This window comes from Aedes aegypti, chromosome 3 (assembly GCF_002204515.2).
Source record: "Aedes aegypti strain LVP_AGWG chromosome 3, AaegL5.0 Primary Assembly, whole genome shotgun sequence".
NCBI classification, from domain to species: Eukaryota; Metazoa; Arthropoda; class Insecta; order Diptera; family Culicidae; genus Aedes; species Aedes aegypti.
The window spans coordinates 230660036-230879443 of NC_035109.1; the positions used below are offsets into that span (position 1 = coordinate 230660036).

Sequence of the window (219408 nt, forward strand, 5' to 3'; positions counted from 1 at the left end):
TAGGTCAAATTGCGAAGCCCGCAGTATCAGTTCTTGATACCTGCGGTGCAGCTGGGCGCGGGCTTAGTGGTCGACCCTGCCCGCCTTCAGCGGACAACGGGAGGTGAGGACCACCCGGGAAGCTGGCAATGCGCCAGCATGCTACCTTGGTGGACCCCCATAAGCGTGTCATCGATGTTCGTTGCTGCATGGGTACGCAGCTAACCTGGAGGATGCGATGTGCAATAGCCCCTCTCCGAAGCAATGCCTTCTTGGTGGTCCCGGAGAGACGAAGGGTTTGGCGGCAATGGAAATGGTTTAGTGGGTCGGGGGTGTAGTCCTGTTTACTGCTTGTACGTAGTAAATGGTCCCCAACCCCACACTCCCGGACCTCGGTCCGGAGTCTGTTGAGCAGATTATCCCCCCATTGCTTAGAAGGAAAAAAAAAAAAAAGACAACCACTCACGTCGAAACCCGGATGGACTGCTTCTCAGCGAGTGATCAACCGACTAAGCCTACAGTCTGAGTGGCTGTTCGACTCTCCAGATCTGTGCTACCACAGAACTGAAGCCCGGCCTCGGTACATCTTGACCTTAATGTCCCCATTGTCAAACACGAACAATGAATGTAACGCAGAGCCCAACCACATCCACTTTTACGTTACGCTTGTTACATGACGGTACTAATGAGTATTTTCTAAGGAATGGTTTTACAGCATAGCTGAGCCTTTCGGTTATCGATGTATAGAAATAATATCGATGTATAGAAATAATATCGATGTATAGAAATAATTTGTTTCGAAATTGTCCGCGTGGTCTTGTTATACATCCATTAGATAAGAATCAACTATTACCATACATACCAAACGCTCGTTATGACCCTATGCCTAACATTTGTATATGTATGGACTTAGCTGATGTGGCTTATTTAATAAGTAGTTCTTTCACTCATTGATTTTCTTCAAAACCTTGTCAAATATAGAAAACTGATGGTATCAGATTTATTCCTGCAGTGAAGGTGCTTTGTATTCATTAAGAATGATTATTTTATTCTATTTATTAGGTGAAAAAGTAATATCAAGGCCAGAATTCTCAGAGAGATAAATACTATATAGTAGAAGATTACAAACCGTCAATGGCATTTTCCGTACACTAACCCACATTGCACAATCGAGGGTCTGATTGTGCTCCCAACCCACCCTCAGGTTGTAATTTTCTCACCAGCTTGAAATTATATTTTCCTGGAATGTAAATGATTTTAATTCATGGTAAACGTACTATGCAGTAGTTTGAATAGGATCACTAAATCAGAATACCCAAAAAATCTGAATGTAATGAAAACTTTGCCATTGTTTAAGTTTATGCAACCTCTAATCAACACTACAAAATACAGCGATCATATATTTAAAATTATCGCTCCTGGAAAATATTATTACAAGCCCAGGGATTATATTGTGCAGATTAGTAATAAATGCTTGCATATTTTTATGCTGAATTGCCATAATAGGTCATAATAAGAGAATGGTTTTATGGGGAATGTTATAGATTGTTTTCAATGTTTGAAGTATTTTACCTGTGCACATAGTCTTCATAGTGATTGGGACAATCGTAGTTCACGACCAGAATCAGCTGCTTGACATCCAAGCCTCGCGCAGCAACGGAAGTGGCGATTAGAAGCTTAACGCGGCCTTGCTTGAAGTCAATTATAGTTGAATCTCGATCGAATTGATCGATGCCTCCGTGCAAACTCAAGCAAGGATAAGAAGCCTTCATTAGATCTTTCAATAAAATGTCAGCATTTTCTTGCTTGTCTACGAAGACAATAATGCTGCCCAGTTCCTGATAGAGTCCAAGTAATTCCAGAAGTTTGAAAAATTTGGCGTCTTCTTCCAAAACTACGACATGTTGTTCCACGTCCTTGCAAACAACCGAACGACCACCGATTTGAATTTCTATCGGCTTTTTCAATATTCGTCTAGCTAGAGCTTCCATTTGTCGGGGGAAAGTGGCGCTAAACATCACCGTTTGACGGTCCGGTCGAATATTATCAATTATTCTCATAACCTGGGGTTCAAAACCCAAATCGAACATCCGATCAGCTTCATCCAACACCACATAAGTGACACGACGTAGATTTGTAACGCGGCCTGAATTTGCGGCCAACATGTCAATCATTCGGCCCGGAGTACACACGATGATTTCGGCTCCACGTTTTAGTTCGGCAATCTGTTCCGAAATACCTGTTCCTCCGTACACACAAACTGCTCGCAAATTCAACGACTTGGCAAACTTTTTAATGTCCTTTCCAATTTGCATACAAAGTTCCCGAGTAGGAGTCATTATAATGGAAATGGGACCATCTCCATCCTCAAGTGGGGGTTGATCTAGAATGTGTCGGAACATGGGAAGAATGAAGGCCAACGTTTTGCCACTGCCTGTTTTGGCAATGCCAATCAGATCCCGTCCTGACATAATGGCTGGAATTGCCTGGCACTGAATTGGCGTAGGCTTTTCGAATCCAAGTTTTCGAAGGACATCAAATTCCTTCTTGGATACGCCACAATGGGCCCACGTTTTGATGGGTTTAGGGCAACCTTTCCCCTTCACAGTAATCCCTTCAAGTTCGGTTTTATAAACGCCGACTTCTGCGTGCGTCATTTTAGCGATTTCCGGAACTTCCACATAGAAAGCTTTTCTGAAGGGCATGTAGTTGATACCGCTATGATCTATCTTGGCCAGTTCCTTCTTTTGTTTGTTCGCTAGATTTGCGGCTGTGTCTTTTATATCTTCCTGTTCCTCCTCAGAAGAATACTCCAATCCGTCCTGATTTTGTTCAATCAGTTCGCCCTTCTTGGTCGTTTCGGTGTTCTTTTTTGCAACGCCTGTGATAATTGTCACACCTGAGTTAGACGCTGCCTTTCCATCCTGCTTTGGAGCGGAGCTGGGTAATTTGTTCACTTTCCGAACTTCTTCGTTGACTTCCTTCATGAAAGCGTCGAGAGGATCAACGTCGTCCTCTTCATCATTGTTATTTGCTTTATCTTTGATATCATCTTCATCGTCTTCTTCGTCATCTTCCAAGCTCCATTTTTTCGGGATGTTAACTCCTGTTAAAACGGTTGGTTTCTTTATTTCAATTTCCTTCCGTTTCCTCTCAGCCCGCCATCGTTCAATCCGCTCCCTTCGTTTTACCATTTCCTGTTCCAGCCTTCGCTGTTCTTCCTCTTTATCCATAGGAACAGAGAGATCAAAGGTCTCCTCCTTCTCTTTTGGCTCTTCCTTAATGGGTTTCTTGATTTCCTTTTCGACATATCCGGGAGGTTTTTGATCGAACTTCGATTGACGGAAACCTGTGCTGGAAGTTCCACTGCTGCTACTCACACTTTGAGCGCTATAACGGGAAAATGTTAGCTACGTTATACTGAATTTAGGACACAAGGCTGGTAGCGACTAAATATCTAGAAAATAAGAACTTTAAGAGACCAGAAATGAGATTTTTGAGACCTTCCATGAAAAATAGTTTTTAGACACTACTTGCATTTAAATGGTCATCAAGTCTCTCGCAAAAGAGGCCTGCTACCAGCCTTAAGAACGTCCAGATCGCTACTTACTATTTAGTAGCTTGTTCCCTCAGCTTTTCACGTTCCCTCTCGCGTTCGCGTTTCCGTTCCGCTTCCTTAAAGCGCTCTTTCTCCAGTTCCTTCTCCCTTTCGCGGTCGCGTTGTTCCCGGTCCCGGTCCCTGTCTCGATCGCGCCTTCCGAAATCCTTGAAGCGGAATGAAGTTTTCGTACGCTCCCGATCGCGTTCACGACTCCGGGACCGTCGTTTTTTCCTGTCCGGTGGCGAGTGCGATCTGCTCCGCCGTCGATCCTTGCTGTAAAAATCCATGAAAATAAACAAAATACTTCAATCGTAAACATAACCTACAGTCGAGAGATATTCGATTTCCATTGAATTACAGCTTTAACTTACCCATTTTCACCTGGTCTCGTCATGGTCGTGAAAGCGGGCACTATTAATAAATGAATAACAATGAAATTTTAATAAATTTCACCTGCTTTTTGGTCCAGAATTTACAGGAAATCAAAGAAAACGATGTTTACACGGCCAAATCATTAAAACTTTTCCAAATCGAACCGAAAATTTTTGACAGTTGTATTTTAGTACAAGGCGCAATCCACACTGAAAACAATCGATCGCCTTTTCATGTGACAGATCCGTCTATGCATTTGTTTACATCGGTGGAGGACAGGTGCTAACACGGGCCTGTCATTTTCATAGAAGAAATGTCAAAGTGCTTCCCGATCAGCTGATTTGAGACGTCATTTGAATAGGCCTATTCTCAGGCTATCGACATGCATGGAGACACCATCTTCTATAGTGGTTATCACGCCCAATGGTGGGTGCCCTAGTGTAGATGTACACGCAGCGAACTGGACTATCGAATTTCATACATTTTGCCTTATGAAAGGTGGAACGATTATTGCAATACAAACGCTTTATGTATCGTTTTAGCATATCTCCACATCAAGGTGTCGATTGGCGCGTGGTGCACGCTCGGGCCTATCGATCGCAAGGCTCTTGGTACGATTCCAGATTGCCGCGGTAAACGTTTTTTGTTTTCAAATTCTGGCTTTATAAGGCAAATTTATGAATTTCAACCCGATTTCTTGTGGCGAATTTTCATAAGGGGTTCCTATGTTTATCAATAGTCCATTTGCCTGAGTGTAGTTGTGAACCTTAAGGCTTGAACGCAATGGGGCCGGCAACGGTGCGGCTGCGGTAGCTGTCATTTTTGAATGTATGTAAACGTATGCGGTGGCACGCAATGAATGCGGAACGGCAAGTGCGGCTTGTACTAAAACCGCATTTGTTTTGAAAATTTTCAAAATTTGCGGTGCGGCAAGGTGTTTATGTTTGATCTTTGAATGTTTTAAAGTTAAAAAAATGGAAGGTGAATCAACGGATCAAAACGGCAGTCAAAATAATTATAATTTTGAGTTAATAAACGCCGTCAAAAAACATCCGGCGATTTATGCGAAGAAAAGTAAACTCTTCCGAAACGCACAAATAAAAGATGCGGCTTGGGTGGCGGTGGCGAAGGAATTGAACTTGAAAGGTAGGTGTGGTTTATTTAACATTCCAAGGATTTTAATGCCTGTTTGGGTCATAATGGCCCAAAAATCGTTGGATAGTTAAAAACGTAAAACATTGAATTAATTCAGTGATGTTTTTAGAAACTGTGGTCAAAACCAAATGGCGAAATCTACGCGACAGATTCGTCAAAGAAATGCGGAAAGTGGATGGAACCTCTGCATCTGGGGCCGGAGTGGACCAAGTGTACGAGTCCAAATGGGTGCTCTTCGAAGAGATGGCTTTTCTGGTTGCGCATTGCGAGAATCGGCCGTAAGTAATTTTTTTTTCGGTAAAAACTTCCAATTTCCCAAAAATTTTGAAATTTTTTGATTCAATCTGTCAAAAATGGTAAGAAATTTTCAAGAATCCTTTTTCAAAATTCAATTTTTTAAAATGGTAAGAAATCTTCAAGAATGTATCGAAAATTAGTTTTGGAGTGAATATTTAGCCACAGAGAAGCACTTGGAACGAATTTCGGTGAAAACATCGTCTTGAACACATGTTCGCCCAATGCGAAAACCACTGTAGTTGGTCAACAGACCCCTAGGTGGCGGTAGTGTGTAAACGTCAAACACGAACAAAAACAACGTGAGCGCTACAGGTGGCGGTGCAATTGACCAACTACCAAATACTTGAATCAACCGTTAAAAAGGTTGTTGATCGACGGTGACGAGAGTGTGTCGTCTGTTTCTCTGTGATATAGCCTTTTGGCACAGCTTGGTGTACGAGAAAGGCAAAAACAGTTTAAAAAATCATAACTTTGTCATTTATAAACCGATTTTTGAAATCTTGGTCTCAAACGAACCACACACTATTCTGGTTTGTTGTATCCTGGATAGACTTGGATTGACCACCTGATTCCGAAGTTATTTCGGATTCAAATGGGGTATGTTTTTTGCGGATGTGATGAATCATGAAGATTTTGCAAAACACTGCACTGCGCAAATGAGTCAAATTGAAGAAATGTTATCTGGAGGTCGACACACATTGCGTAATGGTTCCTGTGCAGGATTTGGGATACATATAGATACCCTGGCACAGGTTCCGATAGGACCTAAAGTGGACACTTACAGAACTTCCCAAATTGATACCGTGCGACGGTTCAATATTCATGATTTTTTATCCACAAGCAAATGCACATCATTCTATGGACCACTAAGGTGATCTGGCCACAACCGACTACCTTGGTACCGGTTTCGATAGGGCCTAAATTGAACACTTATAGATTTTCACCGACTCGTACTGTGCGATGGCTCAATATTCATTATTTTTCTATACAAAAGCAAATGTATGTACATCATGCCATGGACCTGTTGTCTGCTTGGTACCGGTTCCGATAGGGCCTAAAATGGACACATCTAGAACTTTACCGACGGCTAGAAATTCGTGATTTTTAATATAAAAGAAAAAGGACGACATGCCATGGACCAGAAAGGGAATATGGCCACATTCGTGTACCTTGGAACCGGTTCAGATAGGGCCTAAAATGGATACTTCTAGAATTTCACCGATTGGTACCGTGCAACGGCTCAAAATTGATGATTTTTTGTCCAAAAGCAAATGTACATCATGCCTGGTCCAAGATGATATAGCCACATCCTGGGCAGGGGGTCGAGCGTCATATGGACACTTAAAATTTCTAGGGATTTTATGATGTTCCGATGAAATTTTTGGGAATTTAAGGGAATTGTTAGGATTCCAGCGAAAATCCTGAAATACCAAGAATATTATAGTGAATCCAATAGAATTCCTGGGATTCCTAGACAGAGCGTCTTTTTTTATCTTTTACCGTTTTACACATCTTGATCCATCTCCAAAATCTGATGCATCCTTTTGCATCAGACTGACAATACATCTTGTATATGTGAAAAAAATCTTTTCTCATCCAGAAATCTTTTATGCATCTTACAAGAGCAAAAATGCATCTTTTTTGGTTATTTGGATGTGTCGCCCCCCTCGGGTAGTTCATCCACACCAAGTGTTTGAAGATCCCTTAAAAAAAGTGTGACACATGAGGGAGGGGAGGTTTTACAGAGACCAATTTTTCCGTTATGTAATTTTTGGACGTTCTCCACGTTTGCCACTTTCAAATGTAGTCACCAAAGATTTCACACTGCTTATGGGTGACTGATTCTTGGGACTCCAAGGGAACACGAGGGAATTCCTGGGATTCCAAGGAAATACCGGAGATTCAAAAAAATCCTGGAATTCAAAGAGAATTGGGTTGTTTAGTGAAGAAAATGTAGCAGTTTTTTAAAGTTTGTTTGAAAGAGCATATTTTTCTGAGTATAGCACAATTTTATTGCACTCCAGTATCTTTGTTTTCATGTTGAAATTATTATATAAAAGAGTTTTTATTTTTCTGAATATAATGACAGTTTTTTTTTTTTTTCATTAAATGACAGCTCGCACGGAACAAAAAATTTCCCCATGCAAATTCAAAATGCATTTTCAAAATAGTTCCAGGCTTCCAAAAATTATGAAAATTTGGATTTCAGCTAAGTTTAGAACGTAGATTCATAGTATGAAAAAATCTGGATACCCTTAAACAAGCCAATTCCGGGGGTTCCGAGGAAAATACTGGTGTTTCGAGGAAATTCCTGGGTTTCCTAGGAAATTCCAGGGATTCCGTGGAAATTCCTGTGATTTTTCAGGGATTTTCTGGGATTCTCTAGAACTCCAAGAGATAGATAGATCTACTAGGAAATTCCTGTGATTCCGAGGAAATTCCTGGGATTCCAAGAGAAATCCGAAGGAATTTTGGGATTCCGAGAAAACTCTTGGGATTTCAATGAAATTCCTGGGTTTTCGAGGAAATCCCTGCGATTTCAAGGGAATTCCTGGGATTCCTAGGGAATTTCTAGGACTTTGGGAAAATTGCTGGGATTCTTAAGTTTCAGAGGGAATTCTGGAGGAATTCTTGTGATACCGAGCCCAAGCAGCACATATATTACAGATGAGTCACGACAGCGCAGGTTTTTGGTTGCACACGAGTCACTGTCACTAAGCTTCTAATACGATGTTAGGAGCCAATTGACAGTGACTGGTGTGCAACCAGAACCTGCGCTGCCATGACCTTTCTGTGACATGTGTGCTGCTTGGGAGGGAATTCCTGGGAAACCAAACGAAGTTCTGGGATTCCAAGGGAATTCCTTTGATTCCGAGACAATTTCTGAGATTCCGAGGAAATTCCTGGGATTCCAAGAGAATTCTGGGATTTAGAGGCAATTCTTGGGATCCAAGGAAATTCCTGGGATTCCGAGGAAATTCCTTTGATTCCGAAGAAATTCCTGGGATATTGGCGTGGTGTTGTAGACTCAGTCTTATTGTAAATAACAATGTTGAACTAAATAAATGAATGAAACAACAAAGCTCCTCTCCCCCATGTGTAACACTTTTTGTAAGGGACCTTCAAACATTTGGTATAGATCATCACACTTGGATGAACTACCCCTCCCCTTTATGGGCATGACGTAATTTATGGACGCTCATGTGCTTTAAATGAACCCGTTACACTATTTCAATGAATTTAATCTTTGTTGGTGATGAAAACTGCTTTAGGAACTTGGCTTGTCGCACCAAACTCAGGGGAGAGGGGTCAAGAAGGATGGGACACGTCTCAAAATATAGACACAGACTAACAGAAATAATTCTGTGAACAAAATGCTTCAAAATCTTCGTTCACCTAATTTTGTAGCCAAGTGCGTAGCCAAGATTTCCGTCCAGGGGGGGGGGGGATGGGTATGCAGCGACTATTAAGTTATTATTCACTATTTTTATGCAAAACGACCGATTTAGACGCATTTTAGGTGTTTTTTTTAAACTTATTGCTATGTTACAATGACCAGTGCTTTAACTATGATTGCCAGTTAGAAGTAAATTGTCGACCTGAAATAATATCTACAGGAATTCTAAATTCTTAAATTTCAGAGATTCTTCCAGGTATTTGTACCAGAATGTTTCAATAGTTTCTTCAGATATTCATGCAATGAAATCCTCATTTTTTTGTATAGAGGTTCGTTCCAAAGCTATTAGAAGAGCTCCTGAAGGATCCTCGGAGGGGTCCGAGGAAGAAATTTGAAAGCATTTCGGGTTCCTCTAAAATAGATTTATCAGAAAGATTTTTAGCAGTGCCTTTCAGGATTCTTTTAGAAATACCTTCAAGTATTCCTTCGATTATCTCTTCAGGAGATTTCTGAAAAAATAAAATGGCCTTTCTTCCAGAATTCTTTTGGGAAATCTGCACCAAATACTCTAGCAATCCAACTTTGATTCTTCAAGCAATTTTAGCAGGAATTCCTCCAAGATTATTCTAGCAATTTCTCATGTAAATCTTGCATGGATTCTTCCGGGATCTTTATCCAAGGAATGATCTATCTAGAGATTTCTCATGGAAATACTGATTCTATCAAAAATACATCCCGCATTCACCAAGTTCGCCCAGAAAAATCTTAGGGATCCGCTTATGAATTTATTCTCACAATTTCTCCATGGATTTTTCCAAGAGATATTCTTGTCGAATTCGTCCAGAGATTCTTACAGGAATATTCTAATGGCGTCATCTAGGGATTACTCCTGCAGTTCCTACCACACATTTCTTGAGTAATTCATAAAGTATTTTTTAGGAAGCTCATCAACAACTTTTTTAGGGGTTAATTTTGGGACTCCTCTTAAAAAAGCTACAAGTATTCTTCTAGCGATTTTTTTAAATTATTTCTTAAATTATTCCTGCTATGATTCCGCCAAACATTTTTTAATTTTAGAATTCCTACAGGAATAACTACTGGATGTTTTTTAGGGATATTGTTAATAAAAAGTCGTCAAGCTCTTTTCAAGAGTCCATGAGTTGCTCCAGAAATCCTTGTCAGGGAGCCTGAACAAACTCCTTATGTATTTCTTCATAGATTACCTCAAGAACTCCGAAAACTTCCTTCGAAAATTTTTACAGCTTCTGGAAAGTTTTTAGAAATGAATTCATTATGAGAATTGTCATGTCTACCTATCTCAAGTGATATTAATTATTCTACCTTATGATTTGGTACCTTTTATCTGTTCGTACCTATGGTATTTCTGAGCTATAAGTACTGGATGCAGTTGGCACAGAGGAGAGACTTCCTGGACTGTGGACAGATTAACATATTATTTTATTCTTTATTTACAGGATATAAAAGTGGCGACGAGGATCATGGAAACGTGTGTTGAATCGATTTTCTTTGGGGTGGCGAATTGCCAATTGTATCTGTTTTTGAAAGTGTGGTGAAATTGCCGATTTGAGTTGAACCAAATTGTTCTTCAGAGCTGACGAAATTGTCATTTATTGTGAACATAGTTGTTCTTTTGTGAAGCGATTGCTGTATTGAGATGAACGGAATTGTTCTTTAGTGTGGACGAATTTGTCAAATATAATGTTGAGCAGTAAAATCCAATGATTTGAGTGTTTTGTTGTAGTCATGGAATTAGCAAATTTGCGTATTTAATATATTTTCGATTGTTCGTTGTATGAGTTGTTGCAACTTGTAGGTGCCTTTTAAACAGTTTAGAAAGTTTCTAAAGGGGAAAGGACTGTCATGTCTACCTATCTCAAGTGATATTAATTATTCTACCTTATGATTTGGTACCTTTTATCTGTTCGTACCTATGGTATTTCTGAGCTATAAGTACTGGATGCAGTTGGCACAGAGGAGAGACTTCCTGGACTGTGGACAGATTAACATATTATTTTATTCTTTATTTACAGGATATAAAAAGAATAATTTATGGAAATCTGTGAATTCATAGTTGAATAAACTTCATAGTTGAATAAACTTTGGTAAAGTGCCTAAAATAATTTCCGGTGTATTTCTTGGATAAAATTACCAAAAATACTTTCAGGAACTAGGGTAAATTGCCAATTATTGCACAGCTAAAAATCGATCCAATTATTGCACACTCATAAGAATAACCAGGGTGTGCAATAATTGGGTCGATTTTTAGATGTGCAATAATTGGCGATTTACCCTACTAAAAAACTTATTTGGGGAAACTCCCGAAAAATTTTTATAACTGCTTTAGAGAAATTTTAGTTTTAACACTCTGAAGTATCCTTTGAAAATCGAGGAGTACTTTCAGGAATGAACTTGAGAACAGAAGCAAAGTAAATACTAAAATTTAAATCTTCGAAACATTTTCTTGAACAACCGGAGAGGCTTCTGAAGAATTATTTTTGGAAATTTTCTTGGTTGAATTGCTGAAAAATCTTATTACAAACATCCGAGGGAGAAATTGTTTCTCGTGGAATTATATTAGTAATCTCTAACAACTCGTAAAAAAAAAATCGCGAAGGTATTTTTGGAGATCTTCGGAATTAAGATAATTGCTGAAACGAAGTAGTGTTCATAACGACTGCAGACTTCTGCAGACATGACTGGAGAAACTGCTCAAGACTAATGAACATTCTAAGAGAATTTCAGAAGATATTTCTGAAATAATTTAAACAGGAATCTTTACAACAAGTCTTTGGAGAGTTCTCTATGAAATACTTCAAAAATTGTTCAGAGGAATTTCTGATGGTTTAATTTCATGAAAAATTCGTCGAAGAATCGCTCAGGAAACTTTTTAAAGTAGTTAAGAAAAATATTAATTAAAAGTGTCAAATGATCACAAAAAAACTACAGCAGACCTTCAATGGAGAAAAAAGTCGGATAAATTTTAGGGAGAAATCATCAGAAAAGTTCTTGAAGCGATTTATGAAGATCTTTGTAAGCCATCCTGTAACACTCAAAAGGCTTTCAATACCGTAGGAGATTGATTAAAAAATATTTAGTTAAATTTCTTAAAGTACCATTAGAGATATTTTTTGACAAATATCTTGGGCGAAATTTTTGAAGGGTACTCTGCAAATAATTCTTTGTGTACTTGTTGTAATTTCTTCAGGAACTCTGAAAATTTTTGAAGGAGTCTCGAGTGAAATTTAACCACTTCTTCTTCAGTTATGTAACCCATTGAACTTATTTAAAATTAATTTTATGAGCAAGGCTTCAGTGCAGGATTTTATTATTATGGATCCGGTTGTAATCAAGACAAACACTTTTCATAAAAAATGTGTTTCTCGATCCCCGTGCGTCGCGAGTAACATTTGAATAGTGTGCTGTGTTCTTGAGGGTTGCCCGAAGACAGCGCAATGCAAAAAACACGATTCAAAAACGTCGCGTGTCTCACACGCGCAGTCCGGTTTGGTGGCGGTGCGACCATATATGCATGCACATTTTGACGGTCCAAATTTACGCATGAATGTACAAATTCAACATCAAAAAGGGTTATCATAATAAGGCGTATATAACAGTCAAAAATAATGAAAAAAATCCTGTTCATGTATTCTTAAACTATGGAATTGTTGAAATTAAGCCAGGATTTAGCCTGGCTACAAATTCTCTTCGATAATAACTTGACAATGCCAATTGCAATCAATTATTGTTCCTAAACAGTCTTGAACAGCAAGCAACGTTTAGAATTTTTATACAAAATAATATCAGTAATTTCTGCAAAGCTTCATTGAAATAATTACTGTAAGAGATTTTAAAATAGGAACTTTCTGAAACAATGCCTGGAGAAATTCTTCATCAAACTATGGACGAATTCCACTCCCTTAGGACAAAATTTGAAATTTCTTTATTAGTATCATTCCAAACATTACATTCATTATTTCTTATATCTAGGTGTTCTGTGTTATTAGACAACACTATCATCCTAATTTGGTAAAACAAACCTAAGATTTTATTAACATTTTGTTAACAACATATTACATTTCATTTGCCGTAGCAGTTCAGATTTTTTACAGGTGAGTTGATTTCACCTGCTTATAAGAGAAAAAAAAAAGTTTTTAATATACTTAACCTAACTTAACCTAAACATATAACGCATTAATCGTGGCAATAGTAGATTGTAACGATTTTTGCCTGAAATTATTGATTATTTTATTTGACATTTGTTCCAATGTTTCAACATTGGATATCCTATGTAACTCATTGGTACTATACCAGGGAGCACGGTGTACTATATTTAAGAAGGTGATATATTCCGAAAACTGACAGCTACTTGACGACGTCATTCCTATCCACCTCGAACAAATTTTCAAAAAAATTGATCTAGTGGTCCGGATGGTATATGGTACGATAGGAGTGACGTCACATGTTTTCAACCAAACTTGATGTTTACAACAGTGAAGAGCCTGCCTTGTTAATTTTTTATGCCGTGCCAGGGAGGAAGCCTCAGAATCATTTTCAAAATTTTATTTTGAATTCTCTGCAGAGCTTTCTTCCTGGTATTACAACAGCTAGTCCATATTGGTACAGCATACAACATGGCTGGCCTGAAAATTTGTTTGAATATCAAAAGCTTGTTCTTAAGACAAAGTTTTGATTTTCTATTAATAAGGGGATAGAGACATTTTACATATTTGTTACATTTGGCTTGAATGCCCTCAATGTGATTTTTGAAAGTTAAATTCTTATCTAGCATGAGTCCTAGATACTTAACTTCATCTGACCAATTTATTGGAACCCCTCTCATCGTGACAACATGTCTACTTGAAGGTTTCAAATAAAGAGCTTTTGGTTTATGTGGGAATATTATTAGTTGAGTTTTGGAAGCATTAGGAGAAATCTTCCATTTTTGCAAGTATGAAGAAAAAATATCCAAACTTTTTTGCAATCGACTACAGATGACACGCAGGCTTCGTCCTTTGGCGGAGAGGCCTGTGTCATCCGCAAACAAAGATTTTTGACATCCCTGAGGTAACTCAGGTAAGTCAGATGTGAAAATATTGTATAATATTGGTCCCAAAATGCTGCCTTGGGGAACACCAGCTCTTACAGGAAGTCTTTCAGATCTGGAGTTCTGATAATTAACCTGAAGTGTACGATTTGACAGATAACTTTGAATTATTCTAACAATGTATGTTGGAAAATTAAAATTTTTCAATTTTACAATCAAACCTTCATGCCAAACACTGTCGAATGCTTTTTCTATGTCTAGAAGAGCAAGACCAGTAGAGTAGCCTTCAGATTTGTTGGAACGGATCAAATTTGTTACACGTAAAAGTTGATGAGTGGTCGAATGTCCATGGCGGAATCCGAACTGTTCATTGGCAAAAATTGAATTCTCGTTGATGTGGGCCATCATTCTGTTCAAAATAACCTTTTCAAAAAGTTTACTGATGGAGGAAAGCAAACTGATTGGACGATAGCTAGAAGCTTCTGCAGGATTTTTGTCTGGTTTTAAAATTGGAACAACCTTAGCATTTTTCCATTTGTCAGGAAAATATGCTAATTGAAAACATTTGTTAAATATATCAACTAAAAATGATAAGCTACTTTCTGGAAGTTTCTTGATGAGTATGTAGAAAATTCCATCATCGCCAGGAGCTTTCATATTTTTGAATTTTTTAATAATAGTTCTCACTTCTTCCAAATCAGTCTCCCACGCATTTTCGAAAACGTTCTCTTGATTGAGAATATTTTCGAACTCCTGAGTAACTTCATTTTCAATTGGACTAGTAAGTCCTAAATTAAAATTGTGCGCACTTTCAAACTGCATAGCAAGTTTCTGAGCTTTTTCGCAATTAGTTAGTAATAATTTGTTTTCCTCTTTCAATGCCGGTATAGGCTTCTGAGGTTTTTTCAAGATTTTAGATAATTTCCAAAAGGGCTTAGAGCCGGGGTCCAATTGAGAAATTTTATTTTCAAAATTTTTGTTTCTTAAATCTGCAAAACGTTTCTTGATTTCTTTCTGCAAATCCTGCCATATAATTTTCATAGCAGGATCACGAGTGCGTTGAAATTGCCTTCTCCTCACGTTTTTAAGACGGATCAAGAGTTTAAGATCATCGTCTATAATCACGGATTCAAATTTTACTTCACATTTTGGAATTGCAATGTTTCTGGCTTCAACAATGGAATTTGTTAAAGTTTCAAGAGCATTGTCAATATCAGTTTTAGTTTCTAAAGAAATGTTAACATCAAGATTAAAGTCAACATACGTTTCATATATACTCCAGTCGGCTCGTAAATAATTGAAAGTGGAGCTGATAGGATTGAGAATCGCTTCTTGCGATATTTGAAATGTAACAGGGACATGATCAGAATCAAAATCAGCATGAGTAACTAATTGGCTACAAAGATGACTAGAGTCGGTTAAGACCAAGTCAATCGTAGATGGATTTCTAGAAGAGGAAAAACATGTAGGGCTATCAGGGTATTGAATTGAGAAATATCCTGAAGAGCACTCATCAAATAAAATTTTGCCGTTGGAATTACTTTGAGAATTATTCCATGACCGATGTTTGGCATTAAAGTCACCAATGACAAAAAATTTTGACTTATTGCGAGTTAATTTTCGCAAGTCAGTTTGAAGCCAATTAACTTGCTGTCCAGAGCATTGAAAAGGCAAATAGGCAGCTATGAAAGTATATTTACCAAACTGTGTTTCAACAGAAACACCTAAAGTTTCAAAAACTTTAGTTTCAAATGACGAAAACAGTTGATGTTTTATACGCCTATGAATGATGATTGCAACTCCCCCACATGCCCCATCAAGTCGATCATTACGATAAACAAAAAAGTTAGGATCTTTTTTAAATTTGGATCCAGGTTTTAAATAAGTTTCGGTAATAACTGCTATATGCACGTTATTAGCTGTAAGAAAATTAAACAGCTCGTCCTCTTTACCATTCAGAGAACGAGCATTCCAATTTAAAATATTTAAATTATTATTTGGATCCATTAGAAAAACGTAATCCAATAACAATTTGATTTGTAAATTTTACACCTACTTGGACTGCTTCAGTCATAGTGGTGGCTTTGAACATTGCATCAATCATTAGATTCAATTGTTCAGTTAGAAAATTAAAATCAGAGGCAGACATATCATCTGATGATTTCCCATTGGAATTTTCGGTAGACGAAGAAGCGGGGTAGGAGTTACCTGTGGCGGTAGGGTTTTTTCCATTTGATTTGAAACAAGTAGAATGGGTACTCATGGAACGAACAGGGGAAGAGTTCAAATTACCTGCTACGATATCGGCAAAGGATTTACCGTGGGTAGATACATTCGAAATTGAAAGATTCGAACGGCTACCCGACGGATTAAAATTTGTTTGTGAATGAGCATGATTATGATCTTCCTGGTGGGTATGATTCCTAATCAAGCGATCGTTAACTGAAAAATGAGCATTGTTCAATACTCTACCAGGCAAATTCCGGAAACGACCGTTATCGTAACGGATATTATCCTTCATCTGCTTGGCACGAGCCTCAACGACTCTTTTGCGTGAAATGCATTCCCAAAAGTTAGCTTTGTGAGGGCCCTTGCAATTGGCGCATTGAAATTTTCTGGTATCTTCTTTCACAGGACAGTCGTCCTTAGCGTGAGAAGAACCTCCGCAAATCATGCATTTAGCATCCATGCGACAATTTTTTGTACCATGACCCCACTTTTGGCACCGACGGCACTGAGTGGGGTTCTGGTAATTTCCTCCAGGTTTCTGGAAATGTTCCCACGTCACACGGACATCGAACATAAGTTTAGCTTTTTCTAAAGCTTTAATATTATTTAGTTCTTTTTTGTTAAAGTGAACTAAATAATATTCTTGAGAAAGCCCTTTCCGAACAATGCCAGATTGGGTTCTCCTTTTAATAATGATTACTTGGACTGGGGAAAATCCAAGTAAATCATTTATTCCATTTTTGATCTCTTCAGGTGACTTATAGTCACTTGAGAGACCTTTCAAGACGACTTTGAACAAACGTTCAGTTTTGTCGTCATAAGTAAAAAATTTGTGCTTCTTCTCTTCAAGATATCTGAGAAGAAGTTCGCGATCTTTAAGAGTTTCCGGCAAAACGCGACAGTCTCCTTTCTTTGCGATTTGGAAGGAAACCTTGATTCCCCTAATGGAGTTCAAGATCTCCTGCCTAAATCCCCCAAATTCGGAACAACTGACCACGATAGGCGGCACTCTTTGCTTCCTCACTTGAATCAAAGAGCCTGGGCTAGAGGCTGCTTCGATTTGGTGTTCGGAAAATTTGTCTAGAGCATCGAACTGATTGCTCATTTCAATACAATTATTCATTTCACCCTTGGAAGAAACTTCGCATTCCGGGGAAGCGTCCTTTCTTCCATTCTTGCCACGTGTAGTGACAGTTTTAAAACCCACTTTTTTGGAAGGAAGTAGTGAATTCAGAGATTCACCCTTCCTTTTGTTAGTTGTTGATACCATGTTTAGTTAATAAACGAGAGAGACGTGACCTTCGAGAGGTTTTTTCCCTAGACGGTGTCCAAGAAGGATTACCACCGCTAGCTTTCGCCAACGGGTCCAACGAAAAATCGAAGGCACGGGTCCAAACAAGGATCGTAAAGGGATCAATAGTAGAAAAAATAGTACTGAAAAGTACTGTTTAAGTAGCACTGAAAAGTACCGTTTTTAATTTTAGCACTGAAAAGTACTGTTTGTGTAGCACTGAAAAGTACTGTTTTATTGCTTTAGGTAGTTTTTAAGAAAACTTCCAAGAGCAGAGAGAATTCGTGTACGCACAGCACGAAGGTACGATGCGCACTGAAATTTGAAAAGTTATTCAACCGCAATCTGCGGCGTTGTTCTAGAGGAAATTCAAGCTGAATTATTTACCCGATTATATTTTATGAAGATTCTTAGAAGAATATTCTCAGAAATTCTTCTGAATAGTATTAAAGATCCTATAAAACGATCGAAAAAGTTCCAGAGCAATGTCTTGGAATTGCAATGTGTCTTTTGAGAAAATTAATATCAAGATAAGGCCCTGTAGAAGAATTATTAAAAAATGCTTTGAAAAGTTTTACATGACCTTAAAAAAGTATTAAAATATATTATGGGGAAACTCATGGAAAAATCTTAAAATATCTTAGTAGAAAATACCAGATAATTCACAAAGAAAACTCTGGTGAATGTGTCGGTAGAATCTGTGGAAGAACCCGAATGAAAAGATAAAAAAAAAAATAAAAAAAAATCCTTCAAAGAACTACCCTAAAAATCATAGAAGAGTTCCTCATAATAATATCGAGAGAATCGCTGGTATTTATTACTGGAATTACTAAATGAATAAGAGAAACCCTCATAGACAAGTTTCTATTGAAAAATGTCTTTAATTTCCTGAACATTTTTTGTAGCAATAGAGGGGTTCTCTCATGAGGAATTTAAGAAAAGTTGATGTATGATTATTTATTTACTTTTGAAATATATAAATTTATGAATTTATGAAAATTGAAATATATAAATATTAAATATTCAAATTAATTCATTATCAACTGCTGGGAAACCACTAGCATATAAGAACACGCTACCATCCTATAGAAATTTCTGAAAATAATTGGGATGGATTTCGTGTGAGAATTAATGCAGAAATTGCCTTGCAAATTCCTGGGTGAATTCCCAGATAAAAATAAGAAGGATTTTACATATAAAATTTTCCAGAAATACTACCCAAAACTTAAAATAAAGTTTGTTATATTTTTGACGGTTCATACATAGGAGCTTCGTCTTCTTCATCGCATTATTTTATGGAGAGTGAAGCATAATCATAAAATGGGGCATTTTTCAACGGTAAATGAAATTACCGGATAATTGCCGATTTTTTCAACCGGTGATTTGAAATTTACAGCTTTACACGATTTTCCAGTTCACTGTTCACCCTGGTATATATTATGAATCAATGGATTACATGCAGTGCTGATTCTCCTATTCCTATTCGAAAAAATGGCGCTGGCTTCTATGCACAAAAAGCATCTAACAGTAAACTGGTTTAAAAAATGTATGGGAAAAAAGCCTTTTGATTTTTTTCTCCCGTTTGAAAACGAAACTGGGAAAACTATTTGGTACCGGCCATGCACAATGATAACAGCTATAACGTCTACCAAATTTTTTTTTTAATAAAAAGTTTACCGAAATAAAAATGTCAATGCAGGTAATCAATTGAACAAAAAAAATCAAAACCCCCAAACGCATTTTCTGGATACGCCACTGTCCTGAGTATTTATGAAATATTACGCTTTCAAACATTTCTGAAGGAATCTCTAAAGCCTACGATAAATATTTAAGGATTCTTGAAAAAACTTTTGTTAAAATTTCTGGAAGAACTGTTGGAAAAACTTCAGGAAAAAGAACCGAAGAAACCTCAAGAGGAATTCCTGTAGCAGTTTCAGAAGAAATTCTTTGAAGTTTTCCTGGATAAAATTTTGTCCGAAACTTTCGATGAATGTTTGGGTGAGTTTATAATTTAACAGGACTACAATTCACTCAAAATATAAGCTTCAAGATGTTACATTTTTTTGCCATGACATTTTGAGTCTTTGAAGAACTTCTTGACAAATTAGTAATGGTTTTTTGTTTAAAAAACTCTCATAAATGAATATTTGGTGGAATTTATGAAGAGGTTTCTGAGAAATTTTCAGAGGAACCACTAATGTTTTGCGAGATTGACACGTCGTAATATTACCGCAATACTTCTCTTAACAACTTCAACAAGAATTCTTGATACTTTGTGGAACTCCTGAACGGATTTCAATATACATAGAGAAATCTCCTTGGTAGATTTCTACGTTAGTCTGTGATATAGGTATACTAATCCTCTTTCGAATCCTTTTTACCAAAGTCAATTTGGTTGCCTACTTTTTGAGAATAAAGTACTTTCCTGATGTAACCCGCGCCCTGCCCTTTGCAGGGTTAATAATAAGATTTTCTCTATCAATTATTTCATACACTTCCAGAACCACTGGTAATTACCAACCTAACTCGGATTCTTCAAATCGACCTACATCTGAAGCAAAGAAAAATCATGATCAGGAACAGGAAGAACTGGAGCAAGTGCTTGAGGAAGAAATTCTTGAGGAAGAAGTGTTGGTGGATCTGGACAGCAGTGCGAAAACTCCAAGAAAGCGCAAATCGACGAATCCAATTAACCAAGACATTGATGAAAGAATTCAAAGTATTCTGGCCAAAGCAGAGTCAAGTATCAGTCAGCCAAAACCGGCACGTCATGCGACATTCTGTTCGTACTTAACAGAACGAATGGAGATGTTACCATTGGCAGTGGCACGCGAACTTGAGGTGGAATTTACATGCCGTGTGAATTCCCTCATAAGTTTGCATGACGAAGAATTTAATCATGACCAAAGCATGTAAACTACATTGAATAAAATAAAGAGCTTGTAGATTGACAACACAAAAGACCGAATTAACTTCTTTTTTTAACTTTTCTCTGCTCCCTGGGCATAAAGTATCATTGTACCTAAACCACAAGATACACATTCATGCATTGGCGGGCAAAGCTCTCAGTTAACAACTGTGAAAGTGCTCAAAGAACACTAAGCTGAGATGCAGGCCCTATCCCAGTGAGGATGTAATGCCAGAAAGAAGAAGAAGAAGCATCCATGAAACTTTCGTCTGAAAATTCAACGTTTTCTCATAGTTTTCCATTCACTGTAAAACAACTCAGTATACGCTTGCTTTATTCCGATTGCAAATAGTTTTTTTATTATTTATTTTTAATTAACTTTATAATAAAATATTATTTGCGAAAAGGTATTGTGCCAAGGAATCCCGTACTTCATAAGCACTGCGAGGTGCATTATTCCCACGTTGCACAAAATTGTTTTCTACGCTGTTGAGAGGTTCCGCTGTTAACCGCCAGTCTCCAGGCACAATGATTTCACCATGGCTTCCAATTTGGTCAGTGTAACCCGGAGGAGCATACTGGGTTTCATTTGTAGCCTTCACGAAATTGTGAAGAACCAGTGTGGCCTTAACCAAATTATCGGCTGCTTCAGGGTGCAGGTATAATGGCGATAGTAGAATGCGCCACCGAGAAACCAAAATGCCGAAGGCATTTTCAATCACCCTTCTGGCACGTGACAGCCTGTAATTAAAATGTTCTTGCACGGCAGGTAGGTTACGTCCTGGATACGGCCTCATTAGATTGGTTTTGAGGGGAAATGCGGCGTCCCCGACTATGAAGTAGGGCATAAGCTGTCCATTTGGAAGAGCCGTGGCTTGAGGTAGCCCCAAGCGGCCTTGCAACAAACGGCGACCGAATTCACTCGAGCTGAAGACACTGCTGTCGGCGTTTCCTCCGTATGCTCCAACATCCACCGCTACAAAGTTGTAGTTTGCGTCGCACATTCCCATAAGTACGATAGAATGCTGTTTTTTATAGTTGAAGTACAGCGATCCGGAATTTGGAGGGCAACGTATCGGAATATGTTTTCCATCCACCGCGGCGCAGCAGTGAGGAAGGTTCCACTTGGTTTCGAATTCATCGCTACACTGCTTCCACTTATCCTCAGTGACTTCGGGCATGAACGTCTCGTGTAGCTCATCCCATAAAACTTTCGTTACCTCTTGCGTCACTTCTCTGACCGTTGTTACCCCCATCCTGAACAATCGGGAAATTTCAAAAACACTCGATCCGTGAGCCAAGTACCTATAGTAGAAACAAAAATGTTAATTAGGCTAATAACTTTATTTGCATCGATCTTGATGAAGCTTTTTATGATAGTACCGGATGGTCACCATCTACCGTACATTTCACAGGATTTAAGGTGAAAGGAGACTGCGTTTACCTAGCAAATACAAAGTTTTGCCGACTCTTGGATTTAGGAGAAAAATCTGTTTTCGCGCGTCAAATTTTCCGATTTTAAATTTTTGAGGGTAATATTTAAGAAAGTTAAGTTGCGATATAACGCCATAAATAGACCTATTTTAAATTTATATCCGGCTTTAGGTCCGTCCTGCGAAATACCAAGGCATAAAGAACTTCCAATCATCGGTATACTTACATTAGTGTCAGGAACAGCCGACATGCCGGTTTTATGGGTTCGCGAATCGAATACTTCCGCAGTCGGTGCTTAATGCGATCCAACAGGATGTCAAACACGTGAGGGGACATTCGTGTGCATTTGAAGAAATATTCCGGGTCCTCCCTTCTCATCAACGGGTACGCTGTTTCAAAAAATCCTTCCGAGGAACGGGTCTGGTTCGAAGGTCGTACCCACCATCTTCGTTCGGATGCAGGATTCAAATCCTCACGAAGCTGCTGCAGCTCTCGCACAGCTTGCACCATTTTAACAACTTGGACCGCTCTTAATATATTCGCCATCAAATTTTTGCGGATATTTGTTTAAAATTCGCCAAAATATGAATTTCACTACGCGAAAACCAGATCCGAAAGATGAGAACACCACAAAATGTAAACAATCCGCACGAGCGAACAACCGTCAAATCCGCAATCATTGCGTTTTGAAATGCGGCAGTGTTGCGGATTTTCTTTTAGTACAAACCGCAACGGTGCCGCATTCCGTTGCCGGCCCCATTGCGTTTCCCGCTTTAGAGGAAAACAATATGCACTCAGTCTCGAAAAACACCCAGAAACCGGGTGTAAATTTTTCAAATTAGGTAATATTTCCATATGCATTTTGATGAGTCTGGAAAGCGTGTGCAAGTTTCTTTGAGGAAAACAAAAACAAACTGTGTATGACGAGCGTATGCTAGTCTACGTGTGTTCAAATGTCACTAAGCTCTATGGACCATGGACCAATGCACGAGTTCACTATTTGACGTTTTAGCGGTGCCGTGTTATTTATGTGACCATGGAAACCAGTGAATTCGGCACCGCTCAAACGTCAAATTAGTGAACTCGTGCATTGATCCATTGCATGGGTTCACTATTTCTCGAAAACTTATTCAAACAGACTCAAGTCAAAAAAGTATACAAACTTACTTTATCGATTCTACGTGTTTCGCAGACGAAATTCTACACATTTTTCTCTAAACCAACTCGATTTTTCACTTTTAGAACGTTTACTTTCCGGAATTACAAAACGACGAAAGTAAGATTTTCAACTTTCGCTACCTAACCACTACTTTCGCCGCTCCGCTGTATGGAGAGACAAAGTGACTTAACCACGAATCAAAACAAAACACTACTTGAGCCGATTTTACACTGGTACAAAAACGTCGAAAGTAACTGAATAAATCGGCTTATCATTTTGTAATAATTTTTTTGTGGGAAATAACAGGAACTCCTTAGTTTTTGAATGCGAGCTTATTGTATGCTAAATTTAAGCAATGTACACGGCGAAAAAATGTGAAATAGGTAATTCCTTTTAAAACAGTTTTAGAAGACAGGTTGGGATTCTTCTGAATTAATTTTCTCAAAACTGTATGGAAGTTACTTACGTCGATTTGAAAAAGTAATCGAGATTTAACGTTTTAGCGGTGCCGTGTTATTTACGTGACTATGGCAACGAGTGAATTCGGCACCGCTCAAACGTCAAATTAGTGAACTCGTGCATCGGTCCATGGTGACAGAGGGCTCGATTGGCTTGTCAGATAGATCGGGCCCGGGACATCCTGTCTACTGCGAATCGCTGCAGTTGATATAGGGCATGTCCATTGCCTGATCATTCTGGACCAGAGAATTTGTTTATATGGACTTATCCACGGTCTTCTATTATCATCAACTTTCTTTTTCTTTTCTGCTCTAAATGCGGACAATGTTTATTGTTCGTTTAGTTAAGGAATAGATTCTCGTGCACATTTTCAACATGGAAAAATAAATACTCACACGTCAGTTTATATGGCACTTTCATAGAAGCACGCATCTTGCACTCAATGTACAATCCAACATAATGCGTTACATGTGCGTTACTTGTTGGTGTTGTTAGCTACGACACCATCCAATATATGGCAAACATGGTGGGAGTATATTTTGGTGTGACAAAATTATTTAGGTGTGAGTCTATTAGAGGGCAAAATCCTCAATGGACCAATGCATGAGTTCACTATCTGACGTTTGTAAATTACAGTCGCCTCTCCACATCTCGATATCGAAGGGACCATCGAGATAGGGAAAGATCGAGACAAAGAACAAATTTTGGATGAATGCTAGATTGAAAAACACTCCGTTGCCAAGAAAGTAATACACAAACAGACGTCATTTTGCGCTCCTAAATTGTTTTGAATCCCAAAACTTTGGTCTAGTGACCTTCGATATTAGTCATATCGACATACGGAGAGAAAATTGAGAACAAAAAATCAACAGAAACACATCGAGATATGGCAAAGTACGGACCTGAAACGTAAATCACTCAAGTAAAATTTCTCCTTTTTACCAAAGTAATTTTGACAGCTGATTCAGTTTGAGCGAAATGTCACTTTTACTTGCGGAATAATTGAGCGCCACATTTTTCCGTTCGGAAAAGTGACAGCTCCCTTTGATTTGTATGGCAGGCGTTACCGACGTTATGAAATCAGCTCTACTTCTCAGCTGCGTACAGCTAAAGTAATTTCGGTAGCGGAATCATTCCTTGACCGTTTCTTGTCCTATCCTTTTGCACAGTACTTATGATCAGCGTACCGGCCATATGGAGGTATCGAGATAAGGAGGATATCGAGATATGGAGAGTGAAAATGTATGCAGACTGAAAGGACTTATGAAATCATCGACATAGGGAGAGATATCGAGATGTAGAACATCGAGATGTGGAGAGTCGACTGTAGTTCATACACGCTAACATAAAAGTACCCATTAAATGGGTATCTTGTACCCATTTTTATTGTCAGTATGGAGTTGTCAGAAAAAGAGTATTTTTCAATGACATAATACAGGGTATTTTAGCCCCATTATGGAGTATCCCAACTGGTAGCAATAATGGGTAAATAATACACATAACTCTTTGCAAAACAACATCGCCATTTTTCATATTTTAGTTTGTTGCCGCTCACTATTTACAATAACAAATTGGATAAAAAAGATCGTATGATGTTTTTAAACACGTAACGCAAGTCAGCATTATTTACAAAAAGGTATGTCACAGAGCACTTTCTGGTATTGATATGAAAATCACTTATATCGTGGTAGATTGGATGACCATAACGAGTCCATAGTTCTTTGCCCGCTGCAGCGGTTCCCTTCCCGAAAGGCTTTTGTTGCCTCTAAAGTGCTAAGCTACATTCAGAGACTTTGGGCCGTATGAATAAAATGTAGTAAAGTTGAGTTTACTACATTCTCGGTAGTAAACGCTATATGTGGAACACGAGTGGAATATGTTTGTGTCATTTTCCTTTCTACACCTTTCGAACATACTACAAACAACGCATTGCTATGAATAAAGGTAGCATTTACTACAAAGCTACTGGTAGTTAGCTTCAGAGGTTGCTACACATGCTTTGAGTTTGCGGAATTGAATGGAATAATTTACTTTTGAGTAAAAATCATGGGAAAACGATATGAGTTTTGATATATCGGAAGGTATTTTGAGTTTTGCAAAGGAATTCTGAGGTTACGAAAACTTTCGCTCCGCCAATTCTGAGATTCCGGTAAGATTACCGGCAGTAGCAATTTGTAATATCCGTGTGAATTCTGGCATTATTTTCTAGGAATTTTAGGATGTCGGTAGGAATTCAGATATTGATAAAGTAATTCTGAATTTTACGTGTAAATTCTGACATCTCAGATTTCCTTTTGAATTCCGGAATTCCTGTAGTAACTTTGAGATTCCGATAGGGATGTCGGATTTTTTATGATAATTCTGAAAATTTAAATACCATTCTAGGAATATTGCGGAAATATTAGGAATCTGGTAAAAACTCTAGAATTGGGGTGGGAATGGGATTCCGAATATTAATCTCTTGGAATTCTGTGGGTATCTTTGAGACGATATTTCTGTAAGAATCTATGAGATTGCGGTGGGATTCCTGCGAATTATTGTGTGAATATTTGTAATTCCGAAAATCAATCTTTGCAATTATTGTAAAAACCTTCAAGATTCCGTTGATCTCCAGTTCCGTTGGAATTTCAAAGTAAAGCTTTAATATAAACGTTTTGAATGTCGGTAAATATTTTATAGATTTCAATGGGATTTTTTGTGAAATCGTTAAGAATTTTAATAATTTCAAAGGGAACCCTGGTGTTTTAGGGAGATCCTCATTGAATTCTAACGACTACCAATGGAATCACTACAATTCTCATAAAAATCTCTACATTCTAAGTTCTAGACATTCCAAGGATACTATCAGAAATCCCACCACAATAACGAGAATATCACAGAAACACTTAGAACATCGGAATTCAACATGCTGTTAAGAAAACACACGGGGAGCATGAAAATTATACCGCAATTTCACCAGAATCTCAGTACTGGTGCTAGAAAATATGTGGTTCCTAATTTGATAGCTGTAATCTCAAGATCTCTTCATAAATGTTAAGCTAGATTTAAAAAATCATCGGCGTTGGCGAAGGCCGAAAACCACCCAGAAAATTCTTTGATGTACCATCATCATAAAATCATAGACATAGAGAAAATACCAGACTAATCGCAAAATTACACTACAAATCTTGTCAAATAACAGCACCTTCATGATTTGTGCAAATTGTCGCGTAATCGATTAGATTCCATGCATTTTCTTCATATGCATGATTGTATTAATTTTAAGCGTCACTCTGAATAGATTATTCTTTACGTGCAGAATCACTCTGCACTCTGAATGGAAATTTCTTAACGTGCAGTTTCAGTCACTGCTCATGTTCGAAAGTAGTAAGTACTACATTTTCGAAAAGTTCTTTATTCATTCCAAAAGTGTAGTAAACTTTGTGGATTTTGTTTTTGAGTAGATGCTACATGTAGTAAAGTTCAAAGTTTTTTATTCATATCACCCACAAGTATGCATGGAATCATTTTCTAATGCTTTATGCACGACATTCATCTTATTCGGTTTATCTCGAAATCGTCAATAATCAGTTGTGTTTTGGAGTTATTGTTGTTTGTTTGGAAAAAAATAGTTTAATTTTACAGTTTGCCACCAATTTAGCGTTTAGTCACAAACTTTGAATTCTGTCAGGATTCTTTCTGAATTTTCTGAAATTCTTTCACGATTGTCGCAATTTAAAATTTTCCCTCGAATTATACCACAGATTTGATAAGAAATGCTTCAAGTAATTGCAATTTTCAAGAAATTGCATTCCTACTTCAAAATCTTCAATAGACTTTTGCCAGTAAGTTTCTCATGAACATGAGTTTGTAGTTTGAAATCAGAAATTTAGAGTAATAACCTATGTCTAGCTAATGTTCGTCTCGTAAAAATAATCTCCAATGCGCCATCGTTTTGTCTCATCCCGAACAGATATTGCAATTTTAGGGAAAACTTTCCGTTTTACGGTTCAATAAAAAGCTACCGCAGCTGTCACATCACTGATTTCCACTGGTAAATCATCAGTAGGCTTCAATGATACCTTGGATACCATCTTGATGATTGTTGTTTGTTGCTATTTTCCATAACATTTTCTCTTTCAAGCATACTATGATTGAATTGTTTGCTTCAATGATAGAATGATTTCGAAGCCTGCGGTAGAACTTTGACAGCTGCGGTAGAACTCTGCGGCTACCACAAACCGGAAATTTTTCTTAATAACCGTAATAATTGTTAATGATTTGAAATTACTGCGGTTCACTACATTCTAAATTTACTCAATATGTAGACTCTCGATAACTGCATGTGTGTAACATTCGATGAAAGTAGGCATTGAGTAAATGGAATACCAAGTGTGTTTTTTTATGGCAGTATGAAAAAAAAACTAAAACTTCTAAATTTCCAGAGACTCAAAAGTGCTTATTGGAGGACATTGCACACAATTTCGTGCAGCTCATACCCAATATTAGGTGAATAGTCACAAAAAAAAATGCATTTCTACTACATTGCGAGGCTCATGTATAATCTTATTGTGACTGTTATGCAGTTACTTGTAGCAATGTAACAAAACTTGTTTTTTTTTCTAGAACAATCTCACAGATATCAGTAAGTTGACCGAAATCAACTTTATCATTTGATGACTCTCCACGGTATCAACTCGAAATTGGTTTGTTTAGGGGTATCCAGTTTCTTACATATTCTTAATCTACGTTAAAAATTGATCAAGTATCCAAAGTTTCACAATTTTTCGTGGCCTGGAACCAGGTCCGTCACACTCGGGCTCAGATTGCGTACCACTTTTGTCTTTGCTGGAACTATTTAAAAAAAAATACGTTTGAAATTTGCATGGAATTCACTTTTGAATCACCCTTGTTGTTCGGTTTTCGCGTTTTGCTGGGCAGTGCGGTTCAGAAGCGCAACCATGCGGTTTTGTTTTTATTTTCGGTGCAGAATTCTGTGAGCTTGTTCCAATATGAACCAATGCCAAAATATTATTCATAGGTGCCAGAACGTCTGCCAAACGTATCCAATGGTCGTTCACATCCCATTAACATTCCACAATATCTCATAACACCTATGAGAGATCATAGAGTTCTCTGCATCTTTCTTAAGTAGGTGTTCAATTAATCATTACTTCCCATTCCTCAATAAATAAATATATTTTACTCAGCATCTTTCTTAAGTAGGTGTTCAATTAATCATTACTTCCCATTCCTCAATAAATAAATATATTTTACTCAGCATTCGCAAGGACGTGGCCAGGACAGCTCTCAACTGTTGGAGGATGCGTAAATCTTGTCTAAGAGTTAAGTGTTAGTCCCAAATCTTTGACTTTGGTAACGGACGGGAAGGAGGCATCCCTCATACAATGGATTAGGACTGTACCACCTACGAATTTGTGCGAATTGCAGAATGTTAATGCTAAAATTCACTTTTGAATCGCTCCTCGGCATATTTTACTTCGGGGCGAGCTGTCATGTAAATTGAAATGCCATTGAGTCGATGGATTGAAATCTTTTTTAATCATTTGTGATATCAACATTATGATATTGACGTGCAATTAAATCGTGTCATACTTAGAAAAATGTGCTCTTTCGATCAAGCTACAAAAAACAGAATTTTTCTTCTTATTTTGGAGAATATTTTATTATTACAATATTGTACAATACTAGTCGAACGATGTACAGAAAACTGATTTAAATTTAATTGATGAATTAAAAAGATACAGCATGCACAAAAAGTCTATTTTGTAAAAAGAACAGTCCTTAACACACTCACAAAACTTAGACGGTAGGCGTATCTCGTTGCGTATACCCCCCCTGGTATATGTGGCAGCCCTGAGAGCGAGGAGACAGCTCACTGGCAGTTGGCTTGTTTTTTGCTTTATTTGACTTCTTTTTTAACTTTTTGGTTGAGCACAAGGTGCACAACGGTCAGATGGATTTATTTTGGTAAAAATCATCCACTTCCTGATGTTCACTATGAAAATGGATTAGAATATAATAAAATCAATAGCAGTTTGCTAACTCACAACTATGTTTAGGTATTCAACTTTTTTAAAATTTGAGATCATCGAAAAACATCTAGAAATTTTAATTACGTACCGTCGTTGGGGGTGAGAATGGTTCAAAAAAGGATATGTAAGAATAATTTATTGCATAACTATAGCAATTCAACTCAAATAAACTTTTAATTTGGAGTTTATGAACTTTGATGGTACATTAACAACTGTCGAAAATATTAAAGAATAATATTTATGCACAATGAACTTACAAGTGAATGAAAAATGATCCAATCTCACCCAATAGAGGGGGTGACATTGGGTCACTGTAATTGAAATAACTTGTTTTTGAGAATATAATTGCAAAACCATTCACAGCAGGAAAATATTAATAAAATAAAATGCAAAAAAGACCAAAAGACATCTAACATGTTTCACAAGTATGACAAACCCACTCAAAAGTACGATTATACCAAAAGTTGGGCAGTAATGAGAAAAAATATGTAAAGCCAGCATTTATTCTCAAGTTTACATAAATTCTCTTGTTTTTTTTCATTTAACCTTCCGTCAGTCGCTCAAAAAAAGTTACACCAGCGGTCGCATCGTGTACTGAGTACACGCGGAGCAATTTTGATTGTATATCCAAAGCTAGGCAAGATAGAATATGGATGTCTTCGGCAAATTTCTTCAGTACAACGGTACCAATTGGTCAGTGGACAAAAAACAACTTGGAAACATCCTCATCTTCCTGTGGCCATCGGATTGTGCCCCGGGGGAACCGACATAGTGGACATTTCGCAATGCAACATCTCGAACACAAATATCTCAGGATCTAGATTTTTTAGCAAGATGATATCTTCGGCAAAGTTGTTCAGTAGGTCAAGGGCTAACATGTGATAGGCTGCTTGTTTCGAAATTCTGCCACCAGATGGTGCTAGTGAGCACTTAATTTTTCAAACACCGATATCTCAAGATCCTGATTACCTAGAAAGATGATGTCTTCGACAAAGTTGTTTAGTAGGTCAAGGACTAACATATGATAAGCTACCTAACAAGAAAAACTGCCACAAGATGGCGCTAGTGAGCATATATTTTAATCACGAATATCTCAGGATCCCGATTTTTTAGAAAGATGGTGTTTACGGCAAAGTTGTTCAGTAGTTCGAGGGCTACCATGTGATAATCTTCTTGATTCGAAATTCTTTCAATAGATGGCGCTAGTGAGCATGCTATTTTTCGAACACAGATATCGTAGGATCCAGGTTACCTATAAAGTTGACGTCTTCGACAAAAGTGTTTAAAAGGTCAAGGTCTAGTATGTAATATGCCACCTAACTTGAAATTCTACCACCATATGATACAAGTGATCATGCTGTATTTTGATCGCGAATATCTTAAGATAATGATATTTTAGCAAGATGTTGTTTTCAGCAAAGATGTTTAGTAGATCAAGGACTAAACATGTGATATGCAGTTTGATTCGGAATTCTTCCACAAAACGAAATTTTCGAATGCGAGTATTTCAGGATCCTGGTTAGGAAAATAAAATTAGATTACAAAGATGATGTCTTTGATGAAGTTGTTCTGCATATCAAGGACCAACGTGTTAAGTGTAAAATAAACCGACTCAAAATTCTTCCACATTCAATTCAATGGGCTGCTAGATTTCAAATACTTCCATCAGGCTAGGTAAAGAGCTCCTGGTTTATTTTTTTTCAAATACAGAATCTCAAGTTCCCAATTATTCTAAAACTTGACGTCTTCATCAAATTTATTAGGTAAGGAAAGTGCTCACATGTTATTGGCAATTATATTTTGAATTATGTAACCCTGCGCCAGTGAGCATTTAATTTTCTGAACATCTTATGATACTGATCATTTGGGCTCATCAATACACGTTTTGTCAAATGTTAAAACATTTCGCTTCCAGTAAGCACAAAATAAAATATATAGGGCTCATTCTACTTCAAATTCTAGATTCAAATTGAACAATATTATTTTTATATTTAGTAGAAAAGTAGGACGCAAACTTCTCGTTGCTGCTGATAATCTAAACTCGTTGCTGCACATCTTGTGAGAGCACACTCTTGCAGTACTGGTCGGGTTTGATATTATGGTACGTCTTTTTCCTCCAGAAAATCAGCTTGAACGATAGGCTCATGATTATCGCCGTGACCGATAATTTCACTCCCTGATTGTTTACAAATAAATTCAAAGCGCTCTTTGTGCTAGTATAATCATAATATGGTTATACTAGCAGAAAGAGCACTTTGAATTGATTTGTAAACAACACAGGCAATCACTATCACATTCGAGGTGATTCGAACAATGTTGTAGTGTGCGTGCCATCCCGTGAGTCGCCATGAGAGACCGAGTTTCTCATGAGCCTCTGTACGTGCCATAAATTCCTTTGTTCTTCTGACTTTTACTGTGCGCCGTGTGTTGGTGCTGTCTCGCTCTTTCTCATGGGCCACTTGAAAACAGAGCGCACAGTAAAAGTGAAACGTTTTATAGCATGAATAGGCTCATATCACTCGGCACTAACATACATCCATTTTCATTTTTGTGTAACAGCCATTGGCGTAAATAGGGAGGGGCCAGGGGGGGCCTGGCCCCCCCCGAATGATGGGCTTGGCCCCCCCGAAAAAAATGAGAAGAAAATGACAATATAGTTAAAACTAGTTTTTAGTATCAAACATGAACTTAAACTAAACGCGTTAAATGCATTTTGAATATAAATTTCTGGATGATCATTGTTTGACAGGCAATAGCAATATGTAATTTTAAAACGGCACATACTGGCATTTTGTTTCCTTTTTGCCCTTTCCCGAGTATGAAATTCATTGAAGCATGTTTTAGAATAAGCAGAACTGACTTGATCCATTTGTAGTGGTATTGTTAATTAGAAAACCAAAGTCTCTTAAAATTTTAAAACAAGCTGCGACATTCTGTGGTCAATTATCTAGAATGAATCGTTGTTACTGGGAAATGTTTGTGTATGAGAGTAATGGTAAAGTTTAAAAAAAAATCTCATAAATTCATTCATACATTTATCGCAAACTTTTAAATGTTTCATATTGAAATTTATGAGTCATTCAATGTATTTGTCAACGAAACGTCGGAAACAGATATGAACTGCTAGTAAGTAGACGACAGTGAAGCAGTTTTTTGTAAGTCACACTAACATTAAAATTTTGTGCATGTAAAATCACAAAGCATTCTTAAATTTCTCTTGGCTCAGATTGCTTATTTTACCAAGTCCAATGAAACAGCCGTTTGTTAGGTGACCTTTACTAACATCTATGTCAATCTACTGTATGAAAACCGATTGTTTTTCAAGCATGAGCTTATGAATTTTTCAGTAAATATGTATTTCTCAGTCTTACATTTATATTTTAAGACCGGCCGGATTTATTTTTCGATTTTTAGTAACCCAAAACTGAACATTACTAGAGAGAGTATTTTTATGTAAGATAAGATGCTTTGAGGTGTATTAGTTCCTACATAATTGCCTGGAATCAATTTTTGGCCCATAGTGTGGCAAAAGTTCGAATCTGCGGGGCAAAAGTTCAACCCATATAAGCTCGCAGAGAAATTTACAAATTACCCCAAATTCACGGGCCGTATGAATAAAATGTAGTAAAGTTGAGTTTACTACATTCTCGGTAGTAAACGCTATATGTGGAACACGAGTGGAACATGTTTGTGTCATTTTCCTTTCTACACCTTTCGAACATACTACAAACAACGCATTGCTATGAATAAAGGTAGCATTTACTACAAAGCTACTGGTAGTTAGCTTCAGAGGTTGCTACACATGCTTTGAGATTGCGGAATTGAATGGAATAATTTACTTTTGAATAAAAATTATGGGAAAACGATATGAGTTTTGATATTTCGGATTTTGAGTTTTGCTTAGGAATTCTGAGGTTACGAAAACATTCGCCCCGCCAATGCTGAGATTCCGGTAAGATTACCGGCAGTAGCAATTTGTAATATCCGTGTGAATTCTGGCATTACGATAATTATGTTATTTTCTAGGAATTTTAGGATGTCGGTAGGAATTCAGATATTTATAATGTAATTTGGAATTTTACTTGTAAACTCTGACATCTCAGATTTCCTTTTGAATTCCGGAATTCCTGTAGGAACTTTGGGATTCCGATAGGGATGTCGGATTTTTTATGATTATTCTGGAAGTTTAAATACCATTCTAGGAATATTGCGGAAATATTAGGAATCTGGTAAAAACTCTAGAATTGGGGTGGGAATGGGATTCCGAATATTAATCTCTTGGAATTCTGTGGGTATCTTTGAGACGGTATTTCCGTAAGAATCTATGAGATTGCGGTGGGATTCCTGCATATTATTGTGTGAATATTTCAGTGCGCATCGTACCTTCGTGCTGTGCGTACATGAATTCTCTCTGCTCTTGGAAGTTTTCTTAAAAACTACCTAAAGCAATAAAACAGTACTTTTCAGTGCTACAAAAACAGTACTTTTCAGTGCTAAAATTAAAAACGGTACTTTTCAGTGCTACTAAAACAGTACTTTTCAGTACTATTTTTCTACTATTGATCCCTTTACGATCCTTGTTTGGACCCGTGCCTTCGATTTTTCGTTGGACCCGTTGGCGAAAGCTAGCGGTGGTAATCCTTCTTGGACACCGTCTTGGGAAAAAACCTTTCGAAGGTCACGTCTTCTTTCGTTTATTAATTAAACATGGTATCAACAACAAACAAAAGGAAGGGTGAATCTCTGAATTCACTACTTCCTTCCAAAAAAGTGGGTTTTAAAACTGTCACTACACGTGGCAAGAATGGAAGAAAGGACGTTTCTCCGGAATGCGAACTTTCTTCCAAGGGTGAAATGAATAATTGTATCGAAATGAGCAATCAGTTCGATGCTCTAGACAAATTTTCCGAACACCAAATCGAAGCAGCCTCTAGCCCAGGCTCTATGATTCAAGTGAGGAAGCAAAGAGTGCCGCCTATCGTGGTCAGTTGTTCCGAATTTGGGGGATTTAGGCAGGAGATCTTGAACTCCATTAGGGGAATCAAGGTTTCCTTCCAAATCGCAAAGAAAGGAGACTGTCGCGTTTTGCCGGAAACTCTTAAAGATCGTGAGCTTCTTCTCAAACATCTTGAAGAGAAGAAGCACACATTTTTTACTTATGACGACAAAACTGAACGTTTGTTCAAAGTTGTCTTGAAAGGTCTCTCAAGTGACTATAAATCACCTGAAGAGATCAAAAATGGAATAAATGATTTACTTGGATTTTCCCCAGTCCAAGTAATCATTATGAAAAAGAGAACCCAATCTGGCATTGTTCGGAAAGGGCTTTCTCAAGAATTTTATTTAGTTCACTTTAACAAAAAAGAACTAAATAATATTAAAGCTTTAGAAAAAGCAAAACTTTTGTTTGATGTCCGTGTGACATGGGAACATTTCCAGAAACCTGGAGGAAATTACCAGAACCCCACTCAGTGCCGTCGGTGCCAAAAGTGGGGTCATGGTACAAAAAATTGTCGCATGGATGCTAAATGCATGATTTGCGGAGGTTCTTCTCACGCCAAAGACGTCTGTCCAGTGAAGGAAGATACCACCAAATTCATATGTTGTAATTGTGGGGCTAACCATAAGTCCAATTTTTGGAATTGTCCTTCACGCAAAAAGGTCATTGAGGCTCGTGCCAGGCAGATGAAAGATAATATGCGTTACGATAACGGTCGTTTCCGGAATTTGCCTGGTAGAGTATCGAACAATGCTCATTTTTCAGTTAACGATCGCTTGAACATGAATCATACCCATCAGGAAGATCATAATCATGCTCATTCACAAACTAATTTTAATCCGTCGGGTAGCCGTTCGAATCTTTCTATTTCGAATGTATCTACCCACGGTAAATCCTTTGCCGATATCGTAGCAGGAAATTCGAACTCCTCCCCTGTTCGATCCATGGGTACCCATTCTACTTGTTTCAAATCAAATGGAAAAAGCCCTACCGCCACAGGTAACTCCGCTTCTTCGTCTACCGGAAATTCCAATGGGAAATCACATGACATGTCTGCCTCTGATTTTAATTTTCTAACTGAACAATTGAATCTAATGATTGATGCAATGTTCAAAGCCACCACTATGACTGAAGCAGTCCAAGTAGGTGTAAAATTTACAAATCAAATTGTTATTGGATTACGTTTTTCTAATGGATCCAAATAATAATTTTAATATTTTAAATTGGAATGCTCGTTCTCTGAATGGTAAAGAGGTCGAGCTGTTTAATTTTCTTACGGTTAATAACGTGCATATAGCAGTTATTACCGAAACGTATTTAAAACCTGGATCTAAACTCAAAAGAGATCCTAACTTTTTTGTTTATCGTAATGATCGACTTGATGGGGCATGTGGGGGAGTTGCAATCATCATTCATAGGCGTATAAAACATCAACTGTTTTCATCATTCGAAACTAAAGTTTTTGAAACTTTAGGTGTTTCTGTTGAAACACAGTTTGGTAAATATACTTTCATAGCTGCCTATTTGCCTTTTCAATGCTCTGGGCAGCAAGTTAATTTGCTCCAATCTGACTTGCGTAAATTGACTCGCAATAAGTCAAAATTTTTTGTCATTGGTGACTTTAATGCCAAACATCGGTCATGGAATAATTCTCAAAGTAATTCCAACGGCAGAATTTTATTTGATGAGTGCTCTTCAGGATATTTCTCAATTCAATACCCTGATAACCCCACATGTTTTTCCTCTTCTAGAAATCCATCTACGATTGATTTCTCGAAAACTTATTCATACAGACTCAAGTGAAAAAAGTATACAAACTTACTTTATCGATCCTACGTGTTAAGCAGGCGGAATTCTACACGTACCGCTCTGTACCAACTCAACTTCACGGAGAACAAAATATAGTGTTCGTAATCATTTTTCCGGTCAATTTAACTATATTTTAAGGTTAATTTGGAGATAACTAAAAATATAGTTGAATTGACAGTATATTGTTAAACATAACCATACCATATAGTTGTTGATAACTATATTTTTGATTGAATTTACAAACGTCAAACGTCAAAATTTAACTATATTTTAGTTGACTCAAAGTGAATTTTATTGAGTTTACAATATTTTGCAATGTTTACTCAGCATTTTGTTCTGCTTTATCAACATATCTGAAAAGATTCGGTGCTGCTTTATCGATCTAAAAAACATTGCAAAAATGAAAACAAAGGGCGAGTCGACAAACTTGATATGTGGTCTCCTGCGTGAGAGGTGGTCATCTTAGCACCTACACTATTCCTTGCAAGTTAGAAGTAAGTAGATTTGTGAGCATGACTTGAAGTCTAGGGAGGTGAATGTTTCCGAATAGTGATAATTATCAAAATTATAATTGTTATAAGTACAAGTGGATAGCTCAATCAAAGAAGTGTGTGTATTTGATTTGACGTTAATTTAGTGTTGGCGTAAGTTAATTTTATTTCGAAACAACTATTTGTGTGAAAGTAAAAGTAATTGACAGGATTGTAATCTTATCATACAGAAATTCTTCTGCGTGTTTTCACTTTTAGAACGTTTTATTTCCGGATTTACAAAACGACGAAAGTAACATTTTCAACTTTCGCAACCTAACCACTACTTTCGCCGCCCCGCTGTATGGAGAGACAAAGTGACTTAACCACGAATCAAAACAAAACACTACTTGAGCAGATTTTACACTGGTAGAAAAACGTCGAAAGTAACTGAATGAAACGGCTTATCATTTTCTTATAATTATTTTTGTGGGAAATAATAGAAACTACCTAGTTTTTGAACGTGAGCTGAGTGTATGCGAAATTTGAGCGAAGTACACGGCAAAAAAATGTTAAAAAGGTGATTCATTTTAAAACAGTTTTAGAAGATAGATTGTGATTTTTCCTAATTAATTTTCTCAAAACCGTATAAAAGTTACTTACGTCGATTTGAAAAAGTAATCGAGATTTGGTCTTAACCGACTCTAGTCATCTTTGTAGCCAACTGATTACTCATGCTGATTTTGATTCTGATCATGTCCCTGTTACATTTCAAATATCCCAAGAAGCGATTCTCAATCCTATCAGCTCCACTTTCAATTATTTACGAGCCGACTGGAATATATATAAAACGTATGTTGACTCCAATCTTGATGTTAACATTTCTTTAGAAACTAAACTTGATATTGACAATGCTCTTGAAACTTTAACAAATTCCATTGTTGAAGCCCGGAGCATTGCAATTCCAAAATGTGAAGTAAAATTTGAATCCATGATTATAGACGATGATCTTAAACTCTTGATCCGTCTTAAAAACGTGAGGAGAAGGCAATTTCAACGCACTCGCGATCCTGGTATGAAAATTATATGGCAGGATTTGCAGAAAGAAATCAAGAAACGTTTTGCTCAATTAAGAAACAAAAATTTTGAAAATAAAATTTCTCAATTGGACCCTGGCTCTAAGCCCTTTTGGAAATTATCTAAAATCTTGAAAAAACCTCAGAAGCCAATACCGGCATTGAAAGAGGAAAACAAATTATTACTAACTAATTGCGAAAAAGCTCAAAAACTTGCTATGCAGTTTGAAAGTGCGCACAATTTTAATTTAGGACTTACTAGTCCAATTGAAAATGAAGTTACTCAGGAGTTCGAAAATATTCTCAATCAAGAGAACGTTTTCGAAAATGCCTGGGAGACTGATTTGGAAGAAGTGAGAACTATTATTAAAAAATTCAAAAACATGAAAGCTCCTGGCGATGATGGAATTTTCTACATCCTCATCAAGAAACTTCCAGAAAGTAGCTTATCATTTTTAGTTGATATATTTAACAAATGTTTTCAATTAGCATATTTTCCTGACAAATGGAAAAATGCTAAGGTTGTTCCAATTTTAAAACCAGACAAAAATCCTGCAGAAGCTTCTAGCTATCGTCCAATCAGTTTGCTTTCCTCCATCAGTAAACTTTTTGAAAAGGTTATTTTGAACAGAATGATGGCCCACATCAACGAAAATTCAATTTTTGCCAATGAACAGTTCGGATTCCGCCATGGACATTCGACCACTCATCAACTTTTACGTGTAACAAATTTAATCCGTTCCAACAAATCTGAAGGCTATTCTACTGGTCTTGCTCTTCTAGACATAGAAAAAGCATTCGACAATGTTTGGCATGAAGGTTTGATTGTAAAATTAAAAAACTTTAATTTTCCAACATACATTGTTAGAATAATTCAAAGTTATCTGTCAAATCGTACACTTCAGGTTAATTATCAGAACTCCAGATCTGAAAGACTTCCTGTAAGAGCTGGTGTTCCTCAAGGCAGCATTTTGGGACCAATATTATACAATATTTTCACATCTGACTTACCTGAGCTACCTCAGGGATGTCAAAAATCTTTGTTTGCGGATGACACAGGCCTCTCCGCCAAAGGACGAAGCCTGCGTGTCATCTGTAGTCGATTGCAAAAAAGTTTGGATATTTTTTCTTCATACTTGCAAAAATGGAAGATTTCTCCTAATGCTTCCAAAACTCAACTAATAATATTCCCACATAAACCAAAAGCTCTTTATTTGAAACCTTCAAGTAGACATGTTGTCACGATGAGAGGGGTTCCAATAAATTGGTCAGATGAAGTTAAGTATCTAGCGCTCATGCTAGATAAGAATTTAACTTTCAAAAATCACATTGAGGGCATTCAAGCCAAATGTAATAAATATGTAAAATGTCTCTATCCCCTTATTAATAGAAAATCAAAACTTTGTCTTAAGAACAAGCTGTTGATATTCAAACAAATTTTCAGGCCAGCCATGTTGTATGCTGTACCAATATGGACTAGCTGTTGTAATACCAGGAAGAAAGCTCTGCAGAGAATTCAAAATAAAATTTTGAAAATGATTCTGAGGCCAGTACCAATGAGTTACATAGAATATCCAATGTTGAAACATTGGAACAAATGTCAAATACAATCATTAATAATTTCAGGCAAAAATCGTTACAATCTTCTATTGCCACGATTAATGCGTTATATGTTTAGGTTAAGTTAGGTTAAGTATATTAAAAACATTTTTTTTTCTCTTATAAGCAGGTGAAATCAACTCACCTGTAAAAAAAACTGAACTGCTACGGCAAATGAAATGTAATATGTTGTTAACAAAATGTTAATTAAATCTTAAATTTGTTTTACCAAATTAGGATGATAGTGTTGTCAAATAACACAGAACACCTAGATATAAGAAATGAATGTAATGTTTGGAATGATACTAATAAAAAAAAAAAAAAAAAATTGTGTGAATATTTGTAATTCTGAAAATCAATCTTCGTAATTATTGTAAAAACCTTTAAGATTCCGTTGATCTCCAGTTCCGTTGGAATGTCAAAGCAAAGCTTTAATATAAACGATTTGAATGTCGGTAAATATTTTATAGATTTCAATGGATTTTTTTGTGAAATCGACAAGAATTTTGATAATTTCAAAGGGAACCCTGGTGTTTTAGGGGAGATCCTCATTGAATTCTAACGACTACCAATCACTACCACTACCACTGGAATCACTACAATTCCCATAAAAATCTCGACATTCTAAGTTCTAGACATTCCAAGGATACTATCAGAAACCCCACCAAAATAACGAGAATATTGCAGAAACACTTAGAACTTCCGGAATTCAACATGCTGTTAAGAAAACACACGGGGAGCATCAAAATTCTACCGCAATTTCACCAGAATCTCAGTACTGGTGCTAGAAAATATGTGGTTCCAAATTTGATAGCTGTATTCTCAAGATATCTTCATAGATGTTAAGCTAGTATTTTAAAAATCATCAATCACTGGCGTTGGCGAAGGCCGAAAACCACCCAGAAAATTCTTTGATGTACCATCATCATAAAATCATAGACATAAAGAGAATACCGGAATTTTGTCAAATAACAGCACCTTCATGATTTGTGCAAATTGTCGCGTAATCGATTAGATTCCATGCATTTTCTTCATATGCATGATTGTATTAATTTTAGGCGTCACTCTGAATAGATTGTTCTTTACGTGCAGAATCACTCTGCACTCTGAATGGAAATTTCTTAACGTGCAGCTTCAGTCACTGCTCATGTTCGAAAGTAGTAAGTACTACATGTTCGAAAAGTTTTTTATTCATACCAAAAGTGTAGTAAACTTTGTGGATTTTGTTTTTGAGTAGATGCTACATGTAGTAAAATTCAAAGTTTTTTATTCATATCACCCTTTATGGTTTATTTGTTAAGAAACTTACGCGGAAAATTTCTTCTATTAGATAAATGAATGGGAAAATATATGTTATACATTGTAAAATTGTTTAACTTCTGATTTTTGTTTTCACTTTTTCATCCCTAACCTCAATCTACGGCATCGGTAGCAAAATAATGGGGTTTTGTTACCCATGTTCGTACTCGAGACCAAGAGTGAAAAATACCCATTATTTGAAGTTCAAAGCGAATACCCTTTAATGAGTAAATCGACTTTACTCTTTTAATGAGTTAAGCCACTTTAGTTGAAAATGGGTATTTTTTTACTCATTAATGGGTACTTCCATGTTAGCGTGTAGAGAAGCACGAATTCTGAAACCAAAGGTTCCAATTCTCGCGCAACATATGATTAGGGCATAAAAGCCAAAAATTGTGTTTTTGTTTTTTAACACGATTCAGTTGCCTAATACTCAAACTATAAGCTAATGTAAATGTCAGTTACAAGCTATGCATTTTAACCATATTTTTAATAATCCGTAGTATATGACTTAAAAACAATATACATCGAATGGCTTTCACGCCCTTCTCTTCAGTAAACGCCCTCACTATCAAAGCATTTATATTGGCTTTTACGACCTTTACTTTTCATTCGTGATTTTTACACTATTCGTTATTTTTTAGATGTTTGACAATGTGTTTGTTTGATTGCGTACTTTTACCGGTTGAAAAGCGAAATAAATACGTCTTCAATGTAACGGTGCAAAGATAAATGTAAACTTGAGTGACGTACAGTGAACCGCAAGGCGATTGTCCATCCCGTTACTATTCAAGTGGGCAAAGTTGACAAAATATCGTTTGTTTCACTGATTTTAAGATGAGCTCATCAACAGGAATCGACTTGCTACTTCGTAAATATTACTTCTGATTGTCGATGGGAACAAATAGTAATAGATGTTTTGCTTTTAGTGGCCACTGAAGCGGCTGGCACAGTTACAGACATTCCAACGGTAGCCAATTTCGAAGAGGTAGAATTTGTAAACAACGATGCTACACTGAGAACAGCGTTGCGGTTGAAAATACTATATCAGAGGGTTAAATTAAATACACAACGCCACTTGATTTGTGCAGACTAAATTCGCATTTATTTAGAATATTTTGTGCATTCAATTTTACCATGGCACCATTTCGAAAGTAAAAATTACTATATCATGGGTAAAACTTGCAGCAGACCAGAATCGAGCCGAGGATCTGGCGATTGCCAAGCGCGAACGCTAGCCGCTCGGCTATCGACGCGGTTGGATTGAGAGGGAACAAAATGCAAATAAAAAGCGTTCATGATAGCTCAATCGTGGTTGGAATAGTAAATTTAAAAATACGTTCATGGTTCTCATTACTGCAACGCTTGTTTCAGTGTAACAACACATTTCTGCACGATGCATCGGCAATGGTGTCATCAACGCCGATTAGAAATGTTTGTAGCACTTCAATTTCCGATCCATGACATTTTCCGGCACTCGATCTATCCATGAGTATGATCGCCAATGAAGATCCCTTGGATTTAACAGTGGACACTGAAGACGATGTTCGAAACGATGCACCATTCAATCTGGTGATGCCTAAGTTAAGCAATCCGATAAAATCATCAACTGCGACAGCTGTTAATCTGTGCTTGGTCAAAACTAAATATGATCAAACTTCAAGTGCATCACATATGCAGTCAGCACACCACGGACAAACATCGCATTTCGCGAAGAAACTGGCTGAAATTTCGGTTGCTGTAGTCCCAGCATCGCCACCACAGCAAGTCAGACTCAACAATTCTGGAGAGAATATAACTGCATCTCACAGTAAACCAGGAAGTCCAATGGAACCCTCAAAAGCGATCGAGTGCCAGGAGGTCAACCTGACTAAGATATCCTTCATTTCGTCTAATTTCCAACGCTTATCCGACACTTGGAGCACCAAGAACAAGGCACACAATCACGATTGCACACACCACTTACTGGGCAACTCGAGGTTAACGATTCGCAACCGCTTAAGGTCATCGAAAAGCCATACGGTAATGCATTTAAGGTCCTTGAAACGCAATCCAATGAAACTTCAACGAATATTGCTCTGCAAGCCACAGAATATGAGCAAATTGCTGCTGATGATTCTATTCCATCCAAAGGAAATCAACGTCAACATTCATCAAATTCCAATCCGTATTCCGACGACAGTGATAGTGAATCAGAAATAAATGAGAACGCTACGGTTGAAGGATTAACTTCACATGCTGTTTCGGAATATTTTGAGGCCTACGCTAATCAGACCCTAATTAGCACTGACGACAGTGAAGAAGAAAACGAATGTGAGAATAACAGCGACGCCGAGCAAAATAGTAAGATTTGGTTCTGTTAACGTTGTTAAAATTTTAACAAATTATTTGTTATTTTAGAGCCGACTGACTCGTCAGCGCCAATGAACGATACTTTTCCACAGGATCATCCAGAAAATTCTAAAAAACGCGCTTCGTGGGTCGTCCGTAAGAACAAAAGAGAACGCGGTATTTAACAAAGAACTAACGGTACGTTCGCGCCCGCACGATGTATTAAAACCGCTTACCAGTCAAGGGGTGGGTCACTCCTGATGCATTTGATATTTCTAGAAAATTGAATGCATTCAAATGCATTTAAATGCCCACCTCCAGCAAATTTGTAAATCATGGCTTGCTCATATGTTTGGTTGTTGTCTTTGCCAATCGTGTCACAATTTCGAGAAGAGCTGCTATCTCATCCAAAACTTATTCAACCCAAGGTTTTGTAGCACTTGAAGAATATCAGTATTTGAATATTGATTTTAAATACATGGACAACGATGTTCCTATTTTTTCCGTGGACAGTTGGAAGGCTACGAAAGTTTAGAGGGGAAGAGAGGCTCATCACAACATATCTACCGATTAAATTGGTTCACTTGGTCACAGAATGTTCGTCACCGCATATATTTAAAAAGTAACACCATTTCGAGGCAGTGACAGTGGAAGTGATCCTCATCTTTGCCTCTATTTTTCCTTTCCAGTTACTCTGAAGATCCAGTATTGTTAACTTTCTTCATTCTGTTGGTTGGTCATACACTTTTTCCAGTCAAGGATGTTTTCCGCTGACCGAAAGAATATTTGAGGCAAGTTCGACACAAAGGTCCGTACGGAGAGGTTTCAATGAGCCCTGGAGTAAAAGGAATAATTGTGGACAATGTTCACTGAAATCAAATCTCCATTGTATTTTATGTGCGTAAAACAGATAAAACTGTTTCTGGACTTCATCGTCCGAATCTATGTGCACCATTTGAAATTTATTTTGTTTCCATTAAATTATATTGTAGTGCATTTGGTTTTTATGTGCACTGCAATACAATTGAAATGATAAATATTTGAAACTTATCAAAGTGGAATATAAATTTTAAATGTACCAACCCATAGTAAAGAATTATCAACTTCCGCACATAATTTTCAAGAGGTTACAAACATAGTAAAATATTAAAATGGCGGAGTAAACAAACAGAATTGTTTCGATTTGTATTCCCAATCTTGTAATCTTGAACGGCATCGAAAAGATATCGACAACGCTGAAGATCAATCCTTGCTGGTTATGCAAGAAAAAAAACTGTAAGTAACATTCTCGGAGCTAATCTAATCATAATCAAATTTGTGCAACCAACTCATTGCTTTTGTTTAGGGAAATGTGGTTCTCCCGCGTTTGAACTAAATTCGAGATTCCACGGCAGATGACGACCTGGCTCATTTCATTCAACATCTGCATGCATGGGAGTAACCGAGGGAGTAACATAATCTTTCCAGGAAAAAGTCTTGTTCCACATGATCTGCATCATCCACAGGTGGAGATTAGGTAAATTTGCTCTAGGTCCGGATCGAACTATAAAAACTTAAAATGGCGACAAACCTGAAACCTTAAGTGAATTCATTCATCAAGTTTTCTTTCCAAATGATCATAATTTTAAATTCTTTTAAATAAACTTTTTGTAAACATGCAACGTCTTTAATTATTTATGCTCGCAAGTACAATGCATTAATAAGTCTAATAAAATACAGTTCGTAGGCATTTATTTTGTACGTGCGCTGCACATAAATTTCAAGAGGAACAACGTTCCCAAATTTATGTGCAAGACTAGTGAATTACAAGTGCGAAGCTTGATTGCAAAAATATATGTGCAATGCACATATATTCGACTATGAGATTAATCTCAGTGTTCACAGGGCATAAAGAAATTAATCTACACATACACACATATACATTCCGTAGAAAAAATGTACAGTTCGACTAAAGAACCATGCAGAAGAAAACGATAAAAAGAAATCTCAACTTGAGTGTCCGTCATATTCCCAACTCCTTAAATGAAGCAACTAAAATGAGCCATTTGGTCAAAGTTTAACAATTTGTTGTATTTTTCATTTCGATCAATCGGATTTCTACAAGTCGATACAGATTTGTACAATCAAATGAAGCTCCGGTCCACCTTCAGTAGGGTGGAGTCGCTTTACAGATTACGGGCTTCCCGAGAACGGATTTCCAACTACTCCTGCTTGCTAGTAATTCCATTTCTGTAAGGAATCAGGAAAAGACTTAAGAGAAATGTATTCCTTCACACAATGTCTCGAAGATCCTACTGAAATATTTGCTCGATCGCCTGACACAAATAAAAATTAGCAAATGGATTGCATAGGAAAGAAACAAAAAACAATTTTGAACATTCACAACAAACAAATGTCTACGCGTTGCTATGGAACAATTCGTTGATAACATAATGTTGTAAATGCCAAAGCTAAGTTGATGCGAATGTCGAAAATATACATTTGATGCAAATCGATGTACATTCGATGCACATTGAAAAAGTGATCCACCCCTTGTTACCAGTGCTCGCGACTTAAATGCCATTTGAAATACAATGAAGCACTGCGGAGTGATATCAGGTCCGTCACACTCGGGCTCAGATTGGGTACCACTTCTAGTACTGCATTTCGTCCCTCGGTAGTGCAAAAGGTACCCAAGTTTGACAGATCGCAGTACACTTTTCACGGCATTCTAGATTACCTCATGAGCCATAAAATTTTGGGCAACTACAAGGGACATGGAGGTCTTTAATTAGTCTTTGGTGATATCTTGCGAAACTTATTAAAGCTGACAACATCTGGCCAGAAACAGTTCATAGACAATCACGTAATTGTCAAACCGATTACCAGAAGTCGCGTAAGTTTTCCTATCTAAAATTTAGAATCAATTTATCGAAATCGTCCCATATATTCCAGATAATCTTCCCACGAAGGACCTTGACGAAGGTATATTACCTCCCCGCACTGAACGGCCAAAATCGGGTCTGCAGAAAAATGTTTCTCAGCACTCTTGATATTGGCGAGAAAAAAGTGCGATGGTTGACCATGAAACGGGCGGTAAACGGCGGCATATAAATTCAAAATCCTTGACTAACACGGGCCTGTCATTTTCGTAGAAGAACTGTCAAAGAGCTTCCTGATCAGCTGATTTGAAACGTCATGTGAAAAAGCCTATAGAGTATTGACTGACGTAGGTAGGAATAGGATTATTCTGTAATAAATCATCAAACAGATAAGACGCTTTATTATTCTGCGTACCACACCAGACTACACTGAGAACAGCGTTGCGGTTGAAAATACTATATCAGAGGGTTAAATTAAATACACAACGCCACTTGATTTGTGCAGACTAAATTCGCATTTATTTAGAATATTTTGTGCATTCAATTTTACCATGGCACCATTTCGAAAGTAAAAATTACTATATCATGGGTAAAACTTGCAGCAGACCAGAATCGAGCCGAGGATCTGGCGATTGCCAAGCGCGAACGCTAGCCGCTCGGCTATCGACGCGGTTGGATTGAGAGGGAACAAAATGCAAATAAAAAGCGTTCATGATAGCTCAATCGTGGTTGGAATAGTAAATTTAAAAATACGTTCATGGTTCTCATTACTGCAACGCTTGTTTCAGTGTAGACAGCAAACGCTGATGCTTTTCAACACTCAACCAGCGGAATGTCTAGCTGCGTTGTGGGCCACACCAACACACTTACAACCCATGAACGGTAGGCGTACCTCGTTGCGTATTCCCCCTGACTTTGGGTCAATATGCCAGATTTGGATAAATGCAACTTTTCTTAAGTTTGGGTTGAGGCTGTGAAACGTTTCACCAATGGGGTCCTAAAGCACTGTCCCAATTTTAGTGCCAAACGCTTAAGTTTAGGCCAAAAACACATGTTTACTCAATTTTCTAATGTTTTCCGTTGGTTTAAGCTCATAAAACATTTATTTTAGATTTTGTCACATCCTTTGGTATAAACTCAAATATTAGGTGTATTTTGTTTTCCGTGTTCCTTACGAAATGTCAGATAGGAACAACCCCAGTGGTCGAACTAAAACCCCTGTGGTGTTTTTGTCGACTAAGCGAACGTCAAACATGATCAAAAGTGTCAAGGTTCATTAATGGACCAAATTTTTAAATTAAAGTTTAAACATGATATAGCAATTATTTGAGCGGGAAAAATTGCTTAAGTAGTTACAGTAACATGCTCTTTCGTGTTATAAAATAAAAACAAGATTTCATTAAAAAAAATAGGACCACATTCGTTTAACCACAGACAAACAGACGTCACACTTTCATCAATGTCCATCGACCACCTTTTTAACGGTCGATTCAAAAATATGGTAGGTGGCCAATCCGCCACCCGCAGCGCTCCAATCGTTTTTGTTCGTGTTTGACGTTTACACACTACTGCCATCTATTGGCCCGTCGGCCAAACACACCGATTTTAGCATTGGGCGTATATGTCCTCATGACTATGATTTTGATCGAGATTTGTTCTAAGTGTTACGTCTGTTTGTCTATGGTTTAACTATTAGTTAAAATTTTAAATTTTGAATGTTTTTTCCCCTCAAATGATTTCATTGAACTTTGCGGTCGACCCATTTGAGCTTTGACAGTCGAGTAGTTATTGCAGCAATGTGATATATCACATTGTTATTGCAGAACAAAGTTGACAGATAATTAGTTTTTCTCAAATTCACGGGAGCAGAAAAAAACTTTTGAACTGTCAAGTTTAACCATGCTTCAGTGCAGGGTTATTTCTAACCGGAGGGAAAAGGGTTTATTCACAAATTTCATAACGCCAAAATGGTCATTTTTGGTGGACACTAGGAGAACGTTAGGGGTCATGCACAAATTACGTCACGCTCCGAGGGGGGGGAGGGGGTCAAGCCAAGCGTGACAAGCCTTACAAAAATTTCGGAGAACTCATACAAAAAACGTGACAAAGGGGGGGAGGGGGTCAAAAAAATTGAAATTTAGCGTGACATAATTTGTGTACCATCCCTTACGTATTAGTATGCTTTTGACTCACCAGAGCCGCGCTTTTCATGTCGTCTTAATAAGACGGGAGTCGATTAACCTTATTTTTTACAATCTTGGTGAAACACGGAGAACCGAAACAACTCAAAATTAAGTCTTTTTCACTCATCTTGACAGCTAAGTGGAATGATTCAAAATTGAGTTATTTCCGAAGTATTCAAATTTGAGTCATTCCACGAATACATCGAATTGAGTGATTTTGAACTGTATGGCAATTAGTATATTTTGGATTAAAACTACCCAATACCAAGTGTTTAAAAAAAGCTGATTTCGTTAAAAAAAATGGAATGTTTTATATTGTTCATTGATGTTATTTGACTTCATTGAACAAACTAATAGTGTTTTATTAAATGCAATATAGGATAAACAACAAGTTCACTAATTTTTAAATTAATGGATGTTCTGGACTCTGTTGCCCGAATCTGCTCCTCGTTCTTCCGTGTTCGAACCATGCTCTTGTGAACCTGTGTATACAGGCAGGGTATTTCGCCTCCAGGTCCATCATCGGAACTCGGGATTCTGTAACATTGGGAAATCCTGGGATTAAATACCTCATAACGTAGACTAAATCAATTTCAGAACTAACTGATTTGTTCTCGAAAATTTCGCAAAATTTGTACATCGTCGTTCATTTTAGGATGATCCGTACGCGCCAGTTTTGCGGATAATCTTGTGAATAATCTGGAATATAAATGATGTATATATATAAAGTGCAAAATGAATAAAAATTTGAATCAAATAACTTACCTGAAGTACATTTTCATTCAATCGACGACAAAATTAAGTATGGCGCACAGCTAAAATTTTCATCCAAAATCAAGTACTGGATCAGTACTTGATTTTGGATACTTCCTGAGATTGCAAAGCAAATCAAAACAGCAAATTAGCAACAACAAAGACAACAACTATCAAATAAATCAAAAATAAGTAGTTGCGGAAGTACCTCAAAATTAAGTTAAAATTATTTGAAATTCAGTATCAAATTGTATCCAAATCGGTAGTGATAGTGAAGTACTACATTTTGAGTACTTTTTATCTGGATTTTGAGTTGTCTCGTTTCTCCGTGAACGGTTCACAGCCTGAAAGATATAAAATTGAGTTGAATCTCGTCTCCGTGTAAGCTTTGTTCTAAAAATTAGAGCTGTGCCTTTTGTTTTGATGAGGAGACAGTAAAAAAAACATCAGTGAACCCCTCGGTGCTGTGCCATCGACGACGTCAAATTTTATTTTCAGAAGCCCAAAACAAAACCAAACAAACGGAACGAATTTCGGTCAGATCAGTTTAGTCGGATTATAGTTTTGTTTTGCTACGTTGTGCTCCGAAATAAAAGTGTTAAATTGCATGTGCTTGATTGCTAAGTTTGGTAAAAGTAAGTGCGCAAAAATGGTGTAATGGTTTGCAAGCGAAATTATACGGTGAAAAGATGAATATCGGACGGTTGAAGCTAAAGCCCAAGGGGAGCTCTACTAGCAAAAGTGGGAGCCCCCTTCCGCCAGTTCAGGTACGTGGTTTTACTTCAATTATTACTAAGTAATTGAAATTTTGTTAGAATTTCTGCTTGCTTTGCATATTAGTTACAAACTATAATTTCACTTATTAGTTTGTTAATCAATGCCTACAAAAGTATACTTAGTATTCAAGGGACTATTTGAACATTACAGTTGTGATAGCGCACTATTGAAAATTGATACATTACGAAAGGGGCAAGGGGAGTGTGGCTATATAGAAAGTAGAACTTGTAATCTATTTTAAGACCTACATCATTTGCTTTTGCTTTCGTTGCTTCGTTAGGAAAATATGCTGTGCGGTTTCCGATGCGAGCTTCTAGTTCATTTGCATAAAAAAAATTCCAATTGGTTTTCAATGAGTTATTAATTTATTACATTAATTTATAGAAGGTACCGTGGGGCAAGTGGGTAAAGAAAAACGAATCAGTTGAGGTTCTTTGAATCATAAAGACATTTAATTAAAATAGAACAGATCGTATATTTTTTTGACTCACAACAATTCGGTATAAATGGTATTTTAAAACTGATTTTTATGTAAAACTTTTTTGTAAAAATCGTCTCCCCCATTTTCACTGGGTGAAATATTGTCATTATAAATATTAAATAATTTAAAAACTGACAGTTATATTTACGACTTATCTTAACTACATAAAATTAAATATTTACGATAACTACACTATATAGAACTTTCTTATGAAATAATAGTTAAAAATCTCATAAATTTTGTATCTCCTGTTATATTTTGAATAGCCTTCAAGGTTTACACATGAGTTTGGAGCGTTAATTTATATATTATTCGTTAAATAAATATGTTTGTTTTTCACTAGCGCCACTTATCCATTTGCCCCGCGGTACCTTAACTGTGTAGCGTTGCATACCTAGTGCTGGTGGTCACGCTTCGATAGGCGCTTCAATGCTGCAATTCAATTGCATTCGATAAGAGAGTTTACTTACAAAAAAACTGTCTATGCTGATACGGAGCGAATCATTAAACAGCACTATGCGAAGTGAATAGGATTAAAGAGCCAATAATGAGCAAATATCTCAAAGCGCATGAATATTTTTGCTAAACGTGCTTAATTTTTGTTGTAACGTAAAGTGCCGTAATTCAGCGCAGTTAAGGAATATAACGATTTAAAATTTAAATGAATAATTTAAACTAGAGATGTACCGAATAGCACTATTCGGCCTTTGGCCGAATACCGAATAGTTGTAATATTATTATTCGGCCAAACGAATATTCGGCCGAACATTTGGCCGAATAATGACTTAATATTCGGTCAAATAAAACCTAAATATTCGGCCGAATAACACCCGTATGTGCAGTTTTTTAAGTAGGGAAAGCTAAACAATTAAACGAAGTATAAATGGAAATGAATGATCGTCTTCTTGAGGTTTTGAAATCGTTTGCAGAAATCATAAGTTCTGAAGATTTCTGTATTTCTGAAGCTAGGAAGCTGTATCCTATTGTTGATTTTAGTTTAAGAAATTTGGTTTACTATTCAACCGACTTTTGGAAGTGTTTCATAAAAATTGAGGCAAATTGACGGCAGACCCCTGACTCTCATAATAATAGAAGAACGTAATCAGTAGGTTTTGCAAAGAATATAGAACGTAGATAAAGTCCTGATAATTGACGGACTTTAAGGTGAGGATGCATCGAAGCCAAACCTGCATCGAAGAGCATAAATCTAGAGAATCTGACAGCCGTTCGCGCTGAATATTGGAATGATTGGTCAACACCAGCGATTGACCAGAAAGTTAAATTTTCAGCACAAACGGTTGTCTGGTTCTCTAGATTTGTGCTCTTGAAAATGATGGGTTTAGCTTCGATGCATCTATACCTTGAAAACAATTTTTCAAACGCTTCTAACTAGCCAAGCGGTACGTTACAGCTCCTGCAAGATGAGATACAATTTGATTTGCAGAAAATGGTAACGCCATAGAACAGAGAAATTCTCACTTTTTCAGTATTTGACATCGAAGTCTATTCAAGGTATCCATAAAAAGAAAAATACGGTCATCATTTGAATAAATTATTGATTTTTTAAATTTTCCTTACATAAACATAATATTTTTTTTACAGTTTAGTTTATTTTGTTATTATTCGGTCACTATTCGGCCTATTCGGCCGAATAACGGATTTTATTATTCGGCAGAACGAATATCCGGCAAAATTAAAAAAATCGAGATATTCGGAACGAATATTCGGCCGGCCGAATATTCGGTACATCTCTAATTTAAACTTAGTTATTGCATCTACACAACAAACTTTATGAGAGGGTCGGTAGAAAATCTGCTCTAGATTATGGGAAAAATATAAACTAGACATGAATACTCACAACTGAATCTATTGAAAATAGTTCAGTCATTTCAATAGCCTAGTGCGATGAGTGAAACGATCAAAATAAACATTTGTTTTTGATTTTAAAGTAAATTACGTCACCGCACAAAAATTGTATTATTGCTACATCAGTGTTACGAAAAAAAATTATATAAAATTGTTTAGGGGTGTTCGGGGCAATATGAAATACCTAAAAAAACGCCATAAAAACGAGCAAAAACTGTTTTCAAAAACTGTTTGGCTTTCTTGACGCACTGCCCGGCAGAAAAGAACGCGTCACCCGAGAGGGAAAAATAATGACGATTTCCCGGGCTTTCTCGACGCGATGCCCGGCAGAAAAGAACGCGTCTCCAGAGAGGGGAAAAAGACTGACGACTTCTCGGGCGTTCTCGACGCATTGCCATTTATGCATTAATCCGGTGCATTTTATTTATTTGATTTACATCAATCAACTTGATAAAACTTCGCCAACAATATATCGCCAATTCACTCGGCTCATGGTCGCCTCTCTCCAACCTCGACTTCGACCCTCGCTCTCCAGGTTCTGATGAACCTGATCAATCCACCTAGCTCGCTGCACCCAACGCCTTCTTGTCATTGGCGTAGCTAGGATTTTTCCCTGGAGGGGGCCTAGGGGGGCCTAGAAAATTCTTGATTTACCGAAGTAATAATCATGATTTTCGCAAATTTCGTAGTTGGCGAAAATTTGCGTTGATTTTATCTGTTTGTGTTTTTGTCTCATATCAGCTATTATTTTTGAATATCAGTAATGCTTGTAAATTACAATTTTCATTACGGAAAATTCGACACGAATGCCACACGTATGGTAAAGTGTCCTAAATATATATTAATAATAATAATAATAATAATAATAATAATAATAATAATAATAATAATAATAATAATAATAATAATAATAATAATAATAATAATAATAATAATAATAATAATAATAATAATAATAATAATAATTACGGAAAATATCAATTCTTTGTTTAATCCAGTAAAAAAATCCTTCAAGAACTTTTCCAAAGAACTCACGAAGAATATCCCTTTTAAGTTCTTGCACAAGTATCGGGGATCTCTTCATGAACTATTTTCGTACTTTTGCAGTGCAAGAACGCCTTTACCAGTTTTCACTCAGTTTTTGCTAAGACTCCCACGGAAAAGTAGTTATTATTAAACAGATTTTTCCCGGAGTTTCTTTAGGCTTTATAATCTGGAATTTTTCGAAGAAACTGTATCAAATTGCTCAAAAGAAGACATCAGAATTTTAAACATTTCTCCATGAAGCTAAACTACGTACTTATCACACAAATTTTAATTGTTGAAAATATCATTAAGTTGTTCATTAATAATGTATTAAGGATTCTCTGGAAATACTTAGGATTTCTCCAAGAAATATTACAATAAATACTACCAAAATTGTGTTCAAAAATCTCTCTGAAATTCTTAAAGTCAGGGTGTCTACTACCTGGAAAAACCTGGAAAGTCAGGGAATATCAGGTAATCCAATTTTTGACCTGGAAAGTCAGGGAATTTCACTACAGATCAGGGAAAACTATCTATCAATACTCTGTTACAACATCAAACGAGTTGATTATCTGCAAATTATTGAATAGTGGTTATCACGCCCAATGGTATAGGTGCCCTAGTGTAGATGTAGTTGTGAACCTTAGAGGAAAACAATATGCTCTCAGTCACGAAAAACACCCAGAAACCGGGTGTAAATTTTTCAAATTGGGTAATATTTCCATATGCATTTTGATGAGTCTGGAAAGCGTGTGCAAGTTTCTTTGAGGAAAACAAAAACAAACTGTGTATGACGAGCGTATGCTAGTCTTTTTTTTTTGTTTTTTACAAGGGGGAAATCTGCAAACAGATCCCCTGAGAAGATAACTCAGGGAATGCGGGGATGACGCACCAACGACGACCCGCTAAAACCAGCCTATGCACTGTGCATGAGCAATTCATTTAGAATTGCTCAAGTGGTGAACAGTGCATCGACATGACCCTTGGACTCAGACCCTCATCTCCCCGGAACCACCTTACGGTATTTCTTCGGGAAGGGACCAGTGCATATAGCACAACACGTGTAGCAGAAGTAGCCTAGGCAAACTGCTTCTCCTAGCCGACTTAAACAATGTTACAAGGGACCAGCCTCGGCAGGGCTAATCCTCTGCAGCCAACTCGTGGTCGGCGCGCCATAGACGCTGCAATTCTAACATAATGTGAGTGACAGCCGTAGTTACTGCATTCCAGCACTCGGCATCCGCACACATTCTCTCTATAATATTGTCGGGGGACGTGTCCCCTCCGCATGTAGTGAGCATGCGACCTCTCACAACAATGAAACGGGGGCAATCGAACACGACATGCTCCGCTGTTTCCTCTACACCAGCACAATTGGGGCACGCAGGAGATTCTGAGTGCCCGAACCTATGCAGGTACTGTCTATAGCAACCATGTCCTGACAGAAACTGCGTCAGGTGGAAGTTCACTTCCCCATGGCTTCTACCATACCAATCTGACACATTTGGTATTAGTCGATGGGTCCATCTACCCTTAGTGGAGTTATCCCATTCCTGCTGCCAGCTTCTGAGCGTTTCCTCTTTACACGTGTCGCGGACTCCTCTGGTACCCCTTTGGTTGAAGCATTGAACATCTTCCTTGATGATGAGCCCGATGGGCGTCATCCCGGCTATGATGCACACGGCCTCTTTAGATACCGTCCGGTATGCACTTGCTACTCTTAAGCACATTATCCTGTACGTGCTTTCCAACCGCTTTAGGTTTCTGTTCGTTCTAAGCGCTTTTGACCAGATTGGTCCTCCATACCTTAGTATGGATAGCGCCACGCTTGCCAGCAGCTTGCGTTTGCTGGCAATTACAGCAGAGCTGTTAGACATCATCCTCGAAAGCGCCGCTATAGCCGTAGATGCCCTTTTACAGGCATATTCAACGTGGCTAGCGAAGCTCAGCTTGTCATCGATCATTACCCCAAGATGCCTAAGGGATCGCTTGGACTCTATGGTGCAATCACCTACCGAGATAAGCGCCCGTTGCACGGACTTGCGGTTGTTGACCACCACCACCTCAGTCTTGTGACGGGCCAGTCCTAGTTTCCTAGACTTCATCCATTCCTCAACCAGGGAAATAGAGTGCGCTGCTGTCAACTCTACTTCCTCCATCGATTCACCATAGACCACTAGGGTGATATCGTCGGCGAAGCCAACAATCTTAACACCCGTCGGAAGGGGCAGCCTCAGTACGTCATCATACATCGCATTCCATAACAGCGGGCCCAGGATTGAACCTTGAGGTACTCCCGCGGTAATTCGAACGCTTTTCTGCCCCTCCTCTGTGTCATACAGTAGAATCCTACCATCAAAATAGCTTTCTAGAAGCTTACACAACTGCACCGCTACCTTGAGGCGGTGAAGCGCGTGTGCTATTGCTTCCCAGCTTGCGCTGTTGAACGCATTCTTCACATCCAGAGTGACAACCGCGCAGTAACGGATGCCGCTCCTTTTATGCTCGATTGCCACCTCAGCTGTTTGAACGACCGACTGGATGGCGTCCAGAGTAGATTTACCTTTTCTGAATCCAAACTGGTTGTTGGACAGGCCGTCCGCACTCTCCGTGTACGGTACTAGTCTGTTGAGAATCAACCTCTCCAATAACTTGCCCGTCGTATCTAGTAGACAGATAGGTCTATACGCCGACGGGTCACCTGGTGGTTTCCCCGCCTTTGGTAGTAGCACCAATTTCTGTCGCTTCCATACATCTGGGAAGATTCCTTGATCAATGCAGCGTTGCATCGTGGTTCTGAACATGTCCGGATCCGTGTTCACTGCCGCTTTTAAGGCAACATTCGGGATACCATCGGGTCCCGGTGCCTTGTTTGACGCGAATGATTTCACGACTTCTGCCAGCTCTTCGTTCGTCACTCTCGCCACTTCTTCTCCTTCATCTGCCGCATACGGCGCTGGGGGCCATGGGCTTATGGGATGGTGCGGGAAGAGTACATCGATTATCGATCGCAGCAACTCGGGCGATTTCTCTTGGGGCGCTATGGCTCCTTTGGTCTTAGCCATTACCACTCTGTAGGCGTCACCCCATGGACTAGAATTGGCACTCTCGCATAGACTTTCAAAGCATGCCCGTTTTCGACTCTTGATTTCCTTTTTGAGAGCCAACTTTGCCTCTCTGAATGCTGCACCGCGTTCCTCTCTTTGTGCTTCTGTGCGTGCGCGTTGCATTCTTCGTCTAGCCCGAAGGCAGATTGCTCGAAGATTTGCAATTGATTCGCACCACCAATACACTGGCGGCCTGTTCTCTCTAGGAGGGGCTTTTCTCGGCATGGAAGCATCACACGCTCGTGATATCATAGCAACTAGCTCTTCACCGTTTAGGTCCAGAGTGTTTCGTTCGCGCCTCAGGGCTTCAGTGAATACTTCGACGTCGAAGCGCGCTGTTTTCCATCCTCGGGCTTGGGTCGAGTTACATCGCGCTGCCTTCTGCCCGCCTGGTATTATACTATAGCGAATCGATTGATGATCGCTATGAGTATAACCGTCATCAACGCGCCAGTTCATGGTACCTAAAAGGTTAGGACTACAAAACGTCACGTCGATTATCGATTCTGCACCATTTCTGCGGAAGGTACTCACTGTACCCACATTTGCCAACTCTACATTTAATGCGGCCAGGGATTCCAACAATAGCTGGCCTCTTTGATTGGTGCAGCGGCTACCCCACTCCACTGCCCATGCATTAAAGTCGCCAGCTATCACTACTGGCTGCCGATTAGCTAGTTCGGCCATCATCCTGTCAACCATGTGGGAAAATTCCTCAATCGACCACCTTGGGGGCGCGTAACAACTGCAATAGAACACGCCGTTGATTTTTGCTATCGCAAAACCGTCATTTGAGCTAGAGACTACTTCTTGGATTGGGTATCGTCCTGTCGTCCCTATAGCTGCCAGCTGTTGAGACCTATCCGCCACCCAGTTCCCGTTGTTGGCTGGTATGCGGTATGGGTCCGATAATAACACCACGTCAGTCTTGGTTTCCGAGACTGACTGCCAAAGCAGCTGCTGGGCTGCATCACAGTGGTTTAAATTTAACTGTGTTACTTCCGTTTTGGCTGCTTTGATACTCCGCTTGTGCCCGGACATTTGGGTCCGCCCGTTAAGTGTCCGTTGTCTGCTCTGTCGACACATATTAGGCACTTAGCGATTTGCTTACAATCGCTTGCCCTATGGCCTTCCGCGCCGCATTTTCTGCACATCTTACTTCTGTCGGGACCATTGCAATTCCACGACTTATGGCCCTTCCCGAAACACTTGAAGCAAACTTCAGGAGGCTGTTGTATGCTCAGCCGGCAAACAGACCAGCCTACCTTGAGTATGCCCAAGTTCTTCGCTTTGTTGGCCTCTGCGACCGGCAGCCTGATCGCCGCCACCTGGGTGCCCTGCGGGCCCTTTCTAAGGTGGATGGCCTTACTGGCTACGTCGATGTCACACTGCTCTTTGAGGGCAGCCGAGACCTCCGCTGCATCGGTGACCTCATCCAGATTTTTACACTGGAGAGTCGCTTCAGCAGTAAGGGATCTTACATCAACCTCGTCACCAAGTACTTCTTGTGCCAGTTGCTTATAGACTGCACCCTTTTCCTTGGCGTCCTTCTTTAAGACTAGGATCATTTCACCAATCCTAGTTCGCCTTATGCTTCGCACGTCTGCGCCCAATGGCGATAGCTTCTCTGTGCTTCGCATCGCCTTCAGAACCTCGGCGTATTTTGCTTCCTCCGTTTTGATAACGAGGGCTTCGCCTAAATTCCTACGTTTCGCTGTTTTCGGTTTAGCGCTCTCCTTGGGCTCCGTTTTCGGTTTCCTCTGTTTTTTCTTATTTCCAACTCGTATCCACGGGTTGCTGTTGCCTTGCGCCCGTGGTTCCTGTGGATGCACTGCCTGGTTCCGGTTAACCCGTGGCTCCTTTTTCTTGGCTTTCTTGGCCTTAGGATTGGTGTTGGCCTCTCCTTTGTTGCCATGTCCTCTTGATCGCGGGACTTGGCTCGTGCCAGCTTTTCCGCTTTGGAGGACGGCCGCGTAGGTTACTTTTCCCTTAGCAACCATACGTCTTTTTGCCACGTATTCATCCCCGGAAGCTTCCCTCTTCCGCATCGCGTATCGAATAATATCATCAGATATATTCGCGTTGCCTGTGAAGGAAAACACTTCGGTCTGACACGACCTAGTGTCTTTTTGGCCTTCTACCTTGCCCAGTTGTTCCTTGGCTTTCTCGTAGTCCTGCTTTGCAGCTAGGACTGATTGTCGCAATTTCAGTAGACTTGTTTTCAAGTCTTTGCTGATATTTGTTTTGCTTTTAACATATTCGATGATGACATCAAGTTGCTCAGCAGCTACCTGCATTTTTGGGAGGTACTCCCTATTGCGATCCATGGCCTCGATTAGTCCCGGGCCATCGGTCACCACACATGTTGCACTGGAGCGGCCAGTGCCTGCCGTCGTCACAGTATCTAGGCTTTTGCTCACACTGTTTTTAATAAAGTTGGTCGCCTCCTTCCTTGGCGGGAACCTTAGCCGGTTACTGATAGGTCCAGAAGCCTCTCCTTCACATTCCGCTAGTTGTTTGTTTTGGTTGATCATCTCTTATGGGTCCCCCTAAGAGCCGCTATCCATCTCCGCTGGAATAGTCGCCTTTATAATCCCATGGTTATCTATGCAAGCAGGGAGGCCATGCTAGGGTTGACATAGTCCTTTATGGGGTACTATGTTCAGAGCCGGATCGGCGCAGGTCAGGTAATGGCATCTGAGCCTACTCCCGCCCAGTTGGAACAACCAGGCGACGGATTTGGAACGTACTCTAAGGCCTGCCACGGTTTTACGGGACGGGGGCAGCCTGCGCCATTAACCCACTCGCCGTTTCGGGCCAGTGTCACCCGACCCTACTAAGGGAGTAGAATGTCGCCGCTGTCAGCCTCAAAGCATATTATCCAGTACATATACCGTTACTTGTCCTTTGTCGTGCGCTGCCAGTATACATAATTGGGGCCGTACTTGCGTTGGTCCCAATGTGCTCGAAGCACTCCTACTCGTAATTCCATGCCTTGTCCGTTTGTATCGCGACCAGTATGCCATAATCAGGATCTCACTGGTATCAATCCTGATGTGCCGGTTGGCACTCCTGTTAGTTTGGGCTAGGGTACTTTAAGCGGCACCGGTCGCTGTGACAGAGTTGCATTCGGATTTTTGTGGTTTTTATGAAGGTTCATCAGAGCCCACTGGGAACTTCACCACATCCTGGGCAACTCCCCAACTCGCAGAGGTCCTGGGGGGGGGGTCCGTTAAGCCCCTGGACTGTCGTCCCTGCTGCCCCAACAAAAAAAAAACGCATAATGCGAAGCCATAAGGGTGAAAAATTTAAACTAATTTACAACATCCTTATAATCCCACCCTTATTTAGCCTCAGGTTTGAGACTGAAGAAGGGAAGCCGATTGTCTCGGAGAAACACAAGGTCACCTGCACCATTGCTCCGGGTAGCACAGGAAGGGCACAATACTGTAGAGGGCGCCCTGGTACTCCACAGGCTCCGTTTGCGGTTAGGTTTTTTTTAGACCCCCCTAACCATTCATTCTTAGGCACGGTAAGCTTAAAGCGGCATGAATTAGGGGTCACCTGTGAGATGGACTTATACCACCGGAACAGGCAGTCCGTAGTGTTAATTCTTAGCCAATTGAAACAACCGCTACCGACACTACACGGCTATCTAGGCTGTTCGGGAAAAGGAAGTTAACATTGATGATTAACTCCTGACGTGCCCAAACAGCCCATGCTAGTCTACGTGTGTTCAAATGTCACTAAGCTCTATACGATAAATTTGTTGGACGAAATGGGTAATCAATCTTAGCTATTAACCATTAATGAAGCGCTGTTATGTATGGTAAAGTAAACTATATTTTACTATCTATAAAAAAAATCCTCGGAATTTCGAATTTGTGATGAATAAGGTTCCAAGCGCTACTTTAGGATTTTCATTAGGAACTTTTCTATACTGATGTTTAGAATCGCAGAATGAACACAAAAAATTCCCCAGATATTCTGGAGATTCTTCTGAAATTCTCCTTAAGTGTTCAATCTGCGATTCTTTGCAATTTGTTATATCTGGATCATCCCCGCTATCATAAATTTAATTTTATTGACAATTTCATCGGCCTTTTCTGGTGAAATTAAAATTATAACATTTACCGAACGTTTACCGAATTCTTGTGAGTCAAAATTTTAGTGCTTTTCCCCTGCTCCAAGATTTTTAAGAATCCAGAAATTCTCTGAATAGAATTTCTGCTATGATAGATTGAAATTTTGTGAGATTTCTTGAAGATACTCTTAAAAGAATCGATTATTGAATTCTTGGAGCAGTTCCTCACAGCATTGCTGGAGGCACGACAAGTTTTTATAAGAACAATAATAAATCCCTGAATGATTTTTTAAAGCATCTTTAGATGAATTCTTTGGGGAAGAAAACCAAGGCATAATTCATATGGAAAGTCCAAAATTTCTATTAAAATAAATAAATTGTAACAAATCTTCGCGAAGAATTATTTGAAGTACCTATTCGAAAAAAATGAATTAATTTTGAGTGAAAAAAAATTGAGACTCTTGAAAAAATCTTCCTAAGTATTCTTGAAGAAATATTCGCATTAGTTTATGGAGGAATCATGTAAGATTTTCTGTAAGGTACCGCGGGGCAAGTGAAAACAATTGATATATTTTACTGAATATGTGAATTAATGTTTCAAACTCATGCGTAAACCTTCGAGGCAATTGAGAACATTACAATAGGTAAGAAATTTCTGAAATTTTTCAGCCATTATTGTATAATAGAGCGAAAAATTGTTAACCTGTCAACTGTTACTCCGTAACAAGTTGGCGGCGTACAATCTTATTTTAATATTTTCAGTGGAAAAAAGTTGCGGAAAATAATTTCCTGTACCACTTCTTAGTTGTCCTCTGTGACAGTTTCAAACTGCAATAAAAAAAGTTTTAGAATTAATTCGACATAGACTTAAAAATAACCAACTTGAAACACCGTCAATTTTCTAATCAGGTGGGGCAAGTGAAAAGTTTATCATTAGAGATTGAATTTGTGTTTTCTATTTAAGTAGCCATAAGTAAACATGGTTCGCAATTATCATAGAAAAACATAACGTGCTGATAATTCAAGAAACACTGGAGTATAGTGTTAAAAGCTGTTAGAAATCATGGAACTTCTCTAAAATATGTTGCCAAACATTACAATATTAATATGTCTACTTCGGGCAGCCAATTGAAAGGAAGACCAATTGAATTGATTGAAAAGTTGCAATATTATTGAAAAGTTGCAATATTATAGAACACACGGAAATCTCGTGGAATGTCTATGTAAAGCTAGTTCAAAACATAACATAACAGGTCTATCCACATAAAAAATATTCTAAATACGTTATTGAAGGATTCCATTTGATTTCTCCCGAAGAGTTATCCGACGTCATATCCGACTTTCTCAAAAACAAATAACGAGCGGTGGAAATTCTACAGAGCAGAAATGCAATTGCTGTCCTATAATGTAAGAACTAACATTGGAAATGTTGCAGTCATAATGTTGTCGAATCATTTCAACTAACATAACTGAACAGAAGAAAATTCAAGTGTAAAGAATAACATTTTCTTAGTTTACATGTTACTTATGTTATTGTTCATTGGGAAGCCTTAACAAATGTTAAAGCTAATAGAAATCGTGAATATAACTGTTTTTTTTTGAATTTATTGTTCAAAACGGTAAACTTTTCACTTGCCCCACTTTTGGGGCAAGTGAAAAGTAAGGAGACATTTTTCAAAAACTTTTTCTATATTTTTTTCTTCAATTTTTCATAAAAATCAATTTAAGCATGCTGCTTATATTTGGTGGGAGTCAAGCTAAAAAATGTATACCACCTCATTTGTTTCAATCTAAAGTCTCTAGAATTTGAAGAATCTCAACTATGCGAATTCCATTACCCACTTGCCCCACGGTACCTTAATAGTTTATGAAATAGCATCTTCTTATATTAAACAAATACATGTAGAGTAAAACATTGAGAATTTGAAATCTTGAAGATTTTAACTGAGTATGATTAGTAAGTAGATGACTTAGGATTTTCTGGGTATCTACTCAGGTTTCACTATTTTTTGTTTCATACGAATCTTTAAGCTTTGAAATAATACACTCAAGTGATCAGTTCAATCATACTAGCTTTAAAACACGCTCTAGAAAATTATCTAACAGTTGTATTCGAGTAAAGTGAAAGCCTTTGCTAAACTGAGCGAAAACTTTTTCTTCATACGACCGCGGTCCTAATAAAGACCTTAATTTTCCTTGTAGTTGCTCAAAATTTGACGGCACTTGAAGTAATACATCAAAATCTAGAATGTCATAGAAAGTGTACTGCGATATGCCAAACTTGGTAAACAAAATGTAGCGCAGAGCCTGACAACTATATTTTTATTTCGTCTTTAAACCAAATTCAGTACTTTGAAATGTTTCTGAAAAATTACTGGAAGGTCGGAGATTGCTTGTAAAATTCGCAGCAAAAATTAGTGATTCTCTCTAGATTTCTCCTAATATTCCACAAGGTTTTCCTAAATAATGAAATAAGATTTAACTGGGAAAATGTTCTTAGTGATTTCTCAGAGAAGTTTTCAACAAATCTATCTGCATTTTTTCAAAGAAAATTGTCTATGTGTTTCTTTAGATTTATCTAGAAATCAATTTGATATTAATACCCGAATTCCTTACCCATATTTTTTCAATTTAATTATTTCAAAGTTTTTAATGGAGTGAGTTCAGCTATTCTTTCATAAACTCTTCCGTGCAAATATTTAAAAAAAATTCGAGAAATTTGTTCAGAGATTTCTCTTTTTTTATTATTAAAGTTCAAATTAAAGTTGGAAAAATATTGAACTCTTATCGGGAAACTTAAGAATTAATCGTGGAATTTTTGGAACTTTCTGACGTCCTGACGATGTTACTCATAGAAAAAGCTTTGGCGTTTTTTGTAGGATTAACTAAAAAAAATCTTGTTAATTTTTATCGTCTCTATAAGAGAAAATGGCTTATGTTGAAACAGATGGAATTTTTATGAAGGTGTTTGTATCCTACATTTTAGAAAACGTTTCGCATAAACTCCGAAGCTTTAATATGGCAGATTAATCTAAAAACTAGAACTGTAAAAGTTGAAGGTGAAAATATTGGCGGTTTTTATCAAGAACTCTGCTAAAAATGTTTTATAACAAATTCATAATTTAAAACTTGAAGTAAATTTTTGCATAACTTTGAAAATTCGTTGAGGAATTCCTGATGGATTTTCAGAAATTAGGAACCATACGTATAAAAACTCTGAAAAATTTTAAAACTCCTGGAATTCATTTTTCTCCTTTAGATTCTTTAAAATGTTGCTTTTTGGAGTACGAATTTTTGTACGAAGGTGCCTAAGAATACGTCATGTGAAGGAAGGAGAAACAACAAAATGTTAAATCAGATCGAAACAACCAAAGATAAATGATTATCTATATTTTTTCTCTAGAGGTGAATCAATGGGCTGGATAAATAAACAATAAACTACAGGATAATTGAAATCGCTCAAATCATATTTAAAAAAAAAATTCTCAAGGAGCTCCATCAGAATCTTCATAATTAAGCCAAAAAGCCTCTAGGAATTCCGCCTTGAAAATGTACAAGAATTCAATTCCAGAATATATATTTTTTGCAGAATTTATAAAACAATTTCTGAATCATTGTTTTAAGGAAGATCTTCACAATTTTTTTCTTGAATTTCCTAATTAATCCCTGCCCAGTTATTTTGCTAAATTGTTTATTTCGGAAGTAAAAATATGCCTGGAATTTTTCAATAAATTTCTTCTGGAGGTTCGAAGCCAAAAGACATTCCAAAAATACTTTTCGTATATAATTCTTGTAGAATCTGGGGATTTGAAGTAGAATTTACAAAAAAAAAAAAAAACAAAGGAAAATTTGTAATGCAATTTACAATGCATTTTAAAAATATTTCTGAAGATCTTATAATGAATGGCAAATGAGTTTTAATTAACTTTTTTGGGAAAGCTAGGGTCATTTACGGCTTCGGCACCATTGGACTATCATCGGCAACCAAATTTCAAATGCCAGATACACAGAATTTATTCTTCAATGAAAACATTCAGATGTTTCTTTGTTTTGTCAGCTTCCCGTTGACGAGATTGGACGAACAATTTCACCATAGATGCCATCAATTCAAATGAACACGCCTCAAAGTGCAACTGATTTGGAGATTTGCCTACAGTTCTTATGGAAAATCTGCCGAAGAGAATATTTAAGGCTGCCGACATTAGTCACACGGATATTGGTTGTTTGAAGCGTTATAAATAAGTTTCCAAGAAGGTTTTAACAAGTCTATCGGTGTGAATTGATAGAGGATTGAGCAGCGCATGCATGTAAACAGGCAAAAACGTAATTTGTCTGCTGATGTTTGAGAAAATTGCAAAAGAAGCGCGACATCGGTTTAGACTGCCAAGAATACGTAAATTCCCCTATATGAAGGAATTTGACAGAATCAACGATTATTTAGAAAAAATGTTAGGGCAAAGTTTGCACTTTTTCAAGGTTTAGCAATTTTTAGCAAATCTCTATATAATTTGACTACTTTCTAAAAGATTTGAAGCAAAAGGTATAACCACTCTTCGATATACATTAACGAATTTGATCACTAAAATTCTTGAGACTGTAAAAAACTTACTTGGTAAAACGTAGTTTAGAGATAAACAAAAAAGTTCATTCATACGAAATTATTAAAAAAAAATGAAGCAAAAACAGAGGAAGAACATATTGCTGGAATAAAAAATTATGGCCGATTTTTTTACTTTTTTTTGAAGCCTTAGGTTAGTTTGAAATTCTTTGAAGAGATATGTTTTGAATTAAGCCTTATTTTTCGCCAATAGTTGCAGCAATTTTACGTCTTAGAAGTTCCTTTAGTAATTTTGCCTATTTATTTCTTTGCTGAGACCTTTTTTATCAATGAATTTCTTTAAAGAAATCTTATGGGGACAATCATCATCACCGGACACCTCAATCAGGGCACCCTCCAAGAACACAGGAAATCGTTATTCAGTTAATAGGCTACACTATGCTAGAACATTTGAAATAGTATTGTTTGCCCTACTCAGAAAATACGAATTTAAGGAACCGATTTTCTAGGATACTGACGCTTTTTAGTATCACAGTATTTTGAAACGGAGATGTTGAGCGACAGCAGGACGATTAATTTTTCGATGGTCGCACAATTCAACGAATTCAGAACCGCCACACTAATGCTGTGAACGACAAGCTAGGTTTTCCCACTATTATTGAACAAAATAAAAGAACGTAACTACTGAAGAATGTTTATCAATAGAATTAGAAGAATTTACTTCACTTTAGAATTATGTAAACATTTTTTGTCATATATATTTTCATTCAAAATTCTGGAGGGGGCCTGGAAGACTCTGGGGGGGCCTGGCCCCCCTGGCCCCCAATGTTCCTACGCCAATGCTTCTTGTTCCGACCGGATTCGAAGCGAGCACCATCTTCACAGGGCTGTTGTCCGGCATTCTTGCGACATACCCTGCCCAGCATTCTTGCACCATGCGCTGCCCAGCGTATCCTTCCAGCTTTAGCCACCTTCTGGATACTGGGTTCGTCGTAGAGCTGGGCGAACTCGTGGTTTATCCTTCGCCGCGACACACCGCTCTCCTGCACACCACCGAAAATCGCCCTAAGCATCCGGCGTTCGAAAACACCAAGAGCTTGTAGGTCCTCCTCAAGCAGAGTCCACGTTCCATTCCCGTAGAGGACTACCGGTCTAATAAGCGTTTTGTACATCGTGCATTTGGTGCGGGGTGAATTTCTCTTGATCGCAGTTTCTTCTGGAGCCCATAGTAGGCTTCCACAGATGATGACCTTCATATTCCACTACTAACGTTGTTGTCGGTCGTCAGCAATGATCCGAGGTAGACGAACTCGTCAACCACCTCGAAATAATCCCCGTCTATCGTGACACTGCTTGCTAGGCGGGCCCTGTTACGCTCAGTTCCACCTACCAGCATGTACTTTGTTTTCGGCGCATGCATCATCAGTTCGACTATTGTTGCTTCGAATTTCAGGCGGGTGCACAAATCTACCACCGTTTCAAATTTTCTTCCAATAATATCCATATCGTTCGCGAAGCAAACAAATTGTCCGGATCTTGTGAAAATCGTACCTCGACTGTTAATTCCTGCTTTCCGCATGACACGTTCGAGCGCAATATTGAATAGCAGGCACGAAAGTCCATCACCCTGTCGTAGTCCCCGGCGAAATTCAAACGAACTGGAGTGTTCGCCCGAGATTTTCACGCAGTTTTGAACACCTTCCATCGTTGATCTAATAAATCTTGTAAGCTTACCGGGAAAGCTGTTCTCGTTCTTGATCTGTCATAGCTCTACACGATCAATACTGTCGTATGCCGCTTTGAAATCGATGAACAGGTAGTGCATAGGGACCTGGTATTCATGGCATATCTGGAGGATTTGCCGCACGGAAAAGATCTAGTCCGTTTTTGGGCGGCCGTCGATGAAACCTGCTTGATAACTTCTCACGAACTCGTTCGCTATAGGTGATGAGCGAAGGAAGATAACCTGGGATAGCACATTGTAGGCGATGTTTAAAGGATAGTGATTGCACGATAGTTTTCACACTCTAGTTTTTCGCCTTTTTTGTAGATGGGGCATATAACGCCTTACTTCCACTCCTCCGGTAGCTGTTTCGTCTCCCAGATTCTGACTATCCGCCAATGCAGACAAGCGAGCAACCTCTCCGGGCCCATCGTGATGAGTTCAGCTCAGATACCATCCTTTCCAGCGGCCTTATTGTTCTTGAGTTTTTGAATGGCATCCTTAACTTCCCCCATAGTGGGAGCTGGTTGGTTGCCGATGTGCGCAGTGCCTACGTAGCCTTCGCTGTCTTGACCTTCTATGCCTGTGTCCTTTGCACCATTCAGGTGTTCATCGAAGTGCTGCTTCCACCTTTCGATCACCTCGCATCAGTCCGTCAAGATGCTCCCTCCCTTGTGCCTGCTCATTCCAGGTCGCGGCACGAAGCCTTTGCGGGATGTTTTGAGCTTCTGATAGCACTTCCGCGTTTCTTGAGAACGGTACCGCAACTCCATCTCTTGGCATTCCACCTCTTCCCGGAATAGGCAAGTTTGCTTTTCCCGCTTCAGCCTGTATCGTTTTACGTTTCGCTGTGTACCATGTTGCACCATTGCAGCCCGCGTTGCATTCTACTCCTCCACAGCATCCTGGCACTCCCCGTCTAACCAATCGTTTCTTGATCTCCGTTCCACGTATCCGATAATGCTTTCGGCAGCGTCGTTAATGGCTGCTTTGACTGTCCTCCAGCAGTCCTCAAGAGAGGCTCTATCGAGCACTTTATCATCCGGCAACGCTGCCTGATGACGGATAGTTTCACTATCACCAGGTAGTGGTCAATGTTAGCGCCACGATAGGTTCTGACGTCGGTTATGTCGGAGACGTGACGTCCATCGATCACAACGTGGTCGATTTGCGATTTTATCTGTTGAGTTGATCACCAAGTGTACGGTTTAGGGACAAAATGTCAAAAGACAAAATGTTTAAACCCAAAACGTCGAAAGGGACGAAACGTCGAAAGGGACAAAACGTCGAAGAGACAAACCGTCGAAAGCAGTCATTTTTCTAGTGTTGGTTTCCGATAACTAGCGTTACTAAGGAAAAAATGGTTGCGATGCGGACGACGTTGGAAACAGAAAAAAAATTCAGTTTTCATTACAGTAAGCATAGAACAAATTTTCAGAAAAATGGCACTCTTACAACCATTTCTGACGAGGAAAGAAGCCATTTATGGAGCAATTTGAAATTGAAGCATTTGATATGCAGAAGTGAATAAACCAGTTGATCATGATGTTGGAGGATATAGGTTCGTGGATTAAGTAGCGCATTCCGCAGATCCCTGCGTTGAAAAATCGTGTTTAAGGACTGTTCATTTTATAAAGTGAACAATTTGTTTATGCTATATCTTTTTTATTTATTGATAAAATCGTAATCGGTTTTCTGTGTATCGTTGACCTATTATTCTAAAATGCTATGAAAATATAAAATCTTTGAAAATGCTTTTGGTTGAAGAGCTAAATAGTTTTTCCAAAAACTCTTAAAAAAAGCTGTCCGTCAAAGTTTAACATTATTTTTCGCAAAACAAAAATCCTTATTTTTATGAACAAATTGTATGTTTGTATCCTTTACTATTCAACTAAAGGTAAAGCTTTAAAAATATCAATTATATTCCACCATTCTATGACATTAGGTAACTTTAGTGATTTACCAATTTATGGCCAAATTTGCTGATACACCATCCTTTCACTCCCAGCAAAAGAGAAAAGTAAAAAGCGTGTTCAAAACTAGTTTGGATTACTAAAGAAACTATATTAGTATAAACGAAAGCTAAATCGTGAGATTAAACTACAGTCTTAAGTATAAATTTTACTGTTTATGGTAGTTTTACTAAAAAGTCTCATACTTTTAAAATCATGTACGCATATTTATCGATCTACAACAAATTGTAAACAGTTTTCTCCGATTTTTTCAATTGGTAATCTCAGAATAACATATTATGAAAATAATATGTGGAAAATAAAATCGATTTTATTACAGCAGTGTTGCCAATTTTGATGATTGTCAATGTACTCTGATAGGTCTTCTAAGAATAAAACAATTGTGTTTCTGTTGTGCTTTGAATGTGACGTGGGGACTTACTAAGTAACTCTATGAAGACGTAAGTTATTTTTCATATTAATGCTATATTAGGACTTCCGTCAGGACGTACTTTTACACAAAAAATTCTACTCATATCAATTCCCATCAAATTTAAAAAAAAAATCTTTAAAAATATACGGGAAAATTGATTTTATTATATCTGTAAAATTGTTGCTCCAAAAATAACTTGATTTTTTCCATCAGACTTCTGATTGATGATGCTTTCGAAGAACAAGCCTTTTTTGAAAACAGAAAATATAAATTATCGAATTTTCCAGCCAATTTCTTACAATCATTGATTTTGATAACCTTAAAAAATCGACCGATCTAATCGTTGTTCCATATTCGTGTGAAATTTAATTATTTTGGATAATTTTTATTATCACAACATTGTACAATACTAGTCGAACGATGTGCAAAAAACCGATTGAAATTTCATTGATTAATAAGAAAGATACAGCATGCACAAGGTGTCCACTTTATAAAATGAACAGTCCTTATCTTCATTCCCAATAACTCCAAACTATTTTCAACTCTTTCTTTACAAACACTCCTTATCCAGACAAAAACTTCCTGCAACCCTAGTCCGCGCTCACCGGTCACATTCAATTTAGCCATTTTATTGTGTATTTCTTTCACAACTGGACTGCGAAGTGCGGTCTCATAAGTGTGAAAGTGTAAATAAAAATGCGGGATTGCATTGAATCCTGTTGGTGTCTTCAGAGCACTTATTCTTTGATTTATTTGTTTATTATTGTAACTCATCGGACTTATTAGTCCAAATGGTAATAAAATGAGCAATGAATACAACTAACAATACATTATCATTTGCGAAGAATAAGTCTTCCGAAGAAACCTACCCGATTTGATGCAATTGCGCACTTTTATTAGCATTGCCGCACTTGTAAAAACTGCTGCGATAGTCCAGTGGTGAAAGTAATGCGCAATATTTTAATGAACAACGTGACGTCTTTATTGCATGCTATCGATTGGATATAATAATTTAAATTACTTAAATTAATTTGCTTATTTAACTTATTCAATGTGATGTTAACTAATTACTAAAGACTAACACACAACATTTGACAATTAGTGAATTCATTATTCTTCAAAAACTTACTCATTATTTTAACGGTTGATTGAAACAGATATTCAACATTTTAAATATATATATATATATATATATATATATATATATATATATATATATATATATATATATATATATATATATATATATATATATATATATATATATATATAGCACTCAAAACCTCCAGCAAGTTTTAAAAAAAGTACTATCAAATTGAGTTCTAAACATTGATATATTTTTTTGTGTACAGATTTCATCTAGTTTCATCATTTATACATTAGTAGCAAATAGTAAGAACAATACAAGTATCAATTTATAGGTAAGTGAAAACCGAATTAAGTACGATTCCATTTATTCCAACGAGAGTTAATAGATATAGTCAACTCTCCTAACTCGATATTGAAGGGACCATCGAATAAGAGAGGTATCGAGATACAGAACACATATTTTTTTATATTGACATTTTCTTAAATTTAAAAAAATACATTCGACTAATTATTTCAACGTGTAAAATTAATGAATTTGAACACATTCACCTACTTTAAACCTTTTGAACACTCAACAGTTTTATCGCCTTAAAACAAGTTAAAATCCTTAATTTTACTTTAAGCATAATCATAACATTCAAATTTATGGAATTTATTACCATTTGGAGAATATTTGAAACTTTCAATGAAAATCCTCATTTAAATGTTTGACTAAAATAAGCACTTTTTTGAGATACTTCAGTAATTATGTTGTTACCTGAGATGATAATAGATACCTTAAACAATTTCAACAAGTTTTGGCAATTTCCAATTTAATTTTTTCACTATTCCTTTCAAAACCAACTCAAAATTACGGTACCGTAATTTCGGGTGAAATTGATCATTTTTAACGGTTTTTCTAGTCTGTTTTCTATAATGTTAACAATGCCAAACAACTAAATGCAGGAAAACAAGTACGAAGGTGAACCTCATCGACCCATATACCAAAATTTTCTAACAAATGTCATTTTAGTGTTAACAAATATCTCTAAAATAAAAAATCAGGGGATCTCATTTCGGGGTGAAATTGATCACTTGTCAATGCCATTATTGTTAGTTTGCAAAACAACTCTACATGATAAATGTGAGCTCCCTGAATCCGAATATGCTTGTCAAATTCTTAACAATGCAATATTTATATAAATAACGAATAGTTAAATTTCAAGAATTACGCGGAAAACGCCTAAATGTATGCAATTTCCTAAGGAATTCAATTATATCTAACAAAAATTCAATTATTTCAACGATATGAGCTAATTGGTACGAGTTTTGGTGATGAAATCTGGTTTGGGGATATATCTCAAGCATCCTTACAACATTTCAGGTTTATACCATATTCAAATCCTTGCTTATAAATAGAAGTTCATAGCTGTTTGTCGATACTGCACCGTGCATGATTTTGAAAATTTACGTTATTTTCATAGTAATAAATATTCTTTAACGCAAAAAACTTCACAACACACAATGCGACAATAGTTATGACACACAACGTTCATTTACTGCAGCTTACATTGATATTTGTGCTCCATTAAGCATAAATGAAATCGTGTGATACGATGATCAATTTCACCCTTCTGATCAATTACACCCGATTTTACGGTATCACGATTATAACATTCCAAAAAAAAATTGTTGTTCACTACCTTTATTGTTCAAAACATTGTTTATGGGGATTTTTTTTATTATCGTACAAATTGGGCCGAAGGGTCTCAGATTTTCATGAAACTTCTTCCACAGGCAGGGCTCATGGATATATGAATAAAAGAATTGAGAAAAACTCAGGGTCGCCTATTTTTCCGGAAAACTCAGGTGGAAATTTTTTGTTTTCCCTTGACACTACTTACTTTGAAAAATCATAACTCAAGAACGAAGCATCGTAGAAACAAAGTTTTTATATGAAAATTTAAGCAATTTTTCTCAGAAATCCAAAAAAAAATATGAACTGGAAAAAGTTTTGCACAAAATTTTCCACCGTTGGGGAAATTCGTAAAGAAAAGCCGGAAAAACTATGCTCGAACTCGTGGCAAATTTTCAAAAAATATTTTTGAGAAGGAAACTTTATAAACTTCAATTCTAGTAACTTTTAGGATGTACTTTTTTTGTTCCTGAGTTATGGTCAATTTTGTGAAAAATGACCATATAAGCCTTTTCTTTGAAAACCCATATTTCAATCGAAGCATCAGAAAAACAAGGTTTTTTTTATCAAAGCAATTGCAAATTTTCTAAAAGATCTGAAAGAAACGATATGGGATTGGTTTTAATGAAGTATAAGTCGGATTGGATTATATTTTTTATGAAACATTACACCGTTAAGCAAAGCTGAAAAAACTGTTTCTTTTCCATTCCAAGGGATTCTTTCTTTTCTATGGAACAAATAAGATTCTTTTTATATTTTTCTTTAATTTTATTTATTTAATTATTCAGTACATAACTTACATTTTATCTTAAAACTATCTATTTTTTCAACCGGGGAGATTGCCTTTGGTTGCTACCACCAGAAAATTTTCGTTTCTTTGTAGTATTAAGAACAAAGCATGCTGTATTTTCTTGGTTTTCATGTGCATCTGAGAATTCACTCGCAAAAATGCTTCGTTCGTCTTCTGGAATAAATGAATGATATTTTTTTGTTCCAGGAATTGGAACAAGGTTAGAAAATCTCTCCTGAAGTAATTTTTTAGCCTCTGAATAGTCATTTTCAGTTGCATAGATGAATTCCCAATCTTTTTTAAATTGGTCTTTCACCTTTTGCGACACAACCCAGTCAAAAAATTGTTTGGCGTTATTAATTTCCGCTGACTTTCTAATACTAGCATCTCTAGCCATTCGCTTAATATTGCCACCGATACTATCACATGGACCTTTTCCATGTGAGGTTGGGAAAAAGTGCCATTCTGCTCTAATTTTAAAATAATTTTTATGGTTGCATACATTTTTGAAATTTGATTTATTTTTGTACTGCTCTCCGCAACCATCAGAAAGATAAATGATTTTTTCAAGCTCAGGAAATTTATTTTTCAATCTTGAAATTAGTTTTGTTTGAAAAGCATAAACTGATGTCGTGTTATGCTTTTTTATTTCAGCAATTACAACAAAATTTAAGACTTTGATCGAAGATTTGTCTTTGTAATAAATTACAAATGGATGTATTGTTACTTGAGGTCGTACAAAGTAATGGCTTTGAATGGAATCTTGTATCACGCACGAATAATTTTCCGCGAAATCCATCTGGCACATTATTTCTTTGTTTTCAACTAGTGATTCCTTTTTAGCTCTTATAAATTTATTTTGTTTATCTACTTTGAATTGATGCACAAGAAACTTCCCTGTGAGATTTTTCAAGTTTTCTATAAAATCATTTACATTTTCCTCTTTGTTGATAATTTCACAACGAGGAGAAATAATCCAAAAACAATACTTAACTTCTTCAACTTTGTTTTCATCTAAGCGATTGGCAACAAAATCTAATTTCTTTAATTTACAATCCTCACAGGACCTCAAGTAACAATCATCTGTACTATCTGGACATATCATTTGACTAGTCAAAGGTCAAAGCAATTAGTTTTTTTCAATGCATCAATCATGAATTTCATATTCTCATGTATCATGCAAACACAAACATTCATGGCCGATGAATCCTTTGTATAAACACTTTGTTTTGGTTTAAGTTTCCAGAACGATGTGAATGAGACAGATTCCTGTTCACTCTTACAGGTTTCCAAATATTGTTTATATAAAGTATCCAAAGGGTCAAGCAAAAGGCGTTTTTGAACATTTTGGCGCACTCCATTGGGTAACTTAATAGATATGGTATCTTTCAAGCCAGGAAATGGCCGACTGATATCATCCCTTAGGTAAAAATTTGAAACTATGTCTTGGACATCTGATCCATGCGAGGGTCGTCCTACTTTTGAAAGTGGTTGAATCCCTAAATTGTATTTTTTTGATTCAGTTATAACGTGTTGAGACACATCAAAATGAGCTTTAACTTTGGCATATGACCAATTCCTAGGAAGTAATTTTAGAAGTTCAATTTGATTGTCAGGTTCGGCTTTTGTAACAGCTGAGTTCAAATTTAATAAAACGGAATTGAAACCTTCTGTAACATCGACAATATTAGGCGGAAACCAAGTCTTTATTTTACTCAAAATTTGTTTGAACATTTCGTCCATAGAAGCATTGCGATAGTTACTACTAGAAGCATCCAAACGTGAAGATTTTACTTGAAAAGAAATTTCCAAGAATTTAGCAAGCTCTTGTATTTTTTGTGCATTATTTATAGAACCAACAGACTCACCCGAGGAAGGAGTTTCCTTTGGCGACGCCAACGAAGATAGTGGTGAAACTTGTTCCTCAAACGCCATTGCTTCTGGAAGATCCGTTACGAGAGCCTTCTGGTCACCGCTAATGGAGCACTTCACGCAAATTTTCATCTTTTCCGTAATCCACCGAACTCCATTCGAATGAAGCTTACTGATGAGGCCTTGGCTGATCGATCGTAGATTTGTCCTTACTGAATTGTGGCCGTCCAGTCCGAAAGGGTTACAGCATAAAGAATTGTATTCGTAATATTGAACTTTGTCCATTTCAACAGCTTCGGGAAAACTTTTTTCACTTTCCAAAAATTAATAACGAGGAATATACAGCTGATAGACAACACTTGCACTTTCTCACTGCTCTTTGTTAGTTTTTGGTAAACTTATGATTTTCAAGCCATTTCAACGCTTTAAACTTGAATTGGTAAATACCATGCCCACACAGTTACGGATCACCCACAGTGACGGATCACCCACAGTGACGGATCACTTTGGCATTCAACAGCGGATAACTCGCTCAAAACATAAACGTTGACGTAAAACATATTTTTCCCATGTTTTACTATTTGTCTTCTACCATTTGTAATGTTAAACACAACATTCAACCGCTAAATAACGGTGTTTTTGACAAATGTTTAGTTGGTACCACACAGCTATCATTATATGGCCGTTTTCTGTAAGAAGTGCCGTCAGCATTCATAAGCTCCCTCAGGTGGTTAAATTCAAATGTTATAGCATAAAACATGCTCGTTCGCTTCGATTTAGTATGAATTCATCTTTGGAAAACATTTTACTTGAATTTTTATTTTAAATACCGAATATTAGCACTTCTAATTAGTGATCCATAATATGGACCAGGAAATGATTGTTTACCACGGTTATGGATCTCTTCCAAAGAATGTAGATTTCTGCAATTTTAAGCATTGGATTCGACATTTTCAGACAAAAGCACATAAAGGTTTGTAAATTACCTTTTTTAGCAAACAAAAATGGGTGGAGAACTTGGTGTTGAGCGAAAACAGTTCATGTCTCAGTTACTACAATGCAGTATCACAATAAAAAAGGCATTTTACCCTTGTTTCCAGCTCTAACACTGCTATTTTTTGCAGTAATATGTGACACATTGTTAACTTTCGTCAAATCATGCAACACAGATGCATTGAGTTGAAAATCTCTTGATTTTGCGCACTGATCCGTAATATGTAACAATTTGATCCATAATATGGTTTTCAGAAACCGATACAATTTTTAATTTTTATGCAATCCTTTGTAAATATTTAACTCAAAACAGTTTACTAACCGAAGTTCCAATCTGAAACGATTCTATTGGTGCTTTTAAATTACAATTTTATGTTTTTCATGTCGTTTTATTGAATTTTACAGGCTGGACTCCACACTATTTGATCCATAACTGTGGGGTCATGGTACCTATTTGTCATATTGTCTACCCATTTATTTAACTGTCAATTTTGTAGTTACCTAACAGGAAAAAATTGCCTACATTCTGATTGAAGAAAACTTTGTTTCTATGTAGTTTCGTTCTTAAGAAATTTTGTTTATGAACTTATAAATTTGTAAATATATGGTTCAAACAGCTCATTCTAGCAATATTTGATCATGTTTTAGGAACGAAAAATGAGCGTATTGAAAAATATTGTAGGATTGGATCTTATTGATCGCTCTTTTCAAATATACTTTGTTTGAAAGCTGGAATAGCTAATCGGGTTTTCATTATTTGTTTTCATAAACAGTGAAAAATGTCCTGGGAAACTGATTCCATTTCAAAAATTTCATATTTTTGAGATAATTTGAATCCGGTTCGACAAGTCATGATGAGTCTTGAGTCATGATTTTTAAACGAAAAGGCATGTATGGCAAATCTTTGCATTTTTTACAAAATTGACCATAGATCAGGAACTAAAGAAAAGTACATCCTAAAAGTTACCAGAATTGAAGTTTATAAAGTTTCTTTCTTAAAAATATTTTATTAAAAAATTTCCGCGAGTTCGGGCATAGATTTTACAGCTTTTCTATATGAATTTCCCCAACGGTGGAAAATTTTGTGGAAAACTTTTTCCAGTTCATATTTTTTTTTGATTTCTGAGAAAATTTGCTTAAAATTTATATAAAAACTTTGTTTCTACAATGTTTCGTTCTTGAGTTCTGATTTTTCAAAGAAAAGTCTTATATGGCACATCTGGACATTTTTCACAAAATTGGCCATAACTCAAAAACAAAAAAAAAGTGCATTCCAAAAATTTCAGTGATTGAAGCTTATAAAATTACCTTCTCGAAAATATTTTTTTGAAAATTTTCCACGAGTTCGGGCATAGTTTTTCCGGCTTTTCTTTACGAAATTTCCCAACGGTGGAAAATTTTGTGGAAAACTTTTTCCAGTTCATATTTTTTTTGGATTTCTGAGAAAATTTGCCTCAATTTTCATATAAAAACTTTGTTTCTACGATGCTTCGTTCTTGAGTTATGATTTTTCAAAGTAAGTAGTGTCAAGGGAAAACAAAAAATTTCCACCTGAGTTTTCCTGAAAAATAGGCGACCCTGAATTTTTCTCAATTTTTTTATTCATATATCCATGAGCCCTGCCTGTGGAAAAAGTTTCATGAAAATCTGAGACCCTTCGGCCCAAACCCGTACGGTAATAAAAAAAAAATTCCCTTATGTTACATGTTTACCGATTTTCTTCATATTTCTTCTATTAAAAAGAATAGATAGACATTGAACTTTCGTATAAATTTTCTTTTCGACGTTTTGTCCCTTCGACGTGTTATCCTTTGGCATTCGACGTTTTGTCCTTTCGACGTTTTCTTTTTTCGACGTTTTGGTATTCGGCATTTTGTCCTTCAACGTTTTGTCACCCAAACATCAATGACATTTTGAGCGAGATCATAAACTAGGCGAGACATTTTTATTAGAGGAGTCTGAAATGCTGGTATAGAAACAAAGCATAGAGGTTAACAGCACGAATGGAATCCACTTTTTTCTATCTTTATTAACGCGATTTTTAGCTTGGGCTAATTCATCTCGGGACTAACGGCTTTACTTCCTTTCCGAAGGAAATCGTCATAAGTGACCATCTCGGAGATGGGATTCAATCCCAAGTCCTCGGCGTGAGAGGTGTGTATTATAACCACTACACCAGGTCCGTCCCCTACGAATGGAATAACCCATCGCCTAATAACGAATGTATCAGCTTGTTATAAAAAATGGAGCAGTGTCATTTTCAGATCAGTGGAAAATGTACAAATTTCTTATATATTAATTTGCATAAGCAAATTTTTCAGCAACTAATGATTTACAGTTCGGTACTGGACACAAAATCTATCATTGACATCTCATTAAATAAACAAGCATATAATGAATGCATCGACGCAAAACGAGCATACACGGCAGCCTACATTCCAATATTCCTCCCCATAAGCATTGCATTTCTGAGTTGAATATATCAAACGAAGCTGCTACACTACTTCACAGAGCAGCTTAAAACCAAAAAAAAAACTCTTTTTCGATTTCCTCACACGCATTCTGTCTGTAACGTTTCCTTCTCGAGTGTAATTGATGTATGCGCTTGGTGTTTGAGTTCTAATTTATAGTCTCTTACGCACCATGATGCCATCATACTTCACATGGAGTGTTCCTAGATAAATGTCAGTGTTTCTCCAACGATGGGCCGCGACTATACACACATCTTTTAATTAAAATTAATTAACTAAAATAATCATAATTGGCTATTTTTTTTTGTCATGCCTGCCACACGGAAAACAAATGCATTAATGGTGTTTTAACAAAGAAAGCTCTCTTTTGATAGAACACTGGCAGTGAAGAAGATCTGTCCAAGTTGTCTTCACTCCAGATGTTCCTGGATGACATGATCTTTACATCTTTTCGATTTAAGTCATGCTCACAAATCTACTTACAATAAATCAGCACATAATCTACTCTGATTTAGTCCATAAAATTGCAAAATATTGTATGTATTCTTCATAAAAAATGTTTTAGGTAAATTGAAATATTGTTCATTTTTTGACGTTTGTCATTTGTAAATTCAATTAACAATATAGTTGTTGACAACTGTAAGGTAAAGTTTTATTAAACAATATAAAATAAAGTCGAAGCTACTGTATTCATAGATATCTCCAGAACATCCTATAATAAAGTGACCAAATGTGTCTCGGACAATCCGCAATTTACATTGAAATTAAATCTAGGACATGTATTAAATACCAAATCAATAAGACGATAATCAAAACTGAAAATGCAATAGATGGCTTTTTTCAGGGTAGTAAATACGAAATCCTGAAGCAAAGAAAACACCACGGAAGATGAACTAAAGACAAAAAGTTATATATTCACATTATACTTGATTTGCAGTAATTTATATTTTTAAATATTTGTCATACGTTTTGACAGTTCTCGACTACCATTCTTTCATGCGCTTGTGTTGGAAGTTCGAGAAATTTGGGAACCGAGCGTAGCGCAATCAGTGAGTGGCATACAAACATCAGTGTCGCCGTTCGACGGACAGTGAGAGAAACTGAATGTTAGAAAGATTGTTGTTGCCTACACCCTATGTTGCATTTGAACGCGTTCAGTTTGCGTTCCAGTTCAAATTTTTGAACGAGAGATCAAGTAGGCTTGAACATTGATCAGTCAAAAAATTTGAAATCAAAAGAGCTGAAAAATAAACGCGAAAGGAAAATTGTTTTGACAGATTTAAAACAAATTTAACAGCAGAAAGATTTACTAAGGATGCCATGGGACATTTAAGGTTCCATACATTGTACGTAATATGACTTCAATGCAGTTTTAAGTAGTGTATTTAAGTTTTGTGCTTCACTGTGCATTTTAAAGTGAACAGGCCGTTTGTGAGCAGCGTCAGAATCTTGCACGAGAGATCAATGGTTACTGCGATCACGTGCAAAATTAGAACGCGTTCAGTTCACTTTTGGCTCGCGTTCAGTTTAAAATGCATCACTGCCCTATGCTAAAAAGTGACCTGTTTACATGCACTCTATATCAGTTAAATTTGTTAATAAATTGTAATTAAATTGTTAATTTGAACTCGAAACCATCCAGTTAATTATTAGTTAATCTAATTAGTCTAACGGAAAGTGAGATTATTGAACTCTTATGAATATTAGATGAAAATCATCGTTGCTTAATTTTAGGTTAGTTTAGCGGAAAGATTCGTATGACCATTGAGTGTATGAACTATTGCAATAACACCTAAAACGGTACATATGTCATAAATGTTAAACTTAAATGCCAGTTACCTAAATTTAAACATTATTATACAAGAATCTGCAACAACACTGAATTCTGCATTGATCCAAATCTATCCATAGAGAATCACACACAGCTAAAAATATGTTGTTAATTTCAGTTTATTTTCATGCACACATATGGAGCATCAAAATAAATTAAAATGTCAACGCCAAATCGCTTATTTTTAAATCGAATAGTTATGCAAATAATTGTTTTTGAAAGGTGTATAATGTACGTATGAACGAGCCTCGTGTTTTGCAAAAACCTTAGTTATAAGAATCTTAGCAATATAAGGTTAATGAGCTTCATTCATGCAGTGAGAAGGCTTCAACAAAAAATGATTACCTGATTACTTGGAGGATTATGCTGATTTAAGCAACCGGGAACTGTAAAACCGGGAAAAACCCGGGAATTATAAATTACCGGGGAAAATACGGGAAATACCCGGGAATTTGGAGAACACCCCGGGAAAATATGTATTTCAAACATTGGACTACCGGTTTATTTAAGAGCCAGTTCGCGAGAGCCGCAACCCCTTCTTGTATCGATATTCTTCGATCAGGCTGAAATTTTCAGGGATTGTTTTTCTATATAAAAGAATATGTTTTGAAAAATTTTAGATTTTTTTATTAGGAGGAAGTGGGACAAAACGACTCCCAATGATTTTATGTCACTAAACATGCAAAATCGCAAAAACTGATATAACTATGGTAAAAGTGCACATGATTGCTCATTTTACACGCATTTTTAATTCAGTTACTATTAATTAACAATAAAAAATGAAAAAGTTACTCTAGGCGTGGTGTATTTTCCGTGGTGAACTTGTATTAGTGATAATGCCAACGAATACACCCACATCGTTTATACAACTATATTGAATGAAAAATATGCTTTTTATGTAGTGATTGAGGCATAATAATATACAAAGTTATAGTTTAAAAGTTTAGTGACACCACATTGCCAAAATATGATGTAAATGCAGTTCAAAATAGTTAAAAGAGGCTGTCCGGAATTAGAGCCAAATGTTTTTTTTTTTTTTTTAATCTGAACATTGTATTGGGATCGTATGTGTAGGTGCCGTGAGTACACAATTTTCAAATAAAACTGAAATAATACTTTGAGCATTATCAACACATAAGCTATATGTAATAAGAACAATACTATGCGTCGTTCAATGCTGATTCATTGAACCAATCAGTGATGATTGCAGTTTAAACCACAAATATGTCTGTCCAAACATTGCTTACTTTTGTATTTTTAACGAATACAGAACACATACATTCTACTAGTTATTAAAGGCGTTACAATAGTTACAATAAGCACAATTTAAAGCTTGTCAACTATCTCATAATAATCTATAGTTTCTCAATATGTTTTCATTACTATTCAAACGGGAACCCATTTGGCAGAACTACACTTTTTATAAGGGAAAAGTGAATCAAAACGACTCCTTATATTTTTGTGTTGGAAAATAAGCAAAATCATAAGAATTACTGTAACGTATAAACGGATTTTACCGAAAAATATGTTTTTTTTTTGTAAAAAAACATAATTTTTGTGAGAAAATGTAATTTTCAACCATCTTTCTCTCTCTTTCACTGAAATTTGCAAACATCAAGACCAGTTAAAGTCAAAATTCTATTCAAGATATAAACAGTACAATGTCTCATAACAGCCATATGTGCAGTCAGTCTAAACTAAGCAATTACAATCAAGGTTTACACACATATGTGGCTCTCCCAATCGAACCCATCAAAACATTACCCAAATTAAAAAAAAATGCGGTGGTTGATTCCCAAGCAAACAGCGTGAGAAGAAACAACGCTTACTGCTGAACCGAGGCTGCTAACGAAAACATTGGTGCAATGCCTTATTGTTATCCACATCATCACTTTTGCAAGGAAGCAACATTTCTTTCAGATATGGCAGTGGCAACACGGTATGAAATAATAGGTATTACAACTACCGACATACTCTGCTCATACCGTCCGTTTTTTTTTTTCATATTTAGTTTTTTGGCCTAGTTTGGTTGACAAACAAAAAGTGTCGTTTTAATAATAAAAACTAATTTTAACAAAAAAAACAGGGTTTTCTCGATTTGAAACATTTTATTTAAATCCAATAATACCATGTTCATTTTGATGTTTATATAACGTAAAGTAAACATGCCAAATTTCATACAAATCCATGCATTTTTACTATAGCTATAACAGTTTACCTGATTTTGTATTTTTTTTTCTCATATTAAATCATTAGTGGTTATTTTGTACCACTTTCCCCTAATATAAAAATCTGAAATTTTGCGAAATATCTTCTTTTATATAGGAAAACAACTCCTGTAAATTTCAGCTCGATTGGAGAACATCAATACAACCTCTCTATGCAAGGGGGTTGCGGTACTCGCAAAATGGCTCAAGTTCAAACACCATCCCGAAAAAAAAATTTCGAAGATTTTTGAAACGGCATATCTGGATTACATATCAAATGAAAGCCCATGAGTTGCCCTACAAAACGTCATATTGAGATTTTTGACCTAGTTCGGTTGGCAAGAAAAAAATTGATTTGAAAATCACCAATTTTTTTATGAAAAGCTCATTATTTTCTATTTGAAGTACTTTTAAAATCTATATACCATGCCAATCTTGAAGTTTATATATAGCGTAGAGTAATCATGCCATATTTTAACATAATCCGTGCACTTTTACTATAGTTTTATTAGTTTTTGTGATTTTGCATGTTTAGTGACATGAAATCATTTGGGGTCATTTTGTCCCACTTCCCCCTAATATAAAAATCTAAAATTTTGCAAAACATCTTCTTTTATATAGAAAACAATCCCTGAAAATTTCAGCCTGATCGGAGAACATCAATTCAATTTTCCTTTGAAAGGGGGTTGCGGCTCTCGCGAACTGGCTCTTAAATATCAAGTACTATGGGGTAAAACTTTTTTTTTTCCAGGAGGTGCACCACCGTCTGTTATTCGTACTTCGCATTATGATTATTTTTGGTGATGTGATAGAGAAATGATCAACGATTAGAATCTTTGAAACATTTCTACTCAAGTACTTAAGGATTTATGGCGAGATTTGGCGAGATGCTTGCTAGATTTCCTTTTGAATTCATGACAAATTTTATATGAGATCTTTGCTGGAATCCTTAAGGAAATCGAATCGATAATTGACCAGTATTTAAAAATTCATTCTGAGAGATCACTGACATGGTTATTAGTAGATTGCTAATAAGATTGTCAATGGATTCTAGAAAAGGTCCTTGGTTGATTTTGCTTGGAGTTCTTAGTAGACTCGTAGAGGTTGACAAGAAGCTAATAAAAAAACATGTCTTGGGAGATAGATTCATTAAGAGTTCCATTGGGCGGATTCCTGAGATTATTAATGATACTGTTTCTTCATGGCTTCATCTTGTCTGGATTACTAGTTTGACTGGTCCTTGATCTACGACAAAGTTCTTATGAGGCATCTGTTGAGATTTTGTATAGATTTCTGCAGATTGACAACGAATTCTTCCAATAACCCAAAACAAATTTCATGGGCGCCATATATAAAAGTGTAGATTCCAAAATGGATTCCTGTATCCAAATACATTGCTGAATGTATTAAAAATCAACATTTTTAACGGTTACGCCTTTAAAAGGGCGTAACTCAAAAAATCGTCCAGGAATATTTTAAAAAAATCTGCCGAGATGTGTAGAATAGCTACACAATACATCTGCTTTTTTATTTGATAATAACGGTAAACTAAGCACCGTGTATTAATTTATCATACTTCTCCAAAGTGGGTCGGAACATGTAACAATTTGGGAACTCCTTTAATAGATCGTAGAACAGAGAATTCTTCGAGTGGGTTTATGCATTCTTCTGTTGCATTTAATGCAATCGGTAAGAGGACTGACCCTCTATTTTTGTCATGGGAAGCTATAGACAGTGAACACGGGATGACTGATGAACGCGTGCTCTTTATAAAAAAAAAGTTTAATTAGTCATTTTCAAACACAATGTGTTTGAAGTGAGTTAATGAACGTACCAACATGAATACTATAGATTTGCTATAAAAATAATTGAATACTTTTTATTAATACCTAGTTTTATGCAACTTAATTATTAATTTGAATTCGAACTGTTTGTCTACAACTAATGCTTAATTGATTAATTGTTTTAGGTGAGTAGGTGTAAACCTTGTTAATAATATTTGAAAAATAGTAAAAATATAGAACTAACTATATTTGGATGACTACATAAACACGCACATTAAAAATTTGATCCGCAACTTCAGACCAACAGTTGCAACATCCAAAACAGCTATTTAGCTACAGGTGCTCGCTTCCGAAACAAACTCGGAAATCGTCACACAACTTCTATATTTTGACTGCCGTTTCCTTTCACATTTTGCTTCGTTTAGCTTTACACGACCAACTGATCGGGACTAAGATTCAGTGTTTCGGCAATTTTTGAACAGTGAACATCGTGCATTCGCGTGAATTCTCTAGCGCCACCAGACCAGCAGTAGTTTCGTGCGTTGTGCGTGGAATTTTGGTTTCTTCTGAGCAGTGCGTTTTATTAGGTTGGTTGCAAATCGTTGAGCAATTACATCTGTTTCTTAGTTTCTGATACAGATCGTTTCGTTGTTCGCTGTTGAATGTCACTGTTCGGTGCTGCGTTGAAACTGCGACATTGCTATTATGCAATTAATTCAAAACAGATATTTATACTAGGCATCGTGTTCTTTAAAAAAAGAAGACATGTTATGAATCCCAAAGTATAATTTCGCAAATTTTGTGAATTCAAAATAGAAACTGAAATCAATACTTGGCGAAAAAACTGTGTCAGTGCGCTAAACTTTCGCTTCTTTTGCACAGATATAAACTATATGAATGAAAGTCAAATCAGTAGTGTGCTTTCAACATTACAAGTTGTATCGATCTAACAAGCTCTACGGAATGCGATCGAAAGAATGTACACGTTGTTTGCTCAACGGCTAATCTGTTATGTGCTTGCCAGGCAAAAGTTAACATTCATCAGTAAAGTCGCTATTTCGTGACAATGCCAATTCCGTTGTTGGAAAACAAACTTATTTATTGAATCCCTAGTATTCCGTTTTTATTACAGCGTAAACGTCCTTGTTCCAACGCAAAAAAAAAAAAACTAATGGTTGCGATGCTTTACCGCAACGAAAGAGCGCCATATCCGACAATGTCCTTATATTTAGTTCTTCAGAAGTTTTAAGATTTTGTAATTGCTGTTCGATTTATCGAATGCAGTAATCTAAATAGGCTTTTTTTTAAGTTTTGTTGGTTGTTTCTAATAAAACACTGTTTTTATTTTGACTGAAATGGATTTTACTCAAAGGTTCATCCATAGAATCCTACCAACACGTTGCGTTACTCACAGAAATTGAAGCCATCAAAAAATTTCAAACATGAACATTTTTTTTCGAATTTCTGTACTAAAGGCTCAAAATTTCATCGATTTTTCCTTGTGATTCGATTAATTGAACTATGCATAAGCATATTCAACCATCAGTGCCTTAGACTTTGTCTCCAATCGAATGTAAATGTCGAGTGTTTAAAATATACACGCTAAAATAACAGCAGGTTTGATCGAATGACTAAATTCAAAACAACGATCACCACATGGTAAAAAATAAACACCATAATATCAATACTTTTACTCTTCGATTTGCACTACTGTTTAATCTTGGCAATATCAAAGGAACAGCTCTTGAATTCTACGTTGCATGCTTTGAATTGAAATTGAAAAAAAAAATCAAAACAAATAAATAAATTAAATTCGAATTTGGTACTATCCGATTTAATTCCACTAGAGTTTGTATCCTTTGACAGATACGCGTATTTCGACCTCAACTGTAAGGCCGTCTTCAGTGTCGTGTACTAGATTCTACTTAGAACTCTTCAAACCATGATGATTGGTGTTTTGAATTGAGTCAAGAGATAAATTCATTCGATAGAACGTATTTTTTTGCATTGTGCATGATTTGTAGACTTGTTACTTTGTTTAAGCTCTACAGTTTCTAGCACTAGACTCTGAAGTGACAAGTCGTTGATTTTGAACATCACATCTCTTGTAAGAAAGCAATCATTGTCTGCTAGTTGGAGAAAGTGATTGAAATCAATCCAACCCCTTCTAACAGATGCAAGTTGGTCTCGAGATAAGATAAAAAAATACACTCCGAAGCTTGAAAGCTCAAATCTGGGTCGGGTGAAAAGCATTTTAAATATTTTTTTTATTTCCAATCAAAACATGGAACGTTGAATTCAATAGCTGTTGTTTTATACTGTCAAGATTAAACAATAGTGCAAATCCAAGAGCAAAACTAGGGATTTATTAATGAAAGATTAACGGAAATAAAATGGAATGATTTGACAACGAACCGGCATTGCTGATTTTGCCTAGTGTCGAAAATAATGTTGTAACACGGATATGACTTCCTCATTGATAAAAAATGTATTTTGTTTCGTTCCTTTGATCACACTTCAAAACTAATGAACAGCAGAAAACATCAGCAACTTAGTATCGCCATAATAAAAACTTAAAGATGCATAAATTACATATTTTTTCTCTGCGCAAAAAAAAAACATTTACCGAAATAATTTCAATTAGGGTAACTCGTCAATTGTTTAACCCGTATAGGCCTGAGTGAAAGCAAAAATTCTAAAACCCTCACCGCTCAGCGAATTCTTAATGGATTCAAATGATTTTTTGTCAGTTCACTGGTACACATATCTAGTTTCTAGAAGTGGCCAGAGGAACGCGGAAATATTCCTGTGGTCGGAGTTATTCCGGTGGGAGTTATTCCATTGGGTCAGGTCGGGTGAAAAGGGTGCTATGCGTTTGTGCCCCTGGAGGTAGGCAAATTTCAAATCACAGATAAATTCCGGAATCGGGTATAATGTGGCCACTATATGACGGAATATTAGGAAAATTTCATCAGTGTAAACCTTTTGAGAAACATTTGAATTGGATAACTATGAGTTTTGCATTTGATAAATCCTACAAATGACCATTTTCGGGTCCTGGGACGCCTCAAACTTACGATGAAGTGGCCAATTTGTATCTGAATATCTGTGCCAAGCTTATGGGAATGCATTTTGGGTTAAAATTATATTCGATTTCTACTTTTCGAGAATTGAAACGGTTTAGTGTCCAACGAATCTATAGCCGGTTCTTCCGGGCATTACGTCCGAATGGCCACTTCCGGTATAGCTCAAACAGTGTAAAACTCTTCATTCATAATGTTAAATATCATATCTTAATGATTTATGCAAATTAAAAAGAATGTCATTGCAAATAAATAAAGGTAACTAAGCATGTCCCAAAAAATAGCCAATTTTTACCCGACTTGACCCAGTGACCCACCAGAATAACTCCGGCCACAGGAATATTTCCGAGTTCCTGTGGCCACTTCTAGGAACTAGATATATGGGCCAGTGAACTGACAAAAACTCATTTGAATCCGTCAAGAATTCTCTGAGCGGTGAGGGTTTCAGTATTTTTGCTTTCACTCAGGCCTATACGGGTTAACGTTTAAAATGCTCGCTAATGACCGAACACGCCATAAGCAATATACGAACAGTTTCTCAATTTGAAATTCTATCGCATTGGTCACCACCAGCAAACAAGCAATTTGATTGATTTTCAACGCGAATTGTTGTCAGATTCTCCAGTTTTGTGCACTTGAAAACTCAAAGTATGGCTTCGTTTTATAATCACCTTGATGTGATTATGTGTATTTTTGTGTAATATATGGCCAAAATTATGGGAAAGCGACGAAGCCGCGAAATTTTGAATTTATCGCTTTGGTCGCACGCAATTTCAAGAATTTTTCCGCGAATTTCCATTGTCTCTAGATATATGATATGGGCATTTGACACGATTCAGCAGTACAATTTTAGAACTAGAGTAATTAAAGTATTTCCGACAGACCGTTACGCGTTTATATGTTGACCATTCTCGGAAAAATCAAATGGAAATAGCTGAATTCTATAGATACGTCTGTCCAAAATACATACACTCAAAACAATCCAAACGTCATTTCTAGGTGAAAAATTACGTAGATCATTCCAAATTAATTTTGCGTCCACTTCACCTGACTAAGATGAAGATCACTAAGCCATTCATAACCACCAAATAGTGAATCGGTAATTGTTACTGAGGCTACCTATCGCACTTACGTGAAATTCACGTAGGTGCCTAAGTTCATTTTGACATCTGCATATTATACGTACATTCGGTGTTAAGCTCAAATCCTAGGATGGCGCCCGCTTGAGTTTTTGAAGAACTTCAGAAGCTGCTGAACTTTTTGAACCCTATGTAAGATTGATTTCAAGGTAAATATGCGTTGAATACCGAAGAATCCCTGCATTACTTCATATCTTATACCTGATTTATAAACTCTATCAATTATAGCACGCGAAAGCCACAACAAGACAGACCAAACTCACAAAATTTGAGAAATATGATTCAAAATGCTCAGATTGAATATTAAAACATCACAATTTCGTTTACATTTTCCAATTGGGAATTAGTTTTCTTCCAAAGCCTATTCGAAATAAGGTTGGTCTTTATTAAACTGTAAATGTAATTTAATGCAAAACCATTTATGTCCTATTGAAATGCTACCGTAAAGGCTATTGCAAGTCGTTCCATGCCCGTAGAGGACTATCGGTCTTATGAGCGTTTTGTACATGGTACATTTGGTGCAGTTGTGAATCCTTTTTGACCGCAGCTTCTTAAGGAGTCAAGACTTCCACTGATGATGCGCCCCGTATTTCACGACTAACGTTGTTATCAATCCTTAGCAAGGATCCAATGTAGATGAACTCGTCAATCACGTCGAACGTATCCCCGTCGCGTATTCCCGTCCCCTGTCGCGCTCGGCTCCACCTACTAGCATGTACTTTGTCTTGGACGGCGTCTTGCTACCTCCTCAAATGTTCGGCCGATAATGTCCATGTCATCGGCGAAGCAAACATATTAACTGAATATCGTGGAAATCGTACTCCGATTGTTAGGCCCGGCTCTCCGCATAACACCTTTTAGCGCAATGTTGAACAACAGGCATGAAAGTCCATACCCTTGTCGTAGTCCACGGCGGGATTCAGACGAACTGGAATGTTTGCCGTGAATTACAATTTAATTCGTTGTACGATGTAAATTATTCGAATGTTACGTCTGTTTGTCTGTGGTGTAGTGTTTAGTTCTTTGATTGTATTGTTTGGTCCTGCAAAGGCGACCGATGGAAAAGGAAACGCTCTTGTTGTTATCATGGATCGTATTACTAACCTGTCTGATTCTCGATTCTTAAATACCTCATCTTTCTGTCTAACCCTTTCCATGTCAACTGTAAAGCTTCAGAGGTAGAGGTACGTAATTTACATATTTTTGATCATTGCCCCGATGACCATGGCCGGCACTTTAATAGAATTTTGAAGTCTCAATGTGTGCACATTGAGAATTGTTACCAATAACTAATGGCTATGGTCCCTAGTTGATCAAATCTCGATGCAACATTATCTACTTGTTGTGGTCAATCACGAAGTAGGTAGTTAGCAGCTATGAATACGACCATCTATGCTCATGCTTGCATGCTCAATTGTGAAGCATGTTATATAGAAAAGCAAATCAACGATTTAGGTACAATTTATGTTTGTCAAAAATTTGTTTTTTCGCTAATGTGGCATGAATAGACTCAAGAAGGTCATTTGCAAAAATAGTCATCTAAATATAAACTATAAATACTAATAAACTTCGTTATGTTTTGCCCTTTTCAGGTGCCACCAAACCTGTCGCAGTTTTCCAGCCCATCAAACCTTGGCCCCAACAAGTCACCCGTTGTAAGTCGCTCAGAGCCTTCAGTTCGGTTCAAGCTAGAGGAGGACATTATCGGCAGTCTCAGTGTGAGTAGTGCCAGTGCCAGTGGTAGCAACAATGAAGACAGCCTAGAAATTATGGAGGAAATAGATATTCCAGACGATGAAAGTACACAGGATAACGACGCTAGCGGTAGCATTTCGGAAAACCTTGTTCTTAGTGCAGCTCCCGCTGAAAACGTGCCTCAACGGTCTGTAGACAACAGTAAAATAGCGACCGACAGAAAAAAGCAGTTGTTTGATATTGACAATGAACTGCCCGGTGAATCGGGTGTTCGGAAATTCGACATTGATGATTTGCAACTGTCCGGTGATGAAATAGCTCAACATTTTCAATCATTTAGTGAAAGTACTGATCTAAAGGATGAAGATAATAAAGTGAATCTTGCCGTTAAAAAGAAGCTGTTGAAACAAAACCACGATGTAGGCTCACTGGGTACGTTGTTAGATAATATCGAATCTTCATCGGATGTTCTAGGAAGTGATCCAAAGAAAGAAGAATCAGATTTGAAGCAAAAAGTGGGTGAATCGAAAAAAGAATTATCTCCACTAAATGAAGATGTAGTGTTGATAAACAATAGCAAAGTGAGTTTAAAATCGTTGAAGAAGCTCCAGAAACAATCGAATGTACTCGATAATAGTGGCGATAACAGTTACAGCACAACTAATGACATCTCGGAATTAGCTCGAGATACGGAGAGCGATCGCATAATGAGTGATAATAACGATAACAGCTCTAGAAGCGATGTTGCTTCCAAACCGATGGATAGTGATAAGGAAGCATCCCTTCAAAAATTATCATCATTAATGTTAAGAAGTAGAAGTGCAGAAATAGAGGAGAAGAACGTACAAAGTGAAGATAAGCCTGAATTTGCTAGTCTTGGCGTAGTGAAGCTATGCAATGAGCAATCATCAGAGGTACATGACTCAAGTGTGGAAGAAGATAACTCTATAGAAGAAATGTTGATGTCTAATGCCTCAGTTGACATATTGGCAGTGAATGAAATGGTTCTGTCAGAAAACCAGCAGTTGAAAGAAGATTCAAGTGATAGTAATCTATCTGGTGATTTAAAGGAAAAAATATTGACTTCAAGCAAATCTTTTGAAGAAATTAAATCACAGCATGAGCTAGATGTACCTGCCGACAATCTTGAGGGAAATAAACCTGTAGTTGTTAAACAGATGGAAAAAGTTGTTGACATCAAGGAAGCGTTAGAGGACATCTCCGAAGAGTCAGAACAAACACTGACCAACTCCAACCACTCGGAAAGTCGCCCGAATACCGATGACGAACAATCAAAACCTCTAGCTGTGGTAGAGAAAGGTAAAGAGATACGCAAAATACTGGAGGAAAAATTACTACACAAGCAACTTAACATTGAAAGTACTATTTATGAAGACAACAAGGAAAACATTCCGGATTCTTTGAGTGTAAATAAAAGTTTTGATTTGGACAGTGTTGTGAGCCTGAACATGTTCCAGGCAATGAATAACGAAATAAAGCAATTGCATGAAATAATTGCTACCAAAGACATGATGTTAGAAGCCTATTCTACCAGAGATTCTTTGAAAGAAACTCGACTAGAATCTCTAAGAGACCCACAGAGAAGTAGCGACTCAAGTAGCTTAGCTACCAATTCCACTGAGTACAGACCTTTGAACGATGAGACTGTATCCAAGAAAGAACTCCTCCAAAAAGTCGCCGACCAAAATCAGTGGATTGTTACACTCGCAGAAAAGCTTCAAGAAATCAATCAAGCACGAGAGATGGAGCGATCAGAAAGTATCAAATTAGTAGCGGAAGTCAATCGTCTCACAAAGCAACTGGCTGAAAATGCTGATACAATCAAACAGAGACCGCATTGGATGCGTGATCAGGAAAGTACGGGACAAAGAATATCGGAGATTTCTATAGATTTAGTCAGCGAAACCGATGATGCCTTATCGGATTTTCCAGATTTATATGAGGAGCGCTCAAACAGAAATTCACGGGAACGTCAACTGGATTTAAATTTGGACATTGATTATTCGGAACAAAATCCTCTTCATATTCCTACTGCAATCAGCAAGCAATTGGAACAATTCAGAAAGTATTTATCAGCAGATGAATTGAGGCTATTCAACATGGTGCAAGGTAAATTCGACGATTATTTGCAGCAGGAACTAGACAAAATGAAAACAACTAGTGAAGAAGAACTCAAAATCATTCAAGAACGGTTGGTCTCAGAGAAAAACGAACATGACGCAGAAGTGAGCCGACTACGGCAACTATTATCAAACGTGAAAAGTGGATCCGTAGAGATCGAAGATTTGAAAAGTGAGCTTGAGGCTCGCCATACTCAAGAGATGGATGATCTACGAACATATTTCCAGGAAAAGGTTGCCGAATTCGAAAAGCAATATTCTGAAAAGGTGCTTTCGCAACATAGCAGACAAATGTCTAACGACACTGCGTCTGACATATCAGACCAAGAAGAATTTCCAGAAGAGAACGGCGGTTATCATTCTAAGCACACCAGTCCAAAACGCAAGGCTAAAGAAGATATCTATCTCAGCCCAACGCATAGGAAAATTACTCCAACTACTATTGACACCACTGAAAGTAGTGCGGACGAAGTAATGGAATTTCCCATGGAGGAAGAAGATGTGAGTACATTTTTTTATTGAAATCTTTATAGATAGCACAGCGTAACAAAAACGATAATTTTGCCTGTCTCAAGGATCAAATTATGTGTCTCTAGTAGATTTTTGGTCGCTGAATGTGATGCCGTACTCAGAAATATTCCTGCACGTCACAATTATTAGTTACAGGTCGCCAAAGTTGTATAAAACACTGGTTTAAATGAGATTTAAAGTATGATTTATCAAACTTTTTTTTTTTTTTTTGTATGGTATTTAGTTGGAGCTGCCTGACAGCTTAACTTGTCAAGGCTGAACCCTCGGTCTGACTTTTGCCAAGTTTCCCCTCTACCAGGACCAATACTCAGACGGACTAGGCAATGGCGCCCACATGAACACTGTTTTTTTATTAGTATTGTGACGTGGTAGTTTTTGAAAAGTGCCCATATTCCCTTGCTTCTGAGAAAAGGAAGCATTGTGAAAATCAGCAGCTCCATCAGAATTTGTTTGAAATAGTTGTGTAGTAGTGTCATTACTAATACTGTCTAGTCGAAATGGTTTTGAATAATTTGTCATTCAAGTGCTATTCTGATTACTCCTGTCTTTTACGTACACTGAGGAAACTGAAGTTATGTTCTTCATAACACCTTTCGTATGAAACAGTATTTTGAAAGATGAAAAACATTTCATGATTTGTATGATGCCCATAACTCGCTTATGAAGAGCATACGATTTAAATTTAAGATTCATACGAGGCTCTATAACATTTCATACGATGTGCTTATGAAATCCAAAGCGAGCCTTGTTTGAAAAATATCATACGTTTTTCTTATGAACCGAGCATGGTCTATGTACAAATCGATTCAAAATGGCGTTTGCACAAAAGTAGCTCGCGAATTTCAAAATTTTGGCAAAGGTCTTGGCTGTGTTTAGAGGTAAAAAGTAATTATCTATAATCCTACGTAGAGTGCGGTGTAAATGGGGCGACCAAAAGATGAAATTTGCAAAGCTTTATCTCGTGCACAATGGAAACAAAATATGAGGTTATCGAAGAGGCTAGAACACGTGAGAACGTGAGTTTAGTAAGTTCTTAGATTTTATCATGTATTTCAAATAATTAATCGACAATCTTCTTCAGAAGCCGTTTTTCCGGAAGCGGTGCCAGACTGCCAGGGGATTTCAGTTCTGCCAACGGCAATATTCGATTGAATGGCAATTTCAACGGGGAGACAAACTATTGATTTAAAAACAATGATGAAAATGTATATTTTTAAGTAAATACTGTTTTCTTATTTTTTTACATAAATATAGCATAGTTTTATAAAGTTGAAGTGAAAAAGTGATATTCTATAAGACATATTGGAAAAACTAGAAGAAACGTCTTGTTACAATTGAAGTACTGCAAAAGGCATAATAATATAAAATAAATTTCATAAATGTTCGTACCAAGGTCATACTTAAATATGCTGTGATTCATACAAGTGCAATTTGATATTCATAACAAATAATCATAGATTTCATACGACACATTATGAATTCTATACTACTGTACTGCAAAACACATACTATACCACAAGCTAATTCGTTCATACCGCCGTCGTATGAAATTTATAATATTTTCTTCTAGTAAAATTTCATAACCGTTTCGTATGGTAATCGATATATTTTTTTCCTCAGTGTAAGATTAGAGTCTTAAATGTCAATTGTCGTCAAGTTTTAACAAAATTAGGCTGTTTAATAGTAGTTCTAGTTAATTTTATTTTTTGTTGTTAAAAGTGTTTATTGGTCATTACGTTCATATATCCTTAAAGAAAAAAAGTCGCTTTCCTTGTCTGTTCAACAATTTTTCGAAACTAGCAAGTGTACCCTAATGATCGATCTCAGCGTCTTACTTTCCATAGTCATTTTATAGTGAATATTGAAGATTAAAGTTACCTTAGGCTTCTATTACAGTCTCCTACATGATTCACTTTCGGTGGCAAATGCAATGCTTCACAACGCCTACTTTCTACTTGTAAATTTTGCGAAAATGAAGCTGGAATTAGATTATTTATACCGCTGTTACAAAAGAGGTATTTCTTATTACACTGTTCGACAAAAAATTTTTTTGGATGGATCAGGGACGCGTTAATATGGGTCTTGAAGTGCAAGAAAAGTATAGAAAGAAGCCGTTTTCAAATGATTTGCAGCACCCCTGGATTATTTTTTGATAAAGCTTGAAAATTTGGCATTTTTAATCACAAAAAGTGTGTAATATAAGCAATATATCAATATCTTTTTAAATTCAATTATACAACCATTGAATTTGTCAAACCAATATTTTTTAGCACTGGATGACTTCAGGGAAACGCGCACCATTTCAGAAGAATATTGGCATCTATTTTGTATATGAATTTGGAATGCTAACGATCATCAAGCAAGTACGTGAGGATGTGCTCCATATAAATACTATTTTTTTCTATTTCACACATTTGGTTCATTATATAATAATTATTATAGGTTCAAGAAGAAGCTTGATTAGGATTTTATTCTTTGCTCCATTAGACAAAGCAATGAGCAATGCAATCCAGTAACATTTGATTTAAACAAGGATACGACGACTACGGAAAATTTATGTGTCTGTTATATTTATATGGGCTGGTTAGTCTAATAAACTCTTAGCAGTAATACAAAATTCGGTTAGACACTGACATGTAAGTGGTCTTACATGAGCTAGTCGGTTTATCAGGAACCGATGGCGAAGTCTATGAAAAATGTGACAATATTGTTATTTGCGATTTCCATAGATTTTGATACGTACTCATTAGAAATAGATTACCTATCGTGAGGTCCATTTGTTATCAGAATATCCCTAGAAATTACAGACTAACGTAAAATAACAACCAACAATTCAGTAATCAACAATTTCACCTTTGTTGTGACAGCACTCGACAGCCACTCAAGCAGGCATGAGCTCTTTTTAATTCAGTTTGTGCACAATACTAATCATTTGTGAAAACTGGTTAAGTGGTTACATATGCCTGCTTCTTACTTGTAAGATGAAAAAAATTCTGGTTAAACCATTTCCAAATCTTTTTTTTTTTTTATTCAATATTTAACATTTTTTGCGCAATTTTAATCAAACTTTCAAATGGAGCGTTAGTTTCTTGTTTAATGGGATGTTTTCTTCAAATGGGTTTAGTTGTAAGCATATTGGAAGCATAAAGAAGTCGACCATTAAAATTAATTTTAAACTCGTTTCCCTTATGAGGTCAAACGTGTCCATTTATGAACCCCCATTCCCATATCCTCTAAATGAGTAAAAATGCTTTTGGATTAAGTGAAGAAACAATTTATAAATACATTTATGATAAACAATTTTGCGAATCTTAATGTCTGTTTTTCTTTCTTTAAACAGGAAGACATATAAAAAAAGTGTTTTTTATTCATTTAGATTATATCACATTTTTTTATGAAATTTATTCTAAATCTGAAAACTGAAAGTTTGATTAAAATTACCGAAAAATATGTGAAATGTAGAATCAAACAATTAAAAAAATCGGAAATGGTTTAACCAGAAATTGTTTCATCTTACAAGTAAGAAGCAGGCATGTTACCACTAAATCAGTTGTCACAAATGATCAGCATTGTGCACAAACTGAATCATAAAGAACTCATGCCTGCCTGAGCGGCTTTCGCAAAAAAATATGACAATGTTGATTACTAAATTATTTATTGCTATTTTCTGTTATTCTGTAATTTTTGTAGGGATATACTGATGAAAATTAATCTCACGATAAGTAATTTATTTTTAATGAGAACCTATCGAAATATTTAGATATCACAAATAACAGTGTTATCACATTTTTTTACAGACATCGTCTCCTGATAAACCAGCTAGCGCTTGTAAGACCACTTACATGCCAGTGTCCAACCTATATCAATTTTGTATTTCTGCTGAGAGTTTATTAGACCAACCAGCCCATATAAATATATATAACAGACACATAAATTTTCCGTAGTCGTCGTATCCTTGTTGAAATCAAATGTTACTGGATTCCATTGCTCATTGCTTTATCTAATGGAGCAAAGAATCAAATCTCAATCAAGCTTCTTCTTGAACCTATAATAATTATTATATAATGAACCAGATGTGTGAAATAGAAAAAAAGTAGTATTTATATGGTGCACATCCTCACGTACTTGCTTGATGATCGTTTACATTCCAAAATCATATACAAAATAGATGCCAATATTCTTCTGAAATGGTGCACGTTTCCCTGAAGTCATCCAGTGCTAAAAAATATTGATTTGACAAATTCAATGGTTGTATAATTGAATTTAAAAAGATATTGATGTATTGCTTATTACACTTTTTGTGATTAAAAATGCCAAATTTTCAAGCTTTATCAAAAAATAATCCAGGGGTGCTGCAAATCATTTGAAAACGGCCTCTTTCTATACTTTTCTTGCACTTCAAGACCCATATAAACGCGTCCCTGATCCATCCAAAAAAATTTTTTGTCGAACAGTGTTATGGCAATGTAAAAACCATATTAAAATAAGATTGTCGCCACTTATTTCTACTCAGTGAATCTACTAGTCATTTTCCTAAGAGTTCCTATGTATTCCCTACGTCGTATATGATAACGATGTATCTAACTAGCTAATAGTAAGAGTGGCTACGGATCATTCTGGTTAGCAAAAGGCAAACTGAACGTCACCAATAGTATTAATGTCCACTTCGAATAGATTAATTATTTGAAATGGGCATCAATTCTACCAATGACGCAGAATGTCCGTTGGATCACATCCGAGATATTATTGCGTCTATGCCATATGAATTATGACGCGGCTTTAAGCAAAAAGTGCCAAAATATGATACCACCACTACAGGTTACGCCTTTGGTTTCCAACATATGGGCTAATGGATTATGCCCTCCCATCGCGGCAAGGTCGCATAACCAAGGGGAGGGAAGTATGATTTATCAAACTTTTTGGTGTTAAAATCCAACAAGCATGCAAAATAGGACTTCAATTTTCAATTCAGATATAATTCAGTTGAAATTGCACGATACAATTTCGAGTTCAAATCGATTTTTTCAACATGCTTGCAGTCTCCATACTAAAATTTTCGTTTCTCTTATATGGCAAAATACAATACTTTTCTTTTCAATTGAGTAATTAGCAGTATTTTGGTGCTTGAGACAAAAACGTGTTCCGTAGTGTAGTCAATCTTTGATTTGTTCTTAACCCTCTAATACCCACATTTTTATTTTCGATCTAAGTAGGGAAACTGGGGGTAAAATGAACACCCTAAGCAATTTTCATGTTTTCTTGTTTATGAAGCTGCCAGATTCTTTTTCAATAGCTCACAATTGAAGAAGGATGTTTAGGCAATGTAACAAGTTGAAGTATTGTGATGGAAATAGAATTTTATCAACATTATTATAATTTTGAAAATTTATCCGGTAGTATTCGCCCTACCAAAGTGTTCATATTACTCCCATCTCGAGTGGTTCATTTTACCCCCAAAGAATCAACATAATCAAATCATTTATTCTAAAAATTTGGAAGATAAAAGTACTTTCAATTTCCGTCGTCTTATCATAAATACCTTAAAGATATGATGTGCTGCGCAGTTCAATAGATTATTGATGATTTTAGTCATAAAAACTTTAAATTCCACGAGTGAAATTTTACATCGTTTAAGAAAACGGAGAGGCGTACTTTGTTTTTGTTTACTTTTCTAGCTTTTGACAGTTCTAGATCACGCTAGAGTTGTCGAAATAGTTTCTTAGTCATAGGATTAAGGATGGTGCTATGCAAAGATTTATAGCATAATTACCGTAAAACACAAACCTGTTCATTTTACCCCCCCCCTATTCATTTTAACCACAGTTCCCCTATAATTTTTTGCTATCTAAAATCGATCTAAACACGTTTTGGACAATGATTTTCTTCTACTCGTAAATTGATGAATTTTGGTTTTTGATTTTAATAAGTCTTATTTTTGAGCATCACTATCTTTTTTCATTTATAATACAAATTTGAGTTTTCGCAGTATTTTTTTAAAATATAAAATTTCTTATTTTTTTCTGGAACATATTTTATTTTCTGTGTAACTATAGCTTGAAAAAAAAAAACGATTTTAAATTATTTGAATTCCATCATGTTTTTCAGTGGTAGGTTGAATGTAGAAACAATCTTTAATTTTTGTTTACCGGCATTTCGGTCTATTTTGCTCGAAGTAAGAGGGAGCATGGAGAAGAAAGCAATGAATACTAGATGGATAGGTACCGTAAGCAGGGCTGGTAGCATGTCACTTTTCAGTGACTTGGTCACTTTTTTCGACTTAGTCACTAAAAAGTCACTACTTCTAACAAAAAATCATTGAAGTCACTTTTTTAGGAAAACGGTTACTGAAGTCACTATTTTCGCATGGATTAGCTTTTGAAACAAGCAGCGAGAAATAGTTATTTGTTATTAGAAAGATAGTGTGATTTGGAAATTAAAGTGTCAAGAAAGAAAGGGACTATTGGCTAACTTTCTGGAAAAGTTCAGGTAAAAATGCAGTAAACATTTCCCACGGAAAATATTAAAATTTGTCTGGGAAATGTTTTGGAGAAGATTCTGGCAAAACTGAGAATGCGACTTTGGGAATAATTTTCTGGCCGAAATATTTTAATAAACTTTGACGAACATCAGGACCAATATCCAACAATCCTCTTGAATAAATTACTAGTTAATTTTCTACAGTAAACTGCTGCTATAAAAAGGATCTTAAACCTGTCTTCTGAAAGAACCTCATCAAAACTTTTTCCGGAAGATATGCCAGAAACGGATAGGAATACCAACCATAAGAATTCAAAGAGTTTGTCAGGAACTCGTCCAGGACTTAAGCAAGTATTAATTTTGCTAGAAATTATGTTAGAAATTTCAACAAATAAGCTATATTTTTTTCCACTGATTTATCCATGGTACTGCTGTTACACGACTTTGGTAAAATATTTTTATAAAAAAATGCGTTCCTATAATAAAATACTTGAACATTGTTAGACAATCATAATTAATCAACACTGATATCAGTGGATATACAGTGCCGGATTTGGGCTCCGGGGGGCCCGGGTCAGATCTCGTAAAGGGAGCCCCTCTATAAAAAAACAGCACGTTTTGGGATTCCACAAACTAACGTATAGAACGAGATGATCGGTCTAAACATGAATGGCCTGAATTGTAGTGTAACTGACTTTAGTGATTGACGGTAGTGAGCTATACATATTGAAAAATTCGACTGTTTTAAGCTTTCCAATAGTGTTTTGAGGTGATTTTTCCGTCCAAAGGGAAAAATATAAAAAATCTTAAAACGAGCCAATGTTTTTTGGCCTAATAAGTTGTATAAAGCGAAGAATTGCTGAAAATCTTCAATTCTCCAAAGCTTCTTTTGATTCTATTTAGTATTAGTTTCCAGTTTGTCTCTGGTTGCCGCAAAAAAAAAAATACAAAGTGTTTACAGTACTGGCAAGAATACAGTACACAAGGCCGATTGACCTGAAAATTTTAACGCACGGAAAAAACTTCAAATTACCTTTGTAAATGAATCATCAAATTTTATGCAGAAGTATCCACCCATTTTGAAAAAAATGTCTTAATTTTTATACTATATAAAATGGCAGATTTAGCAAAGAAAGCTCTCGGTTAATAACTGTGGTCAGGTCATTTGGTATGTTAGAAGCTGTTATACAGTCCCCTAAACTTGACCAATTTTGTAAGAAAATCGGATTTCATGTACTTTATTCTTGACAGTAATGTATATTCTATTAATTATGTTCAAAGTTTGCTCTAAGCTTATACTAAATTAGAAAAAAAAACTTCATCAACTACGGAATACAAAAAAAAGAAAAGTAAATAAAAATAATCACAAAATAATTTCCCTCACCCTTAATGTTTTTGATAGAAGTGCAAAATGTTTAAATTTTAAAGTTCTGATAGGTTCCGATAGTTCCAGATAAACTCTTTGAATTGAGCAGTGCTTAAGAGGTTTAGCCACATTTTTTAAAATCCTGCAAAAACGTTAAGCCCATTTTCAATTCAAATATTTTTTGAAAACTAACTAGAGAAGAATTTCGAAAATTTTGGCTCAATATTCGTGATTTTTTTTGTAGTATATTGAAGGATAACAATTGACCAAACCATACTGTAAGATTAGGTTATGAAAAAGAAAATAACTAAAATATTGGAAAGTTGACTTTGACGTTAGAATTATATATCCAAGTGTCTAAAAAGAAATTATTGTAAGGTTTTTCAAAATGTTTTTTTGTTTTTAATTATGATTCCTCGGGGGTCCCTTTCACCGGGGGGGCCGGGGCATTCGCCCCCTTGGCATCCCCCAAAACCGGACCTGCCTAACGTCTGATCCACCTATTCATGAAATTAAGCAATTTAAAACAAATAAAAAATGCGATTCCAATTGTTTACTGTTGGCTTTAAAATCTGCACAAAATTCATCTAATTTGGTTTGTCTCCGGTTCGTCAATAATCAAGTGTGTTCTGGAGTAATTGTTTTTTTGAAAGAAAGGGTTTAATTTTACAAAAATGTTGTCACATGTTTAGCCTGAATTTCTATTTTTTGCTTGTTTTTGAATGATGGATTCTTTCAGGATTTTTTCAGAATGTTCTAAAACTAATTCACCATTTTCGCCACAATGTTGTTAACAATCAAAAACCACGATTTATTCTAAAGATTTGTTAAGAAATGCTTCTAGTAATTCGTTATGTACCTCTATTAAAAATCTTCAATGCATTTTTACCATTAAGTTCCGCATAAATACAGTATCAGACATATCAAATGCACCAAAGCCGTTTTCCCATACAAAATGGTCAACTTCAGAGCGCTATATCTCCGCCGTTTCTCAACCGTTTTTTCTCATTTTTTCTGTGATGAACTACAAATTATCTCAATTTTTGAGAACTAATGTGAAAATTGTGTGGAGACTATTGATTCAAAAGTTACAGATAGGTTGAATTTTGACATAAAAAATGCACCAAGGCACAAAGTGATGTATTAGAAAAACTATGCTTCGTAGCATGTTCGTGTCTTCAGCGCATTTGTTCATTGCATGATAAGGGCCATATGTGCTGAAGACACCGAAAGGATACGACGGATAGTTTGTCTGATACATAACTGTTCGTCTTGGTGCATTTTTTATGTCAAAATTCAGCCTATCTGTAACTTTTAAACAGTCTTCAAATTTGCCTTTGCTTTGCGTTGATTTGATTCATAAAGCAACGAGAAAGAGAATGCACGATCCTTATTTTTCAATCCAACAAGGCTTTGATTTGATCCTATCATTTCGGTGAAAATACTGCAAGAGTTTGTTTTCCGGTGTTCATTCGATAAACTACGATTTTTTCGATTGAATTCTTAAATCTATAAAAATAAAAATAGAGAGGTATTTGTATGTCACGAAATGGCTTGAGAACGGTTGAACGGATTGACAGGTTTTCACAGTTGCACTCGACAAGGGATGCGACGTGATAGTGCGATGAAAAAGTATGGGAAAGTCTCCGGAATAGTCGAGAAAACCGGGAGAAGACTAGGTAACATGTCATTTTGTATGGGGGATGACGTTTTACACCAGTCTTCCCAATCGAACACCGAACACGTTGGTTCAGGCGGTTTCATACTCTCCTTGCACTCTGTTCTCGTGTGCAAATCGAAACGCTCGAACCTGATCCTAAACCCAAACATGTGTAAAGTGAACTTCGGTTCAAACGTCGGTTCGAAAACCGGTTCATTTGTACCTCGGTTGCAACCGCGGTTCAAACTTTGGTGCAAATCTTCGATTGCATCGCATCCGAGGCTCAAAACGATGACTCAAACTGAAAGGGTTCATTCACATATTTCATAACGCCGAAAATGATCATTTTTGACACCCACCCACCCCCTCGTAACGCTTTTTGTATGGATATTCTAAAAATTTCGTATGAGTCGTAACACCGTGAGGACACCCACCCACCCCCTTCAGCGTTATGAAATTTGTGAACAAGCCCAAAGACAGAAAATAGTTGATATCCACGCTTAGCAATTTCTACTTATCGTGCCTTGTAGTGTGATATAGTAAAATCCTTGGTTTTTTCATAAAGTTACCGCTAAGTGTTATTTAAAGTATTGATCTTAGTTGATCTGCTTAAATAAATCCACGCGGATAAATTTCTACGATCATATACTTATGGAACTTCTTGGTTCAAATCGCAAGACCCTTGAGGCTTGAATAAATATTCAAGCCTCAAGGGTCTTGCGATTTGAACCAAGAAGTTCCATATATAATCATAGAAATTTATCCGCGTGGATTTCAACCGTTCTCTGTCTGTCTGCGTTGTGCACACTTAAATCAGAATGCCGATCTCAGCTGTGCAAATCTCGGTTAAAGTTCGATTGCTGACATCTCAGCAAAAGTGTTGATGTCAGCGGCACCCACAGGTGCTGCTATAAACAAATTTGATTTTTTGCTGACATATCAACTAAACCCAGTGCTGTAAAACGGTGAACAGAGTCTGTTCATGCACACCAGAAAAATGCCACCGCATCGGTGGTTCATTTTGTGCGATTGCGTTCTTGCTTTCTTTGCTCACGATCGCCCGAACACATATACTGTAAAGGGCATCGCATCATTTTATTTTGACATGCAATCACGCGTCCGATTCCCTGTGATATTTCTACAATAACACCACATATCGATCAATTTTCTCAATACTGTCGTACATTAGTTTGTAATGTATCTATTATAATCATAATCCATCCAATTATTCACAAAAATAGCTATGAACGGAAAAAAGAACAGCTGTGAGCAGACTCTGCTCATCCAGCAATCACGCTCTTTTTACATTTGTTTTGTTCTGGTTCTCCGATGCAAGAATCTGTTACCAAATCGGTCGCTGTTGGTTCGTGAGCGTGTGAGCGTGGATCCTGCTTAATATTGGTTCATTTTGCGTAAACGGCATGATTCTTTCCACCACTGACTAAACCTCAGTTGCTGACTGCTCGGCTGTGCAGATCTGAGTGTGTGCCATTATTTGAACCTAAGTTTGAACCAAAGTACAGAGATGAAGCGCGTTTGCGGTACAACACAAGTTGCAAGATTCAAACCAAAGTAGCACATTGATTCTGTTCATGGGAAGACTGTTTTACACAAGCCTACTTGATGGCAAGACGAAGTTTGCCGGGACCACTAGTATAAAATAGTAATTTATACCGAGCTAATATTCGTCTCGTAAAAAGAAGTAAAAGAGAAGTGAAATCTCCAATGCATCTTCTTTTTGACCACATATGACAGTCACGTGTTATTCCAGACAGATAACGGTTAAAAAATATTTCAAACTACTGCAGTTCTCTACAATCTAAACTCACCCAATTTGTAGATGAATTATTATACACATAGAACGTATTTTGATTTCTCGTAATTTTTCTGGCTAATACTTATAGTTTTCAAAACATTTAGGTCACTTTTCGGTCACTATTTGGTCACTAAAGTCACTATTATTTTGCTGTCTGATCGCTACCAGCCCTGCGTAAGGGAACGGTGAGAGATATTGGATTAGATGTGAAAGAGGACATACCATATGAAACAGTATTACTTGAAGCGTCCTTTCTTGTGGTTAACGTCCCCTATGGGAACGGCTTGGCGTGTTTTCGAATAACACTACCAAGATAGCCATAGGCCATAGGCTGTCTTGGTAGTGTTATTCGAAAAAAAAACAGGTGCCTCGGGGCTAGCGAGAATCCGGGGTAAGTGGGGCGTTCCATCTAGCTCACTTAGGAAAAGTTTTTCATGGGGGTATTCTTCTGGAAAGTTGAAGATACAATGACAAGAAATGTATTACACCAGCGGTCGCATCATGTACTGAGTACACGCGGAGCAATTTTGATTGTCAATCTAAAGCTATGAAAGATAGAGTATTGATGTCTTCGGCAAATATCTTTAGTTCAACGGTACCAATTGGTCAGTGGACAAATGAAACTTTGAAAACATCCTATCCTTCCAGCGGCCATCGGATTGTTCCCCGGGGGAACCGATGAAGTGGACATTTTGCAATGCAACATCTCGAACACAAATATCTCAGGATCTAGATTTTTTAGCAAGATGGTGTCTACGGCAAAGTTGTTCAATAGATCAAGGACTAACATGTGATAGGCTGCTTGTTTCGGAATTCTGTCACCAGTTGGTGCTAGTGAGCATGTAATTTTTCAAACACGGATATCTCAGGATCCTGATTACCTAGAAAGATGCGGTCTTCGGCAAAGTTGTTTAGTAGGTCGCATCGTGTAGGACTGTCATATTATAGGCCATCTAACTTGAAATTCTGCCATCAGATGGCGCTAGTGAGCATGCAATATTTCAATCACGAATATCTCAGGATCCCGATTTTTTAGAAATATGGTGTTTTCGGCAAAGTAGTTCGATAGTTCAAGGACTAATATGTGATGATCTATTTAATTCGGAATTCTTTCACCAGATGGCGCTAGTGAGTATGACATTTTTTGAACACAGATATCTCAGGAACCCGATTACCTAGAAAGTTGACGTCTTCGGCAAAAGTATTGAGTACGTCAAGGTCTAGCATGTGATAGACCACCCAACTAGAAATGTTACCACCAGATGGCGCTAGTGAGCATGATGTATATTGATCGCGGCTAACTCAGGATTGCAGTACCATACCGAAATACCGTAAGGTGGGTCCGGGGAGATAAGGGTCTGAGGCCAAGGGTAATATCGATGCACTGTACACCACTTGAGCAATTCAACAAGATTTTCTCAAGTACAGTGCATTGGCTGGTTTTAGTGGGTTATCGTTGGTGCGGCAACCCCATACTGCCTGAGTTACCTTCTCAGGCGTCAGTTTGCAGATTTCCCTACTGTAAAAAACATCTCAGGATAGCGATATTATAGCAAGATGGTGTCTTCAGCAAAGTTGTTTAGTAGATCAGATAGACGCAGATATCTTTGGATCCTGATTCCCAAAAAAAAATATCCTGAGATATTTTCATTACCAAGAAATACTACATATTCGGCAAAGTTGTTCATTAGACAGAAGCCTAAATGCGAAGGGCCTCAAGTTTTAAAAATCATCCAACAGGTGGCGCTAGTGAGCATGTATATTTATTATTACTAATATCTTAGGATCCCGATTACATCAAAAGATGAAGTTTTCGACTAAATGCTTCAGTAAATCAAGTATAACTTGTGATGGGCCTTACTTGGTTTGGAATTCTTCCGCTAGATGGTGATACTGAGTATGCTGTATTTCCAACCCAAATATCGTGATTGCGTAGTCATGAAAATGATGTCTTCAAGAAAGTTGTTTATTCTGTCCAAGGCTAAAGCATGTTTAACATGTTATAATCCATTTGATTCAAAATTATGCTACCAAACGGCGCTATTCAGCATGAAAGTTCCATAAGTAAATACTTAATCTTAACTACAGTCAAATTTCCAGTCGATATTTAAGGGATCATTCTTTGGAAAGCTTATTGAAGGGTGCATCATAGTAACCATGATTTTTGTTTTTGTTCCAAGTATTGTTTCATGAGTCGATATCGAGATATGGAACATCGATTCATGGAGGTTTGACAGTATTTAGAAAAATGGCGTTTTCTGTTCTCTTTACAAACTGTGTTGGATTTTTCTTGAAACAAATATTATTCAACTGCTTCCGGGCTTCTATTATTGCTGTTTGCGTTTGACGTGCAAATCCACGTCGAATGAGGTGACAATTGGCGACTAGCTCCCATTTGATTAGCATAAGTCCTCTCTCGTCACCCAAGGTGAGAGCGACTCGTCTCGCCTCACACGCCGCGCAGAATAAGCACAATTGCATCTGATTCTAAATCCGTTGTACTATCTGGTTCCGACACAGGCCGGCGATTCTGATTTGGTATCAAATCGTCCATCATTTGTAGTCAGTTATTGTTTGTGCTGTCTTACTTGTTCTTTCCTCAAATAGAGAATATAGATCTGCATGATACCGATGGGAGCGTGAAAGCTTGTGACATTCATGGGTACTATTGTATCACAGCCTACGTGATGGAAAAATACTGAACTCACAATTTTGAATTTTTATTTTGTATTTTCACAGGAAGCCCATCTCACTGTCGATAGTTTACGGGAGTACTATCAGAATAAGCTGAAAGAGCTCAAGCGACAGCATGAACAAGATTTGCGAGAGCTGCGAAAAACATTCAAACAGTTTGAGGAAAAGGATATCGACGAAAAAGGCTTGGTAAGATTTGTTTTACTTTCCATTAAGCATGACTTTCTTCACATAACGAGCATGTGTTTACTAATAACGATTTTTATTGTGGTCACTTTCCTTCTCTCCTGCATTTTTTCTCCCTTTTCTGCGGTAACAATTACCGGATCTAACCCACATAAACATCTAACTACATTAGCCTAACAATGAAGACCCAATTACGAACAAAGATACATCTCCTCACACAATTGAAGAAGTGACCGTAACGTCGGCGACAAAGCCTGAATGTTTGCCGCCTTCAGCTGGTGTGATACTAATAGACAAAAGCACCACCTCCACCACTAATACCACCACCGTGGATATCGGTACCGAACCGATCGACGATTTACACGAGATTATTGCCGACTACGAACGGCGGCTACAGGAACAGGTGGCCTTAGCTCGGCAGGATGTTTTGCGGGAACTAGAAGTGCAGATACAGGTAAGCATCATCATTGTGCACATTTATTTTATTTCTTGCATGCAACATTTCATCTAAACATATTCATTTAGCTTTTGCCGAGTAAACGATAGTGATTACTGAAAGTTTTATTTTTTACAAATGGAACTAACCCGAATGGCATTAAATTGTTTGGCATTTGATTAGATGGCATAATTAATCGAATGGCTTAATCAAATTGGCATAATTACCTTTTGGCATAACATGAAGAATAGCAATAAAAAAGGGGCATAATTATCATGAAACACCAGGTATGCCAAACATTATTATGCAAAATGACTATTCAGTGTTTAATGTGGTTAAGCCAAATGGTTTTATGCCAAACGAATTTATGCCACATGGGCTGCTCCCTTTTTTAATCATGCATATACAGTGCTGTTCTGAATAATAGCAGCGCATGTCGATTTTCATACAAAATGCTCAACTTTGACATGCTGTAGTTTTGTTCCCATTCAAGCAATCGAGCTGAAATTTTCTCCACAGAACTACAAATATGATCAATTTTGTAACTACAAAATTTCATTTTTTTCTGAGTCCCTGCCGAAAAGTGAGACACTAGGTGAAATTTTTCGAAAAAAATAGCAGTTTTTCATTTTAAATTTTTTCTTCTACCAATATTTTAAACATTTTCGGTTTAGGTGTAGGTTTGATAAATGAGAGGAGATTGTTCCAATGGTAAGTGATATACAATTTAAAACTATAATGTCAAGCCGAAATTCAAATTTTTAAAACTGCTATTTTTTCGAACAATTTCACCTAGTATCTCACTTTCCGGCAGGGGGTTAGAAAATTTTGGAATTTTGGGTTTACAAAATTGGGCATATTTGTAGTTCTGTGGAGAAAATTTCGACTCCATTGCTTGAAAGGGAACAAAACTACAGCATGTCAAAGTTGAGCATTTTGTATGAAAATCGACATGCGCTGCTATTATTCAGAACAGCACTGTATAATAAAACCTTAGATGTCACAATTTCTAACTTTACTTCGGAAATAAAATGTCTTAACTTCAAGTGATATATTTTGGTCTTGTATTTTATATTTCATTAGGTAATGGTAAATTGATTTTGAAATATTGAGATATTGTATTTTTAATTTAAAATTTCTATGATGTCGCATGGCCATGATAATGCTGTTATTTTGATCTTGCGGGTCCACTCTACAGATGATCCAGTACCACACTTTCAATAAGCTATTACTGCAGTGTCTACTAATCGTAACTTGAGTGAGAAGTGTTTCCCTATAGAAAGTGAGAACTATTTAGAACATACGGTACTAGAATCCGTATGTTTGTACCCATAATTGTGCGCATGCGCGAGCGTTTTTGAGAACCCGCGTGAGCTTATGGGTTCGTATTTTTAGATTCAATTGAATCGTGTTGTCAGTTTGCTTTTGAATTGTACCACGACCGGTCGTTTTAGTTACGTATGCCTTTCGTGCTGCGTTTTGGTGCGACGGTATTGATAAGTGAATGGAATTGACTGATAATCCGGTCCGTCGCAGTTAAGGATAATCATTGTAGAGGGGAGAATTGTAGCAAATTTCCATAAGTGAATAATTGATGGACTACAAATAGTGAATGGACACAAAAAATGCGCGAGAACAACACGTTAGTTGCAGTGTTTAATCGATGTATTAATAGAAATAGTGGATTTCAGTTATTCTACAAAATGTGAACTCTCACGCCGTTTTTGTGCATGTCTACAAGCGGATAGAATACGCGTTGTTTGGCAGATCTAGATCTATAGTTCGCAGAGATAAGCATTCAAAATTTTTCGCAACGTGTTTATAAATGGCAGATTTGCTAAATTCTTAAATATTCTAAATGTAGGTATACGAAACATTGAATTGATTTAAAATGGATTAGCGGGAACAATAAATTAACATTGTAAACACATAAAAACTACTACGTGAATAAAACTACTCATATTATTCAATATAATATAATATTAAAAAGCGAGAACTCTGGTATTGTATGTTTGTGTTTCATAATAGTGTCAAACGCCGATTTCTATACAAAATTCTCACCTTTGTTTTACTGTTAGCAATTGAGATGCATTCAAATATTCTCAATTTGATTATCTTAAAATTTTATAATTTTGCGATGTAGTTGTACACTAAATGTCTGTGTCTAAATTTTATCAAGAACAGTCCTAATCTCATTAGAACAAAATTAGCCGCTAGGTAAGGAAATTTGTATGTCAAATTTCTGCAAAACTCGCGACTCAAACAGTCGTAACGATAGATGCGCAGCTAATCTGCAAGACCATGCTAAAAGTGATGGGGTTGAGTCCAGCAAGCAATCTCGGATTGAAAATTGTCTCGATTTATATGTTTTTTTTTGTAATCGAAAAGTTATACACTAAAGTCTGTGTCAAAATTTTGTAGAGAACAGCCCTTATTTTATATTATTACGCTAACGCACAGTCCACTTGCGATACCACTCAGACTATCCCTACTTCCCTCCCAAATGAAGACGTCACTATAATCTCAAACCATTAAAATACAGTTCAGTGGAAATTGTTTGCACATGCTTACTGAAAATCAACCACTTGAATTTTCCAAGTGCTAAGCCGATGGAAAACACATTAACTTTCACTTCCGGATGTTTCCACCTCTTTCCATCCATCAATACTTCATTGACTGTAAGATGTCGCGTAGAGTTTGTAGCATCGATTCTTATTGCGCATATTGCTTCACTTTTAAAGACGCATAGTTTCTCACTTTCCCATGTTGGGCATATTTTTATACTTCCGTTCAAACGTTTCACACTTTTCGTACAACAGCTATTGTAATACAACACAGTGGTGTCCTATGGATAATGTGCTCGCCGCTCTTGAACTATGAAATTGCTTTCTAGGGTAAAAGGAAGACATTAATTCTTACAGACAAGTTGTATGTTTGGTCTGTACGGCTTACATATCTTACATTACTCACAAAGGGAGGAACCATAACGTTTTTAGTTTTTCAGGAGGAAATAATTTCCAATTTATTTATAGCTAATAATTTTCATAGATCTTATATTTATTATGCTCGTGCCAATATACCAATTGTATAATCCCTTCTTTTTCTGGGATTCCGTAAGGTAATTCTACAGAAGGGTTCGTTTGGTATTGTTTTCTAATAGTTTTTCCAACAATTCATCAAGAATCCTTCAAACCTTTATGAGGAGTATAAATTGCTCGTAAGACTTCTTCCCTGTATGAGTTCGTCAGATTACAATGTTTCACTAGCGATTACTTGAGGAATTGGTTACATCTTGAACCTCCCAATAATTTCTTGAACTCCTTTCAATCACAGGAAAAGTCTTAAATGAACTCTCTGAGGAGTTTCTTGAGAAGTTTCTGTAAGAAACACTGCAGTCATGGAGGAATCTCTGGAGTCACTATTGGGTGTATCCTTAGAACAGATGCTTAGGGGACCCTGCTTCCCAAGCCAGGCCACTTAAGCTTCAAGATTGTTTCGAATTATTTTATAGCGTGTTTCTTTATTTTTATGCAGACTTACAATTCAAATAGGTACTTTGTAGACCCATTCAATTTCATGAAAATTCTTTTTTTTTCATTTTCACAATAATGATTTACAATGTAAACAAGAATGCGTTTTCAGCCGATTTGAATAAAATTTTGACACAATACTATTCAAGTTTCTTGACTTCTACTGAGTCGAATGATCGGTTACGGATTTATACGGATGTTCTGTGGGGTATGTACGAATGAAATTTCCATAATTATTTTTCACGCATCAAACAAAACTACAGTATTTGTAACTGAAACATGAACCATTAGTATATTCCGACTCCTTCAACTAATTTGAAATCATTCTAGTCAGTTCCGGATTCCCTAGAACCTGATGCATCAGTTGGGAACAAATTTTGATTAGCACAATCTTCACGATTTTACAACAATGAGTATGAAACAATGCATATTGGGTAATTGTGTACAATTCGATTCCCAGTCAGTCCAGAATTTTTTTCGTCATGGAATTTTTTTGACTTCCCTGGGCAAAGAGTATCATCGTACCTGCCACACGATATACGAATGGGAAAATGGCAACTTTGGCAAAGAAGTTCTCAGTTTAATAAATGTGGAAGTGCTCAATGACCACATAGCTGAGAAGCAGGCTCTTCCACAGTGATGACGTAATGTCAAGAAGAAGAAGATAGGGCCATTTAACATTACTTTTGGAATATTCTAGAGTCGATTCGGATTGATCTCCTCCAGGGTCTGGAATCGGCTCCAAAACGTTCCGGAAACACTTGTAATTGACCCTTTGTCGCAATACATTATTCAGTATGCATCGTATTATACTTTACTTTTGATGGCGCTACGTCCTTCAGGACATGACCTGCGCCACAATGTTACGCCAATTAACTCGATCCACGGCTGCTAACCTCCTGTTTCTCGATCGCTCCATACTTCCAAGATCCTGCTCTACTTGGTCAAACCACCTAGCTCGTTGCGCTCTCCTTCGTCTTGTACCGACCGGATTCGAGGTGAACACCATTTTTGTGGGATTGTTGTTCGGCATTCTCACAACGTGTCCCGCCCATCGTACCCTCCCAGCTTTGGCGACTTTCTGGATACTGGGTTCACCGTAGAGTTGCGCAAGCTCGTGGTTCATTATTTTCTTCCATACGCCGTTCTCACATACTTCGCCAAAGATCGTCCTAAGCACACGTCGTTAAAAAACTCCTAGCGCTTGCAGGTCCTCTTCGAGCATTTTCCATATCTTATGCCCGTAGAGGACTACCGGTCTTATCAGCGTCTTGTACATGGTACACTTAGTACGGAAGTGAAGTTTACCAGTCCGCAAGGTCTTGTGGAGTCCGTAGTAAGCACGACTTCCGGCAATGATACGTCTTCGAATTTCTCTGCTGCAGTTGTTATCCGACGTTATCCATCCCCGTCAATCATCAAGCGTCTTCCAATGTGAGCTCTATCGCGCTCGGTTCCTCCAGCCAGTAGATATTTTGTCTTCGACGTATTTACCTTCAATCCAATCCGGTCTGCTTCACGTTTCAGCTTGGTATACTGATCAGAAACCACCTGGAAGGTTCTTCAGACAATGTCCACGTCGTCAGCAAAACAGATGAACTGGCTGGATTTATTGAAGATCGTGCCCCGCATGTTGAAGCCCGCCCGTCTAGCGCAATATCGAACATGAGGCAGGAAAGAACATTGCTTTGCCGAAGTCGTTTGCGTGTTTCAAACGGGTCCGATAACGGGTCCCGATATTTACACTATTTATCAGTCTAGGGGAAGATTCAAATATGACGTCCATCGTTTCTCGGGATTTCTAGACCCCCCCCCCTCTGTCACGCTTTTTCGAATACCTTATACACGTACTGTCACACATTCGTGGACCCACCATACACCCCCCCCCCTTCCCCAAACGATGGACGTCATATTTGAATGATCCCTAGCCAGTTTCCCGGGAAAACCATTCTCGTCCATAATCTTCCATAGCTCTTCGCGGTCGATGGTTTCATGGGCCGCTTTGAAATCGATGAATAGGTGGTGCGTAGGGATTTGATATTCCTGACACTTTTGGAGGATCTGCCGCAACATAAAGATTTGGTCTGCCGTCGATCGCCCATCCCCAAAACCGGCTTGATAACTTCCCCCAAATCTGCTTGCCAGTGTCGATAGAAGGCAAAGATGATCTGGGAAAGCACTTTATAGGCTGTATTGAGAATAGTGGTCGCTCGATAGTTCTCACATTTTAATTTGTCATCCTTTTTGTACATTGGATATATTACTCCCTCCTTCCACTCCTCCGGTAGCTGTTCTGTATCCCAGATCCTGGCTATCAATCGGTGTAGACAAGTGGCCAACCTGTCCGGGCCTATTTTAATAAGTTCCACTCCAATACCATTATATTCAGCTGCTTTGTTGTTCTTCAGCTATTTGATAGCATCCTTAACTTCATCTATTGTGAGAGTTGGCACGCCTTATCCGCCGTATTCATAGTGCTGCTTCCACCTTTCAATCACCTCACGTTCGTTCGTCAAAATACCTCCATTCTTATCCCGGCACATTTCGGCTCGCGACATAAAACCTTGGTGGGATGCATTGAGTTTCTTGTAAAACTTGAGAACGATACAGCTGCTCCATCTCTTTGCACTCCAACTCTTCTAGGCGGCGCTTTTCATACCGGAATAGATGGGTTTGCTGTCTTCGCTTCTGTTTGTATCGTTCCACATTTTGACGGGTGCCTTGCTGCAGCATAATCGCCCGCGCTGCATTCTTCTCGTCCAAAACCGTCTGACACTCCTCGTTGAACCAACCGTTCCGTCGATTTCCTTCCACGAACCCAATCCGCTGCGTTGTTGATGGCTGCGTTGACACTACTCCAGCAGTCCTCAAAAGGGGCTTCGGTGAGCTCTTCCTCTCCCGGCAACGATGCTTCAAGCATTTGCGCGAAATCATTTGCGACTTCGGGTAGCTTGAGTCGTTCCAGATTGTACCGTGGCGGTCGTTGTTACCGAATGTTGTTCACAAAGGAAAGTCTTTGGCACACTTTAACCGTCACAAGGTAGTGGTCCAAATCGATGTTTGCGCCGCGATAGGTTCTGACGTCGATAGTGTCCGAGAATAGTGTCTTCCATCAATCAAAACGTGGTCGATTTGCGATTCAGCCTGTTGGGGTGATCTTCAGGTGTACCGATACCGGAGACTGTGTTGGAAGTAGGTACTCCGTATGGCCATGTTCTTGAGAGACTTACAGTTCCTTGATCCGAGTTTCCAATCGTTAGTCCGTTTTCGTATCGTATTATACTCCGAGTGAAAAATCTTGAAGATTGAAGTGTCGCACGAATCGGCTCCAGAACATCCAGGAAGTAGTTGGAAATGATTCTTTGTTGCATGAAATTATACTCCCGGAGAAAAAAAGTTGAAGATTGAAGTGTTGCTTATGTGATTGATAAGGTTTCCAATTATCGGATTTATATCCTTTTCCAGGATCCTGGAGTCGACTCCAAACATCCCAGTAATATACATCAAATTACACTCCCTGTGGAAAAACTTGAAGATTGATATGTCACATTGAATGGGTTCCACAATCGGCTACTGTGCATCCCGGAAGTACTTTTAAATGACCCTATGTAATAAGAAATTACTCAATCTGCATCGTATTATGTCCCAGTGAAAAAAATTGAAGATTGATGTGTCGCATGATATGAATTGCAATCAACAAATTGATGTCCTATCCCAGGGTCCGGTATCGGTTCCAGAACGTCCCGAAAGTACTTGTAATTGACCCTATGTTACATTTAACTATTCAGTATGTATCTTATTATACTCCCAGTGAAAATTCTTGAAGATTGATGTGTCGCATGATAGGTTTTGCAATCATCGCATTGATGTCAATCTTCAGCGTCTGCAATCGGTTCCAGAACATCCCGGAAATACTTGTAAATAACCCTATGTTACAAGAAATTACTCAATTTGCATCATAATATAGGGTGTTTTATGTATTTTGGACAGAGCGTAACGGGTGTACAATTTGGCTACTTCCATTTGATTTTGCCGTAAATGATCAAATTATATACGCGTAACGGTCTGTCCAAAATACTTTGATTACCCTACTACCGGTGATATGTTTGTGCTGATCAAATTTTGATCCCCAACTGATGCCCCAGGAACCGGTTCTAGAGAATCCGGAACCGGCCAGAATGATTCCAAATAAGTTGAAAGACATTCACGTAACGCGACGCTTATAGTTCTTACTATCGTCAAGAAAACTTAAAAAAATACCTTTCTGTCGACCGGTTTCGGGCGCGATGTGGCCCATCTACGGGACAATGTCCGTATCCGTGTTGTTCTTACGTTAGCACAAACCACACAAATTAATAGTAAGTTGAAAGAGTTGGAATATATTAATGGTTTATAGTAAAGTATTAAATATAGAAATGTCTCAAATGACCTTCGGACAGATACCACGGAACATCCGTATAAATCAGGAACCGACCGTCCGTCTGGGGTTCCCAGCACAGGTCACGAAACTTGAATAGTGTTGTGTCAAACTTTTATTGGAATCGGCTGAAAATTATGGAAATTGGAGCAAAAATATTACGGAAATTTGGTTGCGAAAACTCGCTGATCAATTTAAAAGGGTTAATAACGAATTTATTTTGCTCTCAGAGGCCTTCAATATACTGACACAAAATTACATCCAGCGACGCACAAAGGATCATTCAAATTTGTCGTAACGCAAAATTTGCTATTTAAATTTTGTATGATTTTTTTTTTATATATGAACCGTAACATGATGGAAGACAGCTTTTCTCCCCCTGCTGCTTGTTGTTTGTTCGGGCATTTAAGGCGAAGTAGACCGTCATTGAAATTTGAACGCGTTGAAGTAATTTGAAGTAATGAAAATCAGTCGGTTCTGTACTAACTTAGCTGAAAAAGTATCAGCATACTTTCTGTATGTAAGCGCCTGTGGTGATACTTTTTCAAATCAATGTCATTCATGAAGGCTGACTTTTATTACTTTGAAATTATGAACTGCAAAGCCAACAAACCAAATGACGGACTACTTAGCCTAAAAAATTTTTACTCTTAAAACGCTATGACATACGGTTCTTGTCCATAGTGCCTTTTATCTTTGCAACTATTTTTCCTAAAGTGGATCATTAAAATATAGAGAAGAAATCTTCCTAGTAGGCAGGGTTGGGAAAAAATCTGAAATTCATTCTACAGTAGCCAAACGAAGCCAATGGACCGATGCACGAGTTCACTATTTGACGTTTGAGCGGTGCCGTGTTATTTACGTGACCTTGGCAACAAGTGAATTCGGCACCGCTCAAACGTCAAATTAGTGAACTCGTGCATCAGTTCATCGCAGTCAGCGAAGCCAGTGAAACACACGCCTATCGCTGCTAAAGGCAACCCAAAATTACTGTAGAAAAATGTTCTATTTCCCGCTGCATTTCCCGCATTTAGAGCCTTCAATGACACTAACGATTTAGAAAATTCATGCGTCCAACATAGGCTACTTGATGAGATTCGCGTTTTTGAACTACTGTACTGGGAATGCCACGTGATTTTCGCGAAATTCAAGTCTACTACTATTACCATTCCCAGCACTGCTAGTAGTAGTAGTAGGTGATAACTGTTTTGGACAAAATGAATTTCTGATAATATTCCAGGGAAAATCATGAAAAAGTACGTCATTTGGCGTAATTCCACGAACATTCGTCATTTTTTTAAATTTCCTCCCAGAAATGTCCAGCAACTTTTAATTTTGTCCATTTGCCAGTTCATTTACTGCCTTCTGGCTATTGCTAGTCTTCGTACGGTATGAACAATCCCTGCTTGAAGACAGACGTATGTTTGAGTTTGCCTTCTTTGAAAAATTTAATGCTCGTGTGCTTCAATGTAAACGGATGTTGCACATTTTTCAGTATCGTTCATCAAAAATGAAATCGTTTGTACTGAAATGACTCATCATCTTGGGCGGTACATAAAACCGCCAAAAGTTTTGGAGCACATGTGACTAACTGGCTCATTATGATGAACCCCAATGTCTAGCAAATCATAATGTCATACATGTTTTCACTAACTCACAAGCTTGTACGTACCATCCCGGATACCACGGGTAAACAAAGATTAATTCGATACGCATCTTTTCTCGCGATCTTATGCTGCTGCCGGCATAGCGGTAGGATGCAGCTAGCATACATTCGCAGCGACTATTAATAGCGACTAGCATATGTGGCTCGAAAATAGACTCAGAAGAGCGATGTTTTCATTTTCGTTGAACCTAAGCGATCGTACCTACAGCATGCTTGCATTACTCTTTTAGAGTCGTTAGCCTTTTCCGCTTCAAAAAGTAGGGAGATGTCAATCGTTCTTTTGGTAGCATTGAAGATTGAACCCAACTTTTGATGGATGCTATCTATGATATTTGTTTATATGTGAACGTCTATTCAATCAAATAAATTTTCCACGATTTTGATTGAAGCCGTTGTGTCGGTGTTAATATGTATCTGCGTAAATGTATCAAAATGCTGGCGCTATTTTGTTTTATGAATGAAACCGTGTGTTCAGTTTGCTCACGCGCCTTTTTATTTACGCAGCATCTCAAAGCCATACATCTTTTCGACGATTATCTCTTTTGTTTTGATTTTCCTCTCAGGATCCAAAAATAGCTCTAGCCAATATTTTGTATTTTATGAGGTTTGTAATTTCATTTTCTTTACTCCTGTTCAAATAGGCACTGTTGTCCGATACAATATCGGAAGATTATCATTGGCCACCGGAACTTATACTGCTAAGAGAGAAGCTGACGGCCAAGAGCCAACTGGAGATAGCTCAGCTGCAAATAAAACATGAGGAAGAGGTCGGTAGCTAAAATCAATACATTCCTAAAGATTTTATTTTTATCAAGTTTACTTAATCTTTTGTTCATAGATGGCCAAAGTGAAAGCAGATTTTGAAAAGCAACTGCAATGGAAGCTCAAACGGCAATCAACGTTCGATTCTGCACGTGATTTGGATAAAATAATTAGTGAACGCGATAATCTACGTGAACTATCTTCGACGTTGAGAAGTGTGTTGTGTGAGCTCGTTAGGTATGTGTCAAACTGTGAAGATGATCTTAACAGTACAGTGATTGACGAGCTGCATAAGTATGGAATCGTTCCCGGTAATGCCGAAGAAGTGTTGGAATGTTCCGCACTGGACATGAGTGTGTCAAACATCTCAACTTTGTCTACCAAAAAGTTCCTTAAATTTACACCGGATGTGTCGGGTTTAATTTCAATAATTGAAGATCCTACATTGTTGGAATACATATCCAAAGAAAGTGTTAACCATGATGGTGCGAACAGATCCCTTAATCTGGATGAGTGCTTGGAAAAATTAAGGTCCGAAGCAATGCATATATTGTCACTATCAGAAAAGATAGCAAAGAAGTCATCTACTAAGGATGAAGATTTAGATAAAGTTTCTGTGAAAAGTGATAGTTGTGAAGAAGAAGATGGTTTGAAACGGAAAGTAGTTAAGAAAGACACTGTTGGTTCGCGATCGTTTGATGAGAACATAGTGAGACATAGTAGAACGATGGATGCATCTCATATCGACAGCAGTCTTCCTATGGATTTGACGGCCTTACAGTGCAGCGGTGAACTCAATGTACAGCTGCACGAGTTGAGAAATGAAAAGCGTCAGTTAGAAATGAAATTAGCCGACGCATTGAGTAAACAAAACAGCTTGGTTGTTGAATTGAATGAGACAAAGCAACATTTACTGGAGCTAAACAGTCAAAAAGTTGAAATAAGTGAAGGATATGGTACAAATGCATTGCTGCCATGTGCTCAGAAGCAAGCAAATTCATTTTCCGAGTTGCAAGAAAAGGCTAAACAAATTCTTGCGAGTAGTCCGGATAGCGACATAGATAACAGCACCAACTTACTCCAATTGGTTGAAGAATTTTGCCGTGAAGGCGAACGGTACATGGAGAATGGAAAACGTGACAAGCTGGATCTTCAGTCACAGGTGAGTGCAGATTATTTTTTGAATTATCTACAGTGTTAATTTTTATTGACGTTTATTACACTGGATATTGTCACACACGATAAAAAATCATGAAACGTAATTCCCTCTTTTGATGTTTCTTTTTTTAACATTCATGTTGATGTTTTATTCAATACTTCCTTACTCTACCCTGCAAAATGCATTCATCAAAATCTTGATTATTCCATGGTACTGCAACATAAATGGTGATATTCCTTGCTTTTCCCTCTATCTACCTCACGTCAATATTTTATTTCATTAAACCGCTTCCAATATCATAACGCTTACTTTCACGCAAAACTGAACCAATCAGATCGATGCTGCTGATAAACAACTGAAAGCAACGAGACAATTCCTGGAAGATCAAGCTGCAGAACGGGAACAGGAACGTGATGAGTTTGTTAAAGAAATAGAAAAACTCAAAATCCAATTGCGAGAGAAAGACAAGGACAAGACAAACATCGATCGGGTCACTAAAGAGGTGAGTACCAGCGTGATATGCTTCAACCTCATGCTCCACTGTAAAAAGGTTAAGCAACACTTGAGCCAAGTGTGATTAATTAACCAGTAATATTGCACAAAACCAATTCACACCAGCTCATAGAACGTACCCCACTATACAGTAGATTACAGCCATACACGCTTATTAACCAAATTAACTATATTTTTCTACATTTCTCCGTTTCATTCAATCTGCAATACTGGACATACATGACTGCAAATCTGTACTTCCATTTCGGTTTTGGCTTTTCATCACAACCGCACGCACTATCAAACTGCACATCTCACCGTGTATCGTCACAATCATACGAAAACTGTGTATACAATTGTATTTTCTATTGTTTTTATCTGAATTCACAAATTTGTATTATTAGGATGGATTTTTGTGTGACAGTTGTAGTTGTGGTATCGATAATCGGGAGATTATTGAAAAAGTAAGTGTAGATTTTATTTATACATTATTTGTAGTTTATTTATGTACTTTTGGTTTTTTGAGTGTGGTAACAAATAATTAATAGATTGAACTAGTATACAACTAAACTTTTATTCATAAATCAGAATACGGATAAACGGTCTTAGTTCTAATTGTAGCTAATAAATATGGTTGGTCGAATCGTCTCACTGCGGTCTTAAGTAATAATTCGGATGGTGGATCATTATTGACTAACCTTCGGGATGTTATAAATTTATTAATAAACTTAAAAAACGATTTATAAAGCACTCGACACTGAAGAAGTCTGTAAGTCGCAGACGAAATAGGCCTATCTGTCAAGATAAGCAACACATATTAGAGTTTAGCTCGCCTTACTAGTGATTTTAGTATATTATTTTTTGCAAAAAGTGAAGTGTTAAAGTTCAATTAGTAGTTTTATATGAATGACGTCATTACTTCCTTGCTCTATGAGAGAGGACAAATTTTCCGATGAGAAGTTCCAATACATTAGGCGGCATCCACAAATTACGTAACGCTCTAGGGGGGCCCAAGCGTTACGACTCATACAAAAATTTGAAATTTTCCATACAAAAAGCGTTACGGAGGGGGGGGGAGGGGGTCAAAAATTTGCAATTTAGCGTTACGTAATAAATGGACGCTGCCTTAGTAGTGGGGTAGCCAGTGTGGTCTTCTCTCAAATAAAAAAAAAATGAGAGGCGAACGACCGCTTAGCGGTTAAAGCCTCGTTAAACCAACCAACGAACGAACCAAACAAAAGGTATCATTAAATGGAAATGCTTTATCCGCATCAACCGTCAGCATATTTTTTTACCAGACATATATACTGCCCATAAACGCATGTCAGTCCCATGTTTGCTGGATTTCCTGTTCACATGGGACAATTATGCGTTTATGGGCAGTATATTTATATCTCAATGACATTTTCGATATATTTGCACCATTTTTCCACAAGTTCACTAAGCGTTTCTATTTTGACTTGAATTATTAGTCATCTGTTTAAAATCATCTTAAATTTGGCCATTTGCTGTTTTTAACCTCTTGTGCGTTCGTCTATGATTCGGCCCTTTTATTTATCGTATGCCATGTCAAAATAAATGGGTCTTTTCTGGTGATCCCTCACAAATAACAGCACACACTGAGAACTAAAAGTTCGCTCAAAGGGATTCGAAGTACGAGGGTGTAACACGAATTGTCTTTATTTACTTTTCCTACACTACACAAAGTATGTTATTATTAGGAACAATTTCCATAGTATACAGTTTTTCTTTGCTAATGTTTGGTGGGTCATGATGCAAAACTAAGTACCGTAATCCGGGGGCAAATTGATCACTTTTTCACAACTTTTCGTCATGATTTCCTTTGGAATTAAAAAATTGACAAATTTGTTTCGGTAAAATCAAAACTTCAATGATCTCTATCAGTTTATGCAATCGATTTTTCATGAAATAAAATTTAACATTTCATAAAATTAATTTTAAATCAAAAAATTGAAAATGACACATTGGGGCGAAATTGATCACTATATAATAAAGCATATTTTAGAAAGTAAAATTTCCCTATCTACTAAATTTGGGTCTCCTGAATCTGAAAATGTTGTCAAAATTCTTACAACTTGTGTATATCATCATTTTATTGCAAAATTAAACTTTGTAAATCTGCATAATACGCCTAAACGTATGCAATTTTCCTCGAAATAAGCACTTCATTCAACAAAAAGCGGTTTTACGAGCAAAAAACTATTCTTGTTATGCTGAACGATTTCAGCAGTTCACACTGAAGCTAACACAACACTTTGAACACTCAAAGTTTACATGCAGGCTTAGCACCAGCGGATTGTTTAGTGCCGATATTTCCAACAGTATTGCTAACACCTTCAAAAACTGTGAATATTTCTTTGCAAAACTGACCTAAATAAAAATGAAATAGTTTAAAACCATCATTAGACATCTATAAACTAAAAAACATGGAATGTCTGTGATGGCAACGGAGTATTAAGCATCCTCGAAAGGAAATGCAATTTGGTACCGACCTGATCAAATTCACCCCAGTGATCAATTTGCCCCCGGATTACGGTATTCTTAGATTTTGCAATGTGTTCAAGAATTCTAAGCAGAAAAATAATGTGAATCTTGAATCACCATGTTACAGTAGAGTGATGCAAATTTTGAAATTTTGGCTCCCCTATGCTTAAACGATTTTTATTATGGTAAATAGCTGGGAGGGAGGCACCGATACTACACACGAAATATAGAACAACGTTTGTTTGAACTGCAAGATAACTCCAGCTTGCCAACAACAATCAAGGCAGGCTTGGGGAAAACCGCTAGTTTTCTTTTGTTGTGTACTTTCAATCTTTCCTGACAAACATGGAAAAAGGGCCACAGTTTTCTATGCACCAAATATTAATTTTCATTGGAAAAAGTAAAACGATGCGTTTTTCAATGCTTTATATTCAATCAGTTGAAAGGTGCTCACGTGACATTACTTGCATTATGTGCATGAATTGATTTTCATTCAATTTTTGTCACTTTTGATGAAATGCGAAAATGTGTTTTAATCAGTTACGCGCTTTTTCCATGTTAGTCCAATGTTTGAGATCTGGGCTCACAGTGACAGTTCGTGACAGCGAAATCCCGGCTCACTATGACGTACAGAAATTTTGTATTGGTTTCTCCCTCCCAGGTAAATAGCATCCTCACAAAGTTTGAAGTGATTCGGAAGAAACAGATCAAAGTAATCCAGGCTACTATGTTCCACAGCAAAAAAAAAGCAGTGTTGCTCTGAAAGTAATTGAATGATCATCTCAGCATGATTTACACTCTTTTATCAATAATACCAAATTATCCTTACGTCCAATCAAAATGTGATCTTCGGCAAAGTTGAAGCTGGGAAGAATTTACATGAGAAGAGTATGTTCACTTTTTCATAGATTATTAAGGGCAGTTAGAGAGCTGAACACAAAAGGTTTGCCTTTTCCATAGTAATTTCCATATAAACTTCAAATGGCGTGTGCACAACCAAATTTCTTCCAAATCACTTCAAATTTTGGGAGAATGATGTTTATCATAATTGACATCGTTTAAGCAAAGGGGAGCAGAAACTTCAAAATTTGCATCAGTCTAATGTTACAGTAATAGCACCCTCTGTGCCCTTCAATAATGAGTCTGGGGTTCCACAAGGTAGTAACCTCGGACCCCTGCTGTTTTCGTTGTTTATTAACGATGTTTCGCTCATTTTACCACCTGGAGTAAGACTTTTTTATGCTGATGATGCCAAAATATACATTGTTGTAGGCTGCATCGACGACTGCGTAGAACTTCAAACTCTTTTGTGCCGATTCGAGAGATGGTGCTCAAATAACAGCCTTACGCTTAGTATCGAAAAATGTCAAGTCATCACATTCAGCAGAAAGCGCAAACCTATTACATTCCAATACTCGTTGTGTGGCCAGTCTCTGGAGCGAGTGAATCAAGTTCGCGATCTAGGTGTTCTACTGGATCAAGGCCTCACCTTCCGTCATCATTACAACGACATTATAACGAGAGCGAATAGGCAGCTTGGATTTATAATGAAAGTTACCAACGAATTTCGAGACCCTCTGTGCCTAAAGTCGCTGTACTGCTCACTGGTGCGTTCAATTATTGAATTTGCAGTCGTCGTTTGGTGCCCCTATCATGGTACTTGGAAAGCCCGTATGGAAACTGTGCAAAAAAGGTTCGTGCGCTTCGCTCTGAGGAATCTGCCTTGGCGTGATGATCAACATGTGACTCCATACTTCGATCGCTGCCAGTTACTAGGGATCGAAACTCTAGAGACCAGACGACAAACGATGCAGGCAATGTTTATTGCGAAGATTCTCAACGGTGATATAGATTCTCCATCGCTTTTGACCCAGGTTAACGTTAACGCTCCAGAAAGAGTATTGCGCAGGCGACATTTCTTGAGATTGGATGGCCGGAATAGTCGCTATGGACAGCATGATCCTATTCGGTTTGCATCCAATACATTCAATGGTGTTGCTCATTTGTTCGATTTCGATGTGCCATTGGCCTCTATTCAGCAACGTTTCACGACATGTATTCGAAACATGAGTCGAAATAATCCATAGTTTAGGGTTACTATACTATTTGACAACTTTTTAGATTCTAGTGCTAAGTTAGTTAAGTAATAGGGGGGTCCGTAGCCTTGAGGTTACGCTTTCGCTTCATAAGCGGAAGGTCATGGATTCAATTCCCAGCCCCTCCAAAAAATAACCCGTCCAGCCACCAGAAGACGCCGCACGGAGGACCGTGCTTAGGAGGGGAGCACATCCATCCTCCGTCAGTTTCAGATGGTGACTGAGACAAACTGACCCACTTCGCAGGCAGCTAGCCTCAAACGACTCAGGAACACGGCAAAACGAACCACCGCGAGAGCAAAATGGACTATGGCTTATGGAAATCGATTGGACCAACAGCAGAGCACTCTCCTACCTGCTCGGTGTGAGAGCAAAAGAGCAGAAGAGAGTGAGAGCAGATGTAAATATAGATTAGTTAAAAATAGAACTGTATCGGTAAGGAAGATACAGATAAACTGATTCCGGCACAGTAGTGGCCAAGAGCACGGAGTGCCTCAAAAAAAAAAAAAAAAAAAAAAAAAAAAAAAAAAAAAAAAAAAAAAAAAAAAAAAAAAAAAAAAAAAGTTAGTTAAGTAATTGTGACTGTCGTTATTGTAACCGAGTTTTATTTTCTTTCTTCATTAAGACACTCAGTCAGATGGAGGTAAACTGTAATAAACAATAAACAATAAACAATGTGTCTAACAACAGTCCTATCTCTAAAATGTTTCTACCTTTACCATTCAACAATAAATTTCTAAACGATACTTTTTTTTCCTTGTGGGGACATGATACCACTGCGACCATTAAGTTGATCAATTGTGGTGTTATCCTCTTTGTTTTTGCCGTACTGTAGAAATATGTTACTATATGAAGTAACTATCTCCACAGCTATTGGCGTGCATCCCAATCAGGTACTACGTTTCAAATAAAATGTAGTACCTGTTTTGGATGATAGTACTGAATTTCATTAGGCTCTAGGAAGCCTTTATCTAAATATCTACAACGCATCTATACCACAATAGTGCAACACACTTGCACAACAAATGTTCAGTGCTTTCGCTTTCTAATTTGCAGAAACGACACATATCTTCTGGCAATTTACCTATAATTTTAAGGTAACGTTTGCTGGGGCAGTGGCCTGTTAATAAGCCAGTATAAGTACTTAGATCGTGTTTATTCAGGTTTAACAATTTCAGCGTTTGATAGGCGTCTGGTTCGATGAATCGTTTGGACTGACGAGAGTCCATTGCGTTCTTCCAGTTGAGTTTAGTTTTTGCCTTCATCCAGCTCTTTAATTGCATTTTCAGAGCACAAAAGGCCATTCCGAAGAACGGTTGAGGCCCTATAAATTGCATGGAAGAACCTTGTTTTGCTAACTGATCAGTTTTTTTATTTCCTTCTATTCCACAATGGCCAGGAACCCAATATAGATTAACCTTATTACGGTAGGACAACTGCTGCAATAGCTTGGCACACTCCCAAACAAGTCTTGATGTGTAACGATACTTAGTACACACATCAAATTCGAATTGAATTTGGAAATGTCCCGAAATAATATTGGATTTTCCTATTATGATGCTAATTTTTTGTCGTTTCTCACAAATATCATACTGGATGCACATTTTCGCTATCGCACAGCTTCATTTAATTTCATCATTAAAAATAGGATATTTTGGTGGTATCACTAATTGAAATTATTATCTGAGCTACAATAATTCGCTAGTAACTTCCTATATAGTTTTACCCTTCCGCCCGATCTAATTTTATCTTTTTGTTATAGCGTAAACCTAAATCCGATGCATCTTCTGTTGAAGCATGGTAGTATAGTATCTCGAAATCCATCATGTTTGTAGGCAACCTTTCTGAAATGTTGTCTATTAGACTTATGCAACGTAAGCCATATCCAGTGAGACTGATTCGTACCCATAACCGTTGATCTCGTGCATGATGATTGAAAGAATGATATAAATATAAAAAAATGTACACATGTGTAATATGTAGTAAAACGAATCAATTGAATGCTAGTAAACAAATATATATGTATTTTACCAGCTGGAAACAGCAGAGCAAAACATCAAAGAGCTCTCCGCCGAAATTGCTGCGAGAGACGACAAGATCCGAAAACTGGAAAATGATCTCAAAGATTCCATCGACAAGGGTTTCACGCTCAGGGAGATCATCACTGAACTAGAAACTCAGAATGAAAGCAAGGCTATCGATCAACACGTCATGGTGACGAAAATAAAGGTAATTTATACTGAAATAAATAATACTAAGTCTTTCAGCTGTGTAGTGACGTGAATAAGTAAATAATCGAAGTTAATACTATACCATTTGATTCCAGTTTTTTGGTAAACCAATTCTGCGCACATTAATAACAAATTCATTTATTCATTACAGGAACTTGAAAGCTACATCGATGCACAAAATCGTCAAAATGAATCGCTACATCAAGAGACCGATATGACCGTCCGAGGATACGATGACAAAATCGCCAAATTGGAGGAAGAGCTCCGGCAAACAAAACCAAGTGTCGAGCATAGTCTAGTGTTAGAAGCATTGACTGTGCAACTTCGCGACGTCGAGGAAACATTGGAAAGAAAAACCAAAAACTTAGAAACCCTTCATGCCAATTCGTCTGCATCGTTAGTTTGTAGTAGTCCTTCTGAAGATATTTCCGTGAATAGTCCTTCGCATCGAAAAAAGTCCGCGGAAAATAGTTCAATCCCACCGTTGCCAGTTGATGAAGTACAGCGCATATTCGACAAGCTTCATCGACACACGCGCGTCGAAGAAGTGGCCATCAAACGCATCAATGACTTGGAGATGCAGATATGTAGCGTGCGCAACGAGTATGCGGTAAGTACCTATAATTTTGTAACAGAACTCGAAAACGCTTTGCCAAATGTGCAAATCAACATCAACATACAAACATCAACATACAAACTTTGGTTTCAATTCTTCAAATCATTGCATTGTCTAACATTTGTTTGGATCTGTTATAGTAGTCAGATATTTGCCATCGTGTAATGATATCTCAACTTGCTGTTCTGTCCATAATATCGTATCATTCCCAAATTTGTTAGATTTCTTATTCACATGGCACAATTATGCGTTTATAGGCAGTGTTGCTGTGATGTTTTCTCCTGCAACGTGACATCAACATAAACATTAAATAACTGTTTACGGTTTAAATCTGTGTTGATGCTAGATAACACGAAGAGCAGTGTTTTGAACGTGCTCAAGGCGTAAGATAATTTATTTTTAGCACGATGACATTCAAGTTGCCACTTGGAAATATGACTCGTAATCCAACGCGAGACTGCTTCTTAGTGGCTTATGCTACAACACGCATCAGTTCAATGTCATGACTGAAATAGAAAAAAAATCAAGGCGAGGTGCGCAACTACTTTTTACATAGATCATTTGTTCCATTTGTTAAGGAAGTCGGCTAAAATATTACTAAATCTAATTTTTATTAACAAATAATATCTTACGTTAGGGGCCCAGATAGCCGTAGTGGTAAACGCGCAGCTATTCAGCAAGACCAAGCTGAGGGTCGTCGTGGGTTCGAATCCCACCGGTCGAGGATCTTTTCGGGTTGGAAATTTTCTCGACTCCCCAGGGCATAGAGTAACTTCGTACCTGCCACACGATATACACATGCAAAAACGGTCATTGGCATAGTAAGCTCTCAGTTAATAAGAACACTGAGCTGAGAAGCAGGCTCTGTCCCAGTGAGGACGTAACGCCAGAAAGAAGAAGAATCTTACGTTAGGTACAGTGCCTAGTTTTCCAATAAACAAATTGATATGTAACAATCCAAAATTTTAATTATTTTTTTATAATTGTGCATCGAATTAAGGTTTCTTATTAAATAACTCAAAAAGTATATCCATTGATCGTTGATACGAATACTTGTGTTAACTTGATCGTTTATTTGGAAAACTTAAGCGCCTTCAAGCATAACGGACCCAAATTACTTTAATTGGATTTACTAAATCATCATCGCTTGTAAACTGATATTTTAGTGTTGAGGAACCTTCAAATTCGGCCGTGGTTGTGGAATTCTTTTGGGTAAGGATGGGATGTGGAATCTTTTTGGGTAAGTATGGGATTTGATTGATGGTGGTATGATAATGGTGGTCAATTACTGAGCTGACGTGAACGAACTATACTGCCCATCAAGGCATAATTGTCTCATATGGATTTTCGAACCAATATCAGCAAAATTCATTAACATTGATTCAAAAACAGTGTTTTAATGTCTAGTGTCATTATGATCTGCTAAAGGATGCCTCAAATAGTCACCACAATAAAAACCGTAAGAATATTCATTTGAACACTCAAGATATTTACAAAAATGTACAAATTTGTCCTTCGTCATGAAAAGCTTATAATTCTGGCAGTTTTTAATTGAGCTTATAAGACAATTATATTTATAATTCTGGTAAAATTTACCAATCCATTGAAACTTTTGATCAGAATGAACAGTTCGTGAGCGAAATTTGAGTTGTTCGTAAACAAAATTATTGAAAACAAATATATTATTTTCAAGATGAAGGGGCGGGGCAAAATGAGCCACCTAGATTTAAGCAAAACAAACGATGTTTTGAACATAAAAATGCATTGCCTAAATATACCAGATTATTTTTTTACTGCATAGTCATCTTTATGCACCATTACAAGTGAAACACTTTGCTAGAAAATACGTTGAACCAAGTATCGCAATTTAGTACTAATATAACATGGTCTGTTTACTATGTATAACGTATCTTTAAAAAATAAGCCGCTAGAATCAATAATTTCAAGCAAAACTAATACAATTTCCTTTCCAATAATGTACTCTTCACCACTAACTCTTCTCTATACGGTGTAACGCTCCGTTCCGTTTCAAAGTAATCGGCTTAAGCGCTACCTTCGAAGAAGGACCGTTACTCCGTTAATTAGCCCGGAATGAGACTGCCTTCTCAGGGCAGGTCAATCAAAGTCATAAGAACTGATGTCGCAAATTAGTCCCAAACGTCGTACGGCAAATCAAACAAATATAGCTACTTCAATTTAAAATATAAGAAAGGAAAATTAACAAAAATAACTCAATAACCCTCCAAAGGAGAATCGCTTAGCTCTAATTAGACAAACACAATTAACAATTATATTCAAATTGATTGCGTGACGGGGAAAAAAAAGAGTACTTAAACTAAACTTGAAGTAGGTTTTATTAAATTCAAATTCAATCTCGATCGCGAAACCAATTCAACTAAATCTATCGAGATAAGCGAGTTTGTATTTAGTACTAAAACTTTTAATTCAAAGGCCAAAATCAAATAAACCTTATGACCTATCGTGACGTCACGCTTTCCTAGCTTTTGATTGCAATCTAATGTTCGCTCCGTGAGCAATTCAAATCATTGTCTTGATCAATCCAACGACGGACGTCCCCCGACGTGATTAGTCCCAAATAAACGGGAATCAATTTCAAATTGGACACAAATTCACCAACACGTTGTCGGCTTCGGAATCTAATTTTGCTTCGTCTTACTTACGTGCCCCGCGCGCCGGCTTATCATTCGGGGTATAGGCGTCCCCTTGTAGCGTGGAGTGATCGGCCGTGGATTGTAGCGGGGCCAGCCGTGCGACTTATTAGCTTGCGGTGACACGGAACGATGTTGCACGATCGACGAAAGACGAGCGGGACGATTGCTTGAGCCGCCGACAGCAAGACGTTAGATCGTCGAACGGTGGATGTCCCCACTGCACGTGCTCGAAATAATCCTCTTCAACGCCGTGCCCAGGGTCGAGTTCGGGATAGCAGATCGTAGCTGGACTAGGTTTCACCTCCAGACTAACCGCCCACGTTGCTTGGGCACGCTAATCCTGAATTTAGTTTGTCATAAATTCACTAAAGAAATCTCTTTCGAACTGCACTTCACTCGATTATTTAGTTGTTCTAGTTTAATTATTCACCCGCACAATTTAACTTTTGTTCAAAATGATTGAAATTTGAATAATACTCGGAAAGTATGTCTAGTTTCAACAAAGCACTCCACTGAAATGAAAGGACCGACGCGCTGCTAATTGTATCGAGCCTAAAAATTGCTGCGCAATATCCCACTATTGGAGGATTAAAGAGCGTTTAGTTACAATAGTCTTTTGTACTAGTTGGCCTTTTCCTAGCTACACCTGTCTGTCTCTCTCTACGACGCAATTTATGAGACTCGACGCTATGGATTTAAATTTTGAAATATATCATTTTATTACCTAGGCCAACTCCTAGGCGGCGCTTAGAGTGATTGTTGTCTAGACTCTCGCATAAAACTGACAGCATTTTTGTATTCGAGCTAGCTGACAGCAAGACGTATAAATGTGTAAACACGAATTCACAATGTGTTTATTTTAGAGAGAATTTAAATTATCGTTACAACTGTTTTAAATAAAAATCATTCGATTGCATGAGGTGGCTCATACTGCCCCGTAGGGTGGCTCATAATGCCCCATATGGTTGGTGACCACGTAGAAAAACATGGTTTTCCAAAAAGTTCCTGAAATAATTTGCAAGTTGATGCTAACATTAATTATCGACGTAACATGGAAGATAACATTTTATAGTACAAGTCACTTGCATTTAAACCATATTTTTTGCTGTTTTTCTATGCATTCCATGAAGTTTTCCTTAGGCGGCCCATATTGCCCCGATCACCCCTATATACCCCACATTACCATTCGGAATTGATTTCATAAGAAAATATTGTTTATTTTGCTCTCTCGAATTTTTCAAATTTAAGCAGAGCCTTAAATGATTCATAACTGTGGGACCAGTGTATTTAATATTTCTACGCAGATAAAAATTAACACACTTTATTCGGAAATGTTGGCCTTAGACCCTTTTCTCCCCGGAACCGTCTTACGGTATTTCATCGGGGAGGGGCATATACAACTTAACACATGTAGCAGAAGTAGCCTAGACAAACTGCTTCTCCTAGCCGGCTTAAACAATGTTACAAGTCTTGGCAAGGCTAATCCTCTGCAGCCGCCTCTTGGTCGGCAAAAAGGCGCTGAAATTATAGCATAATGTGAGTGACAGACGTAGTTACTGCATTCCAGCACTTGGCACACATTCTCTCTATTATATTAAAAGACAACAGACAATTGACCGTATTCAGCCAGAGGCTGCACAGACTGAACGATCACTAACGTTAGGTAACGGACAACATGGAACAACCAGTAGCCCATTGATGAATTTTTCGTTCGACGAAAAGTTTTCACCGACTGGAGCGGGAAAAGAACCCACATCTCGTGGCACAACATGCCTAGATGACTGACGCCGCTAACCACACGTCCACGAAGCCCACCAACGCGGCTATTTGAACACGACATGTTCCGCTGTTTCCTTCATACCAACACAATTGAGGCACGCAAGAGATTCTGAGTGCCCGCACCTATGTAGGTACTGTCTATAGCAATATGTTCTGACAGAAAACGCGTCAGGTGGAAGTTCATTTCCCTATGGTTTCTTGTATACCAATTTTCAGTTCCTGAAGGGATGAGTGCAATCGAGTGATAGTTTTTGTTGGTGCAGTTTCAAGTGGCGGCTACTCATTACTATGTGCCTGAAAATTCCAACAATATAGCGATTCAAGCTGCTGATGATCGCCTTCTTCGTGGTGTAGTGAAAACCCTCTGCTATATATCGAATTAGTCGAATGGTTTTAAATTGATTGTCTATCCCTTTGCACATCCAAATAATCATCCCTTCAGAAGTGTTCAACCATTTGTCGTTTCACTAAACCCACGCTGTCATCTTTTGTTTGCACCATGGGCCCAGACAAACATCCATCGGTTCAAGCTCGTCCAAACAATAACAAGGAATACAACGAAACGAATCCGGATACCTTGATGAAAGTGATCCATCGTATGATGTCCACTTTAACGGAGAGTGTGGAAGCAATAATTGAATCATACGTGACAAATCTCGTATCGTATCGATGCTCTGAAGGTTGACTATAACGCTAGTGTGGACAAACTAATCGAGGCGGTGAATGATGTTCGTGCTGCACATTTTTCCGAAATGCATCGACTTGACCGGTTGGAGACGCAGCAAGATCTCGTCATCACAGGCATTCCATACCACCAAGATGAGGATCTTCAGCATATATATTGCAATATTGCTCGCAGCATTGGTATCGCGAAACCGAAAGAATCGATGGTTACACTACGGCGGCTCTCCAAACATCCTGTACGCAATAGTGCTACGCCACCAATTCTCTGCCATTTTGCCTTCCGTGGGTTGAGAGACGAGTTCTTCAATAAGTACTTACATCGCAGATCTTTGGTGCTACATCAAATTGGCTTCCAAGCGAGTGATCGAATCTACGTGAATGAAAGACTGTCCCCACATACTAGGCGAACATTGAAGGCTGCCATCAAGCTTAGGAACGAAGGACATGTACATAAGGTTTCTACGAAGAAAGGATCGGTTTTTGTAATTTTCCCGAAGTCAAACAACTCCGTCCTAGTGGAATGCATTGATCAATTGCTGCTGCATAAGTCAAACCTATCCAAATAGTTCTCTCTTTCCTTCATTTTTGATCCTTGACTCTATTCCCCATATTGTCCTCTGCCTCCTTCCGTTCCTGAAAGTTATTTTGTCTTGAACATCTTAAGTACCTTTCCCAGTTTTCACACTATTATCCTTTGATTCCTATCCCATTACATCGTCCATCACTCCTTCCTAAAAGCAAAGGGGGGAGGGGGCTGCTGTTGTTGCTGTTTGAATACTGCTGCTGTTGCTGTTGACTGTCTTCTGCTGGTTCTGATGGTGCTCGGTGTTTACTGCTACACAATTGTTGTTGGAATTGATCTCTTTTACAACGTGCCATTTGTCTGCATCAAAGTAATTTAATTTCTTTTGATAGTAATGTTATTTGTAATAGTTAGGTTAGGGTTCCTGATATATCATACTTTTTCATGTTGTGCGGGTTTGGAAGATGTTTTTCGCTTTATCCGGCTTTCTTCCGTTGATAATGCTAAATAACGTAAGTAGTGTCAATGCTTCCACAAATGCTCTTATACCTAGGGCTGTTCTAAGGTCTGCTTTGAATTCAAAGTATTTGAATATCAGCCATATTAATGTGCAGAGTCTGTTATCGCGACAACTTTCAAAGTTTAATGAACTTAAATTAAATTTTGCTGACTGTAAGTTAGACATAATCTGTATGACAGAAACATGGCTAGATGATTCTATTGATAATCGAATTATTGCCATTGACGATTATAATGTATTCAGAAATGATCGTAATAGACATGGTGGCGGTATTTGCGTTTATGTTCGCAAGAACTTAATATGTCGGATTTTGAAATCATCGATCATTGATAGCAGTGTCAGAATAACTGAATTCATGTGTTTAGAAATATTATGTGGCGAAGAACGCTTTATGCTCGCAGTGTATTACAATCCTCCTGGCGTTGATTGCACAAACATATTATCACAGCATTTTGATGAATTCACTGTTATATATGAATCCACTTTTTTCATTGGTGACTTCAACGTTGATTTGCTAAAGAGAAATAGTAGACAAAAACAATTTAATGATATTTTATCCAGCATGTCTTATGTGTGTATAAACAGTGAACCTACATTCTTTCATCAAACAGGATGCTCTTTGCTTGATCTTTGTTTAACGGATTCACCGAATAAAGTTCTCAAACATGATCAATTATCAATGCCTGGTGTATCACATCACGATATGATATTCTTATCCGTAAAAATAGTGTCTCCTATTTCAAGTACACCAATTTACTATCGTGACTATGTTCATTTTGATGCTTCTGCTCTACAAAATGCCTTTAACAGAATTAACTGGAATGAATATTTCTCATACAGTGATCCTGACATGCTTCTAGAGTTTCTAAATGATAAATTACTGTATTTACACGATACATACATACCATTGAAAACATGCAAAGTTAAGAAAAGCCCGTGGTTTACAGCTGATATTGAACGTGCTATTATTTCAAGAAACATTGCCTATAATAACTGGTTAAGGGACAAGACTACAGTAAACTGTTCGCTTTATAAACGTATCCGAAATAGAGTAACTATGATGATCAGAAACGCCAAAGAAGATAACGATAAACGTGTCATAAACACTAATCTACCAAGTAAACAATTATGGAATAACGTAAGAAAACTGGGAGTGGCAAATGACAGAGCACACGAAAGCTTTTGTGATGCATCTTCGAATGAGATTAATTGTTATTTCTCTTCTAATTTCACCTCAGATAGTCGACCTATGCATAACTTCCAAGTAAATTCACATGGTTTCGTTTTTCATGAAGTAGAGGATTTCGAGATTGTTAATGCAGTATTTGACATTAAATCGAATGCCGTTGGGCTAGACAATATTTCGATCAAATTTATTAAGATTATTTTACCACTAGCAGTTTCAGTTTTTAGACATCTTTTTAACAAAATTATTGCTACTTCAATATTTCCTGTAAAATGGAAACAGATAAAGGTTATACCAATTAAGAAAAAAAGCAATTGCTTCGATGTTTCTAATCTCAGACCGATCAGTTTACTGTGCTCCCTTTCCAAAGTTTTCGAAAAACTGCTAAAATATCAAATGTGTGATTTCATAAATAGGATGGATTTTCTCAATCAAAATCAATCGGGTTTTCGGAAAAAGCACAGCACAAATACAGCTTTACTAAAAGTGCACGACGATATTGCCCAAGCAGTCGACAAAAAAGGAGTTGCAATATTATTATTAATTGATTTTGCGAAAGCCTTTGACAGAGTGTCACATCGAAAACTGCTCAACAAATTATCATCTAACTTCATATTTTCCAATACTGCTGTCACACTGTTCAAATCTTATCTTACCGGACGCACGCAGACTGTCTTCCACAATATGGAATTTTCTTCATATGTTGAAATTAAATCTGGAGTTCCTCAAGGTTCGATTCTTGGGCCATTACTATTTTCTCTATTTATTAATGATTTACCTTCAGTTTTAGAGTATTGTTCAGTTCATCTTTTCGCAGACGATGTACAAATTTATCTTTGCAGTGATAAAACCATTGATGTTGATGATATGTCAAGAAAAATTAATTCCGACCTTCAAAAACTACTGGAATGGGCTAAACGAAATCTCTTGATGATAAATCCAACTAAAACAAAAGCATTGCTAATTAATAGATCGCGTTCTACAATAAGAACCCCAGACTTATTTCTAAATAGTGAAAAGGTTGCATTTGTAGATCAAGCTTCAAATTTAGGATTGATTTTCACTTCAAACCTGTCGTGGGATGCTCAAGTTAATCAGCAGTGTAGAAAAGTATATTACGCATTAAAACAGTTAAACTTAACAACCAGGCACCTGGACATCCAAACGAAGATTAAGCTCTTCAAAGCGCTTATACTGCCACATTTCATCTATTGTGACTTTGTTTACAGTAATGCATCTATGGCTGCAATGAACAAGTTGCGTTTGGCTCTTAATGCATGTGTGCGCTACGTTTATTGTTTGTCACGATTTTCAAGAGTATCGCACTTCCACAAAATATTGCTCGGATGTTCTTTCTGGCGATTTTTGGAATATAGAATATGTCTGACTTTTTACAAAATAATTAATTCTGAAACACCAAACTATTTATTTTCTAAAATTACTCGTACACGCTTACCAAGGACCATGAATTTCAATATACCTCAACACACTACTATATATTATGGGCAATCTTTCTTTGTGCGAAGCATTGTACACTGGAATTCGTTACCAATTAGTCTCAAATCGTGTACATCATTAGTTGGATTTAAGCGGGAACTTCTTTCCAGATTCGCCAATTTGAATTAGATATTATATGGAACCTTCAGGAACTAGATATTGTAATGTTAAGTTAAGTTACTGAATTGAAAATTTTCTTCTTTGAAATCATTTTGTGGCAACAAAAAAGACAAGGTCTTACGTCGCAAGAATTGTGAAATAATAAATAAAATAAATAAATTTGACACATTAGGATTTAGCCGTTGTTCCATCTACCTTTAGTGGAGTTATCCCATTCCTGCTGGCAACCTCTTAGCGTTGCCTCTTTACACGCATTGCGGACTCCTCTGGTACCTCTTTGGTTGAAGCATTTAACATCTTCCTTGATGATGTGCCCGATGGGCGTCATCCCGGCTATGATGCACACAGCCTTTTTAGAAACCGTTCAATATGCACTTGCTAATCTTAAGCAAATGATGCTATACGTGCTTTCCTATCACTTTAGGTTTCTGCTGTTCTAAGCGCTTTTGACCAGATTGGTCCTCTTGTAGCGGGCCCCCCCCCGGCTAGGTCACTGGTTTTTTTCGGAATATTGATCACTCTGTTTTCTTCTAACAATTTTATTTATTACTAAAAGGTCGTCACAATTCACTAGCTTTCCACCCTTAGAATCGTTCTTAAGGAATCGATTGAGACACTTTCACTTTACCCTCGATTCTGATAGCGTATGTGGGTGGTTCCACCAATTTCCCGAAATATACTTTATCCACCTATACTTTATCCACCTTATATCACTACCAAACACTCTCGACCCGAATTGGCCCGCTCGTCAATTTGGCAGAAAATGCCCACTGAACTTTTAACGAAAATGTCGAAAAACGAACGGCACACCTCGTCCGAACTAGGGGACCGTCAGAACTGCGGACGTCGTACACTTTCTTCACACCGAGACTCTTCCATCTTGGCGGGTCGGTTTTTAAAGGGTTGATTCCACCCCCTGGCGAGGAACTCACTCTCTTAATTGGTAGAACTTGTCGTCTTGTTCTAACGATCCGTGAGCGATGAGCGTAACAAAATCCGCATGTGAGTCACCGTTCTTCGCGGTTTGTGGTGTGGCTGAAATGAAAAACTTAAGCAAAACAATACGATTACCCGCCGCCTATAGGGCTAAGCAAACCAGAAAGCTGCGTAAGTAAAAAAGTTCTCGCGCACGTTTGTTTGCTTTACTCCATAGCGGTAAAATTATGTCACTTTAAATTTGGCACTGTCGGCCAAGGTAAAACAAACAAAAGCAAATTGACTTCTGGTTATTTGCAGTTACGCAACAAACCACTGCAACGAGGAAGCATCCGTTACTTTGCTTCGTCAGGCTAATTGCAAGAAAACCATCATTTCCCGGATACGTAGAAAGTACCGTATCATGATGCTAGGCTGGTACATACGCCCCAACCATTCGAGTTTTTAATTAAATCCTTTTGAATTAAAAACACGGAGAAGGCATATTTGGCTTGCTAGAATAATTATTGTTGGTACATGTAAAATCCCTACTCTAACTATTTTTGGTTCTAACATTTAAAACGTTAACTGATTCCTTCGCTATGTACATTATAAAGAATTTGTGTTCCTATATCTCTAACCGCTGGGTCATCCTTCGTTGTGCCCACTGTTGTGTCCACCATCCATTTCTGTCGACTCCTTTCGTCTTTTTCCTAGCTTCATTTCTGAATCTTTGATCTCAATGGTAATCGGCATCTAATTTCCTTCGTGACTTGATGTAGCCTATTGTCCCATTTTTGTCTATGTTGATGACTTTTCGTAGTATCATGAACAACTGAGGTGTATTTGTCCTCTGTGCACGAATCGTTGTCGGCACCAATGGCCTTTCTTGTCTAAGCTATGTTCGATTTGTCCGTTATATCATATTGGCTTTTCTGACCAAGTTCAAAGTAAAATTGTTTACTTAAGACATTAATATGTCAATTTTTTTTCTTTGTTACCTTGGATAATCGTTATCTTGGATAATCGTTATCTTGGATAATCATCTATTATTCAGCTGCAGCTTGTCACATCTCCATTTCGTGCTATGTTTACGTCATCATTCCTCCCTTTTACATCATCTACCTCAACATCAGAATGGTTATTCGATCAAGACGCGACGGGTGTTGATTTGTACGAATTCTAGATGTCAACCATTACACGTTCGTTGTTCCACTGTCTTCCTTCTTTGGCGCTCCCGATGATTACTTTCACTCTCCTTCGGTGGAACAGTGTACACTCCAAAGGACTACTGCTGCCTATGACCTATTTTCCTATTCTATATTATTCTATTGTATTTTATTCCTACTATATGGTAGAACTATTCATATCTACTATCCTACTATCTACTGTTTGGTGAGTCCCAATATATATATATATATTTTTTTCTATTATTTATTTGTTGTGTTTTTTTTTTTTGGAAATCTCACATCTTTTCGTTTTGCTCAGTTTTAAAGGATTTTAATATCTTTTGTGGATTTTGTTGGTCTCTTTTTCCTTTTTGTTTTTGTTTTCGCTTGAGCTTACAATATTTATACATTATCTTTCATACCTTCTACGTGTAATATATACAACTTTAAATATGTCAAAGAATAGTGTTTTTCTAGCATTATTTGTTTGACGAAGTAAAATAAATCATTTTCTTAAAATTTCGTGAAACTTTCGACTTTAAGTCAATTTGTTTTTAGTTTGTTTTGTTTTTGCAGTTCAAGTTTTGATTTATTAATTTTTTTTAAATTTCTCAAGTTGTAAAATTTTTCATTTTCTTATATCTAGGATACCTTCTTTCTGTACTGATCCGTTATCCGTCTCCATCTGTAAGGTTTGTTCTTTCTCGCTTGGTGACCTCCCCCCTTTCTTTTGAGGTTGCAGGCAGGATCTGTGAATGAAACCCTCGTTTGCTCATATTAATTCAAGGTATAAAAATGGTTTGTCCCAAAGTTTGTTTTCAATTTCCCATAATTTCTTTTAAATTTGCAGGGGCTTTTTGTAAACCCTCTCTTAAATCTCTTAAGTTTTCATATTTTCACCATATTGATCCTCTACTATTACATTAATATCCAGAGTATGTATTTCAGGACCCCAACCAGTTTCATATTCTTTTCCCTTATGGATCCTCTTATCAATGTCATTATTCCTGCTATTCCCATTTTCATTGCGAAGAGTCTTTTTCCTCTTCAATACTTTATTATTCTTTGAAGGGTGTCTTTTCCTCTTCATATGTATATTCTCTTTATAATCTTTCTATTCCCATTTATATTTTCCATATTTCCCACTTTTCCAGAGGATAACGACCCTTACAGAATAGTTTCCTATTCTGGTTTTTCCAGCCCTTCGGTACGTTCAAAACTGAGTTTGACGGACGCATTCTTGTTATAATTAGCTGTAGGCACGTCACTTCTCTGGTTGATGTCCCACGCCTCTAATTTTTCATTTTCAAGGTTCAACTGTTATTCCTTTGTTCAAATTTATCTTTAGTATATTATGTTTTTTTTCTCATTTTACCACTTTACTCGGAGTGGTGTTATTTTCATTGTCTCTTTGTTTTCAGGATTTCTTGACATTGGCGATATTGTTTGTGTTATATTTTCTATCGCTACTTCTTTTTCTGGTGTTGGATCCATATAGGTTTCTCCCATTTCTTCTACTAATGAGCGGGGTGGCACTGGTGGCAGAGTCGTCCAAAATAATATTTCCCTGGGGTTCTACCTTAATATAGATTAGGCGTCACCCCATTGACTCGAATTGTCACTCTCGCATAGACTATCAAAGCATGCCCGTTTTCGATTCTTGATTTCCTTTTGAGAGCCAATTTTGCCTCTCTGAATGCTGCACCGCGTTCTTGAGCGGTTCCATTTGAATTCGAATGTCGGTTTACTTTTGTATTTTTTGATTTGGATGCAATTTTCCACATGCTTTCTTTATGCCCAAAAATGCCTTTTTGCATCATCGGCTCGCCATTTTGACTCTAGCCTTACTTTTGAGAAGGGCCTAAGAAAAAAACCCTTAATAATTTTCAAAAAAATATAACTTAGAAACGGTTCCCAGTAAGCACGATAATGCGGCACGGTAACAGCATTATATGCGCATATAGGGTAATCATGTCAGTTTTATATACGCATATAATGCTATTATAATGCCAGAAAAGGCGAAATAGCGTGCGATTATAGTGCCAAGATATAACCGTGCTTCTCTGCACCACTAATGCTGATATAAGACCATGTGAGAAACGTCAGTTGTTTTCGCAAGGTTTTTAGGGCGAATATTTTGTGCTTTCGCGTACGCAGCCAGAGAGCTTTCGCGTATGCGGCCAAGCAACTGGTACACGAGGTAAATAAATGAATGAATGAAAACGGAAACCTCTAATAGTATGTAAAAAATGTAATAAAATGATACAAATAGTACTTCTCCGTATCAGACATATTCGTTTTGGTAGTTTTCATCCTTTTGAGGACTTGCAATTGCCACATTTTGATCCTCGTTTTATGATGATGAAATTCCTCATTTTGCGCCTCGAACCTGCGACACCCGTATTGTTGAGTTGTTGTCCTGCTCCTTTGCTCCTACGGCATAAAAAATCATAACTTTTTTGTCCATGATTTCTCCATCTTGACCCACTGTGCAAAAGACTTCATTTTTTGTTTACTTTAACATATAAAAAAATAAAAAAAAATCAAAAATTCGATTTTTGAGAAAATTGATTTTTAAGCTTTATTTTCGATATATAAAAAATTACAACGTTTTTTTTAAGGTGTATATTTTTTTCCAGATAGTCCCAACAATAACCTAAAACTTTGCGGAAGACTCCAAACTGATCGGACAAACCGTTTCTAAGTTATAATTTTTTGAAAATTATTAAGAATTTTTTTCTTAGGCCCTTCTCAAAAGTAAGGCTAGAGTCAAAATGGCGAGCCGATGATGCAAAAAGGCATTTTTGGGCATAAAGAAAGCATGTGCAAAATTTCATCCAAATCAAAAAGTATAAAAATGAAATTTGGGAAAAAGTCGTCATTTTCTGTGGAACCGCTCTCTTCTCTTTGTGCTTCTGTGCGAGCGCGTTGCATTCTTTGTCTAGCCCGAAGACAGATTGCTCGAAAATTTGCAATTGATTCGCACCACCAATATACGGGCGGCCTGTCCTCTCTAGGAAGGGCTTCTCTCGGCATGGAAGCATCACACGCTCGTGATATCACAGCAACTAGCTCTTCACCGTTTAGGTTCAGAGTGTTTCTCTTCTTCGCCATCGAAGCGCGCTGTTTTCCAACCTCGGGCTTGGGTCGACTGACATCGCGCTGCCCTCCGCCCGCCTGGTGTTATACTCATTGGCGTAGCTAGGATTTTTTTCTGGAGGGGGCCTAGGGGGGGCCTAGCAAATACTTGTTTTATAGAAGTAATGTCGGTCGCAATAATCACGATTTTCACACATTTGGTAGTTTTTACAGATTTGTATCGAAATCATTCATTTATAATTTTGTCTCATTTCGTGGCATATCAGTGATATGTGTAAATTTCAAACATCGCTACGAAACAGATTCATTTATGTTGTGACCAGTCAAAAATCTTTAACCCGTATAGGCCTGAGTGAAAGCAAAAATACTGAAACCCTCACCGCTCAGAGAATTCTTAACGGATTCAAATGATTTTTTGTCAGTACACTGGCCCACATATCTAGTTTCTAGAAGTGGCCAGAGGAACTCGTAAATATTCCTGTGGCCGGAGTTATTCTGGTGGATTACTGGGTCAAGTCGGGTAAAAAAGGGATATTTTCTGGGATATGTCAAGTTACCTTTATTTATTTTCAATGACAATCATTTTAATTTGCATAAATCATTAAGATCTGATATTCAACATTATAAATGGAGAGTTTTGCGTTTAAAATATACCGAATGTGGTCATTCGAACGTAATGCCCGGTAGAACCGGCTATAGATTTGTTGGATACTAAACCGTTTCAATTCTCGAAAAGTAGAAATCAAACATAATTGTGACCTAAAATGCGTTCCCATAAGCTTGGAACAGATTTTCAGATACAAATTGGCCATTTTATTGTGAGTTTGAGGCGTCCCGGCACCCGAAAATGGTCAGTTGTAGGATTAATCAAATGCAAAACTCATAGTTATCCAATTCAATCGTTTCTCCAAAGGTTTACACTGATGCAATTTTCTTAAAATTCTGTCATGTAGTGGCCACACTATGATCGATTTCGGAAATTATCTGAGACTTGAAATTTGCCTACCTCCAGGGATACAAACGCACAGTAACCTTCTCACCCGGCCTGACCCAGTGATCCACCGGAATAACTCCGACGACAGGAATATTTCCGCGTTCCTCTGCCCACTTCTAGAAACTAGATATGTGTGCCAGTATACTGACAAAAAATCATTTGAATCCATTAAGAATGCGCTGAGCGGTAAGGGTTTTAGAATTTTTGCTTTCACTCTGGTCTATACGGGTTAAAGAATTTTAGCAAAAAGCTCACAAGGATTGTCTTTTGTGTTTCTCCTTTGATTATTTCACGAATCAAATCATGTGCTTTGAAGAGTTTCCTCTGAGAATCCCTACGGGAATTTATTCATGAATTATGTTCGCACTTTTCAGTGCTTTTTTCAAGAACTCCTTCACTAGTTTTCATTGAGTTCGTCCTGGGATTCCCCAAGAGAATCATTCTCAGACTTTTTGATCTCATCAAAAAATTTCTCGAAGAATCTCTATCGAACTGCTTAAAAAATCGTTTGAAGAATTCCGCATTACAAATTCTTTTAATACTTTCTCCTCGAAGGTCCTCTAGGTACACATTACATATAAATTCCAATTGTTAGTTTAAAATATCCCCCTGTGTTCATAAATAATTTGTTGAGGATTTCTAAGGATTTCTCCAAAATATAGAACAAAAATATATAGGATTCTCACCAAAAATGATTTTACAATCAACAAGCAAGGATTCATTCCACGAATTCTTCAGAGAGTTCACCAACAGTTTTTCCAACTTTGCTTTTGAATTTCTTTCTAAGGTTTCTCTATAGAATTGTTAGAAGAAATCTTAGCAAAATTATCCAGACATCCTGCAAAAATATTAATTGGCTCTTCCAGGTGTTACTTTAAGGATTCCTAGCAATATTCAATTGGGAAATTTTATTCATGATTGCTCAGAGAAGCTCTCCGCAATAAATCTGTATTTTTTCACAGATAATTATTTTTTTGATTTATCAAAAATCAAGGTGCAACATCTCTTCCGTGAAAATAATCAAAGATTCCCGAGTAATTTGTACAGAGATTTATTAGAGAATTACATTATTGTTTCTTGTAGACTCTTCTGAAAAATTACCAAAGATTCATCTTAGCATTTTCCAGAGCTTTTTTTCATAAAACCGCACTAACGATTCTTTTGGGATTTTAATTGAACATTTTTTTCACCAGACTCACTAAACACTTGCAATTCATTCCTAATCTTAAAAAAAAATCTCCTGAAGTTCCATCAAGTATTCCTTTAGGTTCTAGAAATAACTCATTTTTTTACGAATATAAATCTCAGGAATCTTCCATAAAAAAAAAACATATAAAAATTTAAACACTCTCCATTTTTTGGGTCTAAAACTACTCCTGGAAAAACTTAATATTTTTTAGGGATTGCTTTATTAATTCCTCTATGAATCACTCCATATCAGATTTCGAAAGTAACGAAAGGTTTGAAATAACCTTGTTGATAAGTTATTGAATAATTGCAGCTTAAACATACTTCGGAAAATATCACTGAATTCCTGTCGTAAAATTTAAGAATTTCTGAAACATGTTAACAATGTACCTCACAGAAAAGCTTAAGTGGTTCTTGTAGAATTTACTACATACAATCGTATTCTTTTTCGACGTCTTTTATAATAGAAAATGATCCATGTTAAAATGTATGAAATTTTTACTGATAGTATTTGTAACTAGAGTCTTATATAATATTTAGTATGAACTCTGAAGATTCATGATACTATGATGAACATATTGATGTAGAACCCATTTTTTCCTACCTCTAGAAATTCCAAACAAACTTTTTTGAAGGTTTTATTATCGACTATTTTGTAGTACTGTAGAAGTTTAACGTGAAAATTTAAGATTCTAATTTAACCCGTTCTTTCCCACAGCTTTGTTCGACAATTTAACTATCAAAATGGCGTTTCAAAAAACAAAAAGTTTTTACAAATAAGCTATATTATTCAAAATCACAATATTTTTTTTATTGTTTTTTCAATAGTTAGTTGATTGTTTTCCAATAGTTTGACCCTAAGGTCGCTTATTTCGATGTTTGATAAGACAAATGAGCGAATAAATTTATTCCAATCATTATTGAGCTACTCGTACCAATTCGGTTTAGCTACCGTTCGTTGAAAATAGGTGGCACCATGGGAAAGAGAGGGTTAAATCTTAGTGAAAACTTCTGCATTACTTTGAAATTTTGTTGAGGAATTCCTGATGGATTTTCAGGAATTAGAAACCATACGCTTAAGAATTCTGTAATTTTTCACAATTTGTATAATTGGATTTAGATTCTTTAAAACGATGCTTTTTGGAGTATGGAAAGATTTGTACGAGGTTCCTCAAAGCGGTTTGCGAAGGATGAAGAAACATTAAAATGTTGAAGCAAGTCGAACAATAGGTGGGCAATGGTACAATGAAAGATAATTTATAATATCTTCTCTACAGGTAAATTACAGGATCGTAAAATATTCTCTAATGAATTAACAAATAAAACAAATTTCTCAAGGTCCATCAGAATTTTTTTATCTTTAAAAGCTATCCTTTCTTGATTTCTGGTTTTCCAGAATTCTGCCAGAAAGCCTCTAGAAATTACGCTTTCGTATCGCACAAAAATTCAAACCAAGAATTAATTTCTAACGAAGTGTTTTAAGGAAAATCAATAAAAATTTCTTAATGAATATCTTAATAAATTTTCTCCTTCCCAGTTGTTTTGCTACAGACCGCTATGCTTATTTCGAAAGCAAAATTTTCCTGGGGGTTTCAACAAATTTCCTCTAAAGATTCGAGGGTAAGAGACATTTTGAAAACATTTTTTTTTACAATTCTTGAATGATCCGGGGATTTCAACCAAAATTTCTAAAAAAGAAAACATAGGAACCTTTTTGACGCAATTTGTGAAATATTTTAGAAATATTTCTTAACGAATTTTGATGAAATTTGCGGAAAAATTTGTAATAAAACTTTTGGGAAAACTATTTAAAGTAATTCAAAGAAGAATTTTTAACAGAACTTTCAGCGAAATACCTCTGAATTAGATGTAACAGAATTTATGATTTTTTGGAGGAATTGCGAGTGAAAACTTTTTGAAAGATAAAGTAACATTTTTAAGGTAATTCTGGGAACATTTTCCGAAACCAATTTGATAATAAAAAGTTGACATAGGAGTGGATGTCCACCAGGATGAATTCGCTTTGAAAGTATGAACAAGTCCAACAATATTGTTTGACTTATTTCGAAAAGATTTGCAAAAGTTCTGAAGCCCCCCTTAAATATTCCTTGAGGTATTTGATTAAACTAAAATTTTATAATGCATATCGAAAAGCTTTTTGAAAAACTGTGCTACAAATTTGTTGAATATTAATCAAATAATTTTGGAATTATTAATCTTTCTTGAAAAAATATTGTTCAAGCAATAAATTTATTCATGCAAAACTACTTAAAAAATTGAATCAAAATTAAAGAGCGCTAAGGTCATTATGGTCGATTTTGCTACATTTTTTGAAGAAAACTTGGCCATGCCGAAAATCCTTGGAAAATTCTTATTTTTCGACAAGAATTCCCACTATGTATTGTCTGAGAAATTCCTATAGTAACTTTGTCTATTTTTTCAATTATTTTTTTCGGACATCATACGAGTTGAAGTTAAATGGATTTCTCATAAGGGTAATCATCATCACCACACACCTCGAGCAGGGTATCCTCCAAAAACATGAGAAATCAGACTGCAGTGCTGCTCTATGCTGAAACAGAATTGATTGGATTGTTCAGAAAAAAAAACTAATTTTTGGGATCAAATTTCCACTTTTTCATACCACGATATTTTTGGTAATGAATATGTCAGAAAAATTGTACTTACCGCATACAACATGAAGCTAGTTTTAACAGTAACCAATCGATCGACAGCCGGACGGATAAGCTTTCGGTTGTCGCGTGATTCACCAAAGTCAGAACTATCACGCTGATGCTGTATAAGACAAGCGAGGTTTTCTCGCTATAGTGTTCTACAACATAAAATAACGTAACAACTGAAGAAATTTTTGTCAATAACAAGAGTCATGTACCTAGATTGATTCAGAAGATTTTGCTGTAAGTTAAATTGTTTGTTTGTTTTTTAATTTTTTAATTTTATTATCATCAAAAATTCTGGGGGGGGCCTGGATGGTTCTGGAGGGGGCCAGGCCCCCCTGGCCCCCCCCTGTTGCTACGCCAATGGTTATACTATAGCGAATCGATTGATGATCGCAATGAGTATAACCGTCATCAACGCGTCAGTTCATGATACCTAAAAGGTTGGGACTACAAAACGTTACGTCGATAATTGTTTCTGCACCAATTCTGCGGAAGGTACTCACTGTACTCACATTTGCCAGCTCTACATTTAATGCGACCAGGGATTCCAACAATAGTTGGCCTTTTTGGTTGGTGCAGCGGCTACCCCACTCCACTGCCCACGCATTAAGGTCACCAGCTATCACTACTGGCTGCCGATTAGCTAGTTCGGCTATCATCCTGTCGATCATGTCGGAAAATTCCCCAATTAATCACCTTTGGGGCGTGTAACAACTGCAATAGAATCTGCCGTTGATATTTGCTATCGCAAAACCGTTATTTGACATAGAGATTACTTCTTGGATTGGGTATCGTCCTGTCGTCCTGCTGCTAGCTATTGAGACCTATCCGTTGGTTCCCATTGTTGGCTAGTATGCGGTATGGGTCCGATAGTAACACCACGTCTGTCTTCATTTCGGAGATTGATTGCTAAAGCAGCTGGTGAGCTGCATCACCCTATCCATTTCAAGAAGCAAATCTCAAGAACCACTCCATATATCGATGCGAAAATGTATCACTATGATTCTATATATGTAGTGCACAACCCAATACATTTTCAGCTTCATCGGTTCACTAAAACTCGAGATTTGCTTCCACAAAGTTTTGATGATTATTGCTAGAGTGAGACGAAAGATCTTATTTCTGTCGGGACCATTGCAATTCCACGACTTATGGCCCTTTCCGAAACACCTGAAGCAAACTTCAGGAAGCTGTTGTATGCTTAACCGGCAAACCGACCAGCCTAGCCTTGAGTATGCTCAAGTTCTTCGCTTCGTTGGCCTCTGCAACTGGCAGCCTGATCGCCGCCACCTGGGTGACCTGCGGGTCCTTTCGAAGGTGGATGGCCTTACTGGCTACGTCGATAGCACACTACTCTTTGAGGGCAGCCGAGACCTCCGCTGCATCGGTGACCTCATCCAGATTTTTACACTGGAGAGTCGCTTCTGCAGTCAGGGATCTTACATCAACCTCGTCGCCATGTACTTATTGTGCCGGTTGGTTATAGGCGGCACCCTTTTGCTTGGCGTCCTTCTTGAAGACTAAGATCATTTCACCAATCCTAGTCGGTCTTATGCTCTGAGCATATGCGCCCAATGACGATAACTTCTCCGTGCTTCGCATCGCCTTCAGAACCTCGGCTTCCTCCGTTTTAATAACGAGGGCCTCGCCTAAATTCGCTGTTTTCGGTTTAGCATTCTCCTTGGCCTGCGTTTTCGGTTTTCTCCCTTCTTTCTTTTTTCCGACTCGTATCCACGGGATGCTGTTGCTCTGCGCCCGTGGTTACTGTGGGTGCACTGCCTGGTTCCTATCCCGTGGCTATGTTTTCTTGGCTTTCTTGGCCTTAGGCTTGGTGTTGGACTCTCCACGCCTAGGCCTTCCCTTATTTTTCGAAAATACGATATGTTATAAGTTCGTCATCGTAAAATGCTCGTTTTGGTAAGAAAAATATCAGGTAAAAATTTGAAGTCCGTACGTGGACGCTAAGTGGTCCCCCTACGGCCCTGAAGGTATCGGGTGTAAATGACCCCCGTGCGCAAACTCGAGCTCGCTGCTCTAGTGGACGCAGTATGAGTACGAAAAGCCACCAGTACCAAAGCCATCGGTAACCCATTTGCGGGAGATACTCCCTATTAAGAACCATGGACTCGATTAGTCCCGGGCCATCAATCACCCCACATGTTGCACTGGAGCAACCAGTGCCTGTCGTCGTCAGTTAAGCCACTGCACTTTCGTCTATGGTGCCCGGTAGATCTTACCTCGTAACGCACCACGTAAAGGTGATCTACCTGCATTACGGGTATCGCTTCCATACATCTGCCTTCATATATTCAGCGTTGTATCGTGGTTCTGATCATGTCGGTATCCACGATGATGAAATATGGTTACCTCCAAAAGTTCGCATCATTGTTACCCATTCGCGATTCTTCAGTACATCGACGTTGAGTACATAAATATGTGTGCTCCCGATGATGTAGAGAGATTTATAGTTCCACGTACCGTGCTTCAAATCGCTATTCCCTTCCAATAGCTGTGGTCTTCGAAGATTGGTCAGGTCTGAGAACGATGTTTTTAACCTTTCAAACGTCTGGCGCTTTGCCTTTGGCAGAACTACCACGCTGATGCTGTATATGGAAAGCGAGCTTCTTCCACCAGTCTTTTACAAAATACAACAGCGCGACTACTGAAGTGTGCAGGAAATTCTATAAAATTTTACCGAACTTCTGTGAACATCAAAATCCTGTAATATATTATCAAACTGTAATTTTACAAAACTTAAATAAAATTATTATCGAACGCCCAGCTAGACCTTAGGCAAATTGTTTGTATAAAAATTTGATTGTATTATCTCTCATACATTTTATTCATAAGAAACAACCAACACTTTCTGCTTGTAGCATTTGAATTTGTCGCTACTGTAACTAACATTTTGCGAATTGAATACAAGTCAAGTGAGTAGTGAAGTGAGATTATAATATCAAGTGATAATCTTCCCATAGCAGAACATCATCATAGAGTTGCTCTGCAGAGAGGTTTATTTGTTAAATGAGGGTTGAGATTTATGATGAACGTGCGCATGCGTAATATGCGCCAACGATCTGTTCTGCCCATGAATTTTTATTTCATCCCAGTCATTGACTTAGTTCTACCCAGTCTCCCAGACGTAACATTGTGCTTCTCGTCAGCGTGCGTTCGATATAGTTCCGCGATAGTAAATGCCGCGGGTCTTTCAGGAAGTGAATAAATTACTTTTGATTATTCGTTTGTTTGTGTAATTTGGGGTTATCTGCCGAAGCGGTAGATTTGAACTTCCAACAGCTGTTTTCGAATCATGTTGGACTGCAAATGAAGCTAATGTGCAATAAATTTATAAATAGTGTAATATTCATAACACCACAGTGAAAGCGGAAAACGAAGATTGAATGTGCGTGTGAGGTTCAGTCTAATATATTTATGATACGTTATATGTGTGTAGTATGATGCTATGCCCTACTCGACAGCAGACGTCCCGACGCAACCGAACAATTTATGTTGATAGGTCCTATTCATTTGTACTGAAGACTGTAGAGAGCTTGTCAACGCAGTTCGTTCAAAATAGAATATATTTAACCACAAGATCAATGATAGTGTGTGAACATCAAACTTGAAAACCAAGGGAGTGGAAAGTTATATGGCATAAAATATATTACGAAATTATTTGAAAATATTGGGTGGCGTATTAATTCCGGCAACTTTATTTTCTTCGTCTAGGATTGTTTTCTGAAACGGATTGGGTTCAAAATTTACATCAATACTTTGAGTATATAAGGGCATCTCACTGGCAAATTTCAGAATATTTGGCCGACAAAAACCCCCATGACGAAGGAAACTAAACGGGCATAAGTTTCCCTCATTTAGATTCTCAGTAGAGTTTATTTTGCTAATTTTCGGATTTTCAACAAATTAGGCTTAATTCGTTTGAACGGGTCTAAAATTAGTGCTAGTTAGGAAATTGGTGCTCTTCCTGTAATATGCGCACAACATTGATTCTCTACATCAAATAAACATAACATAAAACAACATAAACAAGAGTGTTGCCCGGTGAAATAAATGAATTGCTTTGATATAAATTGCAAAAGGTCGCCCAGAATTTCTTTTTAAACTTTTAAGCACTGCGAGTAACTACGTAAATCAGTATGTACTGAAAGTATCATCACCGATTGAGATTGTTTTTTTATGACACAACTTGTTGCAATTTAGACTTGCATTTTAATTTGTGTGTTGAGATTAAAATTTCTAATCAAATCTAATTTTTGGATTATTGAGTCACATATCTGCTGAAATAACGGAGATGTGGTTATTATCTATCATTCAATTTAAAAAAAACTTATGCTTGTTAATCATTATTGTTAATCAATTTCCGAAAACTTCTCATTGGTTTGAATTTTATAATGAATGTCGGGGCCAGATTACGACAGTACTGTCAAATACATTGCATCCCCTTTTCTACCTTCAATTATGAAAAATGTCGATAACAAGAAACGTGCTGCGGGCCAATCATACAAATTGCGTATCATATAGACAGATTGAATGCTTGTGATTTTATATGTCACGTGTTCATGTTATCGTTACCCGCTGTGATGTGTAATGTACGTAATTCAATCTCCCTCGTTCCGATGGTGCAGATATTTCCAGACATTTCAGCTTGATTAAACTACTAAGCCTTCAATAATTCGTCGAGCACGCCCTAGTCAGCTTCAAGTGAACAAATTATCTTCCAATAAATGTTTACTGCCACTAATGGCTTCAAAAAAATCCCGGAACCTTTTGGGGTAAGTAGTTATATTATACAATGCATAAATTCAAACTCTTGGAGGTCATTGTAACGATTTGTTTGTATATCCTGCTCGTTCCTACATTGAAGATTGAACAAAAACATATCAATATTACAGCCAGGGTGACCAGCGCACCGGTAAATCAAAAAACCGGGAGAAAACCGAGAAATATAAATGTTTTAAAATATACCGTTTTTGAATTAAATTAAAAATCTCTCGGTTGCTTTTGTCTTTGAATATCCCTCTCAAACTGTTTGGAAAATGATTGCAGTTCATTACTCACTACAGCCAAAACATCAAGTTTTTTATAGTTCGTTATTCAAATTTCAGCCAATTCGGACTACCGGAAGCTGAGATACAGAGCCCCAAACTAGGATATTTTGTATGGAACAACAGCATTTGATTACCGTAAAACGGGGTGAATAGAAAAAGTGGGGCGAATAGAAACAAGACGACCTTCAGTTAAAAATGCGACTATATTGTAATGATAAACTTCAAAAACCTACTGAAAAATTTTTTTCTCCATTAGTTCAATAACAACAGAGTATCCCTAGACTAGTTTCAGATTAAAAATTTTGCTACATTTCTCATTAAAAAGTCGAGAAGAAAATATTGAAATCTCAATCATTTTTGATAGCTTGAAACATCCGCCATTTTGGCTGATTTCAAAAACAATCGGAAACTGAACTTAGTTTTAAAAATTTTAATTTTTTTCTTCACTAAGTAAATACATGTTGATATTTCTTCAAGATGCACATAAAAATGTGTTTATTTATCCATTAAAATGAAAAAAGTATTGATATTTACTTATTGCACATGCTTTCTTTATGCCCAAAAATGCCTTTTTGCATCATCGGTTCGCCATTTTGACTCTAGCCTTACTCTTGAGAAGGTCCTAAGAAAAAAAATTTCAAAAAAATATAACTTAGAAACGGTTTGTCCGATCAGTTTGGTGTCTTCCGCAAAGTTTTAGGTTATTATTGGGACTATCTGGAAAAAATATACACTGTAAAAAAATGTTGTAATTTTGTATGTATCGAAAATAAAGCTTAAAAATCAATTTTGTGAAAAATCGTATTTTTGATTTTTTTTATTTTTTATGTGTTAAAGTAGACAAAAAATGGAGTATTTTGCCCAGTGGGTCAAAATGGAGAAATCATGGAAATGAAGTTATGATTTAAAAAAAAAGGTGAATTTTTGAAAATGGTCATAATAAACTATTTAAATGTTTTTCAACTCGATTTTATGAAAGTACGCAAAATTTACAATAAAAAAGGTATACGGGAAAATCAAGCTAACTTTTACCGTTTTAAAGATACAGCGATTTTAATACAAAATTATGATATAATTTTCAATTTTCGGTCATTTTCGAATGTTTTTCGAGGCTGAATGCCTAGTCGAGCACGCGTCAGTTAGGTCATTAGGTTTAGAAAAACCATACTCGTGCTGGACGAGATTTGTATAGTGCGGGCTCTCACAATGGGTAGCAATGTTCTCAATATAAATAAGATGGATGATAATTAAAAAACATATTATTTTGAAATTGAAAATTTTATTAAAATTTGACATTTGCACGTAAGGGTTAATAATAATCATTATTCATACTGAGTTTAATCATTAATCATCAAAATTGAAATTTAATCATTAATCATGCTTTGCCCTTATCTCCATTCACAATCATTAATCATGACTTTAAAAATTGTAATCATTAATCATAATCATTAATCATGATAAAATTTAATTTAATCATTAATCACTCAATCAATCATTGCGACCCGTTAAACATTAACGCTCTGCCTGGAATCAAATAAACGATCTTCAACTCCACGCGCTTACCAACGGAATTATTGTGGAATCATGCGGAGAGCGGGTTTGCTTGCCAATACAAGAAATTTTGTGATGGCATTCGTTGTTTGGTGCGAAGCAAGCCAATATATTGTAAACGCATTCTTCTTGTGAGTACACGGGTAGAAATCAGAATCGAAAAACAAGATTAAGACTCATGATATCATGATTTTAGAGTGTTTCAGCTTATGAAAATACACCATGATTTGGACTCATTATATCATGAGTCAGATTGCCGAAACGCAACACACGCGTTATGGTTTTGTTGCAGAATCATGGAGCAAACGCCTAAAAACACGAGTCGCGCATCCGTTTATGATCAACAACATCAAAAATAAATAAAAATAAATTAAAGGCTAGAACAAAAATCGAACCAAGAACCTTCTGAATAAGAGTCCTGTACCACACTACCACACTCAGGCAAATGGACTAACGAAATACATGGGGAAAATTCGCCACAATAAATGGGGTTGAAGCTCATAGCTTTGCTTTATGAAACCAAACTTTGAAAACAAAAAACTGCTCTCGCGGCAACCTGGACACAGACAAACAGACGTAACACTTAGAACAAATTTCGATCAAAATCATAGTCACGAGGACATGTACGCCCAATGCTAAAATCGGTGTATTTGGCCGACGGGCCAACAGATGACGGTAGTGTGTAAACGTCAAACACGAACAAAAACGATGCGAGCGCTACGGGTGGCGGGTTGGCCACTGACCGTATTTTTGAATCGAATTAGTGACAAAATGCAGGTTTTCCATACAAACTGTATCTTAGTTCCTAGTAGTTCGAATTAATTGAAATTTAATTGATGACCCACATCCAATCTGAAGTTTTGTTTGTAGTAAATTGCCATATTTCAATAAATTTTCCAAGATTTTTAGAAGGTTGTTCAAAGACAATTTTCACAGAATCCTGCGTTAGTTTCTCGCCAAATCCTGGATTTTATTTTAAGAAAACTTAACAGAATATTCAAATATTACTAGAGGAGAATCCGCCAAAATTCTTTGAAAACTTCTTACAGGATTCAAAAAAAATATTTTTGTAAGACCGGTGCAACATGCTCACAGAGCTTAGCGAAGAATTTTAAAAAGAATCCTGAGCTAATTTCTAGCGAAACAGTGAGTGGTGATAAACTGATGCTGCGGAATTAAATTGTAGCAACAAGAACAGGAGATGACAATGTCTTTGTTGCTGCGTGTTGGGTGACAATTGATTCACTGTGAGTTACTGAGTTCAACAAAATTTGGCCCGTCACACAATATTGTATCAGAGATTTGACGCGAGATTCAAAAAAGTTAGAGGGGCCTTGAACGAAAACTTACTCTTATTCAGTAAATAATAGTTAAAATCATAATGAAGGTAAAAAAAATCTTGCGAATAGTGTTTTTCATAAAGTTTCATGTTAAAAAATACTGTGTTTGGATGTTATCAATTACATTTCTCTAAGCAAGCTTGAAATAAGTGAAGCTCCTATTGCATTTAAAGCTTTTCCTGAATCTTAGCTACAAGTGTCTCCACTTTTTTATTATTTCTAAAAGTACACTCCCGTGCATAAGTTTGGGTTCACCCCCAAAAAAACATGCAAAAGTGTTCAGTCCATATCTCTGTGATTACACGTCCAATCCAAACTCTTTAAGCCGCATTCGAAAGGCAAAGAGTTATTCTTACTTCGTATGTATTTTTCCAAAAACATTCTTTGAATTTTGTATACTAAATATGTACTTAAAATTGTGAAATTTTTCATAAAACACACTGAAAAAACATTACTAATTTCCTCAGCATTGGATCGACCAAAATTTTAAAACAAGGTGTCTTTAGAATCGCAATCTTATATCGCAATCTTATCGTGCAAAAGTTTGGGTTCACCCCTCAGTATGATGTATCGTGCAAAAGTTTGGGTTCACCACTTACTTAAATCTGTGAAATCTCAAACTAATCATGTACGCGCCATTATTTGCGCTCAAAAAAGCTTTAAACTATTAAAATCTGTTGAAAAATGGCAGATATATTGACAAAAATGATGTGCGTGTGGCTCAGATGAACCCAAACTTTTGCACGATTTGCATCATACTGAGGGGTGAACCCAAATTTTTGCACGATGACTTGACTGACTGTTTCATTGATTTTGAATACTTTCCAGATTTTTCCGCCAAAATTTCGTGGTGTTTCATCAAAGAATATAAGATTACGATTCTACCCAGACAACCAGAAGTCGCATAACAGTTTACGAACAAAGTCGTTAATTTCCACAAATTTCATCACACCCGCACTAAATGGTGGTTAATATCGTTTGATCGATGAGTTTCCTCGAATAAAACGCCATTTTATGAGTTCATACGTACATTTCGTTTCATTTCGTATACTCGTACAAAGTAAGTCGAATCAATCCGTAGCAGCTGTCAAATCAACTTTGTTATCGTAAATTAAGTCGCATAAGAGTACAACTTAGTTCGCAATAAAATTGACGCACTCGCATTGTATGTTATTTTTCATCATATAAAATATGCACGTATATTGCCTCCACTTTGTATGTATAAGGCCTTTTCGCAGCATCTTATACGTGAAACTTTGCACATATAAGTATCGCATAACGCAAAAGGTGATTTCGTTATACGTACATTCTGGTTGTCTGGGTAATGACACTTTGATTTAAAATTTTGGTCGACCCTATGCTAAGGAAATTAAATATGATTTTTCAGTGTGTTTTTTGAAAAATGTTACAACTTTAAGTATAAATTTAGTATACAAAATTAACACTCAAAAGGCCAAGCTCTTTCAGCACACGAATTTTCAACTTTAAAAAATCATAACTCACGTGAATCGTGAGCAATCTTAATGAAATTTTCAGACAAGGTCCAGTTTTTATCCTAGTTTTGATAGCAAGGATAACAATAGTAGAATACCGGATGGTTCCGGAATTATTCCAGATTCCCTTGGGGTACCTGCCTATGGCCATTTGGGGTATTTCAATAATTATTATGTTTTTCCTAAGGATCGTCCCTGAAACAACATCATGAACTCAATCCTATCTAAGGCCGATCACACTGGTGCATCGTACTGAAATTTCAGGCCTTTCAATAAGCTTCCTGGCCTTCGGAAGTGCCCCGAGGGAACCTGTACAAGGGGACAATTACATTTTCTCATCAAAATAGGTCGTGCAACAGCTTCTTCTTCATGATTTTTTATAGGAAGACTTTTTATGTATATGAAAAGGTTCATTGACCACATGGGCTGTTTCTGGAACCATAGGGGTGCCCTCAGGGAACCTGTGACAGGGGACATTTTTATGTCCACACCAAAACATGTCATGCGACAGCTCTTTGCTCATGATTTTTCATGATAAGTATTTAAATGTATTGGAAAAGGATCATTGGTCACTTTGGCCGTTCCTGGAACCATGATGGTGCCCACAGGGAACCTGTAACAGGGGACATTTTCAGTTTTTCACCAAAACATGTCATGCGACAGCTCTTTCCTCCTGATTTTTCAAGAGAAAACTTTTCATGTATTGGTAAAGGATTATTGACCACATTGACCGTTTCTGGAATCATTAGGATGCCCTCAGGGAACCTCTAACAGGGGACATTTTCGTGTCCTCATCAAAACATGTCATGCGACAGCTCTTTTCTCATGATTTTGCATGAGAAGTATTTCAATGTATTGGAAAAGGATCATTGGTCACTGTGGCCGTTTCTGGAACCACTATGGTGCCCTCAGGGAACCTGTAACAGGGGACATTTTCAGTGCCTCAATAAAACATGTCATGCGACAGCTCTTTCCTCCTGATTTTTGAACAGAAAACTTTTTTTGTATTGGTAAAGGTTCATTGACCACATTGGTCGTTCCTGGAATCATTATGGTGCCCTCAGGGAACCTGTAACAGGGGACATTTTCGGGTCCTCATCAAGACATGTCATGCGACAGCTCTTTACTCATGATTTTGCTTGAGAAGTATTTCAATGTATTGGAAAACGAGCATTGGTCACTTTGACCGTTCCTGGAACCACTATGGAGCCCACAGGGAACCTGTAACAGGGGACATTTTCGGGTCCTCATCAAGACATGTCATGCGACAGCTCATTTCTCATGATTTTTCATGAGAAGTATTTCAATGTTTTAGAAAAGAATCATTGGTCACTTTGGCCGTTTCTGGAACCATTAGGGTGCCCTCAGGAAACCTGTAACAGGGAATATTTTCAGTTCCTTATCAGGACATGGCATGCGACAGCTCTTTCCTCAAGATATTTTATGAGAAGCATTTCAATGTATAGGAAAAGGATCATTGGTCACATTAGACGTTTCTGGATTCGGGTGCCCTTTGGAAACCTGTGACCGGGGGTATTTTCTTTTGAGGACAAAACAAAAACGCATGTGACAGCTTTTTCCTCTTGATTTTTCAGTAGAAGACTTTCACATTATTGTAAACCAATTTTATTTCTTTTTCACAATACAGTCAACTCTTTCTAACTCGATACTGAAGAGACCATTGAGTTAGGGAGGTATCGAGTTATAGAACAAATGCGAGTTATAGTGCAAATGCGATTCAAGGGACCGTCGAGCCATGAATATCAACTTTTACAATGGTTCTCTAACTCGATATCGAGATACGAAATATCGAGTAAGGGAGAGTTAACTGTAGTAGTAAAATAGTATTCCTGCGTATTAACATTGTTTCGTTTGTAAGAAACAAATTGTAATTAGACCTCCTTTGTGAAATCTGAAGCGCCAACACCCCACCACCACCAAACCCCCCTAAGCCCTAATCCTTCTCTGCCTTGGAGTATGAGATACATCTGTATCATATCGGATACAGATTGATATAGAATAAAAACCATATTTTCTGTTTTATATTTTTATTCACGTGTGTTACGAGTCACTACTGCAAGCAATTAGAACAAAATTTCAATGTTTCCTCTTCGCGCTTATGTAAAGTACACATAAATCTTGTACACACACAACAGAATACACTGGTCTTGCGATCCTTTAAACGATTGCAGAACTGGCATCTCTTCTTACTAGAGAAATGCATGATTTTTGTAATTTTCCCGTTTCTGCAATCAACGCACTTGTATACTTGTTTTTCAACGGTATGCGCATTGCAGATTACGACACTGCATTTTGAGCACTCTCCCATTTTTCCGTGATTTTTACAAATGCTGCATATTGCTGTTGGTCTAGTTGTTTCGCCGTATAGTTTCTCAAAATTGTCAATGAATGTTTTGATGTTCCCTCGCAATTCCTTGTCATGTCCGGTTGTATCAAGACGCTTACGCACATTTTCAATAGCCAAATCTTTGGCTAACCAGTCCAAATACTTACGTTTCCTGTAAGGACAATCTTTTTGCCACGTTGGGTTGGCCGTTATAAACAGAATGTACGAATTGTGTACACACAAATCTACACAGTTTTCCATCAAGGCCAATGTCCACCTTCTTGTTTTCCGTTGGCATGAATACTCACCGGTATGGCGATCAGTCAAATCGACTCCAGCTTTGTACTGGTTATACAACAAAACCACACGTGGCTTATTGACTTGCTTCTGTACTCTTTCCTAGAATATAGAATAAAAAAAAGTATTATATATATTTTCACTCTACACACATCAACACTAATCTTACTTTCGCTTTCATAATGGATCCAACGGAGCTTCTGTTCACACCGGCATTCCTTACAGAATTTTTGGATCTCGATGCAGTGGATTCATTTAGTTGAATTACGTCGTTTTTATTAGTATTCTCAATAGTTTCATTTTCCATTGCATCAGGATCGGATGATAGCTGTAGAATATTTTTGCCTACTTTCGGAATCCATGAAGTAAGCATGATGCTGTCATGGTACGCTTGCAAGCATGATCCTACATCACGATGAACATCAATTTTTTTCTTTTTGTACATGAGAAATTCATCAGGAATTTCCCGCTTATTGGCACGTAATGTACCAACACTGGTAAAACCAATTTTCAGAAGATCTTCACAAAGCGGAACGCTGGTGAAAAAATTATCAAAGAAGACACGTCTGCCCGTTTCTTTGAATTTGTCGACCATATCGAGCACAACGCGGCGACCTTGATTTTTTTCACTTTTTCCTCCGACTTTTCCTGAAAACATTGGAATATAGTCTAGTTTTTGAGAAAATCTTTTTCTTTTAAATACCTGCGTAAACTTCAAAAAAGATGAAAAACGAGTTTTCTGCATCAGAAATGCCCCAAATTTTTATGCCATATGGGTGTGGTTTCGCTTTGATATAAACAATAAAGAAACAACGTCCACGATAAGCTACGATCCTCTCATCGACCGTCAAATTTTTGCTTGGGTTGTATTTTGAAGAGAAATTCTGTCGAAATTTTTCAAGGAACCAACGTACTTTTACCAGCCGATCATGTGAACCACCCTCGCTATTTGAATCACGGTTTGATTCAAGTCGATTTTGGGTGTCATCAAATCTAACATATCGCGTGATCTCTTTATATCGAGCTTTCGACATTACCGCTCTATAAAAGACAACTCCGTTGACGGAGTCTGTTGACCATAGCTCCTCAATGTTCACTTTGTTGGCATGCATCCGGCCGGCGTTGATGAGAATGCCTAGCCAAGCTTGAATTGTACAACGAGAAACAGGACGATAGTGAGTATCGCCTTTTGCAGCAGCTTCCCCATTCGTATATTCCACAATCCTATCCATCATCTCCATATCAAAAAATTCCATGAAAGCTTTTATTGGTGACGTTATGCTATCTACATCCAATTTGAAACTTCTGTCACAGTTTGATACACTGTCACATTTTGGGAAGAACGAAGGCTTCTTTGTTGACCACTTAAAATCTCCTGCTTTATTGTAAAATTCATTCTCGTCTTCTTCATACGAGAACGGATGTTCTTCACTACACTCTTCATCACTGTCCAAATCCCAAACGTTTTCGTCTACATCCGAGTTTTCTTCGATAATATCAGATTCTGATGAGCACGACATTTTATTTATACGCAAAAACAAGACAGACCAGCTCACAGTACAAAAACAAAACAAATTGCCTGTCAAAATTGGCAAACGCCTGGCCACCTTGACAAAGCTCGCGCCTCATTTTATCAATTTCAGTTGACTGTCCTGCACTTTGACATTCACTGCTAGAATTGTTTGCATTTTTCTTATATGGAGTTGACATTCACTGATGGAAATGTTGTTTTTCTTCCTTATATGGAGTTTCAAGGTTATGTCAGGCATGCAACGATCTAGAGGCCAGTCCGCCGTGATCTCTCTTTCTTCTCTGGGAACTTAGAAGACAACGGTGTCGGTACTTGTCAAATTGGACAGGTACCGTTGTTTTCTGTATTCCTTGAAAAGCAATGAGGAGAGAAATTGGTCGTTGGTTGAACTATTTTTAATCCGTTAAATTGCATTGCAATGGTTTACATGCATGACCTGATTCGCTACTCACCACATAGTAACGCACATGCGCTAGTGTCACATGCACAAAAAATCGCTAAAAGGTAACGCGAAAAATATTTGTATGGCGAAATGCATCTAACGAATTATTTTTCAAAATTGGAAACTATCTTCGAAAAAATATTTGGTACCGGTTGTACGTAATCATAATGGTTATCACGCTTACCAAATATTTTTTCAATTCATGGTTTCATTTACGAGATTTTTGAAGTTAGATGCCTTTCCCCATACAAAATAAAACGAGAAAACTTCTTCTGATCAACTGTGGGCAAGAGCAAACCAGGTGTCATCTATTGGGCACTTGTTGCTAGTTCAGTTGTGTTGCTATTTCATAGATTGGAGTTATTTCAAGAATTGCTGAGAATTTCCCAAAATATTACTTTTTTTCAGCCAGATGTTAAATCAAACTCACATATATCATTTTTTTTAGTGACTTGTGATATTCGCTTGAAAGTCTTATAATTGAAATTGATACATGTTCAGATTCCTAGAATAGATTATATACTATAATTTACTAATTTGCACGTGTCAAAATGTATCAAATTAGAGACCTTGATATTTTAGTTCGTTCACAAAATTTTTGAGTGAAATTATCTTGATGATGTCTAGATTATTCGCTAAAAAAACAAAGGGGGCACACACAGTTAAGCTGACACGTCCTGTCTCAGAATTGTCTGATCTGTTAGCCTATCAAGTACCTTTTTGCGGCAAGGTTCAATAGCTCGTTGCAAATCAAGCACGGTGCAATTATGAATTGTGGATGTACAGATTATGCCAGAAGACTAATAGAACATAAACCACGTAGTGCTGGTCTGAACTCACATTCTTACATTCTGTCACATCCTTATAAAAATCTAAGACACATGGGTAGAAAATTATAAACCTGCTATCTACTACTAATGTATTAACCGTTTTATTGATATAGAAAAATATGGTAAACCCGTATTTTCAAAAAAAAATTATCTTGTGAAATCACATGAATTTTACAGCATGAAATAAACAAGTGAAAATGTATGTAATAATTATATCACAGGTACGCTTAGAGTACACTATTGTTTCCAGAAAGAATCAACGTAGTCAATGTAGTCAATGAAACTTTACCGATATATGAAAAGTGTTCTCTTGAAAAATCAGGAGGAAAGAGCTGTCACATGACATGTTTTATTGAGTCACTGAAAATGTCCCCTGTTACAGGTTCCCTGAGGGCACCATAGTGGTTCCAGAAACGGCCACAGTGGCCAATGATCCTTTTCCAATACATTGAAATACTTCTCATGAACAATCAGGAACAAAGAGCTATCGCATGACATGTCTTGTTGAGGACCCGAAAATGTCCCCTGTTACAAGTTCCCTGAGGGCACCATAATGATTCCAGGAACGACCAATGCGGTCAATGAACCTTTACCAATACATAAAAAGTTTTCTCTTCTAAAATCAGGAGGGAAGACCTGTCGCATGACATGTTTTTTGTGAAAAACTGAAAATGTCCCCTGTTACAGGTTCCCTGTGGGCACCATCATTGAAATACTTCTCAAGCAAAATCAGGAGAAAAGAGCAGTCGCATGACATGTTTTGATGAGGACACGAAAATGTCCCCTGTTAGAGGTTCCCTGAGGGCATCCTAATGATTCCAGAAACGGTCAATGTGGTCAATAATCCTTTACCAATACATGAAAAGTTTTCTCTTGAAAAATCAGAAGGAAAGAGCTGTCGCATGACATGTTTTGGTGAAAAACTGAAAATGTCCCCTGTTACAGATTCCTTGAGGGCACCATAGTGGTTCCAGAAACGGCCAAAGTGACCAATGATCCTTTTCCAATACATTGAAATACTTCTCATGCAAAATCATGAGTAAAAAGCTGTCGCATGACATGTTTTGGTGATGAACTGAAAATGTCCCCTGTTACAGATTCCTTGAGGGCACCATAGTGGTTCCAGAAACGGCCACAGTGACCAATGATCCTTTTCCAATACATTTAAATACTTATCATGAAAAATCATGAGCAAAGAGCTGTCGCATGACATGTTTTGGTGTGGACATAAAAATGTCCCCTGTCACAGGTTCCCTGAGGGCACCCCTATGGTTCCAGAAACAGCCCATGTGGTCAATGAACCTTTTCATATACATAAAAAGTCTTCCTATAAAAAATCATGAAGAAGAAGCTGTCGCACGACCTATTTTGATGAGAAAATGTAATTGTCCCCTTGTACAGGTTCCCTCGGGGCACTTCCGAAGGCCAGGAAGCTTATTGAAAGGCCTGAAATTTCAGTACGATGCACCAGTGTGATCGGCCTTAGATAGGATTCAGTTCATGATGTTGTTTCAGGGACGATCCTTAGGAAAAACATAATAATTATTGAAATACCCCAAATGGCCATAGGCAGGTACCCCAAGGGAATCTGGAATAATTCCGGAACCATCCGGTATTCTACTATTGTTATCCTTGCTATCAAAACTAGGATAAAAACTGGACCTTGTCTGAAAATTTCTTTAAGATTGCTCAAGATTCACGTGAGTTATGATTTTTTAAAGTTGAAAATTCGTGTGCTGAAAGAGCTTGGCCTTTTGAGTGTTAAAAATATGTTTTTGGAAAAATACATACGAAGTAAGAATAACTCTTTGCCTTTCGAATGCTTAAAGAGTTTGAATTGGACTTGTTATCACAGAGATATGGACTGAACACTTTTGTATGTTTTTGAGGGAGTGAACCCAAACTTATGCACGGGAGTGTATGTCTTGCCTTGGAATAATACTATTTAAATTATTTTTCGACAACAGCTTGAAGGAAAGATTGCCTATTTTTCCAAAAACATTTCTTGTATGAATTCGGCATATTAATATAGATATAGCAATGCTTCTTTTTGAATTAAAAAAATATCTCGCACTAGTGGCTTTTTACGGCCGTTTTGCTTTAAATCATAGAAAAATGTTTTTTGTCATTAATATCAGGAGCTGATTATCTACGTACCATTGATTCACAGTTCGATGTTGTCCAAAAAATGATCGAAATAAGTAGTTTCGCTTAAAATTCAAGCTCCCTTGCACGTATAGTAGACCTATTGTTCCCATACCAGCACAACTAAGAAAAAATATTTTTTTTAAATAAAGTAATTGATGATTTAAGAACTTATTTACATCAATCGAAAGCTTCTGTGTCTGGCACTAGTTGGCATGGAAATTTCACTTTTGTTTTGCAGATATTTAAGGATCCTGACCATTTAGGAGGATGGCGTCTTCGGCAAAGTTGTTGAGTAAGTTAAGGCTTACACAGCGTAACAAAAATGACATTTTTGCGTGTCTCAATGATCAAATTATGTGTCTCGAGTAGATTTGGGATTGCAGTATCTTATGCCGTTCTCAGAAATGTTCCAGCACGTTACAATTTTTAGCTACAGGTCGTCAAAGTTGTATAAAATACTGTTTTCATGGAAGTTCACATGAAATTTAAAGTATGATTTATCAAACTTTTCCGTGGTCTAATCCACTAAGCATGCAATATTTGACTTTAACTTTCATTTCAAATGTAATTTGGTTGGAATTGCACGATAAAATTTAGATTAAATCGATTTTTTCAACATGCTTCCAGACTCCATATAAAATTCTTCGTTTCTCTTATATGGCAAAATACAATACTTTTTGAAACCATAGAAAACTAACTTTTGTGCATCGAAAATATTATGAACTTTGTTGATAATAATTGTTACACGCATGAAGTTTGAATTCTGTGTCAAACTAACATAATAAATTGCATTACAAGCTAGCAAACGCCTAGATAGGGGCCCAGATAGCCGTAGCGGTAAACGCGCAGCTATTCAGCAAGACCAAGCTAAGGGTCGTGGGTTCGAATCCCACCGGTCGAGGATCTTTTCGGTTTGGAAATTTTCTCGACTTCCCAGGGCATAGAGTATCTTCGTACCTGCCACACGATATACGCATGCAAAAATGGTCATTGGCATAGTAAGCTCTCAGTTAATAACTGTGGAAGTGCTCATAAGAACACTAAGCTGAGAAGCAGGCTCTGTCCCAGTAGGGACGTAACGCCAGAAAGAAGAAGAAGAAGAAAGCTAGCAAACGTGCATGCAATTTGGCTGAAATCGTAAAAATTTGCATTTTCATCAGTCAATATCCCAAAAACTAGACGTGCTATGATATTTTTTAAAACGGCAATGGGTTCAGCAACCCTTAATTGAGTAAATAACGGTATTTTGGTGCTTCAGACAAAAACGTGTTCCGCAGTGCTATCATTGTTTAAGCTAGTTGATTCAAAATTTTGCCACTAGACGGCGCTAGTGAGCATGAAACTTTTGTTTGCAGATATCTCAGGAGCCTGACCACTTAGAAAGATAGTGTCTTCGGCAAAGTAGTTCAGTAGCTCAAGGGCTATTATTATTTGAGCCTAGAAATAGGATATTTTGCCATCAGGCGGGCGCAGGTGAGCATGAAATTTTTGTTTTGCGGATACCGCTGGATCTTGACTTTTTAGACAGGCACCTTTGGCAAAGTTGTTCAGAAACTCAGGGACTAACATTATTTTACAAAATCTCGAACTTTAAGGATTGAACAAAGAAAGAATTTGAGCTACTGAACAACTCTGCCGAAGACGTCATCTTTCTAAGTGATAGCCCTTGAGCTACTGAATAATTTTGCTCAAGATCTCATATTTCCAAGTGATCAGACTTCTGGGATATTCGCAGAACCAAGGGTGTTGTACAAAGTAAAAACGCGCGACTACTCGCGTTCCAAAAATTCGCGCGACGACCGAAAGGTTAAAGGAAAAATAAGAAGTTTTGTAAAAGTACGATTTTGATTTGATTTGTCTGCGCCGTGAAGCTAATTCATTATTTTGAACATTTTGAGAAGTGTAAATAGTGGGCCGGTCTCAGCGAGAATTTCTCAAAACAGAATTAGTTATGACATTAGGTAATGCATTTAATACATATCGATTACTGCTTCAACTCATCTAGCGTTCGAAAGCGTTAATAAGGATAAAAGAAATGGATTTCCAACACGCTAAGACCAATTCATGATTGAATTACAGCATTCCCAAGAAGCGTGATGTAATTAAAATGAAAATTGTGATAAAACCAAATATGAAATTAACGAGTAGTGATTTAACGTTTACCTTACCGACCTCCAACATGACATTTTGAAATAGCTGCCTTTTCGTCAAATTCCATTCGATTTTTTTTTGAAACCACCTGTAGTTGACTTTTAAAAGGTACTAGTTATTCGGAAATTGATGAAATGGCAGCTATTTGAAAATGCCTTGTCGGAGGTCGGGTACGTAAAGGTTAAATAAATGTTTATACATCAGAAAAACCACTATTTTTGGGATATGTTTAGGATTTTTTAGGATTTTAGTGAGGATTCTGTAGTATCTGGCACCTAGATCCTAAACAAAATAGACTCTGCACCCAATCGTTATTCATAAAATTATAGAAAGCCAAATTTGTCTGATATGCATGTGTGGCAATAAATTTTGTTAAGAGCAATTACGATTAAGGTGAAGATGAATCGAAGCCAAATGTCAAATTTTCAAGAGAACAAATCTGGAGAACCGAGCACCCGTTTGAGCTGAAAACCTTATTGCTTAGTCACCACCAGCTAGTGATCAATTGATAAGGTTTTCAGCTTAAACGGGTGTTTGGTTCTCCAGATTTGTGCTCTTGAAAACATAAGTTTTGGCTTCCATTCATCTTCACCTTAATACCTAACACATTTTCAAGAGGGATTGTAAAATGATCAATGTGAGGCGCAATTCATTTAGCATGCCAAATAGGCAGTAATGGATCTACCCTACATTTTTTAAATTAAATTTGACATAGTTTTGAAGGAAGCTGCCTATAAAATTATTTGTTGGCATGTTTAGCGTGGCTCAAACATGCCTAAACTATTCCAGATTTGTTTGTCTTTCGCCATCTGGGATTAATGTTACCAATAGCTATCATCCATCGTCGAAATTATACATTCATTGCGCGCTTTTTACGTTTCCATTGACGAGATGCTTCTGTTCATGCACATTCCTTTTTTCCATATAGATGACTGTGCTATTTATAAATAAAAATCGTTAAATCCAGGGCACAATGGATCCGCCTGCAAGCTGTAATAAAAGGGCTTCAGCTTGTAAACATATACTCCCTTATACAGAAAATCTATGCGCTCATTTCTTCAGCACACTTTTCTTGCTGCGTTGCAGCATTGAACATATTTTTATATCTGTTTCATGCTTGCAGGAACTACAACACGAGCGCGATGTACTTCAAGAGAGAATGTCAGAGCAATCACTCAAGATCACAACGCTTCAATCGAAGCTGGACGAGCAACGGTTACGGGCCGAAGAACTCCATCGGCAGGGAACATCTCACCTGACGGTTAAGGTACACGATCTGCAGAACGAGGTAGTCAACCTGAAGGAAACACTCCAAACACGCGATAAGCAGATTACGAGCTTGAAAAACTTTTTGGAAAATAGTCAGCAAGTAATTGAACGCCAGGAGAAAGAACTGGCCATGAATCAGGCCGACAACGATCGTAGTCAATACGAGCTAAAACTCGAGGCGGAACTGCAGGCAAAATGTGACGAAATTCAACAATTGAAAAACAAAATTCAAAACGATATGATCAACAAACTAGCACTGCCCGACCTGATGGAGACAATGCTTGCTGATAAAAACGAAGAGATTGATCAGTTGAAAGAGAAACTCAGCCAACTGCAGTCGCAACATCACCCACCAGCATCCCATCTCGGTCACGGGAAAGAAGACGACAACGCTCGCACTTTGAGTGACATCGTATCGATTACTGATTGTGACGAATCGGATATGGTAATGCGACGCTTACCCGAGCAGAACGAGGGGCTACTACCCACGCAGCACAGCATCCCAATGGTAAGTGAATTCTGTATGATTTTGCTTTTCCCATTTATCTTACATATTTCCGTTTGTATTGCCTTCCTAACTTTTAAACTTGCTACTAATTCAGATATTCTCATTCCGTCGTGTACGATATAGATGGTCTGGAGCGACTTTTGTATCTTGTCGATAAAGGTGTTTTAACTCACTTCTAATTTTATAAACTTTGATATCGCTTGTTGCATTGAATACTATTCCATAAACACAAAACTGTATTTGCTTCATTTACTTATTCATTTGCATTTTTATCATTAAGTATGAGAAAGTAGTTAGAAAAAAAACGTTATTCTGTAATTTAGTTTACATCAAAAATCGTACTAGATTCGACAAACAATAAATAACATTTTCGCTGTATAACATTCTTGTGGTTAATTATATCCCATTTGATTCTGATTGAAAACATTAGAAACGCCAGTTCTCATACGCTCTTGGGTCAAAATTTCTAGGTGGGCCATTTCGTACGAAATGAACACATAAACGTTCAAATGTTTGATCAACCATCACAGATTTTAAACAAATTTGGTTTAAATGTTCTTTTACTTAATGTATGCGCAAAGCCCAAATTATATACTTATAAAACCACATCAAGAATTTTTGAAGGACATCGCTTTAGGAATCTAGAAAACTAATAAAGTTTTAGATATTGTGTAGCCATATAGGTATACTTTTTTCTACTTTAAAACATAAAATTGTGTTATTTTTTAATTGCAGTGCAATTAGCATACTTCAAAAAAAAAAACTACTATTGTACTATTTCCATAAATAAATACAGTACTGGAAAGTGTTACTTTTCAGCACTGTTCCATAATGGTGCTGAAAAGTACTACCTTTCAATAAAGAGGCTACAAGTTGTAGTCGAAATACGCGTATCTGTCAACAGATAATGCTATTAGGACGGTATTAAATACTCAATCTACTTATAGATTATTTTTTATTCAGATTCTGCAGATGATGACTGTAAATAAGATGTAAAAAAAGGAACAGGTTGTTTCCGAGATACAACCGCCAAGTTGACGTTGGTAACGTTAGCTTCTTCTATTTCCTGGCTTGAGACCTTCACGAACTTATGAAAGATTTCTACTGACAAAAATCCAATCAATTTTCATACCATTGGTTCGGTTAACACTTCAACACCGATAAAATCGGTCGATGGAAGGAGAAGCATGAGCGGTAACTCTTGCTCCCCAAACAAATATTCCGGTTAAACGTTAGATCCACGCATAATCCACTAAGATTGGTTGATTTAGTGGGTTCTGGAACCAGTTCGAGGCTGAGGTATTTCTCCATGAAGTCCGCGAGCTCCATGTTCTCCTCTGTGCTCAAATCGATGTTAAAGTTGCCAGTCACGATGATTGGCATGATCTCCTTTTGATACTCGAAGAAGTTCTGCACCATGAAGAACTTCTTCTGCTTCATCATGGTATCCGGGAAAATGTAGAAGCAAATCTGCAATTCCAGAGCTCGGTCGTCATGGTCCTGTAGGAAGCGAGTGGCCTAACTGGTCGATTTGTTTGAGGAAACAAACCTGTGCGCGATCTACTCCAAGCGTGTCAGCAACATGCCGAAGAACATCCAGCTGATTCGTCGTAGCCGTGGAGAACGCGCTTAAATTTAATTGCAGCTGAATTTCAAACAAAACGGCCTATTTCAGGGTCAGGGTTTGTAAGGATGCATTACATATATCCCCGAGCCCGATGTCATTTTCCAACCTCGTACCAATTAGCTCATACCTACGGAAGAAATAATTAAATTTCTGTTAGATATCAGGAATTTCTTTAGGAAATTGCCTACATTTCATTGCAATTCTTGACACTAACAATTCATTATTTCTTGATATATTGCATTATTCACGTTAATAAAGAAAAAAAAATTGCATTATTCGGATTGAGGGATTCATTATGTAGATTCGTTTAAAAAAATAACAATAATCGCATTGACAAGTGATCAATTTCACCCCGAAATGGGATCCCCGATTTTTAGCACTAAAAACCAGTGAATGAAATTATCGCGGAAATGAGACGAAAATAGGCTTTTTTCAAGCAACCTGACAATTCGTTGCCGCCTTTATCTGCGAGAAACAGATTTCGTGAACTGCTATAATTGTTGATCATTGTACTGACGAAAAGCCAAGATCGGTCCGATCATATGCACTGATCCAACTTTATCGACTCTAAACTTATCACGATAATTATCACAAGGTAAATTACAAAAATGTTTGCCACCGACGGGACTCGAACCCATGACCATGAGCAAAAACATTTTCAGAGCGCGCGCGCATCATACACGCTAAACTTCATCCGCTCAGAAATGAGTGCCGAGTACACAAAATCGGCCTCTCTTCATGCAGCACAGATTCTGTGCAAAGGGGGCTGTACACTAGAGTGATGCAAATTTTGAAATTTTAGCTCCCCTATGCTCAAACGATTTTATTTATGAAAAATAGCATCCTCCCAAAGTTTGAAGTAATTCGGAAGAAATTTGACTGTGCACACGCCATTTGATGTTTATATGGAGATTACTATGTAAAACGTCAATCTTTAGTGTTCAGTCCTCTATCTCTTCGTCATAAAATTTTATGGAAAAGTGAACAAATTCTTCTAATGTGAAATCCTCCCAGCTACAACTTTGCCGAAGACCACATTTTGATTGAACGTCAGGATAAATTGTTATTCATCATTATAAAGTTGGCTTGCATGTAACATGCTTCACCAACTGTTCGGCAGGCAACAGTGGTGCTCCTGGCGGGAAGAATAGATCAAAGTAATCCAGGCTACTATGTTCTACAGCAAAAAAGCAGTGTTGCTCTGAAAGTAATTGATTGATCATCTCAGCATGATTCAGACTTTGTTATCAATAATAACAAATTATCCTTAAGTCCCATCGAAATGTGGTCTTCGGCAAAGTTGTAGCTGGGAAGTTTTCACATGAGATGAGTGTGTTCACTTTTCCATAGATTATTATGACGAGCAGTTAAAGGACTGAACACTAAAGGTTTGCCTTTTCCATATTAATTTCCATATAAACTTCAAATAGCGTGTGCACAACCAAATTTCATCCGAATCTTTCCAAATTTTGGGAGGATCATTTTAATCATAATTGACATTGTTTAAGCATAGGGGAGCAAAAACTTCAAAATTTGCATCAGTCTACTGTACACAGTTTTGTGCAAACGGTGGTAAACAAACCGAATGAGTGAAATGCGCACAGAGGAGGAACGCTTGGAATGTGGAATTCGCTTCCATGTTTGTTTTGCTTCTGAAAACATTAAAAATAACATTCCGATTTTAAAGTTTTTCAGATATTTTTTCATTCGAATAGCCGAAGCGGAAGCAAATGGGGGAAAACTTTCTCATTTGCGACCATCTTCTTCCGGCTTTTCGCTGGAAAAAATCCCTGAAAACTCCCCATCTTACCAACAACCAACTGTTTGCTGCCGCGCGGGAGATGACTGACAGTTCCATTTCCATCGATCCGCGCACAGCCAATGGCCAACATATCGGTTACACATAGCATGAGTGCGACTTACACAGAATTTTCACTCAGCCAGAGAGTCCTGCACTGTTTGCCACATTCTGTGTAGTTTTAACACATGCGCTGCGTTGAGCAGGCTTAGCGTGTAACCACTTGACCACGCCATCTGAACAAAAAGGGAGAGAAATTTGGTATATAAAAGCTACATGCGGAAGCGAAAGAAACACGAAACACTCTCGCAGTGCTGGACGGGTACACGCAAAAAAATTGTGCGGTATAAACTACCATTTTAGGGGGTTAACTTAAGCGCTCGCACCCGCAATTTTCAGCAGACCAGAAATGCGCTTGATTTTACCATGTCTGTAGTTGGAATCACATTGTTGTAAATTATTTCTGTCAAATGTACCAGTAATGCGGTGTAGTGTACCGTAAACATAGTAAATTGGTCTGAATTTCCATGGTAGTTTTAAGAATGGGCGTAGTCAGCTAAAATAGTTATTTTTACCACAGAATTTTTTCCCGTGTAGGATATTATCCACGTCTCTTTCCTCCGGAAAATCGGCTTGGTTCATAGGTTTATGATTATCGCCGTGACCGATACGTGAAAACTCCCTGCTAAAAACACATTTGTTAGAATATTCAGTTGTTTGGCATTTTCAACATTATTGAAAACAGAAACCAAGAAAAATGATCAATTTCACCCGAAGTTTCGGTACCGTAATCCGGGGTATCATTGATCAGCGGGGTAACATTGATCGGAATGACTCATATCGTAAAAAGTTCGTATCATTATTTATTGATGGGACATTTCCAAACCATGAATGGTGCTTCTCTTTCTTATATCCATGAGCTAATGAAAGTGAAGATTTTTGCGAAAATTGCGTTTACCTTATGCGTAAATTTGTCAACTTTTCGAAACAATGATTCCAATGGGTAAGGATGACACTACCGAAAATTCATGTCTCACATAAGTTCTGCAAACGGTATGAGCAAGAAAAATGCGGTTCTTACTAAAAATGGCATCACCGAAAACGATTCCGCTGTCAAAATTCTCATAAGTATGCTCAATTAGGCAACATTAACGAATTACTGTAAAGAATATAGAATTCCCTTAGGAAATTGCCTACCTTTTGGCGTATTCCGTGGTTCGGAGTGTTTTAATTTTTGAAATAACTCAAAAAGTAAATGACTCGTAAGCGTTTGGTCTTCATATTCGGCTTCGGGGGTCATGATTTAAGTAAGTAACGACATTTTCAATATTACCGAATGTTGTTTACATATGTGATCAATGTTACCCCATATCAGCATAATCAAAAACTCACTTGAAACATTTTTTAAAACATGCTTAAATCTTCTAAAAAACAAAATGCAGTGTGTAGTCACGAGCTATGGCTGGCAGTACTTGTTTTAAAAATATAAAATTTGCAACATTAGCATTTTCAAACGAAATTTGCAACATTAGCATTTTCAAACGAAATACTAAAAAAAATGATCAATGTTACCCCGGATTACGGTACATGTAAACTTCAAAACGTCAAAACCTTATAACAGCAAGAAAAATGTGCTTTTCCATGGAGAATAAGACATGCCTCGATATTTACTCATTTATCAATAGTTTAGTCATGAAAATCAATAATTTTCATTATTGGAGTCGATTCGTAGAAATTTCCAATCCGTAGATTTTCAATCGATTGGTGCAAGAATCTCCCAGTATGTTGCAGTAAGACGTTATCCAACGTCAAAAAAGAGATCATTTTGCAGATATTGTTTGGGAATTGGCAAATTATAATTTGAGTGTCCCATCGAATTGCCCTGGATTTCTAAATGACTTAGGGCCGATTTCTTCACTTTCGCTTAAGCCGTAAACCACGTTTACCCATACGATTAAACCAGGTTTAATGCTTAAGCGGTAGTGAAGAAACCGCTTATTAGTCAACTAGCTTTAAATCTTCATCCATTGGACGTTGGGATGATTAAAATTACGATCTTAGAAATAATCCAGGGCCCAGATAGCCGTAGCGGTAAACGCGCAGCTATTCAGTATGACCATGCTGAGGGTCGTGGGTTCGAATCCCGCTGGTCGAGGATCTTTTCATAAAGGAAATTTTCTCGATTCCCAGGGCATAGAGTATCTTCGTACCTGCCACACGATATACACATGCAAAAATGGTCAATCGGCAAAGAAAGTTAATAACTGTGGAAGTGCTCATAAGAACACTAATCTGGGAAGCAGGCTTTGTCCCAGTTGGGACGTAACGCCATAAAGAAGAAGAAGAAGAAATAATCCAACAAGGGAGACTTACGGCTTCGGCATCATTTGACTATTATCGGCAACCAAATTCAAACGCCAAATTCACAGTATTATTCTATCAAAACACGTCAATGAAAACATTCAGATGATTCTTTGTTCTGTCCGCTTCCCACTGACGAGATTTCCGAAACTGAACAACCAATACCGCGTGTAGGGGGCAACGTGGCGTAGTTGGCTACATGTTCGCTTCATAAGCGGATCGTCATGGGTTTGATACCCAGCCCCCCCCCCAACAAAAAACCCTTCGTCAGTCTGCTTGAAAACTACACGAGCTCCACCCGTCCTACACCATGGCCGTCTGAAAGCGGACTGACAACTGACCCTCTTCTGAGCGAACATGCTCTAATGTACCTGGATAACATGACGATCGACCAACGGCAAAGAATAATGGATTGCTCTCTGGAAAAGCAACATCGCAAGTAACGTGGGATCAGATCCACAAATACATTTAGTCGATAAAGCAGAAAGAACAATTGTCAAATTTGAATTCGCTCTATAGTGATGCCCCATGCTGGCGAATAAGAGCTCAATAAATTAAGTAAATAGAGAATAAAAAACCAATACCGCCAGAGATGTCATCAATTCAAATGAAGACGCCTCAAAATGCGACTGATTTGGAGCTGCCGAAGTGATTCACCAGCAGTTTTTATGGGAAAGTTACCGATCAGAATGAGGCTGCCGACAATAGTCATACTAACAAGAGATGTTCGCAGCGTTGTAAAAACGTTTGCAAAATCATGTTGACAAGTCTGTCGGTGTGAATCGATAGAGGATTGAGCAACGCATAAATGTAAGCAGACAAACACGGAATTTATCTGCTGATGTCCGAGAATATTACAAAAGAAGTGCGGCATCGGCTTAGACCGCCGAGAATACGTAAGTGCCCTTATAAAGACAATTTTCGTAATTCCACAAAAAAAAGCCGCCACAATAGCCGACTTGTGCCCCTTCTCACGTTTTCAAAGGCACCTTAAGGTGAAACAGCTTGGAAACCAAATTAAATAATGTAGCAACATTTTGAAGGCACACATCTCGCGAAAGAAGCATCAAACGACAGTGCAGTTTTTATTTTAGCTTTGTGCACTAGCAGAATGTTTAAAACAAGAAAATCATCTTCGTGCGTTCATTATTCCTGCTGGTTAGTGCCTTTGAAATAGTTAGTAAGTGCGCAGGTCTGCCATTGTGACAGTCATGTTTAAATTCCGACAGGTTTCACTTTAATTATAATTGAAATAAATTCATAAGCTCATTGGCTCGAAATAATCAATTAAATATGTATTATTAAAAGTGATTTTAATAAATTAGCTTATTTGTAACATCTTTTGTCCGAGTACTTTTTTTAGAAACGCTATTTTGATAGCGGAATTGTCGAACAAAGCTGTGGCAAATAAAAGGGAGTCCTCAACTGCAAAAAGCAATATCATCTTGTTGTTCTTCCGGCATTCGTAGAACGTAACCAGCCCAACGCATCTTGTCGTGTTTATCGCAGCCCTTAGCTTGTGGTCTTTGTCTTCGTGAAAGCGTGAGGTAGGACTTTCGGCGGCTAGAGCTACCTTTCTGGTAGTCAACTCATCATTTAATAGCCCAAGGTTATGTTTGTCTATGTCTAATAGTTTTGCTAGTATAAATTTTAGAAACTAAGCAAAATTTTGTTTGTTTTTTCGTCACCTTTTCGATGAGTGGTCTTATAGGTCGAAAAGTGGCCTGATGGGCATAAAATTAAGGGTTTTTTTTGCATATATTAAATGAACATTTGAATGAAATCGATGATGGTCTATTACACATGCTGTGGAAACTGAACGTGGCATAACTCATGGAATATTAGATATTAGATACACTACATAATTTGATTAGGCTACGACTTATATCAAAATTGAGACCATTTTCTTCTTTGCAATACATAAAAGAGTAGTTGTGACTTCTTTCGATTAGGCTGCGATTAAGACCTTACTATTCCCAATTTTTTACTGATGCCTGTCCATTTTTTCAGGAAACACCTTCCAACTTTTTCAATTTGAAGGAACAGCATCAAACCGCATCCACCATTCACAGCACTACTCATCTGCCAACCAGCAGCAGCAATGTATCCCCTCTGCAGCATGCTATGCAGCTACCAAAGGCCACTCTTTTCCCGCTGGGCTTTGAAGGAGCGTTTTTACAAGACTTTTCCGCTGTATTCCCGCGACCAACTCCGTCCACCGGCACCAGCAGTGGTGGTACGCCAGAATTCATTCCCAGACATATCAATTTCTCCTTGATTGACAACCCGCGATCTGCGGAAGGTAAGGACCGTTTACGAGAGCCCGCATTTATAGAGGAAATTCATGAACAAGAAGAAGAGAAAGTGATGGCTCAAACCATGACTGCTAGCGGAGGTAAAAGATTGTCCGACATTTCGGAGAATGTTAGTGAAGAAGATAAGGGCAAGCTGGAAAATGAACTCGAGTCGTTAAAAATGCAATTAGATAGAATTACTAACGAAAAGAATGTAGCACTAGAACGAATGCATGCTGAAATCCAGGAAAAAATTGAAAACATCGAAGATCTACAAGTAGAACTAGCTGCCCGAAACAAATTATATGAAGATTTGCTGCGGGAGAAGAAAGACCTTCGAGATGAATTGGAAAAAGTAAAGCATGATTTGGATCAGCTTGAATCAGATGCATGCAATTTGCAGAAGAAAGAGAACGAACTGAAAGAAGTTCTTGAAAGCATGACACACAAAGACCAAGAAATGTGCGATTTGAAGGGTATCTGCAACAAACTTCGAGAAGAAATAGAACAACATGTGAGAGATTCTGAATCTTTGAAGTCGGAGCAGCAGAAAAATCATCTTCTGATTGATACGCTGAAACAGCAGGTGGAGTCTTTGAATAAGACAATCGGCCATAAGGACGAACTTATGTCTAAATTAGAGAAGGATATACTGAACTACAGTAAAAACGAAGAAAAATATCTCGAGCAGCTGAAGGTATTGGATGCAAAAGAAATTGAATTGAGATTGCTACAAGGGAACTACAAAGACCGCATGCAAGAGATTGAAATGCTCAACGAAGATAATAAATTTTTGAATGAGGATATAACCCGTTTGAAAAATGAAATAGCAAAGAGCTCTTCTAATTCGTCATCTAATCCTTCGTATGTTCAGTTTCTGAAACAAAATTGTGAGAAAATTGAGGAAGAGTTACGAGAAACAAAGGCACTTCTAACGGAAAAGATGCTGGCTCTAGAGAGAGTTAAAATAGATCTAACAAGCTGCCAACGTGAAGCCGAAGATGTCAAATCTCTGCTCAAAGAAAAGGAAATGATTATACAACAAATTGGTGATGACGGGAATACCTTACACCAAGCATTATCGAATATTCAGAATCAAATGCAGGAGACTAGCGGAAACCTCAACAAAAAGCTTCGGGAAGAACAAGATCGCAATACTGCACTACTAGCAGAGATTGACAGGTTAAAAACTCTTCTACAAAGGAGTGATAACTCTTCGAGTCCAAAACCTTTCTCGGTTGAAGAAATTGCCGAGCAGCTAGAAAAAGAACTGAACTATTCCGCACAGCTAGATTCCAGTATACTGAAGGCCATTGAAAGTGACGATGTCAATTCAGATGACGAGGCGAATGAGGCAATCAAAAAATCTAAAGACGGTTTGGCTGATGCTGTTCAACTGGAAGAGCTTACACAGAAATTGCGCATGGAAGCCGAAAAGGGCAATAAGCTGAAAGAAATGCTTGAAGCGGAAAAACACAACAGCAATGAAATTCAGATGCAGGATGCAGAAATAATAGAGGCAATGCGGCTTCGCTTGGAGGCTGCAATAGATAATGAAGGAACACTTCAAAAGTTGTTGTCGGAAGAGAGAAGTAAAAACGAGCGCTTATCTACGTTAATGGCAGGAGTTCAAAGAACAAAATCGTTCGATAATTATTTATTGATGAAGAATAAGTCGCCACATGACTCACCGTCGAGGAGGCTCAATCGAAGCAATGAGTTTGAATCAGAGATGGTTGCGCGTTTTGAGAGCGAAATTAAATTTCTGAATGCACAAAATGAAAGAGAGCGTGAGAGGGCGATTGATTTGCAACGGGCACTGGAAAGAGAACGTAATAGGTTCGAGAAAGAGATAGCCGATAGAAACGAATATGGCGAACAGGTGAAGCGAGAACTGATGAGAGTTACTAAGGAAAAAGAGCAACTCGAAGTCGAGTTGGATAATGAGCAAGAGAAATTGCTTCTATCCCACAAAGAGATTGAAAGCTTGGAGAGGCGGATAAATGCTTTGCAAGAAGCAGAATCTATGAGGTCTCTACGCAAAGACAGATCACTTGAGTTCCAAGACATTCGATTGCGTTTAGAGAACGTAGAGCAAGAACGAGTTCAGTTACTTGAAACCAATCGAAGTCTCCGAACGGAAGTTGAACGCCGAAAACAAAATGAAGCCCATTTGATGGAAGCGCTGAGTAGAGGTAACTCCTTGAAAGAAAGCGGAGTACCGGAAGAATTCCTCACGAAGTTGAAAGATTTAAATCGCATGCTGGAGGCCAATGCACGTGAAAACCATCAACAAGCAGAAACGTTACGATTAATGGTCGAAGAGCGCAGAGCCTTGCAACAAAGAATTCAAGAGTTAGAACGGTTTAATGTCAACAGCAATCGTTCCAATCGAGATGACTTAGAAGAACGCGCGAATCACCTTTTTGGTAAATATTTACGCTCCGAAAGCCATCGAAAAGCTTTAGTTCATCAGAAACGGTACCTTCAAATTGTACTTACAACATACGAAGAAAACGAGGCGAAAGCTCTTCAGCTGCTCAATGCTCAAAACGTTCCTATGGGCATTCAAGGTCTTTCGTTTGCTAAGCCGAATGCAGATGAAAATCACCCTCGAAGAAAGTCTTTCCGCTCTGTCGTGACTGCCATAATTGCCATAGAACGGATGAAATTCATCGTGCGAAAATGGCAAGGTGGGCGACGTGTTTGTGCGAAGGCAATCTTTTCTCAACAGTTCACTCCTCGAAGATCGCAATCGGCCACTACCAATGTGTGGACCCGATCACAGAACTCCCACTTTGTGGAGTATAATGCGTCCCCACCGTCGAGAGATCGCGCCGTATTCCATCCATCCGTAGTGCACCAGGTACAAAACTACCCCAGTCAGTATCTCAGACTGCCGGAATCGCAACTCGTCATGAACGCAGACCTACGAGAACGACTCGAAGATCAGTATAACCAAACAAATCGGTAATCATTTCATTTCTGTTTGTATAATTTTGAACTGGTTTCTACTTGTTAGGTGTAATAATGTTTGAGCAAAAGTATTAATTTGCGAATTATCATTATTCCGGATTATCATTTTAGCTCTAGTTCTTTTAAAAGTACTTTGGATGTATGTTTTGCTCATATTTTATACTGTCACAATCAGCTCAAACCAAAAACTAGTAATAAAGTGTATCGTATCATAGTGTCATTCTTTATTTTTGGAATCTTTTCTATCACTTGTCATAATGTAGACAAACGTGATGGTACAAATAGAATCGAATAGTGCCTTATGCTACATGTCCAGCATATCATTGATACTCAGATACACGCGACTGTATAGAATGCTCTTATAAATCATTTCCTGTTTGAGTTACTTTAAGACAAAACAAGAACTTTCTGATTGCTTTTCAGCAGCTATTATTATTGCTGCATCCATAATAATGAGCAGTCATTTTCACTGCTCTCTTTCTGTGAATGTGAAATCCTGGACTATAGTAAAGCATCATCATGCAAAAACAGAGAACAAATAAATAAATGGCATTAAGAAGTAACTTTATGTTTAATTTTATGCTTTACTTTATATGTAGAGATTTGTTGGCCATTTGATTGGCTGTAATGATGTTCTATTCTATAAGCCATCTTTAACTCTAGGAATAAAAATGCCTTACAAAAGTGTTGTAGAATGAAGCCTAAAGAATCAATTAAAATACATTTACCAATGAAATGGAAATTTATTTAGTTTGAGTCCGAAATTTTCTCTCCCATTCAGTTTACATAATTTTAGATTATTTTACCAGTCTCTTTACCATTAGGGGTCATGCACAAATTACGTCACGCTCCGAGGGGGGGGAGGGGGTCAAGCCAAGTGTGACAAGCCTTACAAAAATTTCTGAAGACTCATACAAAAAACGTGACAAAGGGGGGGAGGGGTCAAAAAAGTTGAAATTTAGCGTGACATAATTTGTGTACCATCCCTTATGGTCTGAACCTGATAGAATTATGAACAAAAAAAACTGGAAACTCATGTGGTGGACTGAAGCGATTAAGAATGAATACACCGAATTGAATCTATAACTACTTTATTTCCTATTCACAAGTCTGAACGTGATTCTTTACTCTTCGGTTGGCGCAACATGAATGGCGCCACAGATGTCTCCACTTTTCATTCTCCACTCTGTCTCCAATGTTCGTGAAGCGCTGCGACAGGGGTGATCATAAATCACTGCAATAGGGGTGCTCACAAATCACACCCCATAGGCGCCCCCCCAGTTACACCAAAAATCGGACACGATGACCAGATTGGGTAACTACTGTTCGCGTATCATCTGTTGGGTGATCTTCGATTTGCTGATCGCACATGAACGCTGGTTTGACTCTATCTATCGAAATGATCTGCTTCTTTCCAGAAATGACTACTTCGAAATGTTTGTCGTTGCGGCTTACCACCTGAAAGGGTCCTTCGTATGGCTGCTGCAGAGATCGTCGAACCGAGTCGACACGAACAAACACATGACTACAAGTTTTCAGCGCACTGTGTTTGAAGACCGATGGCTTGGAGTGGTGATGAGTTCTGGGTGCCCGCAAATTCGAGAAATACTGATGGAGTGCCTTTGCGAAATCCGATCGGTCAACATTCGAAGCGGGAGGATCGAAAAATTCTCCAGGTAGGCGCAATGGCTGGCCGTAGACGAGATCGGCAGCAGAGCATTTCATCCTAGAATGTAAACATCCTAGAATGTAAACCAACTCACGAAATAAATCCGACTCGAACTGACGACCTTGGTCCGATGTTATGGTCTCAGGAGTACCGAATCGGGATATCCAGATCGAAGTTAATGCCCTAGCCACGGTGGGGGCTACCATATCGGGCAATGGTACTGCTTCGAGCCAACGTGTGAAACGATCGATGATAGTCAATACATATCGATTTCCTTTCGATAACGGCAATGGACCTACAAGCTCAATATGTATATGTCGAAATCTAGATTTAGGTGGATCAAACTGAGCCAATGCCGAAATAGTGTGACGATTTATTTTTGATAACTGGCAATCGACACAAGCTTGAACGAATTTGTTAATGTCTCGATTCATCGACGCCCATACGAATCTATCGCAGATTAGTCTCCTTGTGGCTTTCGTCCCTGGATGAGCTAGACCATGAAAGTGCTGCATGATGGTGGCACGATACTTTTCTGGCACGAAGGGTCGAATACGATTTTCCAAGGACACGTCGCAATAAACGGGCCGAGAGATATTGGGGATTCGGACAGGTTCAATCCTAAGAGTCGATGATTTTATCAGGTGTTTCAACTGCTCATCGGTCGCTTGATCCTCTGTTATGGCCGAAAGGTCAATGCCACTTATACCTTCCACGCGGGAAAGAGCGTCAGCAACGGTGTTTTCGTTACCATTGATGTGACGGATATCAGTGGTAAACTGCGATATGTACTTCAAGTATCGTTCTTCTTGGGGAAGCCTACTGGAGGAATTTGAGGTCATGGCGTAAGTGAGAGGTTTATGGTCGGTAAAAATGACGAATTTTCGACCTTCCAGGAAATATCTGAAATACTTGACAGCCATCTTCATAGCCGTCAATTCGCGTCCAAATGTGGAATAATTCCTCTGTGAATCCGTGAACTTCTCTGAATAGAAACCAATCGGTTGCCAAGACGACCCAGATGATTGTTGAAGAACCGCACCGGCTGCAGTATTTGACGCATCGATCATTAGTGCTAAATCCTTAGTTGAATCTGGATAATACAAGAGCGCGGTTTCAGCTAAAGAAGTCTTGCATCGTTCAAAAGCAGAAGTTGTCTGATCGTTCCACGATAGCGTTCGGTTGTCATTCTTGCGGTTATCAGGAATCATCTTCCGTAGATCCAACTGCATGTCTACTGCTTTTGGGATGAATCGCTTGTACACGTTGATCAGTGCCAGGAATCTTCGAAGCTCTTTCACTGTCGTTGGGCGTTCGTATTTAGTAATCGCTTCCACTCTTGAGGGTAAGGGTTTGATTCCGTCGCTGTTTACCAAATAGCCTAGAAACTCGACTTCGGGCTGTGCAAATTTACACTTCGATACGTTAATTACCAGACCGTTCTGTTTCAGTCGTTCAAATACAATGCGGACATGTTCCTTATGTTGTTTTGCTGACTCAGAAGCGATGCAAACGTCGTCAATGAATGTGACCACGAAATCTAAATCACCCAGAATCTTATTCATGAAGCGTTGGAAAGTTTGGCTCGCGTTGCATAAGCCAAACTGTATCCTGGTGAATTCATAAAGTCCAAAAGGCGTAATAACGGCTGTTTTGGGAATGTCAGCTTCCTCCACCGGAATTTGGTGATAGGCGCGTTCTAGGTCTAAGGTAGTAAAAATCTTCTTACCTTGCAGGGAGTTCAGAAGATCATGCACGTGTGGCACCGGGTAACGGTCAGGAACTGTGGCTTTATTTAATCCCCGGTAATCTCCGACAAATCGAAATTGTCCATTCTTCTTCATCACGCAATGGAGTGGACTTGCCCAGCTACTACTCCATGGACGACATATTCCAAGTTCGGTCATAAGAGCGAATTCTTCTTTGGCTGCTTTTAGTTTGTCTGGTTGCATTCTTCTTGCCTTCGATGCGGCGGGGGGTCCTTTGGTGACAATATGGTGTGTGACGTCATGTTGAGTCTCGGCTTGCATAGTGGCTGGAAGGGTGATTTCTCTATACTCCTTTAGCAGCTCGTGGAAAGGGTATTCAGAACTGACGGTGGTGATAGTATGGATATCAGCTATCATCAATTCTCCAGCGGATCGCAAGTTTGTTTTGACGTCGATGAGGCTTCTGTTTCTCATATCGATAAGAAGGCCGAAATGAGCCAAGAAATCGGCTCCAATTATCGCATGGCTGACGTCAGATACCAGGAAATTCCAAGTGAAACGTCTTCTGAGGCCGAAATCCGTTGTAATGAATTTAGTCGAAAATGATTTTATTTCCGAGCCATTAGCAGCATGAAGTACAAACGGAATCGGAGCGGAGAGTTTGTCTTGTCTTGAAGCTGGAACGATGGAGACGTCGGAACCGGTGTCAATCAGGAAACGAATACCACTTGTTTTGTCGAATAGCTTTAGTCGCCGGCTTGAAAACATACTACCCACCTCAGCCGACTCAGATGGGTTGGAATTTAGTTTTTTGATTGATTGTATTTGCAGGGTTGCTTGCAATGCTCGGCATGTTGGCCAAACTTACGGTGGTACCAACATATTTCTGCTCCATTCCTGATGCGTGATGCTGAGCGGTTACGACGTCGGTCCGGACCGGAAGATGGGCTGGCTTTCAAACGACGAAATTCCGCGCTAAGCACCTCTAGTTGCTCCTTCATCTTTTCCATCTGCTCGTTGACGATTGGCGTAGAAGACACTGCAGATGTTTGAGGCGATTCAACCATTTTGTCGGCCATTTCCGCCAACTTAGCCAGCGTACCGTCGCTGATGGCCAATATGGGCCGGATGTTAGACGGCATCCGTTGCAAAAATAACATTTTCAGGAGCTCTTCGTTAACGTTCAGGCCGCTGGCCAGTTCTTGCATCTTGGCCAAAAGATGCGTTGGACGCATGTCACCGAGATCAAAGGAACCCAGAAGACGTTCCAATCGTACTTGTGGCGAAAGAGCAAATCGAGAAACCAGTCGATCTTTAACTGCTTGGTACTTATTTTGCTGAGGTGGTGTCGACACAAGATCGGCGATATGGCTTACTACTTACTTATTTGGCTTTACATCAATTATCTTGATAAAGCCTCGCCAACAATATTTCGCCAATTCCCTCGGTTCATGGCCGCTTCTCTCCATCCTCGACTGTGACCCACGCTCTCCAGGTCCTGGTGTACCTGGTCAATCCACCTAGCTCGCTGCGCCCCACGCCTTCTTGTTCCGACCGGATTCGTGGCGAACACCATCTTTACAGGGTTGTTGTCCGGCATTCTTGCAACATGCCCTGCCCAGCGTATCCTTCCAGCTTTAGCTACCTTCACGATACTGGGTTCGCCGTAGAGTTGAGCGAGCTCGTGGTTCATCCTTCGCCGCCACACGCCGTTCTCCTGCACGCCGCCGAAGATCGTCCTTAGCACTCGGCGTTCGAAAACCCCAAGAGCTTGCAAGTCCTCCTCGAGCATAGTTCACGCCTCATGCCCATAGAGGACTACCGGTCTTATGAGCGTTTTGTACATCGTGCATTTGGTGCGGGGGTGAATCTTTCTTGACCGCAGTTTCTTCTGGAGCCCATAGTAGGCACGACTTCCGCTGATGATGCGCCTTCGTATTTCCCGACTAACATTGTTGTCAGCCGTCAACAAGGATCCGAGGTAGACGAACTCGTCCACCACCTCGAAGGTATCCCCGTCTATCGTAACACTGCTTCCTAGGCGGGTCCTGTCGCGCTCAGTTCCGCCAACCAGCATGTACTTTGTTTTCGACGCATTCACCATTAGCCCGACTTTTGTTGCTTCGCGTTTCAGGCGGGTGAACAAATCTGCCACCGTTTCAAATTTTCTCCCAATAATATCCATGTCGTCCGCGAAGCAAACAAATTGTCCGGATCTCGTGAAAATCGTGCCTCGACTGTTAAGTCCGGCTCTCCGCATGACACCTTCAAGCGCAATATTGAACAACAGGCACGAAAGTCCGTCGCCCTGTCGTAGTCCCCGCCGAGACTCGAACGAACTGGAGTGTTCGCCCGAGATCTTCACGCAGTTTTGCACACCGTCCATCGTTGCTCTGATCAATCTTGTGAGCTTCCCGGGAAAGCTGTTCTCGTCCATGATTTTCCATAGCTCTATGCGGTCGATACTATCGTATGCCGCCGTGAAATCGATGAACAAATGGTGCGTAGGGACCTGGTACTCACGGCTTTTCTGGAGGATTTGCCGCACGGAAAAGATCTGGTCCGTTGTCGAGCGGACGTCGATGAAACCTGCTTGATAACTTCCCACGAACTCGTTTGCTATAGGTGATAGACGACGGAAGAGAATCTGGGATAGCACTTTATAGGCGGCGTTTAGGATGGTGATTGCACGATAATTTTCACACTCCAGTTGTCGCCCTTTTTGTAGATAGGGCATATAACGCCTTGCTTCCACTCCTCCGGTAGCTGTTCCGTTTCCCAGATTCTGACTATCATCCGATGCAGACAAGCGGCCAACCTGTCCGGGCCCATCTTGATGAGTTCGGCTCCGATACCATCCTTGCCAGCGGCTTTGTTGTTCTTGAGCTGTTGAATGGCATCCTTAACTTCCCCCATCGTGGGAGCTGGTTGATTTCCGCTGTCCGCTGTGCTGATGTAGCCATCGCCTTCGCTGTCCTGACCTTCTGTGCCTGTGTTCTCTGCGCCATTCAGGTGTTCGTCGTAGTGCTGCTTCCACCTTTCGATCACCTCGCGTCCGTCCGTCAAGATGCTCCCATCCTTATCCCGGCACATCTCAGCTCGCGGCACGAAGCCTTTGCGGGATGTGTTGAGCTTCTGATAGAACTTCCGCGTTTCTCGAGAACGGTACAGCAACTCCATCTCTTGGCATTCCACCTCTTCCAGGCGGCGCTTTTTGTCCTGGAATAGGCGGGTTTGCTGTTTCCGCTTCAGTCTGTATCGTTCCACGTTTTGCCGCGTACCATGCTGCAGCATTGCAGCCCGCGCTGCATTCTTCTCCTCTAAAACCTCTTGGCACTCCTCGTCGAACCAATCGTTTCTTGAGCTCCGTTCCACATATCCGACAACGCTTTCGGCAGCGTCGTTAATGGCTGCTTTGACTGTCCTCCAGCAGTCCTCAAGAGGGGCCCTATCGAGCTCGCCCTCATCCGGCAACGCTGCCTCAAGATGCTGCGCGTACGCATTGGCGACATCCGGTTGTTTCAGCCGCTCGAGATTGTACCGGGGCGGGCGTCGGTACCGTACATTGTTGATGACGGATAGTTTTGGGCGCAGTTTCACCATCACCAGGTAGTGGTCGGAGTCAATGTTGGCGCCACGATAGGTTCTGACGTCGGTTATGTCGGAGAAGTGCCGTCCATCGATCAAAACGTGGTCGATTTGCGATTCTGTCTGTCAGGTGTACCGATACGGGAGGCTGTGCTGGAAATAGGTGCTACGAATGGCCATGTTCTTGGAGGCGGCAAAATCTATCAGTCGTAGGCCGTTCTCGTTCGTCAGCCGGTGGGCGCTGAACTTTCCAATCGTCGGTCTGAACTCCTCCTCCTGGCCAACCTGAGCGTTCAAGTCTCCTATGATGATCTTGACGTCGTGGCTTGGGCAGCGGTCGTACTCGCGTTCGAGCTGCGCGTAAAATGCGTCCTTGTCATCATCAGTGCTTCCGGAGTGTGGGCTATGCACGTTAATTATGCTGAAGTTAAAGAATCGGCCTTTGATTCTTAACTTGCACATTCGTTCATTGATCGGCCACCACCCGATCACGCGCCTTTGCATATCACCCATCACTATAAAAGCTGTTCCCAGCTCGCGTGTGTTGCCGCAGCTCTGGTAGATGGTATGATTACCTCTAAACGTTCGCACCAATGCTCCTGTCCAGCACACCTCCTGCAGCGCTACGATGTCGAAACCGCGGGTCTTCAGTACATCGGAGAGTATGCGAGTACTTCCAATGAAGTTGAGAGATTTGCAGTTCCACGTACCGAGTTTCCAATCGCTAGACCATTTTCGTCGCTGTGGTCTTTGCCGATTGTTCCGGTCCGTATTCTCTCGTTGACGTTCCTGTGCTGATGTGTTTTTACGGCTGGCTCGCAGGGCCTGACACCAACCCCCTAGATTTCCGGAGGACCATTCCCCCTAAATGTTCGGAGGGCCATAGTGCGCAGTTTAGCTTAGAGTCCTTCCTTTAGATTCCCTTCATGGGGAACAGACGCTGTTGTGAGCCGCTCCTAACGTGGAGTACAGACGCTCCAGGTTTGCAAAAGCAAACCCCCCCTTCCCTGTCAGCATACGACCAAAGTTCCCACCGGGGGTTGGTTACCCGATCTTCCCCAAGGTTACTCGTACCCCGGCCAGTACCACGAGGAGGTAGGGATAGGAGTTGCTGGGCAAGAGGCTAAGGACCGCACAAAGGGGTCTATTTTATTCCTGCAGGTACGCGAGGTACCAATGGTACGCCATGCCCAGCCATTTACCGCGCCATCGGCGATATGGCATATCACCGATTGATCCACCTTCGCCACAATGTGGTAGAATTTCGTTTCGTCCTTCGTGACATTCGCAAGGACAAATTGCGCTTCCGCCTGGGCGAACCACATTTCTGGATCCGTTTTCCAGAATTCTGGAAGCTTCACGGACACAACGGCAGCTTGCGGCGCAACGTTTTGAACTTCGTTATCTGGCATGGCGAAAAATCGGCGGAAGTTAGGTAACGTAACCAGAAACTGAACCGATCGAAACCGAATCCGGATTTTAACTAGATTTTCACTGACGCGTTAACTTATCCGCGAAATCACGTCGGGGTCACCAACTGTGGTGGACGGAAGCGATTAAGAATGAATACACCGAATTGAATCTATAACTACTTTATTTCCTATTCACAAGTCTGAACGTGATTCTTTACTCTTCGGTTGGCGCAACATGAATGGCGCCACAGATGTCTCCACTTTTTATTCTCCACTCTGTCTCCTATGTTCGTGAAGCGCTGCGACAGGGGCACTGATAAAAATCCACACGCTCGATCTGTGTGTTTAAAATTATGGATCGATTCATGAACGTCCATATCGATTTGCTATGATTTTCTTGCAAACTTCGTGTGTGTTACACATTAAATTCCTGTGTTTTGCTTCATGGATTGATTCATCAACCGACACCATGGATTCCATATTTTTTCCACATAAGTTCCCGAAGCTTTCTCTTCAGATTCGTATGTGTCAACCTATGGACGCATAGATCATTACTAAAACACGGATTCAGTGTGTTTTGCTTATGGTTATCTTGTGTCATTATCATCATGTTCAAGTTGGTCGATTCATTGATTTGCGCAATGAGATTGTTATGATGAAATCCATGAGCTATGCTATCGATTTCCATGTTCGAAGCTTCTAAATTGTTTGTGATCAACCCATGGGATGCATAGTGAACTGAATTGCGGTTGAACCTCGTGTCAAACGACAGTCATCATCATGCTTCCAAAGAGAAGCAAATTTTGAAGCTGAAAGTGTTAGATGAAAATTTGTGAATTCGATTTTTCTTCTATTAGTGAAGTTGGCCGATATACGAGAATTCTAACTTTCTATGAGAAAACATTGATTATAATGTATAGTTTAGTAGAAAAATCGGATTACACTAACAGATTTTCCTGGCTTTCAGTTTCGAAAAAAAATGGAATATGCTTATCCCTGGCTTCCCAAATTATGGATTTGCGGTGCTCCGCTTGTTGCTGGCTCACGGGTTTGAGAAAAAAAATCAAGAGAGCTTGCGACAAGCAGAGGAGCCTCGGATCCATATTTTGGGGAGCAAAAGTTTTTCTACCAAATTTCTTCTTTCAGTCCCATGACATTTATGTTCTATCACACATGACTATCTAAAGTTACTACATTTCGAATTCAATAAGCAAATCAGTTGATTTTCATGATTTAATATTTGGAAATTCATGTTTGTTTCACATGACAACCTAATGTTGATACACATGTTATTATACCGTGAAATCAATGATGAAATCCATATGGCTACCACACTCAAATCATGTGGTTTTCCTCATTGCGCAAATCTATAAGTAAAACACACGACCTTGACGTGTAGATTTTTCTCAGTGGGTGATCATAAATCACTGCAATAGGGGTGCTCACAAATCACACCCCATACTCAAATTAGGAATAACATTATAATGTCAAATTTTGGTAATCGAATGGCTAACCAATAACAGAGCTGTTGGTTTGCAATACAAAAACTAACATTTACATTGGTTGTTCCAATATTCACCTCTATTCGGATTTGTGTACAAAGTCGCTAAAAGCAGAATAGAGCCCAATGAATCGAAAGAAGTAGGTTAGATATCGTATAAGGTATACCATCATGCTAGTATTTCAAAACCATGGACAAGGCAAGGCGGAGGAAGTGTGCCAACGGGGTAAGTAGATCATTTGACTGGATTCAGTATACAAACTTAACTGTTGTGATGTTTCGTATTTAAATGTATTCTCACGTTTACACGGATGCGGGTCATTTGGCCATAATGGCCATTTGGCATAACCAGAATTATATCCCTTATTTCAAAATATGCCTGTTCTTAATGACATTTGTTTATGCTAAATGGCTTTATGACAAATGACCCAAACCCCGTTTACACTAATACTACACTAAACCAAGGAATCATATCAATATTATCTGAAAACACTCATAGTTTTTCACATAACGCTCATCAGTTTATCACATAAACTATTCCGACTTGATTATGATTGGATTCATCTGACAAATCACATCCATTTAAAATGAAAATTTTATTTGAACCATTAGATTTTGTCAATGACTCTTATGTGACATTCAGATGGCATATACTGATATTGTTAATAATATTTATATGATAGCACAATGAATTGAAAATTTCTGGTTTTGAGTAAAATTGATACAAAATATTATTTTAATTGAACTATATTTATTCAGCATGTTTTGTTTTGTTTTGTTTTGATTAAGCGAATTTAAATTAGGGTTTATAAACAAAGTTTCAAACGTCTTCTATCCTTAAATTTGTGTATTTTCCTATACCATTCTGGGTGTTCCGGTTTGTTCACTTTCTCTGCAATTGGATCGATGATATTTCCTGATCATTTGCTTGTTTTACGGTGTCAGAGCGTTGTTAATTTAATTTTCTGCTGCTTTCTGTAAGTTGAAATACAGACCAATGAAATCATATCTCATGGTTTCATTTATGAATAATAAACTTACCCTTTAGTTTCACATATTCGTTTCGTAAAATATCCCATAGTGCACAATTTCAATTTATTTTCACTTCATTTCATCTCCTGATAAATGGTCAGCCGAACACGCTATCATAAAAACACTTCAAGTAAAACGATTAAATTGGCACAATCCCAATGAACAAATTCTATTTTTTTTGCAAGGACAAAAGACCACCAGGAGGGGTGGCAGGGTGGGGTTGAGGGTTCTGGAAATTCATAAATATGATCACGTAGTTTCTGGATAGCCCCAAACACCAATAAATAAGTACAGACAACTTTCGCTCGTTGCACTAAACCTGTAGCCCACTTAGTTAAAGACTTTCACTAATCGGGCTGAGTTTTGAGCCGTTAAATAACATAGAACAAAAGAAAAACAGAGGTACCAACATCGATAAATTGCATCTTATGTTACAAAAGGACGATTGCCTTCGTTTAAGGTGGGCTTAAACGTTTTTCTGTTCAAAACTGAAAATTATTCGATGAAAATGTGCTCACTGTGTTTCAATTGGAGAATACAATACAGTAAACAAATTTTCCTGATTTTTTTTTTATTTTGAACGAATAAACTGCTTCTGAAAATTAAAAAATCAATGACAGATTCTGCCCCCTTAATGGCGAACTATTATTTCACATACAGTGGGATATATGCAACCCCCTGAAGCCAGCCACTATCTGCGTGGCGCTAGTGCTGTGTAAACAAAATTAGGCTTTGACCGTGTCAAACCCCGCGCGGAAACGACAAATGTCGCATTAGTAAAAAATCAATACTAATAATAATCGTTTATCATTACGCCCAATAAATAAATATGGCTAAATTATCTTACGACTACACAAACTGGATAAAATTATACGCACTTAACATCAGAATGATAAGTGAAATATAAATGTCCCATTAGAAAACGAGTGTGTTTCGTGCTTAAATCGGTATTGTTGGACGTCGCAGCTGTCAAATCAGCAACTTCTACAGCACCAAGTTTTTGGCTTCACTACAGTTGTTCGTGGATATCAGGCGTTTCAGTCCTGTGGATATTTGCGTGTTTTTCATATACAGTCAGGGAGAGTTGATATTGAAGGGACCATAGAGTTAGGAAGGCATCGAGATACAAAACATTTTTTTCAAAATTTTTTACACTACGTCGGTTATGGCAATTATTACTGAATTCAAAAACGATATTCTGTCAATTGTTTACCGAAACGAATTTTGTTATTTGGTAAAAATCTGGTATTTACTTTGAAGTTGTCATTGTCCTGTTTTTTTTTTTTTAATTTAAAACAATGTTTCAATTGGTAAAATTAATGTATTAATTAATTGGTAAAATTAATGTCAGAAATTAGATAATTCAATTTGCTTCATATCGTGCTTTCAAAAAACTTTTAATTGCAAAAAAATTCTAGAAAAACGTTATTAGTTGATTGGAGAATTTCGGACAGGTGCTTGATATTCGTGATCACATTTTTCGGTGTAATTTCGAATGGAGCTTCGGCACAATCAACCGGAATCTGCAACTCATTATCATATTCGTTCGGATTCTTATCAACTTCTACAATACTATCTAAAATATCTTCATCCGTCATCAACTCGCAGCAAATCACGTTTTGATCTACAATACTCGTTGAAAGATTGTGAAGCTTCAAAATCTAACGAAGCTTATTGAGTGGCTCGTTCTTGGCGTATCAATTCTGCCAAAGGAACATCGTCTTCACCATCAAGCAAAAATCCAGCTTTCTTGAAACAGTTTTCAATAGTATTGGGATTTGGAACTGCGGGATGGGAACGGGACGAATCAAACGCTGCTTAATGAACAGGAAGGTTTATTAGAAACGTCTTGATGGTTTGAGTTACTTGGAAGGAATGAAAAAAAAACTAATAAATACCACAACTACTGGTTGCTATGCTCAGGTTACCTCAGCTACCGATATTTCGAGTGTTGCTTCGTTAACACCCCCTCTCAATCGGTCATTTGAGTGTAGCTGAAAAATTCCACATTCAATACATCTTGCTCGTGCATCAGCATGTTCTTCTCCATCGTGTACTGGCTTCCGTTTTCCGTCAATCAACTGCCGTTTGCAAGCTGTCTTCCGTGTTTTAGCTTTCGCTTCTCCTTTTGGTAGCCAAATAGGGGGGCATGGGGCAAGAGCGACACCCGGGGCAATAGTGCCACCTCTAATTTCACGTAGTTCAAATCAATTTTTTGATTTTATACTCAGGATAAGAATAAATTGAGGACTAATTGAGGGTTGTGTAAATATTACAGTTAAAAATGTTTAGTACAAAAAATTAGAAAAATGTCTTTAACTCACCAACGCGAAAAATGCGAAATATTATAAGAATGTAAGACTGGAAAACAAGGTTTGACTCCCAATAAATACAAAACATATTGATTTTTCCGCACAGTATTGATGATTTTCAATTGTTTAATATAGCTGTGAGGAATTTTTCTCGAAAAAGTCCTTTTGACATTCAGTTTAACATGTATAAAAACAGTATGTCTTATGGGGCAAGAGGGACACCGCAATTTTCTCATATAAAATGAAATGAACTTTTATTTTTCTTGTTTAATATTACATTAAATCAATGTTTCCTACTAAATAAAATCAAAATAAACCATTTTGGACATTCAAAATGGTTTCTGAAAATTTTTACTATTATTGTTACAGTCAAATAAGATGAGAACTTAATTAATTTCATAATATTACTTTTTAACTATAACTCAACTTTTACCCAGTTTTTATCTTTACTTACTCTAGAATTTATCGTTTAGGCGGGGAAATAATAATATACTAAATTTGTGGCATTTTGCTCTGATGGTCTTCTTGCCCCATACGAGTGGCACTCTTGCCCCGTGCCTCGTTTAAAAACCTCATAAGAAGGGACATTTTCAAAAATCTCAAATAATCATGTGTTATTTATATTTTTGAAATCTATCGATAACATCATTTAGAACAAGAGGTAAGCTTGCCCCTACACTGGAACAATCTTCAAAAATTGTGCTAATCAAACATGATTTGAACCTATATATCTTGAGGTGTCCTTCATGCCCCCAGCCCCCCTACATTGATTACCATGACTACCCTCCTTTTGTCCGGATGGGATATGTTCTAGGGGAACTGGGGGTAATAAGCCCATAGGGGGCAAAACGCGCCACCCTCGATTTGGACGAACGATGTGTTTTAGAATGTTTTTTTTTCTATCCTAGATCATAGAAAATGGATAAAAATGCTTCTATTAATATATTTTTATGTGTTTTTCCCAAAAATATCGTTAAAACGTATAAAAACGTTTTTCGCTGTTTTCGTTGCAATTTTGTGCGATTTTCAAGCTCATTTTTTAGGTCGATAAATAACCAAATTTTTAAAACTATCGCCGAGAGCCAACTTGTGCACTGCCATAGTTTGTATTACATGCAAAAAATATTAAATTTGTCCTAAGAAAGCTTTACGAAGGACCTAAACTTTAATCAACTCTGGGGGCAAAACGCCCACCCCTATTTCATAACACCAAAACAGCCGTTTGAATTCAAAATCTACCAAACGTAATGCCACGTTGAAGTTACGCACAAATTGGAACCTTACAAATGTACATTTTTCGCATCAGCATTTATGCTATTATTGAACAATAACATCTGAACAAACGCCCGGATGTATGCAACCTATAAACAAGCATGATTGTGTGCGTACGTTTACAGAACGGCTAACGCCGGACTGAAGCGGGGCATTTTATCCCGCAAAACAATACATATGCAGTTAAGCAAGCATTTTTTAAAAAATAATTTATAAACCCCAGAAAAGCTAAAATGGATAGCTGTTTCTACTATTTGAAAGAAAACATGTTTGTTTATCCGACCATAACTAAAAAGAGCATAAAACAATGTTTTTCACATCTAAAATCGCTGTTTTCCTTAACGTGGGCAAACTACCCCCAGTCCCCCTACCGCACACCGGCTATCTTCATTCTTCAGCGTGTTATCTGGAACCATGTTCAATGCAGATTCTACTTCTCTCAAAGGATTCTCCATCCAGTTGGAGCATTCCAACTCTGGTCGAAAATCTCCACTCTGAATGTTACAGATATTTGCGCAGACCTCACTCTTCAATTTCTCCAGTTCAAGTTCCAGTACATACAGTCCATAACGCAGCCGTCCGGTTGCGAGAATTAACCGTTTTCCTTCAACAGTACCACAGTTCCAGAAAAAACGACATCTATTCCAGCCTTCGCTAGTTTTATAACTGACTTCAGGTTTTCACGAAGCTCGGGGACAAACAACACATTCCTCATATTGAACTTGATGCCCTTGTTGCTTTTCGCATTTACTTCTCCAACGGCTCTCGCATTCATGGATTAATCTTTCTTGGCCACGTTGATTTCAACCGGACTTCTTAGCTTCTGCAAAGACACTAGCAACGATTTTTCGCAGGTTAAATGTTCGCTACATCCCGCATCAAGCTTGAATGTGATTCTTCGTTCTTCTGAGCACTTTTTTGCGTCTGCCACAAAACTTACGAACTTCGACTCATAACTCTCATGCTCATTTTCAACGCTCCAATCACAGTCCTTCTTCATGTGCCCTCGCTCTTCACACTTGTGACTTTTGAGACTTATTGCTTCCTGAAAACGCTGCAGACTGCTCCACATGGTCCTCTTGGCGATCAGATCTCTTCGACTCCTCCGCAAGTAATCTCTGCTTCACCAAATCCAAAGTCAGGTCGGCTTCTCCCACGTTTTCCAAAGCGATCACAAGAGGGTCAAATGAAGGCAGTGTCAAGAATAGCTGTGATACCAAATCACCTTCAGCTAGCGTTGCGCCTGCAGATTTCAGTTTCCTCACCAACCCATCGAACTCTGTTAAATGACTCCGCATGTCCGAACCTTCTCAATCTAGCGAGTTGCTTCCGAATCAGAGTTTGACTTGCAACGGATTTCTTGGCAAATGTAGCTTCGTGGTAGTCTTTTCCCGTACGATTTCTTAAAACCCGTCTGCAAGGCAACTCACCAACAGCGACTTCGCTTTTCGGTCCTTTTCCTCGAATTTGACTCGTTCGGCGACTGCTTCCGGTTCCACACCGGTGTGCACTTCCGATACTCCAGATGCCTCGAGAAAAAGCTTCACTCGATAACTCCAGTTTTGAAACTCCGATCCATTGCCGTGGAATTGCGGAATTCCATACGCAAGGTCCTTATTGCTGGTGCCCATAACCTATTGGGATTTGGAACTGCGGGACGGGAACGGGACGAATCAAGCACCGGGTAATGAACAGGAAGGTTTATTAGAAACGTCTTAATGGTTTGAGTTACTTGGAAGGAATGAAAAATAAACTAACAAATACCACAACTCAGGTTACCTCAGCTACCGATAGTTCGAGTGTTGCTTTGTCAACAAATAGTTTGTAGTTTGACGCTGATGGCCCAGGCTCTCGATAAAATATTGATAGCGTCCAAAACTGTAATTTCAGATACACCCTACAATGATGAAACATTATTGATAATAAGAATACGAAGAGATCATGGAAAAATGGCCAAAGTTTTCAATGCATTTAATTTTTGTTTTTATTGGAAAAAGTAAAATGATGCGTATTTGAATACTTTATATTCAATCAGAATAAAAGGTGCTACCGTGACATTACTATTGAATAAGCATGAATAGCTTTTCAATCGATTTTTTGTCACGTTTGATAAAGTGCAAAAATTTGTTTTGATCAATCACGCGCTTTCATTATGTTTGTCCATTGTTTACGATCTGGGCTCACAGTGACAGTTCGTGACAGCAGAATCTCGGCTCACCTTGACGTACATTAATTTCGTATCGGTTTCTCCCTCCCAGGGAAAAACCAATACGAAATTTATTTACGTCAAGGTGAGCCGAGATTCTGCTGTCACGAACTGTCACTGTGAGCCCAGATCTAAAACACTGGAAGAACATAATAAAAGCGCGTAATTAATTAAAACATATTTTTGCATTTTATCAAATGTGACAAAGAATCGATTGAAAAGCTATTCATACTTATTCAAAAGTAATGTCACAATAGCACCTTTTATCCTGATTGAATATAAAGTGTTATTTTACGCATTATTTTACTTTTGCCAATAAAACGAAAATTAAATGCACAGAAAACTTTGGCTCTTTCTTCATGTTTGCCCAGAACGATCGAAGGAACACAACAAAAGAAAACTAGAGATTTTCATCAAGTCTGCCTTGATTGTCGTTGGCAAGCTAGACTTTTCTTGCAATTCTAAATAACTTTGTGCCATATTTCGTGTGTAATATTGGTGCCTCCCTCCCTGGTACCGTCCATTTTGATGGCGCACATTACCGTCAGTCGTTGCTTGGAGTATTTCCCACCTTGACAGGACTCCGAGCGAAAAACGAACGTTTTATCTGACAAACATTAAAAAACGGCCTCGTTTCGTCGGCATTAAATATGTCGCTTGGCTCATTGTCGCTTATTATACTAGGCAAAACATCCAGTCACTAGTCACACTGGTGTCGACACAGGCACTTTCTCCGCACAGTTTTCTAAATTACATTTTTTGTCGTTTCAAAAACTTACTCAGCCATCCAGAGCTTCCCTTGAAATTGGGGATGCCAAGCTTCTCAGCAAATACACATGCCTTCGCTCGAATGATGGATCCTGACAATGGGACGTGATTTTCTCTGGCTTGATTCACGAATACCTCCATAGATCGCTCCAGTGTATCACTTCCTACCAAACGCATTCGCTTCTTTTCGAGGTTCTCAGATACAGAAGATGCTTTTCGCTGCCACTTATCCTTGTTCCTATAGAACTTTGAGATTGTGCTCTGCGGTAAGTCGAAGTCGCACCTTACGTTTGTTGCTTTCAATAAAAATCTCCATTTTTAAGTTGGGTTTCACGACTCGCACAGAATTTTCAATAGGCCGTTTGATTGTTTGTTGGCAATAATGACATTATAAACGAGAAATAACTCAGACCAAGAAAATCAATCAAGTTAGCGAGGAGAAAATGCTTGGACAATTCAAACAAAATGCATCGGATAAAGGAAGATCGAGTAAAGGAGGTATCGACTTATGGAGAGAACGTAGTATGCCAAACTGAAGGAAATATCGAGTAAGGTAGAGTTGACTGTACATGAGATTAAAAAAAAACAATTATTTATCTATTCATTCACAATCTATCAATAATATTCAAAGGATTAAAAGCTATTTGCAGTATTCGGCGCATGTAATTCGGCTTGAAACCATCAAACATTTTTTTTCCATCGTTGGCTATCTTTAGAATTCGTGAACGTACCACCGCATTGTTCACACAAGAGATCTTCGTAACACTTGACTTGCTTCTGAGCTTTGGTCCTCTTTTTTGATGGTTTTCGTCCTTTTTTTATAGCGTTGATGGTTTTTGTTGCCTCTGATGTTACCAAATCTTGGCGATAAGTTTCGCCGATAATCTCCACAGCTTGTTCCGCCTTACGTTTTCTTCACTGTTCTGGAAGTTGCCATTTTTGGAAGAGGTAGAATTTCCATAGGAGAGACATCCAGATGAGTTCAGTATGGTTTCAGAAGTTGGATTGGCTTGAAAATAATCGATTTCATGATTTTTTACTTGAAGCGCCACTTGTTGCAAAATCGTCATCCGTAAACACATGCCTATTGAACGGCCAAATGCCAGTCTTTCGAAAACCGCTTACAGCCTCATCTACCGTAGCGGCTTTAAGAAAGGCCGCACACGATAGCTTTTTCCAGGGAATTTACGCATAAAATCTTCCGAAGCAGAAGCATAGTATCTCTCAAAAGGCCCCAAGAGAGCCACATCCAAGGGCTACATTTTGTTACTGCAGTGCGTTGGTACAGTATGACAGTAGAGAAATTCGCATGAGCTTCCTCAGAAAATGCTAGATTTTGAATGTGAGAGCTATGTCCATCGATTATCAGCAAGGCGGATATGTTTCCGAGGGATTGTCATGATCAACAAAACGACCGAACCAATCCAAGAAAACTTTGCTGCTGTTAATATACCCGGAAGGGTGACAATGGAAATTCGTTCCGTTTTTGAGCACTTTTTTTTAATTAATTATTCATGCGAACACGGGGGAAAATCACGTATGGTGGCACATGTTGCCCTGTAGCCTTGCCTGTAGCCGACATGCACATTACGACCATGGTCAGTACACTTCTCTCACCCGAAGCAATCGTTCCAACCAGTGCTGGGAACGGTAAAAGTAGAAAGCTTGAATTTCGCGAAAATCACGTGGCTTTCCCAGTACCGTCGTGAATCATAATCCGGACGATATCAATATCCGGGCACTCTGATAATATTCATCAATTAAAGGCAAAATTTACATGTTAACATGTTAAATTTTTTATTCTAATTTTTGCTTTGAACAACGCTGATTATTTGACACTTATTTATTATCTAGTTACCATTTGCAATTAATTAAAAATAACAAAACAAAAAAGTTGCTGGTGTTAAACGTCATTATGCGGTGCAAGTGATTTTGTTGATAGCATCGACTAACGCACTCACAACGTTTGGCTATGAAAATATACGGTTCATGTAGTGATTTTAAAATAACTGTGCCCGAAGTGGCTGCTCATGAGATTAGTGACAAAACATTACAGAAATTTTGAGTAAACAAGCGGTTAAAACAGTAAAAAGATCAACAAAAAGACTAAACTGCTACGGCAAATGAAATGTTATATGTTGTTAACAAAATGTTAATAAAATCTTAAATTTGTTTTACCAAATTAGACCAAATTAGGATGATAGTGTTGTCTAATAACACAGAACACCTAGATATAAGAAATGAATGTAATGGATAGAATGATACTAATAAAGAAAAAATAAATAAATAAATAAATCGACAAAAAGAGGCTGTCCGGAATTGGAGCCAAGTGTTTTAAACCCGGACATTGTAACCAAATATTTTATTTATGAGACGTAAGAACATAATTCACAGGAGGAAAACTTTCAAAGCAATCAAAACATGTAGGGTTAGTGATGAAAAATATACAGAGCGTTGTGTTATGCAGAAAAATTGAATCAATAAGTAGTTGTTCCACTTCAAATCACAGTCATCTCAGTCCAGGTAATTAAACCATACCGTGGTGCATCAATACCCGGACGCTTAAGCTGGGACACATATTCAAACTCAGTTTTAAACCGTTTTCCATCGAAATATATGGGAGTTCATTTTCGCTTCATATAGTTTTATACTAGAAATCGGCAAGAAAAGTAAATTTTATGTTGAAAGTTATGATAATAACATGAAAATCATCGAAACAATTAGACTTGTCTTGTTCTTAATTCCGGACACCAGAAGCATTACCTGTCTATAAAGCCGGACACTTGTGAATCAAAATCCGGACACCGCTTTTGCAGTATGGAATATTGCAACAAAGTTCATGAAAAATTTATCTGCATTTAATCGTGTGTCACATTTATAAACACTACATGCATGCCTTTGATCAATGATGTTTATGATAACGAAATTATTGTAAATTTGTGGTACAATCACCCCAACTGTATACAAGCATATACGCCTAGACACTTGTGGCTAGAAACGCAGAATTATTTGAATCGGTCTGTTTTTCTGTATATAAAACGGCATTTTAATCACTGATAGCATTCACTGATAATGTTTGCGAGTTTTCTTTTAGATTTACCCTCCAAATATCCACTCTTAGAAGTAAAACGCCGTGCTCTAGAATTATGTCCGGATTTCAAACCACTTGTCGACGATTCCGGACAGTCTTTTTTACACCGTCTTATGCATATTTATACGAATTTCACGACTGTAGTGCTTCCGAATACACATACGAACGTTTATTTCACTGTTAATCTCAAAATACTTTAGGAGTAATGCAATTTAAATACATAAACTTAACACAAAAACACAACTGAATGTTAAGGCACGTTCGTCGCAACTCCTACCGAAAATGATTCATACTGCAGAAAATCCCCGTGCAACAGGAGCGATTTTTTTGTTTTGGTTATTATTAATGTTTAGGCAATGGTAACTAGATTACGACTGATGGTAAAATGATCAGCAAAATAAAAGTGAATATTATGTATGAAATTTACCACATATGTATTTAATTTAATAGTTTAATCATATATTCTATCAGAGTGTCCGGATATTGGTACCGTCCGGATTTTGATTCACCACGGTACATATGCTCATATTTGAATGCGTTTTAACCATAAGGAAACCATTGCATTGCTCAAGTTCATGAGAGCGTGATAAATTCAGATGTTTTCAAAAATATTACATTTTGTGCTTTATCAATTGTATGTTAATACATAGCTGTCCGGATTTTGATTCAAAAGTGTCCGGGTTTACAGACATGATTTGCTGCAGGTGTCCGGATTTAAGGACAAGACACCCTTCATTGTTTTAATTATTTTTATAGAGAAATCTTCAATTTTATAGGAAAATTGATCATTTTCACCTAGATCAAACATGGAAGTATTCGTTACGTAAAAACTCTTCGATATTTTTTGCAGAAAACCTATCCAAAACGGATTTTGAACATTCATGGCAGCTTAGGTGTCCGGGTATTGATGCATCACGGTACAGTAGTTCAAAAACGTGAATCTCATCAGGTAGCCTATGTTGGGTGCATGAATTTTCTAAATTGTTAGTGTCATTGAAGGCTCTAAATGCGGGAAATGCAGCGGGAAATTAAACATTTTTCTACAGTAATTTTCGGTTGCCCCTAGCAACGGGTGTTTTGCAATTTTCAAGGCTCTTTGCCTACAGCAGCGATAGGCGTGAGTTTCACTGACTTCGCTGACTGCGATTGGCTTTGTTTGGCTACTGTAGAATGAATTTCAGATTTTTTTCTCAGCCCTGGTTCCAACCTGGGAGGGAGGCACCGATTATACACACGAAATATAAGACCACGTTATTTTGAACTGCAAGATAACTCCAGCTTGCCAACAACAATCAAGGCAGGCTTCGAGAAAATCGGTAGTTTCCTTTTGTTGTGCACCTTCGATCTTTCCTGACAAACATGGAAAAAGGGCCACAGTTTTCTATGCACTAAATATTCATTTTCATTGGAAAAAGTAAAACGATGCGTTCTTTAATGCTTTATGTTCAATCAGATTAAATGGTGCTCACGTGACATTACTTGCGTTATGTGCATGAATTGATTTTCATTCGATTTTTATCACTTTTGAAGAAATACGCATATGTGTTTTAATCAGTTACGCGCTTTTTTTCATGTTAGTCCAATGTTTGAGATCTGGGCTTGACAGTCTCTGGGCTTGAGACAGTTCGTGACAGCGGAATTTCGGCTCACTATGACGTACAGAAATTTTGTATTGGTTTCTCCCTCCCAGGTTCCAACCTGCTTTTTGTCCGTCTTGGCAGCGGTTTTAAGCTTTTTCGGGGGGACCTTAAAAAGTGTAAGTTATTGGAAAAGTCAATATAAATGTTACTATATATTTTATCGTATTGATCCCGGTCTCATCAGCATTAAATATGCGAGACGGTGGTAACTGGCTGGAGTACAACGTTGCTTGAAAAAGGTCGAAAAACGCGTTTACGGATGGTTTGTTAAATCCTCTGGCTCGCGGGCGGAGATTCCTTCCGGTTTTCGGAATGATATTAATAATATTCCTTCTGAGAAATCCTTCTGATCAGTATCTTCCAGTCATTTTATGTTCGTGGTTGATATTATACTGCAACGCGTTATTTTCCGAAACTGCTGACTAACAATGTAATCGAAGTTCCCCCGGTGGATTTTCATAGGAATAAAGTTGCTTTGAGTGTTAATTTTATGTTTTTCTGTAGGGGGTCCATAATACGCAAAGGGTCCATAACCGGCATCGACTGCCTACATTCGAAATTGAAAGATTCGAACGGCTACCCGACGGATTAAAATTTGTTTGTGAATGAGCATGATTATGATCTTCCTGGTGGGTATGATTCCTAATCAAGCGATCGTTAACTGAAAAATGAGCATTGTTCGATACTCTTTACAACCAAATAATTATGAATTTTACATGGCAAGATCTTGATAATACATCCTGCGCTCCATCGTTCTGAGCAGACGGAATGTTATCTTATTTATAATTCATTCCATGAATAGCTCAGAATTTCGTCTTTCAAGTTTTATCAGGTCTAGAATATTCCATACATATATATAAAAAAAAGATTTTTTAGCCAATTAGCTTACACATTTTTCATGCTAAGGAAATCTTAGAAATGGGCTTGATGGTTATTATAGATTCCAGGGATGGAGTGAAAATGTCAAAGAATATATATTATTTCCTTGATTTGATATTAATATTACAATTCTGTTATAGTACTTACCATTTCTTTTGAAAAATACTTAAATTATAAATACACATATAATTCTTGAAGCAGAATCGAGAGAACTCAGAAATAACTCCTAAATAAATAGATACTTTGCTCCAAGATTGCACTGAATATTTGATATGAACAGGGTTTTTTTTCATGACATTAACGCTTCTTGTGAATGTTTTGTTATGCCTCCGTGTTCGAAAAAGTTTTGTTTTTATACAAAATTTCTATATAAGTACAGATAAACGTATAAGTTTCTAAAAATTTAAAGGTAGATGAAAGTGGTGTGTACCACCTATTTTAAAATCCCGCAAATAATATTTCTAAGCTGAAATTATCAGTTCAAATACTAGAGACGAATAGAGACATAGTAGTCGGGTTCAAAATGAATACCACCTGAGAAGACCGTCTTCTAGGCTGACCATACGTACCGTATTTTACGGAACAGTACCGTTTTCACCACCTTGACGAGCCGTCCCGTCGTTTAATTGAAAATACTCAAATTGTCCCGCATTTTCGGAACTGAGGATATTCCCCACAAAAAAGCAGTGTATAACAGCAGTAAAGTAAAAAAATTCAAATTATTTTTGCAAGTTTTTATCATATCCATCTATTATTCTAGTGGTTAACAGATACTGATTCAGAGTCAAACTTGATTAATAATCAACAAATGACTTGACTAATGTTTTACCTTTTTATGCTCTAGCGAAGAACTTAACAATTGAGTTAAATTAGGCATGAATAAAGCTACGAAAATTAATTCATACTTAAATTAATGCAAATTTTTAACCAACTTTTCAAAACATGGATCCTATTTGATAAGTTTTCATAAAAGACCTAAAATAATCCTGATTCATAAAAAAATGAAATATTTTAATGAAAATTGTAAATATTCTGAAATCTGACCTAAAATTAAGGCTAATTTCTAAAATTTGAAAAAAAAAAAACAATTTTTTACATAAGTCCAGCAAAAATGGAAGGGTGTTTGTATGTCACGAATTGGCTCGAGAACTGGTAATTGGATTTGCGTGATACTTTTACTGTTGAATTTATCCAGGATTCCAACGTGATTGTGCGTAGAAAAAGTTTATGAGTGTCTACGAAATGGTAGTAAAAACGATATAAAACTAATCTATCATTTTGTATGGAAGATCGAATATCTTTTTTTTTATATTCGGGATTCTACATATCAAGGTTGTATTCTTAGTATTCTGGAAGCATTTCTAAAATTCTGATAATATCTCTGGATTTTTTCCAGGATTAATCATTATGGAGCGGTGGATGGAATCTTGAAAAATTCAAAGATAGTTTGTGGAATTCCGATAGAAATTTCAAGATTTCAGTTAGACTCCTGGATTTCTTGAAAGAAAAGAAGCTTGAATTTTTGGGATTTCAAATCCCAGGACTCCTATGGAAGACTTTGCGATTACTCTTACAAATTTCGAAGACTCCTACAGATATTCGCAAAGTTCATGCAAAAATCGCAAAGGTTTCGTTTGGATTTTCAAACGTTTCACCAGAATTTAAAGATTTAGGAAGATTGTCATCGAAATTAGTGTGCATAATTTGTTACGAATTGCGAAGATTAAAAGCGAATTTGTCTGAACCAGCCTGGATGATCTTTTCATTTTAATTTGAAGTTCACAAATGACTTGTAATCCAGATTTTGAAATCTTATTTAAAATTTTCAAAATAGTTCCAAAGCTCAATAATCTCAACACCCTCAAAATATCTACTTTAACTCATGATTGATCATCATAACGAAAACATTAAATGATTCTATCACCACCAAATAAACATGTTTTCCTAAGTTCCTAAAAGCTTCAAATTGTTACAAATGTTCCTAAAACTTCCTAAAGAACGCTATTTATAAGTTTTAAAAATTTTCCCGATTTTATTCTTTTTTTGTCCCGTTTTTATCCTTTTACCTTATGGTCAGCCTACCGTCTTCGCGAGTCTGGTCGCAGGGTATCACTTCTAGTACCTAATTTGATCTCTTGGTACTGCAAAAAATACCTACCCAAGTTTGACAGATCGCAGTACACGGTATTCTGATTCTGAGATTTCTTGTAGGTCGAAAATTAGTGCTTTTCCCCTACATGCTGGTATACCTATAGGCCTATAGGCGGAACTATGGTGTATGGTGTTCCGCTCAAGAACACTAAAAAATGTGCTGAAGAAGTGGGCAAGAATTGTTTACAGTAAGCTCCATTTGAAATGTAATTTCTGTTGAACTGCGTACTGCGATCAAAGAAAAATGTTTCCTCAACCATTTCTTGCAAGAAATTTACCTATCGAGATAGACAATTACTTTTCAATTCAGGTGCATAGTCCTCATAACACCAAACATTTTTTTTAGCTCTACAAAATTTCGTGTAACCCGTTTTTTGTCGATTCTCTCGGGATCCAAACTATATGTGGTATGGTGAATACAAACGAAAGTTTTACATACTAATGTTGCCAAACTATGTTGCCCTTCCTATATTAGCTAGATACAGAAGCTCATCTAAAAGTATCTGCTACTCGAACAGCTATACGAAGCCCTGCTGTTTTTATTACATTCGCACAAGCATGAAACAAAGCTGAAAACAGGCAGAACAACATGGTCCTGTTGGTTTTTCCACCAACGCAAATTCATCCGCAGAGAAAACCGCATCAATTGTGAGATGATCTCCTGCTGGCGATGCTCACTTCTGTGTCCTGCAGGAGCTTCTCGGTGTTTCAAGTTGTCCCACGATGTGTACATATCTACACCTTGCTATACCACATACACACGATAAGTGCTGGCTTTGGCAGTGAAAACCAACCAATTTATATTTACATCGAGCAAAGCGAACGGAAAATGCTATCTGGCAAAACCTGACCCCAACGTATGTAAAAGGAAAAGGAAAATATCCTCTTTGGGCTTCAGATGTGGTTGGCAGTGCTTCCGTCCGAATGTTAATTTGTAGTTTCCGGTCGGTTTGCACTGCCAAAAGGTGTCCTGATTGCGAGTTTGACCTTTAACGATTTTGCTACATGTCGAGAAGTAGCTACCTTTAGTGCTCTAAGAGTACTTTGACAGTTTTTTTATGAGGATGTTCTCCTTCTATTGCTTGAGAGGTCAAGCACATCTTCAGAATCATAAAATAAGATTAAAACTTTGAAACATTTAAACATTCTCATGTATGTAAGGTACGGTGGGGCAAGTGGGCAATGAAAATCGTATAGTTGAGATTCAGCAAGCTATAAAAACTTTAAATTGAAATCAGTTAGGTCGTGTATACTTTTTAGCTTGATTCCCACCAAATAAAAGCAGTTTGCTGAAATTGATTGTTATGTAAAATTGAAGAAAAAAAAAATACAGAAAATGTTTTTGAAAAATGTCTTCCCAATTTTCACTTGGCCCACAAATGGGGCAAGTGAAAAGTTTGTCGTTTGGAACAATAAATAGAAAAAATAATTGTTATATTCACGATTTCTATTAACTTCAACATTTGTTAGGGCGTGCTAATGAACAATAACATAAGTAACATCTAAACAAAGAAAATGTTATTCTTGTCAATTTAATTTTCTTCTTTTCAGTTATGTCTGTTGAAATGATTACATTATAACTACAACTTGTTTAATGCTAGTTCTACATCATGGGGCAGCAATTGCATTTCTGCTCTGTAGAATTTCCACCGGTCGTTATTTGTTTTTAAGAAATTCAGATATGACTCTTCGGGAGAAATCATTTCTTCGATCGCAATCATTCAATCTTTTTTGTGTGGATAGAATTATACCCTATTTTTATGTTTTGAGCTATCTCTAAATAGACATTCCACGAAATTTTCGCGTTCTCTTATTCTCTTAACTTTTCAATCAACATTTTCCTTTCATTCGGCTGTCCGAAGTAAACACATTAATATCGTAATGTTTGGCAACCTCTTTTAGAGAAGTTCCATGATTTCTAATAGCTTTTAACACTTTCTTGAATTATCAGTACGTTCTGTTTTTCTATGATAATTGCGAACCTTGTTCCCATGTGATTAGAAAAGTGACGGTGTTTCAATTTAGTTATTTTTAGGTCTACAGCGAATTAATTCTAAAACTTTTTTTATTTAAGTTTGAAGCTTGAGGGCAACTTAGATGTGGTACAGAAAATTAGTTTTTTTCCACTAAAAATTTTGCATGCCGCCAACTTGTTACGGAGATATAGTAGGCAGGTTAACAATCTTTCGCTCTATTATGAAATAATTATTGAAAAATCTCAGGAATCTCTTACCTATCGTAATGTTCTGAATGGCCTCAAAGGTTTGGGACGATTCAAATATGACGTCCATCGTTTTTCGGGATTTCTCATCCCCCCTCTGTCACACTTTCGTAGATCCCCCCTCCCCCATATGATGGACGTCATTTTTGAATGATCATTTTACGCATGAGTTTAAAACGTTAGTTAATATATTCAGTAAAATATACAAATTATTTTCACTTACCCCATTTACCCACTTGCCCTGCGGTACCTTAATTGGACTTTTGTTTTCGAGAATAAAATCATCCCGATTTTATTGCGGCGCTTCCCGAGCAGAAGAAAATAACTCCTGAATACCAAACTAAGGTGTTCCATACCAAATCATTTCCAATACTTACAACCTGAATGAGGTATGAACGAGCCCTGAATAAGAGGTAAAACCAGAGCGTTAATGATTGACGGGTCGCAATGATTAATTAAGTGAATAATAATTAAATTCAAGTTTATCATGATTAATGATTATGATAAATGATTAAATTTTTTGAAGTCATGATTAATGATTGTGATTGATGATTAAGCCAAAGTATGATTAATGATTATGATTTATGACTAAATTACAATTTTAGATGATTAATGAATATGATTAATGATTAAACTCAGTATGATTAGTGATTAATGATTAACATTTTTGATTAATCATAATCATTAATCATTAATCATGATTAAATTTATGATTAATCATTAACGCTCTGGGTCATAGGTTCCCAAACTTTTCGAGTGCGCGACCCACCTAGCTGTCTGGCATATTCTTCGCGACCCACCAGGTGAAAAAAGTTGATAAATTAATTTTTCCACTAAAATTTTTGAAGTCTATCGTTACTTTTTTGAAAATGACATGCACCGCGAACGTTTAAATTACAAAGTCTACGATGTTGCTTACATTTCAATGTGACTAATTCTCGTTCAATTGACAACAACAACAACAATCACATCGAAATATTCTATTCCACCATATTACATATTTGATGGGAATATAAACTTTTCATAAAATTTTACGAACCAAGGAAAACAGTTTTTCTCAGCTAAAAAGTTATTTATTTTTTGATATTTAAGATAATTATTTTTTTCTGAGCTGGAAATTTCAACAGTAAGAGTACTGTTTATCAATTAAACTCACTGAACTCCCAATATTTGTGATAGAATTATTTGAACAAAGATTTCAAATTTCATTTTTGCTAAATTTATTGTACACAGCAAAAAGTTGTGACTATTAAGTAGCACGCAATTTGGAAATCAACGGAAAATTGTGGCAGGCATTTGAAAATTACAAGCGTTAGCCAACAGCTGAAGCAAATCAGACCATCTGTCAACCAATCATGACCCTTGCAATAAAAAAATCAGTTCAGTGCGCTAGAAATTTATTGTTGACTGCTCTTTCAAATTCACGATGAAACCGCCAACCATCGAGCGATTCTGTGACACATTCATTTAAGAAAGAAGCTGTTCCACTTTCATTTTTCATTTACTGAGATGGTGAAACAGCCGAGAGAGCTGGAGCGTGTAGCTATCACTAAAGGGTCGCGAGTTCGATTCTTGGATACATTTCTGTATTTTCTCTTTTAATTTTGAAGCTATCATCAACTTATTTTCAAACCAGCAGCAATGTAGTTTTAAGATCGCACATAATGATGAATATATTTTGATACATTCAATCCGTCATAGTTTTAGACGTTTCGTTCGCACTATGTTTGTTTCCGAAATTTGCCACAAAAATGTAGTATGTAAATCTATAAATTTATCCAAACTCCTTGTACAGTTACGTTAATGTGAAAAAAATCACCATATTTATACAAAACTTTTCTTATACGAGAAAAAAGTTTTGTTTGAAACGAAATGTTTTTAAAGCTTCAATTTTCTAACATCTTTCAAAAAAAAAAATAAATGCCATATCAAGTGTTTTGATCATCAGTACTTATGACTGTTAGGCTCTAGAAGAAATGCTGAAATGAATAAATGGGAACAATTTCAAACCATTTGCTTCGAATCGAGGAGACATATGAAAATGTAGGAAAAAATCTAAGTCGATCAACACAAAATGAGATATTTTTTCGCGACCCACCAGAGAGCAGCTCACGACCCCCCTGGGGGTCGCGACCCACAGTTTGGGAAACTATGCTCTGGGTAAAACACCTCAAATAAGCGAAGAAGCATTTTCTACGAACACCAAACTGATAATTAGATCAGGTATTGTAATACCTCAATAATTTTCATATAAAAGTTAAATTTATCAATAGTAGTTCAATACCTCCAGCAGACCTCAATAGCTGTCTAATACCTCAATGAAGCATTTTCAATTGTTTTAAAGATTTTTTTCAATACCAGTATAATACCAAATTGAGGTATTGACAACTGAACAATACCTATTTTTGGTATGATACCAAAATATGGTATGCAAAAGTTATTAGGGAGTTATTTGTTCCTCCTCGGGTTATTATAAATCCACCCAGCGGCGGCAGTAACGCACAGACGATATACGCGCAATCCAAGCGCAATCCAATTTCAAATTTGCTAAATCTGCAACATTTGGTGATTTTTATTATCACTGTGATGGTATATCGACGTTATCAGATAATCGCATTCCGTTGATTTTCCTTGTAGATCACAGCACATCAATTGGAAAAATTAATTGGCATAGATAGTTATCCAATTCAATCGTTACTCAAAAGGTTCACACTGATGCGTTAGCATTAGCATTAGCATTAGCATTAAGCAATTCGCAAAAAATCGTAGGTGGTACAGTCCTAGACCGTTGTATGAGGATTGCCTCCTTACCGTCCGTTACCAAAGTCAAAGATTTGGGACCAACCCTTGATTCTTAGACAAGATTGACGCATCTTCCAACAGTCGAAAGCTGTCCTGGCCACGTCCTTGCGAATGCTAAGGAATGGGAAGGAATGAAAAATGCAGAGAGCTCTACGACCTTTCATAGGTGTTACGGGATATTGTGGAATGGTAATGGGATTGGAAAGGACATAGGATACTTTTTGTAGACGTTCTGGCACATATGAATAATATTTGGGCATTGGTTCATATTGGAACAAACTCACCGAATTCTGCATTTGAAACCTCTCTGCAATTTACCGTTCAATCGACCGTCCAAATAAAACATGTCCCCACACGAGTTTTGTGTAAACGATCCTGATGGCATAGATCGCATTCGCAAAACACTGGACAGCACAAACAAAGACCGAGATAAAAATAATTCCGACGACGCACTAACCGAACTCGCTTGCTTGGGCTTTCGGAACACACTCCAAAAGGTTCACACTGATCCGTTGTCCTTAAAACTCTTTGATATAGTGGACACTTCTTCATCTTCTTCTTTGCATTACATACTCACTAGGGCAGAGCCTGCTTCTCAGCTTAGTGTTCTTATGAGCACTTCCACAGTTATTAACTGAGAGCTTTCTTTGTCAAAGTTGCCATTTTCGCATTCGTATATCGTGTGACAGGTGCCGGTGATTCTATATGCCCAGGGTAGTCAAGGAAATTTTCTTTACGAAAAGATCCTGGACCAACCGGGAATCGAACCCAGACACCTTCAGCATGGATTTGCTTTGTAGCCGCGGACTCTAACCACTCGGTTAAGGAGTGGCCACATTCTAGCTGATTCTGAAAACTATCTGTGACTTAAAATTTGCCTACCTTCAGGGGCACAAAAGTACAGCACCTTTATAACCCCACCTGACCCAGCGACCCTTCGGAATAACTCCGGACATACACTCTGAGAAGTAATCATGCTCAAGTCATTACCAAAAACATATAGCTTTTTTCCATAATGCTTTTCACATAACTCTTATTTACAAATCGTATAGATAGAGTTCATTATGGAAATCACATACCTTTCAAGCATAAAGACGATGGATATGGAATCCAATGGAAGTTGGTATCATAGACAAAATCATAAACATTTCGTCCAAAACTAATATAGATAATAATTGATTCTTTAATAAAACTGAAATGGTTTTCAAATGGCATTTACTACAAGATTATTTGAAATAAATTTTCAAAAATAAAAATACGTTCAAGTACTACATTTTAAAATTATTTATTTAAGATAATATTAGAATAACCGAAAAAGATTTATTAGTTGACATGGTTTGAGAAGGGCAAAGTACTTCTCCAGTCTTCAATTTTTTTATCATTCGGGTATTTGGATCCACTACCTGCAAAGCCATCTCACAGTAACTACTGGAACTTGAACAAAAGGGATTTTTGTTGTAGCATGGTTGGTATATAAATCTAAAACAATAAAACCATGTTAACACAATTTAAGCTCAAAACTAACTGCCGAATAAAATAACTCACCTATATCTATAGATATCGTCGAGCAGAACTTCATCATGTTCTCAGTTGTATGGAATTAGAAGCTCAATTCTTCAACGAGAAGTAAATAATGGTTCCACATTCTAAAATATGTACATAAAACTATATAATTATTGAAAAACTGATATTTACCCGCTTACCTTTAAAAACTTGCAAGAATTCGTCGTAAATCCTTTATCTGCTAGCGAAATGAATGCAGTGGCCGCCATCGTGTCACTAAATATAAACACAGATTTTTTTCACAATAGAAAATCATATACCATGTATCTGATTTTTCAATGATTTAATGGATAAACGATGTCCAATAAGTTAAATGTGAAATTCCAACGATTTCCATATTGTTATTATTTTAATCTCATTGGACCTTCATATAGTCTTTATTGGGTGTTAATGAAACCTATCAAATATGAATTCTGATGCATGTATATGATTTTCCAGATAAATATAATCGGATTAATTGGCTCAGTGTAGGAACATCCCCGAGAACCTTTGGTCACTTTTAGTAACTAGATATGTGTATAAGTATACTAACAAAACATAATTAAAATCCATTAAGTATTCACTGAGTGGTCAGAATATTAGTTATTTTTCTTTCACTCAGGTCTATACGCGTTAAGAGGAAAATAACCATTAAAAATTTTAAAAACATTTTTTTGCTCAATATTGAAACAATGTTCAAGAAAACCTATCATTACCCTTGCTATATCTCTAATGCAGTGATCATGGAGATTTCTTTGAAATAGAACGAAAGAAGTAATTTTAAATTTTTGATTAATGCTGATGATTGAACGATGATGGCTGCCTACTCTTGCTTCCTTATTCAGTAGAAAAGTGTACCGAAGAGCTTTGAAATAACGTAATCAAATCCTAGAAAATTTTCATTCATTATTTTCGTTTTTCTTCGTAGCTTCGCTTCTCGCTGTTCGTTCGTAGGTAAGGTCCTTCCGTTTTCCCGCCCGGTGATGTTGTTCCAGTAAGCCAGCAGGGGGTGGTTGGTAGCATCGCCGGGTTTATCTTTATCGTTTCGCCGGGTCAATGTAGCATCGGTGTTCGTAGTGGCTCGGCTTTCATTCGGGACCGTGTTTATGCCCGATCGATTACGAAGGTCATGGTTGTGCGCAGGATATGTTTGATGGGCGAGTTGGAAGCTTTAAATTGCAGGTAACATTCACTTGTTTCATAACGGGTCAAACGATAAGGCGGATTTCCCATGCCTCATATATTTTTTTTATTATTTTAACATAAATAAATCCTACAATGAGGGAGGGTGTACTGAATTTTACAAAATTGTCTCACGTGATCAATTGATTTGATAGTCATTCCCGCCTATTCTGTCCATAAAAGCATATCAGTCTCATGTCTGCTGGATTTCCTATTCACATGGTACAATTATGCGTTTATGGGCAGTATTCTTGTTTACGAATCCCATTTGTTAGAATGCATGACCGTAACTTGACTTGGCTTGATTTTGCTTGAAATACAAAACGATTTTCGAACTTGAACAAGGAATCGAGGTGCTCCTCGATGAACATCTGAATAGTGCTGAGAGCGCAGGAAATGAGGGTAAAGGTGACGGAGGAAATGCCTTCGTCAGTACTACGGACGATAGAAACCAACTAGTCCCTACTTTGAGGGAGGCTAAGGATGCCATTCACCAACTCAAGAACAATAAAGTTGATGGTAATTATAGTATCGGAGCTGAACTTGTAAAGATAGACCCTGATAGGCTATACATGTGCCTGCAGCAGCTGGTAAGGTGCAATCTGGGGGTTGTGTTTAGTTGATGAATACAAATCCAAATGTGTACGAAAAAATGCAACACAAATTTGAAATGGTATACTTAATCTCCCTCAAAGTGAGGGCTGGTTGGTTTCCATCGCCCGCAGTACTGACGACCCAGACAACCAGAAGTCGCATGAAAGTTCACGTAATAACTCGTTAATTCATACATGTTACGTCATTCCCGTAATACACGGTGGATAAAATCGTCAGATTGATGAGTTTCCTCGCATAAAATGCTTTTTTTCTGAGTTTGTTTATACATTTTGTTTCGTCCCGTACACTCGCACAAAGTAAGTCGCATCAATCCGCAGCAACTGTCAAATCAACAACTACAAATCATAAGTTAAGTCGCATAAGATCAGAGGTTAGTTCGGTAGAAAATTTATACACTCGCACTGTATGCTATGATTCATCACATAATATATGCACGTATATCGCCTCCACTTTTGTACGTAGAAGGCTGTGCCGACAACACCCCTCGTTGCAGCGACGCCGCTGGTGGGGTTACAAACACTTCACGACAGGCCATGCACGTAACCGTCAAGTATGACAGTGGAATGGAAGACATGTCGAAGCAATAGGAGATTTGTATACATGCAAGTCATCATGGTACTACTTTCCTCCGTATGAGACGTGGCTACCAAATCGAAGCAACTATTAAAACTATATTATCCTATCTAATTCTGAAACTATTTACACTAAGCTTTTCCTGAATCGTGAATTTGTGCTTAAAACTAGAGGTCAGATTTTGAAATCATCTGTAAGTAATAAAAATTAGGCCTAATTGAACTTAAAAACTAATATGTACAATACGATTGTAGCAAACGCCTATTCACGAGGGTTATCGATACGATCCTTCCAAACTCTATAAAACGTGCACTAAAATCGTAAGTAAATTGTATACTTTTTGCGTATTAGTTAATAAAAATGAACTTTTTAGCTTGAAGCTTACATTACCACAAAAACGTGTTTGCTGTCGAGATTTAGTGACAACCCCTCCGAATAAAAATCTTCAAGGATTTTAACTACGGGGTCTCAGAATGGAAGCACATCAGAAACCCGCCGGATACAGCTGCAAGTCCTGCGATAGACCGGACACCGACGAGGAGAAATGGGTCGCTTGCGATAGCTGTAAGCTCTGGGAGCACTTTGGCTGTGCGGGGGTGGATGATTCGGTAAAGAACCGGCCCTATCGCTGTCAGGAGTGCAAAACCAAAACCGCTGTCCATAAAATGCCGTCATCTCGCAATTTGCTACCACCACCTTCAGAAGGTAGATCGCTGAGATCATCAACGGCCAAGTCTGGTCTGAGGCAGGTCAATAAAGTGACTCAATTGGCATCACAATTCGCTCGGAGCGCTCATAGCACGACTTCGAGTGTCCGTGCTGCCCGTCTGCAAGCCCAAATGAAGCTGGTCGAAGAGGAGCAATTACTGAAGGAGCAGGAGTTAGAAGCCCAAGAAGCGACGCGGAAGAAAGAAATGGAAGAAGAAGAACGCCGGCTAGAAGAAAGGAAAGCACTATTGGAAGAAGAAGCGCGGCTACGGCAACGAAAGCTGCAAGACGAAAAGGAGTATCAGAAGCAGCAACAGTTGATCAGGATGGAATCTCTGGAAAAGAAAAACACCATCGCTCGGCAACTAAGCGAGTGCAGCAGCAGAGGTACATCGATCCCCGATTCAGATCAAGAGGTGGCCCGTTGGCTTCAACAATGTTCGCCAAATTTACTCGACGATAGAATTCGATCTCTAAGAATTGATCCTGAAGAATCAGTACCAGAAGCCTTACCTAATTCATCCTTGTTTGCGGACTGCCAACAACAAGTTGAAATGGACCAACCAGAGGCAGCAACCGTGCCGAATCGTTCTAACCATCCGTTGCAGCAACCATTATATCGCCTCTCTTCAGCCCATCAACCACACCCCTCGGATCGTGTAGCGATGCACAATCATGCGAGCTTCACTCAGCGGCATCCAATGTTCCCCTCGGAACCGAGATCAGGATTGCCACGAAAAAACAGACAAGATGCCGATGATACACGAGAGCAGCGACAGTCGAATAATATGGAGACAGAGTTTACTCCTATGGTAATCAACGCCAGCCAACTTGCAGCCAGGCAGGTGATGGGGAAAGAATTGCCCAATTTCTCAGGTAACCCCGAAGATTGGCCGATTTTCATCTGTAGCTTCGAGCAATCGACAGCTGCTTGTGGATACACCGATGCAGAAAATCTCATTCGGTTACAGCGATGCTTAAAGGGACATGCACTAGAATCGGTGCGAAGTAGACTCCTTCTCCCTTCGAGTGTCCCTCAAGTCATCAACACCCTTCGAACGCTTTACGGCAGACCAGAGCTACTCATAAGAACACTTATCGAGAAGGTGCGTTACACTCCAGCACCTAGACATGACCGCCTGGAAACGTTGGTTGAATTCGGGCTCGTCGTTCAAAATCTAGTGGACCACCTGAAGGCGGCGAAACAGTACACGCATTTATCCAACCCAGTACTAATGCAGGAACTAGTAGAGAAGCTCCCCGGTTCACTCAGAATGGACTGGGCAATTTACCGAAGCAGGCAGCCGTATGCTACGTTGGCAACATTCGGGGACTTCATGACGGGACTACTGGAAGCGGCTAGCCAGGTGACCTTCGAACTTCCGAACTCAAGTCGTAGCTCCAGAGGTGAACAACGACGTACCAAAGAAAAGGGTCTTCTCCATGCTCATTCATCAATACCCGTTTCCTCTTTGGAGCCACCGTCATCACCAAGTCCAAAAAGGTCAGGTAAGCCATGCGCCGCATGCGAACGTGAGGGACACCGGGTGGCTGATTGCCATAAATTCAAGTCCTTGAGCAACGACGAGCGGTGGAAAATCGTTCATCAAGGGGGACTGTGTAGAACTTGCTTGAATGGTCATGGAAAGTGGCCTTGTAGGTCTTGGCAAGCGTGTGCAATTGAAGGCTGTAACGAAAAACATCACACCCTTCTTCACCCCCCTTCCACTATCCAATCATCCCTCAATGTCTCCGTCAATAACATTATGCAGAAAAATGGTTCCTCTCCCATGTTTCGAGTCCTTCCTGTGGTATTATATGCCGGTAAACGGAGGGAAGTCGTCTTCGCCTTTATCGACGAAGGCTCATCGACAACATTTTTAGAGAAGACGGTAGCTGATCGTCTGGGTGTTTCTGGGCCGGTCGAACCTTTGACGTTGCAGTGGACGGGCAACATAACTCGAGAGGAACGAAAATCACAGCGCGTGCAACTAAAAATTTCTGGTGAAGATAGTCTCAATATCCATAAGCTATGTGAGGTCCGAACGGTTAATTGTCTAGTTTTGCCGACGCAATCCATGAAGTACGGCGAACTCTGTCATCAATATCCTCATTTGCGTGGGCTTCCATTGAAAGATTACGAACTCATCCCACCGAAACTACTAATTGGATTGGACAACCTTCGTTTGGCTGTTCCTTTGAAGGTAAGGGAAGGGGGAGTTTCAGACCCCATAGCAGTAAAATGCCGACTGGGTTGGAGCATTTACGGATGCGTGCAAGGTTCATCATCCCCACGCGCTGTAGTCCATTTCCATGTTGCTGCATCTGCTGACAGTGACCGCCAGCTGAACGACCAGTTACGTGACTATTTTGCGCTAGAGGATGCTGGAACAAGTGAACAGATGAGGTTGTTGGAATCAGACGAAGAGAAGCGAGCGAGAACGATACTGCAACAAACAACTAAACGCACGGATCGTGGATTTGAAACCGGACTGTTGTGGCGGGATGATAATCCGGATTTTCCAGATAGCTATCCCATGGCTATTCGTCGTTTGAAGGCTTTGGAGCGAAAATTATCAAAAAATAACTGGTTACACGAGCGTGTGCGCGAGCAGATTTCTGAATATTTGAGGAAGGGGTACGCTCACAAGGCAACCGAATCGGAGCTGAACAATGCTGATCGCAAACGCATGTGGTTTCTACCACTTGGCGTGGTCGTACACCCCAGGAAACCGAATAAAATTCGACTGGTGTGGGATGCAGCAGCGATGGTGGACGGAGTCTCTTTCAACTCAAAGCTTTTGAAGGGACCTGATCTACTAACTCCACTTCCAGCCGTTCTTAGCCGTTTCCGTCAGTTCCCTGTAGCAATCTGTGGCGACATCAAAGAGATGTTTCATCAGCTCTCAATCCGTGAACAAGACCGTCTGGCACAATGTTTTCTTTGGCGCGACAGTCCAACGAATCCTGTTCAGATCTATGTTATGGACGTGGCAACATTTGGCGCAACCTGCTCGCCCGCCTCAGCGCAATACGTAAAAAACATAAACGCATAAGAGTTTTCCGAAGACTACCCACGAGCGGCGACTGCGATTGTTAAAAATCATTACGTCGACGATTACTTGGACAGCTTTCAGACCGTCGATGAAGCCGCTGACGTGATTAAGGAAGTAGCTTGGGTCCATTCGTTAGGAGGTTTTGAGATCCGAGGTTTCCGCTCCAATTCTACAGAGCTTCTTCGTGAAATAGGGGGACCTTTGGCGGCTGATGAACCGAAAAACTTAATGCTGGAACGAAGTGCTACCAGTGAATCAGTGCTGGGGATGTCCTGGGACCCCACGAATGATTGTTTCTCCTATTGCTTCAATCTACGGGACGATTTGCGCTCAATACTGGATGTAAATCATATTCCTACCAAAAGAGAGGTTTTAAAGGTCGTAATGAGCCTATTCGATCCGCTCGGGCTCGTTTCACACTTTCTCGTCCACGGAAAAGTAATAATTCAGGGGACTTGGGCTGCTGGAACTGGATGGGATGAGCCAATTAATGAAGACCTTAACAGAAAGTGGCGTCAGTGGGTGTCACTCTTCCCGAAGCTCAATGAACTAAAAATTTCCCGGTGCTACTTCTCACAATTTCCGTCCAGTATCAAGAATCTACAAGTTCACACCTTTGTGGATGCCAGCGATATCGCCTACTCTTGTGCTGTATATTTTCGTTTAGTACACGAAGACTGTGTCCAAATAGCGCTGGTAGGAGCTAAGTGCAAAGTGGCCCCTCTAAAGACACTATCCACTCCACGGCTAGAGCTGAAGGCAGCCGTCCTCGGAGTAAGATTCGTGGCAGCAATTCTTGAATATCATTCACTTCCGGTGTCCCAACGGTTCTTCTGGAGCGACTCAACTACGGTGCTAGCGTGGATTCGGTCTGACTATCGTAGATTCCACAAGTTCGTGTCGGTGCGAATAGGCGAAATTCTTACTTTGAGCGAACCGCAAGAATGGAAATGGGTACAATCCAAGCTGAACGTTTCCGACGATGCGACAAAATGGAAGGACGGTCCCAATCTCAACCCTGAGAGTACCTGGTTCGATGGACCCAGATTCCTTTACTTCGATGAAGCGGCATGGCCAGAGCAACGGATTACGACAACTCATGAAGAACTTCGACGTGTTCAAACTCACTGGAGTCGCGAACCAATGATAGATTACTCCCGATTCAACGAATGGACAAGACTTCAACGCACAATGGCATATGTCGTTCGTTTCATCAATGGCGTGCGTCAACGAAATGATGGGCTGAATATACAACTGAAAGTACTCACTCAAGAGGAGCTAGCACAAGCCGAAATTATGCTATGGAAGTCGGCACAGGAGGAAGTCTTTGCTGAAGAGCGATCTGCGTTGGAAAAAACAATGGGCACTCCAGAAGCTAGGCACGCCTTTGTGTCAAAATCTAGCCCAATTTATAAAACTTGGCCGTATATGGATGACCAAGGAATCCTACGAATGCGAGGCCGCATAGAAGCGGCGGACTATCTACCCTTCCATGCAAGGTACCCTGTAATACTACCAAAAACACACCCAGTTACAACTTTGATCGTGGGATGGTTCCATCGTCTCTATCGTCACGCGAATCGAGAGACGGTGACGAACGAACTTCGGCAACGTTTCGAAATTGCAAACATGAGATCCATTGTGCAAAAGGTAGCAAAGGATTGTTCCTGGTGTCGAATCAATAAGGCCTTCCCAAAAACACCAGTAATGGCCCCTCTTCCCAAGGAACGATTGGAACCGTATGTGAGACCCTTCACGTACGTTGGGTTAGATTATTTTGGGCCAGTGCTGGTCAAGGTTGGCCGAAGTCAAGCCAAACGGTGGATTGCTCTTTTTACGTGTCTGTCAGTTCGAGCTGTGCACATGGAAATAGTACACAGCCTCTCTACGGAGTCGTGCATCATGACAGTCCGAAGGTTTATATCGCGCCGTGGCTCGCCTGCTGTGATATATTCGGATAATGACACCTGCTTCCAAGGGGCCAATAAACAACTTACAGAGGAGATTGCTGCTAGAAACGAAGCAATGGCGCACACCTTTACGAACGCCGATACGAAATGGAAATTCATTCCACCTGCCACTCCGCACATGGGGGGCGTTTGGGAGCGCTTGGTAAGATCGGTGAAAACAGCAATTGGATTGGCTCTTGAATACCCTCGCAAGCCCAACGATGAGACTCTAGAGACCATCATTTATGAAGCTGAAGCGTTAGTGAACTCCAGACCGCTCACGTACATTCCATTGGAGTCAGCAGACCAAGAGTCGCTGACTCCCAACCATTTTCTTCTGGGCAGCTCTACGGGTAACAAAATCGAAACAACCGAAGTGTCTGGATACGCTGCACTCCGTAGCAGCTGGAAGATGGCCCAACATATCGTTAACGAATTCTGGAAGAGGTGGATAAAGGAATATCTGCCTGTTATAACACGCCGGAGCAAGTGGTTCGAGGAAACCAAAGACCTAATGGTAGGAGACCTAGTTCTAATTGTCAGTGGGTCTGGGCGAACTCAGTGGACTAGAGGACGGATTGAGGAAATCTTCGTCGGCAGCGATGGGAGAGTTCGTCAAGCACTTGTACGAACGGCAAACGGAGTTCTACGGCGACCTGCCTGCAAGCTAGCTGTGTTGGACGTCGAAGGAGGATGTGAACCCATGCGACTTCAGAAGAATTCAAGACATCACTTAGGTTCACAGGCGGGGGTATGTGCCGACAACACCCCTCGTTGCAGCGACGCCGCTGGTGGGGTTACAAACACTTCACGACAGGCCATGCACGTAACCGTCAAGTATGACAGTGGAATGGAAGACATGTCGAAGCAATAGGAGATTTGTATACATGCAAGTCATCGTGGTACTACTTTCCTCCGTATGAGACGTGGCTACCAAATCGAAGCAACTATTAAAACTATATTATCCTATCTAATTCTGAAACTATTTACACTAAGCTTTTCCTGAATCGTGAATTTGTGCTTAAAACTAGAGGTCAGATTTTGAAATCATCTGTAAGTAATAAAAATTAGGCCTAATTGAACTTAAAAACTAATATGTACAATACGATTGTAGCAAACGCCTATTCACGAGGGTTATCGATACGATCCTTCCAAACTCTATAAAACGTGCACTAAAATCGTAAGTAAATTGTATACTTTTTGCGTATTAGTTAATAAAAATGAACTTTTTAGCTTGAAGCTTACATTACCACAAAAACGTGTTTGCTGTCGAGATTTAGTGACAACCCCTCCGAATAAAGGCGTTCTCGCGACAACTTATAAGTGAAATGTTGCGCATACAAAGCCTCCGGGTGATTTCGTTATACGTACATTTTGGTTGTCTGGGGAAGGCATTTCCTCCGTTATCCCGTCCTTCATTGCCTAAGCTCTCAGCGCCGTTCAGGTGTTCATCGAAGTGCTGCTTCCTCCTTTCGATCACCTCACGCTCGTCCGTCAAAATGCTCCCATCCTTATCTCTGCACATCTCGGCTCGCGGCACAAAGCCGTTGCGGATTACGTTGAGCTTCTGATAGCTTCTGTTCCGTATCCTCGCACTTCGTCTCCTCTAGACGGCGTTTTTTCTCCCGAAAGAGGCGGGTCAGCTGTTGCCGTTTCCGTCTATGACGTTTCACGTTCTGCCGGGTCCCTTATTGTAGCATGACCACTAGAGTGAGGCAAATTTCGAAATTTTTGTTCCCCTATGCTTAAACGATTTAAATTATGGTAAAATCCCAAAATTTGAAATGATTTGGAAGAAATTTGACTGTGCACACACCATTTGAAGTTTATATTGAGATTACTATGGAAAACGCTAACCTTTTGTGTTCAGCCCTCTATCTCTTCGTCACTAAGTCTTATGGAAAAGTAATCATGTGGAATTCTTCCAGCTACAACTTTGCCGAAGACCACATTTTGATTGGACGTCAGGAAAAAATGTTATTCATCATCATAAAATGGGTTTACCTAGTAGAAGCATTAGCCGTAGAAGGCCAGTGTCGCGACTGTTCTTGTGACCAACATCTAGTTTGCCAAGCTCTGACAGTCTGAGTACCGGGTCTGTAACATGGCACTAAACAAACAATCAAAAACTTCAATAGTAAGTATTAATAAAATAATTCTATTTTGTGATAACAGCGCCACTAGCGTTCTACTACTTTTATTTCTATTGTTTGCCTTCAGTAAGCTTCACCAACTATTCGGCAGGCAACAGTGGTGCTCCTGGCGGGAAAAATATATCAAAGTAATCCAGGCTACT

At 38.0% G+C, this 219408-nt stretch overlaps 3 protein-coding genes and 2 long non-coding RNA genes across 12 annotated transcripts in view; 1 reads left to right on the plus strand and 4 right to left on the minus strand.

Moving 5' to 3' along the window:
* The window catches only part of LOC5579050 (probable ATP-dependent RNA helicase DDX46), an 11151-nt gene extending 7026 nt beyond the window's left edge, over positions 1-4125 (minus strand). The window contains exons 1-3 of the mRNA XM_001657198.2: positions 3952-4125; positions 3590-3853; positions 1552-3369 (exon numbers count right to left, since the gene is read on the minus strand). Coding sequence (XP_001657248.1) covers positions 1552-3369; positions 3590-3853; positions 3952-3974 — 2105 coding nt within the window. The 5' untranslated portion in view covers positions 3975-4125. The remainder of the gene's footprint in view (positions 1-1551; positions 3370-3589; positions 3854-3951) is intronic.
* A 16549-nt stretch (positions 4126-20674) lies between these two features.
* On the minus strand, positions 20675-22238 carry LOC110678146 (protein ALP1-like). Its single transcript, XM_021850759.1, has 2 exons — positions 21955-22238; positions 20675-21599 (listed from the first exon to the last, which is right to left on the minus strand). Exons 1-2 carry the CDS (start codon positions 22236-22238, stop codon positions 20675-20677), a joined length of 1209 nt encoding a protein of 402 aa, XP_021706451.1.
* Positions 22239-45013: 22775 nt separating this feature from the next.
* LOC110678649 lies at positions 45014-45512 on the minus strand. The gene is made up of 2 exons (XR_002501806.1): positions 45260-45512; positions 45014-45193 (listed from the first exon to the last, which is right to left on the minus strand). It is a non-coding gene; the product is annotated as an uncharacterized LOC110678649 (long non-coding RNA).
* A 3724-nt stretch (positions 45513-49236) lies between these two features.
* On the plus strand, positions 49237-177970 carry LOC5567941 (A-kinase anchor protein 9). 8 transcript variants are annotated; one of them, XM_021851143.1, is made up of 13 exons: positions 49237-49528; positions 89295-92039; positions 106128-106271; positions 106441-106722; positions 116959-117084; positions 117156-118241; positions 118573-118740; positions 119135-119194; positions 125366-125560; positions 125714-126172; positions 165525-166178; positions 166302-166337; positions 173975-177970. In XM_021851143.1, the coding sequence occupies exons 1-13, from the start codon at positions 49451-49453 to the stop codon at positions 177230-177232; spliced, it is 9291 nt and encodes a 3096-aa protein (XP_021706835.1). In that variant the 5' UTR covers positions 49237-49450; the 3' UTR covers positions 177233-177970. The 8 variants fall into 8 exon arrangements, with proteins under 8 accessions (XP_021706835.1, XP_021706842.1, XP_021706836.1 ...); XM_021851150.1 differs by having other exon boundaries at positions 166273-166337; positions 173975-174062; XM_021851148.1 differs by lacking the exon at positions 49237-49528 and adding an exon at positions 83954-84067.
* A 30903-nt stretch (positions 177971-208873) lies between these two features.
* On the minus strand, positions 208874-209607 carry LOC110678850. Its single transcript, XR_002501984.1, has 2 exons — positions 209191-209607; positions 208874-209133 (listed from the first exon to the last, which is right to left on the minus strand). It is a non-coding gene; the product is annotated as an uncharacterized LOC110678850 (long non-coding RNA).
* Between the last annotated feature and the right edge of the window lie 9801 nt (positions 209608-219408).

Coding starts and splice junctions, on each gene's coding strand:
- LOC110678146 (XM_021850759.1), bottom strand. CDS start 22,238: ATGGTGCAAGCTGTGCGAGAGCTGCAGCAGCTTCGTGAGGATTTGAAT. Junction 21,600..21,954: donor CGGCTGTTCCTGACACTAAT/GTAAGTATACCG, acceptor TTTCTACTATAG/GTACTTGGCTCACGGATCGA.
- LOC5567941 (XM_021851143.1), top strand. CDS start 49,451: ATGAATATCGGACGGTTGAAGCTAAAGCCCAAGGGGAGCTCTACTAGC. Junction 106,272..106,440: donor ATATCGACGAAAAAGGCTTG/GTAAGATTTGTT, acceptor TAACTACATTAG/CCTAACAATGAAGACCCAAT. Junction 125,561..125,713: donor TCATGGTGACGAAAATAAAG/GTAATTTATACT, acceptor TATTCATTACAG/GAACTTGAAAGCTACATCGA.